We start from the raw sequence: 288,358 nt of genomic DNA, 5'->3' as shown, positions 1-288,358 counted from the left end.
TGGTGTTCTTGGTATTTTAGAACAACCTCCTAGGGCACTAGCAGCTGGCTTAGTCATTGACATTTTTACATTTCACACAATTGAAACAATACAAAAGCTCAGATCACGGGGTGATGGAGTCTGCGCATATTTTTCATTACAGCTCTGAGAATTCTAGCAATAGTGTCTTAATTATAGCAATCATTTATTCCCTGCTAGCAAAATGATTAAGCTGTTAATTGCCTCTGTTGCATGGAAACATGATTTATTGTTGGCAGTGAGTAAACTATCTCACCAAGAATAAGAGAATCTGAAAGTGAAGAGAAAAAAAAAAAAAAAAAACCCTCTGTACTTGAACAGCGTATTTGTTATTAAATTTCAGTGTGCATGTCTGGTTTTAGTAAACTGACTGCCATGGTCAGTATAAAAATGTATTCAATATAACCTGTGTAGAGATGTTTACAAATGAAGAAATGGTATACGGATATCGCAGGGATAATGTTTCAAGGCAGCATCAATAATGTATAGTCACTGTATGTACAGTGAAGTATCGCAGCCTGAATACTGAACACTGAATATTATTCATCAGCTACACAAGACAAACTGTCTTGGATATGAAACCTTCAGCACCCTTTCTTAGACCTGCTTTCCCATTTACATTTATTCATTTGGCAGAAGAATTTATTCATACTGATGCACAAGTGAAGGAAAATTTAATTGTGGGTGGTGGAGATGGCAGGGGGGAAGCAATTGAGGGGTTCATATCCTTGCTCAAAGGCTCCGCAATGGTTCACTGGTAGTCGAGGATTTATTTATTTTAAAGCACCATTTTTTAATTTTTTTTTTTTTTTTTTTTTTTTTTTAAAGACAGCCTGCATTTATATTCAGACCTCTACTGTTGATTCATTCATCTTCAGCCAATCTCTGGAACACTAGGTGGGACCATGAAGCCTATCCCAGAATCACAAAGTGGGAATACACCCTGAATGAGACATCAGTCCTTCACAATATACCATTCACATACTTAATTACACAGTAACCAATCAACCTGGAAGGAAACCAGAGAACCCAGAGGAAACCCACGTGGACACAGAACATGTACAACTCCACTCCACTCCACTCCACTTTTAGACTGACAGTACTCTTAGTCCATGACACAGTGAACTAGCATGAGGATGTGCTTTTGCTAGAGAATTGAAAGCACTCCAGCAAGTCAAGTCACACTGGATAAGGTCATATGAAAATGCCATAAATGTAATAAATGTAAAATGTTAATGTTTTGTTCTAAGCTATGGCTAGCAAGAACAGGAAGAAGGAGCAAGTGTCAATCATGTCGACAATTCTTCAAATGAAACTGACCATATTTCTAAAGATATACTGTTCCTGGAAATCTCGCCTTGGAGTAAAAAAGTTTAGTTGCAGGTTGGTGCAGTGCATCTGTGTAGCCACATGAGGGCAGGACAGTCACAGATATTTATGCAGCGCTGCCTTAGACACTTTCTCACACACACTAGTAAACTCTTAATAGGCAGAGCCAGGTGCGGCATCCAATTGTTTGAGGTTCCAATGTGAAATGTTCAAATCAAGTTTATTGTCAGCATTTACAGACTCTCAGCTGTTTGCAATGAACAAATCAAACAAAAGCAATTGAAATAGTTCAACACAACGAATGCTTCAAGTGGTTTCCCAAAATTCAACTGAAAATGCAACTTATAATGATTTCTCCAGTTTCAAAAATGATTGAACCCCTTTATGGCAAGAATATTTAATACTTAGTAGAGCACCCCATTGCTGTTATGACCTGCTACAAACGAGATGCATAACTTCTGGAAGCGTTCCTGAGGAATCTTAGTCCATTCCTCATGAGCAATGGCCTCCAGTTCAGTAATATCCTTTGGTTTGCGTGCTGCAACCGTCTTCTTCAAATCCCACCAGAGATCTTCTGTGTCAGGTGACTGTGATGGCCCTGTACAATCTTCCAGGACTTCTACTGCAACCAATCCTTGGTGGAATTTGAGGTATGCTTGGGATCATTGTCCTGTTGGAAGGTCCAAGGACGCCCAAGCTTCAGCTTCCTCATAGACGGCATGACGTTTTCTCCTAGGATTTCCTGATACTTCAGTGAATCCATCTTGCCTTTCACATGCTGCAGGTTTCCAGTGCCAGAGTATGTGAAGCAGCCCCAGAGCATCACCGAGCCACCACCATGCTTGACTGTGGACAGGGTGTTGTTCTTAATTATTCCTCCAGACATACCGCTGTTCCATCATGCCGAAAAGTTCCAGTTTTGTAAGTATGCCTGAGTTCCTATTCCTAAAGTCAAGTCAATTAATATCGTAATATTGATGTGCATGTAAACATAGTCATTTATGTTTATTCTACTTCTTAGTGCTGTAACCTGAAAATCTCAATTCGATTTCATAATGTAGGCATACGATCTGTCCTTTCATGGGCCTCGTAGTATTTTTTTATCTGGTCTTATTATTATGAAGTAGATATTTTATCATTTTGTGTTTTGTGTAATGTCATGTCTTGAGTCTGTGTGTTTTCCCTCTTAAATACCACAAATTTGAACCTATAAATATTTTTGGCAACTGCACCTTTTAAAAAAAAAAAAAAAACTGTAATCTTTAGATTACAGATAAAGATAAATTAAATACTTTACATGAAGGAAAGGCACAAGTGAATAAAATTAAAGTACTTACAGCAGCCCATTTATTCTGTTTTCTGTTAAACTGTGGCAGGCAGCCAAGCCACAGTGCCTGGGTTTTACAGTTCACACACACACACACACACACACACACACACACACACACACACACACTTGACTCTTATGACTCAAATTTACTTTTGAGTGGGTGTTTAAAAAAAACAACAAGCACATTATCAGTCATCTGAGGTTGCAGTTCATTTACTATCAACCTGACAGGATAAGTGGTCTATTCATTCATGTACGTCTGCAAACCTGTAATTACCACCTCATCTAACTATGAAACCACACAGCTTATGAAATTATACTGTAAAACCTGCGTGTTCAATGTTGATTACTGGTCTGTGCGTTGAAAACAGTCATTAGTAACAGAGGGACAAAGAACATAGGAAGGTGTTGAAGTATGGCAACAGTTAAATATGTTTTTCAACACAAGAGTTTTGGAAAATTAGAATTGTAATAATAGCACAGATCAGAATACACTGAGCAAATTGGAATTGAAAAGGGAACATGGTACATCGTTTCTGGCTGGACAAAACAAGACAAAACAGTATAATGCAAAGTCCCGAATTCAACGTTTTCACACATATCTAATGGCATGCTTCCACCAGACAGCAAAGGACAGCATGGAACAGTAACAAACCCAAACCCACGACCATACAAATCACGATCACGTGCCTTTCCTTTACACATCTGTAAAAGTAGAAAGAGTTTCTAAAAAAACAAAAAAAAAAACAAACAACAACAACAACAAAAAACCCTTAATCTTGCTAGAAAGGTTCCCATGGCATCTGGTCGAGGCTAATGGTGTGCATTGGACCTGGCATATTGTGTAAGAAACCAAAAAAAACAAAACAAAAAAAGTCACACTAGCAGGAGGTTTTTATTTTCTTGCGACTGAACTGTCAGATATGAAGCTCTCGGGACAACGAAAGATCACAGTCATTAACATGAATGTGAATGACGTATTTACAGCAATGCATTTATTGCATTCATTCAGTCATCCTTAGTAACTGCCTGGTCAGGTTCATCAGAGTTTAAATGGGCTACAAGTTTGTTTATATTCTGCGAAATTGAACCAAATAAACTCGTTAGAAAATACAACAGGTACAAAACAAACAAAAATAATGGCTATGCAGGCAGGGGTTTAAAATAAAACAAAACAAAAAAACAAACAAACAAAAAAAACCTTGTAATTTAGGCCACACCCACATCTAGTTTAAGTCCGAATGCAGATACTGTTAGGAATACTTGGAGCTCTGAACAGATACATATACTGACAATGGCATTGTGTTAAACCCCTGTTCTGCACTTCTATGCATGGAACCTGGGTAAGAAGGCTAACTGATTGTAGCATAAGTGCTTGGGTATGGTTCTACTCACATTGCAGTGAAAACTGTCAAAATGCTGCAACCGTATTCTTCTGTCTGGCGGAAAAGTGTAATAATATGGCATGGCGTAGAATCTGATTAAAACCACAAACTAAGTTTAATATAGGAACATTTATAATTTCATTGCCCCGGAGAAAACACAAAGCGAAAAAAACTTCCTGGTTTTCAAAAAAGGTAGGCTCATTAGTGTTCTCATACATTGTGTTTCCTGTAAATACATGTTACAGGTCTGTGGTGAAAAGCATGTAATGCATCACATTCACTAGGGGTTCCTGCATGGTTTTGTACAGTAACAAAGAAAATAATAAAATAATAATAAGAATGTAACAAAATAATACATCATTTGGGGGGGGGGCTAAACAAAAAAACAATAATTCACATAGTCTCCAACCAGGAAGTGAAGATAAAGTTACTATACTTAACGTCTTACTTTTTTAGTAGAGCAATAATACCACATTCCCAGCCTCAGAAAATGCAATCCACTGCCATTTGTATAATCCCAGAGTCCTGATGTCCTGCATTTTAACTGTAAACATTAAACAAAATAAAGTAAAAAAAAAAAAAAAAAAAGTACTGAGCAAGAGTACAGAAAGCCCATTATCAAGAAGTGGTGCATTTAAAAAAAAAAGTTTAAAGTTGAAAAATTAGTATAAAACATAATTTAGGTAATACTTACATCTTAAAATAATAAAATAAAAATTCATATCAAATTGGTGGATGAACAGTAGCCACTAAGCATGAGGATACAAGATGGGACGGAGAGCCACTTATGCCACAGTTAAGATGCAGCAGTACAGTTCTAAATCCAGACAGCAACTTTATGCTGAGGCGTGGGCTGAGAAGAGACAACTGTATTCACCAAAGCTGGTTCCATCAAAGTGAACAGATAGAACTGATATTATGGCAAGGTAGTCATGGAGTTCCTATCGATTAGGTGAGAAGTCAGAGCAAGATTACGCTGTGGTAGGCAGAAAAGGCCAGTGCAGAACCAGTGAGTGTTTTAGGAGAGTGTGAGTTGGAAGATTTGAACGAGAGGATTAGATGGCTGATGTTAATAGTGCAGGGAATATCCCCACTTTGGAGATTTTTTTGGCAAACATTGATTAGATCGAATCTATAGGAGGAGGGATGAGTGAGCGGTCGCTTTGGCAGGTGGGACTGGTGGAAAAGAGGTGGAAAGACTGACGTTAGATCCAGATGAGGTTTGGTATGGTGGGGTATGAAGGCTTGGCTCTTGAGGTTGGGAAGGTGTTGGGATGAAAAGGGGATTGGTTGGCATGACTGATGTAGGGTTTGGGATGTACGAGGGAGCATTTGAGATGAAAAAGGGAGGGGCTGGGATGAGTGAAGGAGGAATTGAGATGTGTGAAGAAAGGCTGAAATGAATGATGTAGGGGTTGGGATGAAAAGCACATTAACAGTAGATTTTGTTTTCTAATTTTAAAACATCAGGGGTGCAAGCGTTTGCAATCAACTGTACTATTCAAGATTTCTTTACAAAACAATATTCTAGCTGGGGTTTTTTTCTCCATACAATTCTCATATGAAAGCAAGATAAATTTAATGTATTCTGTGACACCATATAAATATAACTCTCCACATTCAATATTCATATATTTCTGAATGAACCATGAATGCATGGCTCTCTCTGTGTTAACAAACTTACATTTTTGGACCTTGTACTCAATCTAATTTTCCAAAACATGGCAACTGAAGCACTCTGAACTGAGCAGGGTACACCCAGCCTAAGGACTTGTTACCTGTTAGAGCTGTATTAAGCTTGGTGATGATTCAGGATAAAATAAGTAGACAAACGGCAAGAAATTAGCTGTGGGAAATCATTACCCCCTTAACAATGATTAAAAAAAAAAAAAAAAAAAAAGATTACATCAATACCGATCAGGCTTTGCGTTTAATTACGACTCATTCGTTTAGTGTTGATGGCTGCTGTGGCACTGTGTCAGGGTCATGCTGAACAAGGGCTTTGTAATTAGGTCATATACATATAAAGAGCATGATGTAGTTACACTGTACAAAACCCCAGTGCAGCCTTTAATTACTGGCACTTTTAAAATACACACTCTTGCTCCGGTGGCTCCAAAACAGAGAAGTCCTGAGGTGAAGAAACGGTAGTTCGTCCATACCATCATGGTCAGTGCATTTAATCTTTACAGATGAGGAAATCGCAAGTTCCTGTCTGCTGACGTGGCTTATCTCAGCACATCCGATGTGTTTTAATCTTCCTCTTATCAAGAAGAAGTGAGAGAAGCCAGTACTAAATACCATATTAAGTATGACGCACTTAGATCTGTCACGATATAGTGAGAGGATGTACCAGTTCCTCTTCGGATGAGTCTGTGACATTACATACTACCCCATGGGGGTTTTAATAAGCAGATGTAGAGATGTTATATTTTACAAACCACTTTATATTCTGAACGCAACAGGGGAAATCCACTGCGACATGGCTTCCTCACCCATGACAATATCGATGGTTTATTCCACTTCAGACCAATGACTGGTGCTGGCGACTGTACCATTGTCAGACAGAGGGGAGGAACAAGGCTCAAAGCTACCTAGTGTTAAGAAGTTCATCTTTGAGCCAAGTGGGTAAAGGCTGGCCCATCCTGTACAGCAGCTTTGACAGCTCAATGTTATGATCTCTGTAGTACTCTCTTAGAAACAAATGGGACTAGGGAAGAGGGAGAAACAGAGCAAGAAAGTGTGGTTACATTCCTGTGCATAACTCTAGCATGGTGTAAACAGACAGGTTCAGGAGGAAGATAAATTAATTCTTCCTGCATGCAACCTGTGATCAGTACAGATCACCTGATAAATGTGCAGAGACAAATGGAAGTGGCAGGAGCTGCATGATACAGGAGAAGATAGTGTACCTCTAACTTCATATCTGAGTATCTCTTTCCTTTACTTTTTCCCAGACACTTAGTCTTTCCTCCCTCCAGGAGCTGACACCAGAAACCTTTTTTAGGATCAAACCTGCACAGATCAGAAGATAATTTCACTGTTAAATCCAATATTCCCGAAGAACATTTTAGTATTAAAGGTCAAATTGCACAGGATTAGTTTAATCTGGGGTTATTTTTACAGGCCGTCCTATAGAAGGTAAAAGACGCTGTAATCTTCACCGACACGGGTGAAATGTCCGGAAAAATAACTGACATGACGAGTTCACATGGGATTAAAATCACAGAGAGGCTCAGGTAATTATTACCTTACCCAACCTCCCCGTATAAAACTAGACCAGTCCGAACCGATTTTAAGTTAGAGCTGCTTTCAGGATGTACAGTGGTGCTTGAAAGTTTGTGAATATAGAATTTTCTATATTCTATACTTCCGCATAAGTATGACCTTAAACATCATCGGATTTTCACACAAGTCCTAAAGTAGATAAGGAGAACCCAATTAAACAAATGAGACAAAAATACTATATTTTGAAGAAAAATGATCCAATATTACATAACTGTGAGCAGCAAACGTATGTGAACCTTTGTTTGTTTTGTTTCCGGTAACTGGTGATCAGTCCTGCACATCGTCTTGGAGGAATTTTAGCCCATTTCTCAGTACAGAACAGCTTCAACTCTGTAGTACAATTATCGTCCTACTGACTGAAATCACCTCACTCTAATTTCACCTTCAAATGAAACGGCTAATCCTAGAGGTTCACATACTTTTGCCACTCACAGATATGTAATATTGGGAATTTTGGGTTCTCTGTGTCTACTTTTAGTGAAAAACCTGATGTTGTTTTAGGTCATATTAATGCAGACTTATAGAAAATTCTAAAGGGTTCACAAACTTTCAAGCACCATCATAAACCCTCAATGAACACAGAAAACTCTACAGACATGCCACATTCCTAAACTGTGAAAGTTTTTCACATTATCCATTTAAGAATCAAGAAAATAACGGGTTTGGGCTTTAAATAATACATATTGCAAAAAGCTCTTGTATTTCTCCTTTGCTTGCCTTTCAGATTCATTTTGAGGCTAAAGTGGGCAACTGATCTTGAATGGCCCAGTTGTGTATCAACAGTTACTGGGTAATTCATAACAAGAAGTTAGATTAAAGATTGCCATTAATGCCTGATTTACTGCTAATACGGACCACAGTGTGCTTTTTAAAATTAGGAACCAGGTGACTGTAACAGAGACAATATGGCAGCTGAAAAAAAATCCAGGTGCTGTATTTTAAGAATATTTAAATCACCCAAAAGTTATTTCTGCATATATTGATCCTATTTTCATATGTTTTATGGAAACAAAATAAGGTTCCAAAAGTACACATTTTAATTTAAAAAAAAGAAGAAAAAAAAACATACACAAACCCTTTTTCTTTGTTATACTTGATCTAGTTTTTCTTGCGTAAAATAATTTTTCAGTTATCAGACGGCAGCTAAACAGCGACTAAACTTACGCCAGGATCTTGTGGTAGTTCACGGTATTCGTTAAACCCAAAAACTTCTGGACTTTATCCATGACTAATGCTGGTTCAGTTTTCAGCATCTGTCCATCCACAACCATAATCTACATAATGCAAAAAAAAAAAAAAAAAAGACATCATGAAAACATATAGTGCTGTGAAAAGGTATTTGCTGATTTCTTTTGTTTTTGTGTACATCTCATAGTAAATAGCATTAGATCTTCAAACGAAATACAACATAAAACAAAGGCAACCCGAGTAAACACACAATACAGTTTTTATGTATTTATTTTTATTGAAGCAAAAAATGATAATAATAAAAAGTTTTAAAAATCACCCATGTGAAAAACTAACTGCCCCCTTAAACTTAAAATCTGTCAAGAGTCCTCTTTACTGGTCCAGTTGGTATTGGATAACTTTTTTGCTTCAATAAATAACATTATCATTTAAAAAACTCTATTTTGTGTTTACTCAGGCTGCCTTTGTTTTATCTTAGACTTTGTTTTCATTTCTCAAACAACTTAGTATGATATATACAGAAAAACAGAAGATATCAGGATGGGGGCAAATACTTTTTCACAGCGCTGTACATATATATTCTTAGATCTCATTCCACACTGAATGAAGTCCTACAAAAAGGCAATGAGGTTATGGAAACTGAAAGCATCTCACACACCTGATTGGGGTGGTAGTGTGTAAGCCAGCGCTCGAGGTGAATGGCATACAACCCCGGCACCAGACAGCGGCTCTGTAGGACGCGCAGCTTTGCAGGAGCATCACGGGGTGCAGTGATGACATCATGAAAAGAGTATTTCATAGCCACTGGATCATCATGTGCTCTCTGGTGCTGTGGCGATGAACAGGAAATATATAGTGATTCATCTGATCCACAATGCTCCACACACAATATTCTATTCCTCCACGATGACTTTTGACCTCAAGCTCAACCCTTACTCATCTCAAGGTCTTTGTGAGCAAGCTTTCCGTGACCTAGAGCTCTTCCTGACTTCATCCTTGCTTCGAGCTCAGCTCTTACAGTGTTCAAGTCCTTCCTGTGCTCAAGTGTTTCCTGACTCCAAGTTCAGATTTTCCTGACCCCAGCATCAGCTCTATGTGGCTCAGCTCTTCCTGAACACAAAATTAACTCTTTCTGACCCCAAGATCTGCTCTTTTTGAATCCAACATTAGTTCTTTGTGGAGTCGTCCTGACTCCAAGCTTAGCATTTCCTGACCCCAAGCTCAGTTCACCCTGACCCCGAGTTAAACATTTCCTGACTCCAAGCTCAGCTTTCCCTGGCCTCAGACTCTTCCTGAAAATCAAGGACAACTCTTTATTACACCAACATCAGCTCTTTGTCACCCAGAGCTCAGAACATCCTGATCCCAAGCTCAGACCTTCCTGAACTCAGACTCAGGCTCATAATGACCACGGGATGAGCTCTACCTATCTCCAAACTAAGCTCTTTGTGACCTCAAGTTGAGTTCTTCCTAATCTAAAGCTCTTCCTAACCTCAAGTTCAAGCTTCTCTCTTCATGACCTTCATAACTTTTTATGACCTCAAACAATTCCCAATGAAGCTCAGCACTTCCTGACCTCAAACTTCCTGACCTCTACCCAATCTCAAGCCTTTTCAAACTGTGGTCTTTTAGTACTGAGAGGGAAAAATAGCAGTTCTATTGTTTGGGACAGATGCTCCTGAGTAGGTCTGCTTCTGAAGTGTTATTAACTTTTACATAAGATATTAAACCCATGTGGTAAATCATGTAGAAGCAGGGAAATAGGCATGGACAGGACAGTACCTGGTACCAGGTGTAGGCTCTTTCTGCAGGACTGATGAGGACGGTGATGATTTTAGCTTTAGGCAGGAGAGCTGCTGCTCTGGCCGCTGCTAATTCAGAATCAAAGTAGTTAGCGCACTTTTCAAAGTAATAATCTGAGCTGGTGTTGGAGGGGAGGGGGAAATACTCCATGTACCTGTAACAGAGAAACATGAGTCACAAACACATACACCTATAATGCTGCTTCTCAGCAGGCAGTGATTAGAGCAGCAAGGTGCAGATATCTACATTTCTGATTAATGTATTTGAGTTACAATGACAGTAAAATATTCCTCTCCTGGAGTTGATGGTGTTGCAGATTCGGGGGGATCACCTGAAAGAAAAGAGAAGGCTAAAGACAGAGGTACAGGAGCGGTCCAGAGTATTTCTCACCAGTCTATTCCTCTGTGGTAATTGCGCCCATTGAAGAACTGGATCTCTTCAAATGTCTCTTTGCTGGGATAGTTTCCAATGAGGTCAGGGTGCAAGCCCAGGAACAGATACAGAGCGGTTGTCCCTGGTACCAAATAAAATGGAGTAAAAATGGGTGGGGGGATAGGGGCGTTCCATAGCTGATTGGTAGATATATTAAAATACTAAAAATACTGAAACTATGCATCTTCTGTATGCATTTCAAAATGTTTTACTATTGATTTGATTGCATTTTGATGTCAAACATAAATATGAAACGACTACTTTAATATTATATTCTTACACTGCCAACCCTTAAGCTGCAAGTAGTATTTGAAACCATATCCATGTTAAAAATGTGACCACAAGAAAAATCATTCCTCATAAGAAACTGTCCCAATTTATTTAAACACGAGAGCCATTGCTTTGTCACAGTCCAGTGTGTTTACCCAGCATGTCCAGTAGGTGGAGCTCTAGGCACTCACCTGTTTTCTGTGGCCCAATCACAAGCAGCTTAGGGAAGCGATCACATGTTTTCTCTTTAGACCAGATATCCTTGTGTCTCTTATCCTCGCAAGGGTTCTAAAACATTGCAAAGAAGGTAGAAAGGTCATTAGAAATGAACACTGAGCAGTACAGGGTGCGAATGATTTTTATAAACACAATGGAGGTAGAGGAAAATATCGACAGATGTGCCTTTAAGAACGCTACGCATTAAAGGGACTAACAAAGTCATGTCAAAGTCAAGTCATGAAGATGTAATAGAGCTGAATAGAGCTTTCTTATAGAGAAATGTGCACACTCATCCTCACTTTCTTTGGGTGTTTTATTATATCCTAACAGATGATTCACTTAACCGTAGCCACAGTCACACTGTTCCTGAGACAAAAACAAGATGCAGGAGAAAATCCTCCAAGCCACAACACCCACACTAACTGTAACAAAAGCACAGATTGAGCTAAACTGCAATTCATTTCCTTAAATCAGTCTGCAATGGAAAACATTTACACTTCTAAAGAAGCAATATTTCTTATAAATGACCAGAAAATATTTGTTCCCCTGAAGAAAGATTAACCTCAGTCTGACTAACCCTAGTTTATTTTTCCAGGAAGGAAGATTTTTGTGTCCAATTTAACAAGTCAGGGTTTAATCTGGGCCCTAAATGACTGAAGCATGGGCATATGCTTTCCAGTTATAATCATAAATGACTGTGTGCTTGCTAAAATCAGTGTCAGGTGATGGGGCTTATAAACACACACACACACACACACACACAAAGTCCAATTCATTTACTGTCTAATTGCATTAGAACTTCCATCCATCCATCCATTTTCCATACAAGTTGTCCTACACAGGGTCGTGGGGAGCCTGTCCAAAGGAACTCAGGGCATAAGGCATGGGGACGCCAACCCATCACAAGGCACAATCCCACACACACTAAGGACAATTTGGAAATGCCAATCAGCCTACAACACACATCTTTGGACTGGAGGAGAAAACTGGAGTACCCAGAGGAAACCCAAAGAACATGCGAACTCAGTGCACAAAGGGCGGAGGTGGGATTTGAACCCCCAACCCGGGAGGTGTGAGGCAAACGTGCTAACCACTAAGCCAAAATGTGTTTGTTTATTTATTTAAAAAAAAAAAAAAATTAGTAATCGTAGGTTTATAGTGCAGTCCAGTCTGAGCAAACATTAGCAGATGCCCTGCATTATATCTTCATATTACAAAATACAAAAGGTGAAAACTGTTACACTTTCTTGAAGCACAGTACAGACATAAACAGTATGAATTTAAATCTCTAAAACCTTGAGGGTTAAGATGCATCTTTAATTGTTTTCTCATACTTTTTAACTTATTCCGTTAAGCATCTCCAGCACATAGTTTTGCTGAATCTCAATTGTCTTACACCAAAAAATATATACGCTCACTACATGTAGTATATACTATAATACAAAAGGTGTTGTGGGTCATTTATTGGACAAAATGCCCAAAAGAATGGCAAGTAAAATTTAGCACATAAAAGGTGACTCGAAAAAAAAAAAAATTGTTAAAAAGCAAAACGTGATCTTGCTTTTAATACACACACTGGAAAAAATCGATCAATACTAAAAAATATGTAAGAAATAAAATACGAGCAACACCATAGGAACTTACCTGTGATTACACATTTTTATTCATTAAAGAATGACTTATTTCAGACTTTTATCCGTTTATGGTTATGTTTAATGTCGTGGAGCGTTCACAAAACAAGTTAGTTCCTGTTATCGGTTCCGTTACAGCAGCTATAAACAGTTGTTTCCACGGCAACCTGTCTTTTATTCCTCTTTCTCGGAGTTAATAAAACAAAACAAAAAAATCCATTTGTCACGTTATCGATAAACCATAAAGGTGCTAAACTGTTCTTCCTGACGACTCTCCCATAGTGGAAATTTTTATATATCTATATCTATATCTATCTATCTATCTATCTATAAACCTATGATTAGCAGCATAGCAAAAGACAAACTTCATATCCCTTTATTAAATAAATCTGTTTATTGTTATGCTTAGAATAAATGTAAATTAGCTGTTACTACAGAAACTGTCTGTTTCAGAAAACAAACCAATGCGGATCAAGACTTGAACGGAGCTGTGGTATAACTCAAAATATATGGAAGTATGCATAAAAGTATACTATGTAAAGGGGAGAAGTTTAAGAAATGTGAGCATTGAAAGACTCACATTTGGTGACTACAGGGAGGAGGGCTTAACTTAAATATTCAACTGTGAATATCTCCCTTTTGTATTCGTAAACATAAGGAAAATTTGAATCGTACATGAACGGTGAAATTCGTTTTGACAGTACCAGCACACACACACACACACACACACACACACACACACACACACACACAGAGAACTGAGACAATAGAGCACTTGTGCACTGGGTGACACTGAGAAAGGCTCAGCTGGAGGTGATACGTGTGCAGGCACAAACGCTTGCACATACAAAGACTCCACAAGAACCTTAATGCAAAAGGCTTTGAGTACAAATGACATGAGCAAGAAAAGAGATCAGAGCAGGAAGAACAAAGCACATTCACACTCACACACACTCTCTCACACACACACACACACACACACACACACACAGAGCAAAGTAGAACACAGTTAGTGAGAGGAGAACAGAAACACACTGAGCCACATTACAGTGAGTTGAGCGTGGAAAAGAAAAGCTGTGAATAACAAGCTCTACATTCTCTGATGAGTTGCTGCTGACCACAGAGCCTGACACGGCACCGCACTGTACACTAATGCTATTCTTCCCCTCAGTCCCTCTCTCACGCTCCCTCAATCCTCGACCGCCTGGGCCTCTTTTAACTTCTCAATCATCAGATGCCCTCAGTCCCACACTCCCTCACGCACAACAACCTACACACACTCAGCATACAAGAACACTTCTTAATAGCAATCCTGGGAACATTCAAGCACTGTGAAAACAGAAAGGGAAAAAAAAATAATAATAAAAATGTGCCAAGACGACTGACTCAGCTCACTGCGGGTTTTGATAATTAGCAGAATCAAATGAGTCACAACCGGGGGAGAAGAAGAAAAAAAAAAAACGCAACACCTACACACAACGCTCGGCATACAACACACACAAACAGATACACGCACCTGCCAGAGTGGCTCTCTGTCTGACGGGAAGAGGCTGAAGTATTTGTGAGCCAGCTGAACAGGAGGCAGGGTCTGCAGCCTCAGGTGAGTCCAGGTCTGCAGAAAACGCAGCAGCTTCTTAAAAGTGTACAGCCCCAGACGGTCATTTCCATAATTAGAAAGATGAGTCATAAAGATACTAATCTGCAAAACACAAAGAAACATTTGTGTATTAGGATTTGTAATTAACCCCATACATCAAAAGACCGCCATACCGGCCTCTTCAAATCCCTGTCTTTTCAGTGCTCCGATTGGGATAAATGCTTCATGTGAAACTCCAGCCGAATTATCAAGCCCCAGTTTGTCAGAGTGGAACACTCATGTCATCAAACTGCTATGTATATTTTCTGCGTGTTGTGTTGCTCACTCCGTTATTTTGTACACACCCAAACTCTGCTATCCAAATTCTTTCTGGAAGACTGGATGTACAGAGAAGTTCTGAAAAGCAGTAAACTATTTCCTATCATTCCTGGGGGAAAATATAAAATGCATTCTAGCGCATCCAGACTCGCCCAATGAACTGAAGAGACAACAACAACAACAACGATGACAGCAAAGGCAACAACTGCAACAACAGTGACAAACACAACAATGATACTATTTTTTTAATGGAAAAATTTATATAATGCATTCCAAACCCATTGAGACTCACCAAAACAAGAGAAACAATGACAATCATAACAACAACAGCAGCAGCAGCAACAGCTGCAATAAAAATAAGACTATTTTATTTATTTATTTATTTTTTTTTTTAATGAAAAACAGTATATAATGCATTGCAGCCCATACAGACTCGCCCAACGAACTGAAGAAATAACATCAACAACAACAACGACGATGACAGCAAAGACAACACCAACTGCAACAACAGTGACAAACACAACAATGATACTATTTTTGATTTTTTTTTTTTAATGTAAAAATGTATATAACCCATCCCATTCCAAACCCATCAAGACTCACCAAAACAACAGAAACAATGACAACAATATCTACAAGAAGACTTTTTTTTTTTTTAATGAAAAACATTATATAATGCATTGCAGCCCATACAACGACAACAACAACAACGACCGCAGCAACAATAGCAAAGTCATGTAATGGGGTTGGAGTCCTGATTAAGCTTATATTTAAGAGAGGCAGGCAGACAAATCCCAATCGTAAAGCAAGTTCGAGGTCAAAAACGGGCAAGGGCTGTGGCGATCGGCAAATAATATAAACCGGGCTAGACAAGAATCGAGAAACACTGTCGAATGTACAGCTCAAAGGGTTAAAGCTAGCAGACACGTCCTATCCGGGTGTGTGACTCACCCTTTAAAACTTAATGACTCTAGCTGGTCACTCTGATCAATAGCGAGAAGCTCATTAGGAAAGAGACGAACATGCAATTAGGTGACCAACTCCACGAGCGTTGCTCATTGATCAGATCCAGTCAGTCTGAACCATGGGCTAATCACTGCATTAGATCAAGCCTGGATTGAGCTCCTGGCAAGGCTGGAACATGGGGCTTTTACAATAAGATAAAATCCCTAATTAGCTGAGGACCTGTCCATACTGAGTAATGTGAAGTCACGAACTTTGGAGTGGAAAATGAACGGGTTTGTGTCAATGTAAAGTAAAAAAAAAAAAAAAAAAAAACAGCCTGAGGTGTTCTTCATATTAACTAAAGTAATTTCATGTATCAGTGTTCCTATAAATATATTTCACTCTTTTACAAAGCAAATACAACCCCAATTCCAAAAAAAGTTGGGACGCTGTGTAAAATGTAAATAAAAACAGAATGCAATGATTTGCAAATCTCATAAACCCATACTTTATTCACAATAGAACATATCAAATGTTTAAACCGAGGAAATCTGATGGCCGCAACACATCTCAAAAAAGTTGGGACGGGGGCAACAAAAGGCTGGAAAAGTGAGTGTTACTATAAAGAAACAGCTGGAGGTTAATTGGGAACAGGTCAGTAATATGATTGGGTATAAAAAGAGTATCTTAGAGATGCAGAGTCTTTTAGAAGTAAAGATGGGCAGAAGTTCACCAATCTGTGAAAAGCTGCGTCTACATACGCAGTTTAAATATAGTTTCTATAAAAAGAAACACAACCACACCTCATACATGGATTAATAAAAGGAAAGAGCATCATATTATTTATTCTGTTTCATAACACTGACCCCGATTACTAAACTTAAAACTGTGTCTTTTCTGTCACAGAGTATAAACATGCTGGAGATGAAATTTTAAGAAGGCTGATCGCATGTGCTTTTGGGAGTAGTGGAGGTGTGCGCGTGTGTACTCACTGGGTTGAGTAATACAGTGAGGAAGAGTTCCCCTCCGTTGATGAGCTTGTCGAGCTCCTGAGGGCCTCCTGGGTAATCTTTATAGAAGATAGTGTGAGTGAACAGACCACAAGTCTGCCTCGGCAGCACCTGACAGAGGAATAAGCAATAGGTTATCTCAAGCACAAAAGCACATGCTTATATTACCCCTCTCTCTCTCTCACACAAACACACACATACATATACATATACAGAGCTTCATATGACCTGGACACCTCAGCACACCCTCCATCTATCCACACACACACGGTAAGGCAAGCACCAAGCTTCTTTCTTCACTTCAATAAATAGAGCGAGGCTTAATGTAATATTCATAATCTCTCTCGGGGCGTTCATGAACTCAGCGGGTGTATATAAAAATCAATGAGAGGCAGAACCCACATCTGAATATAAATCTGTTCTCAGTAATCAGCTCTCCATTCCCTCCTCCTGTCTTACTCCTCTCTATGCTTCAAGGACAATCACACCGGGGGTCAGACACGTGCAGAAATGAAGCTCACAAAAAAAAAATCATCCAAAGGCGGCATTTAGAGTAAAGAGCAAGTTAATGTCAGTCCAGGCTTTAGACCGAGTGAAACTCCTGATCTATTACAGTTCTTACTTGTGTCTGGGTTAAAGGGAGAGTGAAGAGAAAAAGAAACTAAGAGGATGATGAAATGGAAGAAAGAGTCATGGAGGAACAGAAGTAGTATGAAAATGGACGAGAGAGAGAGAGAGAGAGAGAGAGAGAGAGAGAGAGAGAGAGTATGGGTGAGAAAGAAAAAGTGAATAACGAAAGTGACAGAAAAAGCAACTGGAAGATACAGAAAGAAGCACTGAATATGTTAATGTAGTCTTTTTTTTTTTTTTTTTTTTTTTAAAGATTTTTATATTATTTTGAGATCTATTATTTACATCTAGTATAGTTTTACTTCGTCTTCGTGTGGTTTTGTTCGATTCGTTTAGCTTTTTATTGACTTTTATTCCATAAACACACTGCATATAGTGTAATATAAGACAAGAATGGGCAAAACATAAATAATTTATGATTTATGTCACAAAAGTTATTACTCAGTAACAGTGGATTTACATGAGGTCAATGAAATGGAAAATGCGCCTGTTTTGGGGGTTCCCCGTGTTCCCATGTGATGTCACACTCCACTCTAGTGATTAATGGTTCATTGGAAAGTAGACACTCAATACTTTAAGAATTTGTAGGTATTCATAAGTATGTCATTTTTTTTTACCTAGCCTAGCAGGTTTAAATCTTATAATTTTATTGTGGCAGTTAAAGCATACGTTTTACTATCAAAGAAGCTTTAGTTGTGCTGCCTGTTGCCCTGCGATGGGTTGGCACCCGGTCCAGGGAGGCCCCTGCCTTGAGCCCTGAGCTCCCTGGGATAAGCTCCAGGCTCCCCTGTGACCCTGTGTAGGATACGCGGTTCGGAAAATGGATGGATAATCTATCTAATGGATGTGCTGTCCGTTTGATCTCTGTATCAATGTTTTAAAATGAAAACGATCCTCGTCCATTTGGGAGGAGGATCGTTTGTGTTTCAGAAACGATCTCCATCCACACTACACGACCGAATACAAATGTCACATGACCATTCCTGCACATACAAGTGTAAACAAGAAGTTGGTTGCTAGTCACCGTCGGTCCATGTAGGGCTTACGCCGCTTGAAATGAGATTCGTTGCCGATTTCTCTAATCGTAACTCGCCTCTTGCGCATGTAGGCAGCTGCGGTATTATAAAATACAGAATTTAACTGCACAGTGGCTGCTAAGAATGACAACAAAGCCAGCAAAGCTTGCGGTTCAGTCTCCATGTTGTAGTGTATACGATCAAGGTAGCGTAATGGTCGTATGGTAGGGGCTTGACGAATCAGAGAAGGATACGCAATGATCCAGAAGACCCAATTAGGGGGCGAATGTGGGCGAAGCCACGCCTTCGTTTTGGTTTTCAAACTAAAACGGGGTTTTCTGCGTTTCCAAAAGTCTCCGTTTTGGAGGGTGGAAAACGCCGGAGTAGTGTAGACGACCGGCATAACCGTAGAAACAGTTATGCATTTTAAAACGAAAAGACACTAGTGTAAACAGGGCCTTACTGTGGAGAGGTGCCCTGCTGACCAGCAGCTAAATACGATACTCTACATACAGGAACCCAAAAGTGTCCTGACAAATCTTATAACAGCCTTGCTATAATAAAATAATTCATTTGTTCATACTGACTGAAAAAGTCTGATAAGTCGGTTTCCATCCCGCCGGTGTGATGGAACACCAGTGTACTGTGAGACAGGGTTCATTTTACTGAATACTGTTGAACTAAATCAATGTTTCTGTAACGGATATACGAATGTGCCATTGGTTTAATAACAATCCATAAAATAATCAATGCTTCAACGTTAACCAAGACAGATAATCTGCATGCATAATAATCTGAAAGGTATGGACTTTTTCAAGTAAAAAAAAAATATATATATTCTGATATTGCATGGGTAACAAGAACTTCATCCATCCATCCATCTTCTACCGCTTACTCCTTCTTCAGGGTCACGGGGAACCTGGAGCCTATCCCAGGGAACATCGGGCACAGGGCGGGGTACACCCTGGACAGGGTGCCAGTCCATCCCAGGGCAGAATCACATACACACTCACACACCCATTCATACACTACGGACACTTTAGACACGCCAATCAGCCTACCATGCATGTCTTTCGAGGCAGCTAGAACTTTCCACACTTAATTAGTTCTGTCCAGTAGTTATCACATGAAAAAAAAAATGAAATGAAAATGTCTCTTATATTTAATTAAATGTTAATTAACTTTTATTTCAGTTTTCTGTGTTTTCATTTTCAGTAACTAATTTATCATGGTCAGGTTTGTGGTGGAACCGGAGCATATCCAGGAACACTGGGTGCGGACAATTAACGGGCATTTTTGGGACTCCGGGGGCAAATTACAATAACCAATACACCTACTGCCATGTTTTTGAAAGTTGGAACCCAGAAGAAGCCTAGGGAAGGAAATCAGGCAATTTTGCTTGTATGTGTGTGTTGGTGTAGACCCTCACGCTGATGCCGCTGTGGATGAAGCCGCGGCGGTAGCGGGCAGGTTTGAGATGAGGATACTCCTCTGTGCTGGTCACTCGGATGCCCCACACTTTCTTCCAGGCCTCGTAGAGCTGCACGTGAATGGGGTAGACGCCTGAGTGATGAGGAGCCACTGCATAACCCAGGTGTGTGGGGATAGCGTGCTCCTGCACACAAGATTCATACAGCAAAAGAGTCATGAAGTTCATTCATACATCATATATCATGGACGGTTGTCCACTATTGGACGGTTGTAGGTTCGATTCCCTTCCCACGTGACTCCACACGCCGAAGTGTCCTTGGGCAAGACACTGAACCCCAACTTGCTCCTGATGGCAAGTTAGCACCTTGCATGGCAGCACTGCTACCATTGGTGTGTGAAAATGGGTGAATGAGAACCAGTGTAAAGCGCTTTGAAGAAAAGTTCAAAAAGCGCTATATAAGTGCAGACCATTTATATCCCTGATGTTCATTGATACTAAGTATTTAATATGAAAAAGTTGGTTTGTGTTGATATGAAATTTGTGTGTCCCAGTTATATTTAAAAGAATCCCTCTTTTTCAGAAGGAACCGAGATCTACTGCCCTGCAGTGGTCGAACACTACCAGGCCAATTTACGTATGTCTTGTCCATCTTAATCATCACAAACGACCTGAAGTTAGTCTTAAACAAGCTTCCTAGATTATTGTGTGGTGTGGAGTGTCTACAAGCCTCACAGTCCAGTCATAGTTATCCTGATTTCAATTCATGAATTGCTTCATAGTTCGAACTTGCAGTATGGGTGTCACCTACTGACAGTTACACTCTTAGTGCCTTCATATAATGGTAAGAAGTATGCCTTTAGACCGGTTGAATCCAATCCCGGTGTCTTTACCCCCTTGGAGTGGTTCTTATGATTAGGTGTGAACAGAGCAATCGATCTTTGATCCTAAACAATGATTTGATAAACTCGGGCTGCTTCCAAATAACCTCTAGTAGAGTTAAAACTGCAGTGATGACACAAATGTCCCTTTTTTATTTCTCTTCTTATGCTTGTATCTGTTTGTTACCCATTTATTCATCTCTCTAAGAAGTGGAGTTTCTTCGAAATCATAATCTAATTAAACTGACGCCAAAAGAATAGACCAAAGAAAAAAAAAAACCACCAAAACGCTAGTCAACAAGCTCAATAAAAGGACGTAAATGGATGGGTTTTTTTTTTCCGATTCGTTTAGATAAAAAACAAGAATGCACTTCCTAGGCAGTGTGAATCTCATTATAATTGGTGTGGGTGAATGCAAAGTAGATTACATTTCACTACAAAATGAAAGTACTGGCGTTACACCCATAATGTCAATACGAATGCTTAGCGTTTAGTTTAATCAAGAAAAACAGCAGGCTTTAATGGTGCCGCAGTTCTAGATTTATAATAATTACATACTTAAAAGGATGCCTTAGGAAGTACAAGAGCTCTAGTCTCTTCATTTCGCACTATAAACAGAGTGAAGTTCGTTGAGGGACGTAAACGGCTTGTCGGTGCTTTGATTGCAACTTCTAAAAAGAGCTCTCAAAGTGATTATCCAATCCTTATCACTGAAAATAACTTTCCTTTAAGTTTATTAAAGTTTACTTAAGGTACGTGTGTGTGTGTGTGTGTGTACTCAGATGCAAATAATGGAATAGGGTTTGAGTGCAGTGTCTGAATTAGAAGAAACAGCCAACACCATTGTGCACATGAGAAATATACTTATAATGAAGTTGCTGGTTCTAAGATTCTAGATTATATACGGTGACGGATGCGAAACAGGATTACACAGGTCATCATGACAACACGTTTTGGATGTTGTGCAATCCTGTCTCGATTCGCATGTCAGTACATTGAAAAAAATGGAATAAATGGAATGGGACATGTGGTGGGTCAGCTTTAAGAAAACATATTAAGCAGTCTATACAGGATTTGGCTGAATTTTTTTTTAAGGTTGTTGCACGCTTGATTTTGCTTAGTTTAAAAAAAAAAATAAAAAAAACATTTGCGATGCAATTTGCAGAGTGGTTGAACTACTTGAATTGGCGAAATTGCAATAGCATGAAATAGTTTCGCACGGTCTTTCACAATGATGTTTGTTAGTAAATGAGACCTTTTCAGCTGTACTCATGTTCGACGCACGTGAAACAAAGAGGGCTTTAACTGAATGCGCGTTGCGATGACGTCACATCACACTTCTTGGCCCAAATCAGCGGAAAATCTGCAGTAATTTTGAAAAATTGCAAGCTCCTCCGGATATTGCGGAGTTTGCTTGATTTTGTGTTCATTTCTGAGATCGCAAAATCTCAAAATCCTGGAGGGATTGAAAATGAAGTATAGTTTACATAAAAACAAAAGTTTCTTATCAAAAGTCTTGTCGGTATTTCGTTGCTTATCCTAAACTCCATTGAAACAAGTTTCTAATTACTACATTGCATTATGGAGAGCGAGTGCGATTCACGTAGTATTAATACAATCTGATTACATTATAAAATCTTGTGAGCATGTTTTGTAGCAACATGTTTCACAATGCCAGTGAGCTTAGGGTTCGATCCTAAGCTCAGATGAGAATGCAGAGTTCAATTTAATACACGTTCGAATCATGTTGGGTGTACGGCGGCAAAAACTGTTAATGTAATGCAGTTCAATCACGTGGAACTGATGTACGCATCTGAATTAAGTAAATTCACTGAGCTTTTTTTTCCCCAGTGTATATTCAAGAAACTATACCTGCATTTTGTCACTGAACTCTATATTGTAATATAATGATAAGAAAGCTGACTGGACTTCAATTCTATGCCCTCTAGACATCACTGCCCCCCCACCCCCACCCCCCCACACACACACAAATCATCACCATGACACTCAACTCTCCAGGGCTGCTGTAGCTTGGCTGAACTTGACAGCTCTGACTATCTTAATGTATCTTTTGTGTGTGTGTGTGTGTGTGTGTGTGTGTGTGTGTATTGTACTCACCTCAGCGAAGCGTCTGTTCAAGAGCATCTGTTCTGCTAACACGCTCTGGTTATGAAAGCGGTGAGGTTGCATGTGACTCCACATGTGTGGAAACCACCAGAACTCGTTAACATACGATAACAACAGGTCATCGCCCAGATCCTCCTCATCAGTACCTACATACACACACACACACCGAGACAAAAATTCACCTTGATCTTTACACACCCATCATTTTTATGAAGTAAAATATTCACATTACTGTGCAGAAACCAATATGATGTCTATATTAACACAGCATAATAGAGGGGTGCAAAAAGAAATCGGAGTGTGGGAGTAGAAAATGTTGTTTTATTAGTTGAAGTATCGAACCATTGAATCGTGAAGCAGTGTAAAAAAATAAAACAAAAAGCAATAGGGTGTACTGTAATTTATGATGTAATTTATTATTTATTAGCAGTCGACAATGTTTTATCTCTCTTTATCCAATGACAAACACACTCCTACATACATGCAAAAAAAAACAAAAAACAAGGTTGCATGATATCTCAGTACCAGTGCACACTCTTGTACATGCACAGAAACACACAATTCTCAATAAAACATTACCGTCATATCGTCCACTGACCTGCATGGTAAAACTTCCCTGAGAAGCCAAGGTTAAAGGTGAAGTTTGGGATTGACTTCCGCAGCTCATCCTGCATCTGTACCAGTGCCTGGATGTGGAAGAATTACACATGCAAAATCAGAAACTCTCACTAACAGAATGATTATTTTAATTTAAAGTCTGAAATATTATCCCAATCATATTATGTCTATATATGTAATATGTCCAATTCGTCCTACATCTTCATCATTACACTATTTGATCTTAAGTCTTAACTGATTTTATGGTTAAACCTCTAGAAGAATGAATTAAACAGTGCTGTCCATAGTGGATAAACAGTCACTCAGTTTTGCATCATAAAATATGAGAGCTTATCATGTTTCTGTATGCAAATGTAAGTCATTCTAATTGGCAAAACCATAAAGTCTGGAATTCTTAAGGTAAAATTACAAGGGCCATTTTGGGTGTCAAATTTATAAATCATTTATTTAAAAAAAAACAAACAATTGATATAACCACTTAATACCAATTAATTAATAATATGCACAGAACAAACACAAAAGAGCAATGCTTATTTACGTTAAAATTAGGGATGCACCGAACTGAAAATTCTTGGCCGAAGTCGAAACCAAATATGACGAAAAACTTGCCCGAAAGCCGAAGGCCGAATACGTTCTTTCGCGTTTTTTCCATTTATTTTGCCTTTTTTTTTTTTTTTTTTTTTTACCACTGCATGAATTAAATAGTCAAAATGTGCTTTTTACTATTTTGTCTTGCTTTTCAAAAAAAAAATCAATTAATTACAAAAACTACAATTTCAAAATATTTATTTAACACTGAACATTTTTTTTTCATTCCAGCAGGCACTGGCTACCAACAAGGCACAATATAACTTTAAATAAATAAAATAGTAAAATAAAAATATTTTGATGTGGTCATCTTTGAGCCTCCCTTGAATAGCCTGTGTTAGGCCTATAACTGACTGCTGAAAGAATGGAACACTCTGTAGCCTACAACTAAAAAGTGCATTAAAACGTGCATTGACATGAGTGCAAAAAACTGTTCTATTCAGTTCTATACAGCTGATTATATTGGGGTTATATACCGTTCGCATCCCTGTACACCTCGCAGAGTATTATAGTAGATATAGTATAGTTAGATACGTTGTTAATGTTATGTTCCTTGATAGATTTGGTTAGTTTAAACTATAGATCAGTTCATTTAGTCCCCGCTGGTTTTTCCGCTCCCAGTCCATAGTACTAGTTCATGTTTCTTGTTTTGTGTTTTGACCCTGATTTCTGTGACCGCTACTCTGATTCCTGCTTTGCTCCGTTTATGCCTGTTTGCCGATTGCCAGACCCTTTGCCGGTCTTTACTACCTTTTTTGGATTACGATTTGGATTTGTCTGCCTGCCCTTAAATAAGTACGTCTTTACTTGCTTCCGTACTCTACTCCCTTACGTCTCGCGACGTGACAGAATACTCCGGAACAGAAACAAAACAAACACACGTGTCCACAGTAAACTTCCGTCAACATCCGAAGAGCCCGTAGCTCATGCATGTAGTTCGTGCATGTAGTTCGTGCATGCGCGCGCCCCCTCATCGAGGTCGTGACATTCGCGCGTCTCACTCTGGTTGCTAGGCTATTTGGACGCGTCATCAAACACATCATTGTTCGGTCAAATTTATTAGGCCCTTTCACTTATTCGGCCGAACACCGAAAATGCTTTTTTGCTATTTTCGGCCTAATAATTTCTGTTGCTGAACATTCGGTGCATCCCTAGTTAATATGATAAACCTTTAGTATTGCTGCAGCTCACCCTCACCTCTACATCAGCCATCTTCATCCTGGTGCCCTCTTTTCCAACGAAGATATCGTCAATGTCGACCAGAACATATCTATCCAGGGACAGTGAGAGCCTCTTAGATGTGAGGAAGGCCACAGCGTCCACGAACACGAGCTTGTGTAGCCAGAAGGCCAGGCCGTGGCCGAACAGCACGCGCTGGATGCCATCGTGGAGGCCGAGGTCCTGAACCACGGATGTGTGGAGGACAGCGTGTAGGCCTATGTTCTCTGCTGACTGGGTCTTCGCTAACAGTACTGGCTCATATGTGGAGTGGTTAGACTGGAACACGGTCCAGTTATCACCAGGCAGAGGACCTCTGACCACCTAAGGAGAGAGAGAAAGAAAGAGAGAGAGAGTATACATTATATATACAGTGGGGGAAATAAGTATTGAATGCGTCAACATTTTTTTTTTTTTCAGTAAATGTATTTCCAATGAGCCTATTCACATGAAATTTTCACCAGACTTTGGTATTGACACAAGAAATCCAGAAATATAAAGAATTCACAACATTGCCATCAGAAATTGCTCACAAGCCCGGATAGCCTCTCTTAGATTACTAACTGTACCTTACCTTAGACTGCTACAAGGGTTGAGGTAGAAGATTGGAGTATATATGGTTACATTCATGAATCATTCATTCCGTTATTATTCTTATCATACTTTAACATAATGCAACCTCCTATCTTCCTCACCATGATCTTCTTTCCATCGCGTATCCTCATCTTATCTCATCTTTTCCCGTTACTTCTTGCCTTTGCCTGTCTGGACCCATTCTCCAAACAGGGAAGTAATCCTCTCAGTAGTAGGTACTTTCTCCCAAAAATATATAACCCTCCACATTCCTCCGTTTTGAAAATTAAAGTTTAAATCTACTCCCTAATTTTATTTAAGAAGGTACACATGCCTAAAGGCAACACATGTAGAACCTTATTTTACAGTATATCTTGAGTGCGCGTATATAACGTACATACATATAATTTATACACTTCTATCCCTGCTGAAAAAAAATCAATAGAATCCATCACAATAAATCAAATGGTTTCCACTACAAATACCATTACAAACCATCAGCTAACTGTTAAAACCATTACCATTATTGGTCCTTAATGGTATCCATTAGACATACATTCCACCAATAAAATACCAGTAGAGACCCACAGGGACCATTACAGTTTCCGTTAAAACCAATACAATTCCTATTATAACCATTACAAACTCTATGAGGCTTTCTATTGTTGTTGTTTTTTTCCAGCAGCGATATTTGTCCAGGTACGAGTGCCTTCAAATTCCATATTTATGCAAGAACCAAAACTGTTTAAGATATTTTTGCCTCTTCACCCTCTTACAGAAGTAGCTAAACCAGCTATAATCTTCATGCTGAGTCTTCGGGTAATCCCAGTACCTCATCCAACATGCTTATCATCTTTAAGCACAAACATCATAAGAAGTCTCTTAAGGTAACATCTGAACAGACCTCGTGGGCGCGGGTGATGTGCAGGAGGGGTGATTTGGGGTTGACGGTACAGTCCTTTAGACCCAAATTTGAGTGCAGGAACAGAGGGAAACCTTTCAGCTGGGCACTCAGGAGACTGTTCTCATTCGCCTACACACACACACAGACACACACACAGGGATTGGGAGAGGGATGGAGTGAGAAAAAAAAAAAAATCTGTGAACTGGCTCAGGGAGTGACATATTAGCAGAATACAAAATCCATTTCGTATGCTGAGGTCAGACTATAATAATTTGGATTATCACATTAATCATCCAAGTGTAGAGAGAGACAGAGAGATAGAGTAGATCATGTGACCTTGAAGAAGCCGATAATTCCCACTCCATACTCCACACAGTATTTATCCAGCAGCTCCCTGTTCCAGGCATCCATGTTGACGTACTTCAGGATGTTCTCGTAAATGATGAGGGCGAAGCGGCCTCGGTCGCGCTCTGTCAGCGTAGGCATGTCTCCTTTCCCTGGAGAGATCTCTGTGTGGTACCGGAACCGGGCCGACTCCAGCACAGCTACGATGTCTTGACCCAGCTGGGAGTACTGACTCTCGACAAACACGAGAACCACCGGGTCGGTCTGGCTGCCATCTGCCGCCGCATCTCCGGCCCCTTCATCCTGGAGCGGCAGGAGCCGTGATGCCGTGACATCATCATCGCAGTCCTCTGGCACGGCTCCAGCAGAAGGCTCGAACTCCCTTTTGACGCCATACAGGAAGTAGGCAGAAATGAAGACGCTGAGCATGCACAAGAGGAAGAGAAGGAGAAAGATGGTCTGGAGCGTGAGCTGGCGGAAGAGACGTCGCACGCAGCCAGCACCCAGCATCGTGGGGATGACCCCCCCACCCCCCCAGCCCACAGAAAACAAATGAATGAACAAATAAACGAGGGGCAAAAGGCAAAATCGAGTCAAATCTCAGATTCTTTCCATTGACACCATCAATTTATGTCTGTGTATAAAAACATTGTGAGTAAAGAACAGAGATGTTCAAAGAGCTGGTCTCCTCCATGTTAAACACCACTATGTCACCATATCTGTTGTCGGCTTCTTTAACTGAGATGATTTTGTCTGTACACGGCTCCCTGAACGCATGATAAGCAGCCGATAGAACCCGTTTCCTGTCCTTCATTCAAATTCATTCCTTATTGTTACTTTTGAAGGAGTTGGAGTAGCATCAGAGCAGCTGGTGCAAATGTAGTCCTTCATTCCAGAAATGTCAGAGTACCTGCAGAAAAAAAAGGGGCACAGTTAAATGAAAATTTTATAAACACAATTCTGATCATATGTAAAGCAAGTATACAGCGTATGGCCAAACGTTTGTGGGCACCTGACCATTTGGGGTTCTTCCCCAAAAAATGCCCCCAAAATGTTATAAGCGCACAATTGTATAGACAACTGTATGTCATTGCATGATGTAGCAGTACAATTTCCTTTCTCTAGAACTAAGAAACTCTCTCAGAATAGCAATGCCCCTGTGCATAAAGCGAGCTCCATGAAGACATTGTTTGCCAAGGTTGGAGTGGAAGAACCTGAGTGTCCAGCACAGAGCCCTGACCTCAACCACGCTGAACACATTTGAGATGATCTGGAACACCGACTGCACCCTAGACCTCCTCAATCAACATCAGTGCCTGATTTCACTAATGCTCTTATGGCTGAATAATCACAAATCCCCACAGCCATGCTCCAAAATCTCGTGGAAGGCCTTCCCGGAAAAGTGAAGGTTATTATAATGGGGGCTAAATCTAGAATTGGATGTTCAACAAGCACATATAAGTGTGACGGACAGTTGTTCACAAACCTTTGAACATAAATTGTATTAAGCAAAACTTCCTCTTAGATGCTAGAAAATCACTTGCATCTCTTGCATTGTAACTATAGTATCAGCATCAGCTTAGATTGCGCAACTTTTATGAAACCAACAGATTGCATTTGAGCACCTGGAACGATTCTCAGTCCAATCTGTACACTGTATTGAGGTGAAATATATATGATACTCTTGGCCAATTTCTCTGTTCTGGGACTACGTGACCGACATTATGTTTGAAATTACTGGCACAATATAAAGATAAAAATAAAAAATAGCTCTGTGGTTGCTAAAGGATCATCACCGTCTTAGCAAACTTGACCACAATATCCACTTGGGAGAGTATTTCAGAGTGACTGTACTATGCTGACTGATTTCTATACCCTGTGTAATTTATATATTAAAACAATCAATCAAAAGAAAAGTTCCTTTTGGATCCATAAACATTGAGCGAGTAAACCCATCCCACATAGATGGTCAATCCCAAGAGAAGAGTTTGCCAGAAGGACAAAGAGAGTGAGAGAAGCATAATCAGGAAGATAAATAAATAAATGATTACTATGCCTGGAAGAGATAATTACCACACCATTTTGTTTTCTCATTAAAAAAAGCCAATTGCCTTCTGTTAACCAATGAATTAAAAATAGACAGGACGTATAATCCCTTTAGTCGGGGCTTACAGCGAGCATCTTCTTCGACAATAATATTAAGACTAGTCCCATCAGGTTCAGTAGAAAACATGGTGAAATGGCAAATGTTATCTGTTCGACCTTGACATTAGAAGTTGAGGTGGAATTTGTTGAACTCTACTGGGGATACACGCCAGCGAGAATAATTCAGCGATATGAATTCAGTAATTATTACACTGTGGTAGGGTCAAAATGTTCTTTTTGGTAAATGTGAAATATGTCATTAGAGAACTGGAATACTGTAGAGAAAAGAAAAATGTGATGGGGGGGGTGCTTCTTGTTACCAGTGGACTCCGATTCATCTGGCTATTAATCAGAAGTGACAGTTTCTAGGCATCTCATCATTCCATTTGAGCAAAGTGTGATTATAAATTATTTATCCGGGCATCTGTTTCCATGTAAGAAGTAATTTACAACAGGCACTTACTAATCACTTATTTCTGTTATACTGTAGGATCTGTAACTGCACTAATATATATATATATATATATATATATATATATATATATATATATATATATATATATATACATATATATACACACATACACATACATATACACATACACATATATATATATATATATATATATATATATATATATATATATATATATATATATACACACACACACACATATTATATATATATATATATATATATATATATATATATATATATATATATATATATATATATATATATATATATATATATATATATATATATATACACACACATACATATACACATATATATATATATACATACACATACATACATACACATACATACATACACATACATACACACACACGTTGAACATTCTACCCAAGCTACACCATAGGAAATGATTTAAATAAATAACAGACAATAAGTTTGATACAATGAATTCATTGTCTCCTCGTATATATGTATTTATTTACTTAAAAAAAGCAATAATTGTGTCTGTGGTTTGTGCAGCTCTACTCTGAATGGTTTCTGTAATGGTTATTTTAAAGTCAACGGAAAATATTATGTGAAAAATGAATACTAAGTCTTCAAAATAATTTAAACGCGACATTTAAGAAAATTTCACAGCTCTAACTTAGGTGTGAAATTCCCATTTAAAATGATAGTGTTTTTGTTTTGTTTTTATTATTGTTGTTATCGATGTATTTATTATTATTATTATTTTTTATTTATTTATTTTTCATAAGGGTTTAATACTTTTGTAACTTTGTCTATAAACACATTAATACATTAGTTTAATTCATTTAAAAAATGCAAACACAAAAGGTTTGATCTATTTTATTTATAAAAACAAAAAAGACAACGTTAGATACTATTGGCATTTTATGTACTGACAAATTATTTCTATTTATAATGTATTTTTTTTTACAATTATATTTATGTTATTTTAATACTCACTTGTGATGAAGCATTGTTCAGTCAATGATGGTGTGGTTTGCTACGCAGAAAAAAAAATGTCTTTAAATACCGTTTTTTTTTTTTTGTGCATACTTAACAAGAAATTGAATTTAAGTGCATTATAAATGTACATTTGGTTGTGTTATTTGTTCAACATGAAACCCAAATATGTCAATATTATGGTCCTTGTTATGTCAGAGAAACATCATAATATATTGTGATTTATATAACAGTTATTGTATAAATTAGGTCCACTAATTTGACTGGTCGAGCAGCATTTCAAGGGTGCCTATATTTCCTATAACCGCACTGGGATGTTTCACTGTGTGCATCACTCCTGTCGTCTGTGTTCGCCATGTAAAATTCTACCTCCTAGTTTGAAACGGTTACTACAGTAGTGTTAGTGAAATCATCAGCGGAAAAAGGAAAAATGATACCGTTCAGGAATATAACTTTTGGTTTAAAATATGAAAGCTCATCAGTTGAAGATGTAAAGGAAGAAGGGATGCTGATTTAGCTAGCCAACGTGCTATTAAGTTAGGTATAACCACACTTTTGCTTGTGCAATGTCGCTTAAATATGTATACAGATATTTGTTTCAACTATCATGATATATTTATTTAAGGTAAATCTGCACTTATATAGCACTTTTTTTTAACCTTAGCAGTTCTACAAAGCACTTTACACTGTGTCTCACTCACCTGTTCACACACACTCACACACCAATGGTAGCAGAGCTGCCATGCAAGGCGCTAACTTGCCATCAGAAGCAACTTGGGGTTCAGTGTCTTGCCAAAGGACACTTCGGCCTGTGGAGTCATGTGGGCCGGGAATCGAACCGCCAACCCTACGATTAGTGGACAACCTGCTCTACAACAGCCACCCTTTAGCTATAAGGTTGGCCGATTGATCGGTATTGCAGATTAATAGGCACAAATAACCAATTGCTGGAACTATTGGTTATAGGCAAAAATCCACACTGCTAGTTTTTCCCCGGTTGCGTCCCTTGCGGGAGCGACTGAGAAGGGTCCGCTATCATTATACAGCACGAGAGCAGCCTCTAGAGGCGAAATAAAAACTATCGCTGAAATTTTGTTATGTTATTTGAAGTGTTTTTTGATTCATTTTGGACATCTCCATTTTTATTTGTTTGGAGTGTTACTTCTTGGTTCAGTTTGGATGTATCTCTTTTATTTTCTTTAATGTTTATTAAGAGATAATATATATTAATATTTATTGCATTAAAAAAAAGTACAGTATATTTTCATGGTACACTCAGTGCTGTTTATTTTTGTAATAAAGTTCAGCAATATTTTAATTTAAGTGTTGTGTTTTCATTCGGTGTCAATTTTAAAAACTTATCTGTTGATTAATCCGTTATCGGTATCTGTAAAATCCACGATCGGTCGACCTCTATTTATCCATGCCACCCAGTACTATCTCAAGTTTTCAAACAAAAGGCAATTTTATTTAATTTGAAATGTACCTCTTTTCAATAACAGTTTATGAAACAAACTGATAATCCATTTTCTAATCCATCCATTTTAACAGATATGCGATGTCATTTTTCATGCATGTTAAATGTTATGGAAACAACTGAACTTGAAATTATCCAAGAAAGCAGTGATGTGATCTTCAAAAACAAAACAAAACAACAACAAAAAAAAACAGGTTAAGTTGATAAAAGGTAGGCTATTATAGTCAGGTGGCCTAAGCGTATATACAGGTACAGTGTGATGAACATACTGTAGCTTCAGGTTGTTTAATGTCCAAAATCTGCGTTTGTGTAGAAAAAAAATTGGCACAAAAAGTGCAGATAATACAATACCACAAACAACTCACCCCCCTTTCCAAAGACCCATCTAGTCTGTAAGGAGGAGGTGCGGCATTGAGCGTGTGGCTGCATATAAAAAAACAGGTTAACGAAGCGAGAAGACACACACACACACACACACACACACACACACACACACACACACACACACAGAGAATGTTCCTTCATTGACAAGGACAACTTCCACAGATAAGATACAAACAAAACAAAACAAACTAACATAAAAAAACAACACACATCTCAAGTGTCAGTGGGTTGCCAAGTGTGTTGATAGTGGGTTGGACAGTGGGTCTCGTGTCTCTAGGAACATTTGCATACATTTCACAGAGCTTTATGATGGAATATGAGAAAGTAGGCCAATATAATTGCTTCCTCTTCTGTAGGGATATAAGGCTAATGCATTAAGCAATGCCTCTAGAGCAGTCATCTTATAAAACTTTCAGAGAATCAATCTATCTGGAGGTTTTCAGAGTCGAATTTCAAATACGATCAGACTGAAGGGGCTGTGAATCATATGAAATAGCAGAAGGGCTATTATAAAATGGTTATTATAGCTGTACAAGCCTTAGATTTGGATATCGGTGGGACCATATGAGGAAAGTATGGACTCTAATCCTAAAGGAAATTGCCCACTTTTTTAAAATACATGCGCTCTACTTTCATCACCTAATGTGTCTAATAAAATAACTTGCAATTTCAACTGTGAATGTTTATCATATTCAAACAGACAAATGTCTTACACAAAGTGCCATTTGTATCCAACCCAGATGAAGCTCCAAAGATTCATTCCCAACTGACGGTGTAATTTAGTCCTAATACACTAGGCCTGCATCCAAAAATATGCCTCGCAGCTTGCCAGGGTGGTCCTCCATCATGAGCTCTCACTCTGCAGCTGTAGCTCCCCCATCCTGTCTTCTCCATCACACCGTCTTCTCTCCTAATACACCGTGACTAATGTCTAACATGAGACAGGTTAATTATGGAAATTGTGGTGATCCAGACACACGCGCAAAAAGAAAAAAAAAAGAGGGGGGGAAAAAAAAAAAAAAAAGATTCCCCTCGTGCAAACACTACAGGTGAAATTGTAACATTAATGTTGGCTCAAGGAAAAAAATCTCATTAATCACTGCCACTTTAGCTGGTGAAGGCTGAAGCTGAACAGAATGCTCGTGTGGAAAGCAGCTGGGTAACATTAGCTCAACTAGACACTGATAATGGCGAATTCTCTCTGGCTTAATGTTCAGAATGAAATGCGAGCTCCCTCGCTCAGAAGACGTGATCCCTCTTTGAGGAATGATAAAGGTGCTTATTTGGGTCCATGCTGAGCAATATGATGATATAATATCGAAAATGTGATAAAATGTCATAGTACACTTTCTGATACATTATGGGTAATGCAATATTTTTTAATAACTTTTTTAATATTTACAAACTGAACTTACAAGCAGCTGATTTATGTTTTCTTCTCCTTTTCAGTGTTAAATAAATTACCTTATAAAAGTTTTATAGAGTTAATTTTTTTAAATCGAACACTGCTGTTTTACTGGCAGTTTCTTAACAAACATCATGATACACATTAGGTTTTTTTTTTTTATTTAATCGCCCACCCCGGTTAGACAGGAATCCGCTTATAATTTCCTTTTTCGTGAAATCTTGGCAACTGTCCATTTTGAACATTTACAGATTTTTGTGTGTTCACTTTCCTGTTTTATTAGCCTTTAACATTTCCAAACTCTGCCTCACAATATATTCAGTGTACTATTGTTTCACAGTTGCTGTCGGGTCAAACGCAAATAAAAATCTGCGTGTTGAAATAGTGCCAGGTTTATCTAGGTGAACTTTAATCCAGTAACTCAGTGAGTCATGAATGTAAGACAATAAACACGAGCAGGCAATGGCCTGGCCTTTTTTGAAAAACAAAAACATTTCTTACTCACAGTTGTTAAAAAAAACAAACAAAAAAATAAATAAATAAATAAAAACAAATGGGGTAGAAATCTAGCTAATCACATTAGCTGTTCATTGAAATGCTATGATTACAGAGGGCAATATGGCAAAAACGATCACAGGACAATGACAAATATAATCTTTGATAAAGCAAGTTCACTGGAAGAGGAAAATAAGTAGCAATGAAAAATTATTTTGAAATGCATTTTGATATTAGTAGCACCTAATTCCATTTTTTCCACTTACATCGACTACAACCTCCTCACAAAATAACATTGGTGCCAGAGTTTACGTCATGATCTTTTGTTGAAAATCAAAAAAAACAACCCATCAATGGATAGCTAGCTTATGTTTTAAGACAAAAATATTGCATCATGAATAAAATGTGTTTATACAAATGTGTGTTTCATATTCTGTAAATAGTATAGGACACAACTTACAAAATAAAAGGTAATAGAAAACAAAAATCTGCTGATAATTATCACTAGTAGTCACATCAGACTTTTCCTCATCATTTCTTGCTCAAAGCTCCCTCCCTCCCTCCCTCGACAGGAGTAGAACCTGATGTGGTCTTCTGCTGTTGTAGCTCAACCACCTCAAGGTTCAATGTTTTGTGCATGCTGAGATGCTTTTCTGTTCACCACAGTTGTAAAGACTAATTATACGAGTTACTACATTCCTTCCTGGCAGCTTGAACCATTCTGGCCATTTTCCTCAGACCTCTTTTTTCAACAAGGCTTTTCCCTCACAGAACTGTCACTCACTCAGTATTGTTTTGTTTTTCACACCATTCTGTGTAAACTCTAGACACTGTTGTGTGTGAAAATCCCAGGAGATCGTCAGTTTCTGAAATACTCAAACCAGCCCATCTGGCACTATGCCAACAACTGTCTCACAGTAAAGTCACACAGATCACATTTCCCCTCTCGAATGTTCGATTTGAACACTAAGTGACACTCTTGACCTGTGTCTGCATGATTATACGTATTGTCCTGATGCCACATGATTGAATAATTGGTTAAATGCATAAATGAGCAGGTGTTCCTATTAAAGTGGACGGTGAGTGTGTTTATATACATATATACAACCCCAATTCCGAAAAAGTCGGGACAGCATGGAAAATGCTAATAAAAACAAAGAGGGGTGATTTGGAAATGTACAAGGTATGTACAATGTACAAGACAAGGTATTTGCTGTTTTACCTAATCAACTGTACAGCTTTTTGACTGTAAACATTTATTTTGAAATTGATGCAGGCAACACGTTCCAAAAAAAATGGGAGGGGGCAATTTAGGACAAATAGTGATGAGACAAGTTGAAATAAGAAGGCGATGTGAAGCAGGTGAGGCAATCGTCTAATCACAGTGTATAAGGGGCCTCATAGTATATAAGAGTAAGGATGGGGCGAGGCCAATCTGCCAACAGATGCATCAGTGAATAATCCATTAAGACTTTAAGAATAACATTCCCCAAAGACAAATCGGGGGGATTTTGGGCATTTCGCCTTCTACAGTGCACAATATAATTAAAAGATTCAAGGAGTCCAGTAAAATCTAGGTGCGTAAAGGGCAAGGCCGAAAACCACACATTGAATGTGCGTGATCTCGATCCCTCAGACGTCACTGTATTAAAAACCGTCATGAGTCTGTAATGGATATCTTGACATGGGCTCGGGAATACTCTGGTAAACCTTTTGTCACTCAACACCATTCGCCGCTGCATCCACAGATATAAGTTAAGGCTTTACTATGCAACGCAGAAGCCATACATCAACACTGTCCAGAAGCACCGCCGACTTCTCTGGACTCGGTCTCATCTGAGATGGACAGTAGCACAGTGGAATCGTGTTTTGTGGTCCGACGAGTCAACATTTCAGAATAGTTTTTGGACAAAACAGCCGTCATGTTCCGCTGGTCAAAGAGGAAAAGGACCATCCAAGCAGTTATCAGTGTCAGGTCCAAAATCCAGCGTCTGTCATGGTATGGGGGTGTGTCAGTGCCCATGGCATGGGCACCTTTAATAAGAAAGATATGTAAAATGGAGCAACACATGCTGCCATCCAGAGCAAGACAACGCCAAACCACATTCTGCCTGGATCATAAGCGCATGGTTGCGTAAGCAGAGAGTCCGGGTGCTAGCGTGGCCTGCCTGCAGTCCTGACCTGTCTCCGATTGATAATGTGTAACACATTATGAAGCGCAAAATAAGGTAACGAAGGCAGTACAGTTGCACGGCTGAAGAAACACATAATGGATGAATGGGGGAAAATTCCGCTTGCTAAACTTAACCAATTGGTGTCTTCAGCGTACAAACACTTAATAAGTGTTATTAAAAGAAAAGGTGATGTTACACAGTGGTAAACATTTGACTGTCCCAACTTTCTTGGAGTGTGTTGCAGTCATCAGATTTGAAATGAGTGTATATTTTCAAAAATAATTTAAATTCACAAAGTAAAACATCAAATAATGTGTTTTCAATATAGTACATTGTCAATCGGATGTTCAAGAGACTCTTTTGTTTGTTTTTTTGCATTTTCCATACTGTCCCAACTTTTTCAGAAATGGGATTGTACATGTATGAGTGTACGGTATAATACACCATGAGTAATCAAACATCTCTGTGCTACAGAAGACTGAGCAGAAAGAGACGTTCCTTTGTGAAATGCTTTTAAAAGTCCTTGAAGTAAATCATGTCAGATAGCTCAGTGCAGTATGCTGAAGGTCAAACAATAGTGCTTGAGGTGTTCTGTGACTCTTTGTGTTAGTGTGAGTGCAGTGGGGTCAGCGTGAATCCCTGTGGCTTCTCCATGCTCCACATTCACACATACCAACGTTCACGCAAAATCTCTCATACCAGCGCCGTGGAAACCACACGCTCTCCATGGAAACAGAGTTACGTTAACTGTGACGAGCCTACAACGCCAGCTCTTTTGTCTAATGGAGAGTCATGAAGAGAGTTTGGACCAGAGAGAGAGAGGTAGGCAAGCTGATCTCTATAAACCCCTCGCTCTCATCAACTCAACCACAATCACCCTGAGAGAAAAAGATCAGTTCCACACAACTATGTTTGAATCACAGGTTGTTGTTTTGTTTAGATTCTTAGTAGAGTTCCTTAAAGGTTCTATGGGTGGTTACTTTCTAAAACGTGTGGATCAAAAGAATGTCCACATTCACTGACATGAAATCATATATGATGCGTGTACAGCACTGCATTACTTTCGTTCATCATCATCATCACCATCATCATCATCATCTGTAACTGCTTTATCCTGGACATATTCACGTGGTTTAAACGACCAATTTGTTTATATTCTGAAAAACAGAAACAAAGCACATCAGAAAATGTTGTGGGCAAGGGCCAATTATAATTGTGGAAGTAGTCACTGATTGGTCAAACCTTCTAGTAGAGCAGGAGGGATTAGTCAAACATTTTGTGGGAGCAGGCTGGACTGGTCAAACTTTCTACCAGAGCAGGCAGGATTAGACAAACTTTTTACTAGAGAAGGCTGGTTTGGTCAAACGTTCTACCAGAGCAGTTGAGATTGGTCAAATCTTCTATGGGTGCAAGCAGGACTGGCCAAACCTTCTACCAGAGCAGGCAGGATTGGTTAAACCTTCTGTGAGAGAAGATGGGACTGGTCAAACCTTCTGTGAGAGAAGATGGGATTGTTCAAACCTTCTGTGGGAGTAGGTGGGTTAGACTGTGAGTGAAACATATAGCAGGAGTGGGCAGGACTGGTAAGACTTTGTGAGTGCAGGCAGTATCAGTCAACAGGGGGATCGGTCACATTTTCTGCTGAGGGCAGGTAGAATAGGGTCAAACATTCTGTGAGTGTGGGCAGGATTGGTCGGTCCTCCCAGTTCACTACAATGGAAAAGGAAAAAGGGTGCAGGAATGCAAAAATCCATCCATTTTTCGTACTGATTATTGCACACAGGGTCGCAACGGGGCAGGAGCCTATACCAAGGGACTCGGGGGGGACAAGGCGGGGACACCCTGGATGCAGGGCACAATCACACACGCACACACATCCATTCACACCCTATGTACAATTTGGAAATGCCAGTCAGCCTACAATGCATATCTTTGGACTAGGGGATGAAACTGGAGTACCCTGAGTAAAACACCCAAAGCATGGGGAGAACATGCAAACTCTGCAGACACAGAGGCACGAATCGAATGCCCAACGCACCCCGGAGGTGCAAAGCAAACATGCTAACTATTAAGCCACCGTACATAAGCTTATATATCTTTCCAAAAAAAGGAATGATCATACCAGATTTTTGCTTTGCTATTTTCCTAATGCCTCTTACCAATTGTAGTTATGGTTAAAAAAAATTTTTTTAAAAAGGAAAAACACTAACTAGTAACAGTAGCTGTTTACTTAACCACTATGAGTAGTGGGAAATATCACAAAAAATAGGGTCCCCATAGGAACAAATTGAAATAATGAAATTATTTTTTATTATTTTTTATTATTTCAATTAAAAAAAAACCTACCAGCAAGAGCAGTAAACAGTAGTAAATGAAACAGTCAATATTTGGTGTTACAAAAAATACAAATAAAAATAGTAATCTCCAGTACAGTTTATGCAGTTTTATAGGAAATGAGCTGTAAGTTGTATTGAGCATCTTGCAGAACCAGCCACGGTTCTTCTGGAGACTTTGACTGTCGCACTTGCTTCTTAGTTTTGCAGAAAAACCCATCAGCCTTCATTGTGTTTTTGTCTGAAAAGTGTCTCTCATGTAATATACTGCTTTCTTTAATGACACCCAGACATTTTTCTGTTACATTTAATTTTGTGCTAGAAAACTAATGTTTGTGAATCTAAAATGCTTTTGTACTGACACAATAATATAGAAGTCACAAAATAAAATAAAAAGTTTGTACAAAAAAAAAAAATAGGGTGCCTAAGATTTTTGCATAGTATTGTACATATTTGGAAAATTTATATTTTTCTCTGGATTTTGATCTTCCATCCTTACAAAAATGGCAATTTAGGTCATGGAATGTGCCTTTTCTTAATTGCTGTACCATCCATTACAATGTACCGCACTCAAGGTGAAGGTCCACGGTCCATATTTTGAGCAATCTGCATGCTCTTACCTTTGTTTTTTTTGTTGTTGTTTTTTTACGTTTGACATCAAATTTCACAACTCATTATCACCACCTATAGTGCTAGCTTGCACATGTCAGCATTTAAAAAGGTTTTCCATTTTCAAAAAAAAAAGTATGAACAGGACTACAAGCTGTTTTCCAAATCAGGATATGTATGGATGAGCCTAGAATTTAGGATTCCAATGCAATTATGAGAATGTTTACATTCAGCATAGATTCATAAATTCACTGTGGTGTGAACATCCAGGCTCTCAAACACTGTCCCGGTCTCGGAAATATTCTCTATTGCCTACAAATATCAAAGTGCGTATTCTGCATTCTGTATTGTCCGTCATTATTACAATAACGTGCTGTAGTGCATTGTGGGATATCATAAAGGCACTAGATTTCCTTCACCATGCTTTGACATACTGTAGTTTGTCATATGTTCAGATATTCACAATATGGCCAAAAGTATTTGGACACCAGACCTTCACACCCATGTGTGCTTGGTGAACATCCCATCCCAGATTTAATCCACCTTTGCTGTTATAAATGATCTGCACTCCTCTGGGAAGGTTTTCCACTAGATTTTGGAGTGTGCCTGTGGGACGTGTTCATTCATGTCATTAAGTGAGATCGGGCACTGATGTTGGGTGAGGAGGTCTGGGGTGCAGTCGGCATTCCAATTTATCTCAAAGGTCTTCAGTGGGGTTGAGGTCAGGGCTCTGAGCAGGCCACTCAACCTTGTCAACCCATGGGAGTTTGAACACAGGGAAGTTTGCTTTGCATTGTGTGCAAGGAAATTGTCAAATACAAATTCATGTTATATAATTGAGTGCTTCCAACTTTGTGGCAACAGTTTGAGGAAGGAACACATACGGGTGGGATGGTCAGGTGTCCACATACCTTTGGCCATATAGTGTAATTTTTGCTGTTCATTCCAAGTCGTATAATATATATACATATGCATACATACATACATACATACATACATACATACACACCACCTCTCTCTGGCTGCATTTGTGGCTTTGTTTGTTCTCTGTCAGGATGTCAGCTTGGTTTACATGTATGTGGCTTTTTTCCCCTCCCCTCCCCTCATTTAGTTATTTTGTTGTTTAAAGTATACAACTGCCTTAATTAGGATCATAGTGTTTGGTCTTTCACCAGTATAATTTTCCATTCAATGTCATTATTTATTTATTTATTTGGGGGGAAATGAAGTATCTCCATACCATTGTGCTCTGTTCACTGCTTAATGTTGTGTTCCATTACCCTGGGGCATCTTTTAGATTTTATAGCTATACAACTGTAACAATCATTTTTTCTTTATCTCAGCAAGGGTCCATATAAACAACTCTGATGTATAAATGGGTCTACAAAGCCATTTTCATCATCCTAATGGTAGACGTGTATGGTTGGGAGTGCAAGTAAGACACAGAGGAAACAGCACAGCAATCACTGTTTCTTTTTAAGGGGAAAAAAATCAGCAAGGTTAATAAAAGCCTATATGGGTTATTTTAAATAACAGAAAATGTGGAAGATAACAGTTAAATATTCGGTAGGTGGAATGAAAAATAAAAAAAATAAACAAATCCTAGAAAATAAACTCCAATATTTCCACATATGCCTTACTGGATTTCTCTTATACAACATTACTGTTAATTTTATAATAGAAATTAAATGTAATATTTCATGTTGTATATAATTAGTGACAGGTTGATTTTGCAGTTCTGTTGATGTAAATAAAAAAAGATTACTGCAAAGCCTCAATGGAAACTCAGTGTTAATGATATTAACTGCATTTTAGAGACTGAGAGAAAGAAGAGAGAGCACGAGAGAGAGCGAGTGAGAGACAGACATTCATTTATGACAGTTCTCCCATTGACCAAAGGCTAATCTGAGGCAGTGCTGAAACTACTCAAAATCAGCAAACTGCATTTCAAACTGACGTTGCTTTAGAGTCTGCTGGCAAAGAGACAAAAGAAGAAATGTATCTGCAGAACCTTCAGAGTGAGGCATTATGATAAAGGTGAAAGCAATTTCTCTGTCTAAAAGAGCAATAAAGTTCATCAGCAAGAAATGTCAAGGTAAATGCCATCGCAAACAGCCCAGCTGGGAGTTTTCACTAAGGTCCTTTAAGTGTTGAGCATTAACTCTTCTCCTCTCTTCGTTTTGTTCTTCGCCTGCAGTGATAGCTTCTATCAGTCAATCAGCTTTAGACAAGATTATGCTGGATAAAATAAACATGATGTCCTTCTATTTTCCTTTCCTCTGGCCTTTATCAATTCAAAAATCCATCATACTAAGAGGAATGAGAAGGAGTAAAGAACAAACAGAAGTATAGCCTTATTTCTTCAGTACATCATAGTCACAAATATGATTACTTTTTTTTTTTTTTTTTTTTAAATCAACCTATTTTTGGAGCATGGTTTGAGTTTCTGATTCCAAATTGCATTGCAAAACCTAATTCTGCTGTGATGGAATTACCTTGTTACAGAAGTCTGCGGACGCAGGAGGCAATCTCATCATGTGAGATGCGAAAGAGGGAGAGAGGGAGAGAGAGGAGGCACTGAGAAAAGAGGAAATATTAAAAAGCGCTGACCCCCTGCAATGAAATTGTCCTTGAAATGTTGCTCTATTATTAGCGGCTCCAAAAAAGAGAACTGTGAACTAATTCTTGAATTCCACTGTAATACTTTACCAGAGTACTCACACTGAACTAAAAGCATGAAAACTATTAATAGAAAAACAGAAATAAAAAAAAATGTATAATGAATACGGACATTAAAGAACTCAACTTGTTTTAAAGACTGAATAATGCACTAGACTACATTTATACTGTACTTACACAGTTACAATCAAAATTTTTCAAACCACCATTGCAAATCAGGTTTATTGTCAAAATTTACAGACATTGAGCTGTTTGCAATGAACAAATCAAACAAAAACAATGAAATAGTTCTATGCCTGTTTTGCATATTTGTGCTGTTGTGAGAGATTCTATTCAGGGGGTTGAATAATTTTGAAACTGGAGAAATCATTATAAGTTGCATTTTCAGTTGAATTTGGGGAAACCACTTGAAGCATTCGTTGTGTTAAACTATTTCAATTGCTTTTGTTAGGTGTGTTCATTGCAAACGAATGAAAGTCTGTAAATTTTGACAATAAACCTGATTTGCAATGGGGGTTGAAACATTTTGATTAGAACTGTACATTTATAAATGTGGCATATGGGTGGGAGTAAAGTGCTACTATTACTACACACACTTATCTCAAAGCATGTAACTTTAATACAATACAATAACAAATTCACATTTATATATGCATAGGTTTATCACAAAAGTAAAAGGACAGTGGACAGTAAAAGGACTTTTTATATATATATATATATATATATATATATATATATATATATATATATATATATATATATATATATATATATATATATATATAAGTGAGGGGAAAAAAGTATTTGATCCCCTGCTGATTTTGTATGTTTGCCCACTGACAAAGAAATGATCAGTCTATAATTTTAATGGTAGATTTATTTGAACAGTGAGACACAGAATAACAACAAGAAAATCCAGAAAAACGCATATCAAAAATGTTATAAATTGATTTGCATTTTAATGAGGGAAATAAGTATTTGACCCCTCTGCAAAACATGACTTGGTACTTGGTGGCAAAACCCTTGTTGGCAATCACAGAGGTCAGATGTTTCTTGTAGTTGGCCACCAGGTTTGCACACATCTCAGGAGGGATTTTGTCCCACTCCTCTTTGCAGATCTTCTCCAAGTCATTACGGTTTCGAGGCTGATGTTTGGCGACTCGAACCTTCAGCTCCCTCCACAGATTTTCTATGGGATTAAGGTCTGGAGACTGGCTAGGCCACTCCAGGACATTAATGTGCTTCTTCTTGAGCCACTCCTTTGTTGCCTTGGCCATGTGTTTTGGGTCATTGTCATGCTGGAATACCCATCCACGACCCATTTTCAATGCCCTGGCTGAGGGAAGGAGGTTCGCACCCAAGATTTGATGGTACATGGCCCCGTCCATCGTCCCTTTGATGCGGTGAAGTTGTCCTGTCCCCTTAGCAGAAAAACACCGACAAAGCATAATGTTTCCACCTCCATGTTTGACGGTGGGGATGGTGTTCTTGGCGTCATAGGCAGCATTCCTCCTCCTCCAAACACGGCGAGTTGAGTTGATGCCAAAGAGCTCCATTTTGGTCTCATCTGATCTCAACACTTTCACCCAGTTGTCCTCTGAATCATTCAGATGTTCATTGGCAAACTTCAGACGGGCATGTATACGTGCTTTCTTGAGCAGCGGACCTTGCGCGCGCTGCAGGATTTCAGTCCTTCACGGCGTAGTGTGTTACCAATTGTTTTCTTGGTGACTATGGTCCCAGCTGCCTTGAGATCATTGACAAGATCCTCCCGTGTAGTTCTGGGCTGATTCCTCACTGTTCTCATGATCACTGCAACTCCACGAGGTGAGATCTTGCATGGAGCCCCAGGCCGAGGGAGATTGACAGTTCTTTTGTGCTTCTTCCATTTGTGAATAATCGCACCAACTGTTGTCCCCTTCTCACCAAGCTGCTTGGCAATGGTCTTGTAGCCCATTCCAGACTTGTGTAGGTCTACAATCTTGTCCCTGACATCCTTGGAGAGCTCTTTGGTCTTGGCCATGGTGGAGAGTTTGGAATCTGAATCTTAATCTCCCTTTAAGAGTGCGCTCCTAATCTCAGCTCGTTACCTGTATAAAAGACACCTGGGAGCCAGAAATCTTTCTGATTGAGAGGGGGTCAAATACTTATTTCCCTCATTAAAATGCAAATCAATTTATAAAATTTTTGACATACGTTTTTCTGGATTTTCTTGTTGTTATTCTGTCTCTCACTTTTCAAATAAATCTACCATTTAAATTATAGACCGATCATATCTTTGTCAGTGGGCAAACGTACAAAATCAGCAGGGGATCAAATACTTCTTTCCCTCACTGTGTGTGTGTGTGTGTGTGTGTGTGTGTGTATGTATGTATATATATATACACATATACATATACACACACACACACACACACACACACACACACACACACTTTTTTTCATTTATTTATTTTTTTAAACAGTGGATCTTCCACTGACAATTATTAATGCAGCTAATTAACTAAATTAGCTAAATATCTGTATACCATGTTGATATTTCTGTAAAGCTGCTTTGAGACAATGTCTATTGTAAAAAGCGCTATACAAATAAAATTGAATTGAATTGAATTGAATTGAATTAACACTATACCTACACCCTAACCTTAAGCTCAGTAACAATAAAGAAACCTTCTGGTTTAAAAAAAAAAAAAAAATTGTGTTTTTAAATAATAAATAAATAAATAAATAAATAAACAAACAGTTTTTCAATGAGAACCAGCCAAATGTTATAAATATACATAAATCACAAATATCACATAAATTTGGGATATAAATATACATAACATATATGAAGTATAAAATGTTGCCCTCTTTAAAGAGTTAAAATCACCCATCAAACAACCAATTAGAATGAGACCAAAGTTACATTTTCAAAGCTCAGGAGTGTATAAAAACAATTAGAACAATTAGAACAATTCATCACTCAAGTACATAAAAAAAAAAAAAAAAAATTCCCCAAATTCCAAAAAAGGGGTGGGCGTTATGACAATAAAAATGATCATCAAAATCCCGGAAGACGTTTCTATGACGCATGATTTGGTTTCCTAACAAACTGCAAGCAAAACAGTGGTGTTACATTTTTCAAAACTGCGTTCAATTATATTTTTAAATAATGGTTCATTATTTATGAATGATGAAAAAAAAATTAAATTAAACCTGTACAAAATTGTAACATTGCCAATTCTAAAGCTTCAGTACAAGATTTTATCATACGATCAAAATTTGTTATAAAAATACTGACATCTGCAATATCCCAGAAAAGAGAATTGTGACATAATCACTATATTGATATAACATTAATATAACTGCCTCAGTCATGTTGCAGCACATCAACACAACTTCATTTTCCAAATAGTTTACGCATGCTTGAAAATTGGCAGCAAAACATCTTTAAAAAAAATAATAATAATAAATAAACTGAATTTCACAAGTACATGAACAATAATATGGAAATAACTACTTTGAAATTCATAGAGCAATGAAACATAATTTATAATTTCGTGACACTTTGGTATAAAGCAACACAAATTAACCAGCTTTCATTTGGCCACCGATTCAGCTTGCGGCAAGAGACACTAACTGAATGCAGAGCAATCTGTAGAGAAGCCATGTGGTGTAAAAGCCTGGCCTGAGGGCACAAAGACAACAGTTATTACCTGCAATCAAACCCATAACCTATAGAGCCATAACCATGTGCACTGACTGCTGAGCTCTGACCATCAAGAGAGAGACCTTTTCCACTGGGGATGGTGTGACCGACTGACCACGGAACTGTAACAGACAGGACCATGATGAGCAAATTAAATGGAACACCTCAGGCGATATATTACACAAGTGTTTCACACACACACGCACACATGCTCACTCACACACTCACATTAACACATACACAAACACATTAACATGCTCAATTGCTCACCCATTGACCCGTACTCATATCCACCCACCCGTGGCACAGATGCACACAGTCTCGTGACTTAAACACCCACCCTCCCACGCACGCACTCGCACACGCACTCACACATCGCTGCTGTTGTGTTTACCAATAGGATATCTGGATGGAACAAATAGCTTGCACTGCCCCTGAGCCAACTACTGAGAGGGCTGAGGGGTAATTTATCATTTTTGGCAGCTCTAGGGGGGTTGGCAAAGGATAAGCTGTCATATCTGCAGCGTGCTCTGGCTATCGACGCATTTGAGTGTGCGTGCGTGCCACTTTCACAGTGACGCGCTCTAGAACGGTCGCTAGAGGACAAATTAAATGAGAGCTAGAATTCAATTTCCATCTAAACTGCTAGACGAGTCAATAGCGAAGCCCGCTGTTTTGGAAATGTCTAAAAGCGCCTGAAGTGCTGATGAAGTGCAAATCAGAAAAGGCCAGACTATGTGCGTGTTATTTACAAACACATGCACATAATGTGGTGGCACGTTTTTGAATGCGCGGTGATGAAAGGCTTAAGTATACACACCAAGAATAAGAACGGTCTCAAACGAGGACGCAAAAGTAAAAAGCAGATACAATAACACTGTGTCAGCAGGGAGACCGCATTTGGTCCTTTGACTTTAGCAGCTTGGTAAATTAGATTGTAATGACTGCACAAAAAAATGCTGTCTGTGCCTTCTTGTTATTCCACTGGTTCAATTTCATAATTTTCAGGAAAAAAATAAAAAATAAAAATCTGATTCTGTAAGACAGTATGGTGCCAACTCCATCCCTGAATAACATCCGTTCCTGTTGGTGCCAGTCACGAGAAGATAACAAAACCCATCCACTGGAACCTTTTGTAATAGACCAGCTGCCAATGGAAATGTACACCGGTTTCCTGGTGCCAAAAGTTCCAATATGGTGACCTGTATCAATGTTTTCTACTATGTGAGAAACAAGGGGTGGTAGAGGTGTGGCTTGGGTGATGAGGAGTGTGTTGAGGTTGTTTGTGTAGTCAATAGACTTGAGGAAACAGTGAAGGTGTTCCCCAAACATCATCCATGGTTCTAAAGATTTCAATGTGGTCCTCCAAATGGAAGATGATGATGATGATGATAATGATCTCATCCAATGGTGTGTTTAAATCATGTCCGAAAGATCGGAATTGCACATAATAATCGTAATTACGAGTGGGAAACGCTGGATTTCTCTGAGATCAGAGTTTTCAAGTTGAGGGCGTGTCAGTAAGAAAACATGGCGGAATCAATTGATGCAACGTCTGTAGTTGATGGTAAATTTGTTGAAATTTAATGATTACTCGTCGCAGAAGATTTCAGTTATTATGTGGTACAATAAAACAAACAAATTTCCTGCACAATATATGACAGCACTGAACAATTACGATATAATAAGCAATGATGAAGTTTACAGTGGCTTCAAAACACTTGATGTGCATTCTTTGTTCTTCATTTTCTAGAAGTAGACTTAAAAACCTTGCTGTATTTTTTTTAGTTAATTATGGGACAGTACACTGCCATTTCGCTCTGACCAAAGTGACTTGAACGCACGTCATAATTACTCGTAAATATGAACTTCCTAGGAGGACTTGAATACACAGCAAGTTACAGTGCTGTGCTAGCTTGCTAGCAATATTAAAGTATGTAACATTAAACCTACTGAAAACCTCTTAATGTAATGCTAGGCAGATCGCTATAATTAGTGCTTTACATTAATGGAGCTATTCACTAGCTAGCTTATTGTCTTTAGCTAACGCATTTCACTGACAGCGCTTGCTGATTTAAAAAGGTTTGGAACACACACACACAAAATACAAATTTTTTGAAGCCTAAAAATAATATTTTTCTCTTTTAATAACATCATATCACATTGCCAAGCATCAAAATAGTATAAATATGAAGCAATGGATACACAGTCAACTAAAAAAATAAAAAATCCCCCCCTATAACCTTGGACCACCTTAGCACTTCACATCAAATTCCAAATAATCTAGGTATGCTTGAAAATCACCTGCAAAATACCCTAGAAAGCCCTTCAGAGTGGGTGCTGAACTGGATTTTAATTCACTGCTGCAGCAGGCATCAGTGTATTAGAGTCTCTCCAGAGTTCTACTCGAGCCGTTTCATCTTCCTAGGCAGCCATTGGCTGCTGATTAATGCAGGAGAAAAGCTGGGCTGAAGCAAGAAAAAAAAAAAAAAGACAACAAAAACAGGTCTGCGTTCCCAAAAGAGAGATGCTTGGGTCATCAGAAAAAAAAAAATGGTGAGGTGTGCATATCAGAGCATGGCAGCTCGTTAGATTTCACACAGATAGCCTGCTGGGTTCAATGGGAATCGGTTTTGCCGCACATGAAAGCTGAATGGTCTGAGATTTACGGCCTTCTCCACTACTCTCCACGCTTATTATTCAGGGTAGGACTCAGTGACAAAGCAACTCTCTCACAGGTCTGACAGGTAGATTGACTAGGAAAGATAGCCCAAGTCTTCATGCCATCAGTGGAGCTTTTAAAACAGACTGATATGTGACCACTATCTAAAATGGCATTAAAAGACACCATACATCATATAGAGGCTGAAACAAAAACCCTTCTGCATTAGAGAAAAGCCTGGCATTGTATTTATTCATAAGCACGGGTAATGGCACCTGCAAACCTAATATTAGTGTTAATGTTAGGGGTTATGGAGAGATAGCATCACTTATACTGGCACTAACGTCATAAGCGCTACATTCAAGTTCATGCTGGAAAAGTAGAAAAGCAACAAAGTTTATTTATAACACCTAGCCATAATTTTCCATGAATTGTTCTAGTTCTAAGCCAGATGGTTTTATGACTATAAAGTGGTGGTGCAGAATAAATGCAAGAATAAAAAATGTAAACTACAGGCCAAAACTTGGAAGCAACATTAACTTTGTAAAGAAAAAAATATTATAAAAAACTATTTAGTTTATTTATATACAAAAAAAAAAATTGCTTCACTTAAATTAAGTGAGCAACTGATTCTTAAAGTACCCAAACATTTCACTTCAAACTAATTCAAGTACTCTATATCAGGCTGTCTCAAACATTTTTGTAGCCAGGGACCTTTTAATCTGTTAAAAAAAATTTTTTAAAAAAAAACCCTTCATGAAAACTATTTAAATATGTACAGTAGTATTTTTCTTTATTTATTGGAGCCTTAAAGCTTTTTTTATTTCTGAATTGTCGACCAACAGCACACACTAGACCCATGTGTACATTATTTACAGGCTACTTATTTTTGAGTTATTGAGGTTTGGATTAATTCCATTAGATTCAAGTGACCAGTCAAGTGACTGATGAGACATGCTTTTCTTACTGAGGGGTAAAGTTCATCCCATAGGAGCCTGATTGATGGGAGAACCAGCAAGGTGACCATTTTCCATCTAAATGACACTTGGTCATTTAGATGGAAAATCTTCTGGAAGGTTTACTTGAATGCAAAATATTTCAACAGTGGTATTTTGATAAATATATATTTAAACCACAGTGAATTCCTTTTCGAGTCATTTGGCAAGACAATACCTAATTGAGTGTAAGATTTCACAGTTTCTTTGGTTTCTACCAAAACTAGTCCATTTAAAAATGTCATATTTGGTCACTAATTCCCACCCAGCACAGTGACGATTGGCTATTGTCATTGTGATTGACAGGGGAGAAAGACTGTCATCACTGTCAGGATTTGACATTGTGATGTCTTGACTGGATGCTTTTTCTGTTTCTGTCTGCTCAGGAGCCAAAAGTGGTTTACTTTTATGAGTCATGAAGCATGTTTTCAAAATCATGACAGAATTTCACTTTGAGCGAAACTTCGCTTTGAGGTGGAACCCACAGAAACCGCTCGTCATTCAGTGAAAACACAATTTAAAGTCACAGTTTATCGAGGCGTTAGACAGTATGGTTTTGTGGTGGCCAACTTTGGGGCACCCTGCAGGCTTTACCAAAACAAAATGAAAAAACTAATTTAAAAAAATCTTAGCTTATGATTTACAGAAAATGTAGGTGAATAATGTGCCCGAACATGACAAAAAAAAAAAAAAATCAAGAAGTGAAGTAAATCATTCACACTGTTGCATAAAAATCACCAGTTGCTTGTTGGAGTAGGTGACTTTTGGCTACACTATGCTTAAACAGCGTGCTCTTTGTTGCATGTATTGGTCGTGGTCTATCAGTTGCTCCTAAATTGTACAGAGAGGATGTGTGATTACAGCAGAATGTTTGCTCTGTGAAGACCAACACAAGGGGAAAAAAAAAAGGCTTAATAACAGATAACAACACCCGCTGAGAATAAGTACGCTGCACCAGAAGAGCTGCTCCTAATTGGACACATTGTCCATACATGATTGATTTGATTCTAATTAAGCTCTGAAGAGTATATTGAGATCACAGTGAGCGAGAGAGAGAGAAAGGGGGGTGGGGAATGCGGAACAGGGAGACTGCTCCGGACAGATCTGGTGAATGTGCTTTTAAATATTCAACCCTATAATTAGACATATTGGAAAACAAGAGAGTAGCTATTAACATGATCAGAACGAAAGAAAGGAGATGAGATGATAAGTGGCTGTTTAGCTGATTGTTGCTCATCGGTTACTTTCGCTCTTTATCTCATTATGGACACTTCTCTTTTACAATAATAAACTCACGATGAGGTCAGAAAATTCAGCACAGTTTCAATCAACACAGAAAAGAAATAACGAATGTATAATGTAGGACAAATTAACACAATGTAGCTCAGGGAAGAGAGGGGAAAAAAAAAAAAGAGAGAGGAAGGGCATTTTTTTTTTTGCGACTGGCCAAAATTGCTTGATCTTGCTGCTGCTTTTTTGTGCTTTTCTACGGAGAACTACTTGGCAAAATTGCAATTGCACAAAATAGTTTCGCATAGCCTTTCGCAGTGATGTTTGTTGGTAAATGAGAACTTTTAGCTCTACTCAAGTTTGACGTACGTGAATTGGATTTTGAATTGAATGCACATTGTGATGACGTCACATGATGCATCTTGGCCCAAATCTGCAGAAAATCTGCAGTAATGCTGAAAAATTGCAAGCTTCCACAAATATCGCAGAGTTTGCTCGATTTTGCATTCGTTTCTGTGAAAGGAAGAATTTTGTGGAATTTTTATACAAGTCAAATTCAAACAATAATTAAAAATGATAATTTAGACAAGTATACGATTTCAAATCCAACTGAAAAATACGCGTTTGATGCCATTATTAAAATACGAATGTGAAATAACTCTGGCATTTTATTTTCGGTGTAGAGCTGGTATGATTTTGCTATTTTGAAAAACTAATTCGCAATCCTTTAATTTGTGACCGTACTCATCCTAACGCTGCGACTCGAAATGCCAGAAAATAAAATGCAAAGTTGTCCGCTCTGGTGACCACTCTGCCATGTACACTGTATTTATAGCACACCAGAGATAATAATATAGACAAATATCATCTAATATTTGTCCACTGCAAATTTGGCCAACAAGAAAAATGGCTGCAGATTAAACAGTGCACTATATGGGGAAAAGGGGTCAAATTAAGATGCAACAAATTAGAAATAATGAGAAGGTGCTCGCATTGTACACTTTTCTGAGAAAGTATTCCCCCTACGTAAAGTTATGTGCATCCAAATGAAGTGTGGATTTCAAGTGAGCTGGCATAGCAGATGGTCATTTCAGCACTTTGTTCATTTTTTAAATCCACACCACGTTTTCAGTTAAATCTCTGACTGTGCCACAACAACAATGAAACAAAAGGACCTGGTGAAATTTTAATGTGAGCCAAACAAAAATAGGAGGAGGGGAAAGACCTGCGGAACTGGATAAGTCGTGGCATGACTCGCTCCAAACATCTATTATTCAACTCCGGCTTTTGAGTGAGCTCAATAATACATGAAATTTGAACTAAGCAGATACAAGCAGCACGAGATTGATGAATTATTAGTTGATGGGACAGTGAAAGAGAGAGAGAGAAAGAGTTTGAGAAAGTAAGTCCGAGGCAAAGAGAAAGAGATTAGCCTGGAAAGTTCTATCCGTAAGTGAAATTTACAGTCACCGAGTAGCTTTCTGTCCATTTCTGACACAATCAGTAATCGAAAACATGGCAGTATGTTTGTTTGTTTGTTTTTTTAGCACTATCTGAGGAGTCATTTCATCAGAGGATTGAAAATGTGAATTACAGGCAATTAACATATTTACAGGACTGCTGCAAATCTCAGTACCAACAGCAACGTGCGAGCATCTGATCCATGTCTCGGATTCATTCTGGTTGATCAATTAAATGATCAGTTTTATTTTATTTATGTAGTGCTTTTAACAATGGACAATGTGGCAAAGCAGCCCTACAGAACACCACATCCATAATCAGCAAGACATGAAAGAGTGGCAAAGGAAAATCTCCCGGAGAAGAAATTATGCTCAGTTAGTATGATTTCAAAAGGACATATACATTGTCTCACCGTTTGCACTTCACATCATGTCCGAAGCTCTGAACTGTCTTTTATGGCATGCAGTTTGTCCTGGAAACACAGTTGATGTTATGTCTTGCTATGTAAGTGTGTATGAGCCTATAAAAATTGAGGACCATAAAAATTGACAGCTAGCTACTGTGAAAACACGTGCACTTATTTCACACTACACAAAAGGAATAGATCTCGTTCATTCCTTCCTTTAAACTAATGCACAGAACTGCTCGATCAGGGAATATTGTCAATAACATCTGAAAAAAAGTTCAATTCATTCAATAAAATAATGACCTACCAGGTGTTGGCTTTGTTATTCTCCATTAAAATGCAGACAGAACACCGATTTTAATAGTTTAGTCCAATCTTTTATTCCATTACAGCACAAGCTTTTGTTTCATGACGTGCCTCCATCTTCATTTGCATCGGATACGTAACATCAGCCAATGTTAAGTGAGTAATGACCTAGCCTGTTTTACCGCTCTCTCTCTCGCTCTCCCTCACACAATCTCCTGCTTCCTCTCTAGTGCATGCTCTCTTCCTCATGTCCCCTCACTCGACTTCACAAGCTCTCTCTCTCACCTCACTCTGCCTCTCTCAGTCTCTCATGCTTTTACGCTTCTCTCATGCACTCACAGTTCATGTTTTATTGGCACGGATGTTAGGTTGTACTATTGCCAAAACTAATATTATAGGGAAATCACAGGAAAAACACAGTTCATAAAATTATTCATTTCAAACAGCAAATAACAACATGTAATGAAAAAGAATAGATGATTATAGGGATAATACCAGGCAAGTAAAATTATTTAATGTTTTTCCCCCTAAGACTACACACATTTGACAGTAGTAGAATTTCACTTCTCTTCATTCCCTGAATGATGGTGCACGCCTGAAATTCAGGGCTGATGTTGCATATACTAATAAATGATTTTTTTCTAATTCTCGGTGGCCACTCTAGACTGCAACAGGCTGAACACGGACATACTGGAGGTGGTGGTAGTGGAAAATAAGGTGATCTTTTATTTAGGATCAAGTGGAGGGGTGAAGGTGTGGAAGTGAGGGGAGCGGCTTTGGTGATCGCGGTCCTCCGTGGGAGCCGCAATGAGTACGCTGGAGCAGCAGTGAGACGGGACCCAGGGGGCGTGGAACAGGCCAAGGGTGCCAGCGATGGGTGTAGCGCAGTTCGTGAGCTTCCTCCCTGTTGTAGTTGGCGTCATCTGGAGGGCAGAGAGAGACATGCGACAATACTCGTGCATTCGGAGAACGAACTCGTATCCGGTCCCTGCTGCTCCCTTTTATAGCCGGCTGTCTTCTGCCAGACTGTGAGAAGCTACTCCACTCACAGCCAATGAGTGGAGTAGCCACTGTGAGTGGAGTAGTAGTTTCTGACGCCCCGCTTTGCAGCCACGCACTCTCTTGCTGTCCAAAACAAACGAGAAGCTGAAATGGCGCCGTCCATTTACCCGGCTGGCAGTTGCCCAAGGAGCGCTGTGTTTACGTATGCGGGCTGCAGACCTGTTGTCACAGTACCCCCCTCCCTCAGCTCCGAGCCCACTGTCAGCGAGAGTTGGGCCCAAAGGGCATGTCTCCTGGAGAGGTCATCGGCATTTCCATGCTGCGCTCCCACTCAGTGCTGGACCTGGAATGAGAAGTACTGCAGAGAGAGGAACCATCGAGTTACTGTGGCATTCATGTCTTTCACCCGGGTCAGCCATTGTAGAGGGGCATGGTCGGTGACCAGGGTAAAGTGGCATCCGGCCAGGCCAAGCTCCACGACGGCCCACTTGATGGCAAGGTTTCTTATTCACAGTGGCGTACTTCTGCTTGGCAGGGGTGAGCTTTCTGCTGACGTAGAGGACCGGGTGCTCTTTCCCATAGAAGGTCTGGGACAGGACAGCTCCCAGCCCTGTCTCAGATGCATCCATATGGACGATGAAGGGAAGGGAGAAGTCACGGTTCCTGAGAATGGGTGAGCTGGTGAGGGCCTGCTTGAGAGCCTGAAACGCTCACTCTGCATCCTCGATCCATCACACCCAGTCCGGATGTAACTTCTGGGTGAGGTCTGAGAGGGGGGAAGCTAGACAGGAGAAGTTAGGGATAAATCTCCTGTAGTGACCGCTGGTGGTACTGAAGGCGATCTTGGGTCTCTCTTCTATGGCCAGACTGACCTGCCAGTAGCCCTTTTTTTTTTTTAGATCCAAGGTGGAGGTGAACTGGGCCCTCCCCAGGTGCTCTACCAGGTCGTTGACTCGGGGAAGAGTAGCTGTCGAACTCTAACACTTGGTTCAGCCTCCGGAAATCATTACAAAGGCGGATGCTACCGTCAGGTTTCAGGACCACCACTGTGGGGCTAGACCAGCCCAGTCCTGTAACATCTGGCTAACTTCCTCCTCAATAGCCTGACGGCAAGCGTCTGGGACACAGTACAGCCGCTGTTTGATCACCACTCCCGGTGAGGTTTTAATCTTGTGTTGAACCAGGTGGGTCAGGCCTGGGGTGGATGAGAAAATGTCTGCGAACTGGTCTACCAGCTCCGTTAGCTCCTGGTGTTACGCAGGGGTGAGGTCCTCTCCCCGCTGGACCAAGGTACACTCGTCAGTAGAGAAGGCAGACAGTACTGGGGTACTGGGTGTCTGTGCACTTACCCAGTTGCTGCAGGTGGTATTTCACTGGGCAAACCCTCTAACGGACTGTATAAGGGCCCTACCAGCAGGCCAGGAAGTTGCAGGAGGCATTTGGGAGTAACAAGAGCACCTGGTTGCCCGACTAGAATTCCTGGGGCTGGGCTGGTCAGTTATAGGTCCGCTGTTGTTCTCACTGCGCCACCTCCATGTGCTCGCAGAAGATTGCCATGACCCAGTCGATCCATTCCTGCATCTCCTGTATGTATTCCACCAAGGAGCGGAATGGAGAGGGTTGCTCCTCCAAAGCTTTGCAGGCCACGTCTAACAGTCCTCGAGGTTTCCGGCCGAATAGGAGCTCAAAGGGGGTGAACCCCATGGAGGTCTGGGGCATCTCCCAGATGGCTAAAAGGACGTAGGGAAAAAGGAGGTCCAAGTTTCGACACAAATCACCCATTAATCAATATACCTTGGTCTGTTAAGATGCTCTTGGGGATCCCTACGTGGCTGAAGAGGAGCACCAGTTCTCTGGACATCTTCCGGGAAGTGGCCTTCCACGGCAGGACTACTTCGGGGTACCTTGTGGCATAATCGAGGATCACTAAGATCTACTCATGATGCTGGTCAGTCCAGGTGAATCAGGGGCCGGGTTCTGGGGCACGGCAGAACCAGGAAATCACAGGGTTGGCCTCGGTGTTCACTTCGTGGACACAGAAGACTGGGAAGTACTTCCCGAATCCAGGAGGGCGGTGACCAGCTTGTCATTTAACTTGATGGTCAGGGTTGGGGCATTGGGTGGCACAGTTGCATGAAGGGCACAGCCAGCCAGCCAGGGCTTGTTGACTCACTGTGCCGGGACCAGGTCCAACTTAGTAAGCATGGGCTCGTACTGGGGTGTCCCATAGGCACAGCGGTTTTCTGGAGGTCTCCTCTCCCAGTGTAGCCAGGGCTCCGACTTCCGTGAGGCTTGGCCCCAGCAGAGTCTCGGCAGGTTGTCTCTCCACTCGCCCCTGCTGATGCTCAGGGTGGTGAGGGTGCACTCAAGGGCTTCCACCATCTCACTGGGTGTTCAGGCATTCCTCATCCCCAATGCCTTGCTTTCTTCAAGGCGCTTAAGGTGCTCTTTTATTTAGGATCAAGGGGAGGGGTGAAGGTGTGAAAGTGAGGGGAGCGGCCTTGGTGATTGCTGTCTTCCCGGTGGGGGCCGTAATGAGCAGGCCGGAGCAGCAGCAAGACAGGACCCAGGGGGCGTGATGTAGGCCGAGGGTGCCAGCGAGGGGTGCAACACAGACGGGGCGCTTCTTCTCGTCGTTGGTGGCAGCGTCTGGAGGGCAGCGAGACACATGCATCAATACTCATGAATTCTGAGAATGAACTCGCACCGCTGTCCTTGCTGCGCCCTTTTATAGCCGGCTGTCTTCTGAAAGATGGTGAGGAGAAGCTGCTCCATTCATTGGATGTCACCTGTGTGTGTTTCTGCAACCCCGCCTCGCAGCCACGCACTCTCTTGCTGTCCAAAATAAATTGGGTTCTAAAATGGTACTGCCTTTTCAGCATCCGGCCAACAGTTGCATGTGGAGCGCTGTTTATGTGTGCGGGCTGTAGGCCTGCCATCACATCTCTCTCCCACAGCAGAGGTTAGGAAAGATTCTCGGGACATAAGTTTGCAAAAAAAAGGACACGATTGTACCAAGAGTCATAAAAAATTCATAAATGGTACAAACTCGAGCACAGGATTTGTTATTAATCACGCTTGCTATTTTGAAACCTGGAAGTTGAAATAACTTTACCTTAAGTTAGTAGCTCCCTCACTCACTAAGTCACTCACTCAGTCACTCATTCAGTTACTAACTCATTTGCTCACTTCGTGAGTTACTCACTCACTAACTCATTGTCACTCACTCAGTCACTCACTCAGTCACTCACTCAGTCACTCACTCAGTCACTCACTCAGTCAGTCAGTCAGTCAGTCATTTGCTCACTTAGTCACTCACTCACTAACTCACTGTGTCACTCAGTCAGTCACTCCCTCAGTCACTCACTCACTTGGTTAAACCCCAATTTGTGGCCCAGAACTCGAATTACAGCTCTGATTTATAGATGGGTCAGAGCTAAACTAGAGCAGGTCACATTAGGACAGACCAAGCGCTGGAGAGCACTCTATATCAGTCATCCATGCTGCCAGGTTAGATAATGAGCTCACTCTTTCTCCACAGAAAGGGAAGAGTGTGTGAGTGTGTGTTAGTGTGTGTGCATTGAGGAAGTATCACATCTGATACAAAGCTGCTCAGTGTCAGAACTGATAACATATGCTCAATACTGGAATTATAATAATTTATTTACATACAGCCATTTTTTTTTTAGCCATGTTAAAAACAATACAGTTTTATTACTGCTGTTCACACACATACACACAGCTCATTAATAGACTCCATTCTTTTATATTATAAATCTACAAGACGGTACCCTGTTACTATTCAATTTAATTCAAGAGATTAACAGTGAAATACACATAAATAAATACATTTAATAAATTTAAAAAAGTAAATATTCTACAATTGAATTAACTTTAACCTTAGTAAACAATCTTAATATTTTTTTTTTTTGGATTTTTGTACAACCTTTATGCATTCTAAATATTTTTGCTGTAGCCTGTTTTATCTACCATTTTTTTTGTTTCCTGCACAGATTTGCCTCAAATGACAACTGCATTCGGCATAAAATACGTTTACAAAATGTTTGACTGGAAAGCTTCTGATTAAACAGCAGACTCAGTAGATAAATATTTAAATGTAAGACAACTAGATATCATAATTACTAGAGTTCATCACTATTGTAGTCGTTTATGTTTAAGTTGTGTGGTGGTTTGGGAAAACCTGCGAGATGCTGCTGTGGCTGAATTCAGGCAAACATCCAACAAGTCGATCTCACAGGCATGCCTCCACCACCAGCACCAAGTCTAGTCCTTCGTCTTAAATCGTATACTAGAAATACCCTTAAAATATACTTCATAGGAAGGAAGGAATAGGAAGGAATCTATTTCAGATATTTGACCTTGACCCTGTTTGAATCAATTCCAAAATTGAATCAGTTCATCTGCTGGTTACAGTGATAATTCCATAGAAATCCTGCAAACATCCAACCACTCATTCTTTAGATATCATTCTAATAAGCATCTTGGACAGACATACAGATGAACCCATGTAAGAAATTATACATGGTCAGAATATGTGCCTGGAGTTCCTGAATATGAACGGGTAAGTAACATCTCTGTATGAAAAAATAAAGGAAACAATTGAAGATAAACTATTTCAGACATTTGACCTTGCTGTGACCTTGACCCTGTTAATTTCTAAAACTATTTAGTTCATCTGCTGGTTACAACGATTATTCCACATAAATCCCACGGTCACGTATTTCCCCCTTGCACCGAGCACTGCATGCCACGACTCTCAGTAGCATGCAGAGCTACGACACACACTTCCGTATTGTCTAGTGTTTGTTTACGTTGTCACGTGTGTTTTCATTTTGGTTCATGTCTTGTCTCCTCCCTTGTCTTGTTATTGGTTGTCTCCCTAATGAGTCATGATTATTCTCACTTGTGTTTAGTTTGCCCTTGATTAGTTTTTGTATTTACAGCCCTCGTGTTTCTGTGTTCGTGCTGAAGTAGCCGCTCTGTGTCACTGTGTACCAGTCTATACCAAGCCGTTGATTATTAATTGTTTCCATGGTTTCATCTCCTTTCGGTTTTCTCGTTTCGCTCTTGCCTAGTCTTGTTCATCGCCTAACCCGTGCCTGAATCTTACTTTGCCTTTGGATCACATTTCTGTTCAGTTTGCTACTTTTAATAAAACCATCGAGTACCTGCACATGCATCCTCAATTGAATCCCGACACCTACACGCATTCAATTTTTTAGACATCGCGCTAATGACAATCTCGGATGGACACAAGGATGGACTATCCGGGAAAAAAAAATTTGGAAAAATTTGACCAGAGAGTTTTGTAGGATTTTTCCCTATAACATACTTTCACGCCTTAACTTTAACTATAAATATGCATCGCCAAACTGACGTGGAAATGTTTTTATTTACTTTTTAAATCTTTCTGCCTACAATCAAGTTAGATAAGGAGGCAGTTTAAAAACAGTCAGTTTGAAACCTTTTAAAGATTTCTTCGCACAGTAAATGTCACGCTTTAGATAACTTTAGATCAAGCTGTTAGATAACTACATGCCATAAGCCTAACACACATGAATGGACAAAGGCTCAATGATTTCAGTAAGTTTTGCAATACCGGCTGTAAATATGTCCATGATGTGCCTGCGCTATGGTAATAGAATCTTTTAAATGCAATTCTCTCCCTTTTTATTTTGGGTGTGTGTGTTGGGGGGGGGCATTTGGGCTGGGGGTGAGCAGAATTTAAAATGTTAGAACTTTACTTGTAAATGAGATACATAAAAGACAGAAACATACTTCAGTCCAGGAATCCATGCAGTTTTCAGAACTATATATAGAAGATTTGTTTTTTTCCCACCATGTGAAGGGCTTTCCCAAGGCCACCACACATTTATTAAGGAAGATAAAATCATTATTACACGATTAATATACAACACATTCCCACCCTCTAGCATTCACATGCTGAGCTCTAGAACTCTGCTAATGCTATTTTAATGACACACAGTAGTGTGTAAATATCGCCTGCTCAGCATCAAAGAAATTTATCATTTGTTTCTATTGGAAAAATGGCCAAGTGTATGAAGGAAAAAGGGAACAAGAGTGAGAATGGGTGTGTGCGTGTGTGTGTGTGTGTGTGTGTGTGTGTGTGTGTGTGGATCTGCTGTTCGTATCTAAACGAGCATGTAACACTCTCTTCCCCATCGGGCAAGCTGGAACAGACAGCTATTGTGTGAGCATGACCCTCCCGTATCCCACAAGGCACTGCATGATGAATGGGCCTTCCAGAACCTACGGCCCCCGCCGGCACTTCGCCTCGCTTCTTCCCAGGGCTGCATGTCTCTCTCCCCGCTAGCCCTGCCTCGAGCGCTCCGACGCGCTCCCTTTGTCACTTTCGCCTTCTTTTCTTTCCCTCCTTGCCCTTACAGCCGGAGAGATTAATGCGTGTTCCACTACACTTTGGACTCCATACTGTGTTCTGTCACGATAACGCATTACCCTCCCCAAGTCCATCATGGTTTTAAATCACAGCTCTGATGAGATTTTGTTCTTGTTGTTGTTTTCTTGAGCGATACTGCATTTCCAGAATAATGTTTTTTTTTCTTCTGAAACATTCACATGCCTCAAGGGGACACAAACTTCAATTCCACTTCATACGCCAAAATGTCAGCGGTCCCTGTAAAAGTGGTAACGTAACCCCAAAGATTTCTTGTTGAAGATGCAAGCACGGTACTGAATCTCCAACTACACCTATTACATGGTAAGATCCTCCACTGCATATGAATTTTTTTAGAATTTGCATGTGATCTTGGATGATGTCCAAGACGTATTTTGAAATTAAATTCCGAGGGTTTCTTTTTTACTTGATAGTCAAGTTGGTCTATTTTCATTCCACATTAATTTCCAACACAATGCTGTTCGACTAACTTTCATCTCTAACTAAAGATGATGCAGCAGAGCTTTAGTCCTTTAGTACAGCTAAAAGGTCTCATTTACATACAAACGTTACAGCGAAAGACCATGCAAATCTATTTCATGCAGCTGCAATTTCACCAATTCAAGTAGTTTTCCACAAAAAAGCAAAAAAAAAAAAACCCAACTCTGCAAGTTGCATTGCAATTTTTTTAAAAAGCTGCAGCAAAATCGAGCATTTTTGGGCAGAACAACAGCAAAAAAACTTCCCGAACTTCACGGACTGACTCTGCTTAAACGGATCAGCTTCCAAAGTTTCAACTTTTCTACCAATAACAGTGTCAACACCATGGCGCTCGTCACCTCATAGATGGCTACCCAGCCGAGTCTCTGTTGTCTCCGTTAGCATTATGTTGGGAGTCTTGGAAGTAGTGATTGAGAAAAGAAGCTCTTGTTTTTTGTTTTGATTTTAGGCGCTAACAGCGAAAACTGATTTTTATTAATTATGCTTGAGGTTAATTCTGTGCCATCAGCGCAACAGACAACAGCTAACATAAAAATACAGCCCCAATCAACCACATCCTAGAATTAACAAGCACGTCACAAATACTTCGATATAAATCATCTTTAATGTGTTTCAGGCTGGAGTTTTCCTTTAACAGGTTTTACGACTTAACATAAATAAAATCAGACCAATCAGAAACCTGAGATTTGACCGACACGTCCTGCTTTTCCAGTAAAGGAAATATTAGTATACATAAACATAAGTACTGGAAACTAGGTCTTCAAAATCAATAACAGACATGAAAAATTGTTGGCAAGAAATGTCTTTTATTGATTAGTTAGGATTAGTTAGCTGAGGAACAACATATGAAAGATGAATTTTGGTCGGACATGTGGGAAGTGATGCTGAAGTCTTTGAATAGAAAAGATGAATTTTAAATGATCGCCTGAAGAGAAAGCAGATTAACAAAACAGCGTAGTTTTCCAAGCCTTCTGTTTCCTATGCCATCGAAAGCCGTAAGCAAGAAGACCTGCAGAAAATCCCGGCTCAAACTACTCGATTTGCAGGCTTCTAGAAAAAACCGAGGCTTTCGTTTGGAATTCTGTGCTGGTTAAAATTGCCATAAAAAGACCTGTTTAATCCATGTTATGAGGTTTTCACCCATTTTAATATGCATTTGCAATTAAAATGGTCCCAGCTAATCCAATATGGAATCATTTCATACACTGTATAACTGTTGATATGGGTGACTGTGGTTCAGGTGGTAGAGCGGGTTGTCCACTAATCGTAGGGTTGGCGGTTCGATTCCCACCCCGAGCAAGACACTGAACCCTAAGTTGCTCGCGATGGCAAGTTAGTGCCTTGCATGGCAGCTCTGCTACCATTGGTATGTGTGTGTGAATGGGTGAATGAGACACAGTGTAAAGCACTTTGGATAAAAGCGCTATATAAGTGCAGACCATTAATATCTTCTTGTCCAGAGAGGGTGAAATGAAGAGGTACAACTTCAGTGGCAGAAAAGTTCTCACAGAAGAAAACCAAGCTCTCATGGTCATATTTCCTTAAAGGTGCAGATTGCAATGATTAAAAAAATATTTATAACCCATACTCGTATCATTTCAAGGAAAACACAGAAAATCTGTGATTCATTACAGGGAGTCCGGAAAGTCTCCATACAGTAATTTGCCAGCACCACATCGGCAGTGCCTTTGTCAGTGGACAATCCTGGAAGGACTGGTTATTCCACTGCTCTGGAGGTTATAAATGCAGGAATGGTGTTTTAGCGTGTACATAACCGAGTGTATATGATGCTACTTACAGAAAATCATTCTGCTAACTGAATCTCAGCAGGGGAAGTTTGAGGAAGACATTACGCTACTCAGTGCGTGAAAAATCTCTTATTCATCTTTCTCGATTACTCTTTGCTTCTGTTCTCTCTCTTTCTCTCTCTCTCTGTCTGTCTTATTGTTGTCCCTTCTCTGACACTCCCGCTCTGTACTTTTCTCTGTCTCACTTTGTCTCTTTCTTTGTCTGCTTTCTCTTTCTTCCTCTCTCTACCTTTCCTGTACTGTCTCTTTCTCTCCATCTGTCTCTCTCCATCTCTCTTATCTCTAACTCCCCAGTCTCTACTTCTTCCTTGTTCTCTCTGTCTCTGTATATCTGTCTCTTGCTCTGTCTGTCTCTCTCTCTCTCTCTCTCTCTCTCTCTCTCTCCCCTTCTGCCTCACCTTCTTTTGCAGTCTCCATCTTTCTGTCTCTGTCTCTACCCCTCCCCTTGTCTCCCTATCTCTTTTCTTTCTCAGCCTCTCTCTCCTTCTCTCTCTCTCACTCTCAATCACACGCGCACACACACACACACATTCATTATCCCCGACAAAACCTCCATCTTTCATTAATGAGACCTGAAGTTCAGGTCTGAAAGGAGTACTGAGTAGAGGTGAAAAATGGCCCTAGGTAAAAGGAAATTACATTCAGAGAAAAAGGATGATATCTTTTTTAAAAAAAAAAAAAAAAAAAAAAAAGACAGGATATCAAGACATTATGTAAGATGTGAGAAGAAATAGATGTGATTCAGGACTCAGAGCCACATTAGACTAAAATGAAAGCTCAACTAAAGGGAGTGTAGGATATCTTTAAATAAGGCGATGTCTAAAATGGTCGTAATAGAAGATACATGGACACACAGGCTCCCTTAAGGACAACCATGTCACATTGTTCTCAGAAATGTGTTATGTAGTACATCATCCATGCTCCCTTAGCATTCTCCCCTTTACTCAACATATTACGTTACATCACGCATTAGTTTGAAAGCGCAGCAACACACACATATAGGTCAGAGCAGGTTTACCAATGTGTATTTAATATTCTCAAGTAGAGATGTACCGATACAAAATTTCTCAGCCAATACCGATAACCGATTATTCAGAGTGATATCGGCTGTCACGATCTCGCCAGCAGATGGCGCTGCGGCTGCGATGTGCACGGAGAGACGGAGGGCGCGTGCGTGCACGAAATAGAGCGAGCACATGCTTGCGGGTTACGTAGGAACTATGGAGACTTTGTTTACAATGGACACGTGCGTTTGTTTCCGTTTTGTCTCCTCCTTGTTCAGTCATTGGTTGTTTTTCGAGGGTGTGTACTAATTGTTACCAGCTGTCAGCGTTTAAGGTAAATTACATTTGTTATTTAAACCCCTCATGTTGCTGCGCACTTCGCGCAGTATTAAATGTGCTAATGGGTAAACCGGTAACGGAGTGTATAGATGTTGATACAGTTAAGTTTCCATGTCCTGTTCTCGTTTCATGCCACGATTCCAGTGTAATGTGTAGACCTCGTTTTGAGTTTGACCTTAGTTTGAGATATAAAAGGTATAGACCCCCTGTATGTGTTAGCTACCTAGATGCTAAGCGGTAGTGTTTCCACGTCCTGTTCTAGGTTCATGTTTCATGCCTCGGTTCTAGTTTAATGTTTAGACCTTGTTTCTCGTTTCATGTTTAAACCTTGTTTTCCCGTTTCACATACATTGACTTTCGCTGTGAATAAATACAGGAACCTGCACTTGCTTCCGTTTTGAGTCCGTTACATAACATCGGTCGATAGCAATAACCGATAGAGATAGTTCTGCCTTTTATGCCTTCTTTTATATTAATAATAATTAATTCCACAATTCTGAAAGAAATGTAAATAAAAACTTTATTCTCTCCATTTCAACAAGTTGTTTCACAGTAACTGGTCTCATAAACACAAAACACATTACTCACATTAACACAAACTAAATTCTGAAGATTGAAGTAAGATTTTTTAACTTATTGAATGTTATTAATTCATATTAACAGAATTAATTGACCGATTTGTAAAAATCCTCCTGTTAGTCTCACATTCACTCTCCACAAACAAAAGCATTTCTACATCATCATTAACATCAAACTGCTAATATATAATATACACTTTTTTATATATTAACATTAACTGGATATGAAATACACTACTCTACAAATATATTTTTCTGTGTAATATATACTTTTTTGTCAACTCATCTTCATTTAAATCTTTCAACGGTGTACTGGAGCTTTAATTCAGCTCGAGCAGCGCGGCAAAAAAATAAATAAATTAGACTCGTCGCCGAAACTCCCGCTTCACTTCTGCAGCGTCCGGTGTAAAATTTGATCAGTGCAGAGATTACAGAGATTACACACTGCAGTTTTATCATCATTCCACACAAGAGACATCATCTTTACACACAGCATGAAATCGATGTTGTCCTGCCTTCTTTTGATTGACAGGATATAATCGGCCCTGATCATCGGATGTCTCTAAACTATCGGCCGATGGCCCACAGAATCAAAAACTGCCTTTATAAGCCGATACCAATTACTGGCCAATACATCAGTGCATCTCCACTCTCAAGACGTTCAGGCATGTGTGATTCAGTGTGTGTGTGCGCGTATGTGTGTACATGTGCCAAGAATGGACTTCGAGTGATGACATCAATCAAAAAGGAGACCCCTATGCTTAAGACAAGAGGGGACCAATGACAAAAGGTGTTGAATTACCCATAATCCATCTGAGCAGAGAATTAGAAGCCACTTCATGGGAGAAATGAGAAGAGACGATACGTAGGATTAGGAAGTCAGGAAATGTGAGGGTCGAGGTATCACTATAAATCCTCTCCTGATGCATGAGGATGACTTCATGGCACATTGAAATTCGATGACTACAATGCAATACACACATGCACAGAAAACATGGCAAAACTCGGAAAATATCATGTTTCACCTTGCAGTTGCTATAAATACAGCAGAAATAAACGTTAAGCAATCAATGCATTTCGATGTTGTCCTATAACAGCACGTCAAGTGTTTAATTCCTCTCATTTCACAGCAATTTGCCAAAACTAAAAAAATTACAACAGGTTTTGAAGGAATTCCAGTGTCTGAAAAGGTTTCCATATCTGGATTTCTGTAAAGCTGCTTCGTGACAATGTCTATTACTAAATAAGTTTGAATCGAGCTGAACTGAATTGAATTAAAAGTTACAGCTTTACTTCTGTCTGTTCAAAGCTCCAGCCTGCAGAAATGAATGCAAAATCAAGCAAACTCTGCAATATTCGAAGGAGCTTGCAATTAATTTGGGTGACGATGCGTTATCACAGTACACATTCAGTCAAAGCCCTCTTTGATCTTGCATCGAACATGAGTACAGCTAAAACGTCTCATTTACCAACGACCATCGTAGCAAAAGAAATTGCAATTGCTCCAATTCAAGTGGTTTTCTGCAAAAAAAAAAAAGCACAGAAAAAAAAAATTTAAAAATCAAGCTGCATCGCAATTTTTGAAGAAAAAAAAAAAAAAGCTGCAACAAAATCAAGCATTTTTGACCGCAACAATCACAATAAAAACCTGCAAAACCCTATACGGACTGAATATAGTCACGCGTTAATTTTTGACACAAACTCGGCACTTCATTATTTCAGATTCAAAATCAAACATTGTTTTTCTGTAAAGAGATTCTATGCTCGTCACTACTGATAATTAAGGGCATGTGAGATGGATTTACAGTATATTTCCACTGTAATGATTGCACTGCAGTGTGTTGGTTTCATCTCCGTATTTATGACTCAAGTGAGCGAGTGAATGAAGCCATGGAGCACAAAGTAACACATTAACAGAATATCTGCCTAGTGAATACAAGCAACAATTAATGTGAAAAGCCTAAGTGTTAAGAGAAACAGGAAGATGATTGTTAATGTGTTAAGAATGTTTTAGTGATTTAGTTCCTGATGAGTTTCATGGTACTCTTAAAATAGATTTGTATTAAAATGTACTTAAACAATGTTTCACATCCATGACATCTTGAAATGGACATGACAACCAAGGTCAAGGACTGCACAGTAAGTAGATGATAGGTGGCTTTATCTCTCAAATAAAGTGAGGGGTTCAGGATCCTTCCTTCTAAGCAAGCTATGACCTTTTTCTTTTGGCTATTGTAGAGATCTCTCCTTAACTACAAGAAAAGGTCAGCAGGCAACAACCGCTGGGACAAAAAATCTGCTGATCAACACTGAACCCAAGGACGAGGAGTGCAAGCATCTAAGGAATGTCTTAAAAGCTTGTGTTTCTCCAAAATGGGCCTTTGTGAAAACAGAAACAAGGTCCAACTGGAACTGGAACAACAGAAAAGCACCAGAAGAGTAAGATCAGGACGAGTGGAAGAAGGGTGTTAGGAAAGCTCAGGGGATCTTAGGTAAACAACGTATTCCAGAAAATACGAAAACCCATAAACACACTCGGTCAGCAAGTTTACATGGACAACAATAATCCAATATGAACCCGATTAAGACGATACTCTGATTAAGAACTACCGTGTAAACAGCAATTTTTGATGACCTTAATCTGACTAGTCATACTCGAGGTAAACACAAATCGAATTAAGACGTGTGGAGTATTCCTGTTTTAATCAAAGTGCATTATAGACATGTACACACCTTAATCACACTATTAACGTCGCGTGAGAGTATTCACCGCATTTTGCGACAGGACACGTACACACACACGGCAGTGCTCAACCGTTTAACGACAAACAAGAGAGAACGGCTGCGTCTGAAACAGTGTACTTACTTACTATATAGTAGGAGAAATACACGTATTTCAGCTACTATATAGTAGGCAAGTACGTGGTTTGGGACGCAGCTCACGGCTTCAAGCAGTCGTCTGTTAGCACGTACAGCGTGACAAATAATTAACCGCACTTGAAGCTTTCGTAAAATTAAAAATGAAACACCCAAAACTGTATACGGTCCCATAACGAAGACCAACCGTATGTCGATACGTGAAATTCTTGAGGGAACGTCAGACGGCGTGGCGTGGGGACGTAATGACATGTGTCGTTAATCTAATTATGTTCCATAACATGTAAAACGGGAACATGAAAGGAATATTCTAAAAGTGACTCATGTAAACACCTTAATCACAATATTGTCTTATTCAGAATAAGGTCAATAACTAGATTATTGCTGTCCGTGTAAACGTAGACAGAGACTACTAAATCCAAAAGACTAGATAAAAAAAAACGTGAAATTTAAAACGTGAGATTTGTACTTTAGTGAAACTTAGCATCCGCTTTATAACTGCATGTCTCAAGACAGGATGGAAAAATATTCCAGCTGTCTATATACACCTGAAGGACAGGGGACACTCAACATATCCATTCTGGACAGAGAACCCAACTGGTTTGAAATAAGATTAAAGACAGCCTTATATGTCAAACTAAAGCAGTCATCTCTGAACAGATGGGCAAACCTGTCCCACGTTACCTGCCACCATGCCGTTTCACACCAATTCACAACTTCAGAAAACAGTGTCATGTCGTCCTCATAATGTCACGAGTGTGAATCACACAGTGTTTAAATAGCAGTGATTTTTCCACCATTCAGAGCTGATGAAGCCCCTCAGAGGGGTAAAAAAGATAAATAAAGATAACTAAAAGTAGTCCAGATACAAAGATAAACACAAAATTTAAAGTCTTACTGCTGGGACAGTAAGCTAGAGCTGGAGGGTGATCGGGCAAAAATGTCAAATCATGTCACAATTTTTTTTCTGGCTGGATCATGATCCACAACATTATAACAAATGTTGTATGATGTTGGCTTTTAAGATTGTTACTGAACACAGCAACTAAACTCATTTCCCTACTGATGAAAATGTACTGGAGCTCTACAAGAAAACATAACCTCAAAGAAAAAAATTAAAATAAAAATATAAATATGTATTTGAAAAAAAATGCTACATTAAAAAGTACATCACCTCTACTAAATGAATAAACGGAACGGGGGCTGAGAGGCAAGCGCGTATTGAAATATGTGTAAGACCTCAGCGGAGTTGGTTTACCTTTTTTCTTTTTTTCCTTTTTTTTTTTTTTAAACAAGCAATTTGTGTTTCATTGCTTTGATTTTTACTGCATTGAAGGATGGTGTCAGAAAAACATTTGCGACTTGGTAAGTCATAACATGGACTACAGTTAAAAGTCGCTCATAACTCTCATTTTCGCTTTTATGGGTATTATATCCTTGGCCAGGTAAAATGTCATGGCATCAATGATGCATCAGCATCATCTTTATTTCTGGCACGCTCACACACACTTCCTGTGTTATACAGATTTCGCCATTCTCTTTGGGGCATTTTCTTGGTGGTTAACCAAATTGGTCATGTTTCCTCCAGAGATACCAAACTTGCCTTTGTATAGTTTGCAAACAACTGCTGTGTACATGCCACTGTATAAAATCCAGCCGTTTCCGAATTTCATGTCTGAGTGTTTTCAGCACAACTCACAAAATGTGTTTACTATCACAGTACACTAAATCTCACTATAATCACCACATCACCCATCACTACCTTCAGTGCTGGTGTTGGTTCAGTAACAGTAAGAAACAAATGCTCAGGCTCTGGACACCGCTGTTCACCTGCACCTGGAGTCCAAAACACTAAATGAATCATTTGTTTGGCGTCCCCGGACCTGACAAAACCATAACAAAACAGCTTTAAACTACATACACAAAGAAATAATAAAGAAATCCGCACAAAAGAGAAAGACATAAGTCAAACAGAAGACTGAAACAAGGCTAAAAGCTGAAAGAACAAGGGAAGGACAGAATGATAGAACAGAATAAACAGAAAACAGGAGAAGAATGAAAGAATTCAAACAGAAAGACAGTCATAGGCCTGTAGGCAGGACACACACACAGCAACAGAGAAAACCACTACAGAGCAAAACAAAGCATCAGCGACTGAGGTGCAGGAAAAACGAATAAGCCAAAGAGAAAGAAGAATAGAGGCCTTGTGAGCAGTCTGTAATTTCCTTTTACTTTTGTCATCCCATCCATACGTAAGTACGTAGCAGGATGATTAATCTTCTCTTATTTCCGTGAAAATCCATCAAACTGGCCTGCCTAGGGAAGCAATATATGCACTAGGATTTGTTCATTTGACAGAGGTTTAAACAAACACCAGTACTGTGGCCTTCACTTTGGATATGAAAATGCAGAAGCCCTATTTAAATAAAAAGCATATTTCACTATATTTTCTTTGTTTAAAAAGTACATTCCGCTATATTTTATAGTTTAAAAGTATATTTCGCGCCATTTTTTATTTTTATTTTTTTATTAAAATGTATATTTCACTATTTTATTGTTTAAAAAGTGTACAGTGCCCTCCACTAATATTGGCCCCCTTGGTAAATATGAGCAAAGAAGGCTGTGAAAAATTGTCTTTATTGTTTAACCTTTTGTTCAGAATTTTCAAAAAAATACTCTGCTCTCATGGATATCAAACAATTGCAAACACAACAAAGGTTTATTAAAAATTATATATATTTGTTAACCCTCTGGGCCCTGAGGGTGTTTTTGGGCCCTGGAAAAAAATTTAACATGTCTCGATGTGTGATTATTTTAACTTGCTTATAAACATATTAAAGTCTAATAACACTGTATTCAGCACAAATAGGGCTACGATAATATGTGAGCAGCATGCATGTACATGTTTGTCTTTTAGAGAATATGACATTTATGCGTGGTTTTTGAAAAAAATCTAAAAACATTTTAAGTCACTGAAATAAAACCATATAAAGCATACTCAACAACTGTTCACAAGACTTTGATCTTTTAGCCTAGATCTGAATCTTGTAGCTTACTGTAGAGTCTTTGCTACATAATGATGTGAAATCCATCCTGATCACTCATTCATACAAAATAATAGTCATTTAACTTTTGTAAGACATGTTTAGTGTCAGAAAGGCTGTATTCGAGGTGGCGAGAATCATCACGAATATTGATTCACACTTGAGGAGACAGAGACCCCACCCCTGGGCCTATCAATGAGGAATGTGAATGTGGGAACTAGAAGGACGAACGTGTAGAGACATCATGATTGGACGTATTGTTTATAGCTTATTTCACAAAATCAATTTTAAGTTCAAAGAAGTAACCTCACTATGCATTTTCTTTACATACATAAAGACTTTACTTTTATTTGAAACTTTAGACCTAGATTTAAAAATGTTTTTAAAACACCAAGGCTGCATTTATTTGATCCAAAATACAGCAAAACAGTGATACTGAAGTATTTTTACAATTTACAATAACTGTTGGAATAAATTGTAAAATGCGATTTACTTCTGTGATCACAGCTGAATTTTCAGCAACCATTACTCCATTCTTCAATGTTACATGATCCTTCTGAAAGCATTCTAATATTCTGATCTGCTGCTCAAGAAAGATGTATTATTGTTAATAATAATAATAATAATAATAATAATAATAATAATAATAATAATAATGTTGAAAACAGCTGCAAAATGAAAGATAAATTATTGTGTCTACTGCACATAGGGAGAGACGAGAGTATTACAGAAAGTTGATGGTTTATATGAGCCCACTCATCCACCTATATGTAGCCTACTCGCTCACATAGTATTGCACATAAGCACTGTAAACTTTGAAGTGAACAGTTCACAGCACACAGATTTGAGAATAGAGTTACATGTCTTTGTGCCAGTTTTGAAAATTGTTCCTGTTCAACTGAAGACACAAGTGAACAGGCGTGCCATTTATTGCGCTGTACTTTGCAAAGCCTGAATGTCCTGCGACCAGTGAGTGAATCTGATGATGAAACTCGATGCTTTTTAAGGCATTGTTGGGGGCGTTGACTATTTTGCATAGATCGCCTCGGTACATTACCGTATGAATAGCGCGCTCTGTTCATGGGTGTGAACACATTAACAATAATTAGCTCAGCCAGGAGAAACTGTGCATCTATTTAATTTCACACAGATTACTTTGCAGGAGAATATTTGTTTTAAATGTGGATTGTTTTATATAAAAGTAGACATCTGAAGTTTTCTTTAGACATACGTTTCATGTTTGTGTGATAAGTATTCGCTGAGTTTCAGTTCATTTTTGTGACGTGTTTCAGAAAGATTCTCACGGAGACAGAGACAGCTGAAAGCGCGCCCTGTTTATTTTCTTTATTTTACAAAAGCACAAGGTTTTGCTGTTATTGTTATTCCTTTTATAGTTTCTAACGATGTCTTACACTTATTATTTAGTATTTTAAGTTGTTTCTGCCTTCTTTGCTCATATTTACCAAGGGTGCCAATATTAGTAGAAGGCAGTGTATTTCACAAAATTCTATTGTTAATTTATTTTTCCACTATATTTATTCTTATTATAATATATTTATTTATTCTCTATTTATTTCACTACATTATTTTTGTCTATTTCACCATATTTTATTGTTAAAATGTATATTTAACTATATTACTATTGTTAAAAAGTATATTTAACTACAGTTTTATTGTTAAAAAGTATATTTAACTACAGTTTTATTGTTAAAAAGTATATTTAACTACAGTTTTATTGTTAAAAAGTATATTTAACTACAGTTTTATTGTTAAAAAGTATATTTAACTACATTTTTATTGTTAAAAAGTATATTTAACTACAGTTTTATTGTTAAAAAGTATATGCCACCAATTATTTATTGTTAAAAAGTATATTTGGCTATATTTTATTGTTAAAAAGTATATTTCATGATATATTATTATTAAAAATTATATTTAATTACATTTATATTTTTAAAAAGTATATTTCACTACATTTATATTGTCAAAAGTATATTTCACCATACCTTATTTCTAAAAGTATATTTAACTACATTTTCTTGTTAAAAACTGTATTGTTGAAAAAGTCCCCTTTTGTTCTACGTCATATATTTGTCTACATAAAAGATCCAAGAGAGAAAGCAGATATAATGGATACACTACATCACCGGCATGAGGAGAGTCATGAGTTTCAGATCTACAACAAAAGTTTTGTGCCTTCATTACCCTGTCCGTACTATCTGCCTACCGCCTAACAACGTAATTATGTTTCATTAGAGCACGCATCCAGTACTGCTCGTCATATGGCTGAGATTTGAGGGACACAGTCAAACAAACTAACATGAAGTGGAAAGTGTGCAGCAAGTCGGTCACAACAAGAAGTGGATAAACAGGAATGACAAACAAAAACCTCCTGTGCGCAGCATTAGCTGTATTGTTTTGCAAAGCTTCCTTCTCTTTCAAGTATTAACTTTAGTATTCATTACTATGGTTACACTTTTGTGTGATGCTAAAAAAAAGTGATTTCATTTATTGGCTCTGTTGTCTAGAACTTGTGACATAGGCATCACAGAGGCGCAAGTACTGCTACATATTCAATACCTTATGCTGATTTCAGGTACAAACATATAACCCAGCAGATCTGCTGTTAAAAAACAATAATTATTCTCATCAGGCTGATTCTTGCCCATTGTAATAAAAAAAAATTTATTTGAATGATGGCTTTTCAGTAAGATTAGACAAACATCTAACCAAATAAATTAGATGAACATCTGGTGTTTTTCTAATTTAACTCTAATTTAATTTGAAAAAAAAAGTGTGAACATGAACACAATGTTTTATGCAAAGATAAGTAGCTTAGATGTGTTCAAACACGTAGATTGCAATTATACACACACGTTACTAAAAATGAAAATGCCAGTATTAGAGAAGTAATGGGTATCAAACAATATTCTGGTATGAAAGAAATAAAATAAACAGGGCATGCTGTTATAAAAGAGTCAACAATGATTGGGTTATTTTCCAAAAAGTGTTTTATTCGTCTATACTACAGCAATTTCCCAACAGAATTTTTTTTTTTATCCATTTATAGCTGCATTTGATGTTGTGGAATGTCTACAAAACAAATTAGTTCCTGTTATCACTATAGTTGTTCCTTCACTATCCTGTTTTTCCATATCTCTCTCTCTCCCTCACTCACACACACAAAGTTAATAAGATACAGCATGTCACATTATGGAGAAATTGCTAAATCCTTCATCCTGAAGACTTTTCCATGTTGGAAAACTTAAAGGAATAGCTTTAACTTAGACTGTTGCAGTGCCGACACTGGAGACTCCTTCCAAAAATGCTATGCAGAAGAAAGACAGAAAACTTCACCATATCCATAGCTGCACACACAAGGTTCTGCCATACACAGTATTAGAACGAGCACATTGTTGACAGATGGCACTCTATTATATTGTATATTATTTAAAATGAAACATGTGCAGGCCTAATTTTGATAATCTAATATGACAGAATCAGATAAGAGTCAAAAGAGACAGATTATCACCAGCCAACAATATTGGTTTCTGAATTACTTGTACCTGCATCACTGATAATGTAATGTAGTGTCAGTGTCTGTCTGTTAATAATAAGACTGTACATTTTCTGGAAACGGGACATCATCACCACGATTTTTCATCTTCACTCAGTACTGTAACCACTGTGCAATCTCAGTCCTGTTTAACAGATGCTTTTCTACATGGCTCATTAGAAAAGAAAACAGCCAGAAGACAAAAAGAACGAGGAAGAGAGGAAGGCAGTGAAGGGTAAGCAGACCATCTGCTAACGAATGAGGTCAAATACATTCGGAGCCAGAGGCGCAGGTAGCTCCAGTGCATGTTGTCTGAGGTTCATCCATCATCACAGACCTCATTAAAGCACTAAAAACAAACAGCATGACATTTCAAAAGGGTTTGTGTGTGTGTGTGTGTGTGGAGGTCAGCACTGTTTAGAAGGACGATTTCATACACAGAGAAAGGGTTAAAAGAGCACAGCAGCACAACAGGGCATTAAAATACATTATATCTAATGCAAATTACAATCCAATGCCTGTTAACGTCAGGGATATTACACTAACACTTCTAGTCGATTTTGACTGTTGCTTTGCGCTGTGATTGTACCGCTTCAAAAGTTAGGCCCGTTTCAGCATGATACGTTCGTCTCATGATAAGTGCCAAACATTTTAATCATACAACGATATCACACTCAGGAATTTTGCCTGTACCTGTCTCCATAATTAACCAAAATTTAAGCTTGGCAGCATCTCATTTGAGAAATCAGCCTCACTCCTAGCATACAATGTAATCACTTGCTAGTCAGGGAAGACTGTAAACCAAATTCGGCTCCAGAACGTCAGGGTTTATCTCACGTTTCTAAAATTCGAGCATTTTTCGAGCACTTTTAAACTTCTACGTTTACTCTGAATACAAAAATGACAAAAACCTATAGAAGAAAAATGAAGAACATGAGTAAGGTAAGGTCCTGAACACGTCAGGTGCTAAACATGTTGAAACACGTAGGCTAACTAGCTATTTACCTAATGTTATGTTTACTTTACTTCATTTTATTGCATCACTTAAAAGTGTAGCTGTATATGCCTTTTTGGAGCAAACGATTTGTTAAGATGTCGATTTCTTCCTTGCAAAACCGGAAATGTGTTTATGAAAATGTGTTTACTCATCGCTAACTGCCAGGATTTAACAACATTAAGCGAACTTATTAGGCACTGCACGCTTAGCGGGGACACACCATACACTTACGTTCACATTTAGTAATTTGGAAAACACTCTTATCCAAAAGCACACAAACAAACAGACAACTTGAATAGATGCAAAATGGCACTGTATGGACAAAAGAACGTGGACATCTGACCATCACATCCTCACGTACTTGTGTATCGCATTCGAAAGCCATGGGCTTCAAGATGAAGTGGGTTATAATAACCTCCACTCTTATGCAAAGTCTTTCCACTAGATTTTGGAGCGTGGCTGTGAGGATTTGTCCCTTCACCAACAAGAGCATTAGCCTGAGGTGCAATCAGCGTTCCAGTTCATCCCAATGGCGTTCATTGGGGCTGAGGTCAAGGATCTGTGCAGGACATTACAAGGAAATATGTAATGCTACAGCATACAAACACATCCTATACAATTGTGTGCTTCCAACGCTGTAGAAACAGTTTGGAGAAGAACCACACGTGGGTATGATAATCAAGTGTCCATTTACTTTTAGCCATATAGCGTATAAAACTATGCTTGTTATCTAATAATAATAATAAGAAGAAGAAACACATGAACTCAGATTCGTGTTGGGCCATGTTACATATTGTACATCGCTGAGGATTTCTCTATAACAGCATGCCATATTGTGTTTTATTCCTTATACATAGGAAGCAATTGCCTATTTACAAGTTATAGCAATGGAATGAAAGTGAAGTTGTAGGAGAAGCCATACCTAAACAATGAAGCTACACTGGTCACCTGTCAGCCATTAGCTACTTCAAAAACAGAATAACAAGACAAGAATTGTTCCACCTGTCCACAATAAACACACATGTACAACTGAACAAACAGGAGAGGACTGGTTTCTTATCATCATCATCATCATCATATCATTAGACTGTAGTTATTTTTATTTCCGGCAGTACAACTGTTCACTGAAATTAATTCATTATTAAGTAATTGTTCATGCGTGTGTGCCAAGGTTAATATTACTTTCTCATTACGGCTGTTACAGTCAGTTTACTTTACATCAATGCAGCTTGACTTAACAATAACCACAGGTTGAAATGAATTAGCATGTCAACGTTCTCTTCTAACCAAACACAAGAAAAACACAGCTACAACGGCCAAGAGCCTCACAGCATCCCACAGCCGGGCTTTTTCCACACCACCTCCGACCACATTCTGCATCAGATCTAAGAATAGCCAACCTTTTCCCACAGACAGAAAGAAAACAGGATGCAAAGAGAATCTGAGAGCAATGCGTTCTTTTAAGCTCTTTACGCAGAATCATTGGACGAAAACAGACGTGACCGATATGGACACTTTTCAGCAGATCAGAGTCAGACCGCCGTACCCCTGCCGACTCCGGTTCCTAATCCAGCACAGCCGCTCCAACTAATCAAGGTCTTCAAGAACATCTCTGAAATGGAGGTCAGCGGGAGCACCGACACATGCGATTTCTCCGAAATCATCCGAAGCACATCAGGTGCTCAGGAACCGTGAGTGCCGTGTCATTGGGAAGGTGATCCAAACTAATCCAACATCTGTGGTGATCGCCAGGGGGGCGACTGTTGCTTTGCACTTTGCCAGTTAATTCAAGGTGAAAAAGTGATTTGGTTTGTCAATAAAACTCACTAATGAGCACATGTTCAATGAATTTTTATGAACTCAAACATGAAAGGACAGGAAATAAATAAAGAACTATAAATCCGGGTTATTTATCAGGACTGTAGATGTACTTATGCAATCGTTTTTCACACACCAGCTCTGCATTTCGAATCAACACACGTCCTCTCCACACAGAGAGCACATTTTGTAAGGCAAACTTAAACCAAGCCACATTACACATAACTGCATAACCTAAAAAAAGGCACCACAAATCCTACATTATAACCTACTATTTAGCTCATGTTAGTGTTCCTCTGGACAGAGAGAGAGAGAGAGAGAGAGAGAGAGCGTGCAGGAGAGAGAGCAAGCAAGAGAGACAGAGTACAGGAGAGAGAGAAAGAGAGCAAGCAAGAGAGAGAGCGCAAGAAAGAGAGAGCGAGTGAGAGAAAGAGCAAGAGAGAGAAAGAGAGTCTATAAAGATGCACTGAAACCCCACACCTCCACCATTGTAAAAACATTCTCCTCTAAAAACAGTTTAGACACTTCCTGATAGCTCCATGCAGCTGCTATGCTGGAGAACGGAGTGAAACAGGTGAAGAGATCCACGATGCCTGCAGCTTGGTTTCACACACCCTCCACTCAGCCAGCGTTCCTCACGCATCGGTCTTGGAATGGCTGAGGAATGTGGCAGTCATTCAATCAAGTCCAGCCCAAATGGCACGAGATACACACTTACAGAAACGAAGCTGCTTTGATGTTTTAACATAAAACAAAGACGGATCTACACATGAAATAAATTTAAAAAACATCTCTTTTTAATACCACAGTGCTGATGAATTCGTAAACCTGATCGGTGTTGATTAATTTTCTATAATAGCAGCTGACAGTGGCTGTAATTCATACCAAAGGTTAATATTAAAAGGAGCCATATCACCATTTATACGTTTTTAAACATTCGTTATTTTGTTTATTGGGTGTAATATTATTAACATGATTAGATTAACATGCTTTAATGTTCAAAAAACACATTATGGTCACATTTTGTACAATATCGCAGTGCCTGAAACGCTCCGATTTCTCCAAAGCCCCTCCTTCCAAAAAGCCCAGAGTGCTCTGATTGGCCAGCTGACCCGTTGTGTTGTGATTGGCCAAAAACCTAAAGCATGTGTTGGAAATGTAATGCCCCTTGATTCAGCCTCCAAGGCTTCTAAAGCAATTCTAATCTCCTAAGCAACATGTCATCGGTTTTACCGTATCAGTTCGAGCCCAAGTTCATATCAGATGATCAAGCAGAACCAACTTTGCAAACACGACTTGAGCAGAACGTTTAACAGCAGTAAGTTTTTATTTTGTAACTCTCTTACCTTTCAGATACGATATAAATTCCGACGCCCCACCGACGGTTTGCAAAACTATGCTATGTACACAGATTCTGTGTGCATGTAGCTACTCGTGCGATACATCTTTGGAAAGCTACGTTTCTTGTGATTCGGGTGATATAAACCGTTTCAAGATACAATGACAACAGCAGCTACAATCAACATCTCCATCAGACCACCAACATACAAACACTTACATTACTTTGGCAACTTTGCAAACTTTAGCTAGCACGTCAGCTACAGGTCTACAACTGAGCCACAACACAAAACTCCGCATCTGAACGGTCAATAGCAGATACTTCATAAAAGAATCAAACACACTTACAGGTTCTGATTTACAAGCAAAAGATTGTCCGAGCAAAGAGGAAATCGCCCCGTTTTCAGGCGTAGCCTTCGTGTATAGCCTGCGTTGTACTCGCCCAGGTTCTGGGAGCTGTCCTCCGTAAAATGCGCTGTGCACAAGAAAACGTTTGGGTTGTACCGCTCAGGAACAGCATTTTACATAAACAGTAACCCTTGATTTCTAATTTCGTCTGTTTGCAGATGGCTAAACAAAGCGGTTTGCTTTCGCACCAAAACACACAGCATCTCCTCGACATGACACCTGAATTCACTGAAGCCTCGCCTTCTTTCTTCACGCCTACCTATGGGCGGGATAATGCTAATAGTTCACGCTGTGACGTAGACGTTTGCGGAAGTAATATCTGGACTTTGAACGACGGGTTTTGTACAGGTCTGGAGCAGTGTTCTCTGATAGATAAAAAAAAAAAATCCTTTTGGGGAGACTATGAGCTTTGTAACTTTGCAGATCATATACATGCAAAAACAGATGCATTACACAACCAAAAAAAGGACATGGAGGCCTTATATTTTATATATATAAAAGAACAGAGAGGGAGAATGAGAAGGGAGATGAATTGATACGGATATTTTACAAGGCAGCTCATATAAATTTGTATAATTTACAGAAATCAAATACCACGTTTATATATTAATGCATCATAACAGACAGGTCTGAATTTTTAAACAGCCCCATATCTCAAAAAAAAAATGTAGCAACTGGTCAGTTAAGATCATGTAACCAGAAGGTTGAGCGTTCAAAGCCCAGAAATCTAACCAATGGTCGGTCTTAGACGTGCTCAGCTACGGTACACTGTAGCCGATGGTTCCTGGTTCACCTGTATGTCACTTAAAATAAAAGCAGCAGCCAAATACTGAAACCTAAATTACTGCTACCACTCATGTTCCATCTACTGGAAAGAGATTTCCCCAGTAATGAAATTAAACTAGCCATTACATAGGATTATACACTCTTTAAAAGATGTAATGAATGTAACTCTTGGTAATTCATCTGAACTCTGGCTAGACTAGGTGATAGCACAGGTTAAGGTGTTAAATGGCCAATGGTGTGTTTACAGGAAGATAATATTTAATGTTTACAGTATATGAAGGCAAACACACAATATGCTTGCCATGATATGCTTAAGTGGCTCAAGCACTGAGAACGCTGTTGCTATGTAACTGGGACTGAGCAAGCTAAAATCTCAGCTCGCAAATTAGCTAAACATCACATAGGGATTAAGTCTTTGTAAAGACATTGTGGAAAACACATTTCCCTCAAATGTGTTGGCAAATTCCTAAGACTAAAATGGCACTGTAATTACGCTTAGCATCAACCGCTAACGTCCATGAGTTCTGCCTCATGATGAGACGTCAACATTCTGTCACATCTCATGATCTCAGTCAGTAAATGAAGAAAAAAAAAAAAAAAAAAAACCAAGAGTGAGCCATTCATGTGGAATCTTCTCATAAACAGGTTTGACAAATGACCCAATATCACCAAGCAGGTTGTTTTTCCAAGTCAAGGAAGAGATACAAACAGCATCAGTTTACCTATAAATAACTTTTATACTGCACGACAGCTGTGGACCGAGTGGCCCTCATGTCTGTCATGTCTCGTGTCTCTCTGTATACGTCTCTAGAAAAGACAGCAGTGTTGTTTTCTTTTTCACTTTGGTCCTCTTGGCAACAACATAGGAACACTCTGATCATACATATTTGTGTTTTTCCTGTGCGATGACTGCTGTGTAAATCATACAGGACAAACGGTGGCAGAATCAATTCAAATGGCTGACAAGTACAATTCAGCAGACAACACAAATTAAGCTAATTAAACTCTGGCTAGCACAAATTCAACAATAATTAAACTCTCGCTAGGACCATGTGTCAGCACAGTTAAGCGCGTTAGAGATTGTGTAATGGCGTATTCAGCTGGATCTTGTGCTTTCGACATTGGAAAACCAGCGAACAACAACATGCTCACCACTCGAGTGGCAAAAAGTTTTATAAACACTCGATACTTCAGTGAAATGTGTGAATTTGTTCATAATTTTTTCCCCAAAAAAGTAGGGTTGGGCAATATGACTATATATTGTAGATATGCTATATATCATGATACGCTGTGGCAAGATACACTTTTCTGAGTATAGTGGGTAAAAATTTACCAACTACATAATATAACTGTTGTAAATGATCAGGGATAATGCACAATGATCATAAACTCTTTAGTTTCTCATAGTCTGGATTAGAGCTGCAACAACTAATCGATAAAATCGATAACAATCAATGACGAAAATCGCTGTCAACGAGTCATTATGGATTAGTTGGTCTGCACGCAGCACGGGGTGCGTTTACTCATTACGTTACTTCTGTTACGTATATATACTTACTATACTTATGTATATATATATACTTACGTATATATATATATACTATACTTCTGAAGACACGCATCAGAGAGAAAATACTAAAGTTGTGTCACAAATGACGTACTATACACTTACACTATGCACTATATACTCTACCATCTAGTGTATGCATTTTAGAAAGGTAATATTGTCTCAAATGGAACACTAGCGGTTCTTTACTAACTGGAAGTATAAGCCGCTTCCTAGTTGACGACGCATGACGTCATACACATGTAATGCGACGCCACTAGCTTTAGCAGATACCCAGAGTCACAGACAATCACTTTCTTCAGTTTACTGCTTATGTCAACATTACCTTTTATAAAAGGTAATGCAGAAACACTTTATATATCATGCATTATTTATTAATTATAAAATACTTTTATTAACCTATAAAGCACTAAATGGTCTCGCGCCACAATATCCAAGCGACCTTTTGGTTTTATATGATCCGCCACGCCTACTTAGGTCAAAAGATGCAGACTATTTGTTGGTACCTCGAATAGTGAAGGCTACAGCAGGGGGAAGAGCTTTCTCTTATAGAGCCCCACAGTTATGGAACAGTCTTCCTATTAGTGTTCGGACTCAGACACAGTCTCAGTGTTTAAGTCTAGGCTTAAAATGTATTTGTTTACTCAAGCCTACCCCGACTAGATTCTGTTCTACTACTTCGCAGTCATAATAATCTTTTCTCTCCCTCTCTCCTTTCGCCGAGCCCCACACGAATTTATGGAGATACTAGAGATCCAGATCCTTTCTGCCTCTGGATGGAGCTCAAATCTTCTTTAATTCCAGACTGCTGGGACTACGGCTGCTCCTAACGCCATACAGACTTCATATAAATCCATAATGAACTTTTTCACATGATCTGTTGTTACCCAGATGAGGACGGGTTCCCTTCTGAGTCGGGTTCCTCTCAAGGTTTCTTCCTCTTAAAACATCTTAGGGAGTTTTTCCTCGCCACCGTCACCACTCAGTGGCTTGCTCAGTTGGGATAAATTCGCACCTTTAATATCTGTATACCGTGTTGATATTTCTGTAAAGCTGCTTTGAGACAATGTCTATTGTAAAAAGCGCTATACAAATAAAATTGAATTGAACTGAATTGAATTATTTTTAATGCATGCACAAAAAGCACTGAATTAAACTACAGTCCTAAATGAATAATATATATTCTGGTGTGTGTGTGTGTGTGTGTATTGGGTTCTTTTCAGTCTTATATATTTGGACAAACAGTTGTGTAAAGTTTTAATCTGAAGTTTGTAGAATTTATTTTAAATAAACGCAAAAATTGTACTGAAAGCCCCCCCCCCCCCCCCCAATTAATCGAAAAAATAATCAGCCAACTAATCTATTATGAAAATAATCGTTAGTTGCAGCCCTAGTCTGCATTAGCATACTCAACTAGCAAACTACCTTATTGTGCATTACTACATTATGTTAGCTACCTCTTTTAGCCTAGTCAGTTTCCAGGCAACTGGAACATTGGATTGAGGGTCACATCAGATGTTAGCCCAGAAGACTAACTTATTATTATGTTATCATTTGTCCTGCCTTGTGTATTAATTCTAGGACATTTTTGAGTGACAGCAATGTCAGGAGCAGAGAAAACATTTGGTTGCAAATCTAGAGTGTGACGAGTAAATCAATTGGAAAACTGTGACAAATGTGTTTTTCAAGGCAGCAGATGTGCTGATGTTAAATTAGGATTACTGTGCTGAGATCAGATTGGGTCTGTTCTCTCTCTGCTGAGAATCTTATCTTAACGTGGGATCATGGGAAAACAGCAGCACACACTAACTCACAACACCCTTACAGAGGCACTGAAGCATTGAAAATTCCAGCTTCAGCATTTTACAGAGAGGAAGAGAATCAGCTAGTGGATATTGTTAAGTTCTATAGACAGAACTCTGACATAGAACTGAGTAACACAACATTCCGAGACTGAACTCTCCTCAGTAACACAACATTCCGAGACTGAACTCTCCTCAGTAACACAACATTCCGAGTCTGGACTCTCCACAGTAACACAACATTCCGAGTCTGGACTCTCCACAGTAACACAACATTCCGAGACTGGACTCTCCTCAGTAACACAACATTCCAAGTCTGGACTCTCCACAGTAACACAACATTCCGAGTCTGGACTCTCCACAGTAACACAACATTCCGAGACTGGACTCTCCACAGTAACACAACATTCCGAGTCTGGACTCTCCACAGTAGCACAACATTCCGAGACTGAACTCTCCTCAGTAACACAACATTCCGAGACTGAACTCTCCTCAGTAACACAACATTCCGAGTCTGGACTCTCCACAGTAGCACAACATTCCGAGTCTGGACTCTCCTCAGTAACACAACATTCCGAGTCTGGACTCTCCACAGTAATAGAACATTCTATTCTATCCATCTAGATTTCCATTTATTGATCTGGCGTGAGACAGAATGCATCCCAAGCTGTTAAAGGAGATGATCCTGTTATATGAGCGTGCTATGAATTTGCAACCATGAGTTAAAAACACACACATTTGCAATGAGGATGCAGAAAAATAACCAGTATTCAATAAAGAAAACTAGATATAACCAGCACATTCTGTGTTGTGCGAAAGTCTGTGACGTCCACAGAAGTTATGTAACACCTTCAAAAATAATCTTTCAGATTATTACAATAAGTACGATATTTGAGTATTTGAGCATAATAATTTGCCTTTACATTTAACACTGCACAATTTCTTTTAAGTACATCAACTAGTAGATTGTTCCAGTTTTCTTGGAGAACTTGATTCCCCCCCCCCAACACCAGGCATGTAAGACTTTATTACATAAATGTATATAAGTGTATAGGGTGCCTAAAATATTTGGATGTGTATATACATAGTACAGCAGTTTCTTTTGCTCCATCAAAACAATAGATAGTGATAACTAAAGTTGCACCTATCCGACACTGAATATCAGCATAGGGTCCTGAAACACTGGATCAGATCCGGATTTCAAAATTCCCATTGTCGGTAATATTTTACAGAGAGATGATCGATTAGTTTACTTATTGCAGAGGGAAATTCAGAGAGTTAGAAGAATCCTCTAAACCCGTTAGAAGTAAATTAACATAATATTTAATATTATCATTGCACATTATTTTAACATTATGCACTGAAAATTGAGAGATCTCACACGTGAACGCGGGACACAAGTCGTCTTACAGCATGATGCAATCACACCTCCAACGTTACACATAACTTGGCAACAAAAGCCTGCAGAGTGTCAGATCAGTTATTAAGCAGACATCAGTGTCGCACATCAGCTGATACTCAGGGCTCCGGTACCGGGATCACATCGACAATCAATCACTTCTAGAATACTTCCATAACCAGAGTAGGCTAAATTTTTCCCCAAATGTAGTAAATCAACCAAAACATATTTCATCCAAATTTGAATTCCATACAAAGCTAGAAAACTAATTTTGTTAAGAAATAAAAAAGTCCATCAGTTTGTCCTCGTGTAAACTGCACGTATAAATCATCACACACTTGCTTCAAACCAAGTAATCGCAAAGAGACTAACTTATGTGGCTTCTGTCACTGTATGACACACTGATAGGCAAAAGCAAAGACTGCCTACATTTCATTTTTGTCCTTTAATGTTTCTTTAAAGAAGGGAGATCAGCCATGACTGAAATTACTCTAGACATCAAAGATCCATTAATCCTCCCAAATACAGACTACATATCTCCACAAAAAAAAAAAACGGCTAAAGACCCACCTCTTCCGTGAACACTTAACTAACGCCCAACCCCCCCCACCACCACCAGCCAAACCCTCCCTTATATTAAATAAATAAATAAATAAATAAATAACCATTCTGCACTTACGCTGGCTCTTACACCTCGAATCTGCGCACTCTGGTTCTAGAGAACTCGATTATAAAATCTTGTATAAGTAGCACTACTCTCCGCTTGATATATCACTTTGCTTGTATTCAAATCATGTGTAAGTCGCTTTGGATAAAAGCGTCTGCTAAACGAATAAATGTAAATGTACATATCAGACCTGCAGGTCACTTTTAGTTAACCTGAACCTTTACTTAAAAGTGGTTAAGTTAAATGAATAATTGTCATTTCTGTCAACAGAGAAAGTGTTAAAAACTGTGTGTTACTGAGAGGATCATCAGGGTCATGTCATGTCATGTCAATGTCTTCCTTCAGTCATCTTTAGGAACCACTTTATCCACGTCAGAGTCGCGGTGAATCACACAGGAATACTGGGCGTAATACACCAGTGCATCTCAGGGCACCGAAGACACACACTCACTATAGGTAATTTAGAGTCGCCAGTCCACCTACTGGTATGTTTCGGGTGAAGCAGAAGGAAACCGGAGATCCCTGGAAAAAAAAATTCCATAAGAACCTGCACAGAAAAGTCCAACAGACAGTAACCGGAGCTCAGTCAGGACTGAATCAGGGACCCTCAGTTCTCAGTTTCACACACTATTCTCTTTCTGTCAACTAAAAGTGAATGATAAAATCGGTGTGTTACTGAGATGATCGTCAGTATCAGGTCATGTGTTTACTCAAGTAGAGAGTAAAGAATTTCAACTATGAGAACACACAGAGAGAAAGAGAAAGAGAGCGCCTTTAAACACCATGATGTTTTCATTCATCTTGAAAATGAATCTCAGTATGGGAATAAACTCAAATGAATCTCTATTCAAAAAAGTGAATCTGAACAGATGAGAGGATTATTATTATTATTATTATTATTATTATTATTATTATGTTGCTCTGGATTCTGCAACAAATTACAACCAGTTGTAAAGTTTGCAAAGTCAGTTTTCATTTAAATACCCAAAGGAGAGCTAGTGAAACACCCTGTTAAGTGATTAATGATCTAGCTGTGAATGTTATAACACTTAATAACGCTTCTGCATCAGTCCCATCAATTATACATTTATGCATATGGATTTTTTGTGTCTAAAATAGCTCTCTTTAGTGTGCAATCGGGCTCACCTGGTCAATGAATGTCATCTTGAAAGCCAGTTCAACGTGTATACTTGCAGAAATTCCAGCCTAGCTCTCTCACTCACTCACTCACTCACTCACTCTCTCTCTCACACTCTCACACACACACACACACACACACACACACACACACACACTCTCTCACTCTCTCTCTCTCTCACACACACACAAACACACTCTAACAAACACACTCTAACAAACACACGCGCGCGCACTCTGCTAGCTAGACATTGGTGCACGCGCTGACCATAACAAAGCAGCTCTGAATTAAAGAACGCAGCGGTTTCGCTTTAAATGTCCGCCACTGACCTGGTCGTCAAAATGTCCAGTTTAAAGCCTGGAGCCGCTGTCGGACTCCATAACAGCAGCTAATTCAGCAGCAGTGCCCCGGCTGAGACTCACGGAGTCGCGCCTCCTCCGCTCTGCCCCCAAAGTCACAAATACGAGAAGACACTCTTCTTATTTAAGCCGTCATTACTCAGGATCACCACTAGAGGGCGCAAAAGGCGGAGAAAATAAATTATCGCACTGGCGACATCTGGTGGCAGAACTGAAGATGAAGATAACTGATGATTTTTCTTTTTCTTTTTTTTTTTTAATGGAATGAATCAATTTACCCCCCCCCCCCCCCCCCCATAAAAATTTACAAAACAGAAGAAAAAGGACAAATAATGAATAGCGGTGATAGGAATGCAATATATAGGCAAATTAAAATTTGCATAAATACATAAGAAGAAAAACATTTATGTGATATGTTAATAATAGTCATAATTCATAATAATATTCATACATTTGAATAGCCTTTTTAACCTAGTATTTAGCCAAATAACAAATAAGCGATAAAAACAAATAATAATAATTAAAATTATATAAATTATAATAAAGGTTATAAATATATAACCTTGTTATTTATTTAAACTTGTTATTTAGCTGTTATTTACACTTTAAAAGTGTTAATTATCCTGCCTGTGCTCCATATGAACCAACTTATTTCCATGAACAATGGATTAAACCATTTCTTTGGAGGAGGTTATTGATTGGGATGTTTTCATCAATATTGCATGTTTTTGTACTTTTGCTTAAATTTTGTTTAATTTAATACAGTTTAGCTTTTTACGCATAGAACAATTTAATCAAGGGTCTATGGGATGCTAGAATGTGTGGGCCCCCCTATGGACTGTGGAACCCCTGTCACTGTCACCACCTTTCACCCCATAAAGCATAGGCTCTGGTACACATATCACTTTAAGTTACAAAAAGTACAAATAGAGGCAGAAAAAAACACCAGTAATGACAGAAATACAATATATAAGTAAATTAACTGCAAAGAGATTTATTTTAAAAAAATAATAAAATAAAAAAAACCTATGACATTTATAATATCATACATTTGGACTTTTCTTGTTATTTATTCTAAACGTTCTTACTTGTCAGTTAATGCTTCCAATCAGATAAATCATCTCTTTGAATTGTTATTTTAGTTTTATACCACAGATTGCTCAGACAGTAGCACCAGCTGTCACTCAAATCACAGATTTAACTCTAGATTAACACACTCATTATAACATTATTTAACATTTATATTTATATATTTAACATTAATGAAAGAAGCTTTCAGTTTAAGCCTTTTGTAGCACTCAGGAAGTATTCTGTCACAGGATACACAAGTCTTCAGGACAGAGAGCGAGGAGTTGAGGAGATGACTGTTTACTAGAGAGTAAAGAGCTTTACTGTCATTCTAGACATGCAAAGGTATAGACTACAAAGAAATATCCTTCTTCGAGGTCCTAGTGCAAAGTGTTACTGAAAACGACGACCATGAAACACAACTGACCAAATGGTGTGCAAAATGAGGAAGCTGCAGTGAAAATACAGACAACAAAGTACAAGGCAATAATTAAACAGGCATTGTGCAAGTAGTAGACTCAGTAAAACAAGGGACAATGCATACCACGTACTTTACAATTAACAGTCAATAATAAAATTAACTAACGCATGCTATCGGATAGTAAATTATTATCTTCCTAGATTGTTGTTCATTTTTAATAAATATTGATTGATTTAGAATATTAATGAATATTAAAATAAGTGAACAAAGTAAGCTAAACTTGGTTTATAAATGAAACATGCTAAGGTTATTGTTTGTTTTTATCTTCTTGGACACTACTTTAAAGCCACATGTCTCCAATCAAGCCTCTTCACACACAAAAAAAAAAAAAAAAAAAAAAAAATTTAAGAAAAGTATGACACTTTTGTCATTGTTATAATCTCATATGTGTTCTGTCTATTCAGAAATTTCTGTAATGTCCAATTTACTGTCAAAGGGAATTGTTTGCTCACATATAGCCAAACATTATATGACTAATAGAAAGTGTTGGAGTTATCATATATTATATAAAGATCAGGTTTGACCGAATGTTGTGCAAAATTAGGAAGTTGCAGTGAAAATGCAGACAACAAAGTATAAGGCAATAAAGAGACTGGCACGTAATGAGGGTTAGGACAGATGCAATTGCATTTAAGAACTTTAATGAAGATTATAATATCCAGAGGGCAAGGCGAAAGACATAAACAGAGACGATCAAGTAAACAGGCTAGAGCAGATTAGGGAGAAATCCACATCAAAGGCAAAGCAGAATCAAAACCAGCATAGACAGAACGATGTAACGGCTTGGTAGGATATAGAGACTATAGCAACTGAACGTATGACGTCACAAAGAGCTTCTGAATGAACAGTCTCTTAAGTAATGTGGTGATTTTCAGTGTGATTAGGGACAGGTGTGTGTGATATTAGTCCTCATAAGAAGGTGAAATGTCTGTGTGTTCCATTGGGAGTTGTAGTCGGCCATGTTTGTTTGGGGTGGCTGTGGCTCAGATGGTAGAGTGGGTTGTCAACTAATCGTAGGGTTGGCGGTTTGATTCCTGGCCCACATGACTCCACATACCGAAGTGTCCTTGGGCAAGACACTGAACCTTAAGTTGCTCCCGACGGCAAGTTAGCGCCTTGCATGGCGTGGTGTGTGAGTATGGGTGTGAATTAGACACAGTGTAAAGCGCTTTGGATAAAAGCACTATATAAGTGCAGACCATTAACCATTTCTAGTTCATGGTGTATTCTGGGAAATGGAGTCGCTGGTTTGCTGTGATATGACACAGACAGCCATTGTGCAAGTGGTGGACTCAGTAAAATAAAGGACAGTGCAATAAATATTACACAACACTATAAAGACAAAGCACAATAAATACCACACAACCGCTGTACCTGATATACTGTAACAGCGTGGAACATACAGTACAGTACATACAGTAATCAGAAACACCGTGACTGGTAATGAGTGGTGAGTCATAATGAGTGTTTATAAGGTACTTTATGTCATAACAGGAATGAATTTGTTTCACAGATCTTCCATAACATGTCTGATTTTTAAATAAATAAATAAATAAATAAATAAATAAATAAATAAATAAAATGTCATTCTGTAATGAATAAGAAAATGTAATAATTGGCAAAATGTTGCAGTATAGCAATAATTGCTCTCAGCTTCCCACTGGTCCACATCACAGTGCTGATTATTTTACTATAACAGCAGGTTCTATCCTGTTTACAGTGTTATAAGGTGCGAACACTTTTACATATGCACCACTTTGTATAATTGAGGTCCCAGGAGTGGACATGTGGAAAAGCAGTCATATATCAGTATTCCATATCTTTAATTAATGCATAGCCTTATAGGCTCCACAAGGTCACTAGTGTCTATAAATCTAAGGAAGGATCACAGGTCTATCAAAGGAGTGTCCGATCTTATCCACAAAGGGCATGTTTTCATTCCAACCAAGCAGGAGCCACACCTGATTCCTCCTGTTTAAGCAGCTGAACTTGGCTTTCAATAGACTCAGGTGTAGCTTCTGCTTGGTTGGAGTGAAAACCTGCACCCACACCAGCCCTTTCCGGATAAGATTGGACATCCCTGCTCTATCAGAATCCATCTGCATCCAAAACTGCAAATTCCATAATGGATCCTTTTTGGCATTTGTGTTTATATGTTCTTCAATTAGATTAGATTAGATTAGATTAGATTAGATTAGATTAGATTAGATAAAACTTTATTGGACAAGTACAAAGCTAATAAAATGCATTTTAAGCTTAAAGGAACATTATTTCAGGAAACCATTTGATCTTGAATGAGGATTCAAAAACCTCATAAGATGGGACAGAGGAAGTGAGCAAAAGTGGGACGTAGACTAGTGGATTGTTTATAACAAACTCTCAAACAAAAAAATCCCCTTTCATTTTAGTTCCCTTTCAAACCTTGTAGGTAAAATTGGGAAGCACAATTAAAAGAGTGTGACGTAGAACTGTATTTGGTTAATTAATTTACTATTTGTATTATTAACCTTGTCCAGGGTGTACCCCGCCTTGTGCCCGATGCTCCCTGGGATAGGCTCCAGGGTTCCCCGTGACCCTGAAGAGGATAAGCGGTATAGAAGATGGATGGATGGATTTGTATTATTATATCTGCTGTCATTTTGTGTTGGAACACTTTTACAGTAAGAAAAAGCCTTACTGTGTTGCAGAGCTCCCTAGTGGTGTGATGAACTGTAAAGTGTTTTATTTTTGTCCATTGCAAGCCACCATACCCCAGGAGAGGAAGAACGCTCAATGTTCCTCATGGCATTTAAGAGAAGGCATTTGCAAATGAAATGTCTTCCAGGATGTTCAGTGCTGCTGCAGTATTAAACTGTAAAAAGTAACACTTTCACTAAATATCTTTTGATACACATTCATATTTTCTAATCCTATTCCTACATTTATAGCTAATTAATTCTGTGTCATTTTCAGTTTCATTCCTACTGGTAATAGATTATTATATAGGTGCATCTCAAAAAAATTAGTATATCGTGGAAAAGTTTTTTCCCCCCCATAGTTTAATTCAAAAAGCGGAACTTTAATATATTCAAGATTCATTACATATAAAGTGAAATATTTCAAGCTTTTTTTGTTGTTGTTGTTTTAATCTTGATGTTACAGCTCATGGTAATCAAAAATCCAGTATCTCAAATTACAAATTACAGAAAAAAATGTACTTTTCTACGATATTCAAATTTTTTGAGACGCACACCTGTATATTGGACAAAGGGAAATGGATCATGATCTCCATCATGACCTGGAGTATTATATGATATTGAATGTGTGTGGGTGTGTGTGTGTGTGTGTGTGAAAGTTTCGGTGATCTGCTGCTGGTCTGTATCGCTTGTTCCTCCTGTGAAAAATGCATAACAGCATTATTTCCATCTGCTTCCACGCAACAGCTGATTGGTGGAAGGTAAATATAAGGTTCAAAGGGTTTGCTAGTTACATTATAAAACTACTGTGTTTTATTAAAGTGCACCTATTATGGTTTTGAAACGTGCCTAATTTTGTTTCAATGTTTTAGTCTCATACAATAAATTTACATGTATCCAAGGTCAAAAAACACTTTAACGTGCTTTGATCTCCAATTTGAACTGCTTTATTTGAACTCAGGTTGGGTTTTGTTGTTGTTGTTGTTGTTGTTTGCTTTAATATTATCTGATTTAAGTTCAGGTTCAGAAGACAAACTGGCTGACTGTTTTTTTAATTTTTAAAAAATTAACGTCGTGTCACAAACGACGTTAAAATATCCGTTCTAAAGGATTCATTCTAAACTCCTCCTTTGAGTGACCATACTCTGCTCTGATTGGTCAGATGTCCCAGTCTGTTGTGATTGGTCTACTGCTGTCAGCAAGCAGCTGATGAAGACCAGAAGTGGGGCTTTTTGTTACAAACCTACGTAGGTTAGTACAGGAAGTAAAGTCTGGAATCACTAACGATTCGTTTCAGCTGTTCAGAATCGCTTCCTTCTTTTAGGAGTCAATAACTCTGATTGTCCTGCGCTTTGATTTCTGAAAATTTGCAGATTTTTTACATTCATAAACAGCTCTATAACACACTACATGAAGGGTCATATTTGAAGAACCATAATAGGTGCAGTTTAATATAGTCGTATAGGTTCAATTCAACTATTCAACTATTAAACTGTGAGCAAATGTCGAAAGAATACTTCATACTGACAGCAACAAGAATACACCTTATAACTAATTAGTTTGGAGATTTCAAAACATTGAATTTTTTTTAAAAAATTCTGAAATGTGCAGTATTTTCTCAGGTTTAACCTCATAGGGAAAATATATGCTTTTCCTTTTTTCTGATTCTGCTGTATTCAGACCAACTGAATAAATGATGAATAAATTATTCAGCTATAAATGTGTGTGTGTGTGTGTTTGTATGGATATCAGAGTTGTGGTTTGTATGTGTGAACTGAAACTTTTGATATTGTATGATATCTTATGATATAGTAGTGGAAATCATGAATCCCACCCCATGTACACAAGTCAAAGAAGGTTACTGAGTGTTGAAGATTTTTACATTATGTAAACAAACTGCCGTTTAAAGGGTTAAAATTCTGAAAATGAATGAATGTTTGGTAATTATGATCAGAAATGATGCTGGTAAAAAAAACCGAAGACAGTGAAAGTGGGAAAAAATGTTAATATATGATATTAATTTTTTTGACATGGACATTTTTGTCTTTTATGGACCTGAGTGGTAGTTTTTTTTTGTTCTGTTTTTTAATCTGACACTGCATAAAAAATATGAATGCATCAAAATTAATGTTTTGCATTTAGTATATGGAAAATAATTGCTATTTTTCTTTTCTTTCATAAAAAAAACATCTGTGGCGTTATGTCAACAAAGCAGCATTTAAAGGGTTACAATTCTGAAAATGAATGAATGTTTGGTAATTATGATCAGAACTGATGCTGGTAAAAAAAAAAAAATCGACGTCAGTGAAAGTGGAAAAAAAATATTAATATACAATGGCAAGAAAAAGTATGTGAACCCATAGAATTAATAACTGGTTGACACGTCAGTCCACAAAACATTTTGCCAATATCGCTGTGGAGTGTCAGTGTGCTCGTCTGCAAACTTCAGGCATTCAGCAATATACTTTTTAGGAAGCAGTGGCTTCCTTCGTGGTGTCCTGCCGTAGATACCCTGCTTTCAGAGATATCCTCTGAAAGCTCTTTTTGGCGAGGCATTTCTCCCATAAGCGTTTGCTTCTTGTGCAGAGCAAACTCCAAAAGTTTGAGGGGTTTTTATCAGTTAAAGTAGCTGTAGTCCACACCTCTAAAGTCATTTTCTTAACGAGACTCCAATGAGCTTTTCTGAGGTCATTAACTCAAGGGTTCACATACTTTTTCCACAAGCAGTATGAGGGTTTTTTTTTTTGGTTGTTCTCAATAAAGACTTGAAAGATCAGAATTTTTTTTGTTATTATTTGTCAATTATATTTGTCAATACCCTTGACTTAGATGAAGCTCAGATCACATTTTATGACAAATTTATGCAGAAAACCATGAAATTCCAAAAGGTTCACATACTTTTTCTTGCCACTGTATAACATTTTATGACAGTTTTTGGACATAGACATTTTTCTCCTCTATGGACCTGTGTGTAACTTTTTTTGATTGACGCACAAGGGTTAATGGCACCTTACAGAAATTGACCTGTCCTTATGTCATCATTAATAGAAATATAGAAAAAACCTGAATGAGGAAGTGTAAATGGAGCAAAGAGAAATGACTACTTTTGTGCGACTGGTGATTTCCCAGTAAAATAGTGGATGTGAATAACAGGGTGTGGAACTGTGGAGAAGTATTTTATTTTTGGAGAAGCCATTACTGCTTCGGATTGAGATTATTTTAATACTGGCAAACCAGAGCATTTTTTCCCTCTGTGCAAACTAGGCCTGTTTTTAACAGTTGAGCAATAAACTGGCAAGCTTTTTTTTATTTTAGCTGTTAGTTAGTTAGTTAGTTAGTTAGTTAGTTAGTTAGTTAGTTAGTTAGTTAGTTTGCTTTTTATAACATTTGGAAAACAATACTATAATATACTATATAAAATACTATAATATATAATAATCAACATGCAATTTTTTTCAACCTATAAATTGAAAAACACATCTGACAGATGCACATTGATAAGGGTGTATGAAGTTTATGCAGATTCCGATAAGGAGCATAATTAGCAGTTGATTTCTTGTTAATTCTTATGTAAATTTGTATGAAATCTCAAGAAATCGTTGGAATTCCCACATGTTTAGGATTATGTTGAATCTTAAACTGATTAAGATTGGTTTAAGATTGCGTTAAACACACTGATGATTCAGTAATACTTATATATGCATTACATTTAATTTGACCTTTTAACTCTCAAATTCCTTGTTTTAATGTTCTCATTGAAGCTAGAAATTGTAAAATAAAGAAAGAAAGAAATAATCCAAGTATAATTCAAAGCCCACACCACCAGGACTGTTCATCAACCAACTAAATCAGATACTCCATTGAAAAAAAAAAAAAGTATATTATCTCAGCTAGTTAGGTGTATAGATATAGAAATATATACCTTTACAGAATTAATTTTTTATATAATTTCAAATGATAATTTTTCTGTCATTTTAGTTTACTTTTTAATGGTCTTCTGAACTCTTCTGAACTGTTTGAACAAGTATTACTAGAATTTATTTATTTATTTAACTATTTAACTTTAACTGTCAACATGTATAACTTGAATGTATTAGAGATGTGCTATTGTAATACAATAAATAACACCAGTACATGTAATAAATTGTTAGAATATATACAGTATCTGCATACAATATTCAAGTCTGTTTTGGTGGTATCATTAATTATTTTTTTTCCACACTGTGAATTTTACGGCCTCTTTAATGTTGTTCAGCTTTGGTTTATTTACACCTGACCTAGAAGAAAGCATTTGTGTGTGAATGTTTTTATGTGTGAATGGTGCCCTGGTGACCCATCCAGCTTAAAAAAAAAAAAAAAAAACCCTGAGTAATTCATTCATTTAAAAAACAACAACTTTATTCTTCCTTGCTATTGCATCTATATACATGTAGACCTTCTTTTATGTTAGTGTCTCCTTTTAATCAGACAGTTTCACTACCCCTTTTCACTGAGCTTTAAACTAAAAAACAAATTTGAAAAACAAGAACTTTCCAGAAGGAAGAGAAAACTCTCTAGGCTTCCCACTGCTTTGGATTAACAACCACAGAATCATGAATAAATTAATACTGAAAGTGGAATATGAATAAATTAATGCAGGCTGGAATACTTACAGTATGTAAAAAAGCAAAATCTACATTCAGGTTATACCTTTTATTAATAGAAAGATAGCAACTAAGTGTTAAATATAAAATAATCAGGAAGTGTTTGTTGTGAAGAAATTAGGAGTTATATATTACTACATATTAAAAGTGGTCTAGTTTAAAGCAGTTTAGTGCTTATAGCTGCAACACTGCTGTTTAACAGGTTTAGATATTCCTAGGTTTGTTTGTTTTGTTTTGTTTTTTCATTTGAATGTCAATTACAGGTCTGGATTTTGTATGAAACATATTTTTGGTTTGTTAAATATTGTTAAATATGTCAAGTGTACAAGACAATCACATACACTCTTAAGTGCTTTTCTTTACATCTCCAAACATACTGGCATGAAATGGCCTTAGTGAGAAAAAAAGGTTCTGTCACATTACTATTTTAAATAAAACCCTGTTTAACATTTGTTTAATATTGTTTTCATATAGCTATATGTTTTCATATATACATATAGCTAGAGCAAATACATCAAATTACATTATGAAATATCATGAATTTAGTATTATAAAGTTATATCTGCCATTCCTTGTTTTATACTCAGATATAACCTTAAAAAAAAAAAAACTAAATCCAAACTATTTAACTTAGAGATTGCTCATTGTGACATTATGATTGTTTCATCTTTCTCTTTCTAAAGTATTTCACACTTCCTTGTATTTGGAAAAAACCCAAACAGTTATCTGTTCTGGCTAATATGGAGATTTATTCTCAAATCAGCATGAACATCAGGGAAGTGACTCAGTTGTATCTGGGGAAATTGAATCCGCAATAAAAACAAATGGAAAGCATGCAGTATGTCTTGCACGTAATGTGTTAATAAAGCAATTAATTCTCAACCATTTTTATTTCATGAATTAAAATAAGCACAAAAGTACTGGAGGCTGAGAATCAATTTTCTGTACAGTAAACATTTTGTTTTTTATAGACCATGGCATTTGCATACTGCAAAAGGAGATCAGAATTATGGACTCCAAATAATCTATTTATACCTCAGATGTAGGTTGTATTATGTTTTGTCATAATATATATATATATAAAATGGCAAGTTCAATTACATATTCATATATGTTCAATATTCAATATTCAATATAAGAGTTCTGTGTGACCAATTTTTCACCTCACTGCTGTTCTTATTCAAGCTTTCATCTAGCTGTCAACTGATGACGCCGCACAGGCCAACCAATGAGATTTAAAGAGAGAGAAAGAACCGAACCTCTGGATACGTTCCACATCGCGGGTGTACTACTCTACTAAATAGTATGTGAAAGTGAATCACAAATGAATCAATTCTCTTTTGAACGACTCCTCTCGACTCTCTTCTTCTTCTCTCTCCTTCTCTTTATTATTTTAAATAAATTGATTCATTTAGCCTACTGGAAAAAAAACCCCTGAATAATCAGATTTTTTATAATTCAGATCTGATTAAATAATAAATTACTGAGTATAGCCTAATATTTTTATTCGAATAATACGCATGTTAAGCTATCATTTCATATTTATTCAGTGAAGCCATTTGAGGGTTTTTTTTTTTTTTTTTTTTTTTTTTTTTTTTTTTAATTCAGTCTATTCACAGGAAGCAAAACTGTTATACACAATGAGTTTAACTGTTTATATGAACAATTTGTGTCAAAAACGGGACTTTTTTCTCGTTATATTGCTATTAATTGTAGTGTGACTAAAGTTGAATATACTGAACCTATGTTATTGAGCTTTAGATTTGGAAATGAACATAGCAGTGTGACTGGCATAATTCTCAAGCCATTCGATTCAATTAGTCTCAATAATTTATATTAATTGATTAATTAATTAACTAATTAACTAACTAATTAATTAAAAAAAAATAATAGACAGACAGGCAGGCAGATAGACAGATAGATAGATAGATCACTTTAGTCATCCCAGAAGGAAATTGACATACTGAATTATAGCAGCACAGAGAGTTAGAAGTATACTACTGTAGAATCAATTATTATAATTATATATTCCTTAAATTCACTACAATCATTATAGCTTAATACACAATACATATATATACCACTGTTTTACATGTACAGCATTTCTTGATATGAAAACATTTCTGAATCAAAACATCAAGGAGTCGATTCATTAATTCAGTTTTGATTAGCATGCCACTTTCGCCTCCTAAATACTTTGACAATATAGGTTGCAACCTGTTAAGCATACTATTAAACTGTTGAGTGCGGAAGTAGGCTAGTGTATGTGCTTCAATGCGTTCTCTGCTCCTCCTCACCTTCTGAATCTGGGACTTTCCATCACCCTAGAATTAAAAAAAGAAAAAGAAAAACCGTGCCGCCCCACCGGTTAAAAACAGTTTGCTGGGCTGCAGAGCGTTCATTTGCTATTAGTCTTCAGCAGAGAGAAATAAATCCAGCACAGAGAGAGAGACACTCACACACCTGAGAGGATGGAAGAGCACAACGACGCCCTGCTGGAGAGAGCCTCCAGCTCCGAGACTGTGACCGAGCCGAGGCGGTGAGACTTACTCACACTCGCACTCTAAATCTAGATTTAGTATATAACACCTGAATATTTGTTTGTTTGTTTGTTTGTTTTGATCAAATTAACAGTGTGCTGTTGAGTTTTTATTGCCAAGACAATAGCTTGCAATGGAGTCATTTAGTTTATTGAGATATAAACCAATAGATTCCAGAGCAAATTTTGTAATAAAATTTCACTAACTTATATTATTTAATTTTTAACTGGCACATATTGCAGCTTAGAACGCTTTTATGATCTCTGTTTACTCAGCCATACTTTTGGTACAAAAGGCGCACATAAATGATATATAATTCGTTCATTTATAAAAATGATTTGCAGTGTATTAGGTTGCAATTTTGCTGCGTCGCAGTAATGGATAGGAATCCAGTTCTACCCGGCGACGTGTGACGTCAGACGCGAGGAATATTTGTGATTGGTCACATTCAGACGAATTGCTATTTAAAAAGATTTTTAAAGATCATGCTTATTTATTTGTATGCCTTTTCCACTTATCTAGCATATTTAAAACCATCAACTATTGTCATATATTATATGTAAATAGTTTATTTATTTATTGTAATATATAGACTTCTAAGCTCTATACTTAATTCCCCCAAGTCTATTAATTTGCTTGTGGAGTCTTTATGCAATATGAAGAAAATAATCTGCATAGCAAGCAAGTCGAATCAAATCTTGTTGGTGTCAGGGTTTTTTTTCCCATTTTTATTATATTTTTTTTTAACACCTAATAATTTGGGTCATATTCTAATTTTTGGTCACTTGGTCATGTTTAATTTAAATGTGTAGTCTTTACATAATATCTAATCTAATACATTTTATACTTCATTTTTTTTTAGCATATTCGTATAAATTCATAATATTTTATTGACATTCTATATTCAATCAGAACTGCCAGTTTTATTTTAATTATCATACTTTAGTAATGATCATTAAATATGTTATTTTTTTTTTATGTATATGCATAAGAGACATACCAAGTACTATAACTTGTGAAAATAAAAATGATAATTGATATATTATTTGTCAAATGTCAAATTTGCCCCTCATTAGTCTTTTCTCCTCTGAGCAGGAGCCCCAATGGTAAAGCACTGAAGGTGGCCGGTCTGACCGTGCTGGCTTGTCTCCTGCTGGCTGGTCAGGCTTTCACGGCCTACTATGTCGTGGGACAGAAGGATCATCTCCAAGCTCTGGAGCAGGGTCAAGACACCCTGAAGAAGGAGCTGACTCGCATGCTAACAGGTACGACAGACAGAAAGCAGCAAAACAATGAGAGAATGAGGAAGTGAAAGAGAAGGACCAAAACTACACAGGTTAAAAACCAGTTAGGATTATAAAGATGAAAACAAGATCTGATATAGTAAGGTATAGAGTGAGGTAGAGGGGGAAATGAATATATTAATAAATAACAAAAAAGCAAAAGTGGGGAAGTACATTTTTTTTTCTTTACATTTTTCTACCTATTATTCAAATGCAATTAATTATGACTTGCTGTTTCTCATTGTCTCCATAGTTGCTCCTAAAATGATGAACACCCCCATGAGCAAAATGCCACTGATGAGGGCCTTTGATGAGGCCAGCCCAAAACAGCGCGTACCACTCACGGTGAGAGCTGAGCTACAGAACGAAAAACACAGCACTAGGGCTCTTTATCTATTAGTCCAGAAAGTCAGAAACAATCCTGACCTTTTATTTATTTTTATAAACAGATTTGTGTTTGTAACAACCCATGACTGAATTCTTGTATTACATTATCTTTTTGATTGTAATTATAAAAACATTTTTTTTCAGAGACTGCAGTCATCCAGCTTCCCAAGCCAGAAGGAGGGAAGTGGTCTTGTGGATGGTACAGTACAAAACACTTCTTATTATAAAAGGAACAATGATGCATCAAATGATAGCAATGATGAGTCAAATGTAAAAGCCCCCTTTACATTAGAAATTCCCATGTGCTTAAAATGTCTCATACACTTTCACAACGTTACTATAAAGATAGCCATAATATTCTTCACACTTATTTGATTGAATGTTCACAGCAGTAAGTCACTAATTATCTGAACGGGCTCATATATGATCTGTGGACACATAGGGAAAGGGTGGAAATGTGTAAAAGAAAAAACGAGAGTGAGACGAGAGTGATGTCACTATATGAAAGTAATGAAGCAGAAGTGAAACGTTGCATATTACAAGCTTATTAATAAAACACTTGTCATATGGATACAATATTTTTTGTAAGGAAATTATGAACAGAGGAACTAAGCAAATTTTTGTTGTTAGAAGGCCCCAGAGTAATTGCCCAGAGCAAGAGGATGGTTGCCGCCATGAACCACATGCCTCTGTACAGTCTGCAAAAGCTCGAGGAGGAGGAAAAGACCTCGGCGCTTCCTGGTAGGAAATACATTCTTCTTCTCACACACACACACACACACACACACACACTGGTGGTTCCAGAAATCTGAGTTCACAATCAGGATCTGTTTTTATTTAGCAAATGTAACAATTTAGAAATTATCAACTTTTATTACTATAAGGCAAAAAACAAAAAGTTTGTTCTTCTTTTCTGAAACATTGTTGAACATTTGTATTGTTTGTACCTTGCAGAAGAAAAACACGTTTTAGTTTATAATAATAATAATAATAATAACTATTATTGTTGTTGTTGTTGTTATATAATTCCTGTATAACCTATCAACTTTTTCATAAATGATTAAAAGGAAGCAGTTCTTGGTTGTGATATCAGACTTTAAGATCATAATGTACTTGTAGCAGAAGCTAGTGATAAAAGTTAGATGCTTCCTAGCAGCTTGAACTAGTAGCATATTGAGATAAAGATCTTAAATAAAAACACAGACCCAGGTCTCTCTGTTTATCTTTGTCATCCTCCTTCCGTCTGTAGCTTTCGTGTTGGAGTCTAAGTGTAAGATTGAGGCTGGGCAGGTCAAACCAGGCTTCTTCGAGCCACAGTGTGATGAGGAGGGCCACTTCAAGCCCAAGCAGTGCTGGCACAGCACTGGCTACTGCTGGTGTGTGGATAAGAACGGCAAGGAGATCCCTGGCACTCTGACACGTGGACCACTGGAATGTGGCAGTGGTGGGTTTCCAAATCTCAGAAGCACATAACCATAATTAGCATCAGCTAAGTAATTGCATCATAAAGTCATTGTTAAGTGATAGCATGAATATACCTAGAACATGATAAAAGAGGCTTAATGATGGACCAACATACCGTCTATGTAGGACTTTCATATATGCAGAACATGTGTAATAGTCTTGGCCCCTTCCTTAGCAAAGTGGATTGTGTTATAATGTCTTCTGAGAGACATCATCAGCTTAAATCAGCAGAATTAGTTTCACAATTGTTTCATAGTTGTATTTTATACGGAGACGTAAATATCACCATTCACTAAACCAGGTAGCCACCTTCCCACCATTCTCCCACCATTGACTTGAACTACAGCCCACCTTCCACTATTCTCCCATCATTCACCACAACCAGAGTCCACATTCTACCATTCTCCCACCATTTACTACAACCTGAGTCCACATTCTACCATTCTCCCATCATTCACCACAACCAGAGTCCACCTTCTACCATTCTCCCACCATTCACCACAACGGGAACACACTTTTCCACTATTTTCCAGCCATTCACAAAGAACCTCTTTGAAACTTGAACCTTCAAGTTTATCACACATCATTTCCCCAGAAACCATGTTTAACATTTAATTACCAAACTAACCACAGTTAAAAAATATTCTCTACTAACATTAGCCAGATATAGTGAGCCATGATGTAGTACAAAAGGTCAGGTTATACATCACCTACTAATTACTTATCAGCTTTGAAATGAAACACAGAAAGAGCTTATCGTCATGATTTCTGTACGAACAAGTACTTTAACATTGTCTGTCTATTGTTAAAGCAAAATCCTATAAATGTATATAAAACTATAAATTCTGCAGTAAGTGTTCAGTTTCTATAAATTCAGTCAAATGCATGTGTTTGGTTGATTACTAATATGCTCTATTTCTCCTCTTCTTCTAATCCAAGAACCCATTCTTGAAGAAGTCCCAGCCAACTAAAAGCTTGGTGAGAGTCATTGTCCATTTGACATCAAAATACATCAAGCAACATACATAATGTTATTCATGTTTCATTTCATTGTTAAACTCTACATGATGTAAGCAAGGATTTTAATGTTAGTTCTTCTAACCCACTTTTCTTTCTCCCTCTTATTCCAGGCTAAAGCCAGCTGAATGGGAAAACTGGAAGTTGAAATCGTACATCCTAAATCAAACGGACTCTATCAATAAAAATCAGATACTATTAGCTATCCTGTCCAGTATCTGTCTCTTATCTGACTCATTATTTCACAGCAGATTTGCGTAACGTGATTACTTCTTGATTATAACAAATAAATTCATTTAGCATCTCATTCTGTTTTGTTCTATTAAGATTAGATGTTTACTGGTAATTACTGTTACATTCATACCAGTTGCTAAATACTGACACACATTATGCTCATGTGGCTGTATTTATTCCTGATCTGTGTTTATTATTGATTTGCCTATTTTAAAATTTTCTAACTTAAGGCATGTTTGGAGATGGCAAAAGACTGTAGGTGATGGTTCTATGAATAAAAAGGAATGTATTGTAAATAAGTGGCCTTCGAATAAACTATGCCTCACTCTTCTAAAGAGGTCTGATTACTTTTGCATCAAAACCTACAGTCCACATATCACAACAGGTAGAAGATGCATTGAGCATCATGTTTGACTCTTTCAGTAAAGTTGTGTGTAAATGTTCTTGAGGACCAAACCGAACAACAACAAAAAAAATCCTGACAGATTTACAAAACTTTGAGAACCTTTTTTGAAAACTCTGAGAATGACAAAAGGACAATTAAACATGCCTTAATTTATGTATTTGTTTTGGACTCCTTTCTTTTAAGTCATTGATATCTCACAAAATTAACATTTTCGTTACATTCTTGAGTGTAAGAGAAAAGCATGCCATATAAATTTGACAAATGGATGTAATTTGCAATAATTCATGCCAAATATATGGTTCAAGGCCTATGGTTCACGTTAAATGTCCATTTCTTCTTATCTCTCATGATTTGTCTAACTATGGATTTTTATGAATGGCAGCGTTGGCAGAGTTGGGGAATGGCAGAGTTGTATTAAGATAATTTAGGGGTTCCTAATAAAGGTTCCAGTTTAATAGGGAGAAATAATAAAAAAAGATAATTTTAACAAGCACACAGGCATATTGGTCAATTGGTATGGTAAAAATAGAAGTATGGCTAGACGCCAAATATAAAAAGTTTGTAAGTTTAAAAATGAAACAAAATCTGTGGAAAGCTAGAAGAGCTAGAGTACCAGAGAAAAGAGGTCAAATTTAAACAGTCAAAACTGCTGAATATTGATAATAAAAGGATTATTCATGATTATAAAACCATGAAACCATGAATACTCTATAACATGATGCTCCTGAGCTGCTCTGAGACAAGCCTGTAATAGTAATTCACAGTCAACTAGATCATTTAGAGGACCTCAAAGTGGAGAAAGTGGATACTCACTAATAAATATTTTACTGCACTGTAGCACAGTGACTTGCTTTACTGTAGACCAGGAGGGACAACACAGCAGTTTTCTGCTCTACACACAGCATGGATACATCTGTAAGTACTGACACCCATGCTTAACCATTATTATTATTATTATTATTATTATTATTATTATTATTATTAGCAGTAGTAGTAGCAGTGGTAGTATTAGTGTTAGGATTACTATTAGTAGCATTAGTAGTATTAGCAGCAGCAGCAGCAGCAGTAATAGTAGTAGTGGTAATAGTAGTAATAGTAGTAGTAGCAGTAGTAGTAGTAGTAGTAGTAGCAGAAGTATTAGTAGAACAAACCCCAATTCTGAAAAAGTTGGGACAGTATGGAAAATGCAAAAAAACCCAAAACATTTTAAAATTAAATTCACCCTGTACTACATTGAAAACGCATTATTAACACATTATTTGATATTTTACTTTATTTAATAAAAAAAAAAAATACACTCATTTCAAATATGATGACTTCAACAACACTCCAAAAAGTTGGGACAGTCGAATGTTTACCCCTGTGTAACATCACCTTTTCTTTTAATAACACTTACTAAGTGTTTGGTCGCTGATGACACCAGTTGGTTAAGCTTAGCAAGCGGAATTTTTAAACGTGTTGCATGCATCAATTTCAAAATAAACGTTTACCTTCAAAAACAATGCAGTTGATTAGGTAAAACATTAACTACCTTGTCTTTATACGTCAAAGTACATTTACAAATCACTCCTCTTTGTTTTTATTAGTATTTTCCATACTGTGCTAACCTTTTCGGAATTGGGGTTATAGTAGAAGTAGCAGTAGTTAGAGCATATTTACTGCAATTTAATGGAAAGAGCTATCAGTTTCAACAGTTATAAAAGTCTTATATATATATAAGATATAAGAAGAAAAGAAGTAAAGAAGAACATACAGTATATCCAGTAAAGTCTCAGCATTTAAATAAAATTCTTAATTAAAACGTGCTAGAAAAAAAGGCTACAAGGTCTGTCTGTTGTTGGGTTCAGGAGAAAATCGAAAGAGAATCTGTGATGGATTCAGCAGAGAGGAAGAACAACTTACAACATCTTCTGAGAGAAGAGATGGAAATGCACCTCAAAGGTGTGTATGTACATACAGTATGTGTTTGTGTAGGTGAAGCTTGGAAAGATCAGATAAACTGTGTTGTATTTTTCCATTGATAACACTGTAACATCTTTATTAAAAACGCCAGAACCTGTCTTGTGCTCAAGGCTAAACAATGAATATGATACGAATGAATTAATTGAACGGACATATAACTTTCCTATATGGATATCTTAGGTTACTCTGCTAACTCTCTATCCTTTTACAGTTTAAAAACAATCACAAGGTAGAACTACTTATCATTACCACACAAGTAAGGTTAATGCTGCTGCTGCTGATGACACTTGAGGATGTTTCATGATGATGATGATGATGATGATGATGGTGGTGGTGGTGACAGTGGTGGTGTTGGATAATTAATGTTGATAATAATAATAATGGTGACTGATGATGTTGGTGATGGCAGAGGGCCGAACCAGTGTGGAGAGGAACCAGGAGAGGGTCAAGCGCATTAAGCAGCTCAGAGAGGAACTGTACAAAGAGGAGAAAACACAAAAGGATTCTCTTGAAGAATCACAACAATCAGGACAAGACTGTAGTCCAGTAAGTGACTGGTAAATATCTGATGTCTGAAATAGTAACACAGACACAGAAATAATAAGACTAGACACACACATGCAAAATAATAATAATAATAATAATAATAATAATAATAATAATAATAATAATAAAAAAATTATATGTAAAAATATAATAATCTCCCCCTCGACGTCCCTCGCTGACCTGTCAGCAGCATGTCAACATCAGTATGCGTAACGTATGTGTGTGTTTTATCCTAATAATTAGCACGTGTGTAGTGCAAAAGAATATGGACAGATTTCTTAAAAGAAAAGCTCCAGATACTTCTGGACCATCAACTTCATCCTCATGTAGCTAATGCTGTCTAGCATCAGTGTTTGTGTAGGGTGCCTCAAATTTTTTGAACAGTTTCAAAGGATGCTGTGACTGAAAAAAGGTTGGGAAATGCTGCCCTATATCACTATAAGCTGCTATTATAGAAACAATAACATATTCACATGAGCGCATTAATATAAAGCTATGATTTCCCTTGCAGCCTGAACTACTGCTATTACAGTACCGAACATTAATCAACACCTTCTGACCAAACAGATTTCAACAGCGCTGTGGTATAAAAATGTCTAAATACTAATGAATTTCTTTAATAATAACAACATATTTGCACTGGAGTACGACCAAACATTACCAAATTATGAAATATATTAATGATAACAGATTCTTAAAGATGCGTATGCGTCGCTAATTTGCCTGACTGACACTGCATCAGCTTGACACATGTGTGGTCCCAGGAGGAATACTCCAAACTCCAGGAGCAGATGAGGAAGATGAAAGAAGATCATGAGAGAGTGATACAGGAGGAACTGCTAAAGATGGAACGTGAACTGCAGGAAGAGCAGGTGGGAAAATTATCTCTGCATTCCTTGTTAAGCTACTCAGAAAAAAAAAAGTCAGAACCTTCACTTCGCTCAAAGTTTTTATCAACACTTGTGTAAAATAAATACTATAATCAGGTCTAAGATTGTTTATCACCATACGAGTAAAGCTTGTGTATATTTACACTACAGAGCTTATCTGGACTTTAATATTGAAGTAGCAAACACACTCATTCATAAATTTTAGTCTGTACTCATTCACTAACACAAACTAACTTGCAGGATAAGGATGAACACAGCCTTCTCTAATTTGGTTTCACTGGGTTTTAACTTAAATATATAATTAAACAAGCTTTATAAAAGATTTCTGCGTGAAATTGTTTCATATCTTGTCTATAGTTCTGCTACAGTTTCAGACTGTACATGCATGCATATGCGTGTGTCACGGCATTAAAACCGAATTAAACTAAACGATCACCCCTTCCACGTCTAGCCAGAAGGGCTGGAGGATGAAGTGATGTACATGAGAAGAGAGAGGCAGATCCTGGTGCTGCAGATCGAGGCCCTGCGCAGAGAGAACCAACAGGCTCAGGCAGACCTTGAGACTCAGTATAAACTCCACCAGCAGGAAGTGCACTCTCTCAGAGAGGAGAGCCTACAGGTAAGAGGGAAGACTGCATGAAGTGCATTCTTTAACCCTAATATACTGTTCAGAGCTAAATAATCCATTAAATGTTTACTACATAAAAGGTTAACGCGATAGTTTACTCAGAATTTTAAATTCTGTCATGAATTTCTCCTTCTCATGCCATTCCAAACGCATAAGATTTTCGTTCATCTTCGGAACACAAATGAAGACATTTTTAATGAAATCTGGGAGATTTCTGTCTCTCCATTTACAGTCCAGGTAACCAAAACGTAAACAGTTACTTGGTTACTTAGACTGTAAATGAAGGGACAGAAACCTCTCAGGCTTCAATGGAAGATGCATCAACTCCAATTCTTACATCTGTCATATGGTTTAATGATTTTAATAAATGTCACCTGAATTCCATGCAATTGTTGATTTATTTTGGGAGAATTTTAGTAGAATTTTAGCCTACAAACAAATTGTATTGTAGGATAATTGTAGGGGAAAAGTATAAACAACACATCTGTGTTATTCTGTGTTAATTTTTTAACCTGTGGAAATGTACTAACACACTGATTGTGTTAAAAGCAACGCAAAATGTGTTGTCCTTAACTAGACACGCAGGTGTGTTCAAAATCAACGCATGATTGAGTGAAGGTTCGTATCAATATATTTATCCATAAAACCATTACTGTACACTAGAAAAAGCAAAAATATGTGATAACAGTCCAGTTTACATGACATTAAACACACTGCTATCTTCGTTAGTTTTGGTTTACTTGTTTGTAATGACCACTGGATCGTAAATTGATTACTCAGGTTTTTTTTTTGGACGTTTTAAACATCTCCTTTGATCAAAATCTGACGCTTTCATCTTAAATATATGACTTATGAGAGTCATTTAGTTCAAAGTCTATATATAAACACCACTTTAGCAGCTCTAGCAATACATTTCTGAACACCTTCTTGTGTATAAATAAAGGAGATACCATGTTGATATATTTGTTTATAATCTGGTATATCTGACATTTTCAAAGGTTAAAAATAAGCCTGAAAATATTAACCCATTTATGAAATAAAATTAACTCTGCATTTTTGTACAAATGAAACCCTCCTTTAGGTTGAAAAACAACGCATTTGCTGGGTTACCCAACTTGATGGGTTGCCCCAAAACGTGTTCCGTCCTATATTTTTCCAGCTGTTGGCCTAAAAATAACCCATTGTTGGGTTGTTTTTAACCCGGTGTTTTTTAGAGTGTGGGGTGACAACCTCAATGGTATGTCTTTTTTTACATTTAGGTAGGGGACCTTGGAAGGAGTGAACCTTTACAACTCATTTAAGACACATGATTAGACTTTAAGAACCATTGTTGTACCTCAAGTATATATAACTGTACAATATCATTTTGTTGACAAAGTAAAAGCAAAGCACAACTAAAAAGATTTAACATGAAACTCTATGTGATGGGGCAAATTCTGTAACGAACATGGAGAAACATTTAAAATGCACATTTGCCACGCACCTCCGGGGTCGGGGATTCGAATTCCACCTCCACCCAGTGTGTGTATGTATGTATATATAGGAATAAGGAATAAAAAAACTACAGAGTTTGCTGTCATAGGAAAACAATCACTGATGAAAATAAAAACATTCTTTTTCATCTTCTAAAAAGAATTTTTAGCAATTTACCAATGATGTGTTTATTTATTAAATAATGGACCAGACATTTTAAAAAAAATTATTATTCATTTAGTTAGGTTTACTGTTGTGGACTATCGAGAATTTCACAGCACTGTGGCATAAAAATAAAAAAGAAACAAAAGAAGTTCAATGTGTACTCATACACCTGACCATCAGGAGGATTTCAAAGTGTGTCAATGGCTTTCATGGGGTTTCCCCCCTAAACATTTGATGTATTTCCAATAAATAATTGTATTTATGTATTTTCTGAATATTCTGAGGCTGAGACGACAGAAATAAAGACCTTGATATCGTCATTAAATGCATGAAAATGTCAAAATAACATTAAATGTATTTAACTTTGAATTAATTTAATGCTCAATTGTTTGTATTTAGGTGTTTCGGACATTTCGCCAGGTGCTGGAGGAGCAGAAGCGGCTGTCAGAAGGCAGGTACAGGACTCTGCTACTGGAAGCCATTCAGGACGCCGTGTATCTGTCCTCCCTAAACCAGCAGCTTCAGGCGGACAACATGCAGCTCCTCAAAGGTGACTCTGTTCTTCTTGGAAATCTTTCAGACACTTGAAATCGAAAATGCTAGCACAGATAAGCATGAACGACGCTTATACCTGCCTATTAGTTTTTGTTTTATTATTAGCAGTTGGATGATGTGTGAGAAGGGTAAAATGTTTCATGATGAGGTGAGGATTTGCTGTTCTAAATCAGTAATAACCAAAACTGCTTCTGGAGCTTTATGCACAAACCCTGACATTATTTGCTTGAAATGGGGATTGGCATTTTAACCATAATGGCTAACTGAAAAAAAGAATAAAAACATTTCTCTAGCGGTTAAAAATAGTTCTGAGACAAATATCAGCCAGCAGGAAAAAACTCCTTCCAGATAAATTATTTCAATTGGAATTTGGTGCTGATGAGTAAACAACTGAATAAACATTAAATGTAACTATTAGCTAAAAAAAAGATTTTTTTTATTACAAAAAAGTAATTATTGGCAAATTGCTGTGGTGTAAGAGGAATGAAACATATTGGTAACTGCCATTTCTTTCTTTTAAATTATTATTATTATTATTTTTTTTTTTTAGAAAAAAACAAGACACCACCCTGTTGTTTTTCCATATTTATATATTTCTGTAGCCTAATATAAGTGATTTTTTTTTTTTTTAAAAGATAATTCATGTTCATTAGAGAATCCCTCCCTCCCCAAAATCATGTAAGGTTTATAGTCTTAGTTTACTTTTGCCACCGAAAAGATCATGTAAAATTATAGTTTTGTCTCCTAATGCACAATTGTGGTCTTTAAGGTCGTATTGTGTCCTGTAGATTCAATGCATTTTAAAAGGAGGTCCACTACATATTCTAGGAACCCTAACTATAGGGGTATAAAAGATGTACCCTTGTTGGCAACTGCTTGTATCCTGTGTGCATCTCTTAAACTGATGAGATTTTTTTTCTCTTGCTGTAGCTTTGTCTGAGCTGAAGGCTGTGTCTGACAAACCCAAGCTACACGAGTGAACGAGTCTCTCAGAGTTACACCATGGTTACAAAAGTGACACCTGTAGAGTAAGTGTTTTTGAAGTAGCAACACAGGATAAACTTGTAATGGTAGCACTATAAACACAAGGCTTGAAGTAAAGTCAAAACATACATAGACAAAAAGCCATGATAGATATGTTTAATATTTATTTCCATAATTCCACTCATAAATACTTTCAGACTCTGCGCTACATCAACTTTTGCATTGTTGAGCATAATAAAAATAAATCTCAAACAAACAAGACATTCAGATTAAAGAGATGGGTTTAAAAAAAAAAAAAAAAAAATCAATCAAACAGCACACACCTATGACCTAATCCAGTCAAACCTGCATCTAAATAAATCCGCAACTTCTATTTAAATATATGTGAGCAGACCAAAGATGAAGTAACATTAACATAAACTAAACATACACAAACACACAATTACACCATGTAGGGCTGCACAATTAATTAATTTATTTATATAACCAGGAAGATCCCATGGAGACATCACAATCTCTTCTTCCAGGTTAAAATGATTGTTTATTTTCCTTTTCAGTGTTATTTTTGTTCCCACTAAATAAAAGTATCGTTCAACCCAATTTTTATTTTTAATGTTAAAAAAAAAAACCCACAACAACGACTGCACTGTTAGCAATCTATATATTGTGATACATCACAGGACTGTCTTAAAGTATTAACCATATGATATGATATTTCCATCCAAATGCCCAATTAGACATCTTACATTCTAACTTGTGGGACATTTTTGTAAGATTGTGAATTTTATTTCGAATAGGCCTAATTAAAAAAAGTCAATTTATTATTATTTTTTTTACTTTAAAGTGAACCTATTATGGTTTTGAAACATGCCTAATTTTGTTTTAAAGGTCTCATGCATCCAAGATCAAGAAACACTTTAATATGCTAATAATTTAAACAGCAGCATTATATATATATTATTGTGCGCTTTGATTCCTGAAACTTTGCAGACTTTTTGCATTCACAAACAGCTATAGAACACACTACATGAAAGGAAATATTTGAAAAACCTTAATAGGTGCACTCTAATATGGGAGCTTAAAAATGTATCTGGTTTTATTTTAGTACTAATGTTTCCTATTACATTGCAAAGATTTTTACATTCCTAATCGATAAGCATTTGAATTAAAGTAAAACTCAATGCTCTGAATGCTGTATATATGAACAAAATTTGACAATAAAACTAAAATCAACACATTTAATTAAATGGGGATGTTAATTAAATGTACACATTATCGAGATGAAATCTTGACTGATACAGAGTTAAATGTGCGGCCCTACTCCCAGACCATTTACCTGTAATAGAGGTACACAGCCACTGCGATCATCAGCACAGTTAGGAGAAAGAAAGGCGTGAGCTGCAATCCCAGCAGCCCCCAGGAGAGCACGCTGTTCACCAGCATAGCTGAGGAGATGATGAAGAGTCGCGTGATTCCAGTTCCATGTTTCATTATTACAGACATGAGCAGGCCGTTAGCTGCCTGTCCTGCTACGATGACCCACACTAGTGCTGAATATCCTTCTAGAAACGCCTGCTCTGTTCCGCTGCTGTAGAAATGCGATGCCAGATTGAGCACCACACCGAATATGTACAGGAAAAGATTCTGCAGGCTCAGAGGCAGATGTTGGCTTTTTAAAACTTTCTCAGTGTAGACTGCAGCGAGTCCGGACACGAAGCAGTAAATGAGCACGAGCAGCAGTCCCCAGGCTGTGATATGAAGTCCGGTCCTTGCGTTCTCCCCTCCCTGATCTGGGATCTCCCATTCAAGGCTGGAGTAGCTGTGAAGTGCCCCGGCCACCATGAGAAACGCCAGGGCCGTCCACTGAGCACGGCGCAGCCTCTTCCTCAGACAGGAGGTGTAGAGCAGAGCGGTGGAGGCGATCTTCAGGTTGCTGAGAACTTGGAATGAACTGGGGTCCATGTAGGCCTGCATGAACACCACTAGGTTGTTGTTGAATGCGTAAAGCAGAGCGGGGACAGCGTACGGCATCGCTGCGGCCCAGGATACAGAAACCTTGATGGTGTGGACGTCCCCTGAAGCAAACAGCGCACTGAGAGAGATCAGAAGCTTGCTGAGTTCGATCAGAACGACGCAGGACGACGGACTGAAGGGAACGCGGCTGTCTGATTTAGTGAGAGCGATGAGAGGAGCGTGAGAGCCGTAGATGAGGACCGAGGTGATCAAGAGAAAGACCCAGCGAGTACCACGGAGCCATCGCTTAGTTCGTCGAGGGTTTGTTTCACTAGAACCAACATTCTTAATGATGATCATTTTCTACATCAAGTCTAAATTATGATTAGGACAGGATTAAACCTGTAAGGCAAGCAGACAACTCTCAGGACAAAATCGATAATGAATTCAAAACTAACTCTTCCTTAGTGCAATATAAAAACAAGCAACAGCCTCTTCAACTAGTCCTCAGTTTTCATTTCCTGTTCAGACAGTTATGAAAGTCAAGTATTAAATTACCCCACTTTTCTTAGTCCACTTTTCTTTGATTGTGATTCAAGCTGCTTCACGATTCCTTCTCTCTTTCGCCGTGTTAATTATTAGGACCTTTCTTCAAGGAGTTCAGATAGTCCTTTATGGTCGTCTCAATGTTTGGCACCTGATAGGTCTGTGCGGTGTAGATGCCTGTAAGGGTTCCCAAAGCGACCCCCAAGACGGCTGAGGCACGTAGTTTGGCCACCACATAGCCAGCCAGGAAGCCCTTCAGGAACGGAGAGGCTAAGAGTGAGCCACCCTGCAGGAGAGAGGACACACAGAGAAATGTTAAGAGCAGTAGGTCATGTTACCACCTCCTTATGTTTCCTTAAACATGAAACTCGTTGTTTTTTTGTGACAAAACTCTTCTACTTCTTTTTTTTTGGGGGGGGTTGTGACACCTATTGAGTATTTTGTTGATTAGGATTAGAAGTCTCTGGAGGGATGACCACCATTCTTCCAAAAGATATATTTGTGATATCTAAGGGCCCCGAGGATGTTTCATTGTAAAGGTAAAGGAGATCGGTCAGAAGAACTGATTTGGAACGATGAGTCACTTTAGGGGGGCAAGTTGGACACAGATCATACCAGCAAAATAAACGCCCAAACAGTATAACAGAGCCACAAATTCAATAATCCTTTCATTTGTTACTAGGGGTGTAATGATTCACTCCGGTCACAATTCGATTCGATTCACGATACTGGCTTCACGATTTCGGTTCAACTCTCAGAAAATTTTGAACAAAATTTGAACGAAGAAAATTACTCTAACCAATGTGCATTTTTGTCTCTAGAAAATGAAATAAATTAAAAATGGCTACGAACAGAGGTTTAAAATCATAAACAAGATGCACTATAGGGTCACTGCATCTTAATAAATACATTTATCAATTCTCCAAAAAATTTAGACTGAATAAACAAAATGTCTGACCTGGGGACTTTGAAAATGATCGACTTAAACTTAATGAGCTCCATAGCAGAAATAGAGCAACCAGTAGTTGAACACTCACTGGCGACTTAATCGCACAGCGACTGGCAGCGTTAAAATCCCTGTATGTGTGAATGTATCTTAACTCTGTTGGGTGTGCAGAGTGGGACCTCGGGTGTTCAAACATGCATAATTAATAGAATGCTGATTTCCACAATGCACATCACATTTTTGTCACAAGATGCATCCGGTCACAATGAATCGTTACACCCCTATTTGTTACCCATCTGTAAATGAAGCCTGGGCTGATTCATAGTAGAGATGCACCGATACAAAATTTCTCAGCCAATACCGATAACCAATTATTCAGAGTGATATCGGCTGATACTGATAACCGATGCAGATAGTTCTGCCTTTTATGCCTTCTTTTAAATTAATAATAATTAATTCCACAATCCTGAAAGAAATGTAAATAAAAACTTTATTCTCTCAATTTGAACAGTAACTGGTCTCATAAACAGAAAACACATTACTCACATTAACATTAACACATGAACTAAATTCTGAAGATTAAAGTAAGATTTCTTAACTTACTGAATGTCATTAATTCATATTAACACTGACTGAATTCTAAAAATCCTCCTGTTAGTCTCACATTCACTCACCACAAACAAAAGCATTTCTACTTCATCAATAACATCAAACTGGTAATATACAATATCAACTATTTTATATATTAACATTAACTGCATATGAAATACACTACTCTACAAATATATTTTTCTGTGTAATATATACTTTTTTGTCAACTCATCTTCATTTAAATCTTTCAACGGTGTACTGGAGCTTTAATTCAGCGCAAGCAGCGGGAAAAAAAAATACTTATTTAGACTCGACGCTGAATCTCCCGCTTCACTGCTGCAGCGTCCGGTGTAAAATTGTATCAGTGCAGAGATTACAGAGATTACACACTGCAGTTTTATCATCATTCCACACAAGAGACATCATCTTTACACACAGCACGAAATCCATGCGTTTTCCCACCATCTTTTGATTGACAGGATATAATCAGCCCTGATCATCGGATGTTTTTAAACGTGAAAAATTGCCTTTATCGGCCGATACATCTGTGCATCTCTAGATATTAGTTCCGGAGGGTGGCAGTACCTGTGGTATTCCAATCTGCACTTCATTCTCCACTCTTTTCTGAATATCTTCGAGTTGATCTTTGAGCTGTGCCAGATCCTTCAGCTGAGTCAGGGGATCCTGCACACACAAGCAACAAACCAAAATACAGTGAATACCGACAACATGACTTAACGCCGAACAATCGGTCCCATTAACTTATTAAGCTTGAGGAAGTGGTGTATCTAGTTGCAGCTTTGTAGGCTGTTCGCTCTTTTTTTTTTTTTAAAAAAATATCTATCGGCCCAGTGTAGGTGACGCGCCACAAAAAAGATGTCAGTCTACTATATATGACTACAAGTAGACCTGCGTGAAAGCAAGGTATCTAAACTTTTCAACGATACAAACCATGAAATACACAAATGTACAGTAGACTAAACTGCTAAAGTGACATGTTTTGTAGTTAATAATTTGCTATAATTATATGCAGACTATATAGCACAGACTGAACTGGTCTGGCATGTAATTGTGCATTAAATTACGTAACGTCATTCGTCCTTTGTGTTTCATTCGACCCACTTTGAAATGTTATGCTGCGGATATTAAATACATTTATTTGTGGTACATTATATGATTAGTAGAAACTGTTCTGGCTTTAGCTGAATTCTGGAAATCAGCCCAAAATTATTCTTATTATTTTTTTAAAAATCAGCGTTTTCTGCCAATAATGTACACCCCCCCCCCATGTCACAAACGACTCGTTCAATGATCCGTTCTAAAGGATTCATTCTAAACTCCTCCTTTCAGAGATCATACTCTGCTCTGATTAGTCAGATGTCCCAGTCTGTTGTGATTGGTCTACCGCTGTCAGCATGTGTCTAAAAGGGACCGCCCACTACCATAACGATTTTAAGCTCCGTCTGTCAGTGAGCAGCCGATGAAGACCAGAGGCGGGGCTTTTTTGTTACAAACCTACGTAGGTTAGTGCAGGAAGTATGTCTGGAATCACTAACGACTCGCTTCAGCTGTTCAGAATCGGTTCCGTCTTTTTGGAGTCAATAACTCCGATTGTCGTGAGCTTTGATTTTTTATTTAACTTTGCAGACTTTTTATATTCACAAACAGCTCTATAACACACCACATGAAAAGTAATATTTGAAAAACCATCATAGGTGCACTTGAAAATATTTTACTGATGATGAGTGATTATTTCCCACACTGATGCTACTGTGAACAGAGATGAGTGGAGTACAGAGACGGTAAGGCTCGTGTTTAAATGCGGCGAGTGACTTTTACTTCAGGCGGTGAGACAGAGAACGCATTTCTCGTTGTAAAATTATAATTCTTTCAAATTTGGCAGTACTGTTGTTGTAGATTAGGTTTTAGATGTGTCTGCAATCGGCCTTCTTTCAGTGGAATTAGAATAAAACATTTAAACACCATTTCGCTTCTCTTTTCACTTTTACAGGTAAATGCTACAACTGTACATGTGGGTGTGATCCATCTATCCATTCTCTGTACCACATAAACTACACAGGGTTGTGCTTGGAGCCTATCCCAGGGAATTCAGGCGGGGGACACCCTTGACGGGGCACAATCACACAACACACTACGGACAATTTGGAAATGCCAATCGGCCTACAACACATGCCTTTGGACTAGGGGAGGAAACCCGCCAAAGCACGGTGAGAAAATGCAAACTCCGAAGGCAGTGGTGGGATTTGAACCCGCAACCCCTGGAGGTGTGAGGCAAATGTACCAACCACTAAACCACCAGTTGCAAAAGCGGAAAAAAAAAAAAAAACCCATTTCAGCTCAGGAAAGTTTACTACACTATATATAGTAGGAGCATAGATAACAGTCAATGTCAAAATCTCACACTGTGAAGGGTTTTTCCAGGCCTCCGCACAAACATTTGCCCAACACGACGTGATTATTAGAAAACATGTACACGTGAGCATTTCACACGTGTGTTTATGAATGTACAGAGTTACAGTATTACCGTGCAACAAAACTCACAACCAATGACTAGTAGTTTTTCCTCATGTAAACAATCTTCACCGTCGTTAATATCCAAACGCATCAATTAATAAGTAGTTCTGTAGAAACTAGAAAAAACCCAAAGCGGTTCACAGGCACAGAAATAGATACACAAGCTACCATAACATGACATAACAGAGCAAGTGCAGTATTTTGGTTCAGTGGCTGAATTAAGGTGAAGGATCATCATATGAAGGATTAATACTACTAATAATTTTACCGTCACTATCGATAATCACACCATTTTCACCTGCACACAACACGCATTTTTATTTATTTGCAGTCGTACTTCACTCACCTTGCCATTCGCCATAGTTCCTCCTCGTGTGAATTACGTGCGATGAGATCTGTGCTCGACAGATCTAGCCTGGGCGGGGACCACACGGCCATGATCACTCAACTGCTTCTGCCTGTCTAGCGCCACATTTTCTTCTCAGTATAATTTATTTTATTGTCATTTTTATTTCTATTATAACACTTAATAGCTGCATATATTTTAACTAACTTACTAACTAACTAACTAACTAAATAAATAATAAATAAACAAACGCGTTTGCAGGTACTTTCACGCGAAACTTGCATTACTGAAGAAATCTAATTTGTTCATAAGTGTTAATCACTGCAAACTACGATCGTTTAAAAAAGGCATTTTATTTGCTTCTTAACGATAAACTTTCATTTAGTTGCTCGTTTCGGTCACACAACCTACAAAACATCCACGTGTTTAAAAGCTCGCTTCTGATTGGCTGTTATTTATTCATCGCGTCACCGGATTGGTTGCACACCTTAGCAACACTGCGCCATTTTTAATGAAACCTGGCTGACGGAAAGATCTGAAAATGCGTCTTTCTTCGTATTTGAAAACTTGGTGATTTTCGCTCGTTTTGATATGCAACATGTTTCCGGAGACGACTGAACATCGCAGGAAGATTTATATGTGATATAAAAGATCTGGAAAGAATTCTGGGCGCGATAGAGGTAAGGTTGCAACAAGGCCGTCGCTCATTGGACAACTCATGTTGCACAGAGTCAGTATGGAGGCTTACCAGGGCTGCATTCCGAATAGCTTCCTGCTGTATTTCTAGTGCACTACGTAGCGCATAGAAGCCGGTAATTCACACCGGTGTGTAGTGCAGTAGTATAGTAAGTGAAGGTGTTATTTGGGTTTGGGCAGTTCTCCCTCGGGTGGAGTTATATCAATGCACAGGCGCTTTGCCTGCATTCCAGTCTGATACAGTGCAGAGATAAGGAGTTACTTTGAGGAGTGTTTGTAGATATAGTTTGGGGGGGGAAAACTGTTGTAAAGCTTATTTAAATTTATATTTTTAAAAAGCTGTAGCAGATTATCCGTATCATTTTGTCAAAAGCAAATACCGTTTGACTGATAGTTTAATCAAATCAATAAGCCTTCAATGGTCTGATCTGCCTCATGATCCCAGAGGTTCTCAGCTCCACTCCTGATATACACAAACCTGCAGTTTTCATGTTATCTAAGTTGCAAACTCACTGAAGGTCTTGATAATTAGTTAGGTCAGGTATTCTTAGAGCAGAGAAATTGAGAAGTAGGTTTCCAGAACACTAAAAGCTCTGCTGTTCACCTTGTTAAATGCCCCTGAAATCAATACAGTACCTGTGCTTTAGTGTTACTGACACTGATACTGCAGTCAGGCTAGAAAAAAAAAAAAAAGTTTTGAAGTTGCTCAATTAAATTATATACAGTCGTATATATCTCTTCCAGGAAAATGATGAACATTTTTTGATGACTCATACTGTACTACTACCCCTGGCAAATATGATGGAATATCACACTTAGAGGATGTTCATCTGCCTTTTTTTCTTCACTTCGTAGCAAATAAACTGTTAGAAAATATGAAATTGATGAGAATAATAGGTGCCGTCACACTGCCACAGCTATATCCTGTTTCAAGCGCTTGGGGGAGCCATAAGACACCCAAACACACACACAAGGTCAGATAGCAAATTCTCTCAGTTTATTAAAAAAGATGAGTATATATATCAGACAATGGTATTAATTCTTATTGGTTAGACACAAATCATTAGACAGTCATGTGCCTCAGCGATAGTGTGCTCATCAGTCAAGGTAAACAAAACGGCAGGGCCGTGGGAACAGTGGTAGCATATTTTGGGAACGAAGAGAGAAAGACATATTACAGTGATATGTGTTGTCAAGAAAAAGGTCACAATGTTCTCTAGAGAGAGAACTCGCATAAACCCATGAGCTAAAGTAGGAGAACGTGCCATAGTAATACTTATCATAAACAAATCACATATGACGCAAACATTTTTTTGTTTAATAGCGGAACATTCTGGCTTTGTGAAACACCTCAAACAAGTCAAATTAAATAATTGAATTAGTGGCATATCAAGTAGAGGAAAAATGATGGAATCACTCAATGTTGAGGAAAGAATTATGGAATCACCTTGTAATTTGCATTTCTAAAACAAATACTTACAGTGCTTACAGACCTTAACCTTGGACTTTTGAAAGGAAATACGGTCCCAACAAGAGAGTTGTGAATTGAAACAATGGCAATCCAACACGGAGTGTGGCAAAAGTTGTCGGTTGTTCCCAATCAGCTGTGTCTAAAATTTGGTGCAAGTATAAACAAAATGGGAAGGTTATAAAAGGAAAATATACGGGTCGACTGAGGAAGACATCAGAGTGTAAAGATAGAAAACAAATGCAGTATGCCTTGAAAAAGAAAATGCACAGCAAAAGAAATGGGCGGAAACAGGAGTCAGTGTTTGTGACAGAACTGTAAGTAATCGGCTGAATGAAATGGGATTTACGTATATAAAAAAAGCAAATGAAAACCAGCTCTAACGGCTAAACAGAAGAAAACAAGGTTACGGTGGGCTTAAGAGAAGCGATCATGGAGTGTGGATGATTGGATGAAAGTGATATTCAGTGATGAATCCTGAATCTGCATTGGCCGAGGAGATGAAGCTGGAACTTTTGTTTGGTGCCGTTCTAAGGAAACATAGAAAGACGACTGCCTGAAGAAAACAATCAAATTTCCCCACTCATTTATGATATGGGGTTTCATGTCAGGTAAAGGACCAGGAGAGACCTCAACAGTCAATGCACATTGAAATTTTGGACACTTTTCTCATTCCATTGATAGAAAATAGGTTTGGGGATGAAGACATTTTTCAGGATGATAATGCATCGTGCCACAGAGCAAAACGTGTTAAAGCTTTTCTTCAGGAAAGGCAGATCACCTCAATGGCATGGCCAGCAAATAGTCCGGATCTCAATCCAATTAAAAATATATGGTGGAAACTTAAAAAATTGGTCCATGACAAGGCTCCATCCTGCAAAGCTGATCTTTCAAATGCTATTCAAGAAAGTTGGAACCAACTTGATGGAGAGTATTGTTTTTTCATTAGGGAAGTCCATGCCTCAAAGAATTCAGACCATCATAAAAGCCCGAGGGAGAGCAATAGTGTTGGGTTCGAGTCGAGACCAAGAACTTAACCAATCGAGTCCGAGTCCAAAAGGAGCTGAGTTAGAATCAAGTCTGAGTCCTTAATGCCCGAGTTCGAGTCGAGTCCGGCCAAGTCCAGAAAGTAACAAATTGAAAAAAGATTTGAAATTGTAAATTGCAATTGTAAACTCAACACTGAGCTGTTAAATTAATATTTTAACCTTCACAAATCAATGGCAACATAAATGCAACAAAAAATACCACTATTACATCTTGCCATTTAATGTTTTTTTTTTATTTCATGTCACCACATCTAAGTGTGGTGATTCCATAATTTTTATCAGGGGTTGCAGTCTTGTGTTCATTCAATTAAACGCTCCCTAGAACATCTATGTCCCACCCCCTGGGGATGGGTCTTGATCTACATTAACAGCTCATTTATGGTAAAATGTTCATCTGTCTGTTTTTGATTGTGTGTCTCCCCAAACACTATTCCCTTTTCTGGCCATCCATTGTTTGAGAATTAAAAATGGTTGGAATGTAATTATTTTGAAGAGGGTGGAATTTGTGCAAGTTCAGGTTGTGCAGGCACATTTCTGAGGAGTGGTTACCAGCTTCTTGTTGTTTTAGTTTACAACATATGTCAAATTCAACGTTTTGGATATTAATAACACTATTTAAAGCAAGACAGAAATGGCTGCAGGAGCCAAATCATATTTTTGACCATCACAGTCTTTAGATATGAACCCTACTGAAAACCTAATGTCTGAACTGACCTTACATCCACTCACACTCACGAGCCAAAGAATATGAATGAGCTTCAAATGTGTTGTTTGGATGAGGGCTAAAGATCCCATACACATGTCTCCAACCCTGTTGTACATTACAGGAACAGACTTATTCTTTCCAAACTGTGAGGGTGTAGATAATTTTGAATGATCCAGTATTTGTCATTTTAAATCTCGCCATGGTTGCAAAATGTCATGTGATCGTAAATTAAGTTACGTTTAACGACCAGATCACATTTTCCAAATTGTTATCCAAAGTTAAAACATTCCTGACCACAGAAATTGTTTCTGAAACTCTGGTACACATAGTTCATTTGACTTTTCATCTAGTAGTCTGGTATTTGTACCGAACTTTTCCACAGATGGAGGCCATATATGAGGAAACAGATGTGAAAGTGGCTGAGGAGGTGGAGGAGAAGAAGAAGAAGAAGAAGAGGAGGACCAAAGGCACCACAGAACATGCAGAGAAACCCAAAAAACCCAGGTAAAACATATCAGTTTATTCCAGCAGCTTGAAACTAGGGCTGCAACTAACGATTATTTTCATAATCGATTAGCTGGCTGATTATTTTTCCGATTGATCGGATGTGTGGGGGAAAGTTTCAGTACCATTTTTTCGTTTATTTAAAATAAAATCCACAAACTGAGTGTTACAGATATAAACTTCAGACTAAAACTTTACACGACTGTTTGTCCAAATATATAAGACTGAAAAGAACCCAGTACACACAGACACACACCAGAATATATATTATTCATTTAGGACTGTAGTTTAATTCACTGATTTTTGTGCATCCCTAAAAAATAATGCATAAATACTTGTATATAATATAAACTTATACATTAGTCTAAATTATATATAAGTGTTTATGCATTGCTTTTTATAAAAGGTAATGTTGACATAAACAGTAAGCAGAAGAAAGTCATTGTCGATGACTCTGGGTATCTGCTAAAGCTAGCGGCGTCACATTACGTGTGTACCGTTAGTGTTCCATTTGAGACGATATTACATTTCTAAAATTCATACACTAGACGGTAGAGTACACAGTGCATAGTGTAAGTGTGTAGTACATCATTTGGGACACAACTTTAGTATTTACTCTCTGAAGCATGTTTTTGGAACGTAATTATACATATCTAAAGCTTCATTTTCAAATATCTTTGACTAAAGATTTCATTAACATGTTCTACAAAAAATGTGTTTCAGCAACTGCCCTTAGATTTCCATTATAAGTTAGTTCAGAGTAAATAAGATTGCTGAACTTTTTTTCAGTACAGGCAAACACATCAAGATTGCTGTTTATGGTAATGCCACATACACTACAGGTGCATTAGACAATGATTAGGTTGAAAACTTATGGAGTATCCCTTTAAGGTGACTAGAAGACCTCTTGCTGCTCAGCCAAGGAGTCACCTTGACTCTCTACTACTAGGCAGTGTCTGTCTCCTTTAGGTCTGCCTACCTGCTGTATTACTTTGACGTGCATCAGAGATTGCAGCAAGAACATCCTGACATGCCCCAATCTGAGATCAACAAGCGCATCAGCGACAGCTGGAAGAGGCTCAATGTAGCCGATAAAGGATATTACCTGGAGAGGGCCAAGATGGAGAAAGATGGTGTGGACCCAGTAAGTTATTAAGATTGTTTAACCAAAGATTATTGAAGTTGCCTGAAGTGGCACCTGAATGCCCATTTTCTAACTTTCAACAGACCACACAGTCATCAGCTTCTCAAGACATCCCAGGCTTCCGTAGAATTTTGCCCAGAACCGACTACGTTCTCCTCCCGAACACGTCTGTGGGGGAGGACAGGCCCGGGGCTTCCATGGACATGTGCATGCAAGGTGATTCCCCTCTGACTCTGGGTAGTGAGGTGGAACTGGTGGAGCAGTGTGTCACTGTAGAACCTCTCTCTGAAGACATAGTCGTGCCTTTGAGTAGATCCACAGCGCTCCAGGGAATCCTGCCACAGTGTTCCACCTCAACCGGAAGACTTCTGACTTTCTCACAGCATAGTCGTCAATCTACCAGCCTGGTGGTGAAGGAGGATGGAAGTGGGGCTTCAGACAGGGCTTTTGGCAGAGCTTATGACATGGAAGCGGAGGAGGGGTTGGAGGGCGTGGCCACGATTTCACAGGTCAAAGCGGAGGCTACGCATCTGGTAGCCATCGTACCCAGTCATGTAAGACTGTCATCCTGGCTTTCTTTCTTATCCAATATTTACATATTTTAGCTTGAAAAACTAGGTATATGTTTGGGGCAGAAATAATGTAAATAAATAAATAAATCTATCATTGACCTGACCTTATTATGAGAATCTTTTATTCACTTGTGCAAAATAAATGACAGTAATAACTGTCAAAATAACATTTGCATTAACATTGCTTTCCATTCTGTGGTACCATGTGGTCACAGAAACAAATAAAATTCAGACATTAATTTTATGCTAAGGCTGGGCCTGTCTCCATAACTGATTTTGTTGGACGACACATAGTCCCAGAAATAATTGCGCTAAACTATATTGGTGTCATTTTATGACCATTTTTGCCGCGGATATAATTATAATTATAATTTTCACTTAAATATTTCCCAAATTCGAATTATATTTGAATTTTAAAGACATTATTTCAATTGGGGGAAAATACTAGCGAACACAGCATATTTGTAAATCAACAGTCCACAAGAGGGCGCCACAATTCAAGACAAACATTGCGTTACGTAAGTTCAAGTTCACTTGCACGTTTGTGTCATTTTCTGCAGAAGCAAGTTGTAATATTATGTTTATGTTGTGTAAATGTCTAAATGATTAATCTTATGTGTATAGGATGCGTCGATGGTTAATTGAGTTAATTAACTCGCTTGTAAAGCGCTTCAGTTTTCTGGTGTTCTATCACTGCATGGACTACGACTGGATTATTTGAAACACTAGAACTATTCTTTCTAGAAAAACATTAGATACTGCATTGTTAAAAATCTTGCGTGTCATTATTTTCAACAGTATATTTTAACTCAAATCGGTGTCAGTGCTTGCTACACGTCGTAAATTAAATCGCATTCCGATGTTTTTGCATTCGACGAATACTCGAAGTTCGAATTTTAATTTAACAACCCTAGAGCAGACGAGAGGACCGAAGCAGTATAAATGGCTGAAATGTTGGTGACATTCATTCTTATGTAAACAAACACACATCTAAACACAATGGCCGACATCGAGGTCAGCAACAAGGATCGAGCTCATGTCCATATAATGTATCGTGACGCCTAGTCAAAATACAATGAATTCTATATCGATCATGTGTAGGAAAAACGTTTTATAACATACATATGTATTGTTGCTTTTCCTGTAATGGAGATGCATCGTGCATAGTTGCAATTGGATACATGGAACAACATTTCTTTTGACACTGGACAAAAAACTCGAGCTTTGTGCTTGCAGAAGGAGTGTAGAAATGACATAAAGTGCATTACATTATTAAATACATCAACATAAGTGTATATAAGAACATATCAACAGTATATTTTTGGGGAAACATGCTTAGACTCTGTTATCATACTGTATATATTATTATTTAGCAGTATATATTTTTAAATTGCACTAGTTTTTGTCAGTCACAAACGATAATAAGATGTATGCGTTATCTTTATATATAGTTATATTATAATGATGTGTCTTTGTTATAATTAAGTGTCTATTCTTTGATGTTGTATTTCATTTTTTAGGAGCTGGTTGAAAACAAAGTCCTCCCTGCAGTCAGTCCAATAATGATGCTCCCCTTGGTGAACCATGCCAAACCAGAGCCTAAACCATCCTTTAAACTAGTCAGTAGTATTTCGAAATGCTTCTTGATGTATGCTCATATTAGTTTGGGTATTTTAAGCACTGATAATTATGTTACTATCATTGTATCATTATAACCCATAGTTGTATTTATTATAATTGTACTGTATACTGTTTAAATCCCTGGACACTAACATCTATGGTAAGCTCTGATTCACTATCAATAGTGACACATTTGCCTATAAACTCTGGTTTCAGTCCATAAAGTACACTAGGAGGGGTCGAGGCTATTGCAGCACTCCTGGATGTGCTTTCACCTATGTGACTCGCCATAAACCGCCTCGTTGCCCTGACTGTGGACAGCACCTCGGTGGAAAGTGGGTTCCATCCGTGAGTCAATCCATCTCCTCGATGTTGCGTGTTTGTGTTTAGAATGAATGAATGAGGCGAATCAGACTCTCTGTTTAATACATAAGGGATAAATCATGATGCAGCCTTGGGATGAAGCAGAATTGCCAAGGGTTTTGATTTATTAAACAACGACATGATGTATTAAGAGCTGTTTATTGGGGGGGGGCAAGCACTAATGCAAGTCGGCACTAATGTGATGTAGAGCTGCTGTAATAGAAAATAAATCAACACCTGCTGACCAATCAGAAATGAGAATTCAGCAGTGTCGCAGTTTAAAATGCTTTAATTGCGGCTATAAGAGATCTTAATCAGACTGTCTGTTTCCACGTATAATGTTCTAGCTTGATTTCCGCTGGGAATGTGAGATTTTTGCTGAGGGATTAGGGCAGCGGTAGCTCAGTGTTAAGACATTGGACTACTGATTGGATTTCATGTGTCTTCATTTCAGGCAGCCAAAAAAGCAGGACCTACTTCCAGCTCATCTCCACAAAAACTGAAAGGTCAGGCCGATGGTTCCAGTTTTACCGCAGTGGCCTCTAAAGTGACTATTCAGAGCACTGTTAAGCCATTTGACACTGTCACAGGACAAACACAGGCATCCAAGAGCAAAAGCGACAAAACGGTGCTTCATCCTAAAGTTTCTTCAGCAGCTGCAAATGCTCCTGGACCCTGGAGGAGAGAAAAGATGGATGTAGTTACAGTTTATCAGCCAGACGGTGGCGCCTTTGACCAAAATTCAGAAGCCTTTCAGCTGGCAGGATCAGCAGTTGACATGTGAGCAAATTGGTTAGAAATGGAATTAAATCTGATTTGGCATTGACATGTATATCCCCAATTAATATAACTGTAACTGGAACTAATGTAGCTTGCCTTTGAACTTAATTTGAATTCAAGTTTTCACCTTTGAATCAATGTTACTGTGCAGTGGGTTGAGTGGTGGCCATGTCCAGGTCATTAACAAAGACACGGGTCAGAAACGGCGCATTCGGGCCATTCTCCCTGCCCCTGCCACCCCAAGTAAGCATTGTATCAAACATCATGAACTTATTACCCCATATAAAGGTGGAGGTACTGGTGGTTTGGTACTCAGTGGGATTGTTTTTGCTGAATCTTTAGCAGGCATTCCGTCTCAGCCAGCTGTTGTTCAGTGGATAGCAGTGCATCCAAGTAAGATTAAAGGTGACACGAAAATCGCAACTGGAACAGGTAATGATAATACATTACATTCACATTTCAATAATAAACATTTCATTAATATCAAGTGTGAGCCAAAATCCCTCCTTTATTCTGAACGTAGCCGTTCTGCCATGACGTTTGGAGTTTTTGGTGGTCAATGGTTTTGTTGGTTTTACACTGGAACTTTGCGGTTAACGTAATCCTCCAGTTTAGCATCATGCAAGCTGTCTAAGTCATCACACAGTCACCTAAAAATGTCAACTGGCTCAGTAGTACGGTTTTTCCAGAAACAGTTGTAATAATTTGTAAGCCACAGCTCCAACTTTAATTTGATGCACAGGCAGAAACCGTTTTCTGAGAAGAAAAAATTATTCAGCTTTAATACTGTGCTGTTTTTAGCTCCACAATATCAATTTTATAGATAGCAGTATAACATAAGCACACTATTTTATTTGAGTTTACAGAAGAACACAAGGCAAGTGTGTGATTTCATGCTAAATCATGTGATGTGTGATCTTAAACTAACTTCCTTATGTGCACTTCCTTTTACTTCTTTTTTTTTTTTTTTCCTTTGAACTTTTCTGACTTTAAAATTGTATTAAACTGATAATCATCTGTGATCTGTTTAGATTTCTAATTACAGTCTTTATTGTTTTCTTGGATTTCCTCAGTTAAGCCCCAAAATGAGAGTATTTTGAGCCTGAAACCCAGCACACTGAAGCAGCTGGGTCACTCTGTGTCTCCCAGTTCCTTAGAGCAGGTGAGAGAAGTTTAGCACTAATAATGTAGCTCCTTATATCATGCAAGTCTTTAACAGTAATGTGCATTTAACCCTTAAAATGTATGAGTGTTTTACAACCATTCTTACATATGTCACGCATGTTGGGTCTCCCGAGCTCAGGTTACTGTCTGTGCAGAGTTTGTCTTGTTCTCACCCTGGGTTTCTTCCTGGTTCTCCAGTTGCCTTCCACCTCCCAAAAAAACACGCCATCAGGTGGATTGGCTTGGATGTTAAATGACCTCTAGGTGAATGGGCATATGAATGTGTGTGCGTGTACATGGTGCCCAGTGATGGACACGTATCCCATCCTGGGTGTATTCCCACCTCATGCCTAGTGTTCCTGGGATAGACTCCAGGTCTACTGCAATTCTGACCTTGCTGAAAAGAAACTTAATTATGATTTAAACATGTGTTGTAGTACTTTTGATATTATTTTACTTGTAGTATATGTTCATAACTACTTGTACTGATACTGTCTCAGGCCCTGGACTTTATTAAACACGTATTGAGAATGCACATTAGAGAATGATCTTTACAGTTAATAGCAAAATGAATCAAAACTTCGGTATGTTGATATAGGTATTAAATTGTTTAAAGGAAAGAGGTTGATGAACAATTGAAAGCTGTGGGTGTAATTGGGGGGGGGGGGGTGTGAGGAGGAGAAGAATGGGCTCATGTGTCACTAATGATATACTTAAACCTCCTATTATGTTATGGGTCAATCTGACCCATTTCCACATTTCAGATGTCTGAAATAATACTGCTTAATCTCGCTTTTTCTCTTTGAAATTGTTTGGCTTTCCTCATTTAAAGTCATGAACTTCTAAAAAGGTTTACTGTTTGTTGTTTTTGTGTGTATTTAAACTGTGGAAGTTACCACAGTTATAACATAATGGATGTAACTTTTTTTCCCAACATAATAGGAGGGTTAAACTGGAGAAATGCATCAAAATAGCAGTGCTTCATGATTTTATTTTATATTTCTCTGGATTCTTTTGATGCCACAAACTGATTCTCGTCACATTTCCTTTTATAATATGTAGTACACCATTTTGGCATATATGCTCCTTTCTGAATTCATTCCTTTCATTTCTCTTGCATCCTAGAAACCTCCTGCAATCAACAGCAGCCAGTATGTAGTGACAGACAGTGGAGTGAAGATCCTGTCTATGATGCCTTTGAAGAAAAACTCCAGCTCTTCACTGGTTTGTGATTTAGAATTCAGACAAGGCATATATAAAATACAGCCATATGTTGCCTGCATGCTTGTTTGTTGATTTTGGTTGCTTCGGCAGGCTCTAGGGTTGTCCACGGCACGAGGCAGGGGCAGATGTAAAAACCCCTCCTGCGATTACGTCTATAAGAACAGACACAAGCCGCAGTACTGCCCCAGCTGCGGCTGCGAACTCGTCACCAAAACAGCCACGAAAGCCAAAGTCCCAGTGAGTTACTGCCATAAGTAGCCAACTTATCCAGGCAAACATATTTTTTTTTGTTGTTTAATACTTATAGGGCATTTAGAAAGGCATGGTGTTCTGATCTTCTTGCTGTAATTCTAATTCATGTCCTAAAATGCTATAAATCGAAATTCGAGGTATCTCCACATTATCACACAGAACAGCAGCGGGCTGTCATAATATATCATAATAATATAATATAAATAATAATTATAAATACGTCTTTTTATGTAACAGTTTATATTTTAAACCTAAAGTCTCAAAGTGCTCTAGATGCAAAAGATGAAACAAAGTTTACTGAAAACTTCTACAATCACTAATAAATTGGAAATGTATGAAAATGGAATTTATAAATGGAAATATAATGGGGGGGAAAAAAAGGAAGTGATTGTTAATAAATGCTTGTTTATCTAATAAATACATTAACTTATTATATTGGCTTTTTAAAACATTATAACAATTTATTACAGTTATATTTCTTATAGTTTTGTAACTTTTTAAAAATCTTTTTATAATGTATTTGTAAATTTTTATTCGTAAATACATTCAGTTTGTTTATGAAGTTGTTGTTGTTGTTGTTGTTGTTGTTATTATTATTATTATTATTATTATTATTATTATTATTATTATTACTATTATTACTATTATTATTGCAGCAACAACAAGAGCAATAGAAATTAGAATAGTGCCACTGTTTTGTTTAGGGGTTAAAATATTTAAATCTATCTGAATTAATGAAATTGATAACTTAAGTACGTTTGCTTTCACGCAGTCATCTCCTGAGCCGGAAGATATGTCCACACACCTGTTGGACCCGTCGCAACCTTTGACCCCAGGCCAGCGAGAGCTCCAGCGTCAGTCCACTGTGACGCTGCTCAAACACAGCCTACAGTTCCCAGAGAACGAGCTCGAGCTGCAGGACATCCTCACACACATCCACATCCTCAACCAAGCGCACAGGATGAGAGAAGAAGAGGAAAGTGAGAGGGATGAAGAGATGGATAGCGAGAGGGAGGAGCACTGCGTTTCCGCACAGGACGGATGGCCGAGCTTCTTTGAGCCGACGGCTACTCACTGCAGTCTGTGTCAATATCCACTTTACAGAGGAGAAGAGAGGTGAGTGTGTGTGAGTCCAGCACTGAACCAGTGACTGCGTATAAAATTTACAGTCACTAAAATGAACACGTTTAAGGAAACGTCCGAGACGTGTTGTTTGGAACATATCTATTTGATGAGTATAATTTCTGTGCACATATTTCTTTTCCATCAAGTGATTTATTTGAAACTGTTCACTTTCATATCATTACAGCAGAGCTGTTCATGATAGTGAGGGTTTGTTAGGTTTAGTTAATTTTAGTATGTTTAATATTGTTTAATAATTCATTCATCTTCAATAACTGCTTTTGTCTGGTCAGTCTATCCTGAGTCTCTGGGCATGAGGCGGGAATATACCCTGGGTGAGACACCAGTCCATCGCAAGGCACCATGCACACACGTGCACACACTCATCGACAATTACTGACATGTTTTTAGGAGGTGTGTGTGCCACTGTGCCACCTTGTTATTAATTTTAAAAAATCTTAGGATTTCTTAGGATTACAAATGAAATCTTAGGATTTCATTTGTAAAAAGCGGAAGATGGGTGGCTTGGTGGTGCAGGAAGTAGCATTGTTGTTGCCTCACAGCTTCAGGGTCACTGTCTGTGTGGAGGATCATGTGTTCTCTTTGTGTCCCTGTGCGTTTCCTCCTCCAGATTGTCTTGAAAACCTGACAGTCGGTACTCTAAATTGGTCATAGATGTGAATGAGTACATGAACGTGTTTGTGAATGGTGCCTTGCGGTGGACTGGCATCCCATCCAGTGTGTGTGCCCAGTGTTCCTAGGATAGGCTCCAGATTCACCATAAAAGAATGAATGAATGAAAGATTGAATGACCATTCCAGGCTTTCTGTAGTTTGTCTCATGCTGTTTGGTAAATGCTGATTAATCTAGTGCAGGAATAGAGTATTATGTAAACTACTGCCGACTCTCTCTCTGTGCGTGTGTCTGTGTGCGTGTGTATGTGCGGATGTGTGCGTATGTATGTGTGTGCGTGTGTGTGCGTGCGTGTGTGTGCGTGTGTGTGTGCGTGCGTGTGTGCGTGCGTGCGTGTGTGCGTGTGTGCGTGTGTGCGTGTGTGCGTGTGTGCGTGTGTGCGTGTGTGCGTGTGTGCGTGTGTGCGTGTGTGCGTGTGTGTGTGTGTATACGTCTGTGTAGTTGTTCCATAGCAGGGCAGCAGCAGTGTTGGTTAGTGACGGCGTTTCTACTGCAACCAGTTTCTCTGCAGCTGAAGGTGTGTCTGAACTCACAGTGCCTGGCTGTACACAGCTTCACCAGCATTTACCCAGGTACACACACACACACAGGTAAAAACACACTGACTCATACTCCTAAACAGCATGAAGCGCATATTACCACAAACCCCTTACTCCGTATGTCTAAATCAAGTGCACTTTTGATTTGGGATCATTTATTTCAACTAGCATGTAAATGTAAAGAGTAACACACACACACACACACACACACACACACACACACACACACACACACACACATTCTTTTCTTAGTCGCAAACATATAGCATGCCTGTGGCACAACTGAAGTGTTTATGTGTCTCAGGTTTATTTAATGTGGGGAACCAGTTGCTGGTGAGTTTGGACTTGTTCTTTAAAATCCGGAGTCAGATCAAACATGGTCAGGAACCTTCACTCGCAGCCCTCGACATAATCAACAACACACACAGTCCACCAGGTATGTGTGCTTCTCTCGTCTCTTGGGTTCTCTCCTGACTTCTTTCCTGATCTCTCTCCTCATTTGTCTCCTGATTCCTCTCCTGATTTTCTCCTATTCTCTCTTTATTCCTTCCTTAATTCCATCCCTGATTCCTCTCTTGATTCCTCACCTGATTTCTTTCCCCCTAATTCTTCTCCTCAGGGTGTGTATTGAGTCCAGATGAGCAGACCCGTGTGCAGGAGTTGTTGTGCAGTGGTTACTGGGCGTTCGAATGTCTGACGGTGCGTGATTTCAACGACATGATCTGTGGAATTTGTGGCATCGCTCCTAAACTGGAAATCGCACGACGCAATACAAACAACGTCCTACAGCTCAGAAACGTGGAGGTTAAAAAAACAACAACAACATTATTCTATCTCACTATATCATAGTCTTGGAAAACGATGGCTTGTGAGAAACTCTCGCCTAAGCCGTGTGTAGGTTTGAACACGATTTCTCCCCTCTCTCTGAAGTTCACGTGGCCGGAGTTCCAGGCGTCAGACGAGGTGCAGGTGGAGGAGTTCTGGCTGGCGATGGAGAGCGAGGCCCTGGAGCAGGCAGTCTTTCCTTCCAATGTCTCAATCACACGCTTGGACGCCTCCATCATCGCGCCCTTCTTTCCTGCACTGATGAGGAGCTCTAGGGTCGTTAATACAGAGAAGGACAAGCTCACCACCAACACGGAGCACGCAGGTGGTCCAGATCAGATTATTTATTATTCAGATCAGTTTATTTACAGTGAAACGTCCTGACTTTACTACACTAACAGCAAAGTCGTCCATATTGTGTACTTCTTGTTCTGATTGTGTTCTGAGTGTCTGTCTTTTTTTTAAAGGAAAGGTTTTGTTAAAGAAACTTGAGGAAATCTGACGGTTATGAAATTGATATTGCCTGGAAAATTAGGCCAAAACGTTTTCAGTTAAAGATGAATTGGAATGTGGTGAAATTAACATCATGAATAATATATTATAGTTAATGATCTCAATATTAGAGCTAATTATAACATTTATAATATGTATATATATGCGTATGTGTATGTTTGTGCGTGTGTGTTGGCTGCACAGGAGACTTGTGCATGTTAATGCGTTTAATCCATGATGGTCGGCTAAGACCGGAGCAGATGGAGCAGCACACTGAGGAGGAGCTACTTTCCATACTGGAGCAGTGTGGAGTAGCTTCAGCACCAAACAGCACCAAGGTATACACACACACACACACACACACACACACACACACACACACACACACACACACACACACACACACACTGCACCAAATCACGACCATACATACGTGTATGTATATATACGTGCTTATTTTACTTCATATTGCACTAGCCATTAGTTACAGTTACATTTATATAGCGCTTTCCTGGACACTCAAAGCGCTTTTACATAGTATTGGAGGTGATCTCTTCAACCACCACTACCACCTGGATGATGTGACGGCAGCCATAGTGCGCCAGAAAGCCCACCACACACCAGCTATTAGTGGAGAGGAGAGAGTGATGTAGACAATTCAGAGTTGGGGATTATTAGGGGGCCGTGATGGGGGAATGGGGGAATTTCGCCAGGACACTGGTGTTAGGGTTATACCCCCACTCTTTTACGAGAAGTGTCCTGGGATTTTTAACGACCACAGAGAGTCAGGACCTCGGTTTAACATCTCATCCGAAAGACGGTGCTGTTTTTACAGTATAGTGTCCCCGTCACTATACTGAGGCAGTAGGACCCCACACAGACCACAGGGTGAGCGCCCCCTGCTGGCCTCACTAATACCACTAATACCACTTCCAACAGCAACCTTAGTTTTTTCCAGGAGGTTTCCCATCCAGATACTGGCCAGCCTCAACCCTGCTTAGCTTCAGTGAGAGAACTGCAGGGAGAGCTGGCTCTGTCTGTTGATTTCTATTTAATTATTATAATAAATGGTTTCCTTGGCAATAGAAAAACAGTTTTTTGATGATTTTTGTATTTCTGCTGGCAGGATGAATTGATGGTGTCTGTGTGTTTGCTTTACACACAAGTACAAAACGGCCTTTCAACAGCCCCCCAACCTCCCGAACCCCTCACTGCAGGAAAACTCAGCAAGGTGTGCCCTCACCAGGTAAATGCCCTCTCTGCTCTTTAGTGATTATGCTCAGTGAAAAGATTTAAAACACTGGCAATAATTTCAACCATTTTCCCCTGCACTAACCCCCCCCCCCCCCCCCCCCCCCCCCCCCCTTAAAACTCTCTTTTACACCACAGTGTAAAGTGTAACATTGAGGTCTGTAAATGTGTGTCAGGTGGTGTGTGGCTCTAAGTACCTGGTGCGTGGAGAGACTGCCCGCGATCACGTGGACCTGCTGGTGTCCTCTCGGTTCTGGCCACCTGTGTATGTAGCAGACTGTGCGCAGAAGGTGGCGCTGTGTGCGGAAGCACTGTACCCCGAGCTGGCGTCACAGATGTGGGGAAGGAACCAGGGCTGCTTTTCTGATCCCATGACTTCTGCAGAGGTCAGCACAATTTCTACTTAACCTTTTTATCTTGGTTGTTGTTTGCAACAACTTTGTGCAAGTTTTTGATTGCAAAAGGACTTCTAAGTAATTAGATTAACACAACATCTATGTTTAGGAATGATCCGGGGGGGGTGATGTTCCAAACAAGTTGATGTTCCAAACAAGTAATAGTTAACTTTCTCATTCAAATCATTTCTTGTTGAGTTTTCGCGTGCTGTCACACGGGGTTGTCAATGTGGTTTAGTACAAAGTGTGACCTTCTGTAACTTATAAACGTGAATTAAATATCACAGTGTAACTTACATATTACAGTAAAACTTTGTCTGGAATTGATGCGTATGATACACACTACCGGTCAAAAGTTTGTGGACACTCGACTGAAATATTTCTCACAATCTTAAAAACCTTTTGATCTGAAGGTGTGTGATTTAAATGTGTGAAATCGGTGTTGTATACAAAAATGTAATTGTGCCAACATATTCGTTCCTTTCATTCGAAAACGAACATTTTATTTACAAAATAAATATATTTTTAAACGGACGACTCGGAGCGAAATATTCCGAAAAGCAGCGTAGGTGTGAACTCCTTTAATACTGTTTAAAAAGCATCTCAGGGAAATTCCTCAAGAAATCGGTTGAGAAAATGCCAAGAATACATTTCTGGAAATTCTAGGCAAAAATGGTGTCTACTTTGAAGATCCTAAAATATTAAATTATTTTGATTTATTTAGGATTTTTATAACTTTTGTAATTCTCATACTTCCATTTGTGTTACTCCAGAGTTTTGATGACTTTTATTATTATTCTAAAAATGTAGATTAAAAAAAATTAAATAAAATAAAGAATGAGTATGTCTGAACTTTTGACCAGTAGTTGAAGTTGCAGACTGTCATTACTGTATTCAAAATAAAAGATAAGAGGTTTGAGTAAGGAAGATCTCTATTATTAGTTTGCTAGCTAGTAGTCTAGTTGCTCAAACGCGAAACTAATTAAGTCTCGGCCAACTATGTTTGAGTTAAGAAGTGAATATGTAAACAATTATGTGAAAATTATGTGTAAACAGCGTTTGTTAACAAATCCTTATTAGAAATCATATAGATGTTTTATTTGTGTAAGCGTATTTGATTTTGATTTATTTAGCGCCGCGATCAAACTCGAGGCTACTTTACAAAATCCTTAACAAGGTTTTACAAGGTTGCAACAAAATACGGGCAAAATAAACACACAATGACCAATATGAATCACATACAAGTGATGGAATTAGGACAAATCAAGGGACAAGATAATAAACCATAAACAAACTGACAGAGAATGGGGAGCATGCCAGAGGAAAACTAAAGGGCATAGATAACCTAATCAGCAGTAACCATACAGTAAGAGGAACACCATACACACAGCATGGGAAGTCTGATGCAAATGAATTGGAATATCATTGTTAGTGAGATGTGTTTTTTAAAATCTGAATCCAAGGAAAGATCACGGAGTCTCCGAGGAAGTGAATTCCCAAGTTTGGGAGCTCCAAGTATAAGGCTAAGCCGTGACCGATATCAGTGGATCTAACTGTGTGGGCTGGGGTACTGGGATGAAAAAGGTCAGCAGTGTGCATTGGCGCAAGATCATCGAGCTTAAGAACTGGGTACTGAATACAGAAGGGGACCAGTTTATGTTTTCCAGAAAATAAGCATGTCTCACTTCCTCTTTTGTGTTCCATGTTTAGAGTTCGTGACAAAGAGATGGTTTTGACAAAGGGTTAAGTTTGTGACAAAGGGAAGAAGTTCTGCTTTTTAAAGTTACAGTGTCTAGCAGTGCACGGTTGCTTCACAGCTATGGCTAAGCATTAGTTGGAAATGTTAGAGATACACTACCGGAGCTAAATATTTCCGAGAAGCAGCCGATAAGTGTGCAGCGTAGGTGTGAACTCCTTAAATACTGTTTCAAAACCATCTCAGGGAAATTCCTCAAGAAATTGGTCAAGAAAATGCCAAGAATATGTTTCTGGAAATTCTAGGCCAAATGGGCGTCTACGTTGAAGATGCTAAAATATTAAATAACGTTGATGTTAGTTTTGATTTTTTTTATCACAACATAATTCCCATAGTTCCACTTGTGTTATTCCAGTTTTGATAACTTTATTATTATTATTCTAAAATGTGGAAAATACATAAAAAGAAAGAATGAGTGTGTTTAAACTTTTGACTGGAAGTGTATGTAGGAAAGGTTAACTAGAATAAGGCCCACACACACACACACACACACACACACGTTCACCTTCTTCCTCTCTTCACAGTACGTCTCCTGTCCTGAGCTTCAGGACCAGCAGTACAGCATGGATCTCTCATCAGTGGACTCCAACTCCCGTGTTCATCCTCATACCAAATCCACCCTGCGCTATATAGTGCATCCTGGTGATCCTTCCCTCTCCTCCTCTTCCTCCTCCTCCGCCTCCTCCTCCTCTTCCTCCTCAGACCCCCACCGTGCCCTGACTCTTTGTAAGGAGCTGCAGCCTTACTCCAGTCTGGTTTCGTCCATAAGCAGCGATTTAGAAGAGAACGTGAGCGAGTCTGGGGGAAAAGGAAAGCAAAGAACGCTCGTGTTCAACAATGCAGCGCATTACTACCTCTACAACCGGCTAGCGGACTTCCTGAGCAGCCGAGACATAGTGAGCCAGCAGATGGCTGATGTGCTTAGGGTGTGCCAGCAGGGCGAGGTGGTGATGATCCGCGATGCCCTCTACAGGCTCGGAGTGGCGCAGCTCAACAGAGAGGATGAGGAGGGGGAGCGCATGGGAGAGGAAGACGACGCAGAGGGAGACGCAGACGTTATAGCTGTAGACGACGTGGTGCTAGAATGACGGTGGTGGAGAAGATCGTACACAAACACTGTGAGATTTTAAATCTATAAGAGGACACTGTGCAGGGTGCATATAATAGCTTATAATATAAAATGATAGTATTTATTGCTAATTATGTGTGTTAATGAAGAAACTGTGGTCATTTTCATGTTAAAGATAACCACTCAGAGTAAGAATTAACAACGTTTATTGTAACTGTGTCCATACTGCTACATATTTATAACACTGTAGATTATTTTTCAGGTTTTATTATGACCCAGTTTTTTTTGTTTTTTTTTTACATGCTGTCACTAAATGTACAGTTAATTAATTTACTGATTGATTAAGCGGCAATACTGATTTAACAAACAATAACGATTATTTTCACTTTCTTTCACTCCATTTGTTTCATTTCCATATTCTTTTAAACCGATGCAATGGCGACAATCACGAAAACAAATCATGTCAATAACAGTTTCAATGAATAAAACGTAAACATGCTACACTGTATTAAAGCAGTAGATAACAGCTCTAGTAAATTATTATTATTTAACTTTAAAAGCTTTGCAATGTTTTCTTGACTTTTCTGAATAGCTTATGAGAAGTTAGCTGGAAACAAAATACAGACAAGAAAAGTCTCGTGAACACAGACGTTTGATATAACACGACATTCATCACAACCTGGAGGAAAACCTTTACAGAAATATATTGTAACAAGAAATATTCTAACAGTTACTTTTTTTTTCCGTCTATGAGAACTTCAGTGGCAGTAGTTTCTAAAGATTTATCAGTACAGGTGACCAGGAGTGATTTATTCTAATCATGTCAAATGCCATTGCATGACATTAAAATGATTAAGTGTAACAGACCACTACTGATTAAATACAGAGCACTCATGAGGATGATCACAATCTTAGACATTATTTACACATGGCAGTGTTTGCTTAATGCTACTTCAAATACACATATACACAGTATACAGTTTAATGAACAAGGCTTACAGAAATATCTGATAAAAGAACAGTGATGAATGTCATAAACAAGTGGAATTCAAAAAGCTGTCAAAGTTTTTTGGGGTTGGGTTGGTTTTTTTTTTTATTTTTTATTTTTTTTTTTTTTTATAAATCTTGTTAAAAATCTTACAGCATGATGAATCACAGGTCTAAACTCTTGTTAAATAATGTTATTGATCCAGTCATTCAAATATAAAAAGCATCGCGTGGATATTACATGAGAAGCCGATGAAGCCGTCAACCCAGCTTGTAAAAGTACTTAAAAACGGATAGGCATGCGTAAGAACACAAAGTACCACTGTTTTGCGCTTTTCCACTTTTCAAGAACAGACGGAGAAAAATATGGAAGTGAACTTTGCAAGCTTGCTTCTAAACTAGAAGTTGGAAATGCTGAATTGGCTTTTTTTTTCTCACCCACAGAGGGAACTGCTATTTAACACAAGAAACGAGTCAGATGAAAGGTGCGACGTATGAACTTGGCATGAAACAGATGAATTTGACCCTCTTTACTGGATTTGGGAAAGGATTTACAGTGGGGGAAATAAGTACTGGACGCGTCAACATTTTTTTCAGTAAATATATTTCCAATGAGGTTATTCACATGAAATTTTCACCAGACTTTGGTATTAACTCAAGAAATCTAGAAATATAAAGAATTCACAACATTAAAGTCCATAAATAAAATTGTGTTATAAAGAGGAATGACACAGGAAAACAGTATTGAACACACTAATTAAATGTATTTAATACTTAGTGGAGAAGCCTTTGTTTGTAATGACGCTTCAAGACACTCCCTGTATGAAGAAATTAATGGGCCGCGGTATTCAGGTGTGATTTTGGCCCGTTCCTCTAAACGTATTGTCTTTAAATCTTGTTCAATTGGATTCAAGTCAGGTGATTGACTGGGCCATTCTAACACCTTGATTTATTATTATTATTATTATTATTATTTTTTTTTTTACATATTTCCCCACTGTATTTCCTATGAGTGTATGGCTTTTTATTTAAAGTGTCCTGAGAATGTAGTTCATTCAGGAATTAGCAGAACTGATAATTGTTGGCCTTTATCAGGGGCTGCTCAGCTTCCACTTGCTCGCATGATTCTTCATCACTTTTGGTAGTATCGCAGGCCTCCAGTTGCTCTTCATCCAGTTCTTCTGCTGTCTGCAGGTTCTGGTACTGAGTCTGAGGACAGAGACAGAAACTTCAGACTAAAGGCTCTGATTTTCTACAATCCTAATTAAAGGGCATTAATTTATGCATACAACGGGAAAAATTACTGTCATTCTTGTGGGTGATTAACAAAGAATCATGTAGTAAATTGAATCATGTTAAGTAAGCAGAGGAAACATTATAATATACAGTCATGGGAAAGAAAAGAAAGTACATCCTTCTTCAGTTCTATGATTTTATTTATCAGGGACAAAATAACAATTGTGTGGTGTACTTATTCAGGCTTTTTCATTTTTTGTGATGTCCTGAACAAAAACATTTAATGTGCATAGAGAGGCCTGTAGGTCACTTAATGTAGCTCTTGGGGTTTTCTTTATATCTCTGAACATTAAATGGTCTGAACTTGGACTGAATTTGCTGGGACATCCACTGTTGGGAAGACTGGACGCTGTCTTAAAGACTCTCCATTTGTAACCAGTTCTTCTCACTGTGAATGGTGAATCTCACATTGTTTGGAGATGGCCTTATAACCCTTGCCAGATTGATGAGCAGCAACGATTGCTTCTCTGAGATCATGGCTGATGCCTTTTCTTCTACATGGTTGATGTAGACACACACCCGAGTGCTCCAGAACACCAAACTGCCAAAGGGTTTGCTTTTTAGAAGTTATCACACTTCTTGATGATTGTCCATTTCATTAGTAACATCTGGCTGTTAAGTACTCTCTTAATGATTCTGGAAGTAGGAAGGGTATACTTATTTTTTTTCCCAGCTGTTTTTTGAATGTTGGTTTATTTTTTTGGGGAAAAAAGTGTTTTTGTTGTTATTGTTGTCACCTGAGGTCAATTGTTTGCTTATAGAATTTGGTAAGGACCACACAATTGTTATTTAGAGCCGGATAAATAAAAACATTCGATTTGAAGGAGGGTGTACTTTCATTTCCCCATGACTGTATGTAATATAGCGTACAGAATACAGCGTTAATGCAAAATAAGAGTGTTCATTTCTGTGTTCTGTTTATAAGGTATGTGTGAATTAAAAACTATGCACAGTCTCTATTTGGCATCCGAAGTGCGAGCATGTGACAAATTTTCATTTGAAAGCAACATTGCTATGGTGATGTTATTATTTTAAAGCACACCAATTACAGTTTTGAAACGTGCCTGATTTTGTTTTAAAGGCCTCATTCAATAGATTTACATGCATCCAAGGTTAAAAAAAACAACTCTTTAATGTGCTCATAATTTAAACTGCAGCATTACTTTTTTATCCCCAGTTTCACAAACAACTCGTTAAATGATTCGTTCTAAAGGATTCGTTTTAATCTCCACCTTACTCTGCTCTGATTGGTCAGATGTTCCAGTCTGTTGTGATTGGTCTACTGTTGTCACTGAGCAGACAATGAATTGTGCACCATGTTTCTATAGTGTTTTGCAGAGATCACATGCAAGCCGTTGAATGCTTTAGACATTGCTGCTTTTTACCTGATCTAGTGTTTCTCCCAGCAGCCTCTCGATGAGCTGAGCGATCTTGTTGAAAGTTGGACGCTGTGTGGGTTCAAGGTCCCAGCATGTTTTCATTATGGTGTACCTGAACACAGAAATGTTTATGAAAAAGTCTCATATCTGCAGGTGAAAACTGAAATACAAAATAAGTAGGATTTCTATTGAATCATGTCATCATTACTGAATTTAGGATTGTTGGGAACATATGACTCTTATCGCTCTGTGGCCTTCCACACTTGATAGTTTACATAAGGCCGAACATGTGTTGACTCGGATTAAGCGTAATCTTACAATAAAAAATAAATTATGAATTCTGAGTCAAGTACTATTCACATGGGATAATAATATTGCTGGAGGTCATTTGCAGTAATTATGGCTGGTTGTCATGGGATTAGCAAGAAGTGGGTGTGATCATAGAAAAATAACACTTCATGTATTCATACTGAAAAAAAACATCCCAAGGTCCATCCGCTTATCGTACAGGGTTGTGGGGAACCTGGAGCACAAGGCGGGGTACACCCTGGACAGGGCACCAATCCATCGCATGGCACAATCACATACACATTCACACACCCATTCATACACTACGTACACTTTGGACATGCCAATCAGCCTACGATGCATGTCTTTGGACTGGGGGAGGAAACTGGTTTCAGTATAGTTACTGAATATTGCTTAAATATGAATAACTGATGAGTAAGCTGAGAGTTTAGGGAGTGAACCCCGTGATCTACACACACATTGCAGCACTGCAGGGTGTGAAGGGCCGGGAAAGTCAAATCTAGTTCATCTGAATCCAGATTTGTTTTGTTCGTGCTTCAAGACACATGTTGGCTGTGGGTGGGTGGCTGTGGCTCAGGTGGTAGAGCGGATTGTCTGCTAATCCTAGGGTTGGCGGTTCGATTCCTGCCCCACATGACTCCACATGCTGAAGTGCTTCTTGCTTGGGCAAGACACTGAACACAAAGTTGCTCCTGATGGCAAGTTAGCACCTTGCATGGCAGCTCTGCTACCGTGACTGTGTGTGTGAATGAGACACAGTGTAAAGCACTTTGGATAAAAGCGCTATATAAGTGCAGACCATTTATTTAAAATCTACACATTGCAGGAAGTTACTGAAGCTGCCTTAACAGAGGTAAATGACACGCAGAACTATCTCAGCAGAGGAACAGATGAAGAGACATCAAGACACCAAGCTCTGATGAGTCAGATGCTTATACATCAGTCATACGATCGGTTTTAGGAAGCAAACGGACTGTATTCACCAAGCTATCCACAGATAAATTCAGAGACTTCTTTTACGTTATTTTTACTCACACTATAACTTCTCCTTTTTAATCTACAGGTTTTCCTGTGTGTCACACAAAATACGTACTAAATGCATATTAGTGGCATTTAACATCACAAGATGTGTGTGTGTGTGTGTGTGTGTGTGTGTGTGTTTTATCATTTTTAAGTACTTGTCTTAACCACTTTGCCTTTGTTGAATTTGAAAAGCCACTTACATCTCAGGTGGGGCAAAGTCAGGACGGGACATCTGATAGCCACACTTTATCATCTTATAGAACTTGGAGTCCACCAGGATGTTTGGATATGGGCTTTTACCTGCAAAACAATAAGCAGAGGAAATATTACTGAATGTCTTCCCGGGAGCCTGGATTCACACGACTAGAGGCTTGGAGGAGTTGGTTGCTTGTTAGGAAAAGTGTTGTGAGTGACAAACAATTTATTCAGCAACAATGCCTTGTAATATTATTTAAACACAAAAGCAGACATTTATTGGTTGCATTCGTATTCATCCCCCTGGATCAATACTTGATAGAACCACCTTTGGATGTAAGAACAACTGGGATTGATCCATCCATCCATTTTCTGTAGCCCTTATCCCACGCAGGGTTGTGGGGAAGCCTGAAACCTATCCCAGCGGACTCGGGGCACAAGGTAGGGGACACCCTGGATGGTGTGCCAACCTATTACAGGGCACAATTTGGAAATACAAATCAGCCTACAACTCATGTCTTTGGAACCCCCAAATCACGCAGAGAACATGTAAGCTCTGTGCACACAGGGCAGAGATATTCAAACACCCAACCCTGGAGGTGATAGGCACACCACTAAGCCACCGTGCCCCCATGTACAACTTGGATATGCCTCTTTAATACTTATGAGATGCACTGCATACCACTATGTTGGATTTACCAATTTATAGTTGAATTTAACATTGTTTTGTGGCGTATCCTGAAAATGAGCCAAGCAGCAATCCAGATTCATAGTGGACAATAAGAGATACACTTATCAGCAGTGTATAGTCACCAGTACAGTAAATATATTTAAGATTGTGAATTCCTAAGATCAAACGAAGCCACAGATGAGACTTTATTTAAATGCAGAATATCAAACTTCCTTCAACTCGCTCTTCAATAACCAGAGCTGACGGAATTTCCAGAAATGTTTCGATTTCCAGCACCAGAGCTGTGAAACAGGAACTATCGTGGTGTACTGAACGTCACTGACTTGACCAACACAATTTTTAACCTTAAACCTTTCTTTAGCTAACAAAAGCTTGTTGTGGATACCAACATTCAAGATCAAGGACTGATTACAAATCAGTGATCAACATGTCCAACACCTGTTCAAGCTCAATTATCAACTTGAACAAAAATGCAACATGTTTTTGTGTAATTTTAGTTGACACACCAGCATGAGCAACTTATCATTACATTTTCTTTTTATTCCTGTGGTGTGTTGTCTTACCCAGAGAGAAGATCTCCCACAGCAGAATACCATACGACCAAACATCGCTCTGTACTGTATACACACACTCGAAGATACTCTCTGGAGCCATCCACTTCACTGGCAAACGAGCCTAAACGCCAACATACACACCCACACATATCCACATGTATTAGCACTTTAACTTATATCACTGTTTTGGAAGAATGTCTAATTCGTTTATTTTCAACACTACAGACACAAATGATTTCTTCCTTGTTTTTAAGAATGAAATCAGATTTTTATGACATTCGTATACAGTACACTCTCAGAAAATCCATCTTAAAAAGAGCTGAGACACTTTAAAAATCTGAAGCACTCTTAAGGAAACATTTTGTGTGGTTTTGCTTGGAGTCAGATATGCGTGTCTTTTTTTATTCACTCACGTTTCCTTTAACCACATAGTTGGAATCATTCATGATATCACGGGCCAGTCCAAAGTCGCAGATTTTAGCCACACCCCCGTCTGTCAGAAGAACATTCCTGGCTGCGACATCTCTGTGAATGCACTTCAGAAAGACAACAAACGCATACAAAATCACCTGTCAACATCCAGTGCAAATTTTCTGAACACCAATACAACAGTTGAGGAGTAGTCATGCGATTTAGTCAGTTTGCTTCCATTTGGAATACTTTAAGTTTTTTGGATAATTGACACACATAAATACAATTAGGGACTTTAAAAAATGCTCAGGTGAACCCACATTTTTAGCCGCGAGGAACTCGAGTCCCTGAGCCACCTGGTAGGAGAATCTGAGCAGGTCATCCATATCCAACAAATCTCCTTCTTGACTGCAGGAAGGAACTGCACCAGAACAGACACTAGAATTACTTTGATACACTTACAAAATCTTTCTTAAAAGATCAGGTATGAGTTCTCGTGTGTTAGGATGGAAGAATAAAAGATTTATGGGTTGCGTACTGCGTGCAGTCTGAGATCTGGGTACTAGAGATTTCATGTCCAGGTAAATGTCTGAACAAGTGCTGGAAATCCCACTGTCACTGTGAAATCATCGAAACATATGTTATGATCGACACGTTATGATTTTGTGGAAAAAATATTTACATTTATATTTCATTAGTAATGATACCTTCTAAAGAACATTTTGTCATCTGTGACATTTTTATAGTTGTTCCTCTCCTCTGGGATTGAAACCATACAGTTTAAGAAGGTCTGCGCTTTATTACGCAGGAAGTTCAGAAGATCACCATGGCAGCAGTATTCAGTGATGACTAACACAGGACCTGAGTGGGAGAAAAAGACTAATGAAATTCAGAAAACATAGAACTACATAGTTACAACATACGTGAAAGCTCAGGATTTAGAAGTTCATATCCGCTGCTGAGATCAGCTGAATTGTCAGAGGTCCTGAACCGTCTTAACCTCTCGGCTGTCTTCCACACACTTAACTCCAGTTCTCACTACCTCACTCTGGGCCCAGCTATTTATTTATTTGTTTGTTTGTTTGTTTGCTTGTTTACTTGTTTGTTACATACTTATTTATTTTCTTCCTTTCTTATACCTACTTACTTTTGGTTACTTACTTACCTCCTTACCTACTTGCTTACTTTTATACTTAATTACTTTCATACTTACTTGTTTACTGACTGTTTTACTTCCTTAATTTCTCAATTGCTTGCTTACTTATTTACTTACTTTCATACTTCCGTACTTAAGCTTACATATTTACTTACTTACATCCTTACTTTCATACCTACTTACTACTTGTTTACTTATTTACTTACTGACATGCTTACATGATTACATACTTTCTTATTTTTCTTTCTTATTCAATTGCTAATTTGCTTACCTACTCCCTCTCTCTCTCTCTCTCTCTCTCTCTCTCTCTCTCTCTCTCTCTCTCTCTCTCTCTCTCTCTCTCTCTCTCTCTCTCTCTCTCTCTCTCTCTCTCTCTCTCTCTCTCTCTCTCTCTCTCTCTCCATGTGTTTTACCTCCATACGTGCAGGCTCCCAGTAGGTTGACAATATTCTTATGTTGTCCGAGATGACTAAGAATCTTCAGTTCAGACATCAGAGCCTCCTTCTCATCTGAATGGGCACTGGCTGTGATACAGGACATTCTTCCAGTTAATGATATACTAAGGAGTAGTTCATAATCAGAAATCACAAATCTCTTCACTGGCCGAATAAGGAGCCCTTACTGATCTAAGTTGTGCAAATCTAAAATAATATCTGAGAATAAAGTTGTATTACTTAGCGGATAAAGACATCATATTGGGCTGTTAGTGTAGGGAGAGAAACTTCCCCATCTCACATTCCATGTACTGCATCTTATTTCACGTTCCTTTGTTTGAGAACCCTACACTAAATTATCACTCCATCTTCCATTTTCATCGTTTTCATTTACTAGTTCTACTACATGACACCAAATTTAATTAGCCAAGGGTTTAATTAGACAATCCTTGAAGTGTTTCATTAAATTTGTACAAAATTTGTACTGAAGAATACACACAAAAACTGACCTTTGAGCATTTTCACAGCCACGCGGGTCACATTATCCTCCTTCCCCAAACCATATGCTGTAGCCTCCACCACTTTCCCGAATGCCCCTGAGCCCAGAATCTTCCCTGCAATTCCGGCACAAATTGTTATTTTCTATCGCAACATTGATTTATATTTATGATTCAAAATATCTATTGCTAGGCACACTAGACAATGTGTTAATTTCAATATTAATTCTATTAATATTAGTCTAAATTTGTCACCCAATGGAACAATGATAAAAAGTAATTGCAGACTATTTGAAGTACAAACCTAATTTAAGCTTGTCCCTTGGAAATTCCCATTTTTCATTATAAGGAAGTTGAGTGGGGTCGATAAATGTGTAGCTGTTACCATCTGTGGCTTCAATAATCTTCCATCGAATCTCATATTTGGGTTTCTGTTGGATAACACAACCGAAATGAAATGTATTTATCATATTATTACACAGAGATCAGAGTACTGTCCTAAGTCTGATACTGATATACTACTGCTGAATTCGATTTCCCTACCTGTTTATACTTGTACATGAGGATGAGGAGGAGTAGAAGGAGGAAAACCATCACACTTATGGCTCCAATCAATGTTGCAGTAAAAAGTTTCTCTGTAGCAATATAACATGAATGTGGGTCAAGAAAAAAATAAAATACAGTTGCATTGATCTTGTCAATTAAAAAGAACGAGAAATAAATCTGACGAACAAAGCAAATTATGTTTCCTTAATTTTACCTGCTTCTTTAATTTACTAGATATGATATTTTTTGTAGCTTTTGATTTTGCAAGTATGCTATCGTAAGATTCCGAAAATGCAGTGAAATGGTGTGACCTTTCTGATCATTATTATCATTATCAGGCAGTGGTGGCTTGACGGTTAATGCTCTGGATTACTGATTGGGAGGTTCGGGGTTCAAGCCCCAGCACTGCCAAGCTGCCACTGTTGGGCCCTTGAGCAGGGCCCTTGTGCAAGGCCCTTAACCCTCTCTGCTCCAGGGGTGCTGTATCATGGCTGACCCTGTGCTCTGACCCCACCTTCCTAACATGCTAGTGTATGTGAAGAAAAGAATTTCACTGTTCTCTAATGTATATGTGAGCAATAAAGACTCAACATTTCAGTATTATTTGATTTATTTTGTTGCTTCCATTTTTAACAATTAACAAAGTGATAGTGAACGTCTTTTTATTGTTAAGTACACAGACACAGACTTAACATCATAAAAAAGGCAGTGCAGTTGTATTTTAAGTTACTCTCTCTTACCAGATTGGTCTATAGGGAATACATTGCTATCTTGCCCAAGCAGATTTTGTGCCACACACTCTACTGTCATCTTCTGATTGGATGGTGTGATGGTTATAAAACTTTTCACTTGCACCGGTCCAAACTCGTTGGTCTTCACCTCCACCATATCAGCTGTGAACAACTGGTGAGCCTCCACGTCTGTAGAATTCTCTGTACACCTGGAACGATTAGAATGTTATGATTAAGGAATTGTGGGAATTACTGCAGGTGTGAGCAGTCAGACTTTTATTACTAAGTAATAAAAAGTGTTATGACTGCTACAGAGATAGATAGATAGAGAAATAGATAGATAGATAGATAGATAGATAGATAGATAGATAGATAGAGAAATAGATAGATAGATAGATAGATAGATAGATAGACAGACAGACTAATTGATTAGTCACATACGTTGGCCTGATTCCTTGGCATTGGAACCAGAGGATTCTGGGAGTTGGGTAGCCAGACGCTGTGCATATTAGGGAGCTCTCATTCCTTCTTTTATGCACAATAACTGGTTTCTCTGTTCGAAAAAAAAAAAGCAAATAAAATAAAGTACAAAAACTGTATGATTAACATTACAATGGCATACATGAGTATTCACTTCCCTTTGGACCTTTCCACATTTTGTAATATTATGAGTTTCACAGCACTGGCGGCGAATACTTATGCAATCAAAACTTTTTTAAAAAAAAAATGTTTTTGTTATTTGTAAACAATTTTGCGCACTACGTTGATCTTTCCTCCCACTTCAAAATTACTATTGCAGATGTATGATGTATAATGTCAATTAAGTTTGTTTGTTTGTTTGTGTGTGTGTGTGTGTGTGTGTGTGTGTGTGTGTGTGTGTGTGTGTGTGTGTGTGTGTGTGTGTAATGCTTATGCAAGCCTAGATAAAACACTTAAAAGAAGGCTTTTTATATGGAGAACTGGCTTATGATTTTGGCCATATTTTGTCAGCTAATGAAACTGAAACACATTTATGATCACTTACCATAAACTTGAATAGTGAATGTTATGGAGGCATTAGCCATGCTACTGTTGGCGTAGAAGGTGTATCTGCCGTGTTCCTTGGATTTCAGTCTCTTCAGAAGCAGCACTGCCTCGTACCTATATGAACAAATCCAAATAAAGTGTCATTTTAAGCAATACATTGTGGTATAGAATACTTTTCTGTTTAAATGGAAATACAAATGGATTTCGATTTTAAAACACAACATCTACTAATTCAGTCAGAAAATAACAAAAATGCCTGGATGAAGCAAACATTTCTTCACTGATTTAGTGAGAGACTGCCATTGGTCTATAGTAATGAAGTGGAAATAATTAATTGAAGTACTTTTTGATATGGTTTGTGAAATATTGATACTTTACTCAAGTGTAAATGTTTTTGTCAACTTAAAATCTACTGAACTACATAATCTAAAACCTATGCCTATTTCTACTTTGATAAGTAGAAATATTTACATATAGAAAAAAACATTCTTATGACTCTTCGGATCTGTGAATCAGCTCTAAACATTTACGGAAAGGATCAGAATCAAAAAACTCTCAAACTCAGAGAGCTGAATCAAGGAGCCGACTCATTTGTGAATAACAGATTCCCCTTTTTTACTGCAAGCGAATCAACAACAATAAACATGTCTGCAGTAAGAAATGTGTTAACATTTTATTACTGTCAAACTGAAACTATAAGATTTGTTATTTATATATAAATGAGAAAACTATTCTGATATATTTCAACAAATAACATCTTTCTAATTTTACAACCACATACAGTATTTGTCTAATCATCATTCATGTGCTGAGAAATTACATTAACGCCAAAGATAAACTAGCTAATTGTTACGTAGCAAAGGCATGTGGACACTGCATACTAAATACCTATTGCAAAATTAGTTCTCATGGACACATACATTCCTTCATTCCTTTAGTGAATTGTTTCCTAAATTAATTAGCTGCTAGCTACTAGTTTTCTCAAAACAGAACTAGCTAATATTTCCATGCTGAATGGATATTGTGAGCTTCTTGGACTTTCCATTGACTGTGTGTGGAAAAAATGTGTGTAAATAGTCTGCACTTATAGAGCCTGCCACTGGGATCCACTGGGGTTCAGTGTTTTGCCCAAGGACACTTCAGCATGTGGGCCGGGGATCAAACCACCAACCCTGTGATTAGTGGACAACCTGCTCTACCATTTGAGAGGCTCTCAGTAAACAGGTAAAATTCCAAACAGGTAAATATCTGCTTTTAAAGGTAAACTGAAACTGCTAACAGTTTTCATTTTTTTCATAACATAAAACTTGATACTTGGTACTTTTGATTACAGAAAAAAAAAAAAAAGATGTAAAACTTAAAGTACATATAATATCAGATGCTTTCAAAGCTACACACAAGCAGTTTACTCATAAGTTAATTGAACTTGTACCTAAATCCTTTTCCACAAATGTATCTTGATATTTTACTCAGTATATATGACTAGTGGGCACTTTAAACAACATTGCAGAATACAGCTTCACTAACTGACCTGTTATTATTGCTGACGAACTGGATTTCGTGTTGTGAGTTGTTGAGAAACACTGGTCCCTCCCACTGCTTGAGTGTGATTTGTGGGTAAGCCTCTATGGTCACCCCTAGCTTTACATCCTGCCCCTCATGGACATCAATGGACAAATCTTTATGGGTCAGATGGGAGGAGAGCTTGGGGGACATCCTAAGGTATGGTTCATCTGAGGAAAAGAGATAAATTCCCATTATATATATATATATATATATATATATATATATATATATATATATATATATATATATATATATATATATATATATAGTGAAGATGTTTTTTGAAAAATAACGAGCAGTTATTTTTCAGCACCTACAACTTAAGGGCTACAGTATATTAATGAATAGAAAATAACGAACAGAACATTCCATAATGTATATAATATTAAGGAAAACAGGAGGCAAAATTCTGGAATATATATGGGTATCACAACATTATGTATATATAAACCTAAAATGAGAAATCTGTATAATATAATTGCACTATATGTCAGACAATACTCTTGACAGCCCTTGATCAATTTGTTTTTTGCTTGCCCTCCTCATTTTTTGCTTGCCCTCCCCACTACAGTATTCACCTGTTGTAATCTATTCAAAACTACAAAAATAACGTAGGAACGAGAAATGAAAAGGAAAGAACAAGAAGCAAATGAAGATAAAGAGCAAGAAACCATGAACACAATTTGTACGTGCGTTATAAAATGGATTATCTATTAATATCTTGATTAATTAACTTGGCCACGTCTCTTACCCACAACCAGCAGGCGTGTGGTGGAGCTGTTGACTCCAGCCTCATTAGTTCCTATACAGGTGATATTCCCCGAGTCAGACATGGTAACTGAAGGCAGGATCAGAGTACTCCTGATTTTCACAGTATTATCTTCATATAAAGGCTTGTTCTCTGGGTCTGGTAGCTTCTGAGAAAAAAAAAAAAAGATTTACATTGCCTGTAATAAATGAGCACCCAACATTTTTACACTACAGCAATAAGTGCATACATCAGTCTGGACATCCAATCTACATTGCAGACTTCTAGATCAATGTTCACCTACCCTATTCCATGAGATCTACCTTTCTGCAGGTTTCATCACCAACCAAAATCTAACACCTATTTTAGTTGATCAAGAACTTCTTAAGGCACTGATTAGATGATCACATGGGTACAATTATTGTTAGAGCTAAAGTCTTCAGGAAGGTAGATCTCCAGGAACAGGGTTGGTGACCACTTCTCCAAATCTTCTAACAAGCTTTTTCTTCTTCTTGTTCTTCTTTACTATTCCCTGGACTAGAGTGGGGTTTAAAGGAGGCCAGGATTTTTCTGAGATTATAGAACAGCCTGCAAATTTTTATAAAGACACCCCAGAGGTGGACATTTTAAAATCAAATCAAAACCTAATGTATTCTCTCAGGCGTTACGTCTTTTAAACTCTGTAGTACTGAGTCTGTTGTTTTGCCCTGTCAGAAGACTTTTCATCTGTGGATTTTGTCTTTTAATACTTAAAAAAAATTGTTTTATTCATTTATAGTTTTGTGTCCTTTTATTTGTGTTTTATATCATTGCTGCTTGAAATTATTTGATTTAAATGTGCACCGACACTGGTCTTTAAATGTGCTACATAAATAAATGTGACTTGACTTGACTATTATTTTTAGTATCGTTCACAGTAGATAGTTTACAGCAGAAAGTGGAAGTGTCAGGTTTCAATGCACTTTTATATACTTACAGAGAGCAATAGAGATTAAAACAAAAATAGGATTTGTGGTTTTTGTGCATCTGACATAAATCTTGTGGAGTGACAATAATAATGTCAGTGTTAACCAGTGTTAATAATAACACTGACAATAATAAAAAGGTATCTTCTGTGTGTTGTGCTTCTCTAAAAATGCTACAGAAACGCATCTCCCAGTACAGTAAGATACAAAAAATATTCTAAATAGAAATCAAGTGAGAGCAAAGACACTAATAGTGGTGGGAGAATGAGGACATAGAGTAAATCTGTATGATTTCTACTTTGCTATTATAGTACATAAGTTGTGGTATGAATTAATACAATTTTGTCATCATAAATAGCCTTTTTTTTGGCACCTCAGGGGTTCACCAAAATGCTGAAATGGTCCAGGTGGAAATAGATTTTGACACTCCGATACAAAATTTGTATTCTTTAAAATACCTCAGATCCCACTTTATACACTTCAAGGGATGAGCAAAAGACAGGAACAGGAAACATTATCTTAAAGTTTCACACGCTTCAGCAACAATGTAAGTACAGGTATAAAGAAGTTACCAAACGTGATGAGTGGTTCCAGGTGAGAATGTAGTTGAAGTTATGGTTGCTGGTGGAACAGATAATCTCTAGTCTCTCTCCAACCAGCCGAACATACTCATTATTTTGCAGGGACACGTAGGGTGGAGAACGGGCTCCTGGGGAAAAAAAACAAATCGAAAAAAACGTTAAGCTCTATTCATATTGTTAAAGACTGTCCAATTAGAAAGACATAGAGGTGACTTTTTTTGCGGTAATCTCAGTGCTGTTACTTTTCATTGACATTGTCATTGTCAAGGGATGTACAAAAGTACTATACAAAAAAATGCTACACAAACACTTACTAAAGGTGACTAGTAAACTGAAGGCTGAGGACACTTTCTCTACTCCTCCTATCCTGGCACTGCAGACATACGTTGAACTAAACCAAAGCTGGAGGTTCTGAATCAGCATCCCCCTCTTGGGGTCAAAGCTTATGTCCATGTCGGGCGGTGGTGCAGACCCATTCTCCATGCGTAACTTGAAATCAGTGGCCGCAGGGTCAGTAAGAAGGCATGGAATAAGGGCATCCTCTCCTTCCTTCCTGATAATTTTATTATTTGATGGGGTTTCAAAGAGAAAATCTGAATCTGGAGATTATACAGGAAACAGACCATTATAAACAAATACCTTGTTACCCAGTCCACTTCTCAAGTCCAAACATATGCTCTATACTTACGTCTTACGAATATGTGCACAGACGAGAAGTTTGAGGGATTGATGCCAGTGTACACACATTTATAAGTGCCTGTGAACTTGTAGCTAGCTTTTTGCACTGTAAAGCTGCAGCTGTTCCCATTATGCTTGAGGAATGATTTGTACCTATATAGCCGAGGTTCAATAGTCACCGGACCATCACCCTCGCAAGTCAGAACAAGACGAGAACCATCATCAATGACCACGCCGGATTCAATTGGATCTTTTCCATTTACCCTCATCCGAGGATGAGACCAAGCTGTCAATTGAAAGAACAAAAGAAATTATATGTAAACATTCTCTCACTCAGTCACTTCAGTAATCACTTTATCCTGATCAGGGTCATGATGAATCCAGGAACACTGGGCGTTGATCAGGAATAAGGCATGTATTAAGGCATGTCAGTCCATCATAGGGCACCATACACAGACATACTTTCACACATGCATTCACACATAAGGGAAATTTTGCACAATCCACCTACTGGCATGTTTTTCAGAGGTGGGATTGAAGGGATTGAATCAGGGACACGGAGCTATATATAGACAGTACTTTCCACTAGTATTGGCACCCTTGGTAAATATGAGCAAAGAAGGCTGTGAAAAATTGTCTTTATTGTTTAACTTTTTGATTTTACAAAAATACTCACATGGATATCAAACAATTGCAAACTACACAGGTTTATCCCCCCCCAAAGGAAAAAAATCTTTGTTAAATATAGGTGTGCAGCAATTGGAAGAAGAAGAAGAAGCAGCCTTTGTCACATATAATTATTGGCACCCCTATGAATTTATATTAGAAAAATATATTTGAAGAACTTTCCCATTGATATTTTACATTTTATACAATCCAAAGTCACCTACATCACCGCAAGTTGTTTGGAAGGTTTTCAAGAAAAAAGCCTCTACTCTCATCCAAAAACAAACTCAGTGTCTTAATGTTTGCCAGACACTACTGGAACTTCAAATGGGATCAGGTTCTATGGTCAGATGAAACCAACATGGGGCTTTTTGGCAACAAACACCAGAGGTGGTTTTGGTGCACAAAGAAAGTTAGCCATATGGAAAAGTACCTCATGCAGACAGTTAAATATGGTGGTGGCTCTTTAATATTTTGGGGCTGTTTTTCTGCCAGAGGACCTGGACATTTTATTAGGATACATGGCATCATGGACTCTATCAAATATCAACAGACAGATCTCAGATCCCTTGCATGTATTCTTCAACCTCATCAGGCATTTTAGGAGAAGACTCAGAGCTGGTGTCCTGGCAAAGGAAGGTAGCACAAAGTATTGACTAAAAGCGTGCCAATAACTATTGCATACCAATATTTAACAAAACGTTTTTGTTTTTTTATAAGCCTGTGTTGTGCTTTCAGTTGTTTGATGTCCATGAGAGCAGAGTATTTTTGTGAATTTTTTTGAACAAAAGATAAAAATGGCTAAAATGTGTGTGTGTATATATATATATATATATATATATATATATATATATATATATATATATATATATATATATATATATATATATAGTAATTTTATTTCTTTCCTGGAGAAGTTAATGGTCTTTCTCCATGGCCCAAAAGTAGCATATTGGAGCTGATATCATCCAGTCAAGAATCACGTATTTAGGGAATTAGAGGATTCAAAACACAAATTAGGTTGACCACTTCCATTTTCATTATATAACCCCTGCCAGGTACATAAACATAAAATATTCTATAACACATTCAGTAAGTGCACCAACAGTGTATTTGGCTGTACATTTATTACCCAGAGATGGCAGTGGTTATTAGCACAGACCTAATAAAGATTGTCCAGAGCCATCAGGAAAAATAGCTGATTTGTAACAACAATAGTTACCTAGAAATTCATAGTGGACAAATCACAGATGCTGTGATTCTGTGATCAGGCTATTCATTTTATATGTATTTGGTCAGTGGAACAGTACATTCAGAAAACAGCCTAACAAAACAAGCATATTATTGACTTTTGCAAAACGTGGTGGTGTGATACACCTCGACACTGTAACTAAAGTTCATGCTTCCGAATCCCACCACCTGCTGCACTACACACATCTGCTGAGGCATGATCTAGCTGACTGTACCATGATTTTTACTTGACGAATTAATTAGAGTGCACGAATCCCAGACTAAATAAAATTCAGAATCAGGAAGATGCTAGAATGTGGAAACACTGACAAAACTGAGCAAAATAAAGTCCAGTGAAAAAGCCTTCAAGTAATTCTCCTGCTTACTACACACAGTCACTTTGAGGTTAAGTGGTTAAATGATCAAAAGAGATTTATATAGAACTTATATATTTTATGTGTGATATGGGCAGAAACACAATGTGCTATATTATCATATGCTCGTTCATTTGCATTAGTCTGTATGAATACACTTCACTAGCAACTAGCTTATCATTCGTTATAACATAACATTACCTACCACATTTTGGTTAGGTTTCCAGGAAACCAAAACTTGGGATATTGGCTTTTTTAAATGGTCAGTGGCCTAGCTAATAAATGTATCAGTTTCCCACCACGGTCTTTGGTTCAATGATGTTTTTATGACATGGCTGAGGTGACTGAGGAGAAATGAAAGCGACGTGTTAATCCATCTGCAGAAGTGCTTGAGAGGACAGAAAGATTTTACACTGCATGTTGCAGAATCAGGCAAAAACCCCAAATCCTACTGCCTTCTCTCACTTCCCCGATCTCTCTCACTGTCTTCCTTACTTTGAGTCATATCTATTTATCTTTTTCTGTGAAATAATTAGCTAAAACTGAGCTCAAGCTTTCCTGTAAACGATGAGTCACACACAATGATCTCTGTATAGTTTATTGGTCTAAAATTGTTTTTATTCATTCATTCATCTTTACTGACTGCTTTGTCCTGATCAAGTTTACAGAGGAGAGAGAGCCCGCTAATGCTGGGCACAACGTGGGAAAATTCATGCTGGATGGGACACATTTTCACACTTTAGTCTAGGAACAATTTACCTACACTCTCAGAAAGGATGTGTTAATACCCTCCACACTTTTTGTGTTATTACTATTTCAACACATGTTGTGTTAAATTATCCATTAAATGTTTTAAATAAAAGAAAAAAATGAACACAACTGACCAACACAACATGTGTTAAATTATTGTCCAGTCACATTGCAGACTGCGGTGCCGACATCATCATCCAACTCACCTCAAAGTGAATGTTCGTTGCTTTGAGCTTTGGATTGTGACTCCAGAATCAGAATACTGAGGCGAGGAAAGGAAATGACCACTGGTAAGGTAGCGTTCATCACTATTAAGAGTTAACGCTACTGAAAATGCCTGGCCGAGGTTGTGATATTTAGGCAGGGAGCTCTCAAAAATGTATTCATTAGAAAACAGTAACTCAGCAGGTGATAACTTTACCTATCGCTACGGCTTCAACAGTGAATATCATGTCCTGCTTCCTCAGTGTTGGTCTTATACTGCTAGTGCCATGTGTTTATGTTGGCTGTGAAATATGGACTGAGACTATTCTATAATCCTCTGGGTCTGCATCTTTTCTCAGGCTCCGAGTTAGGGTTAGTTAGCTGGATGCTGTCACCAATCACAGTAGAGATGAGTGATGCTAACCCAGACTCTCACCTCAGTTAATAACATTACTTTAGCATACAGCTCACGGTAATGTTAGACATTCCCATTTCCTTTTTGAGAGTTAATGATAACCTAGCATTACAGCTATTCACCATGATGTATTACAGAGGGTGGGTTAACTTTAACTACATTTAGCAAGTGTTTTGGACGATGCAAGCTGTAGTAATTTTCATTAGGAGGATGGGTTAGAGCCATGTCTCTACATCGGTGAATGTTAATGCTGGTTAACAGGTTCAGGCAGTCAGTGGCTAACGGAACTTAGCTAGCTCAGTAATGTCGAGGCCAAAAGTTCTCCACAAGGTTAACTTGACAAAAAGAGAGGATAGGGACTACAGTAGGCTTTAATGCTTTTTGTAATGACTGACTTTTTCAAAAAATTGGTAGTGAGGTGCTAAAGGCTGGAAAATAAATATTCGCAAGTCAGCTAGATTTTCCTGGTGAGTCCAGAGCACCATTTTGTTCATTAGGAGATTGGCGGTCACATTTCCAAAATTTCTCAGTTAAAGCCCAAAGGCATTTGTCCATATTTTGTATATTTGTCCAACACACTTTTTGCTCTTTTACAGCTTTTCAAATGGAAGAGAGTGGGACTCTTCTCTTCCCAGATGGCAGGGAGATTTGTAAGATGAAGCATCAACTCCAATTCTGTCAAATGATTGAATGATTTTAATAAATGTCACCTGAATTTCATGCAATTTATACCAGAGTATAAATATAGCCTGAATGGTATGGAATATAGGGATATAGGGATGGAATATAGGGAAAGGGCAATACAAGGCAGTAAACATGAAACTGACTGTGTGTATTCTCTAAAATTTGCACTGCACAATGTGATTTGCAAACACAAAAGAACTCTGTCCATCATATATAAAAAAAAAAAAAAACAGAAGTGAGATTTAGCATTGCACAAACGGTGCAGTTTGATTCTGACCAAAAACCAACCTCAAATTATCCAAGTAATTTGGACTCAGCAAGTTGTGTGGCGAGCTTCCTGGTATCTGTTGTTATACTGGAAATGAGTGTGAAAACAGATTTGTGGAAAAAAAATCTAAATATTTGTAACTTGTGACCAGTTTGTAATTTAGTGGCTACCACTGGCTACAATGATCATATGTTCATAATGTGATCACTGTAATCTCACACCACACAAGTTCTTAAAAACAATGATGAAATGTACTGAAATGGTCATAACCTGGTAAAAAACAGTACAAGAAAACAAGTAGCTACTCAAATACACCCACATCACTCAGTCAAAATTGAGTAAACTGGATAAAATTGTCCACGAGTTCCACACTCATTGATGTAATCTTTTGGGACAGATTTTTTGAGAAAATAATTCCCAATCCAACAAAGCCACAACAATAATATAACGAATCTAAGTAACATATATTGACCAAGAACAGAAAGAGATCCCAGTAATCTGGTATTAACAGAAATTGTTAAGGAATTCTGTGTAAATGAAAGCATCAGAAACTCTTACCTTGTACCTGACAGGACAGCAGTCCCACAATAAAGGTGAAGAGGATCATCTCGGACCGCTGACGGCCAGAGGCCTGAATACACTATACGTCTCCTCTGTTGAGTGTCTGCCGTGGAAATAAGAAGTGACCATTCCATCAAGGCACTCCAAGATACTCCAAGCTTCCACTTCTTCATTTTACAGTGACAGCCTAGGACATAACTGTACAATCAGTCAGTTACAGTCCGACCTTAGAAATAACATGAAGTGCTTGAATATGCGTGACAATCCACAAATACAGTTTTAGCCTTGATGTGAAGCAACTATCTTAAATGTTAAATTCCTATCAAAAGTGAGGAAAGCTAGACACAACACAGATAATTGCACTGAGGTTGTATAAAATGACCAAGTGTTAAGAGTCCAAATACAAGTGGCAGAGAGAAAAACGTGAAAATATGTCAAATGACTTGGTGATACTTGGGTCACAGATGACCTGTCTGCCGGCTGTTTAGGAGCATAATAGTCTGCAGGTAAAAAGTGTAAATAAATAAATAAATACATACATAAATAAGTCGGCTTGTCTGTGGCTGGGTGAATTGAAAACTTTTGCTGGATGGCAATTCGGAGAATAAATGGTGTGCTGGGTGACTGTGGTCGGAGGTGATTTTGTGCGCTTTCCTCAGGCACTGTGACCAGTAGATGTCCTCTATGGCTTGATGTCTGTGATGAATTCTACTGTTCTGGGCTTTGTGTTTGTGGGCAAAGTAACTGCCTTACCATACAGTGATGAGCCCAGTCAGGATGCTCTCTATGGTACAGTAGTAGTAGTTGGTGAGGGTTTTAGGGTTCGGTCCAAACTCTTTCAGCTTCAGGAAGTAGAGCCTCTGTTGGGCAGAACTTATGATTGTCTCAGTGTGGAAGGACCAGGTAAGGTCGTTAGTAATGTTGTTTTGCTGATGTTAAGAGAGAGAGAGAGATCATTGTCATGGAACGCTGGAAGGAAATCGTTCTTTTTATAATACTGCAGCAACCGTACCCAATACCTCTATTGCGTTAATGTACCTCCATTTTATTCATTAATGTAAAGTAAAAGAAATAATACAAAACAAATATCATGTATGTTATGAGCTACGATTAAATTTTAAAGTGCAAATTTGCTGCAATGCTGTATGAATCCCCTCCACTAGAATATAAAATATAATAAAATGATTTAAAATCAAAACAAACAAATGTACTTCTTTTGCATGAGGCTCAGACTGCTCCGTTGTTTCTTACGACTTCATTCAAAATCCAACCATATCACTTCCACTAGAATTTCCACTAGAATTTCTCTGAATGAGATGTTTGTCTCATATGAAACTTCATACTGATATCCATTTTTACAGAAAATGTTTTTAAATAAATTCCTCAAAAATCAAAACCAACTTTCATAATTCCTTGCCTGTAAAGTATAGTAAGCAACCTGATTTAAGTTTCCTGTAGTAATACTAGCTGTTCTGACTCATACGGAATAATTGTGCATAAGAATTAATTCACAAATATTTTTAATCAGGTGTGACCATGCACAGTATTAAAATACTCAGGTCACAAGTTAATCTGCTCAACATCTATCTCATGGCCGCATAGTACTTAACTTATGACGACTGTTGTATTTCTGTACTAAATGACTGAGACAGAGAAATCAATTGAATGGCCACGGAACCTGAACTTTATTCCAGCTCAAGCACACCTGGTGCAACTACTGAAGCCCTTGATTAATTGCATAAGGTGTGCTTGAGACAACACCTGTTTTGCATATTTGTGCTTTTGTCAGGGATTCTATTCAGGAGGTTGAATCATTTTAAAACTGGAGAAATCATTATAAATGGCATTTTCAGTTGAATTTGGGGAAAACACTTGAAGCATTCATTGTGTTGAACTACTTCAATTGCTTTTGTTTGATTTGTTCATTGCAAACAGCTGAAAGTCTGTAAATTTTTACAATAAACCTGATTTCTAATGGGGGTTGAATAACTTTGAGTGCACCTGTATATTGCCGAAGGTATGTGTACAACTGACCATCACACCCATTTGTGGTTCTTCCCCCAACTATTGCCACAAAGATGGAAGCACACAGTTGTATAGAATGTCTTTGTATGCTGTAGCATTACAGTTTCCCTTCACTGGAACTAAGAGGCCCAAACTTGTCCCAGCATGACAATGCCCCTTAGGTCCATGAAGACATGGTTTACCAAGGTTGGAGTGGAAGATCTCAAGTGTCCTGCACAGAGCCCTGACCTCAACCACGCTGAACACTTTGGGATGAACTGGAACGCCGACTGCACAGTAGATCTCCTCATCTAATATCAGTGCCTGACCTCACTAATGCTCTTATGATTGATTGATCACAAATCCCCACAGCCACGCTCCAAAATCTAGTGGAGGTTACTATAACAGCAAAGGGGGACTAAATCTGGAATGGGATGTTCAAAAAGCACATGTGGGTGTGATGGTCAGGTGTCCACAAACGTTTGGCCATAATGTTCTTAGTTTGTGACCACAATATATCAACTCGTGGTCTCAACATATTAATTTGTTGTCACAACCTCCATGTCACCCCATAGGCTTTGTATTAACCAGTTGCTGTGTCTGCTTTGTATTTGTATGTCAGTTGCAGATTGTCTCCAGTGTTACAGGAAGCTCTGCTATGTGTCAGGAGTGTTGGAGGGTTCCTTCTGTGGATCACTGAACTCCTGATCTGCACTGGGAGCCTCCAGTGACATTGTCTCTGCTTCAGACCCTACAGAGCTGCAGAAATGAAAAGCATACAAACAAACAAACAAACATTTCTCTGTCATTCTTCAAGTTTGGATATCATCGTCTTTCATTTTAAGTCTGTTACCAAAACAAAAGAATACAACTATACAAGATGTTGCACTTTTATAAAGAACAGTCCTTCTGAAACTATATGAGTGGAGGAGAAAAAAATGAAATTATTTTGCTTATGCTGTATGTTTTTCCATGTAAAAAGTGCTTTTTCAGGAACCATGCCTTGGTTTCCGGCTTGGGTGTGCTTAATAACATTTGGAAATACTAAAGGATTATTAAAACCATAATACATTGTGAATATGGATATAATCTGCATTCTTTTTTTTCGTTTCAGTTTTTGGATTCTCATATGAAAACCAGAAGCAAGCTCATGTGAATAATCACTTCACAAGGGGAACTGGTGCATCATCTTTCCTGTGTCTTCTGCAGTTTAATCTTTCCTGTGTATTTTTGTTTGACAGGAAGCTGGTCCTACCTTTAAGAGCTTTCTGTTGGCATACTGTTTTCCTGACACCTTTCCCCAGTCTTGGGGTCAGGGAGTCATCCCTCAATCACCCTATAGGCAACGGTTAGGGGTGGAGGGTGGGGGTGGGGGTGAGGGTGGGGGAAAATGGTAGAATGGTATGTGATGGAATGGAGAGAGCACCCTGGGCATGGCACGTACCATGGCCAGATGATCACGCTTCAGGATGCTCTCACTGAGATGGTTGTAACACTGAAGAGAGAGAGAAATTCTCATGGGAGCCTTTCTAAATGGTCATGTGGGTGTTAAAATAGTTTTTATTGGGTTTTTGTGTTTCATATTGGCTACAGTTTAAATCCAGCTCATTCCACTCATCTCCTTCATGGCATGAACATTTTTTGTATTAGAAAGGAAAAAAAAGCTAATCTCTATAAGGCCGTTGCCTTTCAGGAGACTAATAGTCCTGATTTAGAGGAAAATTAGTCTACATCCGACATCTGATGAGTAATATGAGCATGGAAGTTTTGTGTATTGTTGTGCAATCTAAGGAAACAGAAAAAAAGAGTGACAGAAACCTTTTTATAGCTGACTGTGAGCCCGTTCCCCATCTTCTGCACCATATAGGAGAACTTTGGTCTCTTCTCAGACTTCTCTTCCCAGCACTTCCTCATCACGTCATAACTGCAAGGAATAGAAATGTGGTTGGATTTCATGTGAAAAATTGAATACATGTCAGAATAAAACATTGTCAGGATAATTGTAAATGTTTCCTGAAAGATGCATTATGTACCTTACATGATATTTCTATGTAGTTCTTTATAAGTAAAGGTGCAAAATACTGTATGTACACTCAGGTACAAATGGTTTGGGTAGTTAAGGATTCTTAGCTTCCTAAAAGAGTCCTACTTAGAAACCCTTTAGGTTTTCCAACAGAGTGATAAACCAAAGAGTGCTAGATTTAACCAGTGTTTGGTAAATTACCACACATGCAGTAAATAACATTTATTTAAACAGAATGAACAAATCAGATCAGTCATACATTTCCTCTGAGGTGTACATGGTTTAGCCTCTCTTAAGATCTGGGTTCCTCCTGAAAGAATAGTTTAAGGACAACTCATGTTACAACTCATGTTAATGGGATATTTTATTCAGTGGGTAATCTTTTACAAAATATTTCAGGTTTACAAAATATTGTATAACAGCCAAGCCTGACTTTTACAGTTAACTTGATTATTAACTTATGGGGGCCACCCAAAGGTGAAATGATGTACTGCAATATATTGTGTACATCATATATGTAGTCACATAGTTGACACATATTGTTTGATGAAATTCAACAACTTTCCCCCCCCCCCATCGTCTATTGTGTTATAAGTGTTACAACTAGCAAAGTATTAAACGGCTTCAACACAGCTAACACAAATCAGTTAACTAACATAAGCTATCTTGGCATGATTTCTCTCAGGATATTTATACCTTAAACACCTTTTTGAATACAATTTAAATGCAAAAAAGGGGAACAAATAATTCAATCACTTCAAGCCAGTACCAGTGAGGCTGCTGCACGGGTACAAGTACTGCGCAGTTAGCAAGTTAGCTGTGGCACAAATATACTTGGTCAGCTCGATGGATATTTAGCCAATTATGTTGTCCAGGATATTTCTAGGCCATTTTTATAAGATGTAGACATAGACAATTCATGTTGAAATGTTCAAATTATTTCCCAAAAGACTAAACTGCCAAAGTCAACATCGTGTCAGCTCTGCCAAACTGTCAGTGCTGAAACTGCATTCAATATCTAAGAAACATGGACAGTGAGAGAATAACTCGTATGACATGTTTTTCCCCTCTTTTTTTGGTTGAAGCTGGAAAACAAATAAATATATGTATATATAAAATATGTATTTTAAAAGTATATATATATATATATATATATATATATATATATATATATATATATATATATATATATATATATATATATATACTGACTGCGATATACTAACTGCACGTGCACCTCCCCAAACGGATGGGGCGTTTATATTTGACGCTCTCACCGTTGTAATATTCTTTGAAACAAAAGCAGGCGACTCTGAGTAATTGTCCTATAAACCAACAGGATGTAGCTGAGAGAAGAAGTAGTTTGTCGGAACAACCATAGCAACGCTTACAAACATGGCGTCTCACGTGGAGTTGCTGAATGCCGAGGAGGAATTGTTGTGTTTGTTGTTGTCGAAGTTTTTTTCAGTAAACTTCACTAAAAGCCCTAGTATGAAAAAAAGAGCAAATAATCATATAGGACTAATATAAAACTCAGTAAAGCTTGAGATTATCACTCGTCACATTACAACAAAATATAACTATAAATATAAGAACATGTATAAGATTAAATTGAACCAATTTTTATTTTATTCATTTCATTAAGATTTTTTTTTTTTTATTAAACATGGACCTTTGCTTTCATTAAATAGACTTATTATTTATTGTAGACTCATTTTGTAGGTCAAAATGTTAGCAATTACTGTAAGACATAAGCAAAATTGGGAGCTTCCTGCAAATGTCATTTCTCACATTTACAAAATCAGGTGATTGTTCACCCATCAGCGTAAACGTCTCTGTGTATAAAGACAAAAGAATGAGGTTTAATCACTGTATGAAGGTGTAGTGTATTGACCATTTATTTGTGAACACACTGATGAATGAAAACATGTCACCCCCCAAAAATTTCAACTTTGGCTTTATTATTTCCGCAGTATGTACAAAGCAAATCCATATCACTATTTTTAAAAACCTTTCCATGAATTTTGTGCCATCTGCCTACCTCTATAGTCCCGCATGGATGGATCATAGAGATGCCTGTACAGTTGTACCTTTCGGCAATAGTCGCCTCGAAGTTATTCATTTCCAGATCCAATGCCGCGCGGAAAGTTACAAAAAATGGTGTAGGTTGCCACAAATTTCTAAAAATTTTCAGAGTGCCGTGACTGAAAAAAGGCTGGGAAACGCTGTTATAGTTCATAGATCTATATATTTGTATCACTTTCCTGGCATATAAAATCCAGTCCTTTTATGCATCATGTTCAAGGAAGAAAAAATTATTCAAGGAATAATAAAAGCATGTGATTAGAAGCATAATAATCACTATATTAAAAGCATTGTTGTCATGGCTCCTGAATTAATGATTAAGTATTCAATAATGTCATAATAAACTGTAAGGGGACAGTTGGCTTGGTCTTGTGTCATCATTAGAGGGAGCCAGAGATTAAACTGAAACATTGTCAGACCGACTCCTGCCACCAGAGGGAGCGAGAGAGCACAGTCTTAATTATAATCAGTGGCAATCAGCCCCACCTGTGCATGGAGCTATTAAGGAGAGCTTTCCACTCCGTCAGTGTGTAGACTTCAGTAGCAAGTATATCAAGCTTGCTGCATGCTGGTGTGTAGTTTTTAACTGGTAATCTTCTTGGGTACATTTTAGTCATTTCTCTGGTTTCTCCTACCCACTCTTGAGCTCCCTGAGTGTGTGTGTCTATACAACAATATACATAATAAAATTCACTATTAGTTTACTCAGTTTATCCTCAGGCCTTTGACTTGTTCTGCACATGGGTCTATCTCTATCTCTTTGGGTGGCTCACTGGGTTCTTGCCTCGGTCTCCAATGTTCAAATCCAGGCCTGTTACAGTGAGATTGAGCCAAAGAGATGGATCCAGCAGAGCTTGAGCATCTAAAAACAGTCCTAATCAATAAGTGCACCAAATAGAATGGACATGAACAGGTCTTGCAGCAAAGTTTCTCATAACTCCAAAGCTTAGACTGTACATGTGCTGGTAAGGCAGAACCTACTCAGCCAGTTGTGGCCACTGCTGCAGAACTGCCACTCCTCCAGAGAACCAAAACTGGATGATCAGCTCCTCATTTCCTTAGTTTTTGGCAGGGCAATCATAGTGTCTCTGAATATGGAGATGAAATTAAGTGAACTAGGTGAACTTTTACAAGCTGATCCTGAGACTCAACAATCATCTACACGAGCATAGGGTCAGTGAAGCCAGACAGCTTCCTCATGTGTTTACTCCACTAGAACTAAATCTCTTGTCTGGTGGGCCTTCATAAAAGGAAAGAGGTGTCTGTACAGTGGGTGTGCAGGACATTTCCACACCACCTGCCAGAAACTGTCAGAAAAAGCCAAAGCTCACCCCAGGAGGGGGAACTGTGATGAGACCATTCATTCCTCCTTGGGGTCAATAGGAGGAATTTATGGATTCAGGAGCTGCAGGAAATTTCATTGACTGACTTAGCAGTAGTACTAAAACTTCCACTTGATACCCTTGAGTGTATCATGTCAGTCTTAGCCATAGATGGTTGGTTAGTCTTTTGGTAACTCACCAAACAGCTCTAGTTACTTTACACATAGATCAACACATGAAGTAGATATATCTGTAATTAATCCATGCTGCTAAGCTGTGACTCATTTTGTAGTTGGCTGGAAGACCACATCCCTTGGAAAAACTCAGACATTCTGCAACTCGGCTCACCCCATTCCAACGTGTGCTTGATTACCAATATAATACTTAAAGAGGCATAAAGAGGATTTTTTTTTCTCTCCCTTATCTTTATTATATGTTTCCTTTACATATAGCACATTTAGTACAATAAAGTACAATATACAAAATATTTATACAAAAATACACTTGTAAACATACATAATGTAGAAGCTTTGGTACCATAGCATGTGTAATATTTCCTCATAAAGTGTGATTTATCATGTGGCACTAAATAAGGTTTGGCTCATTTACAAAAAAAAGGCTACAATAAAATCTATAAAGGTCAAAAGAAAGCAAAGCACTATACTTTATGTGTGTTTTACAAAATGGATGGCTGCTTTAGTAGGTATATGGCATGGGCCATCGCTACTGTTTTGAGGTTAGTTTTTACAGTTTCTAGTAAAATGATGAAATTTCAGGTTTCGTAAAATGGGATTGGCCCTTTATTGGAGTAAAAAGAGACTTCTACTTAAGGCTCAACACTGTGTTTCTATAACAACGACATTAAAGATACAGAATCTCTTTTAGCAGAAATAAGTAACATAAAAGATAAAGTTTCACCCATAGAGTTGCCCTGCATCTAGTACCTTAACCTGTGCTGTTTCACTAGTATTTCAGTCAGAAGATTACAATGCTAAAGGAAGGAAATCATTCTTTTTATAATACTGCATCAACAGTATATCATTTCTCTATTCATTTAATGTACCTTCATTTCACTCATAAAAGTGTAAAAAAAAAAAAAAAAAAAAAAAATTAAAACCAAAAAAAAAAAAAAAATCATCTAGGTTATTTCCCAATAAATTTTAAAGTGCAAATTTGCTACAAGGCTGTAAGAATTCCTTCCCCTGAAACATAAAATATAGGAAAATGATTTAAAACAAAACAAAACAAAACAAAAAAACCAACAAACATACTGGATGTAGTCTTTTTTTTTTTTTTTTTTTTTTTTTTTTGCATAAGGCTCTGTTCAACAGTTGCGAAATAGAAAATACTTTCATAGACATGTCCTCAAAAAAATGTCAGTTCTTGTTACTGTATGTAGCTGAACTACAACAAACAATTTACAAAATAACAGTCTTCAGTTCTAAAAGAAAAAAAAAAACACTTTCCAATGCCACTTACAGCATGCAATTTCAATACTGATGATGTATTGTTTGCAGATTCACTCGACTTTTAAACACACTGTAGTATACCATTCTCCATTGTACAAAATAGTACAAACCGATTATTTGTTCCTGTCCGTAACTACTCACAATTTTACTCATGAGTGTCTCAATTGCAAGTTTTCAATATGGTCTCATGCTTGTAAAATTCACTCGACTCCGTTGGAATAAAAAGTTATGATTAGATTCGTTCAAAGGGGCATTTTGATATCTGTCAAAAATGCACATTTTGCCATTTATTTTAATGAAGACACGGTGCTCAAGGCAGCACTCACCAACACATAGAAATTGCATTCACCAGAGCTGCTTTTGTCACAATGTCCTCTGACATAGCCATTTATCAGCCAATAGGAGAAAGTCTGGGGCAGGGTTCAGCTGATGGTGAGAAAGATGCAAGAAAAAATACATTTTTAGCTCACCTTAAAGAGTTTTACAATCAAGCTCTAACAGCATATAAGGGCAGCTCATGGCAAGCCTAAACTTGAACCACTGTAAATGTGTGCACAGGTCTATATGTATTTTAGCATAAAATATGTACAGGCAAATGTTCATCTAAAAGTGATGACCAAACAGCAACAAGTCAGTGTGTTTTTGACAGATCCATTGAATGTCACCTTCATGTGTACAGATCTTTTAGTGAAAATGTATCTCTGTGCTGCGTTCGACTAACTCCGAATTTCCTACCTTAGCTAAGGAGAAGAAAACTCTCCCTCAACTGCTAGTAGGAATTCCTACGAGTTTTTGAGCATGCCTGTTGGATTGAATTGAGCCCAATGACTGTATATATGACTATTATGCATTATGCTGTTTTGAAGCCTAAATTGAGTTGAAATTGGTTGAAAGTGCATTCTTTCATGCTCCACTCATTCTGTCGGTGAAAAAAGTAGTGACTGGTTAACCTTAACAAGCTACTTCGAGTGTTCGCTATTGTGATAGAGTCACCAGGACTTGCTAGTTATAATATCAGTACAACAAGCTAGCGTAGACATCAGAATGAGCAACGTACCAGAAAAACTGCAAAGAACTCCCCGCTGATGGTCTGTTCAAACCCAGCAGAACAAGACGACTTTTATACAGAACTGTTAAGAGCTTCAGGTGCATGTTGGAAAGTGTGTGCATGTTCATGAAGCTCAAGTGTGATGTCCAAAACTGCCATTCAGCTCATCAGCCTCATTTATTTACAGTAATCTAACTGCCTGACAGTTGGGTTGTTTATTTTCTGTCTTACTCTGGGGACCCCCACCGCAGGCCCTTTTCCTTTGTTTTTAATCAGAGATGGGAAATTTTGAGTTACAAATCGAATGCAGCATTAGAAACACTGATGTCTCCACTTTGATATCTACTCTTCAAAAATCAAATAAAACTTTCCCAACTCCTCCCCTGTAAGATATTATAAGAAATCTGATAGAAGTTAATTGTAGTAATGCTAACTGTTCTTACTTGTACAGAATAACTGTTTATAAGTATCATTTTTTTTTTTTTTTTTTAATTAAGGTTTAGCCAATAATTAATATATTGAGGCCACTGGTTAAGCGCTATTATATAATTTGTGGCAACTATAGCATTTAGTGGCCACATGAACTTATGCATGAAGCTGACTGATAATATTGGACTTTACTTCAAGCTTGGAATGACAGATAATGGAGTCACAGGTGCTGTAACATGGATATAGCGTTAGTTCACATTACATTAAAGCAAATAGGCTTTTTCACTAAATAATTAACTGGAGGCCACCGATTAAGTATGATGATCCTGCAACATATTTTAAGTCATGGCTAATTTGTGGCCACAAAATACTTATGATGCAATCCATTGTGCTTGAAACTTGGAAAAATCTGACGTCCGACATGGAAAAGTGCAATGGAATGGTCATTCAATTTGTAATTCCTTAAGTCGGGAACTCGGGCAACATCTACCTTGCCTGAGTTAACACCTGAAGTCATAACAATATGGCGGCGCACAGTCGACAGTAAACAGAATTCCTTTTGCATTATTTTCTACTTGATTGTACTTGATAATGTTTCTGTTGTAGAAATGTGTTTTAATAGCTTTCAGAGTTTAGTTTAGCTTTTGAAGCTTGTAACTTCAGCCGAACACGATAAGACCATTGTGAGAGAGAATTTTTATAAGCAAAAATGATCGACAGTTAACCTACATTATATGTAATTTCTTCTTGCTCCATGCACAGAAATAATTAATGTAGATCTTATTAATATGTTTATCAAATTCACAGACTGGACATACAGATATGAACTTGCTGTGGGCATCCATGTCTGTTCGAGCTGAAGTTCTGAGTAGTGTGGATTGCAACACTAGTTTTTCATCTTGAAATATTAACTTATGGCCTCGATATATTAATTAGTAGTCTTAAATAACCACTGTGTCACCCCATAGGCTTTGTATTAACCAGATGCTGTGTCTGCATTTTTGTTTGAATGTCAGTCACAGATATTCTCCAGTGTAAGAGGAAGCAACATGGTGTTACAGGAAGCTCTCCTCTGCGTCAGGAGTGTTGGAGAGTTCCTTCAGTTGTTCATAACACTCCTGCTCTGCACTGGGAGCCTCCAATGATGCTGTCTCTGCCTCAGACCCTACAGAGCTGCAGAGATGGGGAAAAAAAAAACCTCTTAAGATTCCAAAAGCACACTATACAGAGCATGTTGTTTAAACTCTTGACAAAAGGACATTTCTGTACAAGATGTTGCATAAAATGCACTTTACATCAGATGTGATTTTTAAAGAGTAGGGCTTCCGAAATTCTCAGATCAGAGGAGAATTAAGTCATGAAATTTGTGTTATTTCAAATTCTAAAATAAACAACAATGTCCCAGGTCTCGCCCATGTGAGAACCATGCCCATGTGTGTAATCTCTCCACATGAGGAACTGGGGCATCATCTTTCCTGTGCCTTCAGTGGTATATGTATTTATGCAGGACAAGAAGCTGGTCATACCTTGAGGGGCTTTCTGTTGGCATACTGACTTCCTGGCACTCTTCTTCAGGCTTGGGGTCAGGGATTGGGATGATGTAACCGTTATAAGGTACTAGTGCCATGTCTTGATCAGCCTCTAGGCAACGGTTAGGTGTGGAGGATGGAGGAAAAATGGTGGAAGGGGAAGAGGGAGGGAGTGTGCCCGGGAATGGAGACGGCATCCTGGGCTTGCTGCGTACCACGGCTGGATGATCACTCTTCTGAAAGCTCTCGCTGACCTGGGAGTATCGCTGGAGAGATAGAGAGAGAGAAAGAGTCATTGTTGCCTTCCACCAGTCGGACATCCTGGATGTAGAGGAAGATTAGTCTACATTCAACATCCGATGAGTAACGTGAGCAATGAAGTTTTATGCATCATTGTGAAATCCAAGGAAACAGGGAAAAAAAGAGTGATGGAAACCTTTTTATAGCCTTCGGTAAGCATGTTCCCCATCTCCTGCACCAGATAGGAGAACTCCGGCCTCTTCTCAAACTTCTCTTCCCAGCACTTCCTCATCACCTCATAACTGCAAGGAATAGAAATGTGTTTGGATTTCACACAGAACATGTAATGCATCACACAGAACATGTAATGCATGTCAGAATAAAGGTACTTTTAAAGATACATTTTTGTTTCCCAATGTAAGAGCTATTATGTACAAGTTGGGACAGTATGGAAAATGCTAATAAAAACAAAGAAGAGTGAATTGTAAATGTACTTGTATTTAAACAAAAAAAAAAAAAAAAACAAACATAAATACAAGGTATTCGATGCCTAGTTTTTTTAAGGTAAACGTTTATTTTGAAATTGATGCATGCAACACATTCCAAAAAAGTTGGGACAGGGCAATTAGGGACTAATAGTGATGTGACAATGTGCACATTACAAGCGCATGGTTGCGTAAGCAGAGAGTGCCGGTGCTAGCATGGCCTGCCTGCAGTCCTGACCTCCTTCCGATTGATAATGTGTAGCACATTATAAAGAGCAAAATAAGGCAAAGAAGGCCCCATACAACTGTCAAGCTAAAGAAATACATAATGGATGAATGGGAGAAAATTCCCATTCCCAACTCAGTGCCCAAATGCTTAATAAGTGTTATTAAAAGAAAAGTTGATGTTACACAGGGGTAAGCAGTCAACTGTCCCAACTTTTTTGGAGTGCGTTGCAGTCATCAGATTTGAAATGAGTGTATATTTTCAAAAATAAATTAAATTCACAAAGTAAAACATCAATGTGTTTTCAGTATAGTACAGGAGGACTTGAGTTTTTTTGTTTGTTAGTTTGTTTGCATTTTCCATGCTCACCCAACTTTTTTGGAACTGGGGTTGTACTATACATTACAAATGATTTCTTTACAGTTATTTTCTCAAGGGTTCTTTGGATAGTTAAGGGTTCTTAGCTTCCTAAATGAGTTGTACTTGGACACTCATTTAGGCTTCCTTCAGTTTGACAAACCAAAGAACCCTTTAGAGTGCTAGATTTAACTTGAGTTTGGTACCTTTTTCTCTGAGCAAGTGCAGCTTATTTCAGAATTATATTAAACTACAGCACATAAAATAAATAATATTTATTTAAACAGAATGAACAAACCAGATGAGACATACATGTCCTCTGCAGCGTGCATGGGTTTGGCCATCCGATAACCTCTCTTAAGAGCATTATAGAAGAGGTCATTCATAGGGAGATCTGGGTATGGGGTTCCTCCTGCAAGAGCAGTGTTTATTAAAAATCTCATATTAATAAAATATTTTATCCAGTAGCGATTTTTTTACAATTTATTTATCATAGTCGGACAGACCAGACAATAAAACAACATTTTATTCGTATCCAGATTTTATTTAGGTTCAAGTGATTAATTACTCACCCAGAGTGAAAATCTCCCACAGCAAAATACCATAAGACCAGACATCACTGAGTGTTGTATAGAGGTTGTGGAAGATGCTCTCTGGGGCCATCCACTTCAGAGGCAGGAACGTCTGCAGGACACAAACACAACAATACTCAATGTGAATGTGAATGTGCATCCAGGTTAGTGTACATGCTACACTAACTATATTCCTTAAGACGTTCCTGTGGAGGAATACTGCCTAACACTTTGTATATGAAAAACAATCCTTTGTTAAATACAGCACATTTTAACAATCTATTAAATATTAGACAGATTTTGTGGCATGTTAGTCATATAAGTCTCTGTGTAAGTTGTTACTATATACATAGCAATGTATTTGAAAGAGCACATGAATATAAATGCTACTGTCAGAGCTGCTGTTATAAAGAATTATTCAATACCTTTTGACCAATCAGAATCAAGAATTTAACAGCACTGGGGTATAATGTAAATTACTATTGAATGGTGAAGTGCAAGAAGCCTTAATATTAATATGCGACATGGTTATTACAGTTCATGCAGATTGCAAAATACAAATCCTCAGACTGCAGGAAGTCATAAGAAAGCGTTCAGTAGGTCACGTGTTTTCTTTCACCTGATCAATCTGAGAGTTCAGTTTTCAGGGCTGTACTCACGTTGCCTTTGGAGATGTAATTGTTGTCATGCATGATGTCTCTGGCCAACCCGAAGTCACAAATTTTCACCAGTTTTCCCTCACATATTAAGACATTCCTAGCAGCCAGGTCCCGATGAACACACTGGAAGGCCCAGAGAGAAGAGATTTGTACTGTATATAGATTTTGTTTAAATACAGACTATAATATTTATGGCTAATTTATATATACAGTATTACTGTATAAGCATGCAGTTTGCACAATACTAAACTGGTAGCTATAATAGTTTTGGTGTTTTTTTTTTTTTTTTTAATACTCATAAGCTTACTTTACATAACAACTTTATCTCTGTAATGCTAGCAGAAAACTATAGATGCTCAATTTGGGCAAATTTCATTTTTAGCCAAATCATTCTTCCTTTTAAATCCAAAACTCTCTCATAGATTGCATTACAAAATTATTAAACCAGTCCAAATATGTGCCAGAGATCTGTACAAACTTTGCATAGAAATCTGATACTGTACATTTTTGGAGGCCAGAAACTCCATGCCTTTGGCCACCTGGAAGCTGAAGCCCACCAGATCAGTGTAGCTCAGAATGGGAGAATCACTGATGACCAGTGAAAGGTCCACTCTGTGACCTGAGAAACACACACACACACACACACACACACACACACACACACACACACACACACACACACACACACACACACACACACACACACACACACAGACAGACAAATACACACACACACACACACACACACACACACACACACACACACACACACACACACACACACACACACAGACAAATACACAGTACATTTCGTCATTATAAAATAAACTCCCAGTAGCGCCAGAGGATTATATTTTTCTGAAGTTGCCTCTAAAAAGGCACATCTGTTCAACAGCTGGCTGGCATGTTTAGGCAGTTAACAATATCTTGCTGCCAAAATACATACATACTAAACTATGACTTTATTTTAGTAATATTCTCAGCCTTTGTTTAAATAAAAAGGACGTTTATTTTTAAATACTGTGTATAGTTCAGTTCAGTGAATATCCTCTCAAATCTGTATGCCTTTTTTTCATTACTTTTGGTTAGAAGGATTTTTTAAAATATCCATACACACTTGTGTTATCATGAATACAAACTAGAAATGATACAATAATGACTGTCCAAAAAACAAACAATAAAAACCATAAATCGGTTATCTTGAACTAACATCAATGAATTGATAACAGATGTGATAATGTGCACTAATATTTCTAAATCTTAATATATATATATATATATATATATATATATATATATATATATATATATATATATATATATATATATATATATATATATGAAAGAGTTTAACTTTTAGAGATAGCGTCTTGTACCATTCTTTAGTAAACATTGTTTTTTAAAGAAAATAATGACTGCATAATTCCTTTAGACTATGGCTTTGGTCTTGATGTGTGTCTACCTTGTTCTTGGTAGATGTCCTGCTGATATGGTGACTCATACGGAGACGGCTGGATATCAGCGTATTTGATGCTGTCCGTCAGCTCTTGCATGGCCACATATTCAGTCATGTCCTCTTTTCTCATGTCCATATAACCACCATCACTCTCAGAGCCAAATAACACATAGCTACAGGGCAGAGAATATAATATAACATAACATTACATGAGAGCTCATAATTAAAAAACAAAACATTCTTCTTGGGGGCGCACGGTGGCTTAGTGGTTAGTACGTTCGCCTCACACCTCCAGGGTGGGGGGTTCGATTCCCACCGCGGCCCTGTGTGTGCGGAGTTTGCATGTTCTCCCCGTGCTGCGGGGGTTTCCTACGGGTACTCTGGTTTCCTTGCCCAGTTCAAAGACATGCATGGTAGGCTGATTGGCATGTCCAGAGTGTCCGTAGTGTATGAATGGGTGTGAGTGTGTATGTGATTGTGCCCTGCGATGGATTGGCACCCTGTCCAGGGTGTACCCCGCCTTGTATCCCATGCTCCCTGGGATAGGCTCCAGGTTTCCCCGTGACCCTGAAGGAAGGATAAGTGGTATAGAAGATGGATGGATGGACATTTTTACTGTAGATCTTGAAGAGCACCAAGCACAAACATGGTCACACATTCTTCCACACCTAGGGTCAATTTAAAATGTAGACCAGTCAATTCAGGGAAGGATAGAGGAAACCAGAGAACCTGGAAGAAACTCACATGGACATAGAGAGAACATTTGAAACTCAATTTCAATTATTGTTTTCAATATAATGCAATCTATATTATTTTACTTATTCCCAAATCCAAACAGCCACCATTTTAGCCTAGTCACCATTATTAGCTAGATAACTAACATAATTTTAACTTATTTGAGTGTAATATTAACTGTAAGCTTCCACATAATCAAAACCTGTGACAAAAACACATTGGAGCTTTTATTATATCTGTAGGCCACTACAGTAAAAATGAAAATGGAAAAATGCTAGAAGTTGATGACAGTGTATACATTTCTTTCCATTAGGTTTATTACTTGCAAGCCAACACATGGTCTGCACTTATAGAGTGCTTTTTTTAACCTTAGCGGTTCTGTAAACTGGTTCTTATTCACCCATTCACACACACACTCACACACCAATGGTAGCAGAGCTATAATGCAAGGCGTTAGCTTGCTATCGGGAGCATGTGGGCTGGAAATTGAAGCTTGTACCATTAGCGGGTTGTCCACTAACCTATGATTACTGGACAACCCGCTCCACCACCGGAGCCACAGCTGCCCTGTGCTTTAATATGCTTTTAAGATGCTTTAAATATGTGGGAAATTTATCATGACTATTGTCAACCTTCCCTGGTTACTCAATTGCACTATTTTACCATGTTCTACACATTTATAGAAGGAATTTATTTAGAATTGTACTATCCGGTGGCACCCAGATCAGAACGGGTTCCCTTTTGAGTCTGGTTCCTCTCAAGGTTTCTTCCTCATATCGTCTCAGGGAGTTTTTCCTCGCCACCGTCGCCTCTGGCTTGCTCATTAGGGATAAATTCATACATTTAAAATTTATATCCTGAATTTATCAATATTTCTGTAAAGCTGCTTTGGGACAATGTCCATTGTTGCACTTGTTGATGCTATGTTCAAGAATAAAATACTGCATTGGATCATTTTCTTCTTGTTTAAAAAAAGAAAGTAGAAGAATATAAGTCGGTTTGATTTGGTCTTTATTTTTATTTTTACTGGTACTATTTATTATATCCTGTATTTCTCTGTATATAAGGACAACAAAACCTTTAAGCAGCATCACAAGCTTGTTTCAGTGTCTTACCCTTTTCCAGAAGGCACATCAGAGTCAATGCAGATGTGGCTGTCACTACCATTAGTGAGGGCGCTCTTGTTTGCATAGTTCTGCAGGAAGCTCTGCTTGTTCCTGTGCAGGTAGTCTACCAGGTCTCCGTATCGACAGAACTCCGTCACCAGGTACAGAGGACCTTGACACGTGATGAAACGAGCATGTGTTCACCCTCCACAACACAGCAGTTGCGTTATCCATGTGTTTGGAACATGTGTGAGACTTTACAGTACATTACCTTGTTTAGTGCAGGCTCCCAGCAGGTTGACGATGTTGAGGTGTGGACCCAGGTGACTCATGATCTTCAGCTCAGACATCAGAGCCTGAGTCTCGCTCCTACGTGCCGTCGCTGGAAGACACCACAGAAGCCAAATAACAATTATACACAACATAGCGTTAATTCATTGCGCATGCAGTAATCAAGATGTTTCAGATACATCAACAGGGTTTAGTGCATTACATTTGAGCATTTTCACAGCCACTTTAGTAGAAGATTGGGAATTGGTAAGTCCATATGCAGTTGCCTCTACCACTCTTCCAAAGGCTCCTGATCCCAGAGTGCGACCTAAAGAGAGTCAGACATGACAATCATTTTCAGTTTATATTCGAACATAGTGGTAAGCTCTTTGCAGAATATCGTTTCAGCAATTGGATGAAACCAAGGGTGTGTCTCGATCAGCTGCCTAGCTTCCTAGGTCGTGGATCAATATATTGTGTACATGGGTTCAGGCACTGGTAACGACCCTGGCTCACTACACATTGGAACACTGATAACTCAAATTCCAACAACATGACTATGTTCTCACATTGTAAAACCTCACCACTATGCATTTATCAACAACAGGCAGGACCAATATCTTTCTGAAATTATATGTCATATAAATTTGTTAGGTTAATCACACGCGTTTCTATCATGGTACTTCAAGCAGGATCGTAGGCTAGCTAGTGGATTTTTGAAGCACTTAAAAGTTGTTAGACTCAAACAAACTGTATATAGAACGTCAAATAAAGTAAAAAATTGCTAATGTACATAATCATTTGAGAACCAAAACAATGATAACAAGCTACATACAGTTGGTTGAGAGTTCATCTTCCATTTATTTTTATTTTTTTTTAGAGCTGAGGGGCTTCAGAAAATATGATGCCACTTCCAGTAAGGGAACATAGTGAGCATCAGTGCTCCCTGGTTTTTGTGATTTTTTATGGTGCAAACGCTCCAGTGAAGTACAAGGATTTAAAATTTGAGACCCTTAAAATGGCCGACTCTATAATCAATGTCCTGATTACTGAACTAGGGAGCTGATTGAAACATACCCTAAGATGTCAAGAAAATCTTACAGTGGGGCAGTGATAGCTTAATGGTTAAGCTGTTGGACTACTGATTGGAAGATTGTGCGTTTGAATCCCAGTGCTGTCACTGTTGGGCCCCTGAGCGAGGCCCTTAACCCTCAACTGCTCAGATGTATAAATGAGATAAATGTAAGTCGCTCTGGATAAGGGTGTCTGCCAAACGCCATAAGATGTTAATGTTTGGAGTTAACCAGAATCACTTCATTGATGCCATGTGTATGATAATTACTTTTGAATACGAGTTTAAATGTGATTGGTTAATTTTGAGCACAGTCACATGCCCCATTATAAAACATGTTTCTATTTGTTTTTCACTTGATGTTTACTCATTAAATGTGGAAAAAGATCTAACATGATCTTTAGGAATATTTCTGGTCTGCAATATATTATTACGAACGAACAACAAAACAGCAAGTTATTTAAGTTTTGAAATTTGTAATCAAGTCGCAGCATGTACCGAGGACCAGGCTGTCTCGAGGCATCTCCCAGGCCAGGTCATAGGGGAGGTGAATAGGGTCCACGTAGATGTACTCATGTCCATCCTGACTCACAGACTCAATCACCTTCCATCTGATCTCATAACGCGGCTTCTGCAGAGATCACACACAAACACAAATGCATGATTTGTGTTATTAATGCAGTGTTTATTTAATATCAAAGTCTTTTCCTGAAAATTCTTCTACGTCTTATTTGTAGATTTTACTTTGGATATTTTAATTCGAGTTTTGCTTTAGTTTCATAGCTATAGTACAGTTTATGAAAGTACAGGATGTAATCTGTATGTTTTATTTCTCATCACTGCCACAATGGGACATAGTGCCACCTTCAAACCCTAAGCACTAACACAAATTAAGATCATTCTTACATTTGAAATCTGATTTCTATTCATTTTTATTCACTAATTATTATTATTATTATTATTATTATTATTATTATTATTATTATTATTATTATTATTATTAATTGTTCAGTGTAGATCCAATTTTAGCTTTTTGTTCTTTAGTTTTCAAGGGAGTGGTTGTTCAAGTCTTAGAAACTTGGCAAAATATTAATGTTTTTTATAAAGCAGGTAAAACCACAATAATCAGAATATTAGAAACACTTAGGACGTCACTTAGGATTCTGAACGTTTATGCAGTGTAAATGAATCCAGAAGCCGTGGAATAGCATGAAGCTCCTTATGATAGGAGCACTTTTAAAATTCTAAACAAAGTAAGTGCAGTAAGGAAATTTAGCAAGCCTTGTTTGCAAGTTTAAATGACAATGAAAAGAATCCGTGTGTAAGTATAAAACTGAGAAGCCACTGACCTTCCTCCACACGGCGATTAGGATGATGATAAAAATGATGGCTATGACGACTAGTGCCAGAACAGCAGCCAGAACAGCCACCTGTGAGAACAGAGCTGAAAAGACAAAGACACACATATTATTGATCGAAGTTGTGCATGGACAAATCTTGCCATAAATCAAGCACACACAAATTCCAACCTGAATTTCCCTATTCATCTTTGGCGTATCTGTATAATCGAACTGAAATCTGGTCAGGGTGTGTGTAAATCTGAGCACTATATTTTAACAAGCTAAAAAATATCAGATAACATTAATAAACTATAATTGTATTTAAATATAGCCTAGGTAATGGGGTTTAGTGGCATGATGTAATTGATGTAATACCCAAACATAAATCTTTATTAGCTCATTTAGTATTTCTGTTGAGTATCATACATTTGTGTGCACACACCAGGGATATTTAAAATTATTTTATGTATTTTTCTTTTTAGGTTATTACATTATTTTATACAAAAACTAAAACACACCAGACCTTTTTTATTCATTTTGGTGGTCTGTTTTTTCAGCATTGGAATGTTGTTTACATGTTCTTTTCACTTTTATTGTTCATTTGAAATAAAGTTTTGTCTATTTTAGTGTTCTTTTATTATAACCTTTGTGAGGCTTGGCACTATGGGACTCTTTATCCTGTCTCTTGGAGCTGCACCAGCTGGTGGTTCAGAATGGGAACTCATCTATATTTATATATAGGGTTTTAATTAGATCTGACTTGATAAACCTGAATGATCGAGTCCAAACAAGAATGGGGAATTTGAGTGTGGACCCCTTCTGAGAGTCCAAGGGTCTAAATTTCATTGATGAAAAGCTGGAAATTGTAATGGTGACACTGTTGTTTCCTCTCATTGTTTAATTCTTGTTTTTGTACAGTGTACTGTAAATTGTAATTTGTGTTTATTGTCCGTGGATATAATCATGTAGTCTTTTCATAATTACATTTGTTTAAGTGTATTTGTACCTGCATCCACAAATCTACCATCTCTGTTTCCACCTGTAAATCAAAGTGTCTCAGAGAGCAGACCAGACTCATATACTTATTAATATTTGAATATCATATCATGAAATAACACCAGGGCAAAATAAATCATATTATTATTAATATTATTCTGGGATATATTGTACACACATGAATAGGATTGGCTAATCTTTCAACCGAAACTCGTCTGCCTATAATAAACAGTGTTGGTATGTGAGAATACAACTAGTTTTGAGTTTGGGTTTCAGTCTAGGTCTTTATCTATCTTCAGTTGCTTCAAAGCAGCACACTTTCTCAGTGTTAGGATTGGATATAGGATTGGATATAAGGAGATCAGCAACCATTCAGCCATTTACACTGAAAATAAAACAGCCCACACAGAATGAATTCCTTTTAAAACTCATAATGGATGTTGTTTTATAGCACCGAATGTGTGTTAGGTTTGTAACACAACAAACCAGGACACTCACTGCTAGTGACAAGTCTGATGTCCCTTGCCCGAGCTCCTCTCTCGTTCCTGGCCTGGCAGCGGACAGTGATCTGCTGAGGATGGAGAAACATCACCTGGCTGTACACCTGGTGGATCTTGCGGTTCTCATTATAAGTGCTGTTAGTCACAATGTTGATGCTCTCTGTATCTGGCACTAGGGGGCTCCACAGAGCACTTTTGTTGCTGCACCTGAACAGGACGGAGAGGAAAAACAATACATTAAGGCAACAATAATCGAGCTAGAAGAGAGTATCATCATCACACTGAAGTTCTTGCTGTGCATTAGGATGACAGCTTATGAATAAATTATTTTTTTTTCAGAAGTGTACTTGTGCTCACTTATTGCTTACCAGGAGCAGAAGCTCTTCAGCATGATATAAGACGTATTCAAGGCCAACTATAATGGAACTGTTTATGCTGTGTCTGTTTTTATCCAGATTAAAACACATTAGTAGGCCAAAACGAGTGTAGGTTTCCAAAACATATAAGGCATTGTGCAATAGCTGTGCAATAGCTGAGACATGATTATTAATGAATGGGGGCCGCCCAAAAGTGAAATGGTGTATTGTAGTATAGTTTGGTGTGAGCAACAGGCAGTTGACCACATTCATCTACGTGATACATGCCAAAGATTTATACAGCATAACAAGGTCCTGCTGGATACTTGCTGATGTTATAAGTATGGAATACAATACAGGTATGATGTAATAGGAAAAGGAATACAGTACAGGTATGATGTTATAGGAAACTAATCAACAATGGGGTGGTGTGAGGTGGCCTGACATGAAGTGGGGTTACTGTTACCACCCTGAAGTGGATTATTTTCCTCTAACAACATGTCCCAATGTTTTTATTGCTCTTATACCACAGTAATTTGCCTATAATTACAAATGTATTTGCTAAAGAATGACACATCATACGTTTATCCAAATATACTGTAGTTAAGTTTAATTTTTGTGGAATGCTCATGAAAGAATTTAGTCCTGTTACAGTTTTACAGTTTTACCGCTGACACTGGAGGCTCCGTCCAAAAATTTACAGCAAACATCTCAAGTTGTTACTAGGGAAACTACAAGGTATTAGAATTAAACAAACAAATTAATTAATAAATGTGCCTTGCAGCTGGAACCACTGTCAAAATTACTCTTATAGAAAATTAATCAATAACTTCTGACCAATCAGAGTGGAGAATTGAACAGTGCTGTGGCAGAAATGCTAATCGAATAATCCCAAAATGAAAAGAATACTTCAGAATCTTTCGGGCTAATTTCTATCCACCACATCCCTAGTGTATGTGTGACTCATTCGTGAAATAATTTCAACACATTTAAATGTACTGAAAAAAAAAAAAGAACAGAGAGCCTGTTTACTTGAAACTCGCTTATAATGGAAGTCTAAGGGCAGTTGTTAAATGTTAAATTTTTTTTATAGAACTCTTTCATTAACTCTTCTAAGGTGTTGGTAAATTAAATGTAAATCTGTAGAATTATTCACACCTTTCCAGAGAAAAGATTTTGCGGTAATAATTGTGGATCTGATGTCACATGGATACCACAACTCTTCAGGAAATGGCACTTATAGTATAATCACGATTACTATTTACTATACTGTAGTTCAATAGAAAATACATACTGTATGATCTTTATAAGTAACAGTTGTGTTTTTGAATAATATACATATTTTATTTAAATTTTTTTTTACAGAATTCAATGACTGCCCCTAGATTTACATAACATTTGAGTTTTAAGTAAATGTTTTTTTTTTTTTTTTTTTTTTTTTACCTTCTTTTCTCAGACCAGGGAAATGTGCTGAAATGATTGTCCATGGTAATCAAGCATATGCGACACATATAGTATACATGACACAAGTTGGAGTATTTCTTTAATAACAGCATTCTAAACACTTTTAACCTGATGCTAATAGTGATCACAATAATAGGACTGACAGTGTTGATGAGGATGAGTGAGTTGTGATGGTGATGATTGTGTGCTCACTTGTGCACGCTGTCACAGCTGAACCACTGGATTCTGGGAGATGGGACTCCCTCTGCCATACAGGTGACGGCGTGCTTTTTCTCCGGCAGGTGATGATCGGAAATTTCGGTTATCTGTGGGGGAACTGAACACAAAAGAATATCTTCAGATATATTGATTTACACAAATAATAAAAACAATAACTAGCCTAAGATAGCCATTTATATACAGGAGATGGAGACAGGAGATAGGTGGCCAACTTTCTCACCTTTAACCACTAGGTCAAAGATCATCTCTTTGGAATCGTCCTCATTGGCAACATGAATAGTGTAATATCCTTTCTGCTCTAGGCGGATTCTCACTAGAGTTAATGTGCTGATGTACCTATAGTTGCGAGACGTAGAAATAGTAAGCAAACATTCAAATAAACTGCCATTGTTTCTTCATTGAGTCATTTCATTACCTGGTCTCTTGTTCCTGCCTCGTGTTGATGACGTTGTCTCCGTTGATCACGGCTCCATCTTTGCTCCAGCGGATGTGAGGCTTGGGATATGCCTCCACCTCGACCCTCAGCTCCACGTTCTCATGCAGTAATGCTGAGACATTCGGGTTTAGAAATGAGCTCAGCTCGACAAACCCTCTCTCTGAAAAACAAGACACAACTCATCAGTTTTCCACTTGTGATGTGTGCAGCATTAACATCTTTAACATCAAAGATGACTTTGGATGTACAGTTCACACTCTCATTACTACATCCTCTTTCCTATTATTTGAAGTCCAGTTACTCATCATGTTATTGTTACTGAATGATATGCTTTAAGATGAATGACTGTGTAATAAGTTGAGACTTGAAGGGTTTATAAAAAGGCAGAAATATAGCTTCTGGTTTACTCTGTTAGTCACTAATGCCTTAGCTGAACCCTGCTTCATAAAACTGACATACCAGCGTCAATGCTATGTCGTGGAAGATATCATATGCTGTCATGTCCTGTTGTTTAAAACTACACCTTCATAATCACTTCATCAAATCTTTTATAAAGCAATACTGAGCTCTAAATGGACTAAGTAACTGAAGGATGACTAGAAAGTCACTAAAAACCAGTGATAATTCATTTTTATCATCATGACACCACAATTATGTCTAGTAAAGTTGTACACATGACATTAAAAAAAGTACAGAGATTGATAAAGAACTGTAGAAAATCTGTATAAGAAATAATCATTTGACTGGCAATCAACTGAATGGGGCATCAATGCATCAATGATAATACTATGAAAACTTCCTATGAGCAACAGAGCTTAAATCAACTGGATTGTGTATCTTGCTTGTAATCATTGTCTATAACTATATCTGTGTGCTGTGTACATCTGGAGGTTTTTAAGATAGAAAACTGCAAAAATAGAAAACACATTATAACAGCAATATTTTGTTGAGATAATGCACACCAAAGCAAGAAATTGTGACGCTTTTATCACAGCATTTAGGCATTTCAATTATTTTCACTATTTCTCATTTTTACAACATTTTTGATGTTCTTTTTTTGTATTAGCTTTTCAGTCTTTACCCTTTTTAACATGATGTTGGGAAAAGAGCAATATGTCACATCGTTTAAGTGCCAAATCATCAGCCGGAAAATTGTAGTGTTTGGATTAAGAAAATTAAAAGGAATTACTGTGCCAAAAATAAATACATAAATAAATAAAATTACATGTAAAAATGTCAGTGTGTATTGTTATAGTTTGCAAAATCAAAATCTTCTTGTAACTCAACAATGTCACAAGTCGAGGTTGAGCCAGAAGCAGGTGCAGATAATGACATTTATTGAAGGAAACGTACTAAGAAACGAATACACTATGACAACTGGGAAACACACTGTGGCAAGAAACAAACACTGAGACATAAACAACATGAATCTAAGACTACTTGGCAGAATACTGTGGCAAAACTAAACATAAACTAACAAGATCAAGAAACATGGAACACAGGGGTCTAAGACAACGAAAGACAAGCTAATGGTGCCGACAAGGACTATATATACACATGAGTGCTCATTAACCAAAACATGAATCAGGTGCCGGTGGTCATGTGACAACTAGAGCAGTGCAGTGGCTGATGGGAAGTGGAGTCCAGAGTTTCCTGATACGTGACAGACAATGCTTTACTATTGTGATATATGCCTTTTATTATTATTATTTCTAAATACAAGGATGTCAATTTGACTTTACATGTATATATGATGGATAATTTGGCTTTGAGTGGTAATTAAAAAAACAAAACAAAAGAAGCCAGAAGTAAACTAATCCTCCAGAATGCAGCGCGGATATTACACCCGCACCAGAGGTGGAAAAGAGCTCTCTGTGAAGCTCTTTTGTGTTCATGTGTTCAAATTATTTGTAAGGAAACTATTTGCAAATATTTGGAAACACCAAGACACCAAACAAATCATAGAATATATACTAGGTTTTAAAAGATTTACCCATGAAATTAAGAATGCAATTTTAAAAAAATCATATAATGACTCAACTTACTTTAACTGTATATATAGTTTAGAATTTTTTTTTTTTTACACAAAGTAAACATTGTGAGTACTAATAGTAGATTAGTAACATCACCACTCTGACATATTATTCACGCACCTAACATGCATGTTCCATGCATAATTCAAAAGCAGACGAGTTTTTTTATTCACTTTTCAAATCACTTTCAGCAATCGACTGTAATGCACTTCCCGAAGCACATTACGTCTACGTAAAGCTGCACGTGTGCTGTAGAAGCACTGATGCTCTCACAAAGCCTCCTATTCAGCTGCGTTTGGTTCTAGTCAGCTCTTTCCTTCCTCACATAGACACTCAGTGTGTTTGGAGGAGGGGAATGCAGGACTACAGGGAAGGAGTTAAATGCACCGCAGTGTGTGTAGTAGTCCGGCTAGTGTGGTTTGAAATGGTGGCTGCTTAAAAATAACACACCTCATTTCAAAAGAATGTCAACATTCATGTCTGTGATTTGCTGTACAGCTGAATCTTTGAGTAAAGGGTACGCCATGAAAGACAGCATTCGTTTAAAGACTGAAGGGCTGATTCAACTTGGTGTTTAAATGAAGCTGTTGATGTACTGTAGGATTAATGTAGTGAGTTCTGATTGACATCAATAGTCAGTTACAAACATTTACACCCAGTTAGTAAATACAGAAATACTGTGCTACTGTACTGAAATCTACTTTAGCAACTTGGATATGAACTTTAACTTTTACTTCTCCATCTTTTTAGTTGTTGTTGTTAAAGTAAATAGCGACCTTTATTCTGACTAATACCCACAGGCACATGTATTATTTTCAGCAAAATTAATGATTAATTAATCAACCGTTATATTACCTCAATAAAAGAAAGAAAATAGAAAGAACTAAAGAAACCAGCTGTCAAATCACCAATCGCACTTCTTAAAAGCAATTTGACAAAATATGTTTATTTGGTTAATGATTTGTCAATGAGAATGTGTGATAAGAATTATTTATTTATTTATTTATTTATTTATTTATTTATTTATTTGTGCCAGGGGTGGAGTTAATTATTCTCTGGTTAATTCCCTTTTTTTTTTTTTTTTTTTTTTTTTTTTAGAAAAGATCTTATTCTGTTAGAATTTAGCTTCTCCACACACATTTATAAATTACATTATAAATTAATATAATTTCCAAGAAAAACACACAAAAAATAATAAAATCAGATGTCATGTAATAAAATCGCCAATTTCACCTCTAAGCATTGATGGTTAATAGGTTTGTAGTGGGAACGTTTTCTATATGAAAAAATAAAGAGTAAAAAAAAAAAAAAGATCTTTTCATGATCCCTGCTCAAGCAACGGGACAGATGTGAAAATATTTGTTTTTCAGCTTCATCCAAAAAAAAAGAGGGGAAAACCTGAGGTAACAACATTGTCATATGAGTTATTCTCTCATTTTCCATGTTTCTTAGAAAATATGTTATTTCATCAGAAATTAAATGCAGTTTCAGCACTGACAGTTTGGCAGAGCTGACATGATGTTGACTTTGGCAGTTTAGTCTTTTGGGAAATAATCTGAACATTTTTACATGATTTATCTATGTCTAGATCTTATAAAAATGACCTAGAAATATCCTGGACAACATAATTGGCTAAATATCCATCGAGCTGACCAAGTATATTTATGCCACAGCTAACTTGCTAACTGCTGCACAAACAAGTCTTGTCCTGTTGGACTTGTACCTGTGCAGCAGCCTCACAGGTACTGGCTTGAAGTGATTGACAGTAAATGTATTTTTCTTTCACAGGTATATTGAAAGGTAGAGTATATTGTGTTTGTCTTTATTAACAATTCTTCATCATTGTGAGGCATTGAGAAGATGACAGGCTGGATTCTTTTTACAAACAGCTATTTAACTATTTTTAGTGCATTTTTATTACTTTTAAAACTTACGTGATTTTGATAATTAGGTACACTTTATTTCAGAAACTATAAAAGTTATTTGTTCTGTAACATTCCTCGTATCTCCTGTGTCCTGATCTATCTTTGGTTATGCTAATCTTTGATCTTTATATATTAATAATGTATGTGTTTGACATGAAACACAGCACTACAAAACCTCTATATTCATCAGATGTTCTGTTCAATCAAAATGCTACAGTGGGAGTTTGTGTATGAAAATCGTTGTTGGCACTTACCCAGCACAGTGATGTTGATACTAAGAGAAGTACGTTGGTTGCCCACGCTCTCTTGTGCATGGCAGACGTACTCTCCAGAGTGTGCCAGAGTGGTTTGGGAAATGTTCAGGAAGGAGCGCATGCTCATGGTCGCCAAGATTATGTCTGTCAGGATTTCCACATCTTTAGCCTGAGATTAAACAATTAACCAAAATGTCAAGATGATTCACCAGATAAGAATTAGTTCAATAGTTATGCATAGCTAAGAATTATGGGTAACTGGCAGGCTTTTTATTGAGCATTGCTCTATTGTGCCTAGAGGCCAGAGTATTGAAAGAAATTAGCTTTACATTGGTTTTTCTGTACAGACTAATGAAAACTATTGTATGCACTCTACTTGTGTTAGAAGCTCATATAAGTTACTTCTTGATGAGTCTTTATTATAAAAAGGTGTTTCGTTGTATTGTTTGCTGTAACGAATAATGTCGTTCTATCAGTGCTCTGTCTGTGAATATGAAAGGAAAAACACCACTGATATCTTCATGCGTCATAAATAAAATAAACAAATCAAATCAAGGGTGCTGATTGGTTCAAACAGCAAAAAAACCCACTAGCACAGGAAAAGCCATGCTTGCTAGCTATCTAGTCTACAAACGTAATACCATGTACATACTTATAACAATTTCCACTGTTTAATTCTCTTTCATTTTTATAAAGAATTTCCACAGATAATGTTGCAGCTAGGCTAGGTGACACTTTCTATTAAGGTCTTATTTATAATAAACAAAGAATCTGTTCTTATCATGTCATAATGCATTCATAAGACAATATAGACATTTTCTTAAATATTTATTAAACATGCATTAAACATATATACTGTAGATTGTTAACATGTTGCATTATACTGTAAGTAATTTTCATAACACATTTTATCACCAATTCCATGGCATATTGTAATATGAGTCCTACCTTGATGAATTATACCACAGCAATTATCAATGAAATCATACTACACATAACTTTACAGCCATACTCCAAATCTAGAGTATACACAGCATGGCCATGCTGAGCGATCTGCAGCTACACAGCCCACATGCAGCAAGCTGTGATGCAATGTGTGTACTGACATCGTTCTATTATAGCCAGCATAAGTACAACAATATCTCTACTATGGGATCAAATCAAATGGGCTAGCCTTTGATCCACATGCACATCAATGAGCCCTGGGAGCCCATGACCTTTTCACGGTTGTTCTTCCTTGGACCTCTTTTGGTAGGTACTAACCACTGCATACCAGGAACCCAGTCATCTAGCCATCATAAGCCATTGCCCATCATAAACGATCATCCAGCCATTGGTTCGAAAGTCACTCAGATCCTTACACGTGCCCATTTTTCCTGCTTCCAACACATCAACTACGAGACTGAATGTTCAATTGCTGCCTAATATATCCTTCCCTTTACAGGTGCCATTGTAATGAGATAATCAATGTTATTCACTTCACCTGTCACTGGTTTTTTACGTTATGGCTGATTGGTGTATAACTTCAGTATAGATTTTGGGCCTGCTAAAATATTTTTTAAAAAATTAAAAAGCTATTGATTCAGTAATCGATTCTGTTTAAAATATGTGTCACTTACATAGAGCTGATAAGAATTCATAAGCCATATTAATAATAAAAAAAATCTATTAATAATGTGGACTCCATTTGGTCTGGTGATTTTAAGAGTTATAAACGTAAGTTATATAATTATTTTGCACCCAATTATCAATTCATAAATGCATTACAAACATGTTTATGAACTGTAATGCCTTTTCATAAATAATTATTACAATGTACATAGTAGTTTATGAATGCAGTATGCAACAGGTGATGAATTTATTCATAGGTTATTATAAATATGGCCTTCAAAGAAAATTGTCATCCTAAACGACATTCAGTACAACTTGGTGTATAAATCACTGTTAGATGCCATTTTTAATTAAGGGCGTGGCATCCCCTTTAATTAAATGGTAGTGTCATTCATTTGAGGTTCAAAAGCTAGAGATTGCACATCTAAATCTAAATCTATGTAAAAAGTAAAACAAAGAAGTCTAAAACAGACGTGTGGTGTATAATTGAAATAGCAAATGCACATAAATGGATATTATTAAGTCTGACAATGCTTAAAGCGTTAAAGTGGATTTACCGAACAACAGGAATCGAATCGAACACAGTTCTCAATGCACTTTCTGTACCACTTTAGAGCCACATAATACATTGTTCTAATGCATTCAATGCATGCATTGTTCTAATAGACACGGAAAAAGTAAAAAGCGCAATGCTTTGATCATATATGAAATGTGGCTGATGTTTTCTAATAACCATCAAAGACCCACAACACCACAATAAACGCTATGTTAATGGTTTGACAGCATCCTGCTTGTAAGAACAATGTTAATAATATTGAACAGTATATATGCTAGCATAGCCTTCAGCATTTAGTAATTTCCTTCTCAGCATCCTCCTTCACTTTTCTGTCTTCCTGTCCTCCTCCGGCAGATTTAAATCTTTAATAAAAATGTGTTATCCATAAAAAGACTCTCAGGGATTAGGTGTGGCAGCACATCTTGAGGTAATTTGGCTGTTGGATTTTCTCTCAAGGGGTCGTAGTGTTGGAAGAAAATTAGATGGGCCCGTTTATTTTTCGGCCCACTCACTTTGTTCGGAAACTCCCAGGAGAAGAAGACGAGCTCGACTCCGTGGGCCGTGCAGTTGACGTTGAGCGGCTCGCCTTGTTTCAGCACCGTCTTCGAGGCATTGATGTGGGTGTCCAGCGCCTCAGGAACTGTGGCCATGTGAACAAGAGATACAGAGTCACATAATATAAGCATTGTTCAGAGACTGTGTGCTACATTTTGTGTGTTTATGAACGGAAGGGGAACACTGATGCAAAAGAAATGACGGGAAACAAAGTGGACAGATGTTGCACACATGTGGAGATGTCTGCATGTCGGACATTTTTTCCACACCCGCGATAGAAGGTCTTTATGACCTTCTACATTTGGAAGAACTAAAAAGCAGATTTGCTAACACAATGTAGTGTGTATATACTGTTGTTTTAAACAATGTACATACCTTGTAGTTTGTTCTATTATAAGAGTGTAATTACCAATCATATTGATAACTACTCAATAGCTACTGCACATATTCTCCACCCATAGCCTTGTTATTTACACAGAACATATTGTATATCGTTTACACCCTACATCGAGGACAATATGTCAGTCAGGGTTACATTTCAGTGACCTGAAAGGTAAATTCATAAACATGCTCCATTTCAAGTGCTCCATACATTCACATAAAGTGTCCTTTCCAACCTTAGACGCCCAAATTAGATTCTGAAAAGTTAGAACAGATACAACATTATATTTTATTTGATAATCAAGCAGGTTACACTTAATTAAACGCCAGTGTTTATAAGGTTGCCTGACATAACCCTAGAGGTCATTTATTGTAGCTGACACAAACCTACGTAAGCATATCAAGGCTTATTCCAATAGCGTTCTGTTGTTGTAGAGACAAGCTTAGTCAATCTTTATGTGAAATTGACATAACACCAATAGGCTGCTATAAGATTGTGTTATGACACAATCCAGGATGACTTAGTATTGAATACCATGATGACTGATTTAGTAGCACTTCTGGCATGTCAGTGACACGATTCTGCTAATAAGAACTTTTATGCATACTTATGCCAAAGACATTACACTGTAATGATACTTGTGTTTATTTTAATCTGGCCGTTAAGGAAATGAAGTTTACTTTTGCTATTTATAAGATTTTGATTAATATAAATGACAGATAAGACATATCTAATCCATGATTTATGAGTTATGCATATAAGACAAGAGAGTTTCATTTACAATGCTATGGAAAAGTATTTGCCTGCTTTCTTCTGTTTTTGTGTATATGTTTTTGTGTAGGTCTTCAAGCAAAATATATCATAAAACAAAGGCAACCTGAGTAAACACCCAATACAGTTATTGAAGCAAAAAAATATATATATCCAACATCCATATTTACTCCTATGCTCTATGATCATTGTCTTGCTGCATAATCCAGTTGCACTTGAGTTTCAACTTACAGACTGAAGACCGGGTAGAATTAATGTTTCCCTCAATTATTGCAAGTTGCCCAGGCCCTGAAGCAGCAAAGCATCCCCACACCATCACACTTCCACCACCATGCTTGACCGTAGGTATGATAGTCATTTTATGGAATTCTGTGTTTGGTTTACACCAGATAAAACGGGACCCCTGTCTTCCAAACAGTTCCTCTTTTGAATCATCAATCCCCAGAACATTCCCCCAAAAGGTTTGAGGATCGTCAATGTTTTCACCTCACCACTCTTCCATGGATGCTATTTTTGCCCAGTGTCTTTCTGATAGTGGAGACATGAACAGTGACCTTTATTGATGCAAGAGAGGCCTGAAATTCCTTTGATGTTGTCCTTGGCTCTTTTGTGACTTGCTGGATGAGTAGTTGCTGTGCACTTGGGGGAATTTTGGAAGGTCGGCCACTTCTTGGAAGGTTCACTACTGTACCGAGTTTTCCCATTTGGAGATAACATCTCTCACTGTGGTTATTTAGAGTCCCAGAGCCTTTGAAATAGCTTTATAACCCTTCCCAGACTGATGTATTTCAATCACCTTCTTCCTCATCATTTCTGGAATTTCTTTCTTTCGATTTTGGCATAGTGTGTTACTGGGTAAGACCTTTTACCAGCTTCATTCTGTAGAAAAAGTTCTATTTAAGTGTTGATTTGACCGAACAGGGTTTGCAGTAATCAGGTCTGGTTTTGTCTAGTCCAGCTGAACCCCATTATGAATGCAGTTTCATAGATTTGTGTATTATACTGCATATACTATATTGTATATCATAATATATACTACTATATACAGTATGCTATTATCCATCCATCCATTTTCTGTATGTAACATGCTAATGGATAAGCTAGCTTGTGTACCCTAATACACTATTAATACACTATTATGTAACATTCAAAAAGTGCAATGAGCTGCAAAGTCAGTTGTCATAACGTTTTAAAGTCAGCCTGGAAAGTGTCATAAACCTATATACAAAGCCTTTATAACAGTCTGTGTTGATGTTGTGAAGGTGTCAGGTAGTACTATGAACACTGAACATGTAAACAGTTATCATATATTTTCTCCTGGCATAGACACCTACCTAAGATGCTGAAGACATAGAACACATTGGACCACTTCTCCTCTCCGTTGCGTTCTCCTCTGCATTTGTAAATCTTGTCTTCCAGTATTCCTGTAAAGCCACTGGTGGGTATGTACTTGCCCATCACTGGGCTTCCAGTATCTTTATCATGGAGGGTCACGTTAATTTTGGGGTCTGTCACCAGACAGGGGACTGTCCCTTCATTGCTTGTCCTAGTGATTGCAGAATATTCATTCTCCAAAAACCACTCGTCCGGGTCTGAAAAGAGGGAGAAGAAGGATGGGACATTTTTGTATAAATATAATGTTGTATGCTGTATAAAAATAAATGCTGTAGTGCTAATACTCATCAGTATTATCAATTGCTGTAAAGGTTTCCGGCAAACTGAAAACTGTCAAATTTGCTAAACAGGCAAGTGACACTTTTTGATTGACAGCCAATGCATTAATAGCAGTTATAACACGGTGTTGTTAAATTCTTAATTCTCAAATACAATTAGTGTGGGTAGCTCAAGTCTTTGATCAGCAAGAATTTGCAAAATAACAGGAAGTCAAACGGAAGAAGAGGTAAGAATGTAGGGTGAAAGAAAAGGTCAAAAAGGTATCATTAAAGACTTCTGTTGACATCAATTGACATCAATTCTGCTGAAAACAAGAAACCACATGTGTACTTTGAAGAATTGAGCCGTACGGTCAAAGAACTGTGTGTATGTACCTGAGATTATGCGATGAAAATAGAAGTGTAGTGCAACAGAAAAGCGTTCGCCTTATCGCCAGGAAATTGAGAGTTCAAATCCCAATGATGCCATTGACATCAGTGACTGGGAGCCCAGGGAGCAAAATTTGGCCTGGCTCTCTGAGTCAGAAGGGATGCCATACTTTCTCTCTTTCTCTGTCAATCCCAGCAACACTAGCCAATCACAGACAACTGAGAGCTCATGTATAGGGTTGAGTTCAGAAGTGGCTTCAGAGTGTGTCAGAGCATGAGCAGCAGTTTGAAAAGATGCAGTTAACTGGCTTCATTTATCTCATAGGAAGCATGTGTTAACCTTCACCCTCACTGATTAGCAGCTGACAGGAGAGTGCTGGCTAGTTGGGTGGAAATTAGTGACCAAATTGAAAATCCTTCAATATGCTGCAGAAAAGGATACAAGCAAGCCTCTGGAGAGATACAATCTAGACACCTAAATGTCACAGGTTGAAATCCTATGTAAAGTACATCACACTCTGAAAAAAGCAGCTCCTGGTTTCTCCTAGATGATCCTTAAACCTTGAAATTCTTGACTCTATTCTTTCCTCTCCTCCTAGGAAAGATTTATTTATCTTGTCTCGTATATTAATGTCTTCTTAGAGAAAAAATAATCCATTGTTTATCAAATTATCCATCAAATCAATATAAACATTAATTAAATTGCTACCTTTAAAATATCTATCTGATAAATACTGTATAACACATATTTAAAGCTACATAAAATCATGGATAGAGGGCTAGATATAGGTTGTATGGGGCAGAATTTTATTCTAGGGTAAGGAATTTGCAAAATACTTCTAATTAGCTTTAAGCATTAAAAAAAAAACAGGACGGAGTCTTCAGGACATGGCTAGTACATCCCAAGGTCTCAGATTATACTAGAATATATTTTTTAGAGAAAGCTTTATTTTTGATTGAATGTTTTTATGTCATATTGTTTGGGTATTATCAGTGTATGTGTAAATGCTTTGCTTCTCACCAGGCACATAGACAGCCACCTCTCTGCTCTCCTCAGAGCCATCCTCAGAACACATGTACACTCCTGTGTGTTTCCATGTCACATTCGTCAGGTGGAGAACACTAGAGGTGTTGGATCGGTTCTCCATTCTGAAATCAGGTGCTGAAAAATCTTCTCTTTTGTAGCGCCAGGAGACGGGCGCCCAGCCGGAACAGATGATGGAGATGGAGTCATTCGCAGTCAGGATGATCTCTTTTGTGCTGGGGCTCAGCTCCAGACCAGAACTAGCTGAGCACAGCAGGAGGATCAGGAGAGCTTCAGATAACAAACAAGAAGATTATATTATTAGTCCACGCAGACAACATTTGGTCAAATACAGTATATGCTTCCTCATCATAAACCCTGCAAACCCTGATCTACTACATTTTACAATTGAGCAATCTGCAATTCTTGCATATTTCGTGAAACATTACTTCTCTCTCTCTCTCTCTCTCTCTCTCTCTAAATATATATGTATGTATGTATATATATATATATATATATATATATATATATATATATATATATATATATATATATATATATATATATATATATATATATATATATATATATATATATATATATATATAAATTACAGATGTACCGATACTAAATTTCTCAGCTGATACCGATGATTGATTATTCAGAGTGATATTGGCCAGTACCGATAGTTCTGCCTTTTATACCTTCATTTAAATGAATAATAATTAATTCCACAAATAAATAAATAAAAACTTTATTCTCTCCATTTCAACAAGTTGTTTCACAGTAACTGGTCTCATAAAAAGAAAACACATTACTGTAATTAACATTAACATATGAACTCAATTCTGAAGATTAAATTAAGATTTCTTACTTATATATATACACAATACTGTGAAAAAGTCTTGGGCACATGCAAAGAAATGATGTAGAGCAAAGATGCCTTCAAAAAAAATTAATTAATTGTTTCTCCATTAAAAAATACTATAAATAGCACAAAAAAGTAATAAATGAAACAATATTTGGCGATATTTGTTGTGATGACGCTTTGCTTTAAAAAAAAAAAAGGTAGTCTCAGGGAGAATTAGTGCAGTTTTATAAGGAAATTAGCTGTAAGTTTTATTGAGCATCTTGCAGAACCAGCCACAGCTCTTCGCACCTGCTTCTTAGTTTTGCAGAAAAATGCAGCAGCCTTCATTGTGTTTCTTGCTTGAAAAGTGTCTCTTGCTGCTTAATATGGTGCTTTCTTTACTGACATACAAACTTTTTCTGCAACATTTAATTTTGTGCTAGAAAACTAATGTTTGGAAATATAAAATGTTTTTGTAGAAGTCATAAAATAAAAATTTATAACAAAGTTTGTACAAAAAAAAGATAAGGTGCCTAAAAATTTTGCACAGTACTGTAATTCTCCTTGTTTTCTTCTTAAATTAGTAACAGGGTTGAACTTTTTTATTTATTTATTTATTTTTAAGCTTAGAATTAACAGTTACACAAAACATTTGATTAACTAGAATCCATTCTAATATCAAGGACATTAAAGACATACTAATGAATTACTTAATATATATATTTTTAAATAAATTTTCTTTCAATCTATAATTTTGGGTAATGGAATTGTACTTTAACAGTGACCTTTTCAGTCACAGTATCACTGAAACTAAAAAAAAAAGAATGAGAGAATTTTGCCTCCTCACATGATTTTTAGGAAGTTTGTATGATGCAACTTCCTGTTGAACATAGCACTTACCTGGTACTCCAAATATTTCAGACGTGAAGTCCTCTAACTATCAGATTGCTACGTGCTTAATTGTTGAGGAACATAGCAAGTAAAATAGGAATGAACTATAAACTAAGAATAAATAACTTTAAACATAAATTAAACAAGCAATTTATTTCCTGTGCTCACAGTGTTGATTTTCCATTAAATCAACACAGATGATTTAACATTTGCATTAAATCATCCAGTAGTAAACCTTTGATGTGACATGAAAAAAGACTGGTATGAATCAGAAGCATTTAACCAAAATTTCCATTTGTTTCCATTTGCAAGTGCTGGCATTCATAAAAACGCCCACAGAAACACTCATCTGAGCATCTGAGATTGATTGCAATACCCACAGGACACAATAAAACATTTGAGATTTGTTAAGATGGTTATTTGTTCAATTTCTGAATTCAACAGGATTCTAGAACAACAGCAACAAATAGGTTTTAGGGTGCTAAAAGTTCAGTGGCTTAACAAAGGAAGCCTTGGTATTTAAATCTGTGTTTAGTCTTTTACCTGTTATTAAGGGTGTCAGTGGGAAAAGGCTGACATGGACTCCCTGCATAGTGGCTGATTGGTGTGGTCTTTTTCTGCAGAAAGAAAGAAAACGATTCAGCCTTTGCAAGCAAAACGAACCACAAAAAAACAAAGCATAAAGAACAGCACTTTCTGAATGGTTCAGACACACTTTCAGCCTACCTACAGGCAGCTATTTATTCTTAATAGCACACCAAAGTTCTAACAGCAGTGTATTAAACAGCATCAGCAAGAAAAGTGAACTTCCTAATGGTTCTCGTCTTCCTTTTTTTTTCATCAACTCCACAAATTTGTTCTGTGCTGATCCAAGCAGAGATACAGTTTGAGCACACAGAGAACCCTCAGGAATAACAAGTCCAATTCTCGCTTCACTACACACATGGGATTGTGCTTCACTCAGCTAGTTACTGTCACATTGTGTTTCATCTCTCTGGCATGAACGGATAGCACTGATCAACAATGTCGTTGGCATTAAATGCATGAAGCACAACACACTGACTGTATGAGCCGCCTTGTTCATTCCGAGTAAAGGTGGAGCTGGCCATCCTGAAAAAGCTTGGGAACATCCCTCATCACCTCTTTAAAGAAATAAACACTCATGTTTTGTGGATACGGGCAATTAGAATGACAACGATGATCCTGCCCTTGTTTAGATTTATTTAAAGGTTACTGATAAGGAGGGGTCAAAGGTGACAAAGGTGAGGATGTGTGTCAGTAAGTAAACCTGACATTAAAGAGAAAAAACAGAGAGAGGACAAGTGAGAGAGCGGTAGTGGAGGAGCAACCTGATCTCCTGAGATGTTCATACAAGTTTGAAGTCAAAAAGTGGACAATGTGGTTCAATTGTTCAATTTCATATAAATGCAATTGTAAGAAAAGGTGTGAACCTAAACCCTAATCCTGAGCTGACTTTTTTTGGTTGTTTGTTTGCTCCAATCAGCATTTGGTGCAATTTCATTTACCTAATGAGAGCAATGCAGCAGCACTTTAGTCCTTTTAGTCTGTCCAGCGCTCTCCCCTCCTCATCTGTACACTCTGTTCTAATAAATCAGCTTCCAAAGCTTCTACAACTTTTGTGCTAACACCACCAGCAGCACCACTATCATGCTAATTATGTTGCAGATCACTAACTAGCTGAGCAACAGCTGCTTAATCTCAATTGTAGCTGTGCTAGCAATGTCCCCGTGTAACATCAACATGGCACACAAGCACGAACTTCCCACAAGTTTGAAAATATAGTACAACACCAACCACCAACTTAGCACCTGAATCGCTAAACACATCACTGAAGTATTTCAATACAAATATATTTAATGTGTTTTAGGGTGGACTTGAAGCCTTATAGACTCGAACTGTCTGTGTTGTTATGAGTTTACAAGTGTGAGAGTAGCAAGGGAGTAATCAGAAAAAGAGAGGTATGAATGTCGTGGGTGGAAAGAGATGAAGCAATAAAGGGTGGGGGATTGATGAGGTCTGGAAATAGTTAGAGCCGAATAATAGGCCTGGATGAGGGTGGGAAAACCAGCGAGGGCGGAAGAGCTGGAGGAGGTGGAGGACAAAAAAGTGGAGGAGGAATCATACAAAAAGGGGGTCAATGACGAAAAGCCAAGTATTACATCACGGAAATATTCTTAACTTGTAACAGATACAGCATTTTTTAAATTCTATTTTTACAACAAAGTTGGCTATAAAGACTAAAAGAAACTGACCCACAGCTGGCTTTAGTCTGGTTGTTGTAATGCAAGAGATATGAGCACAATAAAGCTGCTGGGCTAAGAGCTCAATGTTCCTAGGTGGTGACTAAACAAGTGCTGCAGTAAAGAGTTCAGCACATTATTGCTCATGCGTGTGTCTCAATGGCAATGTATCAGCTACAGGGTTGGGTAAAAGTTACTTAAAAAAAGTCATCCACTACAGATTACTAATTACTACTTTAAAATAGTAATCTGATTACATTACTGATTACTGAACGCAAAAAGTAATCAGATTACTAATTACTTTTAAGTTACTTTCAAAACATATCAAACCTACACAAATACACTACAAAGTGAAACTCAGAGTTCTTTCAGTAATTTTAGATTGCAATGTATGAGATGATCAGCAAAAGGTGGAGTTATCATAAAACTGGCCTCGGGTGTTGTCACTGTTTGTAAGACTACCAGACCAAAATCTAGGCTAGTTTGGTGTCGCTAGCCAAGGGGAGGCACAGCTAAGCTCTCACTATATGGGTTTAGCTGCTACAGTGCCATAAAAAATACATTATCTTTCGTTATACTCTGCTCATATCATGTCCATGTAAACTGGAACTCATATAGACATTTACACACCTTAAAAAACAATAAATCAGCGTATATCCAATTTTCCTCACACTGACAGTGTAAGCTAGTATTTGGCAGAATTGAAAGACTGTCGGCCAATAAAACTCGAGTGTTTCCACGTATTTTCCTGTAAACCCTGTCTGATTGGTTTCGCCTCCATTCACTGAAGATATAAAATTACAACACCGCCGTCTTCTTTTCAGTTACGTAGTGACAAAAAGCTCCAAGTGGAGAATTATTCGGGATAAAGAAAAAATTTTCGGGGCTACAGCCCCCAATGCCCAGGCTGGGTTACACCTCTGGCAACCGCGCAAAACGTCATTTATTTTAAAAGTGCATTTTACTTAATATTGTTTTCTTGACAATAAATTTGTAGCGCAATTAACGTAATTTTATAAATTACATAAATTTAAAATGTAATGCGTTACATTACTGCATTGACAGAAAAACTCATTAGAATACAGTACTTTGTAACGTATTATACCCAACCCTGATCATCTATAAGTAATAGTTCAGATGATAATAATGTGAAAGCCTGATAGTAATCTAATACTAAAAATAGAGATGAGATATTCTTTAAATATATATTGGTGGATGAACTAATATGTAGGGGGGTGCCTGGGACAAGAAACACATGTATCCGGTTGTTTTTCATTGACTCATGAAGAACTGAGTCAGTGGCGTACTGATTTGGCAATAACCTACATTTTTTAGCTCCAATTCATTGACCAGAGAAATCACATCACATCCTGTATTGCCATTCGTAGTTACCTTCAGGACAGTTGTTTTTCTGTTTTTATTACTTATGACACTAATTATTACATATCGTTGTGGCCATTGTATGTTTTAATTTACTGTCTTTCCCATAGATCTCACCGCAGAATCACTTGTCCTATTGTCCTATACAGCCAGTTGAGCAAACCTTGTGAATTCCCCACTAAAGTTCCCCACTAAAGTCAAAGTCACCTCTCGCCATCTTGTCTTTAATTTATTTATTCATTTTCATATGGTTCATTTACATGTGATTCATTTACATGTGATTCATTTACGTATGATTCATTTACATGTGATTCATTTTCATGAGATTCATATTCATGAGATTCATATTCAAGTAATAAATTTTCAAGTGATTCCTCTTGCCATCTTTTAGTTTTCCCTCATTTTATTCCCAATTTGGTAGTTTGCCAGTTGCCACCTATGACCTCAGATCGCAAGACCTAGCAGCGGATAGTGAGAACAGCTGAGAAGATCATTGGGGTCTTTCTTCCTTCCATCATAGACATTTACACCACCCGCTGCATCCGCAAAGCCACCAGAATTGTGGATGACCTCACACACCCCTCACACACACTCTTCACCCTCATGCTGTCTAGAAAAAAGTACAGAAGTGTTCGGGCCCTCACGACTGTGTAACAGCTTCTTCTCCCAAGCTATCAGACGCCTAAATACTCAGAGTCTGGACTGAAACACGCACGCATGTTCACACACACACACACACACACACACACACACACTGAACTGTACATCATCCCACTCCCATTACAATATTTGTACATTCCTGCATTGACACTACTGCATTTTTTGCTGCTACTGTACTTATAAAAGTATTTAATTTCTTGTCACTATTATACACTTTACCTTGCTGCTACTGCAATAACTGCTATGTCTATATTTGGTATAAGCTAATCTGCTGAATACTAAGTCATAGCATGTTATGTTTACATTTATACCATTTTTAAATAATATTGTTATTCTTTGGCACCTATCTATTTGCACTACCTATTATATCGGACACTTCCACACTAGAGCTGTGTACTGTTCGGTGCTACACTGTCACTGTGCCTATTGTCCTGTTTTAGTAGTTACTGTATTGACCTGTGTTATTTGCACACATTTGCACGTCCACTTTATGTAAAAATTTGTAGGTCTTATTTAGTTCTGTGTCATCTGATGTGGTTAGTGTGTTGTTTTATGTAGCAAGAGTAACAAGACTGGGCGGGTTTTGGGGGGGTGGGGGGGATGGTCGGTGAGGGCTTTGCTTTGGGGTTTGCCGGCCATGTTCCCAGAATAAGACTGAGTTCATTTCCCATGGTCTCTGATACACATGGGACAAGGCAGGGAACATTCAGGCCTTCGGGGTCATGCTTACATTAATGACAGCACCAGGGAACAATTAGCCTGGCGGGAAACTGTAAATCATCATCAGCATAATCATTAACATTATCACTGATACCTCACTGTTAATTATAATAAAAATGTCTTTCTAATGTAAATCTGAACCAAAAAGAAGATGTAGAATGTGTCAAATTTTCCATTAGGTCTTTTATCATGAAGTGAGAAGAGTATAAAGAATTCAAAAAGTCATTAAGTATGAACGTTGTCCATGTGGAACTTCAGCATCTACATTTGCTGTGGCGCAGCAAACCCAGCCACAGTCTCTCAGTGAAGTGGCTTTGGAGAAGGAGGGCGAAATAATGTTTGGATAAAAACAGATGAATAAGGTGGTACGTTCACTGCCAAGTGGTAAAGGCAAGGGAAATGAAAAGCACTTTGAATGGATTCCTTTCAGAGAAAACGAGAGAGACAAAGAGAGCAGCCATGAAAGAAACACACAAAAAGAGAGTGCAATAGAGAGAAACAGAGGGAGAGGAAAAAAAAAAGTAGGTGAAACTTAGGGGGTATGATGCATGCATGGTGTGGATTGTTGGCCGAATTTGACGTCAATGTCAGGAAGGGGTCTTTTGCGTTTGCACAGATCTTACTCTGCTCACGTTTGTAGGTCTGGCTGAAATGAAAAGTGTAACCATAGCTAACCGGCTAACCTGTATGAGTGATTCCAGGCTTTCACAAAGCAGCTGAAAAGAGCTGGCATAAACCTAAAGACACGCATCCAAAACACAGAGCAAGCTCTTAAAGGACCCCTGAACATGTCATTTTAAACCTTTTAAAAGTCTATGCAGAGTAGTACAATGATTAATATGTTTTGGTGTCCAAGACACTATGAAATCTCTGAGAAACATCTCTACAACATTAGCCTCATTAAAAATGTCAGGGTCTATGAATGTACTGTATGCACTCAATGCACTCATGTCCTCCAGCTGTCTCAAAGTTAGCCAGCTAGTTAGATGCTACTAAAGTACCTTGTGTTTTTCAGGTAATTCTTGGATTTCAGTAAATGAGTCTTGATCTGTCATATTTTCAGTTATTTATTGACACTGAAAGTTCAATAATATGAGCCGAAATTTTCAAGAAAAAACCTTAACAATTAAGATTTCCTAATCACCAACATTACTTAGCTAGCCAGCTGGGTAGCTAGGTGACAGTAAATTACCTTACATTTTACACAGGTTATTCTAGGATTTCAGTGTCTGACTCTTGATTTGTCATGCTTTCAGTTTTTTTCCCCCCTAACCCATCAATATACTATGTAATGTAACAAAAATTCCTTCCTTTAGCAACACTAATTAGCTAGCCTGCTGGTAAGGTGGTACTAAACTAGCTTTCATTTGTCACGGGTAGAAACAAAATGCTTCAAGTGGGATTTCAGTACCTGAGTCTCGATTTATAATGTCATATTCTATTATTTAACACTTGTCAATGCTGTCAAAATAAACCATAACAACCACGATTTTGTTAAGCACTAACATTAGCTAAGTGCACTAGCTAGCTAGCGTAGTACGCAGCTCCTGCAGGTAAAATAGAAATCTCTGAAAAATATTTAAATTTGATTTTTTTAGCCAAGTAATGAGAAAGTTTCTGTTTAAATACCCTACTGTAAAACAAACAAACAAACAAACAAAAAAACAATAGAAACCTTCAGAGAATTTGTATTGGTTTTAACGGTTATAATGGGAATTGTATTGGTTTTAATGGAAACAATAATGGTCCCTGTGGGTCTCTACTGGTCTTCTACTGGTGGCATGTTATGTCTAGTGGATACCATTAAGGACCAATGATAGTACTAGTTTTAATGGTTAACTGATGGTTTGTAATGGTATTTCGAGTGGAAATCATTATAATCTCTGTGGTGTTTTCTACTGTTTATTTTTTTCAGGAGGATAATAATAATAATAATAATAATAATAATAATAATAATAATAATAATAATTTTGCATTATGCTGGCAAATTCATCACTTACATAATTGCGATCAGCTCTGCTGGAGAAATGAACCATTTTATAAATCATATTTTTGAGTTTGGGGATATTTTAAAAAGAGATTATAGCATTGTTGAGGTTTGCATACATGCCACACAAGCTAATACAGGATGTAAAGCCGAAACATGATCAATGTCCAATATACAAAGATGCTAAGTGCTTGTTTTTCCAGTGAAAGCATAAGCATTTACATCAGTCTGTGTGTTCATATAGAACAGAGACAATGGCAATTAAAAGTACTCAAGTGTTAGAGTGTGTGTGGGTGGGTGTGTATATATACATATACTGTACTATATCTGCTGATGGGAATCTCTTGTCTGCTTGACCCTTCCCACCATCCTGGTTCCTGACTAACACATTCAAACATGACCAAGCGACTGTATCCCATCATTCCCACACAACAACACAGTGCCTGAGGATATGCTGTGTGTATATATATGTGTCTATGTGCAACCTTTTACGCTCTGCTTAACCACTCTGGTGCTGTTGTTGTCTCCTCTGGGATTATCTTTATATATGTCAGTTTGTTTTACTTAAACATCTGGCAGTGATGTTCTGCCCTGATGTGTGCACTCTGGTTTGGGAAAGAAAGGAGCGTGTATATGTGTGTAGGGGGTAGTCATTTTAGCATTAAAGGTCTCCCAGGGAAAAAAAACATGACATCTTTGAGACAAGAGAAGAGAAACAGACCAAAAGAGTAAGAGTGAGAGAAAAAAAAAGCAGTATCAGATTTTCCTTAACACACAGCTGGAAGGCTTTAACTTCCTGTGAGAACCGTGTGTGAGAGACGGACGCAAAGCACCACCACAACCATCGCTGTAACACTCTCACACCCACACACATGCTAAACACACACAAACACTCAAAGCCATGCTGTGTAAAAATGGAGACTGAAAATCCCCATCTGACAGACTGCAATTCTTCCATAACAACTTCTCATGCAGGTCTTTTGGTAACAATTCACTTCCCAGAAAAGTCAACTTGTGGTCATTTAATCACCTTTGGAAACTCTCTGAAGTTTGAGTTTACCAAAACTGTGGTCATGTATTTCCATGACTGGCCAGTTTGAAGCTCCTTAAAGGTTTATACACTTTTAGAAATGGTGATGATACAGGAGTGGTTAAGTGATTATGTTGTCTTTGGAAGGAAGTCTTTGGCTTCTTTTTCACTGCACGTTCATAAACACAAGAACTGGCCACATATGAACCGAGCAATCTTGGGGTTCTAGAAGCACCTACAATGGTTATAATGACAATAATACCAGCAACGGCAATTACACCATCGCTGTGCTAAACATTTACATTACATTTAAGACGGTGAAAATTCTGCATCATGATGAAATTTAACTATAACAAACCACTGTTGAATTATCCAGAATGATTGGTCAGAAAGTGCTGATTTATTTTCCATGACAGCAGCTCTGACTGTAGGTCTGGCTCTCAAATTATACATTTACATTCACTGCATTTGGTAGATATTCTTATCTAGAGCGACTAATATTTATCTCATTTATAGAACTGAGCAAGTGATATGCTATCGATACCATCCTGACATGCTATCGTTTCCATAGTACCAACTTACACAGGCTTGTACTGCATTTGCTTCACATAAATGGAATTAAAAACATATGTAGTTGCTGACAAGGTGTCGTTTTCTGTTTTCTATATTTATGGAAGGATTCTCCAGTGTCAGCGCTTTGTAACAGTCAGAAGTAAAGCAGTTCCTGTAAGCTGTAAGACATGAAAGGTTTTCAGGTCTGAGGACTTTTTAGTAGAGGTCGCCCAACTGATCGGTTTTGGTGATTAATCGGAACTGATAGCTGATTGCTGGAACTATTGGTTATCGGCAAAATTCCACACTGATAGTTTTTCCTGGTCACGTCCTTGCGGGAGCAACTGAGAAGGGTCCACTGTCATTATACAGTACAAGAGCGGCCTCTAGAGGCGAATTAAAAATTGACCAATTTTGTTGTGTTATTTGAAGTGTTTTTTGATTCATTTTGGATGCCTCTATTTTTATTTGTTTTTTGGAATGTTACTTTTTAGTTCAGTTTGGACGTATATCTTTTGTTTTCTTTAATATTTATTAATAGTTAATATATATATATATATATATATATATATATATATATATATATATATATATATATATATATATATATATAGATAGATAGATAGATAGATAGATATAAATTATTATATTTATTTCATTTTAAAAAAATACAGTACATTTTCTTGGTACACTCAGTGCTGTTTAATTTTGTGATAAAGTTCAGCAGTATTTTACTTGCGTGTTATATTTTAATTCGGTATCGATGTTAAAAATAATCAGTTGATTAATCGGTTATCGGCTCAGTTATCGGTATCTGTAAAATCCACTATTAGTTGACCTCTACTTTTTAATTTCTTGGTAACATGAAAAGCTGCATTTTTTTTTTGTCTTACTAAGCATCAAATATATGACAACATTAAATATAAGTGTAAACAGATCAAATTCACACCATGTTGTTCTTTAATACATTTGAAAAAATGTTAGTGTCGGAAAATGGCTTTAGTAAGAGAGGAATAAAACACTTAGGACATGTTGTTATAGGAAACCCCATCACTGATTAATTTCCTATAACACCACAGCCCAGTGTTTTTATCTTACTTAAATTTCAATTAACTGCTGATGAAAACGATGAAATTAAAACTACATAGTAAGCATAATATCTACTGATGTTGCATATTACAATGCAGATTGGCACCAAAAGTGGTGTTAGTCTCACCCCCAAATGCCATTAGTTCCTGTTGGTACCTTTTAGTCTTTTCTGACTTCAAATGCCACAGCTGAAACTTTTTCCCTGTAGTACTGCACTGGTGGCCGTGTAAAAAAAAGAAAAAAGGACAGTTTCACTTTTATGTTGCCAAATGTCCTGGAACATTGTTCAAACAACAATGCCCTTTGATAGATGTTTTCAATGCTGCATTTAACCCATCGAGTTAAAGAACCTTTCCATAATGCATACATTTTACAGCACATTAAAATAAATAGTCAGGACGCATTGCTACACTGACTCACGCTTGACTCAGAGGCACTCTTTTCTCGAACCAATGAACCTGAGTCTCATTCATGCTGACAAAAGCAGTATTTAACGAAACAAACATTGTAATCCTATGAGAGCTACATCAACTTAAAACACTTAATCCATCAAAAACAGAGATGTCGCTGTGATTTCATGTGTCCTAAATAAAATCAGCATTCAGTATAAATCGTCCAGAGAGATCTAAAGCCACAGGCAATAATCCTGAAGAGGCTGCAATGTAAGAAGAAACTGCTGGTGTCCAAATCCAAACAGAGAGGCAATCTGCCAAAAAACCTGCAAAACGCACACACACACACACACACACACACACACACACACACACACACACACACACACACACACACAAATACTGCCTTTTTTTTATTCCCCTTCCTGCAATCGTTAGCCATTTATACATGACAAGGCTAATACAAGTGTCTGTTGCCCCCTACAATACAAAATTTTGGCATGGGTTGTGGGAAAACTGATCTACTATGTTCCTGTCAAAACAAACCTTTTTTTCACCCCACTATTCCCCTGAGACAAGGCTTCTGCTATCTTGAAAGCTCTCTGCACCCCCCCCCCCCCTTCCCTCTGCAAGATTAAGGAATAATATATTCTGTACTTTATTTTACATTTGCTTCCACACATACAAGATAGATACATATTTCACCATAGCCAGAGGAGCATCTCTAACTTATCTAAATCAGATAATCAGAAATCTAAACTACCGGGAAGGAAAAAGCAAGAGACATGCATTGAGTACATTCCAAACATAGTTTCTCACTGGCAGGAAAAGAAGGAGATTTGTAGCTATGACACATTTTCTTTTTCTTTTTGTGCAAAAGAATAAGAGCCTCAGCTCTACTGTATGATTCTACAAAAACATCTGCAACATCTGTAAAACATATAACAGTTCGAAGACACAGGCAAGCAGTTTCAAGTAAATAAACGGTCCATAAGTGTTTTCAGCTCATGCTGGAAAACACAGCAAAATCTTTTCCTTTTTTAAGTGCTTGAAAAAAGATCACTTCCTGTATTAAAAGCATGACAAAGCACACCAAAAACAATCTGTCTCTCCCCAATAGCAACAGAAACAACAAGAAGAACCCAGCATGACATCAGCACTGAAGATTTTAACCAGCACATGAAGTAAGCAGAGATTATTTATTTTAAAAAAAAATTAAAAAGTTTGTTCACCCCAGGCAGGAGAACGAAGACCTTTTCATGGCATGGGTTTTGCTATTGTCTCTGCCACACGGAATTCCTGCACTTCTTTTCTAAATGTGCGACTTACAATGTGCTAGTAATTAAATCATGGATTAGTTGCATTCATAGCATACCAGAGGAAGGGTGCTGACTGCTAATTCACCTAATTCTGCTTTTTATAATATTCCAAACAATACCTGACCTGATCACCGGCTGCAGAAATGTTCCTTCCAGACACTTCCACTTTGCAGAACTGACAATGGCTAAACTCAAGGTGATGGTTAAGACCTCTGACACTTCGGACATGCTCATAAAACCAGCAGAAAGTAGCTTGTGGTAAACCACAGCTATAGAAAACCTTTGGCTACGGATCTAGCTGGTGATGACTGTTTAGTGTCTCCAAGTGATTTAAATAAAGTACTATTCATTTATGGACATATGTTTGTTAAATAATTCATAGAACCTATTATCACTTTGCACAGGATAAGTGATCTCTGTATAATTCCTAGAGATGGGTGTGACTTCATGATGTATGCACACTAGTTCCATGTATGCAACAGCTATACTTATGTTCTATTTACTGTATATGTTCATGTACAATCTGTATACTCTCTTATAACAGCTTGTTTTAGAGCTTGTGACTGTGCAAGTTATGCTTGAACTTTGATATGTCACATGAATATAACATGTATGTAGGAAGTCAATAACTTCCTAAAAACCTCAGAAGTGTCCTTTCATTAGCAAGTTCATTTAAATATATATTTTATTATTCTGAATTTTCAACCAATACTTGGTTTTATTTTGTATTCCAAAGGAGAGCACTTCCTGGAGTGTTTCATATTGTAGAAAAGGCTTAAAACCTACATATAATATTATATATTATTAAAGTATATTATATATTATATTATATATATAATATAATAATATTATATATAATATATATGTAATATATATATATATATATATATATATATATATATATATATATATATATATATATATATATATATATTATTATTATTATATTATATAATATTTCCAGTTATGAAATTAATATAATATTATTTAGCCTGTTTTTAGAAGCCTTTATATATGTCAATATTTCAATTTCATATTTTTTTTTTCAAATTGTGTAGAAATAGATTGAAATATAGTGAATTGCAATCTTATTATACATGAAATACAAGGCTGACTACAAGATATTTTCACTTTTTTTGCAGCACGCCATGATCTTTTCAGAGTCTTTAAAAATGACTGAGGGATTTTGATAGGAGTAAAATCAAGGAAATACACAGAAAATAATTATAGCTTCTCGTGTATGACTTGATAACAATACATGCTTAAAAACATAATGACTGGTGACCTGAAAAAATAAATAAATCACAGAATAGTAAACTCAGAGTTTACTATTGGAATCCACTCCACTGGTTTTATCCCCTCTCTACATATGCAACACCTCAGGATCTGTTTTGGAGTTGATAAGAAATTATGGCTCCTTTCTTCAAAACAAGTTAAAATATTTTAGACCAGTAAAGAAATGAGTTTGTGGTAAAGCAGAGGTTTGGGTGTTTTCAGATGTGGCCTCATATCTGTTCCCCTCCAAGGCTCGTTAAGGATAAATTGTTGGCATGAAATATGTTTGGGAACCATTTAAATGAAAAGCCCAGAGCAGTTTAAGTTCAATGGATTGTCCCTCCTTATTTAATAAAGTGCCATATATCTTCATATTTACAGCCACAGGTCACAGTTTCTCGCTCTCCGCTCTCACTGACTGTGCTCAGCTGCTGAGGAGGACAGCAGCGCCGGAGACATGTCATGTGAGAATTACAAAACGTTCCATCTGTGAAGAAGGCACCGGATGCAGGGGCCCAGGGAACGAGCTGCACCCTTAAACCGCCGGCCACATCTGGTCCATATGACACCAGTTCCCAGAAAACACCAGTGAGCCTCGCATTAGTGATGTGTTTAACTACAGCCTTCAAGTGCTTGTCTTTGTTTATAAAATCACTTCATTTAGACCTACTATATAATAAAATTAGTGATCATTTTTGTATATGTAATATTGCTGTCGTCCTTTTATTTATGTGACAACAGTCATGGCATGGTCCTGTGGATAGTCAACACATTAAGCAGTTTTACATTCTTAAAAAAACTCCACAAAATGATATATAAACAAGTAAAAATATATTGAATATATGCAAATGTATGAATATAATGTGTCTCATTATGAAAGTATTATAAAATGTATATAAGATGATTACGTATATTTCCTTTCCTAATTTTAGGCCAGAAAAATCTTGCTGTTTTGGAAGATAATTTCGGTTCTTTAAAGAAAGTAGACTGAATAAGCAAAACTACTGAATAACTGAATTATTACTAAATAATATACTGAATTAAGATGAACCCTGTCTTATAGGGAAGCCGTCTGATGTAATATTATATAATATAGAGGGATCCTCCAGATGAACAAACACTTTAGGGTTCTAGATTGACCCTTTTTGTCTGTTCATTAGTAGAACCATTTTATGTGGCTTAAGCTAATTTCAGCTCTTTTTCTTCACAAACAAACACACAGTAAGCTCTAACAACAAGCCCTCACACACTGCCCTAAAACTCTACTTCTTGCCTGTACCCCGATAGTCTTGTGAGAACCTCAGCACGCCCCCATGCATCAAAAAAATTGTAAGCAAAAGACCTAGAGACCTAGGGAGTGAGGGAGGGGAAGAGGATGAAAAAATTAGCAGCTGAACACAATTACTACTCTGGCATTAAATCCCCTTTTCCACTTCCACAAGCATAGCAAGGAAAAATGGAGGGAAAAAATAAACGATGAGGAAGTAGGGCTTTGCTTCAGCTATTTGGTGGCACTAGATATAGTTAGATGTGCCAGGTGATAATTAAACCCAAAGCCTGGAGATGAATTGGAGAAGCACTCCATTTTCCAAGATGATCATTTGTTATAATCATATATGAACTCAATAGGTTGTGCAATACAAGTTATTGATTTAGGTGTGATAAAAGACATACTGTATTATGTGCTCAAAGTTTTCCATTGTGCACACATGGTCCACTTCTGTGGTTAAAATAAAGCACTTTGTTAACGCATGCAAAAGTTGCCTACTGTTATTGTCTCCTCATAGTTTGGAGTCACACAGAAGTATGCAGCCACATACACATAAAAATACACAAAGTGTCCTTTTGACACATAGTTATTTATCTCCAAAAGAAAAAAGTCTGATAATATTTTCTTTTGGCCCACCCACTTTTTTCCATGTCCCTGTTTGATTTGGATGCAGTGCAGAAAAACAGCACAGCTTTAGACCGATGAGAAAGAGGCACAATCACTTTTACAAAGCACATTTTTTGGTTCCAGAGGGGCGAAGCATAATGTTTGGTGCCAAACAGGCTGGTTTGAGGATTTCTGAAACTGCTGATCTACTGGGATTTTCACACACAACAGCCTCTAGAATTTACATTAAATCATGTGGAGAGAAAAGAAAACCAGACTGATACAAGAAGGCTTTAGTTTACTCAGATAACCTAATCTTTACAACCAAGGTGAGTAGAAAAGGATCTCAGATCACACAACACGTTGAACCTTGAGGCGGATGGGTTACAAGAGCAGAAGACCACATCAGGTTTTACTTCTGTCAGACAAGAACAGGAATCTGAGGCTACAGTGGGCACAGCTTCACTGAAACTGGAAAGATGAAGATGAAGGGGAAAGAACAGGTGATGTAACTTCAACTGTCCAGTTTTGGTGCATGAGTTTATGCATTATGTTGCTGCCATTAGTCGCTGACTGGATAATAGCATGAATGACCAGTTGTACAGCTCTTTCTAATAAAGTGGCCAGTTTGTGTATATCAATAGTCCCCAACCCTGTTCCTGTAGATCTACCTTCCTGAAGACTTTAGTTCCAACCATAATCGTGCCCACCTGATCATCTAATCATTGCCTTAAGAAGTTCTTGATCAACTAAAACAAGTGTGTTAGATTTTGGTTGGAGATGAAACCTGCAGGAAGGTAGATCTCAAGGAAGAGGGTTGGTGACCACTGGTGCATATCATGTTAAATTCCACTGTTTTCAATGAGACCTTATTCATAAGTGCACAGTCAGCTTGTGTGCATCCAGTCTCGAAATTTAAATATACTGTATAACAAGGATACAATGCTGATATCCTTTAATAGTCACAGTATTCAAATGTAATTTTTACTAGATTTTTATAATGTTAGCATTGGATTCTCCCATCTTCAGCATCTCAAATTTCACAAATATAGTAGAAAAAATAGGGGGTAAAAAAAAAGAGATGAGGAATTCGGCATTGCTTAAGCATGATGTGGATACATCTCTTCTTTTCAAATGTGTAAGCTAAAGTTTTTTCACGTTTGACTGATTTTGACTTGTGTTCAAAATCCAACATGGCCTCACATTTGCAAATGAATAAAAGTTGGTGTGACTCAAGACATAAAAAAAAAAAAAAACTCTGCAGGTAAGGTTGAAGTTAACATTTGTACCTGTTCTTACAAGTTCACGCAAACAAAATCCAATCCAAAATCCAACTGCATCGCTCTTGCTTTGCTTGAATTTGCTTCGGTGTTTATGAAATATCGTTATGAAAAGAAAATTCTTACAATTTGTTTCACTTTGTCTTCAGTCTGTGTAAGATTAGTTGTACAATTTTAGTCCTTGTTACACTTACCATTGATGATCATGCCTCATGTTTGGATTCTAAAACATATTATACTATTAATATTCATTCTTCTACTGTATCCTGGTCAAGGTTGTGGTAAATCCAGGAACACTGGGCGTGAGGCAGGAACGCGCACACATTCACACACTCACGCACACCTAATGCCAATTTAGACTATCCACCTACCAGCATGTTTTTGGGAGCTGGGAGGAAAGCAGACATACTTATATTATAGTAATAGGACTTTTACAGGACTATAATGATACTGTGACTGCATCATGGGAAAGCCCACAAGAAGACTTTTTCTGAAAATTACCCCCGAAAATTACTAGGTATGAATGGCACTTTTTCACCACTTAGACAAATAAATAAGTAGATCTGATTTGAGTCAAATGTGGACTGCTTATGACACAGCAGAGCGCTAGCAGAGCGGGTCTGCAGAGTTGATGGAAAGCACATGGCATTGTGCAACGGGCACTGCAGACTGCTCTTAATGCGTAACATATGTTTTCACCTACCTGGCATGCAGCACAGCTGGGGAAGGGGGAGGGGGAGAGCAGAAACAGCTGATGACGCAGCGTTAGCATAACTCCCTTCAGAGACATACGTACACTGCTTCGGCATGAGACGTTCTCTCAGAATTGGCATACCTATAGCGTTATGTCAGTATAAGAGAATTCGTCACAGCATACTACCTCATTTGTGAGGAACTAACCCAGAAAGCAGTAACTAAAGTGATCCATTTACTTTATGAGGTATTCTTAAGATTCACAAGCTTCCACACAATGGTTGTGTCCGAATACAGGTGAAACCGTACTTGATTAACAACACCTGAGTGAAGTGTTAACTTGTTGAAGGTTTTGAACAAGAAAACACAGTTGCTCTAATCTGGCGGGCTCTTTAAGTTTTTGCGGTTGTTTAGGTCACGTGACAATGCAAACATGGCGGATGTAATATGTCCAGATTGTATTCTTACTACACACATATACTGATCAGTATACAGTACAGTACTGTTTCAACACCCAAGCAGTAGGAACTGAATCGAATGAAGTACTTACTGTCACAGAACACGATTAAGGACGCAGCTAATGTTGACGTTTCTCAATATGGCAAAACCCATCAAGGATAATTTGAGGTTGAAGTGTAATTACAATATAATTATAATTGTATGAGTTTTTTTCTTAGAGATTTTGTGACACATCTGTGGATAATGTTGATTTTTCCAATAGTTTTGTCTTATTTCGACTGTCACAATGCCTTTACATCAGTGTTTCTCAAAGTGGGATCCTCCATGGGTCTGTGAAACCTAGCCATGGAGTCTGTGATTTTAAAAAAATGTAGTTACAACAGTGGAAATCACAACCCAAAATTATTATCGAGTTCTTTTAGTTATTAATTTGTTAGAATCATCATGTGAATTGAATGGTTTTAAACCCAAACCTCAAACTCAAAAACAAGTATGGTACTTGTGGCTGACAATTCAGGAATACAAACCTATATGGCTCTGATAACTATTACAGTACAACCCAATGTAGTCTTCTGCGGCTGTAGCCCATCCACCTCAATGTTCGGCATGTTGTGTGTTCTGAGATGCTTTTCTGCTCAGCACAGTTGTAAAGAATGGTAAGAGTGGTTCTCTGAGTTACCGTAGCCTTTTTATCAACTCAAACAAGTCTGGCCATTTCTCCTCTGAACTCCTTCATGGACAAGATGTTTCCACCAGCAAAGCTTTCACCCTTTTCTTTTCTTCTCGCACAAACTCTAAACTATTCTGAACTCTAGAAACTATTGTGTGTGAAAATACTCAAAACCCAAACCCCATTCTACATTGCCTACTGACAGTGTTCTAATGACTATAATGGTGACCAAACCGTGTTCGCCTTCTTATCTCAAATACACAAGTCTCTCTGGAATGCACCAAAAATAACGGAGCCATATCTTCATTTCTAGTTCTACAATAGCAAGTCAGAAAGAACAGCATGATCCAGTCAAAGGTGTGTTGGGGGATACGCATGAGAAAGCATAGCACTGCCAATCTCAAATACTGGCAAGCCAGACTTCAGGTGCAGAACATCTGTGCCAAACATCTGTAGCAAAGCATGCACAACTCACGCTAGCCTTGTAGATGGATAAACAAGTAAACAGGAAGATGCAGAAACATGGAGAAAAAAAGTTTTCTGCAGGAACAAAAGTGCACTATGAGTTCCGGCTGGGTTGGACTGTATAAGCACCAGATGTCTTGAGAACAAAATATTGAATAAGACACACACACACACACACACACACACACACACACACACACACACACACACACACACACACACACACAAACACACAAAAGAAAGCAGCAAAACAAACTGCCATTCTTTTACAAGTACATAGAAGCATAGTAGCTATTAACACACACTCAGGACAAAGAACCAGTTAAGGAGAGGAGCTGTTCAAACAATTCATTAACACCAAAATGGTGTCCCATACAAACTAGTCTGAGGACGTAACTGCTTGCCAAACACACTCGCTTAGCGAGAGAGTAAACATCTTAAATTTCTCAGCCACTCTTGTGAAAAGGGGAACATGTGTAAATGCACCCTATTGCGTTTACTCTCCCTGAGTGGCAAAGAGATGCCACATATTTAACACACAAACAAATACCTGCATCACAAATGATCCCAGATGCCCAGTGTTCTGGAAAGTTGCCACAAGTTGCCACAACAACGCTGACCATATACAAAGGCATCCGAAAAGTAGCAACGATTATTCCTGTGTTTAAAATGAATGTGGGTATAATTTTGCTGTCATTAAAGATGGTACTGATGCACCGAACAATGGCAGTCTCTCAAAGGGATGTTATGAGTCAGAGTCTGAAACTAAAGTGAAGTTAGGTAGATTAGTGTGAGCTGTCCGGATCCTTTCATTATTCAGGACGCATTTAAGAGTGTGCTCAGAGTGAACAATCAGGAAGTCTGTGTTAATTCCTCACAGTGTAAACATCTGAATGTGTCACTTACAGCTAAGATATAGCCCTGTTCTCGTTCTCAATGTACATGCTGCCTGCATAAAAAGCAGTTCTCAAGATAAGAGCCTTAAAGAAGAAACAGGAGCAGCTTGTTCCAGTAAAAACAATGCACTTAGGAGAGGTCAAAGATGCTTACCTTCAGTTTCTCAGTACTCCGAGCACGTCAGATTCTGGACATGCCTCTGTCTCTGCCTGTCTCTGTCTTTCCACTACTGCTCTCTCTCTCTCTCTCTTTCTCTATGTCTCTGATTCTCTAAAATGCGCCCTGCCTCCCAGTCGGGCTTCTTACATGTGAGTAACGGTCTCCAATGATGTGGAGCTTTGTATCGTGGAGGCTGGGTCAAACTCTCTGCTGTGTGGAGCCCGAGCGCGCGTGCTTATCGTTTACACTCCTGAGTCCTGAAAAAAGGGGAGTACCAGACATCTGTTTATTTAGTAAATCGACCACTTAAGCTACCATAATCTGAAACTCTGAAACTGATACCAGGATATAATACTGTTTACTCACTCTAATGAATTTCAGAGGGTCACATTGAAAAGAGATTGACAGAGAGAGAAGAGAATGAGAGGAAAGTAAAAAAAAAAAATAAATAAAATAATGCAAAATACATAAATAAATAAATAAATAAACAAACAAATGGCCATACTGGCGGGTTTGTTGCTTCTGAGTTGTGCACTGAAACCCATTAGTAACCAAATGGGACTTTATTTGGTTTTTAATTAAATCTGCAGTCGGTGAAAAAAAAAAAAAAAAAAAAAAAAAAAACCTTGACCAGCCAAATTTCCCCACAAGTTCAAAATAATCAGATATTCTTACCCTGAAACATGTCCACACACACATACCCCGGTCTCCTCAGCAACAGAGGTCCACTTTTGTTTCTTTCCCTGAAAACGTGAGTGGCCGGGAGGTCCTCTTTGGATACTGGCAAGTCTTAAAACGAAAGAAGAAAAAGAAAGAGGGAACATCTGACATGAAAAAAACACCCTCTAGATGTCTCGCTCTGATAGGAATGGGCAAAAGATGGGAGAAAAGGAGTTATTTTGATGAGTTTGTCAGTTGTGTCATATGGTGAGCATTCCTTCCTAGACACACACACACACACACACATACACACACACTTGCTTTCTCACTCCTGGATCTTGTCCTGCCTGTGCACTCTCTTTTTCCCTCTCTCTTTTTCTTTGTCCTAAGGAAGTCAGCAGTTTGAAAATTCATAACATGCACCCAGCAGCTGAGTAAGGACTTTTCTCTTTATTGGAGTGGCCACAACAGGGCGAGACAGAGAGGGATAGAGGGAGAGAGAGGGAGAGAGAGCTGGCGTGCTCACTCCTCTAATTGTGTAAGTAAAAAAGAAATGAGGGCAGTCATGAAAGAACATGCAGTAATTAGAGAAAAACAGGGCAGTCACATCTTATTAACACTCTTTGGATCTTTGCACTGTTTTAACCCTTTCATTTCAACCCTTTCATCATCTGTTCATTTAATGAAGTTTTTTTTTTGTTTACTGCAGTCCAAACATGCAAGCACACTGCAGAACAGCTCGGTGATTTGTGCGTTTGCACTACGCCTGATGGCTGATTAAAGATCAACAGCTCTGAGTAAAAAGCCGCTGCACGAACGGACGAAAGGCTGACACTTGGTTTACATGCAGTGTTGTGGTGACTGGAGTTACGTTTGCAGTCCCAAAGAGTCTGGTGTCCCTACCACGCAGACACATGACACACAGACACAACAAGTCACTCTCAGAAAAAAACCCTAATAAAAATTGTTCCATATGGTACTCATTTCAGGTTCAATAGAAGATTTCTTTACAGTCCTCTACCATCCTTTTCTTTTGCTAGGAACAGTTTGCACTCATCATTGAACAGTTAATAACTTCAGTTTGATACAACACACTTTAAGTTAAAACTGTAATGAATTCAGAAATGACTCTGATGCTCATACTCAAGTTCCTGTTAACACAATTAACACATTTTGACCATACACTACACAGTTATAGAAGGGATTTATTTATAATCGCACTATCCGGTGTCATGCAAATCAGGATGGGTTCGCTTTTGAGTCTGATTCCTCTCAAGGTTTCTCCCTCCACCAAGTTTTTTTCTTTCCACCATCACCTCTGGCTTGCTCATTAGGGATAAATTCATAAGTTTAAAAAATGAACTATAAATCGTGTAAAAAGAAAAGAAAATGAATAATAATTTTAAAAAATTGATTACATTTTTTTAAAAATAATAATAAAATGAATAATTAATAATAAAAAAAAATCACCTGTAAAAAAAAAAACCCACATGCCCAAAGTGTGAAAAAAATGTGCAAAATCATTTTGAAAATTCACATGTAAAAAGAAATGAATCATGCATTAAAATCACATCAGAGAAAAAAAAAAAAAATCTGCACCTGTGAAAAATGTGTGAAAAACATGTGACATTCTGTCAGAGATACCATCACACTGTTAATAGCATAATGTTACCATGACGCAGGTAAGAGGAGGCAATCCGAGAATCTGAATCTGACTCTGTGGTATTCAATATTAAAGAATGCTGACAAAAACATCAGTGCAGTATGAGTAGTGAGTCATACACTGCTCTCTCTTTCAGGAACAAATGATACGGTGGATAAATGTGGTGAAACGAGTGTGTGTGTGTGTGTGATCGTGATCCCAGACGATGCATGTAACTGTGCAGATATGGGAAGAACGCAGATAGTCACAGATATGGTATGTTCAATTTTTAATCGTCATAAGCCCAAGAGGGCAAACTACACAACACATGGCACACACACACACACACACACACACTCCTTATACATTCCTCATAAGCCAGCAGGTAAGAACTTTGTTTGCAACAGTCAGAACTTATCAACAATCATCTGACAAGAGAGAAAATAAAACAGTGGAGTGTGAGACAGGCAGCAGTGAGACACGGGAAATAACCTGACCTCAGCGACCTCTCCAGCTCGGACTGACATCTCTACAGCTTCTCTGGAACATCTCGTGAAAACCTCGCTCGTGTTTATTCGGGTTTGTCATACCTGATCCCAGATCAGTGGCTTTCAGGCTTGGCTTGGGAAGTGGGGAAAACCCAAAAGGGCTGAGTCAGCGGATATACTCATTATTAAGATCTGTAGCATCTGTAGCTTTAGTGTTTGTAATATCTGGATACAATTTCAGTGTCTTTCTCATGACCTTTAACATACCAAAGTCTTGATTTCGAAATGTTCTAAAATCCTTTTTGTTTCTCCATCATAAGCGTCCACAGTAAAATTTGACTGTAAAAAGAGTATTTTATGTCATAGTGTCATAATTTTGAACCTAGTTAGGTTCTCCTTATGCGTATGGTGTACACACTCAAGTTTTCTTGATGGAGTGTGGAAAATACTTGAGCAATTGTACTTCAGTGATATACTTAAGTATTATTTTGGTGTGTGTCTACTTTACTTGCGTAATATTGAAACTGAATACTTGTACTCTTACTTCATTACATTTCGAAGAACGATAAAATAAACTTGGTATTCAATCCTTTCAGTTTAGCATCCAATAAAGTTCAACAGTGTTGAGAAAATTTGTCATCTGTGATGACCTTAGCATGCTACACAGTATAGTTAGCACTAAAGCTATCTGCATTTGACTGAACGTAGATGTAGATAAAATACCTGTGGTTGTGCAGTCGATGTGGTGGCTCAGTGATTAAAAGAGCTGGGTTACTGGTCAGAGTGTCAGAGTTGGAGTCTCAGCACCACTGAGCTGCCACTATTAGACCCTTGAGCATGGCCCTTAACCCTCTCTGCTCCATGGTCACTGTATTGACCGCAGCATTCTTAAATACAAAGAAATTATTTTTCTGTACTGTAATGTACACCGATCAGCCATAATATTAAAATTACCTGCCTAATATTATGTAGGTCCGCCTTGTTCTGCCAAAACAGCTCTGACCCATCGAGGCATGGATTCCACAAGACCTCTGAAGGTGTGCTGTGGTATCTGACACTAAAACATTAGTCGGTTCCTCGGCTGGCTTGCCTTTTTCCCATAGTGCATCCTGGTGTCATCTCTTCCCCAGGTAAGCGACGCACACGCACACGGCCATCCACATGATGTAAAAGAAAATGTGATTCATCAGACCAGGCCACCTTCTTCCGTTGCTAGATGGTCCAGTTCTGACGCTCACGTGCACATTGTAGGTGCTTTTTTGGCAGTGGACAGGGGTCAGCATGGGCGTTCTGAGCGGTCTTCAGCTATGCAGCCCCATACACAGCAAGATTTGATGCATTGTGTGTACTGACATCTTTCTATCATAGCCAGCATTAACTTTTTCATTCATAGCAATTTGTGCTACAGTAGGTCTTCTGTGGGATTGAACAGACGGACTAGCCTTCACTCCCCACACACATCAGTGAGCCTTGGGTGCCCATGACCCTGTCACCGGTTCACTGGTTGTCTTTCCTTGGACCACTTTTGGTAGGTTCTAATCACTGCATACCGGGAACACCGCACAAGACCTAGAAATGCGTCTAGCCACCACAATTTGGCCCTTGCCAAAGTCACTCAGATCTGTATGGTTGCATATTTTTCCTGCTTCCATCACATGAACTTTGGGAACTCCTTAACTTAACTCCTATAATTCGAGAGTCACTTTGCATTTAAAGATAGAAATAGGAAGACAGAGTAGAGCATTATGATTGAACACCAAACAAAATTTTAACATTATAATTTATGTTTTTATTGTTAAAAGAAACTTTTTCAAATGTTTACTATGAATCTCAAAAAAGTTTAATAAAATATCTCCTCCCATACCCCCCTGTCTACAGGCTTTTTTTTTTTTTTTTTTGTACAGCAATGTATGATAGCCCTGGGTCCTACATTTGCAAAGATGTTGTTGGCAGAATGGTGTGTGTGTGTGTGTGTGTGTGTCTGTGTGTGGAGTGTTCTTGTGTATTAATTCACTCAGCTCAACAATGATCCTTATCATGACACTTTCATTGCTGAGGCTCCTCTCATGCTCCGTACCTGTCTGATTTATCCTGATGTGTTACTTCTGCTTGGAGATTTAACACGTGTGATTCACTTTCTGCTGTTGTGGATGGTCTCATTTAGGTTCCCTAAAGATTTGCCCTTCCAAAAAACAGATTATATCCTAGATGTTGTAATCATGATGACTGTCCAGTGCTCATCCCAGGACTCTTATTCAAAATATGCTCAGACTGAAAATCTTTTCAATATACATTTCACGCGACCTTCATCCATCCTTCCATCCATCCATCCATCCATTTTACATACTGCTTATCGTACACAGGGTTGCGGGAGAGCATGGAGCCTATCCCAGGGAACTAGATCAGCCTATAAAGCATGTCTTTGGACTGAGGGAGGAAACTAGAGTACCTAGAGGAAACCCCCAAAGCACAGGGAGAACATGCAAACTCCACACACAAAGGGCAGAGGCAGGATTTGAACCCCCAACCCTGGAGGTGTGAGACAACCACCACGCCGCCTTTTCACGGGACCTATTTGTTTAAAAATAAATACACAAGTTGACTCCCAGAATTCACCCAAAATAGCTGATTCAAAGAGTCGACTCATTGGCAAACAAACACATTACTACATGCACAAGCATGCGCAGTGTGTGTGTGTGTGTGTGTGTGTGTGTGTGTGTGTGTAAGTGTATATGTGTGTCCATTCACATGCAAGAGAAAGAGTGTGTGTATATGGATTTGTTTGTGTCAGTCCAGTGATATGCTGAATGTTCTTGCTTCCATATTTATCAGATAAATAGTTTCTGATTCTGAACAGTTGTTATGATTCTGTTGAGTGCTTTTGAACTGCACCCATAACCACAACAGCTCATAAGGAAACTCATTAATGGATGTATAAGCATTAGCCTTGTTTACCAACGCCTCTTTAGAAATGTGACTGAAAGCCCTGCTCATGGTTTATGCTCTCACAGACCAAGCCCTCTGATACACGTAATGCAATCTTGACCAGAATTAGCGCGCTCTTCTGAAATGACCCAACCTCGAAATGCACATTTACTGTCTGAAGGAGGGAAATGTGCCTTTTTATGAGGCGCAGTTTCTGTTCAGTGAGTTCTTTTTTAAAGCATCTGCGGTTTGGATCGTATGAGCAGATGTTGAAAATATACGCAGGATGAAACTGTTCCTCTGTACAGCTGTCACGTGGACGTCTGAAGCCGCAACTCTACTCATAAAGCAGCTCAGGTAAATCCATTTCCCATTACTTTCCTATAATTGAAAGTCTGGTCACATGAGGTGAGGAGCTTTGGTTTCCAAAACAGACGATGGCATGGAAAAATCCAGCTTTTACACTCTTTGCAGTTAAATTCATTATTTTCGGAGCGGTCTGGAAATGCTGGCAGGAACGGGCTGCTCTGTGGAGACAGGATGGAGAACATGCTGTAATGTTGATGTCTGAAACAGGAAACGGTGGATAAATGTGGTGAAAAGTGTGGCTGTGTGTGTGTGTGTGTGTGTGTGTGTGAGAGAGAGGGAGAGAGAGAGAGAGAGAGAGAGAGAGAGAGAGAGAGAGAGAGAGATACTGTATATAAACAAAAAGACAGATTGGTAGAAAACGAGCAAAAACTTAAGACAGAAACTTATTTTCTTACCACAAATACACTTCAATTTGACATTTTATGTAATTAAAAAAAAAAAACAAATACTATTACTTATCAAATGTAGGCCTATCACTAGTTACATTCAAATTCTAATTCTAGAGTTTAAAATTTATGTTGTGTTTAAATCCATTACTCCATAGCCTATACAAATATTATTTAAGATTAGCTCTTAATTTCCTTTACTCCCATTTACGAACGTAAAATAGACATGCTGGAATCACACAATGCCCCCTACTGGAGGCATGAAAGTAGATTCATGAGTTTGCAGCTAGTTCATTTTTCCTTGTGTGTATCATGTGATGGGGCACATTAGTGGTTAGCATGTTTGCCTCACACCTGCAGGGTTGGGGGTTCGAATCCTGCTTCTGCCCTGTGTGCGGAGCTTGCATGTTCTCCCCGTGCTTTGGGGGTTTCCTCCCCCAGTCCAAAGACTGTGTTGTAGGCTGATTGGTATTTTCAAGTTCTCCGTAGTGTGTGTGGATGAGTTGGCATCCCATCCAGGGAGTCCCCCACCTTGTACCCCAAGTTTCCTGGGATAGGCTCCATTCTGCTCTGTGACCCTGTGTAGGATAAGTGGTATGGAAAATGGATGGAGGGATAGATGGTGTGCCCCTGACCTCTTTACTTAGCAATTTTAAAATGTGGTAATTTATTCATTCATTCATTCATCTTCAGTAAGTTCTTTAGCCTGTCAGTGATACTGGTGGATTCAGAGTCAAGAAAAGAGAATTCACCCCGGATGGGGTTTAGCATAGCCAGTCCACTTGTCTGCATTGATTTGGACAGTGGCAGTACAGGGAAGCCAGAGGGGAAACCAGAGAACCCAGATGCAACCCATATGCACACAGGGAGGACATGTAAAACTCCACACAGACAGTATTCTGAGCTCAGGGTAGAACTGGGAATCCTGTGCTGTGAGGCAACAATGCTACTGGCAGTGTTTATACGGTGACAAATGAATTTGAAATGGCCACAATCTTTTATTCCATTTAAGCCTACCACATATTTATTTGTTACAGTTAATACTAGCACTATCTATGACTTATTTATCTATAGGCTTCACCCTGCAAGTGCACCTGCCTGTAATAAGATACTCATTTAGAGTCCCATTAGGAGCTGAGAGCAACATGTTAATAAATTCCACAGAGATTTAGGTTTCCTTATTGAATTGCTATTCTGTCTATCATTTTGTTTAATCTGTAGCAATAATAGTGATTAAGCTCTAATAGAACACAACAAACTCCAGGCTTTATAGCTAATTATTTAATCATATATAGAATTACAACAGGTATGATATACACTCACCATCCACTGGAATACCTGTACCAATCATTCAATCATGTAGCAGCAGCACAATAAATAAAACCATGCAGATACACGTCAAGAGCTTCAGTTCACATCAAACATCAGAATGGGGAAAAATGTGATCGCTGTGACTTTAACCGTGGCATGGTTGTTAGTGCCAAATGGGTCGGTTTGAGTATTTCAGACACTGCTGATCTCATGGGATTTTCACACACAACAGTCTCTAGAGTTTACACAGAATGGTGAGAAAAACAAAAAAAACACTGAGTGAGTGACATTTCTGTGGGTGGAAAAGCCTTGTTGATAAGAGAGGTCAGAGTAAAATGGCCAGAATGGTTAGAGCGGCCAGAAACTCTATAGTAATGCAATTAATCACTCTTTACAAATATGGTGAGCAGAGATGCATCTCAGCATGCACAAAACATTAAACCCTGAGGTGGATGAGCTACAACAGCAGAAGACCACATCAGGTTCTACTCATATCAGCCAAGAACAAGAATCTGAGATAATCATGGGCACAGACTCACTGAAACTGGACAGGTGAAAATTAGGGAAATAATGTATTTCACACAAAGCATTACTAATTAGATATATATCTACAGTCACATTTTACAAGACAGTGTAATCAACATTTATTTGCAATCGATACAGCATCTGATACAGAGGTGCTGAAAATAAGATAAAATTTGTCAATTTAAAGTACAATTTAAAAATAATCTTTTTATTGGAAGTAAAATAGAAATATTAAAATGCTAATGAATAGTATAGTTTTAATCTATAAAGCTCTAACTTTTAATGTTCCTACGTTACAGTATATTAATTGTGATTATTTTGTGAGTGTGATTTTTTTTCTATTATTTTTCTTAGAAGAATGGTGGTTTTTTTGTGGCTTATAAATTTGAACCAATTCGATAAACAACATTATTTAAGAGAACCATAATGTAAAGTATTACCTAGGGCTGTTTTTATTTCTGTCATTTTCTATTCATTTGACTTGGAATCACAGGTGAGCTGCCTTGATAATAAAGAATTAGTCCTCATCAGTCCAGTTTAACTGATGTGTAACTCAAAACTGGACAGGTGAATGGCTCCAGTGCCACACTCAATGTGCAGAAGTCAGAAACATTCAGCCCTTTAACTTAAAACAGACCGCAGACTCTCATTTCCACGTCTCAGTCTAAAAACAAGGACCGGAGAGCAAGAGTCAAGGCTTTGGGAAGTAATGCTTTTTTCACATGTCAGTGTTTTCCAGCAGAAGTTTCCATTTCAAGTCTGACAGTTTCCTCACATCCTCCATCCCTCCTCCTGTGTGTGTGTGTGTGTGTGCAGAAAGGCTTTGACTCTACTGCAACCCTGACCAGGATAAAGCCGTTACTGAATATGAATGGAGGAATGGATGGATTGGTGAATGGATGAATGAATGAATGAGTGAATTAATGAATGGATGGATAGATGGATGGATGAATGAAATATATTGATGATTAATAGTTAAGTGATGAAAATTGAAGAAGAATATTTTATACATAAGGTATTTGATGATGTCTGAAAATGTTTACTGGAGAAATATGCAACCCCACACTGCCCTCTTTTATAATCATATCTCTTTAAAATGTTGAGAAGAAGAAGAAGAAGAAGAAGAAGGAGAAGAAGTATCAAACACATACTCCACAGTGTCGCTACTATCACTGTATGAATTCCATCCATCCATCCATCCATCTTCTATACCGCTTATCCTTTTCAGGGTCACGGGGAACCTGGAGCCTATCCCAGGGAGCATCGGGCACAAGGCGGGGTACACCCTGGACAGGGTGCCAATCCATCGCAGGGCACAATCACAAACTGAATGAATTCATTCATGTTAATCAGACTGGTTAATACTGGTTAATATTTTAAGCACAAAGCTATCAGTCACTTACAATTATTAGGTGTCTTCTGCCGACTAGTGGTCAAAGTGAGAAGTACACGTAGTTGATTTAAACGCTGATATTTTCTTCAGTGCACTCTTCTGCCAAAACTGACTAATTTCACTACAAATGACTAGTTAATAGATAAAAGCTGGCTGCTGCATGTAAATGTGTGTGTGTGTGTGTGTGTGTGTGTGTGTGTGTGTGTGTGTGTGTGTGTGTGTGTGTGTGTGTGTGTGTGTGTCACTCACTGTTCTTCCTTTGCACTTGATTCCAGTCAATTAGTAGAAACCAAGCTCTGCTATTGTTTTTTTTTTCTTTTCTTTTCTTTTCTCACTTTGAATATACGTCTGTGCTCTTGGCACTGATATGAAGTGACTGTGAAACACAGTTCCTCTGGTCCATATTCCAGCACTTTATAGTGATTCATCCTGTCCGGAAATCCAAATAGTGCCGGACAGGTTTTTTCTGCTCAGCTCTTGCTCAGGAATTCTAGCTTGTACATCTTCGTGATGCTCTTATTGTCCTAGATATGTGCAGTGTGTACTGTGTAATGCACTGTCCACTGTATGTACAGTAATGTACTAGAGTGATGATGATGATGATGATGGTGATGATGATGGTGGTGGTGATGATGATGATGATGATGATGATGATGATGATGATGATGATGATGATTGTTGTTGTGGAATAATTAATAATAGGAAAATATAAAAGTGACAGGTAACCTCTGACACACCACAGAAAGAGAGAGAGAGAGAGAGAGAGAGAGAGAGAGAGAGAGAGAGAGAGAGAGAGGACTAGATGTGTGAGAGTGAGAGTGAGACAGAAACAGACAGAAAGAGGCAGACAGAGAGGGAAGACTCGGCGAAAAACTCATTTACATACAGTCTGGGTTTCATGCTCCACGTGTGTAAAAACCCCACCGACCCAATTTGTAAGATTTTATTGCTCTGGCTTTGATGTCCCGCTCGCGCGGGCTTTGATATGCGCGCGCGCTTTCCGATGTAAATAACTGGCGTCGCGAAGAATGTGACATGGCCGACCCCTCCTCTCCTGTCAGCCCACCGACATGTCTGAGGAAAGGCTTTGAAGTGCTTGGAACTGGAAATGAAAGTCAAAAGGGCGGACACACTTCAGCGAGCAGCGGTTTCTGTGTGAAACTTCTTCAGGCTGAAGACTGTAGACTACTACTACTACTACTAGACTACTACTACTACTACTACTAGACTACTACTACTAGACTATTACTACTACTACTACTACTAGACTACTACTACTAGACTATTACTACTACTACTACTACTAGACTACTACTACTAGACTACTACTACTACTAATAGACTACTACTACTAGACTACTACTACTACTACTACTAGACTACTACTACTAGACTACTACTACTAGACTACTATTACTAGACTACTACTACTACTACTAGACTACTATTACTAGACTACTACTACTACTACTAGACTACTACTACTAGACTACTATTACTAGACTACTACTACTACTACTACTACTAGACTACTACTACTAGACTACTATTACTAGACTACTATTACTAGACTACTATTACTAGACTACTACTACTACTACTACTACTACTACTACTAGACTACTACTACTACTACTACTAGACTACTACTACTAGACTACTACTACTAGACTACCACTGTAACTGCAGCTTCCCAAATCCGCACGGCCTCCTACTGTACTAAACAGTGTGGAAATCTAAGCCTCCTACTGTAATAAACAGTGTGGAAATCTAAGCCTCCTGCTGTACTAAACCGTGTGGAAATCTAAGCCTACTACTGTACTAAACCGTGTGGAAATCTAAGCCTACTACTTTAATAAACAGTGTGGAAATTTAAGCCTCCTACTGTACTAAACCGTGTGGAAATCTAAGCCTACTACTTTAATAAACAGTGTGGAAATTTAAGCCTCCTACTGTACTAAACAGTGTGGAAATCTAAGCCTACTACTGTACTAAACCGTGTGGAAATCAGAACTCAATTAGAACATATATCTCCTAGACTGCAATGTAGTATGTACTTCTTAGTACAGTATTATATGTGGTCCGCAAAAAAAGAAGAAAAAAAAAGTGATACTTCTAGGGTTAACGCCATGTCCTGAAAAACAAAACCTAAAATGCTTATTTTTTTTTATTTGTCTTATAAAATTATTAGAATAACTGTCTTACAAAACATGTAAAGGATTTAGATTATATTTTCACTAATGTGCATACAACAAAATTAAAAAATATATATAAAATGTTCTTCACTCCGAACTATTATTATTATTATTATTATTATTATTATTTCAACAGTTTAACAATGTATCATTTAAAAAAAAAAAAGGGTTTGTTTTATATATATATATAAATATATATATATATACTAAAATGTTAGAAACATTCTATTCAATTCTATTCTTTATAATGAGTTAATAGAACCGGAGATCTTGTTGATCAAAAGTATTCGGCCGCTTTATAAACCAGTGCAATTACTGTAAAGTGGTGTTACATTTCTACTGACAAAAAAATCTACAGGAAACTCTACTCTGTATCTGATCTTTGGTCATTGTCCTGTGTAACACCACCCCACCAATAAAACCCCCTCTCATGTGGATGGAGGTGTCAGTGTATGTGCGCGGGGGGGGGGGGGGGGGGGGGGGGGGGGGGGTTAGGCTGTAAAATCATACGCTACTGTAGTAAAGCCCACACTACACTACTTTCCCCCGCCTTCCCAGGTACTTACCAAACACGACGTCATCAGCTGTGTGGCCGACAGGTGAGCTTTACCAGGAAGGTGAGTGTTTAGTTAAAGTAAAACTCGCCTTTGCCCCGCGGCGGCTGACAGCAGGCTCCGGGGGCCATTATGCACCAGACAGTCAGCTTGCCAGGATGTCCGTGAGCTACCTGTTGGAAAGGGACGGCGGCGCGATGTACGGTAACCCCACGCGGCACGTCAACCTCGGCTACAGCCACCAGAACGTGTACCCGTCGCCGCCGTACTCGGACTATACCGGCTACCATCACGTCTCGGCCGTGGGGAACGAGCACCATCACGGAGCCCAGAGCGGCGGCGCGTGGAATCCCGTTTACGCGCCTGCGCACGACGAGTGGTCGCTGTACGCGCACGGGGCCACGCACGCGCCCTTCCCAAGCCTCGGACCAGTGAACGCGGGGAACGTCAGCGGCCTGGTGGCGCCACAGGAGCAGCGCAGTGTACCGAGTGTCGCCGGTCCTCCTCAGCTGTCCCCTCTGTCTGAGAGGGACCAGGCCGAGTGGACGAGACGCGCAGGACCACCCTCGAGCACAGGCGAGTTCTCCACGCGCTTTAAACAGCATTACTAAATCATCCTAAAAGTTCATTCAAAGTTAAACCTCTACAGCAAACACTTTTCATAATCAACATAAAATGCCATCATATCCTATCTGGAGCTCTCTAATTATATTTCAAGCAAGTTCCAATTACCTTTGACCCCCTCACCCTAATATTCTTGGGTCTTCTCAAGACAACAAGCCAAAGGATATGAACACCAAGCTCCAAAACATATTGGAGTCTAAAAAAAAAAAAAAAAAAAAAAAAAAACTAAAAATAATAAAATAAATAAGGTTAATCTAGGAACATTCTCTGAGGTTTTTTTTTCTTCACTTCTTTTAATAATGTTAATTTAGGAACTATTCCTGTTTCAAAAACCTTTGCAAAACTTCCTAGAGAGAATGTAATTTTCTTAAAACGGAAATGCCCTAAAATATGTTCCAGGAATCTTTTTTTCACATTAAAGTTTTTTTTTTTCCCCATTACAAGTCAAAATAACAACAACCAATATTACATTACTTTCACACTGAACTGAACTGAAACTGAAATCCATTCATCTGCTACTGAAGGTAGAAATCTGAATAATGGGTGTATTAAGTTGCTCAATGAATTAACGGTATCTTGTGGCACCGTGTAGCACATAATTTACACTATATTAGCGGTTTTCTACAACCTTATCATTGTGGAATGAATGTTCAGAGTTTATGAGGTGATAAGAAAGTGGTCCTCTCATATCTTATGTGTGTGTTGGTGTACATTGTATGTGGCTCCCAGAGGGCCATGTTACACCGAAATGCGCTATAACTAAAAACTTGTCTCATTTCATAAACATCATCTTTGTGAATCATAATATTGTTGGACGTTAGTGACTTTTTTATTTTAAATAAATAAATAAATAAATAACAGATTGCTCTGTTACAAATTTTGTGTTGTGCAATGGCAATAACAAGATGTACTTGCAGAAGTCGTGGTACACAAACAGATAATATGGCTAATTTAATATGCATAAAAAGTTTAAAAACTGTTACAGTATAGTATTTATGTTTGTGTTTATTTAATGTAATTGGTTTATTTGTTTATGCATTTATTCATTTATTAGAGGCTACTGGATTGTGTCTCTATGACCTTAAGTATCCATATTGCCTACTTTATAACACCTGTTATGGGGTTATCTTTTGAGTAGTATATGAGTTTTGAGACCTCATATAGCAAGTGTTACCAATTAACCTCACAACTAAGGCTTTACTACTGTATTTTATCATTTTATTGACATGCACTATTTTACTCTATCCATGAGCAACAGATTGTGTTAATGAGCCATTAGGCTACTGGTAATGTAATAGCACAACATTTCTGGACACGAGTATTGGCGCCATAGGGATATGCATAGAAATTACATACTGTTCACTTAGTCTTATGCATATACGAATTTGGTTTCTGGTCAATTTTAACGTACTGGTTATGAGTGCATTATTACTCATAGTGCTCAACATGGGGAGGTCTCAATTCCAAAATTCTGCGTTGAGGTTAAAAACCTGAACTCCAAGGAAAAGAAAAGCTTAAACCCCACCTCTTACTTCACCTCACAACACCCAACTATAGTGTTCATGGGCTCCTTTCTAGCTTTCACCTCCCAAGTCATCTGAGCTTCCCCATTACACCACCGCTGAGCACTACTTATTTATAGTCTAACTCCATGTTCACCTGGAGGACTGTATATTAGGAAATATTGCTATGTAGTCTGTTGTGAACAAGAACCTAAATTACTGTAAACTACTAAGCTCATACAAAGTAAATAACCTACAAAATAAGAAAAGCTGCTTTATTGCGTTTACATTTGTGTACGATAGGAACTCTGTATAATACCTGTTTGATGTACAGTATGCAGGTGACGTATTTGAAACTCATCAGCTATGTGTAAACAAAACACTTCCTAATTTTACTAACTATCTCACCAAAGCTCAGCCTCATTTCACTATGTATCTCCACCAAGCTCCTAATATAACTCATGGCTGTTTGAACCTGGTCAGGAAGTGCTATGCTTGCTAAGAGAAACACGCTGGCATCCCAGAGTCAGTGCTGTAACCACCATGCAATATTATTATTTTGCTAAGAAGTACAACTGTATTAGCTTGCCCGTTCTTTAAATGTTAAAAAAAAAAAAAAAGATTAGCGGACTGTAAAGTAGAAAGAGAGATTTGATGGTGATTTGGAGCTCCTACAATTTAGAGACAGAGCGCTTTAGATAAAAGAATCAGAAACAGACGAGTTGAAAAGTTAAGATTTGAAAAGAATCATGAAAAAAAAACACGATTTGAAACCATTAATCATTGAAACCAGAAATCATTAAACCTCACATACTGGGTCACAAAGTCTCCCCACCTGCTTAAGACTATTCTATAATAATAATAATAATAATAATAATGTTTTATTTAAAATGTTATCTAATAATATGTTTGTTTTCTACAAACATCATATATTATTTTTATTGTTATTTTTAAATATTATTTTTTGCCCACTATTATCAGTCCAGTTTCAGCTATAGGAAGAGGCTGTGAGTCCGTGTTTCCTCATAGTGTGTGGCCAAAGATGAACGCATATATACTACACTACAGTCAAGTTGTGTGTCCAAAGGTGGTGCAGTGTTGCCCAACATTAGTGTATGATACATCACTGGGTCAAAGCACAAGGCGTCCTTGAAGGCAGTAGCCTGTCTCCTGGTGAAAGATTTTCTGAAAAGCTAACAGCAGAAGCCAGGCTGTCTGATGACATGCAGGCCGCACCCTGCTGTGTCCACTTCAGGAGGAACCCATGAACGCTGATAACACTGACAGGGGTTCATGTGTGTAGGTGTGTGCGTGTTTCAGAGAGCGATAGCCAAAGTGTGTGTGTGTGTGTGTGTGTGTGTGTGTGTGTGTGTGTGTGTGTGTGTGTGTGTGTGTGTGTGTGTGTGTGTGTGTAGAAAGAGAGAGCGAGATCTGGCACATGGCTACCTGAGAGTTCGAGAAACTCAGGTTGGCTACTCAGTTTGGCATTACGGAATGAGGAAAATAAATACAAAATTAATTTTTCTAATCTGGAATATTTGAATGCTTAGTCACGTTGAGGAAATACCAGTGATTATTTTTTTCTTGCACTATGCAGTTCAGTACAAGTTATTGTAAGAGTTATGAGTTAAGAATTATATATATATATATATATATATATATATATATATATATATATATATATATATATATATATATATATATATATGTAATGTATATAAGATATAATGCATATTAACCTAGCCTTCAGTCTGCAGTATTGTCTTGTTGTGTATATGAATAAATGGAAATCATACTACTCGCATGTTTATCAAACAGATACACAAGTGTCTAAGTGTGTGTATACACTCACCGTCCACTTTAATAGGAACAGCTGCACACCTGCTTATTTATGCAGTTATCCAATCAGCCAATCATGTGGCAGCGGCACATCTTGTTGTCTTGTAATTGTAAAAACAGGTCAAGAGCTGCAGTTCATGTTCACATCAAACATCAGAATGAGGGGAAAATGTGATCTCTGTGAATTTAACTGTGGCATGGTTGTTGGTGCCAGATAGGCCGGTTTTGAGTATTTTCATGAACTCAATTCAATTCAGTTTTATTTGTATAGCGCTTTTAACAATGGATGTTGTCCCAAAGCAGCTCTACCGAAATATGTAAATTCAGGATATAGATTTTTAAATGTATGAATTTATCCTTAATGAGGAAGTCAGAGGCGATGCATTTAAACTGCTGGGATCTCCTGGGATTTTCACATGCAACAGTGTCTAGAGTTTACACAGAATGGTGTGAAAAACAAAAAACACTGAGTGAGCGACAGTTCTGTGGGTGGAAAAGCCTTGTTGATAAGAGAGGTCTGAGGAAAATGGCCAGAATGGTTCAAGCTAACAGGAAGGAATATAGTACCTCAAATAATCACGCTTTACCACCATAGTGAGCAGAAAAGCATCTCAACATGCACAAAACAAGAACAAAAATCTGAGGCTATCATGGGCACAGACTCATTGAAACTAGACAGTTGAAGAGTGGAAAAAGACCACTAATCTTCAACTGTCCAGTTTCAGTGAGTCTGTGCCCATGATAGCCTCAGATTTTTGTTCTTGGCTGACAGGAGTGGAACCTGATGTGGTCTTTCAATTCAATTCAATTCAATTTTATTTGTATAGCGCTTTTTACAATAGACATTGTCTCAAAGCAGCTTTACAGAAATATCAACATGGTATACAGATATTAAAGGTTTGAATTTATCCCAACTGAGCAAGCCACTGAGTGGCGACGGTGGCAAGGAAAAACTCCCTAAGATGTTTTAAGAGGAAGAAACCTTGAGAGGAACCCGACTCAGAAGGGAACCCGTCCTCATCTGGGTAACAACAGATAATGTGAAAAAGTTCATTATGGATTTATATGAAGTCTGTCTTCTGCTGTTGTAGCTCATCCACCTCAAGCTTTGATGTGTTGTGCATGCTGAGATGCTTTTCTGCTCACCACGGTTGTAAATAGTAATTATTTGAGTTACTATAGACTTCCTGTCAGCTCCTACCAGTCTGGTCATTCTCCTCTGATCTCTCTCATCAACAAGGTGTTTCAGCCTGCAGGCCCTCCTCTCACAGGATGTTTTTTGTTTTTCGCACCATTCTGTGTGAACGCTAGAGACCTTTGTGTGTGAAAATCCCAGGAGATCAGAAGTTTCTGAAAGACTCAAACCACTCCACAGTTAAAGAGAGTTTGATGTGAACATTAACTGAAGCTCTTGACCTGTATCTGCATGATTTTATGCATTGTGCTGCTGCCACATGATTGGCTGATTGGATATCTGCATAAATGACCAGGTGCACAGGTGTTCCTATTAAAGTGAACAGTGAGTGTACATATGTTTGCTTGAGTCCATGTGCTTGGGTTAACATGCTGGTAATAGCATGTCTTATCTAACAGGCTAGACTTATATCAATATATCATCGGCTCAGCGTCTCGTCAGGACACATTCAAAATCAATTCCATTAGTGACTAAACTAGCTTAAGCACTGGGTGTATATATTTGTTATCGGCCTGTTTTTTCACAGTGCAAACAAGATTTGATAAGATTTACCACAAAACCAGACCTGGTGTTTGTGGAGCCTGTGAAATATTTAAAGACTGCAACTTGTAATAGGGAATGTATTATATAAACACAGACATTATATGCAAAAATGTAATAAAAAACAGTGAAAAAATTTATTTAGTGCACTTTTAGAAAAGGCAGAACGCTTAAAAAACCACATATGCACCCTATAACAGACGGTTTCTCCATTAGACAGGGATCTAAAAAGAATTTAAGAACCCTTAATATATATATATATATATATATATATATATATATATATATATATATATATATATATATATTAAGGGTTCTTAAACTCTTTTTAAGGATCTTTTTTAAAAAAAATATTTTTCCCTTCTTTTCTAGCAATGTCACTATAAATTAGAAGAGAAAAGATGAATTTTATCACATTTTCTTACTTTTTTGTAGCAAAAGTTCGGCTTACAGGTAAATGTGAATTGTAATTTTCCACTTTTTAGCTCATGCCTTCTTAACATCAACATTTTTAACAATTCATGCCTTTTGAGTTTGACCATCCCCAAGGTTTTTATGCTAAATATCAGCTTGTCCAAATAAATTTCATTCCTGTGATTCAGTTAAATTAATCATTTCTTAAGTGATCGTCATATTCAGCGATATTTTCCTAAATGCTTAATTTGTCTTAAAAAACGTAAATCTTAAATACTTCAGAATCTGGTTTATGAAGATAAATTATAAAAATATAAATGTACATATAGTATTTTGGATCCTATTTTGGACAAGTGGTCAAAGACAAGAAGGAAACTATTGTCTACTGGGACAATCGTTTAGAAATACAATACAATGAAAACACTGCACTTTATTTACACATATATTAAATAGGGCTCTCGGTGGTTTGATTAATTTTTAATCAGAATGATGTAGTTAATAATTGTGGCACCTAGCCTTGGTCTTCCGGGCACACAGAGGCTTTTTTGTGTGTTTTATTATTACTCAGTGTCATAAGCAAATATTAATACACGATGTGATGTCCATCACTGATACTGATACTATACTGTGGAGGCATGTACAGTCGTTTATGCTCTTACCTGAATTGAGGTGTCTAAGGTTCTGTAAATTTCCAAGCTGATATTGGACATTAAAACCTTCGATCTGCATGTGAACAGAGGTGTTAAAATTACCCAACGTCTCCACTCAAATAAAAGTGAAATTACTCATCTAATTAAATACTCTGGTAAATGTTGCAGTAGATTCAAATTCTTCATACAAGATGAAGCAAAAAAGTATAAACTCTAAAAAAAAATGTACTTAATGTATGAAAACATACAAGATTCACACAAAAAAAAGCACATTTATGCTTTATTCCATTTTTCAGTTTTATTCGTCGAATCTCTCACGTTAGCTAGCATGATAACTCGGACGATGCAAACAGAATGCTAATAGCTAAGTTTCATAAAACAAACTGTCTTGATAAATGCAAAGTGTAGATAACAGCAGATAGATTACAGTGATTGGTATTAGGTCTTGTCCACACTTTCACATCTGTTAAGGTTTAGATTTGTAAGGATTAAGGATCAACTCCTTGAAGCTGTGTCATGATAAAAAGTCACTTTGTGACTATAAAAATTCTAATAAATAAAAATATAAATGTGTGAGAGAAGTTTAGTGAGGTGGTGTTTGAAAGTAGAAAGTAGAGAAGCTTCTTTTTAGGTGAGTTTTACGTGAAGGAATAACACAAGTAATTGTACTTTGTTAATTCCAGCACTTGGGTGCACTATTGCTAATAAAATATTAAAAACCCACTGTTAAATTGATAAAAAATTCTCAAAAAGTGATATTTTCTCTTTACCGTGTTTTATTAACGTTTCTTTTCCCATTACAGGAGGGAAGACGAGGACGAAGGACAAGTACAGGGTGGTGTACAGTGACCTCCAGCGCCTGGAGCTTGAGAAGGAATTCCACTTCAGCCGCTACATCACTATCAGGCGAAAGGCTGAGCTCGCTGTGGCTCTCAACCTCTCTGAACGCCAGGTAGATGAGACCTCACTGCTTACAAAGAGTGGAAAAGGATTTTTATTGATAAATTCACTCAAGCTGTAGCCGTAACAATGTCTTGTCTGCCATTGAAACTGGCAAACATGTTTGCTATTGCACTGAATACCTTTATCTAAATGTAATCTTGACAAAAAAATTACATTTAGTTTCATAATTAAAAAATGCAGGTAAGCTGAGGCAAATTTGGTGTCTCTTTTTATTTTAGAGCTATAAGCTTCATATAGCTAGCAAGTCATGGAACGTATTAATTATGATAGTTTTGATGTCTAAGATTAAATTTTTAAATGATTTTTATGTTTAAAACAGTCTACAGTTGTTTTTTTAAGTATTAAATTTAGTCTATAGCAATAGTCTATAGCTTTATATATATATAATAGTCTATATGTCAGTTTCTATTTCTTTTTATTACACACATTATATACATTTTTATATAGTTTTTAGATTTTTCTTTCACTTTTAGGAATTTTAGTTCTAAGGACAAATTGAACATTCTGATGCAGGCAAACATGTTTAACATATCAATAATGCATCACAAGTAAAACAAACAAACAAAATAATTAAAGTCAGTATTGTATCGGGTCAAACATGGGACTAATATAAACAGAAACAACTAAGTCTGCTTTTATTTTGGTTCATTTTAGTTAGGGTTCAGAGCAATGATTTTCTTTAGTTTAGTTGTAGTTTTTGATTACATTTTAGCTAACACTTACCTTGCCCTTTGTAACTTTTCATACTAGCTGTGACAAACTTTTTATGAAATAATATGTTCCATTGTTAGCTTAAAGTGTATAGATTAGAATGAATCTATATATTTGATTTAATCTAATATAATTTTGGTTTATATTTTAATGTTTTTATATTAAATGGATTTTTTATGACTTTATCTGGTCTGTTTATTAATTCTAGTGGTACTGGTAAATATCTATCGACCTGTCCTTTTTCCTGGAATGTTTTGTATCACTTCTTTTATATATCACATTTAGCTGAAGATTAAGTATAGACAAGATGTAAAGTTTGTTTTTTTTCTATGCCTACTAACAGGAACTTCATTTCTGTTCTTCATGATATTTTATGTTGAACAGGTAAAGATCTGGTTTCAGAACAGACGTGCCAAAGAGAGGAAGCTGAACAGGAAGAAGATTCAGCAGTCGCAGCAGGCCTCCACCACTACAGCCACTCCACCAGCCATTGATATCCATGCGAACACTGCTATAGTCGCGAGCGCCAGCGGCAGCTTGTTGACAGATACGTTATCTACAGCTATTAAAGAAGAATACTAAAAACTGCTGATAGCAGAGTTGGAACATGCAATGTGGACGTTAAACTAAAGAAACCAAACGTTTACACTACACTCTCAGTGATATCACTAAAAACACATGAAAATTTACTACACAAGTAATAATAAATGAAGCACAGTATTTTAATTACTTTTCAGTTATAACAGAAATTGTCATCATGATTAATGAGTAGCATAAGCTTCCAGGATCTGCAGCTGTTTTAAAGCTCTCGACAGTTATTGATTATGTACCTTTTTGGACAGTTTGGTCTATATTTGAAATGTTGTTTGAACTGTATGTGTGAAGTGTTTTGTACTGTGTGCCAAACCAGTGAGACTATTAACTATTTGAAACAAGTAAATAAACTATAAATATGATGATAAATATGATACAACAATCTTTGTATGCAGAATAAAAAGTCAATATTGTAAAACATATGAATGTTTTATGGCTGTAAATGGTCTCATTTAGTGATGCCGCACTGGTAAATAAATGCATGGTTGTCATGTGAAAAAACTTGGCTGCTGAACACCTGCCGTGTGGATAACGAGGTTATGGAGGAATGTCCCTTCAGCAAAAGGAGTTACTTTGACCTGCTGATCGTTAAGTGCTGGGTGTGGCATGGCCAAAGTTGCTCGCATCGTCTCATAGTCAGATGATTCATCTCAATTACAGATACAAGATACGTGATAGTTTTCCACATTTGGTTATACAAGATGCCACGTCAACAAAATCAACCTTTGCTTTGGAAATTCAAGATAGATTTTTTTTAATGACACAAACTCAGTGTAAGTGCATACTCTGCATTATGTGGTCTTGTGTGTATTGGTTTATAAAGAGTACAGAGATAAACGTTAACCTAAGACCAAATTGTGTATTTTGTTTTAAGACAAATAAATGCAGGTACATGAATTATATTGTACAGTTTGAAACATTGTAAAATAAATAAATAAATAAATAAATAAATAAAATAAAAAATGTAAAAAACAAACAAACAAAAAAAAACAACTTTGTTCCCTCATTTTTAAAAAAATAACCAGCAGTAATTCTTATAAAACAAAAGCTGTTGATTATCTGTAGCAACAGGGAACAAGTAACTGATTTTCATTTAGTTTCATTCGTTACATTTCAAATTTCATTGCATCCATAATCATAAAAACCTGTTCTCCTATTCAACTGCTCCTGATGTCGTGTACAAATTAATAATAATAATAATAATAATAATAATAATAATAATAATAACATTTCTTTAAGGAACATTCATCAAAATTAAAATGTGAAAAACAGTTATTTGATTAAACTTCATGTCAATAGACATGTTGTGGTGTTGGGTGTTTTTTTGTTTTGTTTTGTTTTGTTGTTTTTTTTTATTATTATTATTATTGCTTTCTTATGTTTGTCCTGACATTCTGAAACTATTTAAAAGAAAGAAAAAAAGATATGATATACAAAGATATAAATATGAATGTTAAACTTAAGGTTTTTGTAATATGTTGTAATATACAGTAAATGAATACATCAAATATTGATAGGTCTGATGTGGTATTTATACATATATCTTTGATATATAAGCAAAGATGTTCTAAAAATTCTCAAACCAATGTGCTTTCACATTTTCACACTTGCAAATTCATAACAGATGATGCCAAAGGAAAGGATTAGCTTATGGAGAATGATATGGTTAGGGTTAGCGTTCAAATAAATTGCAATTGAAGCTTAAAGTTTACATACACATAGGCTTTCACAACTCCATACATTTCATGTTACCATGCATATCAAATGGCAAGCCAATCAGAGCTTCTATTTTGTTCACATCAGTGGTAATTTTAACACAATCAATTAGAGACAGATTTATTCAGCTTTAATTCATTATATCAGATTTCCAATGGGTCAGAAGTTTACATTTGCCAAGTTGACTGCTTTCTTTTTGTCTGGAAGATTCCACATATTGGTATAATGACTTTTTAGAAGCTTCTCATTGGACATTTAGGAGTTTATTGGGAGTGGACCAGTGGCTGTAAAATGACCTTTTAGGGACAGTACCTTTTTGCCCTTGGTACCCTTGGGAAAATCTAAGCAACTCAGTTAAATCCTCAGAAAAAAAAAATGTGGAGAAACACAAGTCTTGTTCCTCCTTAGGAGCAACTGCCAACCAAATTAAAGTACCATGAGAATCTGTGTAAACAACTGTATGCAAATATATAATTCTTGGGACCACACAGACACTGCATCGTTCAGGAAAGAGGCACAAATGAACTCCCAGAGATGAATGAACTTTGGACCAAAAGGTTCAGCTGAACCCAAGACAACAATAAATTAAATTGGAGGAATCAGGTACCAAAGTATGTGCATGCACCATTAAGAGAGACCTACATTGCCATGGCTTGAAAGACTGCCATGCATGAAAGAAGTGTCTAATTTAAGACCAGAATTTGAAAAAAGCCAGACTGACGTGTGCAGGGAATCTGGAGCCTTCTGGAAGAGTGTTCTCAGGTCAGATGAAACACACATTTAACTGTTTGGCCATAATTATCAGTACTCTGCATGGAGAGAAAAAAAAGTGATAGTGACAGTTTTAATGAGATGTAAAATGTGTAATCTGTCATAGATGTCAACTCCTCATAACATACTATGGACAATTTTCTCCTTAACGACTGAGCAAAATGATAAATAAACAGCACCCATGCTGACATACATACAGTATATAACAGCTTAGAGCTGATAATGTGTGCTACTCAGGTTATCCAATACAATACACCCTTACATATAAGCCAAATGAACTTCACTGACACTTCACAGAAAGGGGTGTGGCCAGAGTTTTTACAGTGGGGTGGCCAGGTTAGACCCAATGACTTTTTTAGGGGTGTCAGTCTAAGGAGAGGAAAAATACTAATCCCCATTCACACAAAAAAAGGGAAAAAAAAGACATAATGTGACTATATCCTTGTGTAAGACCTGAGTGAGAACTCCAATGAACATAAAAGACACACAATTTGTTTATTGTCTAATAATAACCTCCACTCTTCTGGGAAGGTTTTCTAGATTTTCCACTCGTATGCCTCCAAACAATGAATATTGATAACATAAAAAGTTTGACCTGTGTTTGCTTACCTGTTTGTTTGTTGTAGTCAGTAGGGACAAAGATTGGTTCATTTCTATGTTAGCTAACTAAAGTTTTATGTAATTTTCTTACATGAATAACTGTTTTTCCGATTGTTTTTCAGTTTTCGGTGCTTCTGTGCATGTGTGTGCACCTTCACACTGCTCATTGTATCTGCTTTCTTTTTCATTACCGATATAAACGGGCTGTTTACAGGAACAATGTCAAAAACAGAAAGGCCTCATTTGAGGTTTGGTAATGCATCAAACATTAACCATGAGGAAGCAGTAAAGAGCTGCTCTGGATGAGGTGATAATGAGCTGTAAAGATAATGCGCCTCTGCATTCTGAAACTTTTGACCTTAGACCCCATTTTCCAGGCCTGTCGGTCACTTTAAAGCATTGAAGATAAATTTAAACTTTAAAAAAACCTTAAAGATACTTTATACAGTAAATTAAACACATTTTCTTCAAAACATTTTGCGATAGTAGGATTGTTAAGGTGCTTAAAAAGATATAATGTAATCTGTATTTTAGTATTATAGGTAGGATACTACTGCAGGAGGAGATAATACTTCCAGCTACAGTAGCCTTACATGTACCTTTTCCCTGCACATATTTACACACACATATACAACCGCTCACACACGGCTCAGTTCTGATTTGTGATATGCACAGCTCCATATGCTTCATATCTCATAACGATCATGGCACGTTAGCTCACTCTCTGTCCTCCATAACCTTAATTTACCTTCCCAAAATCAAGCCCGTCCTTGGTCATTATCTGCTACGTGTTCTGTTATCAGTAATAAAAGCCCTGATACATATTCATCCTGCGTTGTTCTGTGTTTTGTTTGCTGGCATTTTCACCTGGAAACAGGAATATTCATCAACTACATCGGGCTATAAACTCTGTGTTAGGTTGCAGAAAGGAACTGCTCTGGCATCGACTAATCACCTGTAAATCTGTGAAATGTCCTTAGTTGGATTTATCATACAGAGAGGATAAAATGAACTTTAATGGCACAGGGTGTAGATAAAAAAAAAAATTCTGGTAAAATTTTCTATGAAGCCGCTATTCATAAATCATTACAACTGTCCTTCTAAATCGCTAAGCTTGGTAACGATTCCTTGGAACTCTAATAATGCCGCAATGATAACTTATAACCATGTTATTACACATGTCACTATTTATTATAATACCATTCGCTGTTCTGAACAACCTATATAACTAATAAAGACCGGTGAACAATTATAAAGCAGCTGTTATAGTTACTAACAATTACAAAAATCATTATAAACATTTAAAATGTCAGTATTGCGATTACAGTTGCTTTATAAGTTTGCAGTACACCACAGTCATTACCAGCTTACAAAGTATTATAAGTACATTCATTCATTCAATCATCTTCAGTTCTTTATCCTGGTCAAGGATGATCCAAAGACGATCCCTGGAACACCGGGCGCAAGGCAGAAATACAGTCTGGAGGGGACGGCAGCCAATCACAGGGCACCATGTACACAAATCCACCCCTATCAGTGAATGTTTTGGGAATGTGGGCTGATATTAGAGAACCTGGAGGAAACCCGTGCAGATACAGGGAGTACATGCGCAGAAACTCCACATAGAGAGTAAACAAGAACAAACTAGGGACGATGGAGGTTTGAGGTGACACAGCTTCAAGGACATACGCAGGGTTTTTTTTTTTTTTTTTTAAAGTGATGATGGACACTTTTATAGGGGTATATGTTCAATGAATATATAGTCACATGATGCCTTAAACTGTTTTCCAACTACACGAGATGTTGAATACTGGTACTTTCATAATGGTTCTTCAAAATGGTTCTTCTTTATGATAAGAAAACACTTTGGTGTAGGGTTCAGTGATCAAACCTTTACAGATCCCTCAGAAAGACAACTAAAGGACCCTTAAATGTATACTATCAGACTTGCAGTTAATATCTAGAACTATTAAGTCTCTGAATGTTGTCAATCCTTAGAAGTATCTTCTATATAATCTTAATCATATAACAGACATTGTGTTTAGCAGCACTGCAGCCTCACAGCTCCAGGGTTCCCTGATCGATCCTGAGCTTGGTTTACTGCCTGTGTGCAGTTTCACATGTTCTCTTTGCATTTGTGTGGGTTTCCTCCAGGTTCTTTCATTTTCCTACCATCTTGTAAAAAAATAACAGTAGTCAGAGTAGGCTGTGCTAAATCTTCCTTAGGTGTGAATGAGTGTGTGAATGTACAGTATGACTATGATGGACTAGCATCCCATCCGGGGCATATTCCTTCATAGCTCCTGGATCCATCTGGACCTTGACCAAGATACATGAGTTAGTAAAGATGAATGAATAATTTTGTTTACTAGGGACAGTTCTATCTGTAACATGCCAAGTCTGTGTGAATAAATGAACACTAACCTTGTGTTATTATCTTATATAGAGTTTCAAAAGCATGGGAATGAGAAAACTTTCATCAAACAAAATGTATTTATTTATACAGATAAAAGTGAATCAAGGCACTAGTAGATAAAAAACATCTTTTAATACAGAAATAATGACTGTGAGCTGCTCAAACCATAAACGGTATAGAAATGCAGTCCATCCGGAGTCCTACTTGTACTGTATATTGTACACTCTCACAGTACTTTCCAAATATTATTCATTCATTTGACTAAAAGTTCAAATTCAATCCTCAGAACAGCCATGAATCACGTGCAGTGCTGTAAGACATGTTTGGCCTGTGCTGGGTCCATGAGGAATTGCCATGGAAACCAGCACTACACCAGTACGTGAACTAGAGGGCGCCGTCTGCCACCCTCTTGAACAGAGCCTGTCTCTGCTGCGCTGTCATGTTCTCACAGCTCTCCAGAAGATTGGCCACGATCAGTGTCTGCTGAATGGTCTTAGCCTTTATCCACACCCTGCCGTTTAAACCCACCACCATCTCGAAGGGGAAGATCTTCTCAAGATCCTTCACTATCTCACTCTGAGGTGAGAGGAGCCTGAAGGGAAGAAAAGCAGAAAGTCAGAATGGGTTTTAATCAAGTTTTGGATGGAAATAGCCAAAATGTAAACAATGCCTCAATATTGCAACAAAAAGTTGGTTTGAATATATGAAGCTCAAGAACACACCGAATGGCTTTCTTTATCTTGTTTTTTTTTTTTTGGTGAACTGTTTTTTGTTATTAAATAATCAGTTCAATACAAACAGACAAAAACAGATTAGACCAAGTTTTTTTCTTTTTCTTTTTAATTCCTTTAAATTTTAAACACTGGCATGAAAATAAAAAGAAAAGAAAGCAAAGAGGCAGAATGAACTGGGCTATAATATAACTTTTGACTGATACATTTAACATATCATGTTACTTGTAAAAAAAACAACAACAATACTTTCAATACTTTCATTGCGGCTGCATTTCTACTGCTCCTTTTCTCTTTATTCTTTTTCAGAACGGACCTGGTTAAATTTACTGCTTATTGATCCACCTGATACTACTGCATCCATTAGTTTATGTAAACCCTTAAACTCCCAGCTTAATATTCAGTCATTCATCTTAAAGTATAATATTCAGTAACTACTATGAATTATTCAGTAACCTTGTAGGAATCAATGTAATTGAATGTTCAAACAATCACATGGGCCTCATTTATAAACTCAGCAAACACAAAGAGGACCTTGAAGTGCATACATCATTTCCTACGCAGACATCAGGATTTATTCAAAGTTAACTTGAGTGTAAATGTGTGTGTGTTGTCATGTGTAAGCTCTAATATAAGACTACAGTTCAGGTAAACTTAAGAAAGTGCTTTAAAACTACGATTTTGAGCAAATTCACAAGTCAAGATTGACATGGAACACTTACCTATGTAAAGAGTTAAGTGCTCAAATCAACACCCAGGCATAACTCATGGTCAATATATTTTTCTCATATGAATTCATAGGGGTGCCGATAATTGTTGCATGCCTACATTTAACAAAGATATTTTTTTTTATAAACCTGTGTTGTGTTTATAATTGTTTGATATCCATGAGGGCAGAGTATTTTTGTGAAACTTTTGAACAAAAGATCAAAAGGTTAAACAATCAAGACAATTTTTCACAGCCTTCTTTGCTCATATTTACCACGGGTGCCAATATTAGTGGAGGGCACTGTCTTTGCATGTCTTTAATGAACACATATAAATATGCACAGTGAAATTATTTTCTTCACATACCCCAGCATGTTAGGAAGCTGGGGTCAGACCGCAGGGTCAGCCATGATACAGCGCAGAGCAGAGAGGGTTAAGGGCCTTGCTCAAGGGCCCAACAGTGACAGCTTGGCAGTGCTGGGGCTTGAACCCCCGACCTTCCGATTAGTAACACAGAGCCTTAACCGCTAAGCCATCCAATCAGTGATGATGTGCCATAAAAGGTGGCACATCATCATGATCATCATGTTCAGATGACATGCCGATGGATCTGATCTAACATGGATGATCAGGTCTTCTAGAGTCTGTGTCAGTTCGAGTGCACACGGTCATTAAAGCAAAAAGGGGACATACCAAATATTAAGAAACTCTGAAATACGTGTAAATATTTATAAAATTCTACTTTCCACTCAAGTTGTTGCTGAAAATATAATTTGTAGTGAAAACCTTTACACTGTTAAATTGAAAAAAAATGGCACACAGAATCATTTTCACAAGCGCTCTCAGACTTTTGGACCCCGCTATATTAATATTCTACAAGAGGATCTCTGCATACCTGCGCACTAATCCCAAAGACACCTTGAAGAGAAGCCCGTCTGCTCCAAACACTCCCATCCCATTTGCCCGGCCACAGCTGTCTATACACACCAGCTCTGGCTCCATGTCTTTGTTTGCGATGATGAACTGAGCGTACACCAGATCCCCCACCTGTACAGTGGTTCAAAAATAAAATCACATTTAATTTCAGTGCGGTTGCTCTGCAAACAAAATCACATGCGATAAGAACTGGCAGTGATGGAAGTGTACCTGCACATTTGGTCTGTTCCTTTTAGTCGCACCTTCGAAGGCTAAGTAGGACAATGAGGCCTGTTCACTGCTTCCCACATCCACTTTAAAGATGTCCCCAGTCTTCGCCGTCACTATGCCAATCACGCTCTCGCCTTTAACTGGAACGTACTGAAGTGAAATTGTGCAAAAATAAATTATTATATCCATACTGGAACAAGGCGGCAATACAGGTCACAGATGCTTGTGTAATAACTTAAGTCTAAATCACGGACAGCTTATTACAACCCCAATTCCAAAAAAGTTGGGGCACTGTGTGAAATGTAAATAAACACAGAATGCAATGATTAGTGCCTACGGAATGGGCAGCTTGCACATCTGGAAAGGCACCATCAATGCTGAAAGGTATATACAAGTTTTAGAGCAACATCTGCTTTCATCCAGATTCCATCCCATCTTTACTTCTGAGAGACTCTGCCTCTCGAAGATACTCTTTTTATACCAAATCATGTCACTGATCTGGTGCCAATTAACATAATCAGTTACAAAAGGTTCCTCCAGCTGTTTCTTTTTACTAACACTTACTTTTCCAGCCTTTTATTGCACCTTCCCAACTTTGTTGAGACATGTTGCGGCCACCAAATTCAAAATGACCTTATTCTTTTTTTTTTTTTTACTTAAAACGGTACATTTCCTCAGTTTAAACATTTTATCTGTTTTCTATGTTCTATTGTGAATAACGTATGGGTTTATGAGAGCTGCGAATCATTGCATTCTGTTTTTATTTACATTTTACACAGTGTCCCAACTTTTTTGGAATTTGGGTTGTATAGAACATGTAAATAAACCACCACACAGGGTGTCTAAGAAAGCCATTTTATATAAAGCAGGACATCACTTGGTGAAAAATCAAATGTACATGATGTCCCACTTCCCCCAAATGTAGCCAGATCAGCTAGGACATGCTTGCTGTCAGACTGTTCTTCTTATTTAGCTTAAATTAGCTTAGCTATTTGGCTAAAGTGGCTAACATGTACTGGAAAGCCACCTCAACTAAAATATTTTCTGTACAAAAACGGCCAAAATCTGTACAATATCCCTTTTTTTGTTTGTTTCGGTGATGTTACTCAAAATGTCACTGTGTAGCTTAATGCTGTAGTGCAATAGGTGGCCATCTTGGATGATCAGAAATTTTTACAGAAAGGCTGGGCGTTATTCCCTTTCAAAGCAAAATTTGTGATACGGCCAAATTTCGTATTGTAATACATGAAGACAGTTTAAGATGACACGATATGCATCACAATTTTTTAGCTAGATTGAGGTTCTCATAACAAAATGCCAAGTAAATGGCAGAGCTGCTATACAGTAAACCATATGTTCAGTTAACACTTACAAGAGAAACAAAGGAAATGACAGATTTTATCCCCAGTCACCTCCTATTGGAGTTAATACATTCTAATATCAATATTGTCATTGTATCACCCAACCTTAAAGAGAAAACATCACCCTGAAACATATTAAATGTGTTTAACTGAATTTTTGGTTGGTGCTGTAAAGGCTCTGAAACAAACAAACAAAAACACTCTGAAATAATAATTTAAAAAAAGCTTAAGAGCTTCTTTTCTTCCTCACTATTTTCCATATTAATTAGAAATCCAACTTTGAAGTAATGAAGACAGCACATGCTTGACTCCAGTGTGCAGTGCAGATACACGTCTCTATACAAGACTCCGCCTGTCTAGCTAGTGATCCATGATGAGCATGATGTTCTTACTGATGAGCATGATGAGGTGTTTACTGAGGTATTATTAGGAATGGAAGCATTGCAAGCTGGTCTGTTTGACCAGAGTGTACAGATGAGGAGGTGAGACAGTTGGACAGACTAAATGAATAAAGTGCTGCTGCATCACATTTATTTTAGGTAGCGATGACGCAAGGGCTTATTCGCACTGGTGTCCTTATCAGTACTCAGGTAGTCAAATTTCATTGTGGGAAGTGAAAATTGACCAACCTTTCGAAGTGATGAGGAAATAAAAAATGAATCTCGGACGCTTTTTAAAGATTAATATGCAAGGGTGGGTTGTCCATTTAATGGTGCTGATGTATAGAGTTTGGGTGACTTCTATGACTTGTAAAATACATTACTTTGGTATCCCCTGTGCACAACTACTTAAGCAAACGTGGAGATCCAACTGTCGCTTTTGTTTGGCTGCATTTGGAGTAAGAGGAAAGCTGTATGATTTGTTTTCTACTCCATACCACCCCTTTAACCGCTGGTATAGTACCATAGTTACTGTGTAGCCTGTAGTTTCTTACGCGTTTCTGCTGGGAGTCTATCCAGTACAGATTGGGCTGTTTATGGCGGAGGATGCCGCTTTTATACACCTGGATCTCGTCTCCGTTTCGGCGCAGTCCCGGTCCACAGATGATCTTTTCAGCTTTAACGCTGCTGTCGTCCTCTACAGAGGAAACATTAAACCGGAAGACATCTCCAGGTAAAACCACCTCACCTATCTGAGCCTTAAAACAAGAGTGTATGATGTCCATGATCTTATATAATATTATAAACTATACACACATACTACAGTATACACTTTCACTATACCCACGTGAAGAGCGGGTAGTGTGAAAACAACTGGAGATAGACTTCCGGGTTGGAACAGCCTTTCAAAACAAAAGGCCTTGATTTGTGGACATAAGGTTAATTCATTCACGAATTCATTTATTCATTATGCCTGGAGTTCTCAAACGTTTTACAGCCAGGGACCTCCTTAACTGTATATTTGATAGAAAAACAAATAACCTCGATGAAGATTTATTTGACAAAACTATATAAAAAAAGGAACTGTGTGTTTATTTTAAATGTGTAGAATATATATTGGCTATTTAACAGACTTTCTGAGCTTTCCACCGATAGAACCCATTCTTATTTAAACTTTCATTAAAGTTTCGTTCACATTACTTCCTTATTGTTGTTGTTGTTGTTGTAGGATTTGTATCTGAAGTATTTGTATTTGTAATTCGTTTGTGCATGAATAATTGAACAAAAATCTAATTGTATATAGGCATAATAAAATTGATAATAGTGGGTTGTGATTTCTAACAATGTAATTATAAACAAACAAACAAACAAAAACACAACCCCCTGGCTATACTTCACAGTGTTGGAAATCACAGCCCACTATTAGTAATGTTATATCATTGTTATATTATTGAAACGAATTATTGAAATTAATATGTCAAATTTTCTGACCCCACAATGAAAACCACAGCTCAACATCTTTCAAATAAAATGTGAATTTGTCCTATATGACAGAAAACTTAGCATAACATTTTATGTCAATTATACATACTAAGTCAAATGTTAATCATATTGTTTTATTGATTGATTGCAGCACTCGTGGTTGTATTTTGAAGGAAAATAAAACACGTTTCCTGTTTTTATGTTAGTGACGTGAAAATTGTCGAATATATATATATATATATATATATATATATATATATATATATATATATATATATATATATATATATATATATATATATATATAAGAATGTGGATTGCACAGCAAAACAAATGGCTATGGTTATATTTTAATTCGTAAAGGAAAAGGGCAAATATTAGCCGAAGCTTTACTTTGTTGTAGCCCAGCTTTTACGTGTCGAAACCGGAAGTGACTGAAATTCAAAAGTTTGGACGTCATCAGCAAGTTGGCAAGCTGGTTAGGTTTATAAACTTGTAAGATTAGTTCACAATCTCAGCTAATAGCCGTGGTTGTTTTGCTCCCTAAATAAAACAAGTCCTGTGTCACTGTATAAACATTAAACGTGATTAGTAACGTTAACTAGCTTGCTAGCTGCATCCATGGTTCTGCTTTCTGAGAGTTTCCTTATTGAAGAAGCCTGAGAAGTTAAAACAGAGCAAAATGGACTCCGAGGTGTCTGTGATGCTTCACTGTGCTCCAACTCAGGGCTTTGAAGAGCATCAAGTACAAGTAGAGATCTCCAGCAGGTACAGACATTACATCTCTGTTCAAAACTTAGTAAGCCATCATGGATATGGATATGTTCATTTTATCCTCCTTATATATAAACTGCGTAGGTTCAGCCGCAGAAGTGTTCCTGAGATCGAGAAACATATAGAGGCGGTGTGGAACGAGCGAGTGACCAAAGAACCGTGGCTTTTCAACGGGGCGAAATTCAGACTGCATTCAGCTCACCTCTCCACAACACATCCTCGGACCTCTACAAACTTCTGCACCATGGCAGGCGATACTGCCGCACAAACCATAAACTCGACCAAATCAGCTGAGGGTGACGAACAGCTTGGAAACTGTTCGGCTCTGAATCGTATTTCCTTGCACTGTGGTGAAGGAGAGCGTGCCCCTCTGACAATCAATGCAAGAAGCAAGAAGAGCATTTGCTGTAGAGAAACCGTAGGAGAACCCCAGAAAGATGCAAGACCCTCGGAAGCGAATGGAGCGATCCTCCGATTGCAGCTGGGTTTGACATGTTATAAAGACTTCCTAGGGACTAACTGGTCACAGGAGGCTGGGAACCTGCAGCAGCGTGGACGGCTGGAGGTGGGAGATCCTCAGGCTTTGTTGGCACAGCCTCTCGGCGTCGGTGCTGTCCTGCTTACCTCAGATGGAAAGGTGGTGATGCTGAGAAGGAGTCAGAGAGTCGCAGAGGCAGCGGGGCTCTTAGACATACCCGGTGGGCATCCTGAGCCTAAGGTGATGTAAGGAATGTATTGAAGTTGTAGATTTACATGATGAAATTTTCACAGCATAACTCGTAGGTTCTGCTGCAAGTATTTTTAGTCATGTTAACACCTTTGTAACGATGATCAAAGGTTCAATGCAGTAGAAATTAAGAAATAACGAGCCTATGAAGTATGTTTCATTATATGGACAACAAGAGCTTTCATGCTCTTATTCTTTCTCCTGTTCCATCCAGGTGCAGTAATACAGCAAAGTGCACAGAGTAGAGGTGTAGGAGCCTCTCTTATTTTCTCTCTCTCAAAGATAACAAATCAGCTGCCAATATTACAAAGCGCTGACGCTGGAGACTCCTTCCAGAAAATTTTATCTTCTCAACAGTTCCACAATACATTAATGTATTAGAACAAGTGAATATAAACCTGCGATTTGTCTTGCAACCAGAATTCCGTTAGAGCTGCTGTTATAGAAAATAAACCAACACCTTCTGACCAATCAGATTCAAGAGTGCTGAATCAACTGTATAAACGTCTTGGACACTTTAGCTAGATTACAGTTTACAAACCCGAGAGTATGTAGCAGATGTGTCATATGTTGGTTTATTTCCTCAGGCTGTGTGTCAGGGGGTGAGTGAGGAGGACATCAGCGTTGACCTCATGCAGGGCTGTGAGAGAGCTGTCGTGGCAGAGATCTTCTCCTCGGTGTGTGCTGAGGTCAGGGATGAGGTGTGTGCAATTTATCCAACAGAATTTCAACAACTTTGTATTGGAGAATGATTTGGATGCCTGAGACAGGGTTTGGAGGTGGGTGTGCAGGGTTGAGCCACCCAGCCTGCTGCTGCAGTTAATCCTCTCTGTAACCACCCACATTCATTTCTAACAGGTTCTGTTTAGTAAAATATGAACAAATAAGACCATTTAAAAATATATAGTGCAATAATTCCAATGGCCTTTTTACAGCTAACCAAAACAAGACAAAATGACAGACAAAATTTTATAAAATTCTAATAAATGAATAAATTTAATCTTGTGAGCTTTATATCTGACTGCCAACATCCAGCAGGATCCCAGTACTGATACACACATCTAACAGTGTTCTTGCCTTTTTCTTGTGGAAAGAAACGTTCCCAAATAGCCTTTTTGAACAACCCCAATTCTGAAAAAGTTGGGACAGTGTGGAGAATGCTAATAAAAACAAATATCTGTGATTTGTAAATGTACTTTGACTTGTATTTAAACAACTGCATAGTTTTTTTTTTTTTTTTTTTTTGAAGTTAAACGTTTATTTTGAAGTTGATGCATGCAACAGGTTCCAAAAAAAGTTGGGACAGGTGCAATTTAGGGCTAATAGTGATGGGACAAGTTGAAATAAGAAGGTGATGTGAAACAGGTGAGGCAATTGTCTAATCATAGTATATAAGGAGCCTCCAGAAAGGCCTAGTCCTTCAAGAGCAAGGATGGGTCGAGGCTCGTCAATCTGCCAACAGATGCGTCAGTGAATAATCCAACACGTTGAGAATAACGTTCCCCAAAGACAAATCGGTAGGATTTTGGGCATTTCACCTTCTACAGTGCACAATATAATTAAAAGATTCAAGGAATCCGGTCAAATCTGGGTGCGTAAAGGGTAAGGCTGACAACCACTTCTGAATGCATGTAATCTCCGATCCCTCAGACGTCACTGTCTAAAAACCGCCATGAGTCTGTAATGGATATTCTGAGATGGGCTCGGGAATACTTTGGTAAACCTTTGTCAGTCAACACCATTCGCCGCTGCATCCAGAGATGCAAGTTAAGGCTTTACTATACAAAGCAGAAGCCATACATCAACACTGTCCAGAAGCGTCGCTGACTTCTCTGGACTCGTTCTCATCTGAGATGGACAGTAGCACAGTAGAATCGTGTTTTGTGGTCCGACGAGTCAACGTTTCAAATAGTTTTTGGACAAAACAGCCGTCGTGTTCTCTGGGCCAGAGAGGAAAGGACCAACCAAGCTGTTATCAGCATCAGGTCCAAAAGGCAGCGTCTGTCATGGTATGGGGGTGTGTCAGTGCCCATGGTATGGGTAACTGGTAACATATGCAAGTGCACCATTAATGCAGAAAGACACGTACACGTTTTCGAACAACATATGCTGCCATCCAGAGCAGGACATCGCCAAACCATATTCTGCCTGGATTACAAGTGCATGGCGGCGTAAGCAGAGAGTGCGGGTGCTAGTGTGGCCTGCCTGCAGTCCTGACCTGTCTCCCATTGAGAATGCGTGGTGCATTATGAAGTGCATAATAAGGCAACGAAGGCAGCACAGCTGAAGAAATGCATAATGGATGAATGGGGGAAAATTCCACTTGCTAAACTTAACCAACCGGTGTCTTCAGCACCCAAATGCTTAATAAGTGTTATTAAAAGAAAAGGTGATGTTACACAGTGGTAAACAGTCGACTGTCCCAATTTTTTTGGAGTGTGTTGCAGTCATCAGATTTGAAATGAGTGTATATTTTAAAAAATAAATTAATTTCACAAAGTAAAACCTCAAATAATGTGTTTTCAATATAGTACAAGATAAACTGAATTTAAGTGACTTTTAAAAAAAAATTTTTTATGCATTTTCCATACTGTCCCAACGTTCTCAGAATCAGGGTACTTCCCTGACTTTCTATGTACAGATTCTTATGAAATGAAAAGGGAATAGTCTGTAACTGAAGAAAACAAGAAAGTCTAAAGACCACAGATCTAGAAGCCTAGAACCCTTTTTGTTTTAATTTTGTTTTAAAATCAAATAATTGTACACACAATTAAAACAGGAAAAAAAAGAATATCCATTTTTTTGTGAAAACATTCTCAGTATTCATACTTATTGAGATCTGGAAAGAAACCTTAAATAAGCTCATGCCAGCATCTGTGTGGTGAATTTGCTGTACTCCTCTATCGCAGGCAATTATGCCTTTTTGACCTGTATTATTTCATTAAGGAAGGGATCGAAAAGATTCGTAACGTACGTCACATTTCTACAGGTAAATGTTCCCCTGGGTTTTCTCAGCGCACCTGTTCTGATGGGAATAGCACTGAATCACACCAGCGCAGGACGACCCAGTGCAGAGTTTTTTATCAGGTACTTTATGGATCATCTAAGAAACAGTACGGAATTCAGATCAACACAATTTTCCATTTGTACTCCATCAGCTAGGACATGTTTGGTTAGAGCTATGAGGCTAAATTAGCTAACAAACAACAACAAAATCACGTCCAGTAGCATCTTGGGTAACGTCACACGAACTTGCCAATGAGGTTTGCAAGTCATTTACAGTATGCATTAGTATAATCGATAAACATGAATAAAACTAGATAATTATGGGGCGGGTATTTTGTGGTGTTACCTGTTTGAAGGTGAAATTGTACGGGACATTTTTAATCAGCAGTTCACTTTAACTGTAATGTTTTTCAGACTCCATCTGTTATTTTACAAGATTGTGTATTTTACGTAACGCCCTGTAGCTTAATGACGTCACTTGAAACAAGTTGATGAATTTCTTGTATTGTCAGTCCGTACAGGATTTCTCAAATGTTTGATTTTGCTGCATCTTTATTTTTTTTTTGTCCTTCAAAATTTGCGATGCGGAGATTTTTGCCTTTTTTTTTTTTTTTTTTTTTGGGCCGAAAACTACTCGAATTATAATACTCGAAATAGTTTTGCACAGTCTTTCGCAGTGATGTTTGTTTGTAAAGGAGGCATTTTAGCTGTACTCATGTTCAACACACGTGAATCGAAGACGACTTTGGCTGACTGCGTGTTGTGTCGACGTCTCGACCCAAATCTGTGGTAATTTAGAAAAATTTGCAAGCCCCTCTGAATATTCCGGTGTTTGCTCGATTTTGTGTTCATTTCCACGATCGCGAACTCCTGAAGGGATCGATATTGTCATAGCTCCAGTATTGGGTTAGGGCCAACCGACACCAAACACTGTGTAACTGATCGCTTACATTTGTATAAGTAATACTGAATCGATTTTGCGTTTGTTTGCGGACAGGTGTTCTTTGACGATGGAGGACGTGAAGGATTTTTACTGGCGCGGAGGCCCTGAAGCTCACGAGTCCACAGATATAGTGTTTCTGAGTAAATTGGTAAGGCGATTCAGTAATAATCTAACTCCATTAAATAAGTGTTAAATGGTGCACACTCATGCCAAAATCATTATGCTGATTAAAGGAGATGCTGCAGTTGGATGTGAAGTCGCCCTTGTGGTCAGAACTGTGTCCGTCGGCCAAAGGAGCAGTGATGCTGTACCAACTAGTGAGACCTGATCAGTCTTAAAGACAGCACCACACGTGCCGGTTTGAAATGTTTATAAAAGTCTTTCCGGGTCTCTAATAATTTCAAAGATATCTTAGAAAACATTGCCATGCTATGGAACTGGAAAGTTTTTGTTTGTTTGTTTGTTTGTTTGAGGATCCTGTTGACATTTTTTGGAAAGTGAAGGTTTTGATATGTTTACAGCAGTTGTTATTCACCTCGCAGGCAGAAAGGGCTCTTAAATCTATTTTTAAAAGGTCTGAGAGTTGTATAATGTATATATATATTTTTTATATTTTGTATTTTCAGAGCTTAATATATTTCGCTTAAAATAGATTCACAACCCTTTTTAAGATATGAAATGTGAGCATTTTTAATGACAATTTCACACGGAAATCAATACAACACATTTTGTGTGAACGAGACAAATATGTTCAAGCGTATTTACATATTCAGGACAAGTTAACTGTGTTCAGCGTTCAGACAATATAACGAAAGTTCAGCATTTTGATTCAGAAGGAAATGCATTTCAGAATACTGTAATCAAATCTGAATAAAATGAGAATCTGATACAGAAGTTGGTAAGAAATATTTTTTTTGTTTGTTTACAAAATGCAAATAAAACAAATGATTGTATAATTTAAAAACATTTGTGTACTGTTTAAAACGACAGCATTAGAGCCATAATGCTTCTTCCCTGCTCTGTGGATAAAAGTTCTAAAGCAATTGTTCAAAATAAAATCCAATGCCATCTGAAATAAAAAATACTATTTATTGTGTTGCTGTTATGATTTACCAAAAAGCTTGGTTGCCAAAATAATAGCTCTGGTTTCCATAGTAACTCTGATTTTGGTTACCCAGGTTCCACTGCAAGAGAAAGAAAAAAGGAACAATGTTTTTTTTTCTGAATTACAAAGAAAGAAAGTGAGACAAAACTGTGTGTGTCTTCACTACTAGGCTAACATACATTAAATACCAAAATACACGCTTAAATGTTGGGACAATTGCATTTTACATAAACTGTCTGCCCCAAATAGCACACACGTGTCTGGCCAACATGATTTTTGACAAGGTGAAATGTTTACTCGGCTAAACGCAGACCAAGTAGGTAACGTTATTAAAGTAATTAGTGTGCTTAAGTCTTTCCAATTAGCAACAGAACTCCAATGCAACACTGAAGTGGCGTTAATAGTGTGAATGTGAACAATGCAGTTATTCACCTGTTCGGTGCAGGGCTGATAGTAATCTCTGTACCGCTGTGGATCACTGTTACAGCCATAAGGCTGAGAAAAAGCAGAAAAGTTCCATCCCTGAAGGCGAGGAAATTCAGTTTTACTGGGTGTAGGTCATTCACAAGACATCATTTTAATGCAAAATAATGTGGAGAATAAACTCACGTTTTGTTTATGGCATCCCCACTGTGCCTGATGCGCATACTGACTGCGGCTTTGGCTCGATCCTGGCAGATGAAAAAGCAGCATTCAACACAACGTTGTAAGTATAAGGATCTAATTATGGGAAAGCAGATGTTAATTTTTTGACCATCTGTGTTATAATTATATAACTACAGCAACAATTCTAGGTTCCACCCTCTTCATTATGATTATCATCCACTCTTGCACTTGTGCTGTTTTCCTCACCATGTGCATCAATGGGACGTTTATGGGGGCGTTTTTTTTGCCTCTTGCGTTTGACAGGTGTAGGTAAGAGACGTGTGGCCTCCTCTTTATAGCTTGTGAGGAGCTTCTGCGCTTCTTCACGGCAGAGCTCGACAAACAGGATGTCTTCCAGGAGGTTGCCCTTCTCTGGGAGGGTGAAACTCGCTGCAGGACCAGATGAGAACAAAAATTTTGTAAAAAAAGATGAATTCCCATCTATACATATACCCATCAGCCATAACATTAGATCTACTGACAGTGAATAAGCAAATAACATTTATTATCTTGTTACAGTGGCACCTGTTAAAGAGTGGGATATATTAGGCAGCAAGTGAACAGTTAATTCTCAAAGTTGAGGTGTTGGAAGCAGGAAAAATGGGCAAAGTGAGGATCTGAACAACTTTGACAAGGGCCAAATTATGATGGTTAGATGACTGGGTTAAAACAGCAGGTCTTGTGGGGTGTTCCCAGTATGTAGTGGTTAGTACCTACCAAAAGTGGTCCAAGGAAGGACTACTGTTGAAATGGTAACAGGGTCATGGATGCCCAAAGCTCACTGATGTTTGTGGGGACTGAAGGCTAGCTTGTCTGGTCCGATCCCACAGAAAAGCTACTGTAGCACAAATTTCTGAAGAGGTTAATACTGGCTATGATAGAAAGATGTCAGAACACACAGTGCATCACAGCTTGCTGTGTATTCAGACCACTCAGAGCACCCATGCTGACTTCTGTCCACTGTTGAAAACACCTACAATGGGCACGTGAGCATCAGAATTGGACCATGGAGCAATGGAAGAAGGTGGCCTGGTCTGTTGAATCACGTTTTCTTTTACGTAATGCGGACGGCCGGGTGCGTGTGTCACTTACCTGGGGAAGAGATAGCACCAGGATGCACTATGGAAAGAAGGCAAGCCAGCGGAGACAGTGTGATGCTGTAGGCAATGTTCTGCTGGGAAACTTTGGGTCCTGGCATTCATGTGGATGTTACTTTGACACGTAACACCTACCTGAGCATTGCTGCAGACCGACACTAATTCGTAGCAACGGTATTCCCTAATGGCAGTGGCCTCTTTCAGCAGGATAATGCGCCCAGACATACTGCAAAAATCGTTGAGGAACGTGACAAAGGTGTTGACTCGCCCTCCAAATTCCAAGATCTCAATCGAGCGTCTGTGGGATGTGCTGTACAAACAACATCGATCCATGGGAGGCCCCACCTTGCAACTTACAGGACTTGTCAAGTCCATGCCTTGACAGGTCAGAGCTGTTTTGGCAGCACTGGGGGGGAGGGGGGGGTAATGTTATGGCTGATAGGTATACTTCTGTGACATAAAGCTGAAAATGGGAAAACAGCAGATTTGTAGTTGCTAGGTGTGTAAGCAATGTAAAATTGAGCTAGAAAAAGAATGGGAGTAAATACAAAATTTCTTCTTACAATTTTCAGTGACTTGGAGATGATACACATTACATTATTGTTATCTTCATATATCGCTGCTATTACTACAATTCATATAATTGTACAGTTTTACAATGTACTTTTTTTTTCTATTTATATATTATATTATTTATCTGTTATTTCCTTGTATTTATACTGTTTCCTTTCTATTTTATTCTTTTTTATTCTTATTTGACTGCTTTGTTGCAAGAATTTCACGCCCCTTTTATAGATTTTAGCCCGGTGTAAACCTTGATGTGAAATAAATCTAAACAACTCTAAAAAAATAAAATCTATTCCATATGTTTGTTCTGTCTGTAGTAACATAACATCATAGGCTTCTTACTATATGAATGAATTAAATGCTACATCTTAAGTAATACTCAAACCCAGAAATCAGTAGCTTGGAACAGGCCAGTATTTCCCTACTTGTAATTGAGGTAAATCAGGCATGTTAAAGCACAGCATTCACAGAAAGTAATAAACAAGGGCATGACCTTGAGGGTAAGACTGAAATAAAATGAAATGGTAAAGGGTAGGTATGATCTGACCTTTGCTTTTTAGCAGTGTTATTTCTGGTAGCACAGAACCCTCGCTCTGCTCTTTCTGCTGCAGACGTCTCTTCCATTCCTCATCCGAGGGGACGAACACCACCGCCTTTCTCTGATAACCGGAAAACCTCAGCAGCTTGTGAATCTGAGCAGACGGGTAAATGTTTGCCTGGGTAATGAGGAAATAAAACAGAAGGGCAGAATGCATACGTCAGGGATCGTACCGATGCTTCATAATGAAATTCCAGGCCTTTCATGGACTTTTCAAACATTATTTTTTTGGTTTCAAGGAGTATACAGGAGATGTCATTCAAACATATTCTTCATTTCTTCTTTTAAAACACTGTGCTATCATCCATCTCAGATGAGAGAAGTCAGCGACGCTTCTGGACAGTGTTGATGTATGGCTTCTGCTTTGCATAGTAAAGCCTTAACTTGCATCTGTGAATGTAGCGGCGAATGGTGTTGACTGACAAAGGTTTACCGAAGTATTCCCGAGCCCATGTCAGGATATCCATTACAGACTCATGACAGTTTTTAAGACCGTGATGTCTGAGGGATCGGAGATCATGCGCATTCAGAAGTGGTTTTCGGCCTTGCCCTTTACGCATCCTATTTTGACCGGATTCCTTAAATCTTTTAATTATATTGTGCACTGTAGAAGGTGAAATGCCCAAAATCCTACCGATTTGTCTTTGGGGAACTTTATTCTCAAAGTATTGGATTATTCACTGATGCATCTGTTGGCAGATTGACGAGCCTCGACCCATCCTTGCTCTTGAAGGACTAGGCCTTTTTTGGAGGCTCCTTATATACTATGACTAGACAATTGCCTCACCTGTTTCACATCACCTCCTTATTTCAACTTGTCCCATCACTATTAGCCCTAAATTGTCCCTGTCCCAACTTTTTTGGAACGTGTTACGTGCATCAATTTCAAAATAAACATTTATCTTCAAAAAACTATGCCGTTGATTAGGTAAAACATCAAATACCTAGTCTTTATACATTTTACAAGTATATACAAGTATATACAAGTAAATACAAGTCAAAGTATTTAAACAAATCACTCCTCCTTGTGGAGGAGTGATTTGTTTGAGTGATTACAAATCACTCCTCCTTGTTTTTATTAGCATTTTCCATACAGTCCCAACTTTTTCAGAATTGGGGTTGTATTTGTGGTGCACACCAACTGAAAACTAAAACCAATAACACACACACACACACACACACACACACACACACACACACACACAAACACGAACACACCTGATCTAGGATGAAGTTTCTCCTTTTGGTTGCTGCTATTCTGATGAGGTGTGTGAGACACTGTGTGGCCTGTCGCAGCAACAGGTTCTTGTGTTCTGGGCTCGGCAGCTAAACACAGAAAACATCAACAGATATTCATATTCAGAATTTTCTTTGTAGAGATTACGAGCACCAACAAACCTCAGTTCTTGTTGATAACAATCCTGTGATATTAGTAAAAACAATCAGAATTCATTATTAAATTAAGGTACAAAATGTTTCCATGAAGCATCTGATGACTGGAATGAGTCCAGCGATGTTTATTTCTAATCTTCAACGGTCCAGTTTTGGAGAGTCTGGGCCCTCTGCAGGCTCAGATTCCTGTTCTTGGCTGACAGGAATGGAACCTTCTGTTGTTGTGGAACATCCGCCTCAACGATCAGCATGTTGTGAGTTCTAAGATGCTTTTCTGCGCACTACGGTTGTAAAGAGTGATTATTTGAGGTAACATAACCTTCCTGTCAGCTATGAACCAGCCTGGTCATTCTCCTCTGACCTCTCTCATCAACAAGGCATTTCAATCTGCAGAACTGCTGCTCGCTAGATGTTTTTTCATATGATTCTGTGTGTGAAAATCCTCGAAATACTCAAACTAGCTTGTTTGGTGCCAACACACATCCTATGGGCAAAGTCACTGAGATCACAGATTCTGATGTTTGATATGAACATTAACTGAAGCCTCTTGACCTCTCGACCTGTATCTGCATGATTTTATGCATTGCGCTGCTGCCACATGATTGGCCGATTGGATAATTGCATATATAAGCAGGAGTAAATGTATTCAAATTAAAGTGGCCATTGAGTGTATTTAATAAACTAATTATTGGGATAAGATTCAGGTAACTATTGGATTTCTTTTTAAAAAAAATAATCAGATAATGATGCCAATCCAATATACCACTTAAATAATCGGGTAACTGTGTAAATCTGATCAAGATAGCATAACTGTTGTACCTGTAAACACTCATTGTTATCTCAATAGACAATACTGTGTAATTGCAATCTTTTAGTATTGTAGGTTTGTTTTTTTCTGTTTTGTGCTCACCCTCATCCAGTGAAGGACATAGTTTATGCTTAGCACATTGTAACGCTTCTCTGGGTTCTTGGCCATGTGGCTCTCAGCCCAGTGGCTCTTTCCAGAACCTGGCATGCCAACCAACATCAGCACCTGAAGAAGAGAAGGAGTGGAAATGGAAAAGTCATAAATCATCTGAAAAACACCACTGGTCCACTTGTTTAAGGGGTTTCAGTGCGACAGCTAAAACCAATTTAAACAAGATCACAGGAAACATACCTCACAGTCCTTCTTGTGTGATGGAGGAAGCAGAGCTCGAGTCCAATATGCAGATGGAAGCATTGGTAAAGGGCAGTAGCCAGGAGGACCAGGATACCAGGCCACACCCTGAGGGTCAAGGTTCAGGGAAACGGAGCAGTTTTTGCACAGGACGTGTGGGTAGAGTGCACGACCTGCCAGGGTGGAGCCAGCGAGTCGAAAGGCCACCCCGAGAAAGCTGCCGTTTTTTGAAAACGATAGTTCTGTCTCTCCTTCGTCGCTGATGAACTGAAGAGAGAAAGACCACATTTGAATCAGTAATTGATCTTTGACCACTTACGACTGAATTCACATACACAGCCTAAAACACTATTACTGAAAATTTTATTCCAAATAGTCTAAGTAGCAAATAATTTTTTAAATGCGTGTTAATATCATTTGAAGTATACTGTGGTGCTTGAAAGTTTGTGAACCCTTTAAAATTTTCTATATATCTGAATAAATATGACCATTTTAAAGAGTAAATATAGATTTTAAAGAAGAGATGGCAAAGTATGCTGTAGGTATGGGGGGGGGGGGGGGGACAGATTCTTGGTTGCTTGCCAGGATTGTACTGATGGAATTTCTCAGTCTGCTGCACACATTTTATTTCCACATGCGATCTAGTTCTCGGTTCTGCATTGCTCTTTACACCATACCGCATAGCAGCCGATGACATCACCCTCTGAAAATGGCTCGCCAAATTCTTCCATCTTTCCCCCTGTCACTGCTTTGCCTGCTCCATCAAATCCAAACGAGAGCTCCTTCTCTCCTGAGACACACAAATACAACTAGAAGAATGACAGAAATAAACATTTCTGAATTCAAACTTTAGGCATCATTTGCCAAGTGCCACCTTACAATAAACAATGAAGTCTCATTACACAAAACTGCACAAAAGAGAAAGTATTGTTTGTTTGTTTTTCTTCTTTTACCTAGCTGAAAGCTGGAGCCATCCACAGACCAGCCCACTCTGAGAACACTCTGAGGCTCAGGGCTGAGACTTGTATCTGTAGCTGCTGACAATCTCTTCACATACTACAGAGTAAAAGACAACATCAACACCAATCATGGCAAAGCTCAATATTGTTACTTTCTCTTATTTAGAGTTGAGTGATCTGGAATTACAACATTTTCTAAATACACAATATGCATCATGACATCCAGATCTGCTGACAGAATGTCTGCAAAACAGCAGTGGCACTGGAAAAAACGTGTACGTGTGTGTGTGTGTGTGTGTGTGTGTGTGTGTGTGTGTGTGTGTGTGTGTGTGTGTGTGTGTGTGTGTGTGTGTGTGTGTGTGTACCAGGGTACAAAAAATACATTTTAACATCCAATCAGCTATCGGTTACTGTCAGGTTAGAGTTATAAAAAGTACACATAATGTCTAAATTATAATCATACTGACAATTTTTCACAATATTTATCAACTAATACTTAACAATAACTACATTTACATGCATCAAATTCCATTTTAAGTTGCAGAAATATTCTGTATACCATGTTTATATGTGTATAGGCATCGGAATATTCCTCTATACATGGTTGCTGTAAGTATGCCTGAGTAGCCATTCCTAAATACTGAGCCTACAGCTTAGGATCTGTTAGCACCCACAATTCCTTGCGGACTGAGCATGCGCACATATCGCCTTTCAGTGGATTTTCTGAATAAAGTGTTTACATGCAATAAATATCTGATTAAAACAGGCATATACCAGGAGTGGGAATCAGAATATTGTCTTATTCTGAGTCGGGCAATTGGATTGTGGCGTTTACGCGACTCAGTAGTCATTATTGATGTGTATATGATGTATACGATTAAATAAATAACTGGAATTCTAGGTCGTTTCACTTTGTCAAGTCCTAAAATTCCCACCTTGACTTCGAATCCCACTTTTCCATGAGTAAAGCCGTGGGTCAGTCTACACCCTGAATGCAGCAGAGGGAACGTCTCCCAGAGTAAAGGCTGACCGCTGCTCCCGTCCGCACCCACTACAAAATGCAGGTCACTGTTGTCTGTAAAGCATTACCATTTATGAGGAAATGAAGATGAGCAAAGTATATAGATGACACCTAAGAACATAGAGACAATCAAATTTTGAGAGCCCTCTGATGATGACCTTCACCATGCCATGTGATTGCAGACAAGAGGTGTCTTAATCAAACCGATCGGCGGCCGACTTGTAGCAGTGCATGCTGGTTAGAATTTTTGTCCGACTTGAGGCGCCACCGACGCCACATCACGTCACTGTGGCGTACGTTATAAAAGTACTACGATAGCGATACGACAGCAGCCAGCTCCCTCGGCCAGCGCAGCTTCTCCAGAGCGGCTGCATGAGCTCTGATGACACAGTTTTTTTACGATTGGCCAAACTCACCGAGGACAACAATGACGTGCTTTTCATGTGTATTCTGACATATACATGTATATTCATGTATATTTTTCATATATCAGTTCCTCAAAGGCTCACAAATCCCGTAATGTCATAGTGTGTCATGTTTATCAACATGAAACATGTTTAAAAAAAAAAAAAAAAAAAAAAAAAAAATTATATATATATATATATATATATATATATATATATATATATATATATATATATATATATATATATATATATATATATATATATATATATATATATATACACACACACACACACACATACACACCTCGCTTCATTGGTTTAAAAATAATGTTGAAATTTCATGCAGGCACTGTATTAACCTATTCAGTGTAAAAAAGTGTTTGTGGTTGCTACATGTAAAATTCAGACGTGTGTTTGTCTGAGAAATATTACATCTAATCCACTCCGTCTGTGATAAAGCAAGCAAACACAACGCGAGCGTCACAATGGGAAGCCAAAAGTGTCCGACCTGATGGCTCAGTTTTCAACTCCTCCCCTGACTGCACGTGGAAAATCTCGCTGATCGGGTTCCATCCGGCCGCAGCCGGAGTCGAACACACCGAATGAAGTGCAAACAGCACTTAATGGTCATGTCATGTGACAGTGCATTTTTATAATGTCAAAGTTAAAGCCCCTTTTTTCCAGTTATATAGGAAAATAGTAGTTTTGCATTACTGCCTAACAGAAAATCGGAGATAAATAAATCGATGCCATATGGAAACACCATGCAATAAAGGGTTAAACTGAACCTCACAGGGATCTAGTCGAACCGTGTCATCATCGATGTCCATCTCATCCTCACTCGCAGGACCAGGCTCTGGTGTTTTGGCTCTGATGGAGAAAATAGTACAGTGGTAAAAAAAAAAGAATGACTCAGTGTTATGAATTATAACACATTACACAAATAAAGATTTCTCTGAAGAGCTCTGTTGTTATAACCTCATATATTGAATCTCCTCTTTAAACTCATAATAATCCCGGTTCCTCTCTTCATGAGGACTGCTGACATCCCGAGACTCATCCTGCTTTTCCGTTCCAGGCTCCGTTATGACAGGTGCCATGTGGGGTACTGTGGGAAGTGGACGGGACACAGCGTCTTTACCATCAGAGTCTCACATCATTTGGTTTTTCATTTTAGCAGTTCTATCCAACATCTAGGTCACTCTGTAGGAGCAATATTAATTATCAATGTTATGCACAATGTGTCTGTGCCCCGCTACCCTGTCCTTCAAATGAAATAGACCACCATTGAGCCGATATTAATTGGATTTTAATTGGATTATTCTTGGAATAGCACTGAAACTGACATGGTAGTGTGTGCTTTAGGTGGAGCAGCACTGCACCGCATACTTATAATCCTCACTTTAATCACACACACCTTCCTTTTAGGTCCACCTTGTAGGTTCAGATTGCTCACTTTGACCATGCACAATTAAAATTGTCCTCACACCATTCCACCATCATTGCCAGTTTCTGACCTCAGGACTGCTGTTGACTGGACTGTTTGGATGTCGGACTATTTCTCATCAAAGCCACTGCACTAAAGCCGCTTTAGTGGGACTCACCTGAAAGCTGTTCGTAGGAGGACAGCATAGGATGACCCAAAACTGTACCAAGACAGCTACCTAGGGTAGGGCAATGGTGAAACTTGAAATGAAACCCAGACCAAAAAATATCCTTGTTACCTCAAGGATATTTGAAGCATGTTTATGGGAAAGCTGCTTTATAGGCAAGCCCGGATCACTCTTATTGATAAGCAAAACATAGTATTTTTTTTTTTTTAAATTGTTAAGTCTCATTGTAATTATTAGTATCCCTGTAAATATTACAGGGATCATCTCATACAGTTTGACAAGTAATATTTAATCGTATAAATGTTATATGATTAAACACTTGGATCAGCACATGACACACTGCAATCAGACCATGGTCTGGTAAATGGTCTGCGCTTATATAGCGCTTTTTTCTATTTAAAAGTGTTTCTCATTCACGCAAGGTGCTAGCTTGCCATCGGGAGCAACTTAGGGTTCAGTGTCTTGCACAAGGACACTTGCGTAGTCACTTGTGGACACATGTGGAGTCACATGGGCCAGGAATCGAACCACCAACCCAACGATCAGTGGACAACCCGCTCTACCATCTGAGCCACAGCCACCCATATATTTTATGTGCCACAGAAATAATATCTGGTCCTATGGTGGCAAGGGCGTAACCATGGTTGGACGAAGGGGGGGTCCAACGAACTCGGCGGGAGGATATGCAAGTGAATGTACCGTTAATGATCAAAAACTAGAACTAACGTTAGCCTAGCCCAGTGGCTTCCAACGTGGGGGCCGCCAGGGGGCGCCTCAACAATTTGGTGTGAAAAATAAATAAATACATGATTTTCTCTTTCTAACGCTCAGACAACCACACACACACATACAATCAATTCCTAATCTAATGTAATGTAAAGATGCAAGATGTTATTATTAATAATAAAAAGGGGGATATATTCAGAAGTCTGTATTTTTAATGCGTTTTAAAGACATCTTGCAAAAGGGGGGCCTCGGTCAAATGTTAATGTCATTTGGGGGGCCTTGACCTGGAAAAGTTTGGGAACCACTGGCCTAGCCTACTTCGTGGGTGTGCAAATATAAAAAGTTAATTGACGTTCTTAAGAACAAACCAAGCCATGGTATGATGCCTTCTATACTAAGCGAAGATTACCTACTATGTAGGTATCTAGTTACTTACTGTCTGAAAAAAGCTTGTATGTTCTGTTGTACTTTTCTACGCTTGGCTGCTGTCTCCACTTCTTACAGACTGAGCTGCTAAAATATATCAACAAACTTGCGTTGAGTATGGGTGTAACCAAGCATACAATTGGAGGTGGGGCACACACCTATTTTCCTTAACAAATGGAAATATATTAAAAAGGAATAGACATAAATAAATAGAATAGATGAGGCAAAGACAGATCCGTTGGCAGGGTTCATTAAATGGGGACATATAGAAAATATTTTGTACTGTATATTGGGGGGACAGATTGGTATTTCCTCAACATTGGGGGGACACAACCCCCCCCCAAAGAATGTGTGGTTATGCCCATGTGTGGTGCTGACATTACACAACCCTGCTGAAAACAAACAAACAAACAAACAAGCAGAAAAACCAATAGATACGATCACAGAAATCCTAATAGTTTCCACTAGAAATACCAGTACATTAATGGTATCCACCAGACATAACATGCCACCAATAGAAAGCAACAGATTAACAATAGAGACCCACAGGGACCATTACAATTTCCATTATAACCATTACAGATTCTACAATGGTTTCTGGGTTGTTGTTGTTGCAGGATAGGTAAATAAACAGATGAGCTATGGTCAGAAATTCTATACCGATGTTAAATGGTAGTGTGCATTAAGTATGATGTAGAATTGACTTACACTGGTGGCTGGTGGGTTGTGGTAGTGATGTAGACTGGACTTCCTCCTGATGGACATCAGAGCTGGCACTGCTACTGAGGACACACTGGCTTTTCATCTGCTCTGCTTCTCTCCTGTAAGAACAAGAGCAGACTGACTGGGAGATCCTGATTTCTGGCTCATTCTCCGTCTGTGTGCTCTGATCGACACAAGGCCGCCGTTTTGTCCAGATTTCCTCTAGACTTGACTGATTCTGGTCCAGAGTTTGCTGCTTGTCTCCTAAAGCTGTCTCATCTGCAACGCCTGTCGATGTGCCCTCAGTCTGACATGTTCGTTTAGGGGTTTCCTCTGCAGTTTGGACATGTTCCATGTCGAAAGGGTTTAAATTGACACTTTTGTCAGGTTCTGTATCCTGGATAGCTGACATAAGACGATCCACAAGCTCGGCCTTCAGTCCTTTAGGGTCGAGACCCCGATCCCGCAGCTCGGCCCGCAGCTCGGCCACTTTCAGCTTCCTCACGTCCTCCAACAACATCGCGATTAGAAAGAATGAACTGGTGTATTAAAATAAACTACTCAAAACTCAGACCCTAACTTCTATAAACGTGTTTAGAGCTGCTTAGTTGACAAAAAAAATAAAATAAATAAACACAAAAAAAAATACAACACGCAGCAGCTGGCTGCTCCGGAAAATTCAAGAAAACATCCTGATTGCTTATTGGTCAATCGCCTATATGTCCCGCCCACTTAGAGCATTCTGATAACCCCTGGCCCGCCCCTCCTCTTTCACTAATATGTCCTGTGCATTTAATTAATTATTTTTTTAAACAAAAGAAAATGTAGAAACTTTTAGAAAACGTATGTAAAACTATTTAATTCTTATTTACTCATATTTAAAACAATGCCCGTATATATTTTTGTTTGACGTCAACGCGCAACGAAGAAGAGTACGTCCTATTGGATAATCTCACAGAGGTCAAAGTTGACACGCAATTTCCAACATGGCGGCCCCCTTGGATGACATGTTTTCGCGATGCGTTGATCCCGGTAAAACTGCTAACTGTGTTGAAGTCCGATTTATCGACAATGTCAAGGTGTGTGTCTGTAATAAAATGGCTTAATAACAACATTCATGACTTTTTGTCATGCGGTTCATTTGAGATAAACATCTGTCTGCTCCTAGAAATTTCATACCGGAGATCTCTAGTTATTTTTCTAAATATAACACTACATTTTGGACACCAGTCACATGCCACTCAACGATATTGATATTAATGTGGCAGTTGTTTTTAGTTGTATTGCCTCTAGATTAAATCGGGTGGTGATTAAAGCTTTTGATATGCTGCTGGTTGCACTTAACAATAAGGTGACACTTGGTCGAGACGCCCCAAAACAGGCCTGAGATACACAGCAGTAACCCTTAACACTCTTTCTGTGTCCATCTTTCAGGGTAAAGGACTGTTCGCCAAGAGACCTTTCAAAAAGGGCGAGACTATCTTTACTGAACGTCCCCTTGTGTCTGCTCAGTTCTTATGGAATGCCTTATACAAGTATAAAGGTGAGCAGTGTTGTGGTCAGCATCTAAATAGTTCCCTCAGGAAATCCCATACATGACTACAAACATTCACGCATGACAGTGTGGTGTTCATCATTACATCTTCTTCATTAATGAGCTTTATACATCAAGTTTGATTAGCTCATTAATAAAAATATATGGTGTCTTGCATTTTTAAAAGTTAGATGTGAAAAAAGGGGGTGAATACTTATGCAAGGCAGTGTGTAAAAAAATATGAGTAAGAGTTCGATGTACTGGAGTTGTTATGTTAATCAGTCTGTCCTTTCTGTAGCATGTGAGTATTGTCTGCGTGCTCTGGAGACTGCAGAGGAAAACGCACGCAGGCTCAGTACTCAACCTGCCCTCGGCCTGCCCCATCCTGAGCTGTGTAAGGTTCGGCCTGAGCTGCACCAGGCCTGCCCACACTGTCAGGTACCTCATGCCTCACCCCTCGCTCATCCAAATGCCATCAACGTGTGTTCATATTTAATCTCGTCTTCTCTGTGAAGATTTTCAGTTATCCAAGTTATTTAGGATGCCTACAACTATCAGGTATCACGACAAGCCAATGAGATAATTGTTATAATCTTATAAGATGTTTCAGTTCTCTTCAGATGTGGTCCATTACAAATTTGATTATTCTGTTTCAAGAAGTCGTTAAGTGCTAATGTAAGAAATACAGACTGTTATAAGATTATAACTATTCTTCTTCTTAATAGTAGTAGCAGTAGGATATTATGATTACACCTATGAATTCTAAGAAGCAAAATTAGGAAGGACAGGCCATGTACAGATTTCTAAAGCTCAGAACATGTACATTAGGTGTAGGTGGTATGTATGTGTGTATATATTACAAGAGCTGGATGGGACCCCATTCTCTCACAATATCTAAAATTGATGTTAAAGTTTGAACACATCAGCAAAACAGCAGTGCTACCATATGGTTAAAAACTATAAGTTAAAAAAAAATAAAAAAGCACCAGCAGTGTGCTCCAAAACTAATGGAACAGCAAGACCAATTAATTTGCGTTTGAGGTCGAAAGATGAATATGAGAAGATAGTTGCAAATTTCAGCTTTTATTTCCTGGTATTTATATGTTCCTGGTAATCATGTGTGTCAAATGATATAGAGCACAGCACATTTTGTATCAGACCACACAGTTTGAAACTGAGCAAAAATATCGGAGCATGTGACTGACATCTTTGATCATTTAAACAATAAATAGCTCTAATAAACATCTACTCTTGCTTTTAGCCTTCAGTTTCACCTGTGAAAACTGCATTTCTTGTTAACAAAGATAAGCCAACATGAAGATCAGAGAGCTGTCTATGGGAGAAAAGCCATTTTGAAGTTGAGAAAGAGGGAAAATCAATCAGAGGCATTATACAAACGTTGGGCGTAGCCAATACAAAAATTTGGAATGTCCTGAAAAAGAAAGAAACCACTGGTGTACTGAGGAACAAACACGGAATGGATTGGCCAAGCAAAACAACAGCAATTGATGAAGAAACATTGTGAGGGCTGTGAAGAAAAACTCAAAAACTACAGTCAGTGACTTCACCAACAACCTCCACAGGGCAGGGGTGAAGGTATCACAATCCACCATTCAAAGAAGACTTTGAGAGTTTTGCCGATTAATTGGCAACTTGGAGGAACTATCAGTTATCGCCAAAAATCCACACTGAAAGTTTTTCCCGTTTGCATCCAGGGGCGTAACCTGGCCTGGGCATTGGGGGCTGTAGCCCTGAACATTTTTTCTTTAGCCCCAAATAATTCTCCACTTGGGGCGGTTTGTCACTTCGTAACTGAATGTCAGTAAAATAAGACGGCGGTGTTGTGATTTTATATTTTCAGTGATTGAAGGCGAGACCAATCAGACAGGGTTTACAGGAAAATACGTGTAAACACTTGTGTCTTATTGACTGACAGTCTTTCAATTCTGCCAAACTCTAGATCACAGTCAGTGTGAGGGAAAATGGATATATGATTTATTTTTTTAAACCAGTGAAGAAACTGAAACGGTAACATCCCCTGATGCTGAGCAGGAAAACAAGGTGTGTAAAAGTCTATATGAGTTCCAGTTTACGTGAACATGATCTGACAGAGCATAAGGAAAGATAATATACTCTGCATGGCACTGTAGCACCTAAAATCCCCAAAATGAGAGCTTAGTTTTTCCTCCCCTTGGCTAGCGACACCAGACTAGCCTAGTTAGAAAAGTTGTATATTTTATCGGTCTGCTAGTCCTACAAACAGTCACAACACCCGAGGCAAGTTTTATAATAAATCCAACTTTTTCTGATCATGTCATACATTGACAGCTAAGTTACCTCAGTGTCCATAAAACAAAACTTAGGCTACTAGCAGAGCTGGAAAAACGCATGGAGAAGAATCTGAGCTCAGCCCCAGTTGATTAACAGTCCAGCTAAAGCCCCTGGTTGCGTCCGAGAAAGGGTCAGCTGCCGTTATACAGTCCGCGAGCGGCGAAATAAACAATAGCACTGACGCCTTGTGGTGTTCGTTTTTGACACGTGAGACTACATACTAGGAGCGGATTTAAAATATCGACAACGAAAAGGAGTTATTAGGAGTGTTACTTTTTGGTTCAGCTTGGATCTACTTCAATGTTTATATATATATATATATATATATATATATATATATATATATATATATATATATATATATATATATATATATAAATAAAATATATAAAATGGACACATACATATATATATTTGCTTTGAATGTTATGTTTTCATTCATTATCAATATTAAAAACTATTGGTTGATTAATTGGTTATCAGCAGGTACTGCTCAACTTAGTTATCGATATCAGTAAAATCCAGTATCAGTTGACCTCTAATGCATCCACTCAACAGCAGTGAGAATCAGATCCAGATTGGAAATCGCAAAGAAAGTACAGAGAGGAGCCACAAAAGTTGTGGAACCGAGATGAACCTCTGCCGACGTGATGGAACGGCCAAAGTGTGGAGAAAGAAAGGATCTGCTCATGATCCAAAACATACAAGCTCATCTGTGAAACATGGTGGAGGCAGTGTCATGTCTTGGGCTTGCATGGCTGCTTCTGAAGCAGGCTCACTAATCTTTATTGATGTAACTAAGCTGAAGTTTACGGAAACATTTTTCTGCCAATTTACAGAGAAATGCATCCAAATGAATCAGATGGAACTTGAATGCAACAACAAAGGACTTTATCGGGGGTGGGGGAGTAGAAGGTTTTAGACTGGCCAAGTCAATCACCAGACCTTAACGCAATTGAGCAGCATTTTACCTCCTGAAGAGGAGAGCGAAGAAAGAAACCTCTCGAAACAAACAACTGAAAGAGGCTGTGGTAAAAGCATCAGATAAGAAAAAAACAACAATTTGGTGGTCGTTGAGTCGCAGGTTTGATGCTGTTATTGTGAGCAAGGGATATGCAACCAAATATTAAGTGTTATATACTTTAGTATACTTCAAGACTTATCTGTTCCTATATTTCTGGTCACCTAAAAATTGGGTGGTCTGATACAAAAGGTTCTATGTTTTTTGTTGTTTAAACGTGTAGATGTAAATGTCAGGAAATAAAAGCTGAAATCCTTAACTCCCCTCTCCATCTCTGGATTTCAAACCCAAATGTCTTTCGTGTAGAGCACAAACAAATTCATTAATTGGCCTTGCTGTTCCAATAGTTTCAGAGGGGATTGTATTTAAAAATATCTGATTTTATCATCTAGAGCATCAGCTATGTCTATTTTGTATGCGTGTCTTTACCCATCATGCTCCTGCGTTGCAGCCTACTGTGTGTAGTTTTTCATGTTAATAATAGATCTATCGAAATGCCACAGAAACCAAACAGACTACTCGTGCGTTTATGGTTCTCTTTGGTCATCACTGTGTTACATTTGCTGTCTCCTGTAGGTGATGTACTGTAGCAGTGAGTGCAAGCAGGCTGCGTGGGATCAGTATCACCAGGTCCTGTGTCTGGGCCCTTCACTTCATGATCCTGATCATCCAATCAACAAGCTGCAGGACGCATGGAGGTGAGACATTGAAGACTCGTATATTTGCCATAATCTTGATCATAAAGGTATTCAGGTCATTTTGTGTCTCTTGGCTGTAAATCTATTCAAAGCAAGTTTCATTTAAAAATTGTAAGCTCAGTGGTTAAAGGCTCTGGGTTACTGATCAGAAGGTCAGTTCAAGCCCAGCACTTCCAAGCTGCCACTGTTGGGTCCTTTGGCAAGGCTCTTAACCCTCAATTGCTCAGTTGTACAAATGAGATCAATTTAAGTCACTCTGGATAAGGGCGTCTGCCAAATACCATAAATATAATGTAATGAATTGATGAAGTCTCTCCCAAAGAGAGACTTTTATTTAATTTTCTTTCTTTCTTTTCTTTCTTTTTTTTTTTTTTTTTTTTTTAAATATCAGATCCGGATGCATAGACTTGCTGCCATGAGACATCCATTATGATTAGGACTGCACAAGTGATTATATTTGAATCACATGTTTGTTCCTGAATTTTTTTTCTCCAATTAAACATAATCAGTATTGGATACTCGACTGACATTACATATTTATTAATCTTATATATTCGTCAAATTTGTGTCAAAGTGTATGTCTACATTTTATATGTAGTGTATGTTTACATTTTATTTTGATTAAAAATTTATACACAAAAAATGTTTATACTTATAATATAGGTTGACAGTGTGAAAGAAAATGTCATTTTGTGTTGATTTAAAAGCTACAAAACAATTTAGTTTCTATATTGATTAAAATGCTAATTGTATATATTTTTTTCATTGGGCAAATACAGTGATGCTTGAAAGTTTGTGAACCCTTTAGAAGTTTCTACATTTTTGTATAAATATGACCTAAAACATCTCTTTATCTATTGATCAACAGTTACCAGAAACGTTTAGTTGCAGTTATTGCTTCACAAGGGGGTCACACCAGATCCTGAAATTAAAGGTTCACATACTTTTGCCACTCACAGATCTGTAAAATTCGGTCATTTTCCTTAATAAAATAAAAAGGTGTAATATTTTTGTCTCATTTGTTTAATTGGGTTCTCTTTGTGTACTTTTATAAATTGTGTGGAAAATCTTGTGTGATGATGTTTTGGGTCATATTGTATGTAGAAAATTCTAACAGGGTTCACAAACTTTCAAGCACCACTGTATGATCATAATCCTTAAGCATATGCTGATTAAACAAACATGGTTTCATATACTTTGTAAAAAATGTAAATAGATTGACATTTGTTTATTAATATTAATATATTATGTGTGTGTGTGTTTAGGAGTGCACACTATCCTCCAGAAACCTCCAGCATCATGCTAATGGCCAAAATGGTTGCTGTTGTCAAGCAGGTACTTGTCTTTCTCTTTTCACAACTTTTCTAAAAGCTAATTCAGAGTAATATTTCTGATTGTGAGTATTTGAAGAAGGGTTTTTTTTTTTTTTTTTTAGCTGAGAATGGCTTTTGCTAGATGATTAATCCATTTTCTTCTTAATTTTAAACTTTTCCTTCAGTACTTGTTTTGGATGATGGTTTTTTTTTTGTTCTCCCTATTTATTAGGCTCAAGATAAGGGGCGCTGGCACAGGCTGTTTTCCCACTTTTGCAGTCGTGCAGCCAATGAGGAGGAGGAAATAGCACACAAACTGCTAGGAGAAAAGTTCCAGGTATAAATAAACAGGGTGTTAACTTATACTTGTGTGTGTGTATGTGTATCTGCCTTTTAACACATTTATAAACAAATTGTAACCCCCCTTCAGGGCCAACTGGCTTTGCTGCGTACCCTTTTTACTACAGCACTCTATGACGATCACCTCAGTCAGGTCAGTATATAGATGACTGTTATTCACATCGATAGATATCCTGCTCATATTCGAATGTACAGAATCTCCTTTTCAGTGAACTTATTATGGCTAATGAACTTATTTCCAGGAAAGAACTCATGCTTACTCTGAGTGCAAACAAAACCTTAGGCAAATAAATAAAAAAAAGTTTAATGCAAGCATTTATTAATTATTGTGGATAAATAACTGTCTAATCCTTGATCTTGAATAAAATATCATTTAAAAAAAAAGACTAGCTGAAATAATTAACCTCGTGGAAAATATAGCTGAAGAAATATGAAAGAACGTAACATAAATAGCGACGTAACAAATATGAAAGAACGTAACGTAAATAGCGGCGTGACAAATATGAAAGAACGTAACGTAAATAGCGGCGTGACAAATATGAAAGAACGTAACGTAAATAGCGGCGTGACAAATATGAAAGAACGTAACGTAAATAGCGGCGTGACAAATATGAAAGGACGTAACGTAAATAGCGGCGTGACAAATATAAAAGAACGTAACGTAAATAGCGGCGTGACAAATATTAAAGGACGTAACGTAAATTGTGGCGTAACAAATGAAAGAATGTAACGTAAATAGCGCCATTTTATTATAAATGATGGCGACTACTATAAAAGGATGTAACGTTAATAATGGTGTAACACAATGAAAGCCTGTAACAATAATAACAGCGTGACAGTTGTAAACACATTTAACGTTAATTACAGCATAACAAGTATGAAAGCCTGTAATGTTTACTGGTGTAACAACTGTAAAGGATAACAATAAAGCATAATGATTATAAAAAGATGTACCAATACCAGCGTAATTATTGTAAACGATGGAACATTGATAACAGTGTAATTTTCATAAAAGGCTCTAAAGTTAACACCAGTGGAAGGAATACAGAAGGAGTGTAAAAGTGTAATAACATTAATAATGCAGTGTGAATTGATAATTAGTCAACCTTTAATTGGTCCTCTGCTTTGCAGTGGTTCACTCCAGATGGCTTTCGCTCTCTTTTCGCACTCATCGGGACCAACGGGCAAGGCATCGGCACCAGGTTAGAACCCTGTTGTTATATATTTCTCCTGTCCTGTAATTCTCATTTGAGAACCAAATGAATTTCCTTTCAGGTTATTTATCAAACACACACTGGCCACCCAACCCACCTCAAATCTTTAATCCTGATGACGTACTGTGATAAGGATATGTGGAAAACTTGTACCATGGTGATCTAAACAATGACATCACACACCATAACATACCTCATGAACCATGCTGCAGGATTAACATTTAAAAGGAATTGAAGGAAAAGGAAATCAATGAGGATTACATTCCCTTACAGAACAGTAACATTCATGTTCTTCTAATAGGAAAAATGCTGAAGACCAATAATTTAGGAAATCAAAAGATTTATTTTAAGATGAATTTAATCAAATTCATTAAATATTTATAAATTTGCCAGTAATCCTAATGCTGACATTGCTCCTATTCAGACTGCACATTGTATTTGGTTCATATAACTTTGTCTGTATATCATTTTTGCTGGGAGCTTGTTAGAACCAAAAAGGAAATAAAGCTAATCAAAAGAAAGAAAACGATCCTGCAGGCAGGATTTAAATGGAGAAATGTTTTATTACATACAATATTCTGGAAAAAAAAATAAAAAAGATCCTCCCCAGATTTTAGCTCAGTCCAAGCAGAATATTAAGAAATGAATGAAGCACTTTGGGGAGTGCTGGAAAATAATAAGTGACAGGGTGGATACAGGTACAGCTTTTGCCATGGCCGCACTTCCAAAAGTCTTTTATTCCACTTTTACCAGAGAAATTTGCAGAAGTAGTTTGCAGAAATTTTATAATTTACAGTAATAAAATGTACATTTTACATTTTGGCTTAGTGGTTAGCACGTTCGCCTCACACCTCCAGGGTCGGGGGTTCGACTCCCACCGTGGCCCAGTGTGTGCGGAGTTTGCATGTTCTCCCTGTGCTGTGGGGTACTCCGGGTACTCTGGTTTTCCCCCAGTCCAAAGGCATGCATGATTGGCATGTCCAAAGTGTCCGGTAGTGTATGAATGGGTGTGTGAATGTGCACGGAAGGAGCCTCCCCTGGCGCACCCTGGTCAACGTTCAGTATCATACTGCTGAGTGGCTAATCCTTCCACCACAATGGTTCCACTATGAAGTGGAGCCTCGACACGAAAAGAAAAAGAACAAGCCTCTCTATTATTTCTCTCAAAGCTTATTAGAGAAAAAAACAGTTGGTCGTGTTATCAAGAAACCAAAACACCCTCTGTCCTGAAGATGTTCCCATCTGGGAAAACCTGTAGCTTTATCTCTGACTGTTACAAAGCACTGGCACTGGAGACTCCATTCATAAATTCAAGATAAATGTCGCCTCACAAAAAAACAACAAAAATATATCAACACATTGTTTTTAATAATAAATCTGTTTATGTGGAGCATCCTCTGTAAACATCCTTGTGTAACCTACATTTAGTATAAACCTTTCACAGCTGCTGTTACAGAAACCTCTGACCAATCAGAATCAAGAATTATGCTGCGGCATAATTAGAGGAGATATTTTAAACATTTTAATAATAATAATCAGCATCATTGGTTTAAAACTATTATTAAAATTTTGGTTGTATCTACTATTAGAAGTGTCCGATTTATAAGGAAGCCAATCAGAAATGAGTATTTTCTCTCGCCATGGTATAATGTGAGATCTAATTGCTGGTTGGTGTTTGTTCAGTTCCCTCAGCCAGTGGGTTCATGCCTGTGATGCACTGGAGCTTCCTCACCAGCAGAGGGAGCAGCTGGATGCCTTTATTGACCAGTTATACAAGGACATCGATAAAGGTCACTTTTCCTTCAAATACAATGAATACAGACACGTGCACATATACACACACCGCTGTGCTGTCAATGTGCAAGGATCGAAGCACTGACTACATGTGGTTCGCATACTACATTTGAAATGCATATATTGATCTAGTGAAATGTGACGCAGGTTTGATGGATGAAAAGTTTTCCACAGACTGTCATTTCTTCTTGCTTGTCTTACAGAAACGGGTGACTTCCTCAACTGTGAAGGATCCGGTCTCTTCCTACTTCAGAGCTCATGTGAGAATAACGCTGAATGTTTTAGCAGTTTTTGTCTCTTTACCTTACACAAATGTTACTGTGTGGGTAAGTGTAAAGACGTCGAAAGGTCACTTCCAGTCATGTGCTTTTGTCGTCAAGGTAACCACAGCTGCATACCGAACGCGGAGGCGTCCTTCCCCGACAACAACTTTCTGCTTCACCTGAGCGCCCTGAGTGACATCAGCCCTGGCGAGGTCAGAGGGGGGTGTGGCTTAACGTGAGATATGTGCGGCGTCCGAAATCGCGCACTGTAACAGTACGTTCTGCATTCGATGCAATACCTACTACACGGCCGTTGAAACAGTACGTACTAATCAGTATGCATGTGTAGTATGAATACAATCCCGGACATACTACATCCGCCATGTTGACATTGTCATGTGACCTTCGACGTCATCATAAACACAAAAATCTTAAAGGGACCACCAGATTTAAGCAACCGCACAAATGGCAAAATGCCCATCAGGAAAGTTAACTAAATTAGTAATGTAGTGTGGGCAGGGTTAACGGGCTGAGGTAAATTCTTTGCCATTAGATTGGCCGGATAAGGCATGATGGAGATCACAAAAAAGTTTTCAAATGCCTTGACAACTGTTTTCTTGTTTAAACTTTCAACAAGTTATTCAGGTATTGTTAAATGAATCCTGTTTAACCAACGTTTAATACTTAAAAAGAGCCGACACGCTGTTGAGCTTTTCCGCCCCAGTCCCATTGCATTATGGGAATTTTTGATTCGCATAGTGTTCATCGGTTGTACACGGCAAAATCTTGCCGGAAGTAGTACGCCAGCTGGGTATTTCACGCCTCCTGAGAATTCGGACATACTACCCGTCTGGCGTACTGCTTTTCACCTACCGTATAGTAGGGTAGTACGCGATTTCGGATGCAGCCATAGATATACTCCGCCCTAAGGGATGTGGCATTTGTTTTCAAAAGCTTTGGTTGCCAGGATGAGGCTGTCAGACAAAGCTGAAGAGGCTTACATCAGTGTTTGTTGTGCCAGATGTAATAAGGAGTGGATATGTATATCAGAGATGTCCTATTTTTGTGCCTGTAAGTAAAAGATTTTATGAAATTAGGACTGTGTAGGATTTGGTAAAGAACATTTATGCATATTTAATAAAATCTCACATTACTATAGCACGTTTTTTCCTATTGGATGTTTGTGAAGGATGACTCATCTGCGTTTGAATGACAGACTTACATTTGTACATCAATAGCTGAAATCCTGAGCAAACCCTATTATTAGTATAAAATCATGCTGGAGTGTCAAGGCAGCCATAAATATAAATTACTGGTTAAATAGTGAACCATTGTTTCTATTCTTACTCATAGACACATTTGCGTGAAAATCGTTCTTGATAAATGCGGTCTGTGTGTAATGTGTCACTGGCAGTTTCCTGAGCGAGACGGTACACGGAGCCATGACTCACACGACCCATTCATTCATTTCATACATTCAGTCAGAGTTTGTATAGTTATCGGGATGTGTATATTTTGTACATGGTATTAAACATTTAGGACAAATTTCACAGCTTTCCGACGTTGTTTCTCCCTTTTCTCTTCTGTTGACCCTGCTTCAGGTGTGTGCATGAGGTCATGTGGTGCAGCGAATGGGGGGGGGGGGGTTAGTCTGGTTGCCTGGGTGCAAATGTTCTTGAGTCAATTTGTATTGAGAAATGAATTGATCGCAGTGGCCCTAATTAGTGATATTAGACCAGACAACAGTAGTGAAGAGTGACAATACTGAGATTTTTACCACTACAGAGCTTGCGTGTTCTCCCTGTGTTTCGGGGGTTTCCTCCTGGTCCAATGCCATGAGCTGTAGACTGATTGGCATGCATTGATGGATGATTGTCATACAAAATGTTTCTGTTGACTGTCACCCTTATAACACAACCATAATAATTCATGCCCACTTTTTTGTAAACTTGCAGAGGCAAGTGAACAATAAAAAATGTGTTGAAAACATATATTTGAAATATAAAAGTATAATATTAAAAACATCTTGCATTTAAAAGTTGATTAAAGGTTATATTTCTCTTCAGATTGGGATTTAAGATAACAGCAAAGGCTTTCTTTTACCAGAGGTGCCAATAATTTGGAACTGACTTTGTTGTATATCAACAAAGTTTTAGCGTTGGACAAAGTTATGCCAGTAATACACAACAAAAAATAGTTCATAGTTAAATAGGCGTCTTCTGAGAGTGATTCATTAAATTGCTATGGTTTTTTTTTTTTTTTTTTTTTTAATGTTTATAGACTCCTTGTAAATGAACCTCGTATTGGGTAAATGTTTGACTAATTGCATTTAAAATGTTTATTTAGAAAGGTAATGGTGGTTCATTTTGAAAAGTACTATAAGAGAAATGCTTAAAGGAAGCAGATGTTTGCTGTTAATATGTTTGTGTCTTGGTTTTGTTATTTCTTTTTAATATCCAAATTTTGAATATTGTACACTGATTACGATATCATTTTTTGCATTTAGATGTGCATTTAGATTAGATGTGGCACGTCGGACAGATGTGCTGTGATGTTTTTTTCTTGCATCCTCTACCTTACATGATTAAAACCATCCATTCAGTATGAGTCAGATCGGATCCGAGCCAAATAAATGCATCTGTGTTCTTGGCTTGTAATGGAACCATAACCTCGGCTGAAGGCTGTGGAAATCTCTTTTTGGCTGCTCATCACCTGAGTTAACTTTGACTTGAGTTCCAAAGTTAGTTGGTAATTGACTGTTACTCTGTTCTCATTAAAGTCTTTATTTTCGGCGCTCTGTAGGAAATCTGCATCAGCTACTTGGACTGTTGCCAACGAGACAGGAGTCGTCATAGCCGGCACAAGATCCTGAGGTAATGAATGCTACAGCTTGTTTAAGAATTCATATGTCCCGGAAGGGATCAATTCCAGTGCAGTGGCTTTGTGCTAGTGAGAGCACAGGAACAGGGATTAGTGCTGGACCTCTCTTTATTGGTCACCTGCCTATTTATCGACTGTTTACCTGATGGAAGAGCATAAGGCAGGTTCGCTTGGAAATTCCATTTTATTTAAGGCATGTTCAGTTTTTCCCCCGGTGAGACGTCTCGGTTCGACTTCAAACGCCACTGCCGACGTCTCCAGCTGTGGGGCTCAAGCAAAAGCTGACTGGTTTATTACTGATGCTTCATGTGTTTGCAGGTTTTGTGAAACCTTCGGAAAGTGTGAAGTTGCAGTAAATTAGAAATGCAGCCTGGCTCGTGTGTTGTTTCTCAATTGAATAAACTGTGTAGCACTGGATACTAAAAGCATCACTCCGCTTCAGTATGCGCTCATTTACCGCCTGAATGAGTGGAACCAGTGTCTCCGGGGTGGGCAAATTATAAATTCATTAGCAGGGTTGGGGGGAGGGCTACTTTAAAAATGTATTCCGTTACATAAAAAAAAAAAAAAAACAATGTAATCAGTAACATAATCCAAGTATCACACTCTGAAAGTAATGTAATCTGATTAGTTTTGGATTACTCCAAGGCCACATATGTAAATAAAGTCAATATGAATGAAAATACTTTTATTTAGAGCTTATTTTAGAGCTTAAAAACATGTTCAAGGTTTGGATTTGTTTTGCTAAAATAAGTTTGTTGCTCATGTGCATCACAACTGGCAAGAGAGAACCAGAACTATAATCATGCAGCTTTCTATGTTGTGTTATGACCAAAACAAAAAAACAAAAAAAAAATCTATTAAGGGGCGATCGGCTCCTTTAAGAAAAGAAAAAAAAAAACAGGTGGCAAATGATTTTTTTAAGTGCCACATAAGTCATGTGTGTTCGTCTGGCTTTCTTTTATAGCGTCAACATTTTCATCCAAGTTCACTTAAAATGGGACGTCTTGTAGTTCACATGCACGAGACACGAGACAACTGTGCTAACGGTGTTTTTTGTGGAGCAGTGTGCGATTACATAGTCACAAGCTTTTTTTTTTTTTTACACTATCACCCTGTTTTCTCACAGTCTGTAATGGAATCCGTTTTCCCTTCTATTTCTCAGCCCACTTTGGAACAAAATTCACAAAACATTTTCTATGTGCGATGATCATACCTGAGCCATGCAACCTCTTGAATCCAAGAAGTCTTAAAATGCCTTTCTGCACTTTTACTTCGGCGTTTATTGATTGACAAGGAAAGATGATCCTCTGTGTTTCCAGCGTTGTCTCTGTCTCTCATGCTGGCCCAACTGGAGCCTAATTTTTTTATTAGCAGGTGTGCCATCAGTATTGGTGCTCGACAGAGATGAGGATTGTTTTGAAAAAGTCTGATATTTTTCGCTTTGACACGTCTTTCTGACACGGAAAGTCGATCCTCGCTTTCCCCCGTGCGTATTTTGCCATTCTGGATGAATTTGAACTTGGTGAAACTACTCACCCCCCACCCCACCCCCGAAAGGTTTATGCTCAACGTCTCATTTTATTACATCAACACAACAAATGATGTGACCGGCTACTCCTCACAGAACACGCAATTAAAAAGACATTACATGTACATTTTTAAATCATAACGTGTGAATTTATATCGTCGCCAGTGGCGATCTCAGCAAAAATGTAATTCGCAAATTAATATTTCTATATTTTAATATGCGACCATTTTAGGTGCAGTGTGGAGCCCTGCAAAAGTTTCATTTCTTTGGTTTTAAATGAAAAAAATTGTAATTCTGATTTTTTACAAAATGTAAAAAATATTCCCTTTTTATACAAAATGTACCTGTAATCTGATTACTTTGTTTTTAGGCATAACTGTAACAAATCACAATTACCAGTTCTTTTATCCTGATTATGTAATGTCGTTACATGTATTCCGTTACTCCCCACGCCCGCTCCACTAATCGTAGGGCTGCCGGTTTGACCCCCAACCCAGATGACTCCACAGGCCGAAATGTCCTTGGGCAAGACACTGAACCTTAAGTTGCCCTCAATGGCAAGTTAGCACCTTGCATGGTAGCTCTGCAACCAATTGGGTGCGAGTGCGTGTGAATTGGTGAACGAGAACCAGTGTAAAGCGCTTTGTAGCACTGCTAAGGTTAAAACAGCGCTATATAAGTGCAGACCATTTGTTTTTATTAAAAATCCTTCTACGTGCAACTGACTTGAGCCTCAGCAGATGTGTGTACTGCAGAAGGAGTGGGATTCAGAAAGAGTAGCGCACAATATATTTACAACATTGATGTGTATCAAGCATTACATTGTGGACACCTGACCATCACGCTCATATGTGCTTGTTCAACATCCAATTCCTTTTCTGTTATAATAAGCTCCACTCTACTGGGAAGGCTTTCCACTAGATGTTGGAGCATGGCTGTGAGGATTGTGTGATTACTCAGCCACAAGAGTATTAGTGAGATCAGGCACTGATGTCCGGTGAGGAGGTATGGGATGCAGTCCGCGTTCCAGTTCATCCCAAAGGTGTTCAGTGGGTTTGAGGTCAGGGCTCGGAAGGACTCGGATAACATATCTGTAATAAAAATAAAAGACGGTACACAAGAGTGCACGTTTGTGCAGGACTGCAAGTAGGCTAATATCATCAAATCTTGCTAATTATTCCTCAATGGAAATAGGCAGCATTTAAAAATAAATATGTAGCAAATTGTTCATTATTGTGCAACACGAATACCACATGCTAAGAACTTACACTGCTTGGCTTACAGTTGCAATCAAAGTTATCCAACCCCATTGAAATCGTTATAAGGTGCATTTTCAGTTGAATTTGTGGAAACCACTTGAAGCATTCATTGTGTTTAACTATTTCAATCGCTTTTGTTTGATTTGTTCATTGCAAACAGCTGAAATTTGTCAATTTTAACAATAAACCTGATTTGCAATGGGGGTTGAATCATTTAGTGTGCAACTGTAGTAAAAAAAAAAAAAAAAGGAGTGAATGTTTTAGGTTTTTTTTTTTTTTTTTTTTTTTTTACGATCTGAGTTCATCACCTCTGAGCACTCAAAGATACACAAATTGGCTATGGCCAGTGAAAACGTGAGGGGGACATGTCCCCCGCGGATTGTACACATATGATGCTAGTCATTCGTTGGCGTAGCTCATGTATATGGAAGAGGGCAGTTGACAGCACTGTGACCGTATATGAGCAGCAGTTTGAGAAGATACAGAGACAGAGCTGCACATGTCTCATGGCAGGTGCTAGTCCTCACCCTTCTCATTTGGTAGCTGTCATACAGTAGACAAGAACTAGCTAGTGTGTAGGAATTCACAATGACTAAAATTGGTTTAAAAATGGGTAACTATAGTAGTAAAAAAAAAAAAAAAACATGGGGATGGCAGTACTTTCAGAACACTTCCTGGTTAGAATTAGAGCTGGACTAATCATGCATCAGATTACTGCATCTCTAGTTAAACCTTGCATTTTTCCAAGAATTCCAAAGTCCATATGTCTAAGTTATTAGGAGAGCTTTTAAAAATATATATTATATATATTTTGTATATGAGGCTGCCTGCAGAACTCTTGAAAACACTACTGACAATCTGTCTTTTCTCATATCACTCTTTCAGAGAGAACTACCTGTTCGTATGCTCGTGTCAGAAGTGCATGGCCCAGATGGATGATGCGGATCTGACCTCAGAAGACGAGGACGAGGGGGAAGGAGAGACAGAAGGGGATGAGATGGAGGACGAGATGACGGACGTGTGATGAAGATCGGGTTTTGGGTTTCACCATTTCCCCACCATTTCATACCTGTATTTTTGTGGACAATTACACTTTCATATCATCATGAAAAAAAAAAAAGGCACTCGGGTCAACATAACGAGTCTGCAGCTCTGTTCATGCAGTAGGAGAGTAAGCTCTTGGCTATGCAAAGCGTTTTGTCTCACTTTTACACCTTTAATTCCCATCACATTAGTGGTGCCAAGAATGCTTCCATTTTCATTCCTTCAGACTGATCTATTCCGCCTTTTTATTATAACATATTTCATCTATGCACTAACATTTTTGGTATATTATGATGCTCTAACCCAGCATGAAGTCTTGCAAAGACAAAATAATCCACATTTCATCAGCCTTTCTAGACTGTAGACACAACAAACCAGCCATGTGATGTCTTCACCAATATTTTAGTTTATTGGCTCAAAAATAAGTGTTTGCTTTTGCTTGAAGAAGGTCGGGCGTTCTTAACCTCCTTAGACTCTCAGAATCTGTCAGCTGCTCTAGACTTATATTCCTCAATCTCTTAACTACAGTACCCTCCAGTGTTATTTGCACCCTTCATAAAAATGAGCTTAAATGAGTGTATAAAAAAAAAAAAGAACCTTAAACACAGTAATTCAAACTTTTCCCTCCAACGATGACTAGGAACTATTGATCTTTGTTCTGGCCGTAAGCAATCTTTAAAATAAATGCAAACCAATTATCATTCTTATTTTTTATTTTCATTTTTATCTCAGTTCTCCAGGACCGATGTTGTTCCCTTTAACCATGTCTTGTTTCCCTGGGGTCTAAATAGTATGCTGCACACAAACATAATATTGGTAAAACCCTAACATAAAATCCTTTAGTTATCAATTAATCAATTACCATTGGGAAGAAACCAAAGAACCTGAACACAGTAGGTTGTTGCCTTGCACAAATCAGGTAACAGATATAAAATACATTTGTACAGTTAGAAATGCATTAAGTGGAATTAAGGCTATAAGAATGTTTAATATGTCTGAAAGTGTTTGAAATTATCCAGGAATTGGACCCATGTACACACACTATCCCCACACAGTAATGAGGATGGTGAAGGAAGTAAAAAGTGCCCATAGATCACAGTTTTAAAATTTCAAAGCCCTTCCTAGTATCCTTCTACAAGTGTTTCCAAACTTTGTTAAATATTACAGGAAGAGACTCAGTCCTGGAATTCTCTAGGGCATGAGTCACAAAATATTAATTTTAAGGGTGCTGATAATTTTTAAACCAATATTTTGAAGAAAAAAAACACACTCCTTTAAACCTACTTATTGCATGTGCTGTATTCATTTTAGCACATTCATTTTTTTTTTTAATGGGGTGCCAATAATTATGGAGGACACTGTACGTACATTTCTTATTCGTTTCACCATAGTTATTGAATAAAAGTTTACTAATTGATTGTTATGCCAGATGCTATGAAAGTACATGTAAATGAATAACTCATTATACTATCCAAATAGTACGCTTTAAGACTGAACAGCGAGCCGAGAGACATTACGGAGTTTATCAATTAGACGTCACAGTAAACAGTTGCAGCTCTGCCAGTGTCGACGTTGTGGACGAGTCTGTAGTTCACAGCAGGTCTTTGCTGATCTGAAGTTATGTTTCAGGTATGCAGCATAAGTTTCACTACATAAACTGCCAGGCAGATGCATTTTGCCTCAGGATTCTGTTTTTGATTTTGAGCGAGGTCTCACCACAGCGTGGCAGGAGGGAGGAAAACACCGCCAACTGCATTTTTCCACTACTTTGTCATAATCGTTCAGCACGTAATACAGTCATCGTGTATTTATGAAATCCTCATTGGAACATTCGCACTTTCTCCTTATCGTGCATAGTGTTCTTGATAAATCCTGTCAGTTTCATCAACATCATGCCAGAACAATTCAGCATCGAAAGTGCCAGATGCTGAATTAACATAACTGGATATCTTCGAAATGCAATAATAATCATATGACAGTTTAAGCGTGATCAGTACGTGAAACGAAATGTTTCTTGAATAATTTTGGGGTGTCAGTGCTTTTTATCTTGCTGAAACCACAGACCAAATAATGAGTAGATTAGCATTCATTAGCGCAACATCCGCCTCCTTGATATTTACACACACACATTTTCTGTTTGTTCTGCCATCAGGACTTCAGCAGATAACTTCTCAGAGCCTGACTTCTGGACTACAATCAGGTTTTGCTTCAGTTATCACAGTGAATACTGTTTCTATGGACACATCCCTGAGACATTCAGGATGGTGGCACTTAAGGACAAAGACTTGTGCTACTCGATGCATGCATAAGCGCTTCATAACAGATGACGACAAACTCACGTTAGCGCTTATATAAGCAACAATTCTGTTGTGTAAAGTTGAAATAACATTTTAAATTACACTGAAATCAATACATTAATTTGCTCACCTTTTAAGTGCAATCCTGGGGTGGCAAGCTTTTGTACCTAGTGGTCAAAAATGGGAACTGCAAAACAAGAAATCGATGCCCATTGGTGCCCATTCCTCACTCTATGAACATTTTCAGTGGAGGAGCAGCAGACAGGGTAGTTAACCACAGGGTTGCCAGGATCAGGTTTTGTTTTTTTGTTTTTTTAATTTTATGAAAATTGACCGCTAAGATATTTGACAACAAATAATCAGACAGTGTGTCTGTGATGGACAGAGCCATTTCTATTTAAGCAATATTGGACAAGCAAAAGTGCAGTTACAGTGAGTATCAGCATGTCTGTGATTACCTACAGCGAATCACGGTCACTCTGATATTCAGTATAATCACACTCTTGATTGTGTAATATTGCTTTTATACAACAGTTCTATAAACAAGAAATTAATATTGAGTAAGTGACATTTCGGACACAATATGGCCACAAATGTTCTGTTTGTTTTTGCTCCTCTAGTGGAAATAGATCCCAAAGAACCCACGTTCACGTTATTGCACATCAGTGAACAAGGTCAATTTGATTTGTACATGCTTCTGGTAGATCTGTCGTCTTTTCTTCATTGTCATCTTTTCTTCCTTTTCATCTTTTCCTTTTCATCTGGTACACACAGTGAAATGTCCAGTGTGGTTATAGAAAATATAGAAATTCTTGGAATGCCACTTGACCAATCATAGTAGTGAGCCGGTACTACCTGTAGTATAATGTAATATATATTGCAAAAACTGGGTGAAAGAAAAGTGGATCAGAGGATGAGTGAATAATGGCCATATATTAGAAATGTGTGTGCACCACGGTGACCTTGTTTCTGAAGTAAAAAACCTGAGAAACAAATAAGAAAACCGTGAAGATGTAGTTGGGCTGGAAAGTTTCTGAAACATTGCAACCCTGGTTAATGGTGATAGGAAACACACATACTGTATTGAACACAGTTCGAAGGTACATCTAAATCCACTAAAAAATAAGCTGCTAGACCATATGCTGAATGACTGAATGACTGTCTGCTGCTTATTACGCTGTTACGCTAAAAATTCACTACACAGTAGCCTGTATCTACTGTTTGAGCCTATGTTGTTGCTAATATCGTCCTGCCCAACCAACAAATATGGCCAAGAGCCTCTGCTAACTTGACATCAGAATTAACATTACAGTTGGAGTGTGCGGAAATAAGCCTTCAAGAATTTTAAACAGGCTTTTGTTAGATGTCTTGAACTGTTTACAGAGGCGTTACGTAGCCTTAGAATAAGTGCTACTTTAGCCATGTGACTCCCAACTACTTTTACGTCTTTATCTTTCCCCAAACTTTTTTAGTTCGGTTTGGGGTACAAGAAACATTTACAGACAACTTTACTAAATGATTGTTAAATGATCAATTTCCACATTAATCATGTGCTAATAAACAGAAATAGTGGAAGAAACGAACAGGTACATAGGTAACATTATAGATTGGATCTCAAGAGGTTAAGAATATGTACAGTAGATTTTTTGAGCTTTAAACCCTCTGTTTGGCCACTGTACCAAAAAGTGGAGAATTTTTGGATCTGCATGTACATATACAGTACATGCTGCATCTGCAAACAACATCTTGGCCGAAAGCCTTTGATTGTTATTTCTGGCGAACAAGGGTGCAATGTGAGCCCAACATCCTGTAAGAGGACAAAATAGGAAGAGATATGAAAAAGGAAGTATGGACACCTGGGCCGTCTTTGAGAGCAATAACCTCTGAGTTCAGGCCAACTGGGCTGCTCTGGCAAAATGGCCTGCTGTGAATGCAGCCACACAACGGCATGCCTTCAACATGGCCACATGGTCACATGAGAGAGGTCGTAGTGCCTGCCCTTGGAGGAAAGAGCCCGATAGAAATGCCTGATTGAAGATGGAGGAGGGGAGTCGGCTACAAGCACACAACTTGAATGAAGCACAGTTGTAATGACTGAGAAAAAGAAGCTTTTATTCTATCAAATTGAGGCACGCGGAATCCGCATTTACATTCGTAAATGAGCTTTGAGTGTAAAATAGGGAAATCAAAATAAGCCACATTATGATCATTGCAAACTCACGCAGGGCAAATGAAAGAACCCGATTTGCATCTTGTGATTAAAAGGTTGGATCTTGTTTAAGCATGGTTGACATTCAGAGGTGATACTTGCCTGCATTTATGAAAGAGAGCAATTCTGGTTTAACATTTGGTTGTTTACAGTTTGTCACAATGCTAATAGCTCTCATTTGAGCACTCCAGTTGACTTGCACACAGCATGTTTGCATTTTTTGCGATTACTTACTACTACATTAACTCCTGTCATTCAGACCATGTTTCACTGGAACAACACCAATAAAGACAAGTGCAAAATTCCTTCGCTCAGCGGTGTGCTGTTCTCTGTCGTGACATGACGTACTGTTCCTTGAGGGCATTTCATTGTGTTGAAATGCTCCCCCACCTCTTTTTTTTTTTTTTTTTTTCTCTATTTTGTGTACTTTGCTTGCGCAAAAAAATAAGCCATAATCCTTTTTCAAAAGTTACCTGACACAAGGAAAATAGATAGATTTTATACCATAAAATGTGTATGCAATTAATTTGACTACAGCTATAAACAATGATTCAGTCCTCAATTACAGCTGATGCTAATGTGCAGCTTAGACTTACCTAATTAGAATGTTTGTCATAAAAATATAGTTGCCATGTCTGTATATAAGTAACTAACATTAAAGTTATTTGAGAAAAAGATAAAAAAAAAAATAATAGCAATAACCATTTTAACAATATTCCTAGAGTTACGAACTTGTCATGTTTTTCTCTGATAAGTAGGACTGGGAGTTGATTCCAAGGAGTCAATTATCTGATTCATGAAGAGTCGACTCTTAATGTACAGTTTATGAGTGAGTCGAATGTTCCTAAACTTCGTCCTGTTTGTAGAAATCTATCAATTTCCATACATCTCCGTTAATAATAATACGAAATTGTGAAGTGAAGGTAAAAGACACTTTTATTGTTTTCTAAAGTTGCTGGAAAATGAACTAAAACCCCAAGTTCAGTTAGTTCACGTTTGAGACAAGTCTTGTTTTTGAAAATATGATGGAAAGTGCCAGATAATATGGGTCTCCTCAGTTCTGTTATGAAACACTAAGCCCTAAAATTACTTCAAGTATCATCGAGCTCTGTTATTAAATGCATAAATGGAGTGTGAGAGAGCTGTGGTTTTAACCTTCTGACACACAGTGATGTAAGCGTATTTGTATACCACAGTCCCCACATTTGTATGTATAACAAATGAGTGACCTGGTTTGTTGGGAAAGTTTTCTCAAGTTGAAATGCACAACATGTGGAAGCAGTCAGCATTAAACCATCCAGATCAGTTGTTCGAAAGCCCTCGAGCTGAAGCCATAAACCTGTATGATGGACTACTCCTGACCAGATGGCCTGATGGAGAGCTCGTTTACTCCGTTTTCCCCAGAACCTAGTCGAAATAAACACTGAGTCTGCTGCGCTATAATTCCAGTATAAATGTCCTGCAGTTCAGTAACACCGTTTCACGTTCAGATGGAACGTTCTAATTTTCTGGAAAGTTCAACAAACCATTTCCCTTAGTGCAAGTGAAATCGTGGACATTTGTCAAACTGGTCCCCACAAGAAAAAGACCCACCTGCATATACGAAGCTCTCCATGCACAAAGCATTTCACACTGTTCAACATTGAAAGCGAGGCATGTATCTGAACTACACTATTTTTATATTCGATATATAACGAACTAGTCCACATGTAGGGTTCTTTGTTTTTTGTGCTATTTGTTCCCATCAGCAATCGCACTGCATGTTTTCAACATCCCACATGGGTTTTCAGTTCCTTATTAATTATTCTATCCACTCACTAGTGCCTCAAGACCTTTGGGATATGTTGACATTTGCTAAACTTGGCCAACCCTATCCAATTCTGAGGCGCAGACAATCAAATAAAGCGTTGCTTGGTTCTGCGAAGGAAACAACACGTGCCTACAGAGATGATTTCAACCCTGCAGGCCAGGCGAAGCTGTAGCTCTGTACCCTGAATCTTAACTAAAGGCGACGGTAACATGCTGGTCATTCAGGCTTCTGTTTGCTTATCTGTTTCTCTAATTCTTTGCTGCACATCCGTATTTGGGGCGAAGGTGCTGCTTTTCTTTTTTTTTCCCAGCTTGGCATTTTAAACTGGCCAGGACAAAAGAAGG

The 288,358-nt window shown here is 38.0% G+C and overlaps 12 protein-coding genes across 22 annotated transcripts; 5 read left to right on the top strand and 7 right to left on the bottom strand.

The window, feature by feature from the left end:
- Nucleotides 1–3,553: 3,553 nt before the first annotated feature.
- On the bottom strand, nucleotides 3,554–86,499 carry ndst1a (N-deacetylase/N-sulfotransferase (heparan glucosaminyl) 1a). Its single transcript, XM_017484945.3, has 16 exons — nucleotides 86,386–86,499; nucleotides 27,084–28,002; nucleotides 26,748–26,876; nucleotides 25,250–25,594; nucleotides 23,445–23,532; nucleotides 22,838–22,992; nucleotides 19,839–20,024; nucleotides 16,746–16,874; nucleotides 14,410–14,592; nucleotides 11,235–11,331; nucleotides 10,732–10,855; nucleotides 10,321–10,495; nucleotides 9,197–9,367; nucleotides 8,515–8,624; nucleotides 6,975–7,077; nucleotides 3,554–6,772 (listed from the first exon to the last, which is right to left on the bottom strand). The coding sequence occupies exons 2-16, from the start codon at nucleotides 27,600–27,602 to the stop codon at nucleotides 6,653–6,655; spliced, it is 2,634 nt and encodes an 877-aa protein (XP_017340434.1). The 5' UTR covers nucleotides 27,603–28,002; nucleotides 86,386–86,499; the 3' UTR covers nucleotides 3,554–6,652.
- An 11,136-nt stretch (nucleotides 86,500–97,635) lies between these two features.
- cd74a (CD74 molecule, major histocompatibility complex, class II invariant chain a) lies at nucleotides 97,636–102,766 on the top strand. Of its 2 annotated transcripts, none has more exons than XM_017484955.3 (8): nucleotides 97,636–97,821; nucleotides 98,918–99,087; nucleotides 99,359–99,450; nucleotides 99,637–99,691; nucleotides 100,126–100,233; nucleotides 100,742–100,936; nucleotides 101,896–101,934; nucleotides 102,087–102,766. In XM_017484955.3, exons 1-7 carry the CDS (start codon nucleotides 97,754–97,756, stop codon nucleotides 101,925–101,927), a joined length of 720 nt encoding a protein of 239 aa, XP_017340444.1. In that variant the 5' UTR covers nucleotides 97,636–97,753; the 3' UTR covers nucleotides 101,928–101,934; nucleotides 102,087–102,766. The 2 variants fall into 2 exon arrangements, with proteins under 2 accessions (XP_017340444.1, XP_017340443.1); XM_017484954.3 differs by having other exon boundaries at nucleotides 97,651–97,821; nucleotides 100,123–100,233.
- A 7,192-nt stretch (nucleotides 102,767–109,958) lies between these two features.
- Nucleotides 109,959–112,134, bottom strand: slc35a4 (solute carrier family 35 member A4). The gene has a single exon (XM_017484960.3). It carries the CDS (start codon nucleotides 112,127–112,129, stop codon nucleotides 111,149–111,151), a length of 981 nt encoding a protein of 326 aa, XP_017340449.1. The 5' UTR covers nucleotides 112,130–112,134; the 3' UTR covers nucleotides 109,959–111,148.
- A 257-nt stretch (nucleotides 112,135–112,391) lies between these two features.
- LOC124628854 (SLC35A4 upstream open reading frame protein-like) lies at nucleotides 112,392–116,875 on the bottom strand. Its single transcript, XM_047159766.2, has 3 exons — nucleotides 116,734–116,875; nucleotides 114,438–114,536; nucleotides 112,392–112,601 (listed from the first exon to the last, which is right to left on the bottom strand). The coding sequence occupies exons 1-3, from the start codon at nucleotides 116,746–116,748 to the stop codon at nucleotides 112,401–112,403; spliced, it is 315 nt and encodes a 104-aa protein (XP_047015722.1). The 5' UTR covers nucleotides 116,749–116,875; the 3' UTR covers nucleotides 112,392–112,400.
- Nucleotides 116,876–117,188: 313 nt separating this feature from the next.
- On the top strand, nucleotides 117,189–137,492 carry hmgxb3 (HMG box domain containing 3). Of its 3 annotated transcripts, none has more exons than XM_017484958.3 (21): nucleotides 117,189–117,413; nucleotides 121,035–121,156; nucleotides 122,126–122,300; nucleotides 122,384–122,854; nucleotides 124,393–124,491; nucleotides 124,709–124,840; nucleotides 125,310–125,635; nucleotides 125,787–125,878; nucleotides 125,981–126,067; nucleotides 126,709–126,797; nucleotides 127,925–128,023; nucleotides 128,114–128,260; nucleotides 129,048–129,391; nucleotides 130,532–130,662; nucleotides 130,934–131,065; nucleotides 131,249–131,433; nucleotides 131,560–131,779; nucleotides 132,151–132,284; nucleotides 133,073–133,192; nucleotides 133,374–133,583; nucleotides 135,873–137,492. In XM_017484958.3, the coding sequence occupies exons 2-21, from the start codon at nucleotides 121,035–121,037 to the stop codon at nucleotides 136,434–136,436; spliced, it is 3,879 nt and encodes a 1,292-aa protein (XP_017340447.1). In that variant the 5' UTR covers nucleotides 117,189–117,413; the 3' UTR covers nucleotides 136,437–137,492. The 3 variants fall into 3 exon arrangements, with proteins under 3 accessions (XP_017340447.1, XP_017340445.1, XP_053541756.1); XM_017484956.3 differs by having other exon boundaries at nucleotides 125,978–126,067; XM_053685781.1 differs by lacking the exons at nucleotides 117,189–117,413; nucleotides 121,035–121,156 and having other exon boundaries at nucleotides 122,235–122,289; nucleotides 125,978–126,067.
- On the bottom strand, nucleotides 136,607–157,493 carry LOC100526732 (macrophage colony-stimulating factor 1 receptor). 2 transcript variants are annotated; one of them, XM_017484965.3, is made up of 21 exons: nucleotides 157,340–157,493; nucleotides 152,201–152,476; nucleotides 151,827–152,111; nucleotides 151,504–151,640; nucleotides 149,970–150,135; nucleotides 149,184–149,385; nucleotides 147,651–147,766; nucleotides 147,068–147,179; nucleotides 146,636–146,835; nucleotides 145,893–145,984; nucleotides 145,654–145,780; nucleotides 145,362–145,466; nucleotides 144,832–144,942; nucleotides 143,970–144,123; nucleotides 143,801–143,880; nucleotides 143,583–143,683; nucleotides 143,265–143,387; nucleotides 142,861–142,972; nucleotides 141,612–141,711; nucleotides 140,086–140,191; nucleotides 136,607–138,613 (listed from the first exon to the last, which is right to left on the bottom strand). In XM_017484965.3, the coding sequence occupies exons 1-21, from the start codon at nucleotides 157,386–157,388 to the stop codon at nucleotides 138,467–138,469; spliced, it is 2,901 nt and encodes a 966-aa protein (XP_017340454.1). In that variant the 5' UTR covers nucleotides 157,389–157,493; the 3' UTR covers nucleotides 136,607–138,466. The 2 variants fall into 2 exon arrangements, with proteins under 2 accessions (XP_017340454.1, XP_017340455.1); XM_017484966.3 differs by having other exon boundaries at nucleotides 149,970–150,132.
- Nucleotides 157,494–165,180: 7,687 nt separating this feature from the next.
- pdgfrb (platelet-derived growth factor receptor, beta polypeptide) lies at nucleotides 165,181–214,751 on the bottom strand. Of its 4 annotated transcripts, none has more exons than XM_017484963.3 (24): nucleotides 214,474–214,602; nucleotides 213,793–214,055; nucleotides 195,178–195,251; nucleotides 192,891–193,184; nucleotides 191,162–191,419; nucleotides 188,632–188,759; nucleotides 185,953–186,121; nucleotides 181,720–181,900; nucleotides 181,525–181,640; nucleotides 181,278–181,401; nucleotides 179,264–179,472; nucleotides 177,779–177,873; nucleotides 176,928–177,060; nucleotides 175,581–175,685; nucleotides 175,359–175,469; nucleotides 175,097–175,259; nucleotides 173,253–173,419; nucleotides 172,294–172,409; nucleotides 171,791–171,913; nucleotides 171,132–171,243; nucleotides 170,872–170,971; nucleotides 169,688–169,793; nucleotides 169,249–169,517; nucleotides 165,181–168,895 (listed from the first exon to the last, which is right to left on the bottom strand). In XM_017484963.3, the coding sequence occupies exons 3-24, from the start codon at nucleotides 195,224–195,226 to the stop codon at nucleotides 168,778–168,780; spliced, it is 3,246 nt and encodes a 1,081-aa protein (XP_017340452.1). In that variant the 5' UTR covers nucleotides 195,227–195,251; nucleotides 213,793–214,055; nucleotides 214,474–214,602; the 3' UTR covers nucleotides 165,181–168,777. The 4 variants fall into 4 exon arrangements, with proteins under 4 accessions (XP_017340452.1, XP_053541757.1, XP_017340451.1 ...); XM_053685782.1 differs by lacking the exon at nucleotides 214,474–214,602 and adding an exon at nucleotides 204,470–204,528 and having other exon boundaries at nucleotides 213,793–213,973; XM_017484962.3 differs by lacking the exon at nucleotides 213,793–214,055 and having other exon boundaries at nucleotides 214,474–214,751.
- Nucleotides 214,752–219,568: 4,817 nt separating this feature from the next.
- On the top strand, nucleotides 219,569–235,698 carry cdx1a (caudal type homeobox 1a). The gene is made up of 4 exons (XM_017484646.3): nucleotides 219,569–219,870; nucleotides 226,251–226,822; nucleotides 233,814–233,962; nucleotides 235,069–235,698. The coding sequence occupies exons 1-4, from the start codon at nucleotides 219,800–219,802 to the stop codon at nucleotides 235,264–235,266; spliced, it is 990 nt and encodes a 329-aa protein (XP_017340135.1). The 5' UTR covers nucleotides 219,569–219,799; the 3' UTR covers nucleotides 235,267–235,698.
- A 5,141-nt stretch (nucleotides 235,699–240,839) lies between these two features.
- LOC108274435 (exosome complex component RRP40) lies at nucleotides 240,840–245,988 on the bottom strand. Its single transcript, XM_017484609.3, has 4 exons — nucleotides 245,662–245,988; nucleotides 243,367–243,516; nucleotides 243,116–243,267; nucleotides 240,840–241,373 (listed from the first exon to the last, which is right to left on the bottom strand). The coding sequence occupies exons 1-4, from the start codon at nucleotides 245,890–245,892 to the stop codon at nucleotides 241,166–241,168; spliced, it is 741 nt and encodes a 246-aa protein (XP_017340098.1). The 5' UTR covers nucleotides 245,893–245,988; the 3' UTR covers nucleotides 240,840–241,165.
- A 946-nt stretch (nucleotides 245,989–246,934) lies between these two features.
- nudt22 (nudix (nucleoside diphosphate linked moiety X)-type motif 22) lies at nucleotides 246,935–253,164 on the top strand. Its single transcript, XM_017486086.3, has 6 exons — nucleotides 246,935–247,357; nucleotides 247,448–248,081; nucleotides 248,678–248,791; nucleotides 251,080–251,177; nucleotides 252,094–252,187; nucleotides 252,273–253,164. The coding sequence occupies exons 1-6, from the start codon at nucleotides 247,272–247,274 to the stop codon at nucleotides 252,375–252,377; spliced, it is 1,131 nt and encodes a 376-aa protein (XP_017341575.1). The 5' UTR covers nucleotides 246,935–247,271; the 3' UTR covers nucleotides 252,378–253,164.
- Nucleotides 253,110–265,160, bottom strand: si:ch211-107m4.1 (heterogeneous nuclear ribonucleoprotein U-like protein 2). Of its 2 annotated transcripts, XM_017486085.3 has the most exons (14): nucleotides 264,463–265,160; nucleotides 261,968–262,097; nucleotides 261,783–261,859; nucleotides 260,497–260,636; nucleotides 259,556–259,658; nucleotides 259,280–259,392; nucleotides 258,603–258,869; nucleotides 258,354–258,476; nucleotides 257,270–257,377; nucleotides 256,001–256,169; nucleotides 253,997–254,179; nucleotides 253,754–253,815; nucleotides 253,577–253,666; nucleotides 253,110–253,223 (listed from the first exon to the last, which is right to left on the bottom strand). In XM_017486085.3, the coding sequence occupies exons 1-14, from the start codon at nucleotides 264,974–264,976 to the stop codon at nucleotides 253,149–253,151; spliced, it is 2,154 nt and encodes a 717-aa protein (XP_017341574.1). In that variant the 5' UTR covers nucleotides 264,977–265,160; the 3' UTR covers nucleotides 253,110–253,148. The 2 variants fall into 2 exon arrangements, with proteins under 2 accessions (XP_017341574.1, XP_053541748.1); XM_053685773.1 differs by lacking the exon at nucleotides 253,110–253,223 and having other exon boundaries at nucleotides 253,571–253,666; nucleotides 253,754–253,864.
- A 253-nt stretch (nucleotides 265,161–265,413) lies between these two features.
- On the top strand, nucleotides 265,414–286,513 carry smyd5 (SMYD family member 5). 3 transcript variants are annotated; one of them, XM_017486150.3, is made up of 13 exons: nucleotides 265,414–265,535; nucleotides 265,891–265,999; nucleotides 266,289–266,428; nucleotides 269,919–270,040; nucleotides 271,306–271,375; nucleotides 271,586–271,690; nucleotides 271,784–271,846; nucleotides 272,845–272,915; nucleotides 274,611–274,717; nucleotides 274,925–274,981; nucleotides 275,102–275,196; nucleotides 277,787–277,857; nucleotides 281,540–286,513. In XM_017486150.3, exons 1-13 carry the CDS (start codon nucleotides 265,443–265,445, stop codon nucleotides 281,676–281,678), a joined length of 1,242 nt encoding a protein of 413 aa, XP_017341639.1. In that variant the 5' UTR covers nucleotides 265,414–265,442; the 3' UTR covers nucleotides 281,679–286,513. The 3 variants fall into 3 exon arrangements, with proteins under 3 accessions (XP_017341639.1, XP_047015873.1, XP_053541786.1); XM_047159917.2 differs by lacking the exon at nucleotides 277,787–277,857; XM_053685811.1 differs by lacking the exon at nucleotides 281,540–286,513 and having other exon boundaries at nucleotides 275,102–275,258; nucleotides 277,787–277,847.
- The last annotated feature ends 1,845 nt before the right edge of the window (nucleotides 286,514–288,358 follow it).

Source organism: Ictalurus punctatus, chromosome 14, assembly GCF_001660625.3.
Source record: "Ictalurus punctatus breed USDA103 chromosome 14, Coco_2.0, whole genome shotgun sequence".
Classification (NCBI taxonomy): domain Eukaryota; kingdom Metazoa; phylum Chordata; class Actinopteri; order Siluriformes; family Ictaluridae; genus Ictalurus; species Ictalurus punctatus.
This window is presented reverse-complemented; position numbering and strand designations above follow the sequence as displayed.

What these genes read in the sequence shown, in the direction of transcription:
- ndst1a (XM_017484945.3), bottom strand. Translation starts at nt 27,602, where the DNA reads ATGCTGGGTGCTGGCTGCGTGCGACGTCTCTTCCGCCAGCTCACGCTC. An exon ending in GAGCCTACACCTGGTACCAG is followed by an intron (nt 9,368 to 10,320) that starts GTACTGTCCTGT and finishes TCATCGCCACAG; the next exon opens with CACCAGAGAGCACATGATGA. An exon ending in CACACTACCACCCCAATCAG is followed by an intron (nt 8,625 to 9,196) that starts GTGTGTGAGATG and finishes TGCATTATGTAG; the next exon opens with ATTATGGTTGTGGATGGACA.
- cd74a (XM_017484954.3), top strand. Translation starts at nt 97,754, where the DNA reads ATGGAAGAGCACAACGACGCCCTGCTGGAGAGAGCCTCCAGCTCCGAG. An exon ending in ACTGTGACCGAGCCGAGGCG is followed by an intron (nt 97,822 to 98,917) that starts GTGAGACTTACT and finishes TCCTCTGAGCAG; the next exon opens with GAGCCCCAATGGTAAAGCAC. An exon ending in AAAGACCTCGGCGCTTCCTG is followed by an intron (nt 100,234 to 100,741) that starts GTAGGAAATACA and finishes TTCCGTCTGTAG; the next exon opens with CTTTCGTGTTGGAGTCTAAG.
- slc35a4 (XM_017484960.3), bottom strand. Translation starts at nt 112,129, where the DNA reads ATGATCATCATTAAGAATGTTGGTTCTAGTGAAACAAACCCTCGACGA.
- LOC124628854 (XM_047159766.2), bottom strand. An exon ending in TGCAGATTGGAATACCACAG is followed by an intron (nt 112,602 to 114,437) that starts GTACTGCCACCC and finishes TCTCTCCTGCAG; the next exon opens with GGTGGCTCACTCTTAGCCTC.
- hmgxb3 (XM_017484956.3), top strand. Translation starts at nt 121,035, where the DNA reads ATGGAGGCCATATATGAGGAAACAGATGTGAAAGTGGCTGAGGAGGTG. An exon ending in CTTTACAGAGGAGAAGAGAG is followed by an intron (nt 129,392 to 130,531) that starts GTGAGTGTGTGT and finishes ACGTCTGTGTAG; the next exon opens with TTGTTCCATAGCAGGGCAGC. An exon ending in TACAGCTCAGAAACGTGGAG is followed by an intron (nt 131,434 to 131,559) that starts GTTAAAAAAACA and finishes CTCTCTCTGAAG; the next exon opens with TTCACGTGGCCGGAGTTCCA.
- LOC100526732 (XM_017484965.3), bottom strand. Translation starts at nt 157,388, where the DNA reads ATGATCCTCTTCACCTTTATTGTGGGACTGCTGTCCTGTCAGGTACAA. An exon ending in CAGTTTACTAGTCACCTTTA is followed by an intron (nt 151,641 to 151,826) that starts GTAAGTGTTTGT and finishes TTTTTTCCCCAG; the next exon opens with GAGCCCGTTCTCCACCCTAC. An exon ending in ACTATGTGGTTAAAGGAAAC is followed by an intron (nt 142,973 to 143,264) that starts GTGAGTGAATAA and finishes GTTGGCGTTTAG; the next exon opens with GCTCGTTTGCCAGTGAAGTG.
- pdgfrb (XM_017484962.3), bottom strand. Translation starts at nt 214,622, where the DNA reads ATGTTCCCTCTTTCTTTTTCTTCTTTCGTTTTAAGACTTGCCAGTATC. An exon ending in AGGCAGGAACAAGAGACCAG is followed by an intron (nt 181,641 to 181,719) that starts GTAATGAAATGA and finishes TCGCAACTATAG; the next exon opens with GTACATCAGCACATTAACTC. An exon ending in GTGGGAGATTTTCACTCTGG is followed by an intron (nt 170,972 to 171,131) that starts GTGAGTAATTAA and finishes CTGCTCTTGCAG; the next exon opens with GAGGAACCCCATACCCAGAT.
- cdx1a (XM_017484646.3), top strand. Translation starts at nt 219,800, where the DNA reads ATGAAACTGTTCCTCTGTACAGCTGTCACGTGGACGTCTGAAGCCGCA. An exon ending in CTACTCATAAAGCAGCTCAG is followed by an intron (nt 219,871 to 226,250) that starts GTAAATCCATTT and finishes CCGCCTTCCCAG; the next exon opens with GTACTTACCAAACACGACGT. An exon ending in TCAACCTCTCTGAACGCCAG is followed by an intron (nt 233,963 to 235,068) that starts GTAGATGAGACC and finishes TATGTTGAACAG; the next exon opens with GTAAAGATCTGGTTTCAGAA.
- LOC108274435 (XM_017484609.3), bottom strand. Translation starts at nt 245,892, where the DNA reads ATGGACATCATACACTCTTGTTTTAAGGCTCAGATAGGTGAGGTGGTT. An exon ending in TAGACTCCCAGCAGAAACGC is followed by an intron (nt 243,517 to 245,661) that starts GTAAGAAACTAC and finishes ATTTCACTTCAG; the next exon opens with TACGTTCCAGTTAAAGGCGA. An exon ending in TCTTTGGGATTAGTGCGCAG is followed by an intron (nt 241,374 to 243,115) that starts GTATGCAGAGAT and finishes TCTTCCCTTCAG; the next exon opens with GCTCCTCTCACCTCAGAGTG.
- nudt22 (XM_017486086.3), top strand. Translation starts at nt 247,272, where the DNA reads ATGGACTCCGAGGTGTCTGTGATGCTTCACTGTGCTCCAACTCAGGGC. An exon ending in GTGGGCATCCTGAGCCTAAG is followed by an intron (nt 248,082 to 248,677) that starts GTGATGTAAGGA and finishes TTATTTCCTCAG; the next exon opens with GCTGTGTGTCAGGGGGTGAG. An exon ending in TAGTGTTTCTGAGTAAATTG is followed by an intron (nt 252,188 to 252,272) that starts GTAAGGCGATTC and finishes TGCTGATTAAAG; the next exon opens with GAGATGCTGCAGTTGGATGT.
- si:ch211-107m4.1 (XM_017486085.3), bottom strand. Translation starts at nt 264,976, where the DNA reads ATGTTGTTGGAGGACGTGAGGAAGCTGAAAGTGGCCGAGCTGCGGGCC. An exon ending in GAGGAGATTCAATATATGAG is followed by an intron (nt 261,860 to 261,967) that starts GTTATAACAACA and finishes TTTCTCCATCAG; the next exon opens with AGCCAAAACACCAGAGCCTG. An exon ending in GGGGATGCCATAAACAAAAC is followed by an intron (nt 253,667 to 253,753) that starts GTGAGTTTATTC and finishes CCTCGCCTTCAG; the next exon opens with GGATGGAACTTTTCTGCTTT.
- smyd5 (XM_017486150.3), top strand. Translation starts at nt 265,443, where the DNA reads ATGGCGGCCCCCTTGGATGACATGTTTTCGCGATGCGTTGATCCCGGT. An exon ending in ATGACGATCACCTCAGTCAG is followed by an intron (nt 271,847 to 272,844) that starts GTCAGTATATAG and finishes TCTGCTTTGCAG; the next exon opens with TGGTTCACTCCAGATGGCTT. An exon ending in GTGACATCAGCCCTGGCGAG is followed by an intron (nt 275,197 to 277,786) that starts GTCAGAGGGGGG and finishes GGCGCTCTGTAG; the next exon opens with GAAATCTGCATCAGCTACTT.